General features: G+C 39.5%; 10 protein-coding genes, 2 long non-coding RNA genes and 2 other non-coding genes across 21 annotated transcripts; 6 read left to right on the top strand and 8 right to left on the bottom strand.

The window, feature by feature from the left end:
* Positions 1–4,758: 4,758 nt before the first annotated feature.
* Positions 4,759–41,704, bottom strand: limk1a (LIM domain kinase 1a). 3 transcript variants are annotated; one of them, XM_058080860.1, is made up of 17 exons: positions 41,674–41,704; positions 40,857–41,147; positions 36,891–36,990; positions 23,642–23,780; positions 14,504–14,613; positions 13,105–13,317; positions 12,913–13,018; positions 12,151–12,365; positions 11,872–12,058; positions 11,649–11,735; positions 10,101–10,232; positions 9,836–9,895; positions 9,550–9,615; positions 9,155–9,323; positions 9,000–9,055; positions 7,588–7,745; positions 4,759–7,294 (listed from the first exon to the last, which is right to left on the bottom strand). In XM_058080860.1, exons 2-17 carry the CDS (start codon positions 40,912–40,914, stop codon positions 7,126–7,128), a joined length of 2,025 nt encoding a protein of 674 aa, XP_057936843.1. In that variant the 5' UTR covers positions 40,915–41,147; positions 41,674–41,704; the 3' UTR covers positions 4,759–7,125. The 3 variants fall into 3 exon arrangements, with proteins under 3 accessions (XP_057936843.1, XP_057936844.1, XP_057936845.1); XM_058080861.1 differs by lacking the exons at positions 36,891–36,990; positions 40,857–41,147; positions 41,674–41,704 and adding an exon at positions 32,563–32,766; XM_058080862.1 differs by lacking the exons at positions 23,642–23,780; positions 36,891–36,990; positions 40,857–41,147; positions 41,674–41,704 and adding an exon at positions 18,455–18,700 and having other exon boundaries at positions 4,760–7,294.
* Positions 41,705–41,912: 208 nt separating this feature from the next.
* LOC131135052 (fibroin heavy chain-like) lies at positions 41,913–116,596 on the bottom strand. 2 transcript variants are annotated; one of them, XM_058080859.1, is made up of 63 exons: positions 116,318–116,596; positions 116,143–116,186; positions 115,568–115,720; positions 100,684–100,752; positions 92,413–92,524; positions 91,677–92,144; positions 81,462–81,521; positions 80,314–80,361; positions 78,525–78,620; positions 77,612–77,638; positions 64,053–64,118; positions 63,872–63,943; positions 63,075–63,104; positions 61,709–61,750; positions 61,567–61,641; positions 60,989–61,036; positions 60,859–60,921; positions 60,455–60,487; positions 60,297–60,362; positions 60,143–60,184; positions 59,976–60,062; positions 59,843–59,893; positions 59,676–59,765; positions 59,357–59,557; positions 58,937–59,110; positions 58,710–58,835; positions 58,418–58,507; positions 58,201–58,326; positions 57,878–58,051; positions 57,635–57,760; positions 57,327–57,476; positions 56,898–57,032; positions 56,566–56,721; positions 55,967–56,110; positions 55,614–55,745; positions 55,372–55,500; positions 55,137–55,259; positions 54,920–55,045; positions 54,720–54,827; positions 54,500–54,631; positions 54,286–54,411; positions 54,070–54,195; positions 53,832–53,960; positions 53,584–53,727; positions 53,344–53,466; positions 53,113–53,256; positions 52,877–52,993; positions 52,660–52,785; positions 52,459–52,572; positions 52,246–52,371; positions 51,833–52,165; positions 51,714–51,749; positions 50,016–50,066; positions 48,118–48,144; positions 47,594–47,644; positions 47,202–47,243; positions 47,038–47,118; positions 46,853–46,912; positions 46,412–46,480; positions 45,383–45,427; positions 44,988–45,023; positions 43,337–43,408; positions 41,913–43,120 (listed from the first exon to the last, which is right to left on the bottom strand). In XM_058080859.1, the coding sequence occupies exons 6-63, from the start codon at positions 91,750–91,752 to the stop codon at positions 43,074–43,076; spliced, it is 5,649 nt and encodes a 1,882-aa protein (XP_057936842.1). In that variant the 5' UTR covers positions 91,753–92,144; positions 92,413–92,524; positions 100,684–100,752; positions 115,568–115,720; positions 116,143–116,186; positions 116,318–116,596; the 3' UTR covers positions 41,913–43,073. The 2 variants fall into 2 exon arrangements, with proteins under 2 accessions (XP_057936842.1, XP_057936841.1); XM_058080858.1 differs by having other exon boundaries at positions 53,344–53,472; positions 91,677–91,807.
* A 67-nt stretch (positions 116,597–116,663) lies between these two features.
* nipsnap2 (nipsnap homolog 2) lies at positions 116,664–122,869 on the top strand. The gene is made up of 10 exons (XM_058080117.1): positions 116,664–116,814; positions 117,308–117,444; positions 117,521–117,566; positions 117,924–118,018; positions 118,981–119,051; positions 119,140–119,280; positions 120,096–120,127; positions 121,224–121,318; positions 121,403–121,486; positions 121,649–122,869. Exons 1-10 carry the CDS (start codon positions 116,723–116,725, stop codon positions 121,711–121,713), a joined length of 858 nt encoding a protein of 285 aa, XP_057936100.1. The 5' UTR covers positions 116,664–116,722; the 3' UTR covers positions 121,714–122,869.
* Positions 122,852–127,675, bottom strand: psph (phosphoserine phosphatase). 3 transcript variants are annotated; one of them, XM_058080121.1, is made up of 6 exons: positions 127,576–127,675; positions 125,524–125,667; positions 125,310–125,444; positions 125,011–125,156; positions 123,449–123,597; positions 122,852–123,359 (listed from the first exon to the last, which is right to left on the bottom strand). In XM_058080121.1, exons 2-6 carry the CDS (start codon positions 125,661–125,663, stop codon positions 123,249–123,251), a joined length of 681 nt encoding a protein of 226 aa, XP_057936104.1. In that variant the 5' UTR covers positions 125,664–125,667; positions 127,576–127,675; the 3' UTR covers positions 122,852–123,248. The 3 variants fall into 3 exon arrangements, with proteins under 3 accessions (XP_057936104.1, XP_057936103.1, XP_057936102.1); XM_058080120.1 differs by lacking the exon at positions 127,576–127,675 and adding an exon at positions 126,674–126,821; XM_058080119.1 differs by lacking the exon at positions 127,576–127,675 and adding an exon at positions 126,565–126,692.
* On the top strand, positions 127,154–128,778 carry LOC131134632 (uncharacterized). The gene is made up of 3 exons (XR_009131432.1): positions 127,154–127,513; positions 127,906–128,133; positions 128,645–128,778. It is a non-coding gene; the product is annotated as an uncharacterized LOC131134632 (long non-coding RNA).
* On the top strand, positions 127,700–127,832 carry LOC131135144 (small nucleolar RNA SNORA15). Its single transcript, XR_009131534.1, has one exon. It is a non-coding gene; the product is annotated as a small nucleolar RNA SNORA15 (small nucleolar RNA).
* LOC131135145 (small nucleolar RNA SNORA15) lies at positions 128,384–128,518 on the top strand. Its single transcript, XR_009131535.1, has one exon. It is a non-coding gene; the product is annotated as a small nucleolar RNA SNORA15 (small nucleolar RNA).
* A 40-nt stretch (positions 128,779–128,818) lies between the features above and the next one.
* Positions 128,819–134,116, bottom strand: LOC131134627 (phosphorylase b kinase gamma catalytic chain, skeletal muscle/heart isoform-like). Its single transcript, XM_058080115.1, has 10 exons — positions 133,950–134,116; positions 133,047–133,161; positions 132,646–132,824; positions 132,443–132,497; positions 132,287–132,352; positions 132,053–132,216; positions 131,249–131,339; positions 130,861–131,014; positions 130,639–130,764; positions 128,819–129,708 (listed from the first exon to the last, which is right to left on the bottom strand). Exons 2-10 carry the CDS (start codon positions 133,127–133,129, stop codon positions 129,442–129,444), a joined length of 1,185 nt encoding a protein of 394 aa, XP_057936098.1. The 5' UTR covers positions 133,130–133,161; positions 133,950–134,116; the 3' UTR covers positions 128,819–129,441.
* Positions 134,117–134,878: 762 nt separating this feature from the next.
* chchd2 (coiled-coil-helix-coiled-coil-helix domain containing 2) lies at positions 134,879–136,979 on the bottom strand. The gene is made up of 4 exons (XM_058080122.1): positions 136,793–136,979; positions 135,905–136,145; positions 135,611–135,767; positions 134,879–135,179 (listed from the first exon to the last, which is right to left on the bottom strand). Exons 1-4 carry the CDS (start codon positions 136,831–136,833, stop codon positions 135,169–135,171), a joined length of 450 nt encoding a protein of 149 aa, XP_057936105.1. The 5' UTR covers positions 136,834–136,979; the 3' UTR covers positions 134,879–135,168.
* A 74-nt stretch (positions 136,980–137,053) lies between these two features.
* On the bottom strand, positions 137,054–140,515 carry im:7138535 (uncharacterized protein LOC797998 homolog). Its single transcript, XM_058080116.1, has 8 exons — positions 140,349–140,515; positions 140,054–140,160; positions 138,845–138,970; positions 138,452–138,702; positions 138,297–138,377; positions 138,106–138,222; positions 137,594–137,740; positions 137,054–137,522 (listed from the first exon to the last, which is right to left on the bottom strand). The coding sequence occupies exons 1-8, from the start codon at positions 140,390–140,392 to the stop codon at positions 137,370–137,372; spliced, it is 1,026 nt and encodes a 341-aa protein (XP_057936099.1). The 5' UTR covers positions 140,393–140,515; the 3' UTR covers positions 137,054–137,369.
* Positions 140,516–144,129: 3,614 nt separating this feature from the next.
* si:ch211-235m3.5 (BICD family-like cargo adapter 1) lies at positions 144,130–156,113 on the top strand. The gene is made up of 9 exons (XM_058080348.1): positions 144,130–144,469; positions 145,315–145,530; positions 150,285–150,404; positions 150,700–150,846; positions 151,388–151,558; positions 152,553–152,717; positions 153,223–153,335; positions 153,463–153,583; positions 155,074–156,113. Exons 1-9 carry the CDS (start codon positions 144,221–144,223, stop codon positions 155,281–155,283), a joined length of 1,512 nt encoding a protein of 503 aa, XP_057936331.1. The 5' UTR covers positions 144,130–144,220; the 3' UTR covers positions 155,284–156,113.
* Positions 156,114–156,391: 278 nt separating this feature from the next.
* scn4ba (sodium channel, voltage-gated, type IV, beta a) lies at positions 156,392–170,096 on the bottom strand. Of its 2 annotated transcripts, XM_058080349.1 has the most exons (6): positions 165,072–165,553; positions 164,606–164,662; positions 164,348–164,511; positions 164,050–164,269; positions 163,839–163,968; positions 156,392–163,187 (listed from the first exon to the last, which is right to left on the bottom strand). In XM_058080349.1, exons 1-6 carry the CDS (start codon positions 165,178–165,180, stop codon positions 163,094–163,096), a joined length of 774 nt encoding a protein of 257 aa, XP_057936332.1. In that variant the 5' UTR covers positions 165,181–165,553; the 3' UTR covers positions 156,392–163,093. The 2 variants fall into 2 exon arrangements, with proteins under 2 accessions (XP_057936332.1, XP_057936333.1); XM_058080350.1 differs by lacking the exons at positions 164,606–164,662; positions 165,072–165,553 and adding an exon at positions 169,567–170,096 and having other exon boundaries at positions 156,393–163,187.
* An 8,301-nt stretch (positions 170,097–178,397) lies between these two features.
* On the bottom strand, positions 178,398–193,114 carry scn2b (sodium channel, voltage-gated, type II, beta). 2 transcript variants are annotated; one of them, XM_058080179.1, is made up of 5 exons: positions 192,859–193,113; positions 186,221–186,381; positions 185,934–186,141; positions 182,892–183,084; positions 178,398–181,965 (listed from the first exon to the last, which is right to left on the bottom strand). In XM_058080179.1, exons 1-5 carry the CDS (start codon positions 192,929–192,931, stop codon positions 181,962–181,964), a joined length of 639 nt encoding a protein of 212 aa, XP_057936162.1. In that variant the 5' UTR covers positions 192,932–193,113; the 3' UTR covers positions 178,398–181,961. The 2 variants fall into 2 exon arrangements, with proteins under 2 accessions (XP_057936162.1, XP_057936163.1); XM_058080180.1 differs by lacking the exon at positions 178,398–181,965 and having other exon boundaries at positions 182,888–183,084; positions 192,859–193,114.
* LOC131134672 (uncharacterized) lies at positions 186,337–211,664 on the top strand. The gene is made up of 9 exons (XR_009131453.1): positions 186,337–186,783; positions 187,171–187,307; positions 193,840–194,245; positions 194,317–195,211; positions 195,689–195,806; positions 209,560–209,695; positions 209,835–209,911; positions 210,023–210,109; positions 211,058–211,664. It is a non-coding gene; the product is annotated as an uncharacterized LOC131134672 (long non-coding RNA).
* The last annotated feature ends 32,129 nt before the right edge of the window (positions 211,665–243,793 follow it).

Raw genomic sequence — 243,793 nt, 5'->3', positions numbered from 1 at the left:
ATGAAAGTTCATGCCTTGCAGAAATATCACCAGACCTACGGCATTTTATGATAGCTGACATGCAGCGCTTTAGTTACACAGACTGTAGTTACATAAATAATATATGAGCTGCATAATTGCTGCCTTTCTTTAAAAACATCCCACAATGCAAACATACTTTCCAATTTCAAAAACAAGATCAAATCTTCTAACAGAGCTGCAACACACGTGGTCCGCCTGACATTCCTGAGCTGTTCTCCGATGGCAATTTGCTTGACTTGTTCCTTTCTCTAGCGGTCCCTCCCTTGACCTACATGCCAAGATCCTCAACCAGTGATGCTGTCAGGCAGCCACAGACGGCATGCAAGGATGGTTCCGTCTCAGAATGCCGCTGCTCGCTTGTGCCACCCATCTACACCGCTCTCCTTCCTTTAAGCAGCCGCACTTCATTTTAAAAAAAGATTCTAGGCGGATGCTAAGAAATGTGATGCTTTATTCATTTGGGTTAGAATGTTCGACTGCGCTACTACTGTCTTGATTGCAAGTATTTCTTGGCTGGGAGACATAGCTCGCCGGCTGATTTGTTTCTTAACGAAATGTCACGTTTAATCATCCTAAAAAGCTTGTTTTCTGGGATAGTTCCAGTATTCACACTCAAAAGCCTGGCTTGCAAAAACATATGAACATTTTAAATATTGAAACGGTTGACATATACTTGCAAATGTCGATTTGTTTGATACAGGAGATGACTCATGCAATGTAAAAGATGACTAAACTGATAAATAGCTCCGGAAAGAGCACATCTATACCCACTCATCTCCCACATTTACCTCCATGCAACCACCATCTCCCTCGGCTGTGGAGGATTCAGTGTTTCAGTGCGCCTCTGGCCGCCTCTGCATCATGAGACTTCCCTTCCCCAAACAACTTTACTCACCCAGATGGAGAGCCCATGACACCAGGCAGAGAGCTAACACAGTTTTCCAATTTAAGATGGAGTTGATTGTCCTTTTGTACAGTCTAAATTCTTTGATGACAACTTTGCCTTCAATTTAAATGGGAAGCAACATGGAATAAATATTCTTAGTAAAAGCCACCACCTGGATAAACTAATAAAATAGCTGAAATGTTTATACTAATTAATAAGAAACAATGTCCTATGCAGGGAAGCCCAGACTTCCCACTTAAAGGGAACAAACCCTCTGAATATTCGATGGTCTGATACCGATATTCCTGGAGAACTCCGCACAGAATTCCTCAAGAAACATGGTTGAATGAATGCCTTCTCCAAATCCACAAGTCACATGTAGACTGGTTGGGGCTAACTCCCATGCACTCTCAAAGACCCTGCTAAGAGAGCAGAGCTGGTCCACAGTTCCACGACCAGGATGAAAACCACACAATGCTCCTCCTGATTCTGAGATTTTACTATCTGGAGGATCCTCCTCTTCAGAACTCGTGAACAGACTGTACCACAAAGACGGAGAAGTGTGATCCCACACAAAATATTAAAAAGTTAACATATTAAAGTAGTCCTCCACATCCTTGGCACTTTCAGTATGCAGCTCTTTGTGGAAAATGTTTGGACACCCTGCCATAAATGCTCCATAACCCCTCTATTCAATTAACCACTGAGTCTCCCCTCGTCCCCAAGGTGCTGGTCTACAAAAGCAAATAACTGGCAGGATCTCAAGGTCAAAAATCCTTTTGATGTTTATTAGTACCGTTTGAAGTACCTTGAGTGGTCAGTATGAAAAATCGGAGTTGGAGTTAAGCTGTTGCTAGTTATTTATTTGACAATTACCAATCCTAACGGATATTTTTCTTTCAAAATGAATGCAGTTGCCTGTTACTTGATCTACTGCATGCAAACTGCAAACTCATGTTTTTTTTACACTTGCAGTACCTCTGTTTACTGTGAAGACATGAGACACGGTATTAATGCTGGCTGAGCAGTTTGCACCTTACTTTTATTACAACATTTGTTCTGGTGCTGCTGTGTCATGCAATACACAATAGTTGGTAATAAATGACTATGTGGTCCAACGTTTTTTCCCCCAAGTTCTCATACACTCCAAAACTTTATTCAAGTTTTTTTTTTTAATTACCACCTGCTTCCAATTAACGCCCCGTGCTCTTTGTAGTACAGGCAAATAAACTCAGAGTGTTTACGGTACACACATAATGCATGCATCAGTCAAAAAAGTAAACTAGATACTGTGGGTGAAGACGTCATAGATGTCATAGGGACTCTTACAACTACCCCAAGTTCCACTACAACTAATGTAATTTGTGCTTCTGAAATTTACTCACTTCTGTGTTTTTATTGCTATTTTATTGTCTAAAAAGTATGTTTTGAGGGGGATTTTAATTCTTGTAATAAACTACCTGTTTGTTAATTCACTAGTCAATGTTAGAGTAATTTATCGACCATTTCTGTATGATAAGGTCCTAGGAGGAACCACCAGATGAAACATTTCAAGGAAGCCTGGTCTACTCTAGACCACAAAGCCATTGAGAATATTTAGGATGTGCTAGAAGAGACTTTCTACAGCAGTCAGCTCGTCTGCAAAACCTTGCAGACATTTATTGATGGAAATAAATGTGCCTTAAAGCAATGATGACTGATTGTCGACTATGCCATAAAGGCTAAACAGCTGGATAGTGAATTAGTGTTTGACAGATGTAGACATAGTACTGTCGACCATCTGACCATCATCAACAATACATTCCAGTGAAGTCATGAAGACCAACAGTGGGACAGCAAAGTCAACATATTTGAGCGAAGACAACTCAAGTCATTCAGTGCCTGCTTGTAAAAAAAATAATAAAAGGGGGTCAAATAAGTGAAAATCCCTTATTGTACAAAGCTGAAAGCTTCTTAAGTGCACATACACATCTGCTTGTGTTCAGATTACTGCAGACTAAACAAGCATGCACAGTATTCCAATGCAGTGCCCCCCCCACACACACAGTATTCTAGCTGTAGAAACAGTTTAGTGTAGTACCACTATTGCATAACTGCAGGAGGATTAAAGGGGAAAATTATTTCATTTTTTTAAAGGATTTATACTGAGGAGACAGGTGAGAGGCTGCTAACACCTCAATGTAGTGTTGACACTTCATTTACTCTAGTGACGTCTTTTACTCCGCCACCATGATGACACAACTGAAAGGGAACATGAACCTATGAGAGGGGACTTGATACGAGTTCCAACTTACCGTGGTTGAACATCGCCGATCGAAGGCGGCTGCGGCTGGACGAATATTCCATCTCGACAACTTTCACTTCACGTCAGCGGTCGGAACCTTCTTCTTCTTCTTCTACTCCCTCTTCTTCGTCTCCTTCTGGGTCTTATTCTTCGTCGTCGTTGTTGTTTCCCTCTCAGTGTCAACACAAGGCGTAATGGAGGTTGACAGCTGTCGTGTCCGACCAGACAAACCCGTCCTTTTCTTGTGTCACCGTGTCGTGTGTTTTAATTGTGTAGGTGCTAGTGTGTGTGTGTGTGTGTGGATGGTGACGTCACAAGGCAGGCTCTTGCCGCAGCTGCGTCGGAATGAAAACATTCGCACGTGCATAAGACGCTAGAGGAGTCACGTGAACAAGCAAACCAATATTTACCGGCGGAAATTAGCAATACCGTTGTTATTTGTCCAATGATAACAATAAGAATTTAGTGTTGTTAGTAGTTAATATTTTTAACTACACATTTTCTAAAATTATAAACGTGAATACTGACACATACCATGGCTAATGTGAAATGCTTAAAATTGTTACGAATTTAGGCGGATCTCCAACAGGTAGATCAGAGCTAGCCGGAATAAGGTCAATAATACATGTATAAACTATTTTTATAACTGTGAAAATCGGATATTATGCCGGCTCTTTTTTAAAGACCAGTCACAACAGAATAAGACCAAAAAAAAAATCACTGTGTTTTTGTTGCGAGCAGCGTCATAAATATAGTGAAATGTTGCAGTACAATACAAATGTAACACAACTAGCTTACCCATCTTTTCATTTTGTCAAAATAGCTTGTGAAAAATTAATAGATCACAATTTACACATTTTATACAGTGTCCTTGGTGGACAATGACAGAGGAAATATCATCTTAACTCGTTTGTAGCTCTACTAGTACATGGAATAGAATGATTTACAGAAAGGGCATTGCATAATTGTTTTTTGACGTCCATGATATGATTGCTTGATCTGCAAATACGGTGATCATTTTGTTTCCAATCCACAGAAATATCAAAGTATAATATATTGGTTTTAGATGACACATTTGGGTCCTGTCCATCACAAGTCACCCGCTTGCAGCAAGCTGTATGGTCACAGAGATCGTCTAAGGTTTGAAATAGTGACATCTTGTGGTAGAAGTACTTCATGACAACTTGCAAAATCTAATGATGATCCAATACCGGAGCTGTATCAAAGTTAATGTATTATTGTTGTAATTTTATTTTGTACAAGTGTAATGCCTTACACCAGGGCTTTCCAAAATAAAAACCCTACAAGGATGGGGAAAAAGATAAAAAAAGATAATAGGCGTTGTCACCTATAACATAGAGTTTTGCCCATAAAAATTACATATGAATATATTATATTATACATATATCATATTGTCTACTAACTCTTTCTTAAGCCTTTTTGCAAGAGTTGGCTGATGTTGATGTCTGGATGGACATTACAACACGATCAACAAATGAGAGTCTTGTGTTTTCAGAGCTAAGTTAAATTTTTTTCTCAGTATTTGCTTGTCGTGTTTATTACAAATAAACATGAACACTGGTTTCTTTCAGGAGCAACAATTTTATTTTTAGCCGTGACAAAAAAGTAAAAACAAAATAAAACATCTCCTCAAGAGTCAGAATGTTCACGTTCAGGATTAAAGTGCAGAATTGCTTTCACAGCTTGTGTACAAATTAAATAAAGAGAACAAAAGAAAAACTATAATATTAATAAAATATCAAAACAGTGAAGCTCAGGAAAATATAAATATGATACAGGAATAGAAGAAAAAACTCATAAACAGTATCAGCGATGATATTCAGTCCACTGAAATCCACTTATGATACATAAAAATAAAAACAAAACATCAGGAAATCAGGTCACGATTCAAGTCGTTGGCAAGGCTAGCTTACAACAAAGGCACAGCATTGATCAGAGGTATTGATCCTTTGCAAAGAAGTGCTGCGGCAACATTCTAATTGATCATCACAACGTCCTCACGGAGACATCCAACATGCTCACATGGCTCGAAGAGGAATTAAGAGAACACAAAGAACACCTCACCCAGGAGTGGTTGTCTTTACAGAAGCCTACTTTTGTATATCAAGCAATAATAGTGATCACATGCGTTGTACATATTACTGTTACTAGTGGATTCTGAACTGGGGGTGTGGGGGGGTGAAGGAACACCAAGAAATGATGGCCCTGAGCCAAAAGAGTGATAAAGAGGCGAAGATAGTCCAGGTTGATGGTTGCAGCCAAGCCACCAGACACCTACACACTACATGGTTGACAAAGGACCATTGAGCAAGGCAGCAAGCAGAGCTAGGACATCACATCTTCAAGAGAAGCAAAGACCAGAAAAAGTTGATCCTCGGGAGCATTGAAACTGGACGTGCTTGCATAAAATACAGTAATTGTCATCACAGTTGTATGATGTTGCTGAGAAACAGAAATTGTCACCAATTAAGTCCAGTTTGATGCAAAAGAGGAGACATTTTCCAGAACAGGCTTGACCAGTGTCTTGCATCATTATATCAACCTGAACCCACATTATTTCCTTAATCACAAGTAGCCCAAGAGAGGAAATAAAATTATGGCTTCAACCAGCCATTTGGTTAATAATAGTGCAAACGAAAATCTATACAAAAGAGTTCAGTGGTTCTATATGCCATATATATATATATATAAAACAGATGCAGTCTTTTTCTTTTGAAATCTTCACAACATTTCCCTTGTCTTGTTAAAAAAAGGTCTTATTTAACAACATCACAATACTCAGGCTTTTTAGAAGGCAAACATACCGTACTGTAGCTATTGTACCATGCAACTTGTGAGAACGTAAGCCAAAAATAAAATATGTTTTCTATACAGCCAACTGATTTTGAAAGGTGCAATATATACTGGAGAGACATTTGTGGAAAATGGAAGCAATTATTTTGCAAAGCCGTCCGTGTCATTGCACATATTATCGCACTGCACATAAGAAAGTGGTATTTACAGATAGAATGTATACATGTAAACAAACAAAAAGTGACATTACAGTAGGTGGGCAGTCACTATATTTGGTACCATTAAGGAGAACGATAAAAAGATACACCGTGTGTATGTATACTGTATATATATATATATATATATATATATATATCGCTTATATTAGAATTTGAAGGAGATGTCTATCTTATTCCAAACGCTACAATTATGAAAACTGTAAAAGGACCACCAATCAGACGACAGAATGAGATAAAATGCAGATGTTAAGATTTGTCTATCAAATGCTGACCCCTTCACAAACTGCAGTCAAAACTTTTCAATCTCCGTTATTCTCAATAGGTCAGCCATAGAAAAATATGGCAATGCTGCAATATGTATAGAAAATATGTCTTTACATTTTACAATATTTCACACATTTACAATGTTGCCCAGCTTTGTACAAATTTAGTGCACATTGCACATCACGATGAAGCAGGAAATTTCAGCCAAAAGTTGTGTCATGATGGACTCACTTGCTACACAATCACAAAGGAGGCACTCCAGTCGGATCGATTCTGAAACGTCACAAAGCAGGATTTGGACCTGAAGTATAGTACTGTACAAAGCATGCACTCTCTAGTAAGCTGTATAGATGGCTATTTCTATTTGCATTATGTGACATTTGTTTCAGCCCGAGCTTGAAAACTGAATTTATGCTAGACAACTGCTAATGTAAATCTACATTATTTTGAAAGATGGATCTGATTGCATACGCCATGCTCTAGTTTAAGCATCAGGTACAGCAGAGTCAAACTAGAGTCTACTAGACCTGGACTAAGCCAAGCCGCATCCACCGCATCAGCTTGGGGCATGGAGGTGCGTTACCAATAATAACACCACACAAGGATTCCTTCAGAATTCCTTCCTCTGTAATCCGGTCTTATTCCGGTTGCTCGGGGTGGGCATGCAGGCCGTTCTCAGACCGTGTGACGCTGTTGTTCTCCCAGAAGGTCTTGTGGAGCTGATCCACTTCAGACACAAGTGGCAGGCCGATGTCCAAGTGCATCTTCAGGTTCTCCAACCACTCCTCCAGTTTGGAGAATGGAGGGCTGAGGATAGAAAAGTAACAAGTTTTCAAACATAAATCGGTTGTTTTGTTATCATTTTTGTAATCTCATCAGTAATAATATCTAAGTATGTGATAGTACAGCATAAAATGTATCACAGCATATATGTACGACATCACCGCAGGATTGTGCTTTTGAGTGTGAGCCGATTTAGTGCATAGTGGTTATTAGTGTCATTTTTCTAAGCATTACCGGTGGGTGGTCTTAGATCATAACCCCCCCACGTGAACAGTGGGAATTCAATCCCAAGTTGTTACATTCATGGGATATCTGACCGTTTGTCAGCGTCAAGGTCGCAGCACACAGCAGCGATGGGGAAGAAAGCGCGAGGACAATCTGGGGGACAATAATGCTCCAGGAAGCCCGACACGTTCAGCCCGAAGTCCACCGCCCTGGGGAGGTAGTCTGGATCAGCGTTGACCCTGCCAATGATCTAAAAGGAACCACAAACAGAAGCGTGAGCAAAAAAAAAGAAGAAATCATGGCCTTTACTTAGTGGCTTTAAACCAATAAAAGTTCTAGACCCAAGTTGATTGTTTCCAGCAGACCACAGCTGCCTTTTCCCTGCCTGGCAGAAACCACATGAAAACTTTCAGACTCCACCATTCTAGTTATAATGGTCCATCTGGAAAAGTCCTTCAGCGACTGAACTGAGCCCAGATTTAGGTTAATGGAGTGTGGCCTGAGCAGAAGCCACCAGTCGGAAGGTTTCTTTGAAACCTTGAAATAATATAGTCATTCATTTTTTCACAAGGGTCGCAGGGGTGCTGGAGTCTATCCCAGCTGTCTTCTTCAGGCGAGAGGCGGGGTACACGCTGGACTGGTCGCCAGCCAATCACAGGGCACATATAGACAAACAACCATTCACACTCACATTCATACCTATGGACAATTTGGAGTCGCCAATTAACCTAGCATGTTTTTGGAATGTGGGAGGAAACCAGAGTCCCAGGAGAAAACCCACGCATGCACGGGGAGAACATGCAAACTCCACACAGAGATGCCCAAGGGTGGAATTGAACTCGGGTCTCCTTGAAATAATATATATATATTTTTTAATTTCTCAAATTAAATCTCTGTTCGGTCTCAATCATATACCAAAAAAACACTCAATCTGGTGGGGCAAATATAGTTGAACAGTTGTTCTGTTTGTACTAGAAGTCTCCGCTGTACAAATATAATAATTATTATTATGATATAATAATTATATTAGATATAATTATATTATAATATAATATAATAATATTATTATATTATAATATATTTGATATATGATAATAATAATTATTATATAATAATTATATTATATATAAGAATAATTATCAATATGTAAAATAATAATATAACAAAAATAAAATAATAATAATTATTATATATAATATAATTATACAATAATAATAATAATTGTATAATAATATTATTATATTATTATTATTATTTAATTATTTTTTAAATTAATAATAATTATATTGTATAATATTTATATTATATTTTATTTATATTATATTATTATAATATTTTTATATTTTATATTTTATTAAAAATATTATATTATATACTATTAATTATTATTATTTAATTGTTATTTAATTTGTATTAATACTAATAATCATTATTATAAAATATATATATTTCATTTATTTTACTTTTTATATCCAACTAGCTGCAAACACAGTATGTGACCTACCTCACACAGCATTATGCCGAATGAGAAGATGTCCACTCTCTCATCATAACTCTTTCCTGCGCAGGACAAAAAAAAAACCAAAATAGGATTGTCTGACTATTTTTCACAAAGATTTGTCATGTACAAAAATATTCCAGATCTCTCTGCATTCATACCATGGATCATTTCAGGAGCCATCCAGTAGGGGTTCCCCACCACGGTGTACCTCTTCCTGCGATCGGGCCTCTTCAAACCTGACAGTTTACCCTGTGAAAACTTCTCCTCGTGTTTGTCGTCCACCATGAGGCGAGCCAGGCCAAAATCTGCCACCACCACTGTGTTGTTCTTCAGAAACACACAAATTGCATTCATGCAGCAAATGTACGCATAGGTCGAGTATTAGCTTTTGTGCATTCACAGTATTAGTTTCCTTTGTCTATTGTTTTGTATTTTAAGAGCTCTTAACTATCTTTTAGAGAGTCAGACTAAAGGAATGCATTATTGACAAAGCCCGCTCCTCAGCTGCCAGGGTTGAATGTGCAAAAGAAAACATGCCTTTCAAAGTTCTTACCTCCCGGACAAGACAGTTGTGAGAGTTGAGATCCCGGTGGATGATGTTCATGGAATGAAGATATGACTACATGACAGATAAGAAAACAAGCTTTTACGATTAAGAGTGAACAGAAGTGCCTTATTTCACTACAACAAGCCGGCATTGTGTCATGCATGGCATTGATCACTGTGCTAACCTAAACGGAAAAACCACTCCACAAATGATGAACTCATCCTGAAGGAATTCATGCACTGGTTTCAAAGGAGATAAGTAGCTGTAGTCATCTTTGTGTCTTTGAACTCACCATCCCAGCAGCTATGTCCTTGGCGAAACTGACCCGCCGGTTCCAAGGGTAGCTGCTATCCTGTGAGAGGAAATTAAACTATTATATAGTGTATTTATTTATTATTTTTTATATTATTATATTTTATATTATTATATTATATTATTATTATTAATTTATTTTTTAATTTTTTTTTACAAGGACTCTATCCATTGGTATCGACTTGAAATCTCACTTCCAATTACTGATGGATTTTGATGCCTGCAGACGCACTCAATCATCTCACCATTTTTTTGATGATGTCCCTCAAGGTGCCTCCCTTTATGTACTCTGCTATGAAGTTGAGGCGCTTGTCTTTGTAGAGCACCCCGATGAACTTGAGCACGTTGGGATGATCCAAACATCGCATGACCTTCACCTATGACATCACATGACGGTTTTAGAAATGTCAAAAGACTCAGCCCTCATCACATTTTACACACTTTTAACATTGTAATTATAGTAATGTGTTACTTGTCACTATAAAGCAGCAAGGTAAGAAATCACTATACAATTTTGCCAAAAGAGGCAATGGTCTTTCATTGGACAACCTGTTATCTATCATGGACAACCCCACCCACCCACTCTATCGGACAATAGAGGGGCAGTGGAGCTCATGCTCTAGCAGACTCCTGCAGTTCCGTTCCCACAGTGAATGCTACAGGACTTCATTCATTCCACATGGCATCCGACACAGCACTATTGGGCTGTACTGCCTGTCCTCCCTTGTATAAATTGACTTGTATTTACTACACACTATTTATAAATATGCAAATATTGTTCTATAATTTAGTGGTATTGCATTTTATTTAAGAGTGTTTCTTCTGCACATAAGCTACTGTACCCAAGCAAGTTAAAGGTTTAGTAAAAAATAATATTGAAGGGGGAGGAATGAGAGCTGATTTAAGCAACTGACGCCGGAAAGTAGGCCTACTAAGATGATGGAGATGATGACCACATGACACAGTCACTTCCTGCCAGCTTACCAATGAATGAAACATGGCAGAGGCAGTTTTAAGTAGGAAAGATGTTTCACTTTCACAAATAACCACAATGTTATTAGGAACATTCATTCATTCATTACCGCTTTTTCCTCACGAGGGTCGCGGGGGCGCTGGTGCCTATCCCAGCTGTCTTTGGGCGAGAGGCGGGGTACACCCTGGACTGGTCGCCAGCCAATCACAGGGCACATACAGACAAACAACCATTCACACTCACATTCATACCTATGGACAATTTGGAGTCGCCAATTAACCTAGCATGCTTTTGGAATGTGGGAGGAAACCGGAGATGGAGAAAACGGAGAAAACCCACGCATGCACGGGAGAACATGCAAACTCCACACAGAGATAGCCGAGGGTGGAATTGAACCCTGGTCTCCTAGCTGTGAGGTCTGCGCGCTAACCACTAGACCGCCGTGCCACCCCGTAATTAGGAACATTATTAATCAATTCATCAAGGTCAACAGCAAGGTCTGTATGTTTTTTTTGTTTCCTCAAGGTGGTTCCTTTTTATTGCAAATATCCAGGAAATTATTCTGGGAGGTTCCATCCTGTGTTCTGACTTCAACCCGCCATCGTTAACATTTCAATCCCAGAAGACCCCCGCCTACTGTCATCAGTAGGCAGGCCCTGATATTTATTACCGAGGCATTTCTAGTCATTCTTCAAAATAAAATCCCTGCAACTTTGTGCAATGACGACAGCATGGATTCTTTTACGAGCGGAGGTCAGAACACAGCATCACACCTACGGCAGTTAAGAGGAGGAAACGGAGGGTGTTCACATCTACTCACCTCTTTTAGGAATGTTCTTTGTGTCTCGTCATCAAAGCGGATTAGCTCTTTCATCACCATCACCTCCCCCGTCTCCCTGTGGGTCACCTGGAAGTGGGCGCAATTGGAAATTAGTCCTCAGAATTAAATCCTCCCACTTTGACACGTTTAAATGTCTCCCCCTTGTGGAGATTGTGAGTATGACGACAGGAAATGAATCCAAATAGCTTCATTTGTGCTGTACCTTGATGGCCTGTCCGAAGCATCCCTTCCCGAGCACTTCTCCGTGGATTAGGTCAGATGGGCGAAAGATGCGGTGCGTCCGGTTGGAGACGACTCGAAGAGACTCGGAGCGATTGATGTCCTTCCTCGGTGAGATTGGGGACCCTGCTTTGCTGGACCCTGGCGACTTGTCTATGCTGTAGCTCCGCCTGGACAAATAGCATATAATAAGAGATGTAAGTATTTGGTAAAGTACATTCACATATTAACTGAATAAGATCAGCAGTTAAATATGTCTTACGTGACTATGCGGGATTTCAGGTTGCTGATGTCAGGGAGGGGTGGTTGGGTGATGGGTAGGTTGGGGCTGGAGACCCCAGATAGCGGAGTGGACAGGGAGCCATCCACTTGCTCCCCAGTCTCGGAAGAGGAGCCTCCCTCCTGGCTCCGACTGTGAGGGTCGTGTTCAATGGTGAGCTGGAGGCGGCGACTCGTCTCCTGGATCAGCAGGTCAATCTGGAGAGGATTAGAATAAAAGTTAGCGCTAAATAGTGCTAGCTAGTTAGTGCTAGTTAGGCATGCCTCGCCCATTCCGAGTACAGATACGGATACAGATAATTTAGTCAAGGTAAGTAGATCGGTCCCTCACTCTATTTTCAAACATTAATGAATAATGATCGCTGTTTTGTGGTTTTCTATGGCCTTTTATTAACAAAAAATATACACATAGAAGAAAACGATGTATTTTTTCAGCCAAATTAAGCATTATCAAGCAAAAAAATGGCTACATGAACTAAAAAATAAATATTTCATAAGCCATGATGACACCAATAAACAGGTTTTCTATGCCATAAGTATAAAAACATTCCATTTAGAAATAAGAAAAATCCTATTTTGTGAGAATTCACTTATTGCGGTCCAGTCTGGAACTAATCGGAATTACTGTTTATTGAATTCATGACTAACTTTGTTAATTGTGGCACATGAATAACCATAATTCAAACTCCAGTGGCATAAAATGTATATATTTAATTTTCAAGTTTGCGTGCTGTGTAGTGGATACCTCATCCAGAGGAACGTTGTGAATTGGCGTCCCATTTATTTCGAGTATCCTGTCGCCGACATGGATGGAATTTTTCACATCTGGACTGATGCAGTCCGCATCCACCCTTAAAAAAAGGGAACAAAAAGCATTTGTACCGGTGACAATTCAATTCACGTAATGGTGCATTTCGTAGCTCAAGCATCAACTCACTGAGAGACCCGGACCGTGCGGCCATGTTCTGGACTGCACTTGTCGGTCGGGCTGAGTGGCTGATCGATAGCCACGGAGAAGCCCCTTCCCCGGTGCCCGGTACCCTCTTCGGAGGCAGGGATGGACACCAGCGTGACGGTGTGAGGGATGTGCGAGCATGGTGAGTCAGGCAATGACACGGGGGTGACCACGGTCTGGTAGTAACAGTGACCACTGGTGGAAAAGAAGAGAAACACTGATGTAGAGTCCCTCTAAATATGTACCATGATGAGTGACTAATGAGCATGACTGAAAATATTAATTATACAGAACTAAAACACACAAAAAATCCCCCCACATTTGTCACCTACATCCTCTCAGAAAGAAGACCTTGACAGTCGCTGTGGCTTGTTTGTTGTAATTTCACATTGAACCAGCATTTTCCTTAAAACAACCTGAGGCTAATGACATTCAACACAAACACAAACCCATACACGCCAGCCTGTAGGGTGACTTTGCTCAGATTGCAAGCCCAAATCAATTATTGTCACATTGAAATTACATCCTGATGACTGATACGGATTGTTTTTTATGTTTCCAAAAACATCATAATCATTAAAAATATGTGTTTGGTGTCTAATGGATTTGGGAGACAAAGTCAGAAAATGTTCTGTTCTCAAGTATGAGTTCATGTATTATGCAAGCTTACAGCTCATGAAAAATTTATTTTTGTTTTCGGTCTCTCATTTGTGGTTTTGGATGCACTTCAAAGGGCTCAGAAATATTTTAAAGTTTTATCATTTGAGTTTCATACAGCAGCCCAGCACTACTTGATAAAATCCGATACAAGTACAGTCATCCATCGCTACTTTGTGATTTGACCATTGCCCCCATACTCTATCATGGTTTTCAAAAATTAATACATAGTCGCTGTTTCGTAGTTGACTATGACTTATTATTAGTCAATAATGTTTAAAGACAAGTCATGTTATATTTATTACGTTACACCTTACAGAGTCAGCCATGACATGTCCGAAAACAAGTTATCCTCCCATTCCGTGTGGAAGTGGTTTTTGGCTTCTCACTTTGCCCTTCACCCACTCTGTCTGAAACCCTGTTTTAAGTTTAGAATAAATATATTTCTAGTACGGCATGCTCTCTTATCTCCCTGCAGCAATACCATAACCAAGTCATAAGTGTCGCTTGTGGTGTAAACAAAGAACAGGAGTGTAAATGTGACGACAAGGATGTTATATCGTAGCTACAGGGCTCTAATAATGTTTAGATAATTGACTTAAATTGGTGACAGTATGTTTTATATGGTGGGGGAGCTCTTCTGCATCATACTGGCTGAGCTAAGGTAAGCAAAACTAAGCATTATTATCATCTTTGAAATCAAATCGTGCAAAAACAAACTCACCAGTAGAGTTTGGATCTCTCCACCAGAGCGTATGTGTCTCCATCACCGATGAACGTCCTGCAGTTCAGACAGGTGAAGCATTCTGGATGATACTTTTGTTCCCCTGCAACCTGACAGAAACAACAACAACAACAACAACATTCAGTGTAGGCTTTTTGCCTTTCTATCACATGTAAACAACACTAATGAACATGAAACTAATCACATCCAATGAAAATGTGAGAATGGATACAAGCCACAGCAGTGTTGTGCACAAAAAGGATGCAACAAAAGGCATGTTACTGGCTTGAGAAGTAGGGCGAGGTCTGGTAGATTAGGTTTGATGCTGCCAGATTTCCTCTAGAGCTTAGGGCCATTGGAAGAATTGAGTTATGGCCAAAAACAGAGCAGGCAATGAGCAAATTAATCAATCTGTCCAGCAAATCTGGCAGTAGCATTTCACTACTGTGTGCATCAGACTGATGGAATAACCGGATAAAGAAAAAAGATGCAAACACCGACACCTTATGTTGTTTTTTTTCCTAGTTGCTCCATCCTTTTATTCATTTGTGAGAGAGATTTATTGGGCATCACCACATCAATATAGCCCCTTTTTAATTACTGCAGGTAATTATCTGCTCTTTATGCAAATGGTTCCAATACACTGCACCTGCTTAGATTAAACCTAAGTTTTCCCAAGAGGTTTCAGTTCCTTTGATTGTCTCAGACACTCTCGCTATCTTGTTTGTAAGATGAAAATGAAACTTCTGCTGCACAAATTGAAATCACAAAGTCAAGTACAAAAAAAACAGACTTCATATGAGTGGTAAATTATTTTGGTTTTTTTTATTTATTTCAAGAAATATTTTTTACCATTGTTCTAACAATACAAAAGAATAAACAGCGCCTCTGCTGGTTGTAGACGAGTAGAGCACTCTACACCACTGGAAACTGCAACCATAATTACAGAAATATGCTTAAGCATCATAAAGTAGGTGTTCATTTGTGTAAAAGGTGTATTTTTGTCTTGAAAATAATGACTGGTGAGTCTCATCGAACTGACCCTAAATGAAAATGGGAACCCGAGACAAAGTGGAAGAAACATGTGCAGCATCATTACAAGAGCAATCAATTAAATCAATGTCCACAGCCTCCTGCTCCACCCTACTGGGGGAGAGCAGCACGGAAAACATGAGCCAGCTCACACACGCACAAGTACATGCACGCACACACATTGCAAAGTAGTAAGATACTGCACATTCATATTTATTTATGGCTTTGGAAGTCAAATTTGCATGTGAAAATTGTCGAGGACTGAAAAGCTCTGATCGTTTAATAATCAACCAGGAGCCAAAAACTGTTATTATCTTCCACTGAACATTTGAGTGAATGTCAACACCATATCAGTACAAAGGAGTCATATCATGGATAGCAAATTAATAATTTTATAGGCTGTTGAGTAGATATAATCTATTATGGGATATTAGGATAACAAACCAGATCCAGGGTTCAGGAAATGAATGTACACAGTGTCTGTGTTGTGAAGGAAACATGACACGTGTGTGTGTATGTGTGTGTGTATCCCCAAATGGGATACAGGAAGAAGAGAGGACAGCTGGACAAGGATGAAAAGGGTGTGTGACTTTGTATAATCTGACACAGTGGCTGCCATTTGCTTACACACACACACACACATACACACTAGGACCACATATGACAGACGGCAGCTGTCGTCGTTATGTTTGGGAAACGCATCCACCCCAAGGTGGCAATTACAGGGGAGAAAAACATTAACGGTTGAAAGCTGCTGTAAAATTTCAAAATAAAAGCATTATTCCATTATGCGGTGTCAAGCATGTGACTGTTGACAAACATCACATGTATTTAATACACCACAGGCTTAATATATTTCATCCGCTGTGTATGATGAGCTCATCAGTGTGTGACCGACTGAATGCCGGACAACCATGAAGCCTTGTGGCTCCTTCTATTAGCAGCAAAAAAAGTGAGACCAAATGTACCCTCCCTCCAGGGGAAGGCTGGATGGGTTCAGGAGAAAGCTTGTTATTTTGCAACAGAGCGTTCTGTTTCAACGGCTGCAGGCCTTAAGGTCACATGGACAGGATATCATCAAAATACTGCACAATGTGTTAAAAATCCATAAAACTACTACTTTTCTTTGGAGAATGTTTATTTACTAAATTGGATGTCAGTATTAAAACATAAAGACTTTAATATATTTATTACAATGGCGTTTCCAGTCAAATAGGAAATATGTGATGATAACCATAGAACCAAACATTTGTAGGAAAACAGTATAGCAGTCTACGTCTCTAGGTTTCTACATAGCTCACAATTGCACTCTCATTTCAGGAAGAAATGAGTGTCATTGTGACACTTAGAAACCACAGATGAGGTCAACTTCACGTGGAGAAGGAGACCTGAAACTTTATTTGTTTTGAAATGATTAACATGTATGACCTATTCTTGGCCGGGGAATGTGAACAGACCTGACTTTTAAGACAATCATGAGTGAGAGAAATGAGCTTCCCCATTGAGGAGAAAGATTGTGAAAAATCAAGTAAAATTTGTAAAATGAAACAAAATTTAAAAAAAAAATGTTGAGAAGTTGAGAAATAATGAAAAAGTCAAAATAAAATAAAAATTAAAAATCATAAAAACAGCACAAAAAACACTACCTTACATAAACTGGGAAAGGGTAAATTAAAAAAATGTGTATAATAAGAAATGTATAGTATGTCATACCAATGAATTTGTATCTAAATATAATGAATATAATATTTGTAGTACAAATAACAAATAATTTGAAGGAAAAACAATTATGTAAAGCCCATTAGACCCATTTTTGCAACTATGGTTGTTAGAAAAAAAGATAATAATGACTATAACAACAAGTAATTTGTGGTGAAATTTTGTTTTCAGCTTACATGTATTAATTTGAATTTTGGAATATCAATTAATCCTATATAAGAGGTTAATGTTGCAAAATATTGATGAATAAAAAGGAGATTTAAAAGCATTTAAGATGTACATGTTTTTGAGTATACAGGATAATGTTATCACAAGCCTAAATAAGATTCCATTTACTGAATATAAACAAACACGATCTCATCGATCTCTTTATGGCCTCCAAAAATTCTTAAACGTGATCTTGCTGTAATCGACTTTACAAACAAAAGTCCACATGCACAACCGATGCATTTGTGCGTCCATGTCTTCAGTAACATCCTGCCGCTGTTTTGACACTAAAGCCAAAACAACACACGCAAAGTGGTAACAGATACTGCCTCCTAGGGAAAGCTAAAGCTACACCTCAGTCGTGTTTGACAAATGTCAAAACTAGACTGCTAGAAAAAGTAGAATTTGACCAAGAATTTGAGACGACGACACCACCAAGTGATGTTGTTACAGATTACATTATTTAGGCAAATGTAAGCGAGCCAGGAAGAAGACAGTAGGCGACATTGATGCTCAGCATGGAAAGCCCCTTCTGCCTCTAACAGTAGAGCAGCACAGTACATACAGGCCTGGCTTTAAAGACCTTGCTAATGTATTCATACCAGTCTTTCGTACTGGAGGGCTTGCGTCCAATGTGAGAATATAAGGAATTATATTATATATAAGGAATTATGGCCAGACGAGGCAGAGAAACAGGTTAAAGATGATGATTAATGAATACTGATACAAACATCCATTCTTTCTAAAGTGCTTATCTGCCATGTCTCATCAGTTTTACATGAAGAGAGCGCCTCACTGAAAAGAGGAGAGCTACGGAATTACACAGCAAAAAAGTGACCCACATTTCAATGACACATATACTGCACAAGCTTGAAAAGATGGAGGACTATGTACGCAGCAGCCGGTGAAACAACGTCAGCCACTTCTTCTTCTTCTCGCCGGCTCATGCATCCATACCATGCAACCACATCAGCACCAGTGCTCCCAACTCACCTTCTTATCCCTTTTCCACAGCCTGAGACAGCAGAAGCTCCAGAAAAATAAGTCTCCCACCATGACAGCCACCGAGAGCCGGAGTCTGTGCGCTGTTCTATTTCATTCTAAAAAGAACAGTCGGTCACAACACACAACGTGCACAGGCGGGCAGCGGTCACAGTGTGGTAGAAAGCTGCACAGGGAGGGCGGGAGGCGAGCAAACCCACGCCTCTGCAGCTGAGCTCATCCCCTCCTGTCTGCCCTCCTACACACACACACACACACACACACACACACACGCACACACCCCTCCTCTCCTACTTTAGCAATGACCTCATCGCTTCCTGTTTGGCCCCGCCCCCTCTCCAAACACACACACACTCCTTCATATTATCAGCAAATTCCTTTCTTGTATTCCTCTTTTAACCTTCTGGAATCCACATTCTCACCACTTAACACTCAAAATGCGGAAGTGTAAACCAAGGGTCTTAAGCAATTTTGTTAAATTTGTTATTATGCTGTCATACAGTCAAGCATATGTTTGGAAAATGACACTCATCACTACACTGTTAATATCTAAATATATGTTTGTTATTCTACTGTATTGTGATGCAATATGTGATAATGCTTGTACAAATATCTGGTCATTAATGCCTGTGTAGTAAGGATGGGTTTTTCAGATGTCACTTCTGAATATTTTTAGGAAAAAATAATTCTGATGGTCATGGTGACCAGGGTGTACCCCGTCTCTCGGCCAAAGACAGCTGGGATAGACTCCAGCATACCTGTGACCTCGTGAGGATAAACAGCATAGGAAATGAATGGATGGATATTCATTCATTCATTTTCTACCGCTTTTCCTCACGAGGGTCGCGGGGGTGCTGGAGCCTATCCCAGCTGTCTTTGGGCGAGAGGCGGGGTACACCCTGGACTGGTGGCCAGCCAATCACAGGGCACATATAGACAAACAACCATTCACACTCACATTCATACCTATGGACAATTTGGAGTCGCCAATCGGTTTTCTCCGGAGTACCCGGAGAAAACCCACGCATGCACGGGGAGAACATGAAAACTCCACACAGAGGGTGGAATTGAACCCTGATCTCCTAGCTGTGGGGTCTGTGCGCTAACCACTCGACCGCCGTGCCGCCATGGATATTCTTATGGCAAAATAAAAAAATAATAACAAAAATATATCCACATAAAGTAACAACTGGTCAATTTCAATATAAATGTAATAATATTTCTTAGCCGCTCAACATTTCCAGTAATTAGCAATCATAACATTTCCTAACTTGCTTATGTGGGTCTCTCAATTGTCGTGTATGCATCCAGAAGTAAGATGACTGTCGGAAAATATTCTAGAGAAAAAATACCTTATAGTATAGTATAGTATAGTATAGAATATAGTATAGAATATAGTCTTGTATTCAGGTCAATACTGTAATTGTTGATTAATGGTGTCACGAAGGATGCAAAATGGAGCGTACTACTTGGCTGCTCCAAGAGGAGGTACTGGCGATTCCATCTCAACAAGATTTGGTGAGATACAACCACGTCATACGGTACCAACACTGGCATTGAAACAGTACCAAGGTCATTTATCGGGAGTTAAATACTAATAGAACGTCCTTTTACCCTGTTGAACCTTTTACTATTTACTAGTTACTCGTTATTTTTATCCTTGTACCACACTGACGCACACGACCTGTGTGTTGTATGACTGCATTGAGTGTTTTTAGAAGAGCAGAAATTAAAATAAATAGGAAGTAAAAGGAAGGAAGTCTCCCCTAACCACAAAAACACAACATGAGCCAGAAGGAATTCACCGTATTAGCAAAGAGAGCCGAAACAGATAGTGTTGATGGAGTTTATCAATGATGTCAACAGACATGTGATATACAACGTGTGCACTCTTGGTAATCTCGTTAACAGCGCTTCCGCTTTTTTTTCCCTCTCACCGCATGCAGCTACGGTTCACTCAATCCCTTCGCTGCTGTGTCACTCCTACGCCAGCTCAGTGTTTCTCGCTTGTCCTTGTCGTCACACATTGTGCTGACCCCGCTCCGTGTTACGTGCATGGGATCAAGGCTATGACTGGTGAGATATTCATAGGCAGCCATAAACACTGTAGGTTGCTTCGGCAGACAGCAAGGGACGCAGAGAATTCTTTCCCATACATTTATTTATTTGTAGCAGCTCGGTACTAATACATTTGACTTGGTACGTGTTAAAAGTGTTTTTTGCATCATGCATTTACTCTGTAATCAAATACAAGTACACAACCCATCAGGGGAGTAACGACTATGTAGTAATAATACTAAGACGACAGAATCCTGACACACTCGTCTGTTGTTTGGTAACACTTCGCATTCCTGGTGAAATTTGTAAAGCAGGGGTGTCCAAAGTGGGGCTCACAACCTTTTGTGGACCGTTACAATTTTGATGAGCCCGTTCATTCATTCATTTTCTATCGCTTTTCCTCACAAGGGTCGCGGGAGGTGCTGGAGCCTATCCCAGCTGTCTTCGGGCGAGAGGCGGGGTACACCCTGGACTGGTCGCCAGCCAATCACAGGGCACATATAGACAAACAACCATTCACATTCACATTCATACCTATGGACAATTTGGAGTCGCTAATTAACTATTAACTATGTGAAACACCGTAAAAATAAACAAAAAATCCAGCAGGGTCACATGGGACAGCCGCTGCTCCAAACATATAGCAAGTGAGTGTATAGTGATTCTTTAAAAATGTGCAATTATGCAAATTAAAACAATGACCAGTGGACCCCGTCCCACACACAAACACACCACGTCACCACAAATAGATTGCAGTCCTGTAGAAAACACTGCACTAGGAACGGCTTTAGACGTTTTAATACAGTAACATATGAATTACTGTATTGGAAAAGCCATATTATAGCAGAGAGTTCAAAATAGAAACACAGTAAATGCTTCAAATGTTTCACTTCTATATTGTAAAGTAGAAAAATACTAAACAATTCAGAAGTGAAACCTAGCAGCCTGCTGCCAAAACGGGGGATTTCCTATATGCTAATAGGTCAATGATTCCTCAGAAAAGAGGAAATGCAATGAAATATGTAGTACGGGTCACTACGGGTGACTCGATTAAATCGAGGACCCAATTCACTTTAATGAGGGACTCATAAAAAAGAAAAACATTTTCCCATCAAGAGTAAGAACAATCGTGTTCTCTTTCCTATGGTACTACTGTTCTGATATACAAAAAAAACAATGCTTTCAGCCATTGCTTCATTCCTGCCGTGTTGCATTCACTGTCTGATGAGCTCACCACGTTAACATGATAGCCAACCACATTTCAGCACAATTAAAAACAGATGTGTCTTCAGTTTATCAGGCATCACTAACAGGTTTTGCAAAAACACAAAAAAGCCTCCCTGCCGACCAGCAGTTAACGTAGTTCAGTATCACATGTGGAACTTTCCATTGTTTCACTGTTCTAAAAATGTTTCCCACTTTAACCACACATTTGCGTCTGTGTCCGTGTCCCTCCCACTAAAACAAAGTTTAATGTTTCCCACTGTAAGATAATAATGGTAGTCTGCTTTCTTAGTATCCTTTCCTAATAATACTGTTTAAATGGCCCACATACCTCTGATGTTATTTTTATTATTTAATCATTGACTGATTGTTGTCAACTACTTTTGTTATGTTTTATGTTTTTTCTGCATCTTTAATTTGTAAAATGGTACATTTCCTATGTAATGTATTCTTCTTCTTGCAGGCATTTTTTAATCCTATTGTCACCCAAAGCTGATTATTTTTCTTTAGCATTTTGGACATGATGTATTTTATCAGAAAATGTTCAAAATCACATATTTACACTTAAGAACATGTTTAAAATGATTGGAATGATACAGAAAATGCATTTACAATACAGTTCAATGAACAAATATATATTTTATGTTATGACTGTACGTCACTGATAAATAAAATAGTGATTTATTTCTTTGTATTGACATTTTCCTTGGATGATCAATTACTTGTTGTGACACACACAAGGCACTGTGGTGAAACGGGGTAATTTTAGATACATATTTCATAGTGAAACAGAAAACAAGCTCCAAACCCATGATGCAATGTTTACCTCAGATGGTTTGGATATTGTTTTATTCCATTGTGGTTTCCCCCTCCACTGGTTGGGGCTTTCTTACGATGACATAAACCAAGTAAGAAAAAGTCCCATTTTTTAAATGTGATTGTTTCCCAGCTAACAAATAACAGTGACCAGTGGAGGTCGGCACCTTAAAATCATTTCATTATGGTACAAGAGGAGTGAGGTAATTCGCCATCATGAATCAATAACAATGTCTATAAGTGGTGTTGGAGTTACAAAAACCATAGCACAGCAGTATTTTAGAATCCCATCCTCCTGCAGCTTTTTTCATTGAGTTTGCAGATGTGTCCGTTAAAAGATTGGACAGAAGAGAGTGAAGATGGGGTAGGGTATACTTCAATTACAGGAGTGGAAGCCTCAGCTTAGCCCATAAATCCCCAGTAAAGGTTATAAATTACCTAATGTCTGCCAAGTAAGTTTGTACCAGCGTTTGACAACACAAAATATATTTCACATACATCTTTTTGCAGGGACACGCGATAGAGATAGGACCCATTATTGATAACTTTGTGACAACACAGTGGTTAAAAATGTTGTGTATGAACTTATATAAAAATACATCTCCAAAATATTACAAAAGGCATACATTCCTGTCCTTGATGAAGGACATAATGATCTACTGTATCCTCTATGTGTTCAGCATGCAACATTACATTGGTGTGGTATGGTAGAAAGGGCAAAGAACGTCATCAGTCTTTACGTTGTCAGAAGAGCAATAAACTCGAGAAGGACACAGAAGTAAATGTGCCCCTCCCAGCGTTTCATTACTGAGATTGCACTGCAAAGAACACGCACATACAAAACCACAGTCTCTTTGCTGCAGTAAACCCCTTGATGTCACGGTTGGACTTTTTTTTGGGGGGTATTGTTTAAGCACCGGGACCGTTTTAAACATAACCATTTGTCACCATCGGATGATATGTAAAAAATACCAAAGAAGAAGTTAATTTTTTGGCATATGACAAGGCAGAGCTGCAAATTGTGCAAAGCAAGGCCACAGAGGTAAGGGAAGATGAGCGTTAGCGGTTTAATCCTCTTACCATAATGAGGCCAGTGGTGATAAGGTCGTTGCAGCCGTGGCACAGCTCCCCAAACTTGGCCCAGTAGTCCTTTTTGCAGAAGAGCTGTCCGTCTTTTTCATAGTACCAGTGGGCCAGCGAGCTGCTGCACTCACAGCACCTATAAAAGACAATAATAGAAATATTCTTATTTTTTCTTATGGATGTGTGACATGTTTTCAATTGCCAGTGTTAGATAGCATGCTTGTTTGTAGTTGAATTACGTTAAAGTGACTCACTGCAGCATCTGACAGCATCAAACACAAGCAGGTTATACAGTAATCCACATGAAACTACACTTTAAATGTCCGTGACCTTCTTTAGATATTGACAAACTACAGAAGTTTCGATGCTGTGAGAACAATGTTCCGAATGATAGTCCCCATGGTGATAATGAGCGCCTTTGTAAGGCTGCCCCTAATGAGGTGGACAGACAGACAAATGAGATCACATAAAAACACACAGCTCTGACTGGGCCTTTGTGCCCCTGTTTGCCTGCACTGACTGTTTTTCAAAGACAAAGCCATGCTGTCATCTGCAACATCATCACAACTAGAGTGCAGCATCGTCCATTCGATGTGACATTAACTGGGTTACATTCATACATGGAAAAGTTGTTTGATGAAGCTGTACGCTGACTATTACCAAATGTCATTTAGTACTGACCCTTGACCCCATACAGTGCAATAAAAAACTTGCAAGGAGTATACGGTCATTGCGGTTTGAACACATTCACCGGCCTTTTATTCATTTTCTACCGCTTATCCTCACGAGGGCCGCGGGGGGTGCTGGAGCCTATCCCAGCTGTCTTCGGGCGAGAGGCGGGGTACACTCTGGACTGGTGGCCAGCCAATCACAGGGCACATATAGACAAACAACCATTCACACTAACATTCATACCTATGGACAATTTGGAGTCGGCAATTAAACTAGCATGTTTTTGGAATGTGGGAGGAAACCGGAGTACCCGGAGAAAACCCACGAATGCACGAGGAGAGCAGCTGTCTTCGGGCTAGAGGCGGGGTACACCCTGGATTGGTGGCCAGCCAATCACAGGGCACATATAGACAAACAACCATTCACACTCACATTCATACCTATGGACAATTTGGAGTCGCTAATTAACGTAGCATGTTTTTGGAATGTGGGAGGAAACCGGAGTACCCGGAGAAAACCCACGCATGCACGGTGAGAACATGCAAACTCCACACAGAGATGGCCGAGGGTGGAATTGAACCCTGGTCTGCGCGTTAACCACTCAACCGCCATGCAGCCTCATTTTCAGCCATGACACAGAAAATATTTACATAAACGTTGAAACAATATAAAGAAACTGTAGACCCTCTTCTTTCATCAGAAAAAAAGAGTTTGTTTCTAGCCTTTTTAGGTCTTTATAAATCAGCCGCAGAACATAGGGTGGATACAGCGTAAACACCGGATTTGGATGCAAATTCAAGCAGAACGATGATTGACGTCCATATTTTTTTTTGTGACACCTCAAACACTTGAACAGTTGCTGATTTCGATGAAACACCAAAACAACACAAGAAAAAAAGATTCCAGTGTGCTTGTGAATAGACCCTACTGCCTACTGCAGTGCATCCATCAACTCTATTTTTGCTATCCCAAAACCAGCCAATAGAGAAAGACGCCCATCCCACAGAGTCTTCTCTTGTCATTTATGAGTGTCTCATGTGTAAAATGCCTTTGTTGTGATTTGGCATTATGTTATATTATTGTGAGTTGTGAGTTGGACTGTTGTAAATGTGTGCTAATCCCCGTTATTTATGATACACTATTGCATGTGCATATGCAACCATAGCCAGTGTTTTATTATTTGTAATCTGTCTAAATCTGTATGTCTACCAGCTGTGACTAAGTGAGGGTCTCCCCCACTTCCCAGCCGAGGCTCCCTCTTATCAGCTGGCCGTCTGGATCAATCCCAGACCTACTTTCCAAATATGTCTCATTTCATGGCATTCCTCAGCTTGGTGTTTGTGGCTCTAATGTAACTATTTTTAAATATTATGCAACATTATTTTCCAGGTTTATTTGTAATGTTGTAATCTCACATTATGTTAAAAAAGATTATTTATTCTGTGAATATATGACACCAGTGTTGTTGCTAGTTTACATTGTATACTGGTAAACCAGTAAAGGATTTCATACACTTTCCAAGTGCAGCACTTTTGAATGACTTTGACCAAGGTCGTCTCTCTCGGCAAGCTTGCTGGCACAGTCACCTTGCAGTGCCTTGATTCACTATTTATTCATCAGGCACTGGCACAGACACACCCTTTCTCCTGAGCATCTGCATGCAGTGCTTTAAGGCAGACTGTAGCAGAGCTGTTTCAGTATGCAGCATGTTTGGGTGGGGGATGAGATTTGGAAGTGGGTCAAGGCTTTCAGGAGATGTCAGCAGCATCCAGACAGGAGATATTTTGCTGTCCTTGCTCTGCGTCATTTAATAACTACAATGGAGACACACAAACACACACACACACTCAACCTTGAAAACTGTGCAAAGTCACACCTAGTGGGGATTCACACGTGCACGCTATATGCAGCTGGGGGGATGGGAAACATATTTAATATACAGTATGATTAAATGTGTTATTGACACCCAGATCAAGATGTACACAATAAATAATTTGTACTAAGATTTACATGTTCAATTAAAAATAGTAGAATGGTGGTTAAAGCGTTAATGCACTTCTAGAAGCTCATTTTGGGGGATTTTTTTTTTTGCGTGACGGAATTTGCAGTTGCATGGACTATAAGAGGATTATCAGCATGAAATACTCTTTCTTTGCCTGCTTATGATTGCAAGTGCACACACTCACACATGCATAAGAAGTATGTGCAAATATCAACAAGAACTTAGGGTTTGGGGGGTAGAAACATGTTATGTGAACGACGGAAAGTAGCACACTGGGATGGAAAAAAGTGAAAGGAGAAAGACACCCAGCTGGAATCCACCAACAAGGTCTGAAATCAGCCAATAGCAGAGGAGATAAAAATGGAGGAGTCGAGTTGGTAAATCTAAAACTGTCGCCTCCCTCCTGTTGAAATCCTCAGTGGAATGAACGGAAAGTGTCTGACAGAGTAATAAATTCCTTGGCTCCCACCATTTTCTGTTTAAGACCACAAAACAAACTGGAGGCCCCCCCCAATATATGAGTTTTGTCATATACAGTAACTAAAGTAGTCTACTGAAGGCGTTGGCAACCTTTTTGCCATGAAGTGCCATTTTAAAACTTCCCTGTAAGTTATTTTTTTTACGAAACAATAAGCATATGACGTCATGTTCTCTGATTGCTTTATCGTTTTATTATTACATAATGTTTGCTGATTGCTTAAACGCTGCCAGTGTACATATTACGTCCCTCTGTCAGTGAGAAATGGCCAATCAATCAATCAAGCAGAGCGCTAACTGAAGTGGCACAACCACATTTTTACAGATTTTACAGAGGGGCGCACAAAGGGCGCACCATATTATAAGGCGCCTCGTCAATTTTTTAGAAAATTAAAGGCTTTTAAGTGCACCTTATAGTGCGGAAAATACTGTATATTTTGAGCATCATTGCCATGGTGACCTTTTATCGCTTCCATTCAAAACACTGGCGGACATAACCCCATCTAATGATATACTGTAGCTACTCCTGACAGACAACGCTAAACCACAATCAAGATTAGACGTAGATGTGTGTTGCTTTGGTAAACCCATATGGGTCCCTTTATCGGTTCTCCCATTCATATTTATTACAGCCCCTGAGGTAATGTTTTAAGACAGTTCCGTGACGTAATATATTGAACATCTGTCCATCCTGTTAATCATTAGGATAGCCAGACTCAAGTCAATAGCAAACATGATTCATTTGTCCCAAGTGCTATGGTTGAGCGATGGTTAGATGAAAAAAAAACAACGAAATAAAATGTCGATTCATTGAATTTAACTCCCAAGACAATGTTAAATAAAAATATAGAATTTTAAAAATCCCCTTTCGACAAAGTTTAGAATAGAGTTAAGAGACCAGAAGAGGCTTTTGCAAGAGTTTGTGAGTACAGATGTTGGCCTGCAATGACGTGCACAGTGCCACTGCCACAGGAAGGGGAAGGAACCAAATGGAACTGGTATGGAAATGTGTGGAAAGGATCGCTGTATCAACTGACAGATGCAAACCTGAAACATTTATGAGGAGACACACTTGTTACACAAAATGTGTGTTATCGCCAACACACCCCCGTAAGACAAACTAGGAGTTGACCTGGCCCGAGACAGAAAATCAAAAGGCGATTGATGGATATAATTATTGATTAAATGACACCGAAAGAAATATTAGCTTAGAATTACTATTCCTGAAACAATTGAGTCTGGGAGGGAGGGAAATTGAGTTACATCCACAAAGACCTCTGCTATGGCGCAACTCATTATTTTACTCGATATAACACTGGCTTGGAAACAGGAGTTCAGAACGTTTAAAGAGATTGTCCAAACCTGATTGACAAAAATTCTGGGACGTTATTCGCCTTAAAAGATGTTTCTCTTCAACAAAATCACCAGAACATAACACATAACAAGACATACACACACACACACACACACACACACACAAATGCAGCTGCTTATTAATTATTAAAGCCTCCGTCATCTTCTATAAAGCTCACAGGGACATCCATGTCTTCTCAAACTGCAAGGCATGTCGGAATGCTGCTAAGGACGTGATCAATATACCAATATAACCCAACAATATGACATATGATGTGTACATATAAAGGATGTAAACTATACATTATTTAAATGATGTTAAGATTTAATTTATTTCAAATATGCATACTGTTTACATTGAAATGTTACATTTCACAGTTCCACATGTCTGAAAAGAAGTAGGAAGAAGCAGCGCTTATTTAATTCTTACTTCCTCTCCATTTCACATCCATTGCTAATACGTTTGTTGACTTCCTTGATTCAGCATGTACATATTCACTATTTACACAAGCTTCTATAATATGGAAGACTATTTTTTAAAAAGAAAAATAAAACAATTGTTACTGGGATCAATACCATTCCCCAGTGCAAGCATCTGTTGTCTGGATAGCTAAAGGTTTGCACTTGGGTTCCTAATTCCAGTACTTCTTGTTGAGCAGGCCCTTGCAACATGGTATTGATATCAAATATACTGGAATTGAATGCAATGGTTGTATCCTCCATCTTACTTGTTGCCATTGTAATATTATTTTTCATATTTATCCAGATTGTTGATATTTATGACAACAAGCACTTCTGTGTGTACTGGTTCTCCATTTAGATTGATTTTGCCCTTGGTGCGACAAGTGTTTTTTTTTTTTATCTGTCCCTGCTTCCTCAAGTCTCGTACTTTGTGTTTTGTCCGATGCTCATTCATGTAGACGTTTGTTCCTTTCAGTTTCTTTCCCTGTTTCAGCAGTGCGGTTTTGAATACCCTGTTGGTGAACTTAATGATGATAACAAGTGAGGTGTTTCTGGAATACAGTGAGATGCACGTATCGATATCTACATCCAATTCCTTTGATTAAAGGAAATTTCCAATTTGTTGGAATTTTGAAGAAACATCATCTGGTTCTCCCCCTTTTAGGATCACATCATCATTTTTGCATTCTGATTCATTTCATGACTTATATTCTTCATTTGCAGGTGATAGTTACCTTTGCTTCTTCTTCAAGAGTGGCGCACAAGGAAGCAGTAGTGCCTCAATATCATCCTGTAGAACCATAATATAATTGCGTAGTGCTCTATTTTCTTCCATGGGGTTTTTAACATCCTTAAGAACAGCTTGCAAGGCGGCATTATCATGTTGTAGTACCTTGGTATCATCTTGTAGTGCCTTGGTATTATCTCTTAGTACCTTGGTATCATCTCTTAGTACCTTGGTATCATCTCTTAGTACCTTGATATCATCTCGTAGTGCCTTGATATCATCTCGTAGTGCCTTGGTATCATCTCTTAGTACCTTGGTATCATCTCTTAGTACCTTGGTATCATCTCTTAGTACCTTGATATCATCTCGTAGTGCCTTGGTATCATCTCTTAGTACCTTGGTATCATCTCGTAGTACCTTGGTATCATCTCATAGTACCTTGGTATCATCTCATAGTACCTTGGTATCATCTCTTAGTGCCTTGGTATCATCTCGTAGTGCCTTGGTATCATCTCTTAGTACCTTGGTATCATCTCGTAGTGCCTTGGTATCATCTCGTAGTGCCTTGGTATCATCTCGTAGTGCCTTGGTATCATCTCGTAGTACCTTGGTATCATCTCGTAGTGCCTTGGTATCATCTCGTAGTGCCTTGGTATCCTTGCTCAGTGCTGTTTATGTCATTCAGCGATTGCACATATCCAATCTGTAGTAGTTGGCCTCTTACATCTTGCTTTGTTTTGTTCTGCAGTTAGCTGTTGTTGTCGGCCACTTCAAGGCGTGAATAACATCAAATTATTGCTCTCGAGAATATCTTCGATTTCAACTGGTTTTACATTCGAGGCCAGACCGGTCCTGGTTTTGAACCCCGATTTCCAGGGACGCTATAATGTCGCTTTGTGTTTGGTATTGTTACTAGGCAACATTTGTTGACAAAAACAAATGTGTCTGCTCTTAAGAATGTAGCATTGCGTGAATGGTGTTTCTTTTAAGCAAAGATAAAAACCTCACCCACACATGCACACACAAAAACACACTCTAGCCGGATGACCTTTCTTCCCCCTTTTAGAATCATCTAAATTACGGAGGATTAAGGCATCAATTCCAAAATATCCACATTAGCATAAATACAGGGAGGATTCCGAAACACAGACAACAATATTCCCAACGGGACACCATTTAGCTAAAAGAATTCAGGTTTAATGTCACTCGGCTCTCACACCATCCCAAAGATTCACCCCCAAAACACTGCGCCCCTTTCTGCACCCCATCTTTTATCCCCCTTTTTTCTCCTCTCTCTCCCCATGGCAACCAGAAATGCCACAGCAATGATGTCACCCCCCTCACTGAGAAAAGGCATTAGCTAATCATGCTTTTTTTTCCGACTGCATAGCTTCAAACCAGTATATCCCTCAGCCAATGAGTTGAGGACTCCTGTGACCTTGGCACATCACAAGTGCAAATCTACATTCATGGTTGAAAATGTGCATTATTTCAAGCATTGAGACCAAGCGAGAGGGAAATAGCTGGTGCATTTGAATCAGTAATGCCTTTGCCCTGGGGAAAACAGGAACAAACGCTTCAGGGTGACAATGTCTGTAATTGTGGCGCTGTGATGCTGGTTAACAGAAGCATGGGTAAACTGGGAGTAAAGGCTGTGCACAGCAGCAGTTTTCTTTGTGCGAGTTAAGCTGTCGGTCAGTCTGGGTCCTTCTCGTTTGTTCCACTGGCAGGGGGGGGACAATAAAACAAGCTCTGGAAATTGTGATTGTGGTTCAGCAGGATTCAGGAACGACAACGGAAGTCAAAAATGTCAGTATTTAAAAAGGTAACACGACGGGGCTGACTCATTTTTACTCTGTACAAATGTTATCAGACATTACGGACCTTGGGACGTAACAATGAGGAAGAGTAGAATTTGAGAAATTGCATATTTACATATAAGCCACTGTGGTAAACGGAAAAATGAATAGTGGTCAGATTGCAACACACTAGCAACAGTTATCTTGGTTATGTCACCATGTTTTGGAGTAAACACTGTACATCATTTTAGTATGTCTACTCCATTATGCAAAACTGAAACAATGTGTTAATTTTAACTTTTAAAGAGGCTGTAACACGTGCACTAGTTGAGCTTTTTGTCTGAGAATGATAGTAATTTGGCAAAGTTTGGTTGCTAATGTTAACCATCATTGAAAGTACGTATATCATGTCAATGAGACATTTCCGTGTATACCACACAGCTATAAAAGGCGAATGAAAATGTACAACAATTTTTACTCAATTTAATTGGCAACTGAGAAAAAAATAAACAATTTAGCAAAATCTGTTTTTTTAAACCACTATTGGTAACATATGCTAGCTGGTGGTGCTGTAAAAAAAATGAATCCAATTTGGAGCATGTTGCATATAATCTCTTTAACTAACAAAACTGGATTATAATGTGAACGCACTTTAACATTGTGTTCCGTTAGGAGACAACTGTGTACACAACATTTAATTACAGCCACTGTACAAGTTTTACCAACAATGAAAAAATCACACACAATAACACACTACAAAAGATATAAGGGGGGTAAAACATTCACTACATCCCTCTGAAATAGAGAGTGAGAGACAGTCAGCTGCATCACCTGAACGCAGTCACAATTTTTATATTAGGATACTTTATATTCTATATATTCATTTGTAACATTTGAACAATCCACAAGTGGACAAAATATATGAAATATGGTCACAGACAAAAATATGGCCATATATAAATTAATATAAATTAAGTATAAATTAAGCTGATTTTGCCCCCCCCCCCAAAAAAAAACCATGGACATCTTTGGCATGACTGTAGTATCTCTGTTGCCTGTGAGGAACATTTATGAAATATAGTTTTTGAATAATGAGAAACCATCATAGTTTAAGTTAATTTTTGATTCAGTGAATACTCATTCAAGGAATTAATTAATAAATTAATAATGCATGTTTTTACGGTATGTTTTTAAGATATACGGAAGATGGGATAATATGAAGTGAGTCATGTTTGTTCTAATACCTTTAAATGTGTTCCACATTTAAACACACTTGTACAACCATTAAAATTATACTATTAAAATGACATTGGCAAAAAACAAATAGCTAAATATCATAATCATATTCCTGGTATATTACAATCTTCAACTCTAAAAACTTTCCCAAAGTATCAAAAAGTTTACTCCAGGATTCCATTCCACTTACTTGGTGCGCTGAAGCCGCTTCTTGCTGTGCTCAGTCTTTGCTGACATTTCACCCACAAGACCAAGGGTGTTATTTTGGCACTTAAAAGCCACGCTCATGTCCGCCATGCTGATGCTGAACTCACAAAGCGTGACGAGTCTCACAGCCTCGCTGTCATCAATAATACTCTTTGCTCTCTGCTCTATCTCTCCCTGCTTTTGTTTCCTCCCACAGAGCAGCTGCCTTTTTGTCCTCAACTACTTCCTGTCACGGCCTGGTCCAGTGGGAGCACTTGACTCTGTGACATCACAGGCTCGGCCAATGGAACATACATTTTGGAACATCTTATTTCCTTCTTTCTTCAGTCCTTAAGTGAGGGAAAATATCCTCTCAAGCCCAAGACGTTTAAATAAAGAGTGATTTAATAAGAAATATTAAAGAATAAAGAGAATTTCCAAGAAATGTGTTGAAATCTATTCATCATCTGAAAATGGAACCAGCAACCATCCACAACCTGTGCCATGTCACCATGTGGAATAAGTCAAATGCTATGCTAATGTAAAATGTTTTTTCTCCAGTAGAGGGCACCATTTCAATTGAAGGGAGCCATAAAACCGCATAAATTTTATATGAAATTATTTTACGATAATAAACTCACAATATTCATTCATTCATTTTCTACTGCTTTTCCTCACGAGGGTCGCGGGGGTGCTGGAGCCTATCCCAGCTGTCGAGAGGCGAGAGGCTGGGTACACCCTGGACTGGTGGCCAGCCAATCACAGGGCACATATAGACAAACAACCATTCACACTCACATTCATACCTATGGACAATTTGGAGTCGCTAATTAACCCAGCATGTTTTTGGAATGTGGGAGGAAACCGGAGTACCCACGCATGCACGGGGAGACTCACAATATTATTAGGAAAAAACATAATTTTAACATTTTCATTATTTTCTAAAATGTAATTTTTACAAATGTTTAATATTATAAAAAAACAAACCAGACTATGCGATGTATGAAATGTTGAAATTATTATTGGAGGTTCATTTTATCATCACATCTTCTTCAGTGAGTTGTTGATGTGCTGCAGCTCGTGTTGCCAGGCAGACTTGGTGCGCAGCAAACGGCTGAGTCACTGCTGCCTCGACTTGGGCAAACCTCACATCAGCCAGGTTCCGATGAACATCACCATCTTCAAACATGCCGTGTTATTTTGACATCGAGTCACATGGAGACTGAAATAAATATCCATAAGATAACACTTTTTTGTGTGTCATCTTTTTCCCTATGAATCAGCAGTACTTGAAATGCAATGAAGACAAAAGTGCAAACACGGCACAGTCCTATTGGATGAAGGTCAAAATGCTGACTGGGGAGATTGGTTACTTTTATGGAAGCAGAATGCTGCAAAATGGATATTTCCATACACCCCTAAATAGGTCGCACTGCAGGACTGCAAACTATCATGAACAGTATCAATACAAATTAAGACCATGCAGGTCCAACTCTTACTGTTCCATGTCTCATTTCGTAACAGTTTTTCCCATAGAAAAACATTCAGAACAAAATGTCTCTGTTCCAGGGTCAAACTACAGCCAAATGTTGGGGCCTAATTTTGTGCAAGGGGGTACATTCTCAGCAAATGCCCTAAGGATGTGCATCTCTGTCGTGAGGCATAGAGCAACATATTAGCCCAAGGCAGGGAAGGAAAATAAAAGAGACACATAATCTTCTGGAACACAGCACAAAATAAAATGGCAAAAATGGCCTCCAAATAAAATACTGCTTATTTCATGGGTTGCATCATATTATGTATGTCAGAGGAGAACATTAAAAGGAACTCTTGTACTGGATTATCTCACAGGGTGTGCCATAATTCAAAGATTTCACTCCAACCCTGCAAGAGGAGGTTGGGATTTAGGTACGTTTTTATGAAAGCTCCTGAGCCTTGCTAAAACAAATGTGTGTTTATTTATTATTTAACATTTATTTTTAAAATGCATGCATACATGCCATAAATAATCCAATAGATCAACTGACAGCTACAGAAAATGACAGTCAATTGACAAAATACTTGCTAGTACCAACTCATCTTTGCTGACTCGCACATGAAAACATATCCATCATCCGACAGTGCCCTCTAGTGGGCAAACTATGCAATGACATCACTGAAAAAAAATGAAAACATCCATCTTGGCAGTTGCAAAAAGCATAAAAATGTTTAATTTTGTGGCATAGTGTACAGTAATAACAACTTATTATTATAGCACAAATTGTGTACTGTCATTCTTTATTGTCAATTATTTTAAATAAAATTTCTCCCCTCACTTCCTACTGTACTAATTTCCCTTTCATTACTATGAACTATTTAAAATGCTGCACAATAAAAAAAAGTACAATACAGATTTTTCAATCATTTAAAGAATTAGACATCCTCTGAAATGTCAAGATACTGTAGCTTTCCCCATACTAATCCATGCAATCCCTTCCATCATATTACAATAGAATGAACCCACTCTCCAGCCTGACACCTGACACCTCAAACGAGTGTAAAGGAGCCGATGCAACACTCACACCAGGCAACACCAGCCTGTTGATAAAAAGGCGGTGATGGAGAATAATGGCTACCAATAGTGAAGCCACACGCCTGCTGAGGCTCACACACAAAAGCAATTCCGCCACGCGTCCATGCAGACACCCTCCTCGGATTACCTTCCATGTTGATGGAAGTCACTTATGATGTAATGAGAGGTGGTTGTCCACAAAGCGAGTCGTTTAGATGAGCGGCTCAGATGAACAAGGTGAAAGGAGAAGGGAAAGTAGTATGGGGAGGAAGAGGAAACTGAACCGGAGCTGGGAAAGCAATACTGTAGATAAAACATGGGATTATATACAAACTCCAGGTTCTCCACGCTTTGATGTTGCACCAGACGTTGCTGTGAGTGTCTGTGTGTGTGACTTCTAGACTAGAATACGATCGGACTAACACAAATATACAGTAGATCTCCAAATGGTGTCCAAATGGCTGCCTGTGGACTATTTGTGGCCGCGGCATCTACTAAAAATTAAATTAAACACAGCCATTGCAAGAAGTTTTAGAAGACATTGTGAAAAGACAAAAAAAAGGGAACGATAAAAAAAAAGTTGGCCATCATTATCAGCATTGCTCATTACAAAGTGTGTCATAATGACTCCCGCATCCTTTAATTTTCCTGGGTGGAAAAAGTCTGGACACCCCTGCTCTACTGAATGTGGTTTTCATTCATTCATTTTCTACCGCTTTTCCTCACAAGGGTCGCGGGGGTTGCTGGAGCCTATCCCAGCTGTCACCCAGGACTGGTGGCCAGCCAATCACAGGGCACATATAGACAAACAACCATTCACACTCACATTCATACCTATGGACAATTTGGAGTCGCCAATTAACCTAGCATGTAATGTGGGAGGAAACCGGAGTACCGGAGAAAACCCACGCATGCACGGGGAGAACATGCAAACTCCACACAGAGATGGCCGAGGGTGGAATTGAACCCTGGTTTCCTAGCTGTGAGGTCTGTGCGCTAACCACTAGACCACCGTGCCGCCCTTGAATGTTGCTTTATTTAGCAAAAATGTTATTTCTATATTTTCAACGCCTTCAAAAGTGAGCAGGACTTGATATCAACAATAAAAGATGACCATTTGTAATCAAACAGCACATGAATGGACATAGTTCAGTGTGCTATTCATCCATTTTGTTACCCGTAGTGCGCGTCCCCATTATGGTGGTCACAGGTCTGCTGGAGCCTATCACAGCATGTACTGTACTCACATTCACACCAATGAACAACTGAGTCGTCAAGTAATGGAATGTTGGAGGAAGACAAATTACCAGAGAAAAAGGTTCTCCGCTCGGAGAACACGCAAACACATGCTGTTCCAATGAAGATTCAAACCCTGACTGGGAGGTTAGATGTACGAACCACTCGCCCATCAGCACGATTGATCTAATACAGTCTTCTGCGTTGTGTTTCTGTGTTCCATACAGATTAAAAAGCATGAATACATGTCTTTCACACAAAGCCACACATGCACTCACACCGCCCACACGTGCACATGCACTCATATATCAGGATCCACATCATCAACAGACACTCTTCAAGTGTCGAAATGGTTCCAAGTGTGTGTGTGTGGGTCCCTTGCTGTGCTGACCATTAGTGTAGAGCTAAAGTGCTTTGGACAAATGCATTGCATAAATGCAGCCAAAACACAATAAAAAAAAAAACACAGAAGCTTGCAATTTTCTTCAACAGCCCGAGACATTTGTCACAGTACCAATCGTAGTACCAAGTGTATAATCATGTACCTGAAGCAGAAGGTGTGCCAATCAGTGTTGAGAGCTTGAAGGTACTGCTCATCATAGATCCTCTGTTTGCAAGCTGTACACACGGGCAAACTTCCTCCAGCTGGAACAAGAGGAAGACATTAAAAGCACAATCATGAACATACTGCTAATGCATACCTCTCTGACAGCGTCCTCGTGATTCCCTTCATTGACAAAAGGAAAGCAGTTAAGTTGGTAAAGAATACAATTAGCCGTGTTGGGAAAGTTTGTTTCAGAGTTGCATTAAAGAAATGCTGATGTAAATCTGGATGGGAAAGAGCCAAGAGACAGCAAAGCAGTATTTACTAAAGCACATTTTAAAGTTAATTGAGCTAAAAGCACATCACACACCCTTTTACATCTGAGGCCTTGAGGAGGCATAAATGCTTTTAAAGGCAGGTAAGAGATGTTAGTGTACTGCATCATTCAATACGTAGTTTTGTTGTAAATAGTGTAGTCCATATAGTCTAGAAGAGTTTTAGTACTGAATACATATGGTATGTTCCAACATGCTGAGCACCAACATAATAGTATGCTATTGGCCTGAATATAAGACCACTCTGACTAGAAATAAATACTCAACATGCATTTAAAAGGGTTTAAATCATGCTTTCGATATCAGTGAAATCACAACTGGTAGATGGCAATCTTTGTCATGGCTGCACCTTGTCAAGATCATTGGTGTGTGAATGACAGGAAGAAAGGCTCTGATTCACTTGAGGAAAAGTCATGTGGCACCACCCGTTGGTTTGTGTTTATAAAGCTCTAGACGTCAAATAAACCTTGAGACAATCAATCATCAAAATCAAGATCATTGGTGCGTGACTGACAGGAAGAAAAGCTCTGATTCACTCGAGAAGTCATGTGGCACCACCTCTTGATTAAGCTCGAGACGGCAAATATAACGTGAGACAATCAGTCATCAAGATCAAGATCATTGGTGCGTGAATGACAGGAAGTAAAGCTCTCATTCACTCGAGAAGTCATGTGGCACCACCTGTTGGTTAAGCTCGAGACGGCAAATAGTGAGACAATCAGTCATCAAGATCAAGATCATTGGTACGTGAATGACAGGAAGAAAAGCTCTGATTCACTCGAAGAGAAGTCATGGGGCACCACCCGATGACTTGTTTTTATAAAGCTCTAGACGGCAAATGTACCATTAGACAATCAGTCATCAAGATCATTGGTGCGTGAATGACAGGAAGAAAAGCTCTGATTCACTCGAGAAGTCATGTGGCACCACCTGTTGGTTAAGCTCGAGACGGCAAATAGTGAGACAATCAGTCATCAAGATCAAGATCATTGGTGCGTGAATGACAGGAAGAAAAGCTCTGATTCACTCGAAGAGAAGTCATGGGGCACCACCCGATGACTTGTTTTTATAAAGCTCTAGACGGCAAATGTACCATTAGACAATCAGTCATCAAGATCATTGGTGCGTGAATGACAGGAAGAAAAGCTCTGATTCACTCGAGAAGTCATGTGGCACCACCCGTTGGTTTGTGTTTATAAAGCTCTAGACGGCAAATATACCTTGAGACAATCAGTCATCAAAATCAAGATCATTGGTGCGTGACTGACAGGAAGAAAAGCTCTGATTCACTCGAACAGAAGTCATGTGGCACCACCTGTTGGCTTGTTTTTATAACGCTCTAGACGGCAAATATACCGTGAAACAATCAGTCTTTTTCTAGATAGCCTTATACTGTATTTGGGTCAGTACAATAACTACGTACTACTTTCTATACAGTAATCGCTCCTTTATCGCAATTAACAGGCCCTACACGCAACCGTGATACGAAAAGTAAGGTTCCTTATTTTTCATAAATGGAATAACATCATGGTTACATCATAGAAAACCTGTTTACAATATGTTTTTCAACATCATCGAGCCCTCTAAACAAACCGTAACACAGCTATAATCACCTTTAAACTCGTATTACCCAATATAGAAGTATAATAAGCCATTTAAGGCATTAATAAAACGTGTGCTTGTGTGTTTAGGCATAAAAAGTAACATTTCCTTAAATAAACATATTTTTTTACAACTAAGAGGCTGTGTTCTACCTCAAAACCTGCATGATTTATTAATTAGTATACATTTGAAAACCGTGATAAAGTGAATCTGTGATATTTTATATTATGGTGGGAATACATTAGTAAAAGACCTTGTGCAACACTTTTGTACACAGAGCTTATGGCTTGCCGTAATAGTTTTATTGATCTTCTCGACAAGGATGGTCATGCTGATGCCCACTAATGTCTCTCCATTGGCATAACTCCATTCATTTATGTTTATCACCTCATCTCTTTATTAGGGAGCACTTCACTTGCTCATTATTGCAGATTCACGTGCCTGCGAAGGCCACTAAAGACACTAATAGCTCAGTAAAATGCAAACAAATACACACCAGTGGCAACATTTCATTCCTCCTGACTCATGAAACATTAGAGTGAGTCATCACATTCAAGTTGGTCCAGCCTGAGTTGTAACCACTGCAGGACAATTACTCACAATGTGGTGTTCTGGACTCACAACATGCAATGGGGTGGGGGTGGGGGGAGACTTATATTTGCAGATATTTGCAGTAAAATATTCTGGTGAGCGGGTCGTGAAGCAGATTGTTACAATGGTCAGGCTGCTGCATGGGAATGTAGGGGATAACTAGCTGGACAATAAACAATAGATACATACTATAGCTAATAAGGGTGTCAGGATTTTGTGCTCTGAAAAAATCAGTGATAATTGATAATTTGATAATTGATCAATTAATTAATCACAACATAAATTAAAATGAATTTAATTTTTTTTTAAACAGTCAGGAAGAGAGTTCACTCTCAGCACCTTGACGCTTCATAGAACAACTTAAGGCGTTGTGAGCCAGAGTGAGACCTCTTGTCGCTTTGTCTCTGTGGGGAGAGGCGGGGCCACTTTGCACAGCACAACGCAGCCGAGATGTGAGGAAGGATGCAAGTAGAAGTTCATTCATTCATTCATTCATTCATTTTCTACCGCGGGGGTGCTGGAGCCTATCCCAGCTGTCTTCGGGCGAGAGGCGGGGTACACCCTGGACTGGTCGCCGGCCAATCACAGGGCACATATAGACAAACAACCATTCACACTCACATTCATACCTATGGACAATTTGGAATGTGGGAGGAAACCGGAGTACCCGGAGATGGCCGAGGGTGGAATTGAACCCTCGTCTCCTAGCTGTGAGGCCTAGCGAGCTAACCACTAACCGCTAACCGCCTGCAAGTAGAAGTTAGTTGTAAAAATTATGATTGCAAAGCCAAATGCCACAATTTGTGGTACATTAAACATTCCAAAACACGCCTGTATTGTTTTATGACTGGTATAAATAAAAACGCTTGTTAATCCTGTCATATTTTTTGGTGCTTTTCTTAAAATTAACGATGTAATCAATCTTGTGCATCTTCTCATTGAATAAGTTGGGAGTACCTACTGCAAGTAGTCAAGATGTTTGGAAGACAAGCATCCTGTAGTTGCAGTTAAGGCTACAGCAACATACAATTAAAATCAAACATCCATCTGTCATATACTTCATTAAAAAATATAAATATACATAATTTTGTTACTCTTCTGGATCTCAATGGCTTGTGCATGCATACCTAATGAGTGTAAATAACCGTTCAGTCATGACGACCAAGGAAAATAAGTGTATGCTTGACAATCTGCTTGAGAACGATGAGTGTGTATGACCTGGAGGTAAACACTTGCACGCAAGCATGGCGAAGGAGACAACATGTCCTCATTTAGACAACCATATGGAGACTCTTTGTAAATAAATGTACAGAAATATGTACAGAAGAAGCTAGCCTTTTTGTTTTTCTAAAAGTACAATCTCAATTTTGTGTGCAAGTTCCGCCCTAGCGGCACATGCAGGCGACACATCCAAACATCCTCCTTTTTTTTTTTTTTACCTTCCTCCTCTCCCATTCGTTCGTCCTTCCAGGTGCAGCAGAGCAGCATCAACCGCATTCACTCTCCGCTAGAGAGCCAGCTGCCTCTGGTAGAAGGATAACCGGTGGTTGCCTAACCACCTCCGGCTGGCGGTGTCTTGGCGGCGGGTCGCTCGCTTCTCACTTTGGCGAGCCTTTCCTTCTGCTGCCTGGTTCGTGTATGCGGAGTTTCATTCAAGAGGGCCGCCGGCCAATGAGGATGCTCGGTCTGCCTCTGGACAACACTGATTGGTCAAACGGGAGGCCTTCTTCCTGGTTTGATGGGGTGGGGGCAGTTTGGCTGTTAACACAACTGGGACTTAAATAGTTACACTTTTTGTGTATTTACTGAACAATTGACACACTGTCAATGGCTCTATTTTAAGATAAGTCAAGGAAATCAGAAGTAGCTATTAAGGTGATACCAATTAACACGATATCAATATTATTATTGAGTATTGTGTAATCGTATATTAGTATACACTAGCCTTTAGCAATTTTTGGAAGGAAGGAAATGGAAGGAAATGATCATAGTTGTGCCATAGTCTATTTCAGCGTTTACAATACGTTTACAATGCATTTTAAAACAGGTTAAGGATAGACTACTACATGTGTTTGTATGGGGCATTATGTACATGACGTTATAAAAACATAACTTCAATTTCAACCATTTTAGCACCTCCTCTCTCAAATGAGGACAATTAGAGATTTTTCTCACATTCGGTACTCATAAACAGAGACGAGGGACTAATATTACTGCGACAACGTCGTTGAAATGTCAAAAAGTACAACTACCTACCTTGAAGCCTTTGAAAACCAACTGACTAAACATCTCCAATGTAATACTGTATATCATAAAGCTTTTACTGCCCCCTTGTGGCGTGTTATCGCCATATACTATGCATGCTGGAAAGGGCATTATACATGTAAATCATCCTAGTCACGCCCTCTTGTGGCCTGGCTTAACAAATGTTTGAAATGTGGCATATTATACAAGTAGACCTTAAATAAAGAAGTAAAAAGATATCTTAGTTTTTGAAATGAAACAGGAAGACATGTTTGAACACATTTTATTTAGTTAAAGCAAATACAAAGGCAGGATATATCAAGTTGTGTGTGTGTGTGTGTGTCATGAAAACAAATTAAAAAGTGCAAAACCACACTGTTTCCTCCTTACAGAAATAGTTTTAAATAAGATGAAGCGTATCCCATGGCACATGCTTGACCCAGTGAGGCTCAAAGACAGTTCTCACACAGCTCAAAGTGGATGAACCGATGATATGCCAGCAACCTTCATATTAGTACAAAATACAGTACACAATTACAGAAAGAAAAAGGGTCACTTGGCAACAGCACCCATGATGAACCTTTGGTCAGTTAAGCTTTTTCTTCTTTTTGTAATTCCCTAAAGCAGCTCAAGTAAATGAACAAATGAGGCGTCGGTGCCCTCATTAAAAAAATGATTCTATGACAGTGAATAAATGAAAGGATACTTCATAAGATATGAGTCAAAGCATGGTGAATAAACCTGTAATGACATCACATACATGTAAATAAGTCCTGAAGTGGGAAAGTGACACATGACTGAGGCTGCAAATCAAACAATCTAAGGGACAAAAATATTAATGGCAACACGATTTATCTCATTAAAAAGCATGGAAGTGCTGAGGATGGCTTCAGCAAACAGAATCAGCAAAAAGTCAATGAGAACAGATGGGCTGGCCGGAGTCCCATTTCCCACTGCTTTATACCCAATGGGGCTAAAAATAGCAGCGTGGAAGAAGGAAAGCTAGAGACGATACTCAAATTGGCCGCAAAAACAAAACAAAAAAAAGGCATTTTCACGGGTCAAAGAGGGGGTGTGCTTTCAGTTGGCTTGTTTTAAAATGCAACAGAGGGGTTCGATGCACAACAGCATCACTATGTGTGCACGCCGCATGAACACACAGGAAAGACAACACAAAAAGGAAAAAAAGGAAATAAGCCAATTACTTTTACACACCTATGAGTAAAGGCACAGTCGGTAATAAATGTAAAAAAAAAAAAAAAACTTAATTCTTGGTCGGTGGGTTTGCATAAGAGCAGAAGTCAAGTAAGTAAAAAAAAAAAAAAAAAAAACACTGAATGTTTGTGTATAAAATGTACATTCTAGTTCATGCAGTAGCACCATGGTTTGTTCAGGTCACACCAGGATGTCATCTACTTCCTCCTGCCGCAGTATTTCCCCTGGCATGCTCCCGCGCCCCCTGGAGCAAACAATCGACATGGACACAGCATGTTAGCACTTTATTTTTTTGCCCACTATAAGTTGTGCTCAAAATTCATTGAGGGTCAATGCATCTAACCGGTGCCCCTGCAAATACATTTGACTTGTTTTTCAACTAATCAATTTGCACTTTACTTTACTTTTTCTAGTCAGCAACCACTTTGTGGAATGTACATGGTAGCACAGTATCTATTACCTCTGTAGGCTCCTCCTCCTGCCCCACCAAGGAAGCCTTGCAATGGATTTCCGTTGTATTTGGCTGCTTTGGCTGCAAAAGCAACAAACCATAAGAACAATTGATCCCAATTAGTACATACAGCTCAGTATTATTTATTTGACTGCTTGTGGCAGTATAGTACACATATAATACGTACCCGGTCATTAGCATAATGCAAATGTACAATATTTCCATCACTGCCTCTGTTACTACCTCAAAAACATATTTATTTATTTAACAACCCAGTACACTCAATACAATACACTCATATGTGACTTTTACTCATCTGTATACACCAGTCATTATTTGCACTATGACCCATTTATCATTGCACTAAAATTAATAAATCTGCTCCTGCATATGCTCCTGTGCAATACTATGTGTATATTTTGGATATCTTGTATATATCTTGTTAAATTGTCTTTTTTACTCTACTTTTATATACTTTTTTTTTTTTAACTTGACTACTGCACTGAAAGGAGAAGCTTTCCAATCTCGTTGTACATCTTGTATAATGACAATAAAGGCCATTCCATTCCATTCCATTCCATTCCAGTACACAGTGTGATTTTAATAACAACAGCTTTTAAGACTACAAATCAAGCTGCACAGTTTGGTAAGTTTGTGGCAACCTTGTAAAAATATCAATTGAGAAAAGCAAGAAAGCAGACGTGCTCTACTCGAAATAATCCCACTAGTTAATCTCCAATGTTCAGGAAAATAGAGATTATCATGCATTCACACTGACTGATTGTGTCGTGCCATCTGCACTGTCTTTGGCATTATGGTGGGTTATTTTGCAGCTGTACTCAATAAAAAAAAAAGCACAGACTGTCTGAAAGCTGATTTGCCTAAGACTCGGTTACACAGTGCACTCAAACGCTTCATCGCATGAACAGCCATATTGACAGCACAGGGAGGATAGTGCCCAATTGATGCCAAGAAGGCAGACACAGAGATACACACATAATAAAGATGATAGACCAGGGGTGGGCAAACTTTTTGACTCGCGGGCCACATTGGTTTAACAAAATTGACGGCGGGCCAGACTATATATTTTACACGTAACTGTCCACCTGGAATTATTGTATAATTATTGTATGTATATTATTGTATAATTAAATTAAATTAAATTAAATTAAATTAAATTAAATTAAATTAAATTAAATTAAATTAAATTAAATTAAATTAAATTAAATTAAATTAAATTAAATTAAATTAAATTAAATTAAAATATGTGCTTGTGTCCCTTTTTTCAGGAGCACTTTGTAAACAACAGACCGCATCAAATAACAATATTGATATAACAGCTACTTAAACTATGAAAAGGTTGGCTCAAGCCATGATGCCAGGTTGTATGTTAAGTTTAAATGACATACTATAGAAAAAAAAGGCGGGCCGAACGTGGCCCCCGGGCCGTAGTTTTCCCACCCCATGATAGACGGATTTCCTGGCCAGATATCAGTCTGTTTAGTGTCTAAAAGAACCACCGTTCATTATTCACAGAGACTGAGTAACCAATGTTGACCAGTCAGAGGAAAAACACAGAAAATGCAACATTAATCTGACATTATTTCTAACTGAAATTGTACAATAAACAAACATTAAACAAATGTACAAAATGATGTACCTTGTTGAGGAGTCAGTGGGGCTGGGACATATCCACCTGGGTGCCAGCAGGGAGACAAAAAGGACATTGTCATTAGTCCATGACTTAAATGTTACCTGTCGGAGTTTTGCATCTTAATTTATTCCATCAAAGAAGTTCTGATCACAGTGGCGTTTGTTTTACTTTGAAGTGTCACATACAATTCATAAAATATATTCACTTCCAGTCCTGTAGTTGTCAGTAATGCATTTCCTCTTGTATTGGCTCTCAGTATTAATTGTTTGAATAAGTTAACAATCTACAATAATACATAGTGTAATAGGGCATGTGCACAAATGGCAGACAGCTTATTGATCAGTGTCAGCTGATGGGACAACATGGAGGTCATTGCACAAAACCTGTGTAGTGGTCCTCACCTGGCTGAGGCTGATATCCTCCACCACCTCCAAGATTCCCATAGCCTGCAAAACAAAAGGCTTCAAATCTATATCATGGCATCTCATGCATAAAAGTGGAAAAAATAACTAAAATACAATATAAGAAGACATATTCAATATGCAGTATTCTATACTTTTCTTTAGTGCTTTTTAAAAACAATTTTACAAGGGGCCTGTAAGAAGAATTGCATTGTGGGAAGTTGAGTGTTGTAGTCTCCTGCATCCTGATTGGCTGTCTTCCTGTTGTGGTCATGGCTAGCTAGCAAACAGCTAACTACTGTTTGCTGTATTGGTGGCCAGCCGTTGCTCTCCGCCAATACAGTAAACAATAGCCAACTGTGCGACTACGAACGTTGCATGGCCGCAAGCCCTTCCATAACGCCGACGAAACACTCTGCACCCAAACGGCATAAGAAGCCAGCTGGACCCCCGGACAGAGTACGACGGAGAATGACACAGGGGGATTTTTACACGACGGTAGATGCAACACGCTTCAATAAGGACACAAAAAAACCACAGCCGAACGGCGAGGAGCCACAATCAGTAAATCAGTAATTTCTTGCGTCCATCCAAGTATGTTGTTCATTAAAACTTTGAGAGTGTTTAAACTCTAAACTATCTAAATTCACTTATTGCAGGCTATTTGGGGGAATCTATCCCCTGCAATAAATGAGGCAACAATAATGTGTAATTATTATGTTTGTTGTGTTGTTATCTCAACTGAATTGACTTAACATGAGTCAAGATTTGGCTAATGTAGGGCAGGGCTTGGACTTATCTTCAAACAGTCACACTTTGATGCTGTGCACAATCTAACAGATATCAGCGTCCGCTGGGAAAAGTGTTGATGTCATTTTTAGTTTTGTCCAAACTAACACACACTGTAATGGTTCAGGAATCTTTGGAAGAGGCGGATATTTGAAAAAATATTAGACTACATCAATGCAAAACTATTTAGCTAGTGCATTTAGTGGTATATAATATCAGTATCAGTAAGAGCTGCAGTACCTGGTTTTGGTGCTTTAGCTCCTCCCCCAGCACCACCCAGTCCAACCGCAGAGGGGTATGGCAAACCACCTGTCAAAAAACAAAACAAAACATCATTACTATCCTTTTTAGGATATGGAAATATGTAAAAGGTTCATCTAAAAACCTGACATGCTGGTCTGTTCCATGCATAGGAAATACCAAAGTGATGGCTTCTTCCTGACCAACTGTCATTTTACTTAGTGGGCAGAACATTTTTTTCCTCTCCTCTTTCATACACCCCCTGTCCATACCCTCGTTGATAAGGATGAATCATAATATTTGTGACTCCCTTACTTACTAAAGAGATGATACTTTTCTCATTAGAAGGTCAATGTGTTTTGTGTACAAACAAGAATACGCTTTAGGCATTAAATAAAAAAACCCCAAATCATGCTATAGTACATAAATGTGACATCTAACCTTGATAACCTTGACCCCCTGACAGTGGGATTCCTGCACCGCCCCCTGCTCCACCAACAGCTTTGAAACACCAAATAAAACAAATTAGTCGAAAATCTCCAGTTCATGCAGCAACATTTTGTTTTCTCCATAAAAAAAACAAATGAGCAATAGCTTTTTCATGTTTATCTCGCATGCGTACACACCAGGAGGTTTCAAGGGTTTCGCACCAGGGAGCACCGCTGCTCCTGTTCCAGTTCCAATACCAGTTCCAGCTCCATAAGGAACTAACAGGAACAGGAACATACGCATGTTAATTGTTAATCAAAGGGTACATTTTAAAGTGAAAATACAACAAAAGGTAACTTGCCTCCATAAGGATAACCATCCGGGCCAATACCTGTCCCAGCACCTGTGGAGCAGAAGAATACAAGTGTAAAAAAGCGTGTATATCATAAAATAAAATTAAACCAATTAAAAAAAACAGCAAAAATAAAGGTAAAATGTGACGAAAAGAAGCTGAAAAAAAATAATAAAAATAAAAAAATAAAATAAAATAAAATAAATAAATAATAAAATAATAATAATACATTTTATTTGTATCGCGCTTTTCAAAATACTCAAAGACACTTTACAGAAAATACCGCTGCACGGTAAAAATAAACATCACTCTGATGAGTTAAACGCATGCACCCATATTTTGTGTATGTATGATACTGTACTGAAACATGAGATTATTTTCTAAATATTGTTCTTCTGTACCTTGTGGAATTGGTTTTGGTCCTTTCCCTGAAGCACCAACACCAACGCCTGCTGGAAGCCATCAAGTAAACATTAGACAGCAGACAGAACAGTTTTTATTTTTTTAAATATGTTGCCATCATGAGGCCATAAGCATGTATTGCAGAGCGCTGACTGTTCAGTTAGTTTATCAACATCAATCAACATCAATATTGTTAAATGCCAAATGCCATTTCAGTGCAAACATTTATCCATCCCAAATAATACTGATCATGCGTCTAATCTCTAATGGAGAATATTTGCGTAGTATCTGGCAATTGTTGTGCTATAAAGTACTGCAAAGTGTAAACCAGTTGCTTTCAATTTTTGAGGTAATTGTAATCTCTCACATGAAAGAAATGTGTTTTATATATTCAAAAAGTGTGATGGAATGAAAGGTGTACATGTACAATGTACATATATACATGACTACATACTACACAGTACTGTTATTGAGTATTGTAACGACTCCTTCAACACAGTACAGCGAGTTGGTTCACACTTACCAGGCAGACCTTGACCTTTTGTACCAGCTAAACACACAGATAAAATCACAGTTAAAAATCAAGCAGTATTAAATATGGCCCTTGGTAGAGATGATGCATGACGTTACATGTACATTTAATAGGGGTGTCATGAGATTGGCTCCACGACAACGAAGCAAGATTACATTCATTTTAATTTAGTAAGTAAGTGAATGAAAAAAATGACGATAGAAACCAACTTTTTTGACACAAACTTTTTTCAGACATACCATAAACAAAGGCAAAAAACGCATTTCAACAGGCATTTCAACACAAAACAATGTTTTGAAATGTTTAGTGTTCCACAAATTGACGCCAAATGACCTAACATTTAAGGACTACATTTATAAAAAGAACAATTAAGAACATTAAAATTAAGAATTAAAAGAACATTAAGAACAGTGCTTTCATAATAACAATGTTTCAACTTCATTCATTCATTTTCTACCGCTTATCTACCGCGGGGGTGCTGGAGCCTATCCCAGCTATCTTTGGGCGAGAGGCGGGGTACACCCTGGACTGGTCGCCAGCCAATCACAGGGCACATATAGACAAACAACCATTCACACTCACATTCATACAATATAGATAATTTGGAGTCGCCAATTAACCTAGCATGTTTTTGGAATGTGGGAGGAAACCTGAGTACCCGAAGAAAACCCACGCATGCACGGTGAGAACATGCAAACTCCACACAAAGATGGCCGAGGGTGGAATTGAACTCGGGTCTCCAAACCACTCGACCATGTTTCAATTTGTTGAATAAAAAAAGTAAATGAGTCAAATTATGCACAGTAAGGTATAAGTATATGGTATATGGTACATAGGTATACATATACCTATGTAAGGTATATGTTAACAACCCGCTTTAACTTAGTTTGCTTCAAGTACAATGATTGTTTTTTTCACTCAAGCTGTAAAACTTCAGCTGTAACAAAAAGAAGCAACTATTAACTACCACTATTACACAAATATAATGAAGAGAGCAGAATTATGAACCTACCGCCTTATTTTTGTCACATCCATCACAAGGGTGCAAAACAGCAAAACAATAAGAAAACAGAAATTAGTCAATTTATTATTATATTTTTTTAAAATGGGCCAAACAAACAAACAAACACAGGCTGTATAAGTACTGTACTGTATAAGTAGCTTTTCAAATAACATAAAGCAAATAGTGCAGTATCCTTCATATCATATTTACAGCAGCCATCCAAAAATATTTGTTTTAATAGATGCTTACTGGTGCACGAAACTGAAAGTCATGAATAGCCCTGCTGTAGAATTGTAAAGATAGCAGCTTTTGAGAACATCTGTTTTGTATTTGTAAGTGCAAGCATCCTCATTGTCAAACCAAACTTCAAACAATCAAGTACTTACTTAAATTTTTAACGCTAATAGGTTTTTTTTTTTAAATATTTGTGATATACTGTCATGTCTAGGGCTGTCAAATGGTTGCATTTTAAAATCAGATGAATCATAGTTTGCTAATTAATTGATAATGATGAATCACCATTTGCAACTATGTCTGACATGTGCCCATTTTTACAGTATTTTATGAACATAAAGGTAAATGACAGGACATGATTATAAATTATTATAAATTCTTTATTAATCATACTTGTCGTTTTGAGCTCCCAGCTGTTGTTTTTTATTCAAAACTCATATTGGTACCTGTCTTGTATATTTCTTAGCTACCATTTCAGTGTTAAGTTGCTGTGTGATGATTTTAGCCTCCGTGCTGTTGTATTTTTGTTTTTTGAACTAAAAATTATTTGATTGGTGGTCTATGCTAATTGAACTCCATATTTTGCACAATGCACAAGCTACATACAGTTGCAGGTAGAAAATATACATTGCATGTAAATAGATGGTCTTACTGGGCTGTGGGAGGTCTGGTGCCTTGCCATTTGTGGCAATAGCTGTGGGCCCTGCCAAAAGAAATGGAGCACAGTTTGGTTTGACTACAAAGGTAGAAAGCGGTCGCTGCCACAGCTGCAAGGCTGTAAACTAAAAGGTAGTCAACAGGTGGGAAAAGAAGCAATACAAATGTGAGTTCCAGCCAGTGTGGTAGTAGGCCAGGTGGGTGTGATACGACATGTGTGTTTCCCAATGTGTGGAAATAGAATACAGTAATCCCTCGTTTATCACAGTTTATTGGTACGCTCGACATAAAACACCTTTACGCTTATATTACCTAATATAGAAAACATAATAAACCATTTATAGACAATTTAAGACATTGTGTTGATGTAAATTTGAGTGGTATTTGAGTGGTGGGTGGACAGGAAGTAACTTGGTGGTTCAGAATTCTTTCACCTTAGCGTGGGTAACAACCACAACAGTAGCCTGTGTTTTTATTGGGATTTAAAAAAAAATCGGGATTACTGTGCCTGTTGTGAGATGTTTCAAGGCTGCAATAAAAGCCTGTTGTTCCAATGATCCAGTCTGCTGAATATTACAGTAACATTACAACTAGTGACCAATGTAGAATACTACATATCATTCACACTGTCCCTGAATGCATCATCTACATGCCTTATATTTGTATGTTAGTTCATTTACAAATTTTAATGGTTTAAAATGCTGGGTTTAGACAAGGGGTCTCAAACACGTGGCCCACGGGCCAAATGTGGCCCGCAGGACACGAGTTTGAGGCCCCCGCCTTGATATGAAAGTTTAATGTTAGTGCGGCCCGCGCAAGTTTGATATGGATGCTGTATGGTATCATGTACCCAGAAAAAATTATTACGTTTGATTAATGTTCATGTTAAAGGTTAAATAACTGTTAATAGTTATCCTCTCTATCCATGTGGAAGTGGTAAGTTTTTGGCTATTTAAGTTTAAAGGAAATAACTTGAAGGCTACCATTTACGTCGCCGGCTCTCTAGTTTGCGAGTTAGCATGTGTCTCAAGACCCAGCAGTTGCGCAATATGTTGTAAATAAAAAGAGTATAAATGTGACTATAGTCGTGTTTTGTCATGTCTACAGGGCTCTAATAATGCTTTGTTCATTTAAATCTGAAAAAAAGAATTTGTCTACCCACCAACTATATGTGGTTTCTTAAGTTTTTATTATTTGCCGTTTTATTATTATTATAATTATATTTATTTATTACTGATTGATTTTCTTTATTCTTGATTTGTTTATTTATTTTTCATCTTATTTTGTGCAGAAAAATAAAAAGTAAGATATTTGAGAACAGTGGAATGTTTTATCAGAGCTTTTCTTGTAGAAAATTGGAACCAAAGCAAAGTTTTTTTTATTTTTTTGTTTTTAATAAATGCTTTTTGCTTTTTTTTTGATGCGGCCCAGTCTCACCCAGATCTGAGCTCCAGTGGCCCCCAAGTAAATTGAGTTTGAGACCCCTGGTTTAGACCATGAAGATGTAACATTTGCTTAAATAGGCACTTTGTTGACCAATAATAAGCCGTATTCAACCATGATCGAGTAAAGCTACTAAATTTAAATGTGATGTGGCGAGGGATTACTGTTTATTCATTATTAATTTAAATGGATGCTGGTTTCAAATGTCTGTTAATAATGTGCAAAAGAAAGAAATGCAGGTTAACAGTACCTGGACCGCTGGTTCCAGAAGGACCAACAACCTTCGCTGTAGAAACAACAGCAACATTATTGATAATATGTCTAAAAAGACCCATATGAGAAAACAAGTGACTCTCCAGGATGCCTTACGTGGCTTTCCAGCAACAGGAACACCCGTGCTACCTGGCAGCACACCAGCAGAACCATCGGGAACACCAGAACCACCTGGATACGGCGTTGCTCCTGGCAGATATTTGGCAGCTTTTGCAGCAGCAGAGTACTGACCACCTCCCACTCCTCCTGGTCCTACTCCTCCTGGTCCGACTCCTCCTGGTCCTACTCCTCCTGGTCCTACTCCTCCTGGTCCTACTCCTCCTGGTCCGACTCCTCCTGGTCCTACACCTCCTGGACCTACGCCTCCTGGACCTACGCCTCCAGGACCTACACCTCCTGCTCCTGCTACTCCAGCCCCAGCTCCAGCTCCTGTTGAAACCCCCAATTCAGGAACTGTTAAAATAAACTGTGATTCATCTTGAAAGGTTAGTGTGTTTTATGGATTGTACCATATTTAGCAGCTTTTGCACCAGCAGGGTATTGTCCAACTCCGACTCCTCCTGGTACTGCACCAGCTCCACCTCCTACTCCCGTTCCTCCCAGCCCTCCTGCTCCTAACCCTGCTCCTGCTCCTCCTGTAACCCAATCAGGCATGCATGTTGTTACCAATTGTACATACATGATAATCTATAAACAGTGTATTATATCTTTATTTATAGTACCATATTTGGCAGCTTTTGCACCAGCAGGGTATTGTCCACCTCCGACTCCTCCTGGAACTACTGCTACTCCTGTTCCCCCAAGGCCTCCTGTTCCTAATCCTGCTCCTGCTCCTCCTGTGACCCAATTATGCATGCATATTGTTACCAATTGTACACACATGACAATCTATGAACAGTGTATTATTTCTTTATTTATAGTACCATATTTGGCAGCTTTTGCACCAGCAGGGTATTGTCCACCTCCAACTCCTCCAGGACCTAAACCAGCTCCTCCTCCGACTCCTGTTCCTCCCAGCCCTCCCGTTCCTAACCCTGCTCCTGCTCCTCCTGTAACAGACAATCAAATGATGATATAAACATTTCATTTAAACTTATAAAAATCACGTATCTATGGACATTATTGATGTATTTATTGTACCATATTTGGCAGCTTTTGCAACAGCAGAATATTGTCCTCCTGGCACCAAGCCAGGTCCTCCTACTCCTGTTCCTGTTCCTCCGAGTCCTCCGCCTCCTAGCCCTGCGCCTCCTCCCCCTGTAACTCACATTTAAGGGGGAATAAACATGACCATTTATAATTGAATTTAATAATAACATTAACAATAATGCATGTGTATATTTTACTAAATTTACAATACATTGTTCATACTTTACCATATTTAGCAGCTTTTGCAGAGGCAGCAGCACCAGCAGGATATTGTCCACCTCCTACTCCTCCTGCAACCAAACCAGGCCCTCCCCCTACTCCTGTTCCTGTCCCTCCTAGTCCTCCTCCTCCTAAGCCTGCTCCTGCTCCTCCTTTAAAGACAAAATGAATCACACATTGTTTAAAATCTTAAAAGTAGACCAACTGAACATACGTGTTGTTTATATGATTTGCTGTACCATATTTGGCAGCTTTTGCAGCAGCAGAGTATTGTCCACCTCCTGGTACTAAACCTGGTACTCCCCCTACTCCTGTTCCTATTCCTCCAAGTCCTTGTTGACCAAACCCTGTTCCTGCTGCTCCTGGACCTCAAAAAATGAAGGGAATTGACAAATGTTGCATTAGCTTTAAATGACAGTAATAATTAATCATTCTGAATGTATTGATATCCATGGATGTGTACTTAATCTCATTGGTACCATATTTGGCAGCTTTTGCGGCAGCAGAGTATTGTCCACCTCCAACTCCTCCTGGTAATAAACCAGCTCCTCCTCCTACTCCTGCTCCTCCAAGTCCTCCTGTTACCCCAAAGACTCCTGGTCCAAACCCTGCTCCTGCTCCTCCTGTAATTCACAATAAAGATACATCAAGGATGTTGTTTAAGTTTGTAATGAGAAAAACTGTAAACACGACTATAACGGTGGATTTTGTGTTTTATGTATTGTACCGTATTTAGCAGCTTTGGCTGCAGCAGCAGGGTATTGTCCACCTCCAACTCCTCCTGGTACTAAACCAGCTCCTCCTCCTACTCCCATTCCTCCCAACCCTCCTGTTCCAAACCCTGCTCCTGCTCCTCCTGTAATTCCCAATAGAGAAATAAGCATGTGTTTAAATATAAAATTAGATAAATATCTCTACCACTAAATATAAGTGGAACAGTGTATTATTTCATTATGTATTGGTACCATATTTAGCAGCTTTTGCACCAGCAGGGTATTGTCCACCTCCGACTCCTCCTGGTACAAAGCCAGCTCCACCTCCTACTCCTGCTCCTCCCAGCCCTCCTACTCCTAACCCTGCTCCTGCTCCTCCTGTAACCCAATCACGCATGCATGTTGTCACCAATTGTACATACATGATAATCTAGTATGAACAGTGTATTATTTCTTTATTTATAGTACCATATTTGGCAGCTTTTGCACCAGCAGGATATTGTCCACCTCCAACTCCTCCTGGTATGAAACCGGCTCCACCTCCTACTCCTGCTCCTCCCAGCCCTGCTGCTCCTAACCCTGCTCCTGCTCCTCCTGCAACCCAATCAGGCATGGTATATTGTTACCAATTGTACACACATGATAATCTATGAACAATGTATTATTTTTTTATTTATAGTACCATATTTGGCAGCTTTTGCCCCAGCAGGGTATTGTCCACCTCCGATTCCTCCTGGTACTGCACCAGCTCCACCTCCACCTCCTACTCCTGCTCCTCCCAGCCCTCCTGCTCCTAACCCTGCTCCTGCTCCTCCTGTAACCCAAACAGGCATGTTATGTTGTTACCAATTATACACACATGATAATCTATGAACAGTGTATTATTTCTTTATTTATAGTACCATATTTGGCAGCTTTTGCACCAGCAGGGTATTGTCCAACACCTCCCGGTACGAGACCAGCTCCACCTCCAACTCCTGTTCCTCCTAGCCCTCCCGCTCCTGCTCCTCCTGTAACCCAATCAGGCATGCATGTTGTTACCAATTGTACATACTATACATGATAATCTATAAACAGCGTATTATTTTCTTATGGATTGTACCATATTTAGCTGCTTTTGCACCAGCAGGGTATTGTCCACCTCCAACTCCTGCTGGTACAAAGCCAGCTCCACCTCCTACTCCCGTTCCTCCCAGCCCTCCTGCTCCTAACCCTGCTCCTGCTCCTCCTGTAACCCAATCAGGCATGCATGTTGTCACCAATTGTACATACATGATAATCTACGTATGAACAGCATATTATTTATTTATTTATAGTACCATATTTGGCAGCTTTTGCACCAGCAGGGTATTGTCCGACTCCGACTCCTCCTGGTACTGCACCAGCTCCACCTCCTATCCCTGTTCCCAGCCCTCCTGTTCCAAAGCCTGCTCCTGCTCCTCCTGTAGTAATTCCAATAAAGACAAATCAAGCATGTTTAAAGATGAAATTAGACAAATAGCTCTACCACTAAATACGGCTGTAAGAGTTTATCATGTGTTTTATGTATTTTACCGTATTTAGCAGCTTTTGCAGCAGCAGCAGGATACTGTCCACCAACAGCCCCTCCTGGCAGTAAACCAGCTCCACCTCCTACTCCTGTTCCTCCCAGCCCTCCTGTTCCAAACCCTGCTCCTGCTCCTCCTGTAGTAAGTCCCAATAAAGACAAATCAAGCATGTTTAAAGATGAAATTAGACACATAGCTCTACCACTAAATACAGCTCTAAGAGTTAATTATGTGTTTTATGTATTGTACCGTATTTAGCAGCTTTTGCAGCAGCGGCAGCAGGGTACTGTCCACCGACAGCCCCTCCGGGTACTAAACCAGCTCCACCTCCTATCCCTGATCCTCCCAGCCCTCCTGTTCCGAGCCCTGCTCCTGCTCCTCCTGTAACACAGAATTAAGAGCATGATTTAAAACTTAAACCAATAATAATAATATTATTCATCATCATCAACTGTATACACAAATGACAACGCGAGTGTTTTGTCTACCGTACCTGAAAATACACATGTCCACCCATCAGTGGAAGTCAGCCGAGTGTATGACTACATTACCATTTACGAGCACAACCACTAACACATATGTTACATATATGTTCCATGTACCATATTTAGCAGCTTTCGCAGCAGCAGAGTATTGTCCACCTCCAACTCCTCCTGGCACCAAACCAGGTACTCCGCCTAATCCAGCTCCTCCCAATACGCCTGTTCCCCCTAGGCCTCCTGTTCCAAATCCTGCTCCTGCTCCTCCTGTAAGCCGCAATTATTATAAATCAAAACATGAACCTAGAATAGCTGACTCTAGGATGGTACAGTATATGTATTAGTAGTAGATTTGTGAGGGTTACAATTCAAGAGCATCCATGAATAGCTGTTGGTCCAAGCCTACTGCTACTTCCTTGTTGTAATTCAAGGTCCGACTTACAATCATATATTAACTGGTGTTGACATTGCTGCACGTTGGAACAAATTGACTGTCGAAATTAGTGCTGCTGAAGACATACACTTGCAATGACGTCATGTTGGATATGTATGCTTTACTATAATGTATTTATACATGATTACTGATTTCTTAAAAAAACGTCCTATTTTTGCAGGAAAAAAAAAAAAAGTACAATGCTGAATATATGAATGCATAGTTACTCCACTAATTGTTATCAAAATAAATAGTGTAGTGAAGTATAGCTGGTAAACAATGCCCATACCATATTTTGCTGCTTTGGCTGCTGGAGAATATGTACCAGTCCCTGGTCTTGGATATCCTCCTGGTACTGCAAATGGTGCTCCGCCTGGAACACCACCTGGAACACCACCTGGTACTCCACCGGGCACTCCTCCTGGTACACCACCTGGTATGCCTCCTGTCAAGCAGAGCCACGAAAGATGGTATTTGGTAATAAGAAAAACATTACGATTAAATATACCAATTTTGACTGGGGGGTGGGCATAAAAGAAAATAATTTGTGAACCACTGCAATACGGCAAATTAAAAAACAACTGCTCAAACACTGACAGCTGTGTCTGCTGGAGCCCATACCATATTTAGCTGCTTTGGCTGATGGTAGATATCCACCACCTGGTACACCCCCAGGTACACCACCTGGTACGCCACCAGGTACGCCGCCAGGTACGCCGCCAGGTACACCGCCAGGTACGCCACCAGGTACACCTCCTGTCAAAAATGTTGATTATTCATGCATGATTGTTATGCATTATGCATAGAGCTGTCTGCCTTGGCTACAGCGAAGGTCCCTGCCAGGCCCACCAATTGTCCCCCACCTGCACGCTGCAGCTACTTTCTACACTTCAACTGAGGTAACACAGAAGGTTGTAAAAATGCTGATTCCCCCACATAATAAACAATTTCCTACATGACTACAATTTACAGTAGTTCACCTGTGTCACCTACACAACCAAAAATGGCAGCAAAGCTGTAAATTGCAACTGTTAGAGCAGTGGCTCATACCATATTTAGCTGCTTTGCTTGCTGGCGAATAACCGCCAAATCCTGGCACACCACCGGGAACACCACCGGGAACACCACCGGGAACACCACCGGGAACACCACCGGGAACACCACCAGGAACACCACCGGGAACACCACCGGGAACACCACCTTTATGGATATGTAAGGTATCAATGCTGACATGATTTCTACACATAGTACATTATAATACAGTATATGACCAGGATATACTGTGTAACTCTTTCATCAACAATACCAGCAATGAAAGCAAAACTGTAAATTGCAAATATTAGAAAAGTGTCTCATACCATATTTAGCTGCTTTGGCTGCTGGTGAAAAACCACCAAAGCCTGGGACACCACCGGGCACACCACCGGGAACTCCACCGGGCACACCACCCGGCACACCACCCGGTACACCACCTGGAACCCCACCTGCATTGATACACAAGGCTAAACGAATGCTGATACAATTTTCAACACAATATATGACACCAACAGCAGAAATGACAAACAAATGCAAATTGTAACAGATGGAGCAGTGGCTCATACCATATTTAGCTGCCTTTGCTGCTGGTGAATAACCACCAAACCCTGGTACACCACCGGGCACACCACCGGGCACACCACCGGGCACACCACCGGGCACACCACCGGGCACACCACCGGGCACACCACCGGGCACACCACCTGGTAGACCACCTGGCACACCACCTGGAATTCCACCTGCAGGAGACACAGAGGGCTGTATGAATGCTGACATAATTGCTACCCATAATTCATCATTGAATAGATCAAATAGATCAAATATGTAAGTCTACAACCCTAATGCCAGCAAAATTGTACATTCTGAATGGCAGGGTAGTGGCACATACCGTATTTAGCTGCTTTGGCTGCTGGTGAATAACCACCAAGCCCTGACACACCACCAGGCAAACCCCCTGGTACACCACCAGGAACGCCACCGGGCACACTCCCTGGTACACCACCTGGTACCCCACCTGAGAAGAAGATACAAAGATGTGTTAATACTGACATGATAGAACCATACAACAACACCACTAAATAAAATATTAAATGATTAAATATTACCATATTTAGCTGCTTTGGCAGATGGTAGATATCCACCCGCTCCTGCTACACCCCCTGGAACACCACCCGGAACACCACCAGGCACACCACCTGTGAAAAAGATGGTGCTGATTGTATAAATGATTGCATAAATCTTTACATTACACATGAAATATTAAGTCATCTGCTTTAGATACAGTAGACCCACATCACCAAAGCTATCCCAAATAACTGCTACCAGGAGGGACAATTGAAAATGTTACAGCATTCCCCATACCATATTTAGCTTCTTTGACTGATGGCTGATACCTACCAAACCCGGGTACGCCACCGGGTACGCCACCGGGTACGCCACCGGGTACGCCACCGGGTACGCCACCGGGTACGCCACCGGGTACGCCACCGGGTACGCCACCGGGTACGCCACCGGGTACGCCACCTGCCAAACGGAAACAAGACAGATGGTGTATAAGTGTACACATGATACGTACTGTACATCTTTCTGAGATGCAGTAACAACTAGCAGTACAGTGCCCATACCATATTTAGCTGCTTTGGCTGATGGTAGATATCCACCGGCTCCTGGCACGCCCCCTGGTACACCACCAGGCACGGCACCTGGAAAACCACCTGGTACACCACCTGGTACACCACCTGGTACACCACCTGGTACACCACCTGGTACACCACCTGGTACACCACCAGGCACCCCACCTGTGAAAAAGATTATGTTGACTGTATAAATGCACAATCTTTACATTATTTTTAAACATGGATCATTAGGAAATCTGCCCTTGATGCAGTTCACTCGCATCACCACAACTATCAGCAATTCCATCCACCCTTCCATCTATTTTCTATGCCGCTTATCCTTACTAGCTATACCAATTCCCATACCCATATGTGTACCCATACATGATCAACATTGGTAAATCACAGATAGCATTGCTGTACCCATACCATATTTAGCTGCTTTGGCTGATGGCTGATATCCACCAAACCCTGGTACGCCACCTGGTACGCCACCTGGTACGCCACCTGGTACGCCACCTGGTACGCCACCTGGTACGCCACCTGGTACGCCACCTGGTACGCCACCTGGTACACCTCCTGGTACACCTCCTGGTACACCACCTGGTACACCCCCTGGTCTGTAACCAGCTGATGAAACAAAGATACCTTTCAGTGTATGAATTCAGAAACATAAGCCTTGGTTTTATATCTCTTGAGCCAAGTAGGGATTTTAAATATTGTTGTAATTCCGTATGGGACATGGTACCTGGAATCTGACCTGGATATAGTCCACCAGTGCCACCATAAGCACCAGCACCACCAGCAACAGCTCCAACACCACCAGCACCACCCAAACCTACAACACAGTAAACACAGATTTAACACATACTCATAGATGGCCCGCAGCATTTGGGAGTGAAGATTAAAGGTTACCATATTTGGCAGATTTAGCCTGACCAAGTGAGATGCCCCCAGTGCCCACTCCTGGAAAAATAAAACACAATATAACTTTCTTTTACGGTCTTTTTTGCACAAACATAAACAAATGAGACATCAGACTACACACCAGTTCCAACAGGATACCCGGGCTTTGACCCGGAGGCACCTTTACCTCCTGGGAGTCCAGCCCCTTGATTACCAAAGCCCCCGTAGCCTGAGAAACAGGTGACATCATCATGAACACCCAGTGTGAATAATGCATATTATGAATAAATGAAACAGAAGCGTTTGTACCAAAGGGAAGTTTGCCACCTCCAGGTTTTGCCCCGTAGCCACCTGAGGACAAAGAAAAGAAAGCACAAACCAAATACAAGAAATCGTTTAGGCCATAATTTGAAATTGCATTCGTCCATAAAGCTCAATGCATTCCCATAAATCAGAATCACACCTTGTGTTTTTGGTGATTTGAGTGGATATCCATGGAACACTCCAGGCTGCATCTGTGCACCATAGCCTGATCAGGGAAAAATATAGTGTATATTTAAATACATTCAAAATATACATATGTGGCACTGTATATGAATTTGAAATGCTGCAAGAACTGACCTGCTCCTGGACCACCCTGCCCCCCTCCTCCAACTGCAGAAGGAAAAACATGCCATTCAAATGGCCTTGTTAAATTAACAAACACTCTTGGAAAAAAAAATGCTGTAATAATTATGACCATATTAGACTTTTTTTTAGCTGTAAAAAGGCATCTGGTGCCCCATTGGATCCAGCAAAATGAATGTGCATCCATAAGAATATGCAATAAACATCTTTAATGGGGGTGAAACAACCTCCCCAGCTCAAACTTTATGCCATGTCGGCTAGTCAGAAGTTCGGCCTAAACGGTTTTCATGTGGCAAAAAAAGATTGGAAATGCCACCTTCATACCATTTGTAAAGATGCCAAAGTCCTTGCGTTTTTTTTATGCCAGCTCTGGAAATGAATAGTTGTTAAATTCTTACGTGATTTTTGACTGAGGCCGCTGCCAGTAGCAACTCCTGGTAGAACTCCACGACTACCAAAGCCTGAAAGAGCATGTTGCATTACAAGGGAGAAGACCGCATTTAACATCTCCCAAAGAAAGTCACATACCATTTCCAGGTACGAGTCCACCTTGGTAAAGCCCAGGTACGCCCACACCTGCCACATAGCCACACAACTCCACATTTATTATCATTTCTCATAAAAATGCAGAAACAGAAGTTGACAGATTTGGTATACAATAGGATCCAGTACATAATATAATATATTCATTCATTTTCTACCGCTTTTCCTCACGAGGGTCGCGGGGGTGCTGGAGCCTATCCCAGCTGTCTTTGGGCGAGAGGCGGGGTACACCCTGGACTGGTGGCCAGCCAATCACAGGGCACATATAGACAAACAACCATTCACACTCACATTCATACCTATGGACAATTTGGAGTCGCCAATTAACCTAGCATGTTTTTGGAATGTGGGAGGAAACCGGAGTAGCCGGAGAAAACCCACGCATGCACAGGGAGAACATGCAAACTCCACACAGAGATGGCCGAGGGTGAGATTGAACTCGGGTCACCTAGCTGTGAGTTCTGCACACTAACCACTCAACCGCTGTGCATCCAGTATATAATATATCGTATAATACAATAACATCCTGTTTGCCAAGAAGATTTGAAGTAACTTTACAGAACCTGGTACTTTGGAAGTTTTCTTCCCAAATCCTGCACCAGCGCCTCCCGGAAGACCTGTCTGGGGAATAACAGGGCCTGAAAACAAGCACAGAATGTTAAAACACTCATGTCATTTCAAATGAAACAATATACAAAGTATTACCTCCACCAGGCAGAGTTCCAGCTCCGGTTCCAGCTCCTGCCCCTGTGGTATAACACGATGCAATGCAGTATAGTCAATAAAGTCATAAATCCTGCAGTCTCTACCCAGTACTGTGAAATTGGTAAAGTCAAATCGCCTGAAGATAGTCATGGTTTTATACATTCATTCATTCATTCATTCATTTTCTACCGCTTTTTCCTCACGAGGGTCGCGGGGGTGCTGGAGCCTATCCCAGCTGTCTTCAGGCGAGAGGAGACAAACAACCATTCACACTCACATTCATACCTATGGACAATTTGGAGTCGCTAATTAACCCAGCATGTTTTTGGAATGTGGGAGGAAACCGGAGTACTCGGAGAAAACCCACGCATGCACGGGGAGAACATGCATACAGAGATGGCCGAGGGTGGAATTGAACCCTGGTCTCCTAGCTGTGAGGTCTGCGCGCTAACCGCCGTGCCACCCGGTTTTATACATGTATGACTGTTTTAAATGTAAACTATGTCTCAACCGTAAACATTTGACTTCTGCAAGTTTGACTTTGAGACAAATTATTATTATTTCCTTTATTTTCACCAGGAAATTATGCTTTGTAAATGAAACAAATGCAAGCTGCCTCACCCATAAAAGACCTGCATATGCCATCATTTTGTGTGTGTGTTTGGCCACTAGAGGCCCCTGGAGTGCAGGTATGGAAAACAAATTTAATCACATGACTATAGCCTTCAGAGCCTGTCATCACCTTTAAGTAACATGGCTGACTTTTAATCTGACTATGAGAAGCAACCACTATAAATATCATTAGCTTTGCATCATCAAATGCCTCATTTCATTTGGCGAGCCTCTCATGCAGGAAATGAACCATCAGCCTCACATAGTAGGGAGTTTGGCCACAGCGCACGACACAATCATTTATTTGTATTTGAGACTTTATTCTTACATTCCTCATACTCTACTCAGATAGACATTGCGCACTACCTGTAAGTATGTGAGCTCTGGAGATTTGTTGAGGGAAGTTTTGGCAAAGGAAGTCTGTTTTATCTACGCTGTTGGGGGGGGGCTGTTATTCTGAGTATCGTGATGAAAAAAGGCCAGACTTATTTGAGGGAAGTTTTCTTCCTGCCAACCAATTTAAGCGTAAGTTGTTCGCCAAAGCCCTCATCATGAGTGGACCCAGGAGTCCATGCCTCATCAAGCTGCCTAATTTAAAGTAAATCATATGGACATAAACAGCACAGACAGTGAGGTCACAATAATCTCTGTGGGAGTATGTTTGTGTCCGATGCATTATTTTTCCATGCTGATTGTGATACATTCATTTTGGCTTTTGGTTATTGACAAAGAAGTGTGCATTAGTCCGTCTCACCTCCAAATGGTAGCAGTGGGCCTCCAGCACCTTTGAGGGAGACATCAACAAATTTCATTGGAAGATGTTAATCGACATTTGGCAAAAATATCAAACAGTTAACCCTATGCTAGTGCCCTAAATACACCAGGAAATGTTATTTTACAAATCGGCAATATAAATCAAAAATATATATATTGTTACTTAAAACCTACATTGTTGTATAGTTACTAAAACAATACAGTGACAGATCATTTTTTGTAATTAATTTACGAAACTGCACTTCCTAAATACACCAGGAAATGTTATTTTACAAATAGGCAATATCAATCAAAAATATATATATTGTTACTTAAAACCTACATTGTTGTATAGTTACTAAAACAATACAGTGACAGATCATTTTTTGTAATTAATTTACGAAACTGCACTTCCTAAAGTGCATTTGTATAACTTCAACATGATCATTTATTAGTAGTATATTGTACAATATGTATACTACTATATCAAACATTTTTTTGTATGAAAACTACAACTATAAAACTATAAAAACATGTTTTATATAAATATCTTTTACTTTCTGGAACAGGTTAATTGGATTTACATGATTTCTTATGGGAATAATTTATTCGGTTAACATCTGTTTTGGTTAGAGTCAGCCCTTCTGGAATGAATTACCACATTAATGCTAACCAGGGTCCCCCTGCATTGCTAAATCCCCTCTCCCCATACCAGACAGTGTCACTCCAACAATGTTTTATACAATCTCAATTTCAATAGGTGCACCAAATGACGACTGAACAATTGCCACAAGTTACCTCTTTTACCCGCCTTCTGTCCAGCTCCTGGGAAGATTCCACCTGGGCCTGCACCGTATCCTCCATAACCACCTATTTGGAAAAATGGCACCAATGTTTCTTAGCTTCATGCAATAAGTTTCAATCGAAATGAAGCTAATACTAACAACAACAAAACAGAACATCCCAACAAAGTACTCACCACCACCTAAGACTCCAGTTCCGTAACCACCACCTCCAAGACCACCAGTGCCTAGATTACCATAACCTGGTAAAGAAAGTATCAGAAAGATTTGAGTTTGAATAAAAGAGCAAAATAGTTAGAATGAGAATTCAGTTTATGCATTGCCAGAGCAACCTCAAGGTGCACACTTTGGTGTTGAATAATTAGTGTACCCAGGCATGAACGCATACAATATGTCAGTTCTAAAGATATAAAAACAGCTAAAATTGATCCAGCATGCACGTAAATGCACAGAAATTGTTGCTTAAACAAACTTCCATCTTGGCTTGATCTGATTTTATTTTGAAAAAAAATATGTGCGGACATGGAAACATACTGTAGATCTAGTATCCTTCATTGGCAAATGCTACTTTGGGAGAACACCGTTTTAGGAAATATGCACATTGTATCTTCAAAATAGCTGAGCAGGAGCAAGCATGCCGCAACAGTTTTTGGAACTAGTTTTTGGAACAAGGACAAGAACAAGAACTCCAAGTGAGCATGGGAAGCAAGTCAAACAAGGGAGCGAGACAGACAGGATGAGACCTTGGAGTTCATTCAGTAATGTTCAGAGTGCAGGTAATGATACTGATGATGACCAAGAGGAATGTATTCAGAGAGCAAAAGTGCACAGTGGTCCTTGCCAAGGTCTTGACAAACACACAAAGCATGCAACGCAAGCCTCGGCGCTGAGCTAAGAGTTCCTCAGTAATCTGCTTCTCCCAGGCTTGAAACATGGATGTGTAGTGTATCTACCCACGCTCCCCAAAGTGCCTGTCATACGAGGTTCAGTGGTAATGCTGCATTCATATGAGAAGACAGTAGTGTCCCAACATATGGTGCAGTTTTTCATTCATTTTCACCTGTACGCTGGGGCCTAGCCCAGCTGACACCCTAGACTGGTACCCAACAATGACAATCACAGAGCACATATAGAAAAAGAACCAGACCCAATTGTGACAAATACATTTGATTCCTTACTTATGAATAGAATATTTATGGAAAATCTGTTCATGACGTTGCCCTTTTGACATGAAATAAAACCCCCATAGTCAATGATACATTGCAAATTTCCCCACTGAGGGACGAATACAGGCATATCTTATCTTATCTTATCTTATTTTATCCACGCCTATTACACAATACAGTAATAAGGCATTTAAGACATTCATTCATTCATTCATTTTCTACCGCTTTTCTTCACGAGGTTTGTGGGGGTTGCTGGAGCCTATCCCAGCTGTCTTCGGGTGAGAGGTGAGGCACACCCTGGACTGGTCACCAGCCAATCACAGGGCACATATAGACAAACAACCATTCACACTCACATTCATACCTATGGACAATTTGGAGTCGCCAATTAACCTAGCATGTTTTTGGAATGTGGGAGGAAACCGCAGTACGGTTAGAACATGCAAACTCCACACAGAGATGGCTGAGGGTGGAATTGAGCATTTAAGACATAAATAAGACTAATGCTTGTCTGTATCTGTTTCCTTTTTCTTTCCTTTTCCATCCCTCCCTGCTCCGATACGGCCGCTCCAAATATACAAAACAACAAAACATCAAATAAAGTCTATATTTATACACTTTTCCATGGTAGAGCTGATGCCACTTGATTAGGGCTGTGACAGCACATGTATTTGTAACCAGGGACAGAATCTTCAGTTCGGTACAGAGGCGTACTGATGTCCCACATGGTACACATTAAAGAAGGAACAGGAAGTGTTTCTCGCGTCAGGCGTCCAGTCAGTAAACAAATACATTACAGTGAAGCCTTTGGTAAATGGGTAGTGCTAAACAAAATCATGAGGATGGAGACCCTCTTCCATCATGAGAGTCTCCTGTTTCCTCCACTTGGCCTACATAAAATACATAAACGAACAAGTGGATACGATGGAAGTATTGTGAAGATACAATTATTCCTTATAGTAGTAATTAAGGACGACATTTGAGCATTATGACTATACATACACATATACAGTAAGTGCTGTGATCATGACTGTGATATCACACAGTTACACAATTACTTTCACTGTTGAGCCGTTTGAAAAATTGCATTTGCAGACATGCGATGGCTTGGATGATCTGAGAGATGAAGAAGGCTTCGGGTTTTGAACAAAAGTTCTCTTTTTGACCATATTTACAACACCTTCTCAGCCTAAACTGCTATGTTTTTGTTGGACATGTATTACAGCAGGACCTCAACTTACACATACATAGTATATGCAGATTAGATTGGAAGTCTACACGAGTTTTGTTTGTTGTCAAAGAACCACACATGGAAAATCTGTACTATGACCCTGATATTAAATTATCACCTCAATTTGGTTCTTTCCTCTGGTATTTATTTAATTGCTGACAAGTTGAAGGATATCTGTGATATCTGCGTTGTAGATACATTTCTCTGTAACCCCACAATCTTTGGACCGTGGACAGAACAACTCAACAAAAGGTCAATGATCCAGTATGAGATGTAACGGATGGAAACGTGATACTACACCAGAGAGTGGGGGGGGGGGCAGAGAAATGAGAAGGTGAGTGATAAAGTACTGCGATGCACAAAAAAGAACATCAGGTTGCAAAGGCCTTCAAGGTAACAGGTTGTACCTTTTCCGAAGTACTGTAAAAGTCATGTAAAAAGATGGATCGTACCACCCCAGTGACGAGCCACTCCAGCTCTAAAAGTACAATAGTCTTTTTTTTTTCATTGTTGTATCATAAAAGAATGATGCTGTCCAGACAAATGTAGCTAACACTCTCAGTCATTGGTCGTGTCCTCAGCCTAAGTGATGGATATGAGCCAGTGTGAACAGTAATATCTGGTTTCAATCTCACTCCTCAAACGCCTTGCTCATTCTCCATTGGGGCGAGGTCAGACAATCCTGTTTGAGAACCGTAGGGATACAAAAGCCATTAATCAAAACACTGTCTTCGCGTTTCACTCTCTCGCCTCAGCAGGTTTTTCTCGATTATTCTTCTCCACTCTAAGGTATTGGTCGAGAGCAGACGGGAGGTGTTAACTGCAGCAGGTGAGCGTCCCTTCTCCATCTGGGGCAGACCTCTGTAATGTCTCCGAAATGTTCTACACGCATTTCTGTTTTATATTCTCTGTTGTTCCTGTTAGCTTACAGGGAAGCAGCGGGAGAGCGTTTGAACCCGTGCCCCTTTCCAGCTGTCATCTCGTGTGAAAGTGCAAAAGGGAAAAGTACGACACATATGTTGACTTGCGCCAAAAGGTGCACAGAATGCAGAGACGTGCTTTGGCAAAACACGGTGCGGCAATTTTTTTTTGCAATAACTTCATCTTCTAAGACTTGGCGAATTCCCTAAAGAGTCAGCATTTTTCTTTGATTGACAGGTTGCTTCGATTATTTTAGCTGTCGTTCCCTAAAACATTTTTTACTTTGAAAAATCCGCTCATCATTATATCCTTCGTCGTCATGACACCAGATTTTTATCAGTATCAAATTATTGCACCGTTTTTTCTTCCAAGTCAGTGGATGCATTGCATTTTTGTGAGGTGATGCAGGGAAAGATGGATGAAAGTAGAGTGATGTGTAGTAATTCCACGTTGCGTGAGACAAGTGGACGCACTGAAGCTTTTCCCTTGCTTTCTCTCTCCTCCCTTGACCCCGTGACCTCCAATTGTCCTTGTCACTTCTCGGTTCCCCCGTGCTGGGCATCGAACACTGAGGTGCAAAGTCATGCACATGTTGGACTAATTATGTGTTCACACTCTACTGCACACATCTCTCCTTTACTTAATGGTACGAGCCAGTCAACTTTGGCAGAAAGCCTCCTATTGTTTTTGTTTTCATTTTTCCATGGAGTCATGACTCTAACAATGGACTTCCAAGATCCTTCAGTCTCCCTGTTTGTCAGGTGATCCCTAGTGAGTTCTTCCTGAAAAAAATGTTTTTGGGGTTGCCTAATTTTCTTTCAAGATCTCTAGTAGGGGGCTGCACGGCGGTCGAGTGGTTAGCACGCAGACCTCACAGCTAGGAGATCAGGGTTCAATTCCACCCTCGGCCATCTCTGTGTGGAGTTTGCATGTTCTCCGGGTACTCCGGTTTCCTCCCACATTCCAAAAACATGCTAGGTTAATTGGCGACTCCAAATTGTCCATAGGTATGAATGTGAGTGTGAATGGTTGTTTGTCTATATGTGCCCTGTGATTGGCTGGCGACCAGTCCAGGGTGTACCCCGCCTCTCGCCTGAAGACAGGTGGGATAGGCTCCAGCAACCCCGTGACCCTCATGAGGATAAACGGTAGAAAATGAATGAATCAGTTTACACTGCTATTTGGGTTAGATCAGGGGTTTTCAAAGCATAGCACGGTGAGCCTCCCCTCAGACAATATATTATGACTAGGGGCCAGTGCTTGGGACTACAATGGAAGGGTAGCAAAAATTTTAATTGAATTGTATTTTTGTATCCTTTCATTCATGCATTCATTTTCTACCGCTGAGAGGCGGGGTACTCCTTGGACTGGTCGCCAGCCAATCACAGGGCACATATAGACAAACAACCATTCACACTCACTCATTCACACATTCATACCTATGGACAATTTGGAGTCGCTAATTAACCTAGCATGTTTTTGGAATGTGGGAGGAAACCGGAGTCCCAGGAGAAAACCCACGCATGCAAACTCCACACAGAGATGGCCGAGGGTGGAATCGAACTCGGGTCAATACATGAATTACCAAACGGGTTGATATGGGGTTCAGGGTTTAGCCCTGACCTCAACCCCATCAAACAAGTTTGGAATGAACTATAAGTTCGATGCGAGCCAGCTGGCACTCTTGAACGGAACACAAATTACTCTGGATGAATGGACAAAAATTCCCACATATTTACTTCAAAATGACTGATTTCGCAGCAGATTTTTCAAAATGAAGAAATGGTTATTTCAATAACATTGCATCAGCTTTTGGTATTAATAATTTCTTATCAGTGTTCTTTGTAACCTTGATGTCAACTCATCTAAAAAAAACATGATTTATTTGCATATAAAAGTTAAGCTCATCGCACATTTTTGAACTTTTACTTTTTGAACAATTTACCTGATCTTGCAGGCCTGTTTTGAGATACTTGATTTCACAGGAGTATTTCCATATTACTATATAAATGACACTTTCTATACCAGTTGTACACTGACTCCTTATTGGTTATTGTTGAAAATCATCATCATTGCCTAAAACTGTTACTTCCAGTTGGTGCAATGGTTCGGTCTCCCAGTATAGTGTACATGGTAAGAATCCGAACTTATCCCCTGAGGAATCAACTGAAATCTGGTAATGAGCAATACTTAAAAATGACCTTGACAGCATACGGTCGTTTAAAGCCTTGCTACTGTGAATTACCTTTAATTACCTCCGGTTTATTTTGTACCCTTGTTTGTTAGGCTGACTGGCTGCAGCACTTCGACAGGTAAGTGTTCTGCGTGCTGCTTTCCATGCCAAAACTAAAAAAAAAAAAAAAACGAATACACTTGAGGTCATTGCAAAGTGCTGCTACTTCTCACCCACATTAGGAAAAACTCACTTCCAGCAACAAACATCCGCAGAAAAACAGAAACACTCGAATTGATAAAAAATGCTGCCAAAATTAATGTTTAAACATAATATTTGCTCAAATATTTCCTGAAAGGCACAGTAAAATATATTGCTAAACTCCACTAATATTTTCTTCACATGTAGGATGGACAACAAGAAGTCTGTTTTCCACCCAACAGTGTCGTTCCATCTGTGGTGACAGTTGTTCTTCCTGTTTAGATTTGAAAATACTAATTTGTAAACCGAGCATTACACCATTATCCAGTCTATGATGTCAGTGTTTACTTTTCAAAGCAGACCAAACGCTTTCAACCGCACCACACCGCAGCGTTTTCCTGCTTTTTGTTAGAACCTCCAAGAGCCTCTGCTACTCTTTATCCACTTTGAAGGAATGTCCCAGCTGCTCTGCCAACTCTGAGCCCCTGAAAATATCTGAGCAGTATCTCCAACACGGTGCTCATCAACCATTTGAGCTTGGCACACAAAACATGCAGCATGTTCACCAAAGGCATTCAGACAAGGCAGAAACACATTGCAAGCATTAGATTATGGAATACAGAAAACATGTGGAGAAACATCACATATCTGAGCAAGATTAATTGTACAAACTATGAATCGGGTTAGAACTCATGTCAAAACGCTAAGCCTGGAGGCATGGGATGTACAGTTGGGCCAAGTGTGTTTCCTCTCCCAGATGGTCCACATGTGCATCTGACTGCCATTGTGCTGAATACTTTTCTGACAAGTCAGGGTTGAGACAAGAGAGCAGTGTTGGATAGGTCGCTTCCTAACGTGCACATTGAAGCATTGGCGTTCCATGCACTGGCTCCAAAGCATTTTCCAAGTTCCTCGCTCATTAGAGAGGTTGTGAACACAGCGTAGCCATCTGTTGCATGTCACTGCTGCAATCACTGGGAGTACAATACGAAGGGAAACAATTTCAGATAAATAATGTCACTGATGGAGAAGTTCTTATACAAGCAAACTGAACTGGCTCAACCGCCAGGGACACCTTAAAAACCTGCACTGCGGAAAGTTCAAACTTCCTCAACCTTTCAACCTTTTCAGTGCAAATAAATTCCTGACCAGAGGCAAAGAGGACACTGGGAGCATTGGGAGTTTTCCCAGCTGGCTGTGTTGCTCTTTGGGTTGTCAAATTGAGCAGCTCATTTGGGAATAAAACAGTCATCCCGCATTGCATCTGTATCTGCGGACTGTATAATCATTCATACATACATTTTTATCCACTTATTCTGTTCAGGGTCACGGCAGGGGCTGGAGTTGATCCCGTTTGACTTAGCACAGAAGGAAAACTACGCTATAGAAAGGATTGCAAGCTAATTTTGATCAGGGTATTATCAAAGTGAGTCACTATTGCACCAATGGCCCCAGCACACATTCCCAGAACGTCCCTCTTCCCTTTGCAAAAGGAGTGTGGCAATGGAAATTTGACAACACAAAGCATAAATTGCATGTACAGTCGTCCCTAACCACTTGCACTCTATCGTGTTTTTTCAAAAGTAAATTAATGAATAAATAATGACTGTTTTGTGGTTAAAAAAACATGCTAGGTTAATTGGCGACTCCAAATTGTCCATAAGTATGAATGTGAGTGTGAATGGTTGTTTGTCTATATGTGCCCTGTGATTGGCCGGCGACCAGTCCAGGGTGTACCCAGCCTCTCGCCCGAAGACAGCTGGGATAGGCTCCAGCACCCCCGCGACCCTCGTGAGGAAAAGCGGTAGAAAATGAATGAATGAATGAATGTTTTGTGGTTGACAACAACCTATTATTATTATTACTACTACTATATATATGCATATTTAAGCAAAATTTATGCATTCTTGGCCAAAGTTTACTTTTTTCGAGCCGTCCCTCTGGGTGCCGGACAATTTTGACGATTTTGACCGATTTTTCAAAGCATACAGATTACTGTGTTCTTGGGCTATATAGACATGGTAGGTACCAAAGAAGGCTTTTTGAGAAAATATATATTTCAAGCATAATTTTCACTTTAACAATAATTTAGCCATATATTTCTAGCCAAAATGCCACACAAAATTTTTTATTTTACATGAAAATACTATTCCAGATAGGCTCCAGCACCCCCGCAACCCTTGTGAGGAAAAAGCGGTAGAAAATGAATGAATGAATGAATGAAAATACTATTCGGGATAGGCTCCAGCACCCCCGCGAACCTCGTGAGGATAAGCGGTAGAAAATGAATGAATGAATACTATTTTTTTTTTTACAACAACACCATGAACTATTTACGATTTTCAAACTTGCAACTGAAATGTGCATATGTATAAATGTGTTAAAATTTCCCTTCAATGCGTAATCTGCTTCACACAACACAGGACCAAGCCTTTTCACTTCCTGGTTGCTTAACAGTGCTCTTTTAAAATGCACTTCTGCCACCTTGTGGTCGTTTTTTCAGCCTGCACCATACATGCTCTCCTCTATTGTAGAGTTGCATCATTACCTCTTTGAATGATTTTAACAACAGGCACAATAATAACATAACAATAACACTAATCATACCATAATATGATCATAATCAGAACACAGGCTACTGTTGTGGCCATAATCTGGCTAAAACTCAAACCCACGCACGCATGCACCAGAAGAACATGCAAGAATGGAGATTCAAACAATCGATCTCCAGAGTAGCCGACATGCTAACTACTAGGCCACCAAGTAGCCTCATATTAAACTGACACAAATACTGTATATGAGTCTCTCTTTCATTCATATTTAATTACCTTTCATATAAATATAAAATATAAAAAGTACCTTGGTCACCAGAGCCAGCACTAAATAACATTGTGCAACAATACTGAGTGCAATTAAACCGGGTTTGTGTTTTGTCTAAATCCTGTTGGCTGTAAATATTTTTTTCATCTTCCTTTTTTTTTTGAGATGATGTTGCCAAATGCACAAGGACAGAGTTTCATACTCCAGACTTACTGGAAAACAAAAGCTGGGATAATTTGTTTGACTTTGCCAAGGGATGGCTCATCAACTCACACAGAGAACATTAAAAAAAACAAATAACAACTGTGGCAAGATGCTCGGTTCCACATGGGGATAATATTAGTTTGAGACATGTAGCATGTGTAAATGATTAGACACCAACAAAAACTAATAAAAGCTGTGTCTTTTCTATCATTGCTTTTCAATTACCGCACCTTTTGAGAATATTAGGTAGGATTATGATGATGCTAAGGAACTCTGATTACATCATTTAAGAAAACCTTTTAGGAAATGTTTCCAATGAGAAGAAACAGGCTGCAATGTGTATATTATTTATTGCTCATTACGGTATGACTAAAGTGAAAATCTGTCATGTATATATCCTCCATCGTCAATACCTAACATGATTTATTGAACTCTATTTTGTGATATAAACCTACCACCTACCTCGTTTTTTTTTTTTTTTTTTTTTACTAACTACATGGAACTATATGCTTCACATTCTGAATAAAGGCTGAACACCTAAAGTTCAGATCCCAGAGCTCTGCATTATGTCTTCAACTTATTCATGATTGATGTTTCTGTGTGTGCAGATGTGCTGACAAATTATGAGGCCTGTGAGGATCATGTAGATATTTAGGGAATGTTTGCTGTCAGTCAGCCGCATTTACATGCAGAGGATTTCTGGTCTGCACAGGTCTGAGCTCCACTAATGAAAACCACATGAGCTCCAGGGGTCTCACATCCTGGGCAAGCTCATCTTCTTTTGGCTAAACCAGAGGTCTGCAACCTTTAGCATCAAAAGAGCTATTTTGCCTCCTTTTCCATAAAAGAAAAATGGGCTGAAGCCGCAAAACATGACTCAACTTCAATAAATGTCTTGTGTTTATGTCAAATTCAAAGAAAAAGTAGACGACTTTAACATAAAAAAGCCCATTAGAGTCCACATATGCGTATATTTATATGCGTATATACCAGTCTGCAGTCTGCTATTCAATATGCTTGCACTGAATCAATGTCATCAATATGCCTACTGGTGATGTTTTTTTTTTAATTTGGAAATGCTGTGATATTTTATGAGTGATTAAATGAACAATTCTTTCATTCATGCATGGGTTTTCTCCGGGTATCCAGTTTCCTCCCACATTCAAAAAACATCCATGTTAAGTTCATTGGCGACTCCAAATTGTCCATAGGTATGAATGTGGGTGTGAATGGTTGTTTGTCTATATGTGCCCTCTCGCCCAAAGACACCTGGGATAGGCTCCAGCACCCCTTGTGAGGATAAGCGGCATAGAAAATGATTTCTGTCTTTCTACAAGGGTTTTGTTGCATATGTTAACTTCTCGCACTATAAGAAGATCAATGTGACCAACAGAAGTGTAGTTTTTGTACCTGATGGGGATGCTAAAGAAGGGCAACATTATTTTATTCATTCTAAAAATGTGTTTCAGCTTAAGTATTTGATCATTAGTGTACGTAGGTGTTTTTTTAGGTTTTGACCCGTGGCTATACTATACATCATAAGTGCAGGATTTGACATTCATAATCTCCTTGTCTCTTCTCATTGTCATAACCTTCACGCTACCTTTCATTTCCTCCATTTGGCCTGTTGCTAAACAGACAAAGAAATAACCCTGACATTAACTAGCAGGCTTAAGTAATCAAAGCAGGTGCTCTGGGCTTCAAATCAGAGAACGCCGCTCACAAAGTTTAACACGATCCAAATTTTGCAAAAGAAAGAGTTTGATGATAGGGTTGTGATTCCAGCTGACACATGGATCTTCGGAACAGATTAAAGTGTGGAAACTGGCTGTCCAAAGTCCAAAGCGATGCTCCAGCATTTGGTTCCAGTGCAGACTGGGCTGCCCCCAACTAGAAGGTGAAGGATTACTCCTCTCTGTTATAAACTTCTGACATTGATATTGCAATTCTCACATTAACATCATTATTATAAATATTTTAACCTTTAACCAAAAATTAAGTATGTTTTGGTTAGAGTCTGACCTTCTCAAATGGATTAATGACGCTAACCAAGGTTCCACAAGGGGTAAGGCAGTCATTCAGTTTGTAAATCAGTGTGGAGGTAAATGTTAACTTGGAAGTTTCCTATTAACTTCACACAGCTTAAAAGAAACAGAAAGCTATAAACGCCAAGTTTCGGCGCTCTCATCATCGGGGGTTGAATCTACCTTTGAAGGAACACAGAAAAGATGACGGCGTGCAACCCCTGGTCATAAAAGGAAAGTTTTCCAGGGTTCAGAGCGGTGTCAAAACTAGATATTCAAAATAAGTGTGACGTTTACAAGGTTTTGCACAAGCTCGACTGAAATTCACTGTAGTCACGCTACTTACTTCACCAGCTGTTGCCCCGCATTACAGTCCGGGTCAAGCAAGGTGCTTGCTATTGTGGAATGAAGCATCACTTTTTGGCAGCTCTTTCTATGTGAACATGTATAGTATAGTATATCTAAGAACAAAGCAAAATATGTTCTCAATCAGAAATCACTCCACACTCTTTATTGCTCTCTGGTTCTACCATATCTTACTTATTGTGTGGAAATATGGATAACTATAAAAGCAATCTTCACTCACTAAAGGTACTGCAAAAAAGGTCAGTAAGGATAATTCATAATGCCGCCTAAGGTGAACATACTAACTCCTTATTTCTAAAATCACAAATACTTCAACTTGCTGATATAGTTAATTTTCAAACAGCTAAAATAATGAATAAGGCTAAAAATAACCAATTACCTAAAAATGTCATCCAATACTTCTCTACAAGAGAGGAGAAATATGATCTCAGGGAAGAACTACATTTGAAACACTTATATGCTAGGATTACGTTAAAAAGCATTAGCATTTCAGTAAGTGGAATCAAACTATGGAATGGATTGAGTAAGGAACTCAAACAATGCACAACGATGAGCCAATTCAAGAAACAATACAAGCAGTTGATGTTTGCTAAATACAAGGATGAAGAGTCTTGAACCAGTCATGATGTGCTATATATATCACTATATTGACACTTACTATGGTACCCGTTATGTCATTGGATGGTCATTTCACCTGTAATCAATTGTAATCAATTGTAATCTGATGCATGTTCAAATGAAATAAAACCATTAGCATTACAAGTGTTTCATCACTGTTTCAATAAAGCCAAGGAATCATGAAGTCATGAATCATGAACCAGATATAGCAAATAGCCCATAAATTGCACGCAACAGATGGCAAAAGCTGAGCCCAAATGTCTGAGGCAGCCTACTAGTTGAGTGCATTAATTTGTGACAGTCGCTTAGCTGAAACGTAGCTACAAACTAAATCCGTATTGTTAACAGATTTGCACAAATTCCATGTCCATGTGTTTTTTTTTTTTAAACACTGACTTTAGCGATGCATAGCATCCAGCAGCATATCCTACACTGTCTTCATTACAGTTTCTTTAATCACTCAAAAAACACAACATTTCTCATCCATCCATTTTCTATGCCACTTGTCCTGACAAGTTCAAGGGGGTATGCTGGAGGCTATCCCAGCTGACTTTGGCGGGGATAGAGAGGCGGGGTATTCCCAGGACTGGTCGCCAGCCAATCACAGGGCACATATAGACAAACAACCATTCACATCACATTCATACCTATGGATAATTTAAAGTCAACAATTAACCTAACCCATTCATTCATTCATTTTACATGCTTTTTTCCTCACAAGGTTTGCTGGAGCAAATCCCAGGTGTCTTTGGACGAGAGGCGGGGTACACCCTGGACTGGTGGCCAGCCAATCACAGGGCACATATAGACAAACAACCATTCACACTCACATTCATACCTATGGACAATTTGGAGTCACCAATTAACCTAGCATGTTTTTGGAATGTGGGAGGAAACCGGAGTACCCGGACAAAACCCACACATGCAAACTCCACACAGAGATGGCCGAGGGTGGAATTGAACCCTGGTCTCCTAGCTGTGAGCTCTGCGCGCTAACCACTTGTCCACCGTGCCGCCTAACCTAACCCAATGCTTCTCAATTTTTTTCTGTCATGTCCCCACAAGGGACATAAATTTGCATCTGCATCATTACTGTTCCGTCCATGATGCTAACTCATAGCAGCAATAAGCATTGTGAAACAGTGGCAGGAGCTACAGTACATATATGAAAAATCTCGGTCATTGCTTTCCAAATAATCCCTGCCAAAATCAACTTCCACTTCCATCCAGCACTGGAAATGCGGTCATTTTCACAGAGTGGCTGCCCTGCCAATCTCAGATGAGGGCAGGGGTGTGGCACTCCACAGGGACCCTTGTGTTATCAGGCCTGTACGACATTTGCTTGCTTCCTTATCTTTCCAAACACATAGAGGTATGCTGAGATCGTATCAATACGTGCTTGCTGAAATTAAACTACAGCCAAAAACCTGCAACCGGTGAAGTGTAGACACAAATACAGCAATGGAAAATATTTATTGTACAGTACTGGAGAGAAGGGGCTGTGGCGAAATTTCAACTTGGAGGTTTCCAGATATTGTAAGGGTCCGACATTACAAAAACACCAATCAGTCCTCAGGCACCATTGTTACACAGGCGTTGATGTTCATTTATACTCAATCATCACTCTCTACTGCAACATAGTTGTAGCTGGAGTACAATCTCTGTATGGACACACCCGATCAGAATGTCTAAAATATTAACCACACTAATGCAAACTTATATCACAGCGTGATAAGAGCATAAAAGTGTCCACCTTTGTTTGTCCAATGTCTGGGCAATGACTTAAGATGTCAGAACAGAATGCAGTGTAAACTGTAAAGTACTTCACCCTTCCATTACCCTCCCAATATGTTAGTTTAGCCTCAGCGCAAGCAACACTGAAGAACACACTGAAGGAACACATGCAGGTTAGTGATGATTTACAAAAAAATCCCAATGCAGATGTTAGTTCTCTCATACCTGACAAAAAATTAGGTACCCCACGAATATATGTGTATCAAAAATATCTTACCTGGTTTTGGGCCTTTCCCACCTTGTCCTATTAAATAAGTGAAAATAAATAAGGTTATATTTTGCTCAGATTCGGATTAGTGATTGGCACTACTACATTTTGTTTTCAATATGATACCATTTTTTTGGCCTTTTAAATATATTAATATCGATAACAACTTTTATGTGTACTTTTCATAACATATTAGTAGTAACAAACAATATTTTTACAAAGTGTGACATACTTTGCATACGATATATCGCAGGTCCTTTCTTCCTGCAGCTGTCAAACTGTACCCAATAGACTTCAACACCACTATGTACATCTGTGCAATACTTTGTTTTTCAGACTCCATTTTCTGTGCAATATCTGATCAACCTCCACGTGCAATATTAAGGCTCAAAATGCAATATATTAAGTTCTATATGTAGTATTTCTATAATGCCTCATATTAACTCATTAGCAAGACTGGTTATATATCTCATCTCGTTTCATATTATCTGCATACTGTATTTGTATATAACTCTGGGTAAAACTGTTGATTTAGTTAATACTTGGGTTGTTTATATTGTTTATTTTTCTATATTGTGTATTTTGTACTGCTTAACTGATTCTGTACTCTTGCTGCCGTGCAATGCAAATTTCCCCACTGAGGGACGAATAAAGGCATATCTTATCTTATCTTATACTGGCAGGTTGCTGCAACACAGCCCGTATTCAGTATGTTACTTTAAAAGATGTAGAATGCTTTCTTTTCATCTATGAATGAGTATGGATACTTAATGAGAGTCATTGATACTCATGTGAGAGCAAAACCACTGATACGCCCATCACTAATTTGGATTGACTGTACAGCTGCACATAGTTCATGGCCACTGACAGCACATTGTTGCCAATTGACACTTCGATTTTGTTGTTGTTGTTATCGTCATACCTGTTCCGAGTCCTCCAAGACCATAGCCAGTCTGGCCGACACCTCCAGGGACCAGACCTCCAGGGACGCCTCCTTGCCCTCCACCTCCGTAACCTCCTTATGTAACGAATAAAATGACAAATTAGTCAACATTTTATTATCATGCTTACAGTGTAAAGCAGTGAGAAATGTGCAGACGTCAATGGCTTGATGATTAATTTTGCTTGACAGAAGCGGTTGCTCCATTGTCTATTTCTTTCAGAGTATTCTTTCAACATAATTGTTCTCTGCTTGTAGTGACATGACACTGTTTTACTCGCTGTTTCTCCAGTGTTGACCTAATTAAAGCTGGCAGGAAACTGAAGTCTGTTTTCTGCTTGTCGTTAAGACTAATATTAAAATTACAATTGTCGTTTGTATGTCAAGATACATGTTAGTTTCATCACATCTGTATTATTTGGAGTCATAGTTTCATCTCAAACGATTGTGTGAACTACAAAGTTCATCAACTAACTGATGAAAACTGGATGAAAGAAAGGGTGCACCGCTCAATTTGAATAATACATACATGGTATGGAACGGCATGAGTGCTGCCAGCACTGGGGAGCTGTGGTTCATTGACGCTGTATTTGATTGTATCATCATACATAGTCAAACCTCGGTTTTCTGTATGAGTTTGTGCCAAAATTTTGGTTCGGTTCTAGTACCTGCTCTCAGTTATGATACAATAATACTCATAACAACGTGTTGTATTTTATCCGATGCAGGCAGACTACTCCGATCGAGAACCGCTTGTTTATTCAGAAATCTTGGACGACTGTGTCCTGTAAGGCACATTCATTTGGCAAACTCGAATGAGAATGTTACACAAACTAGTCCCTTTTGCGCATCAACAGTAAGTTCCATGCTAGTGAAGACAAAAAGAATCTAAGCTAATCTAAGCTAATGTAGAGAAAAGGTAAAGGTATTAACAAAAAATTGCATAAATAAACAGCCCATGAATAAAATACAATAACTAGGCATTCAAATGATACATACAAAGTATTGTACAGTGGTCACTAAATGTCAGTCATGTGACTGTAATGTTTGGTGCGACACATAAGCACCTGAGTTGACCGCCGTAACAAGATGTTTTTATTGGAGGTTTGAATTATCACACAAGCGGCAAAATAATCCCTGATAAAAACACATGCTACCGTTGGGTTTGTAACCCACAGCAAACTGAAACTCAAATCTGAACCCCCAATGTCACTTCCTGTCCGTCCCCCACCGGAACATTTGAGTCTTTTTTTATATCTTAAATGGCTTATTTACTGTCATTACATCTATATTGGGTATGGCGTGCGCAAAACTGACTATAGGGTTGTTATTTCACATGTAGAGAGCTATAATAACATTTAGAAGGTTTTAAACAGGCTACTGTAAATACAAAAATATATATCTATAAATAAGGAATCCTTATTATCAAGGTTGATTAACCGACCAATTAACTGCTATAAAAAAAAGAAAAATGGTTTTACATTAGCTAAGAGGGAGAAAATTGCTTCAGTTTTTGTAAGTTTCAGTTTTTATCTGACCTTTTGTCATGAATTAATAACAAAAAAATCCTGCACGAACAAAACCAACAACCCGAAAGCATCTTTTTCATAAAATGTGTATTATGTTCCTTCAAATCTGATTTCTTTATACGCCATTGTATTACATAATACAATGAAAATGAAATCAAACCCACAGGAGAGTCCATCTTATCTTAGATAAAATTATTTCAGGGAAAAGAAAAAAATCTCCGCAAATTCGTTCTTCGACTCACCTGCTGATTTTGCTGGTTTATAGCCGGCAGGCACTCCTCCACTTGACCCTTTTCAATAAAACATCACACAATGCATGTCACAATAAGATACACTGGTTTCATATTCCATCAGTGTGTAATAATCTGGTACCATAATACAATACACAGATTTAGATGGATTACAAACGTATGTATATTCGATATATATATTCTATTATTTTTAGAAATATGCTTTTTACCATAAGGGCAGCCCAGGGTCTATTTACAGTCCAAAGCTTGTTTTAATTGGGGCTAATGAAACTCAAATTGCAATTCATTCATTCACGTTTATTGCCTTATTATTATCAGAGCGCATACTGCTGATTGCTGAAACTGACACAAATACAACAATGCATGATTTTCACCCCTTAACTTTGTTAACAGTAAAATCATGGCAGATGTCTGCCCCCTTCTGCCGACTGTTATGAATATTTTGTTATAGGTTAGAACAGGGGTGGGCAAACTACGGCCCGGGGGCCACATCCGGCCCGCCAAGTGTTTAAATATGGCCCGCACGTTCTTTCCAAACTTAACATACAACCTGACATCATGGCTTTAGCCAACCTTTTGATGGTTTAGGTAGTTTTTTTAAATCAATTTGTTTATTTGATGTGGTCTGCTGTTTACAAAGTGCTCCTGAAAAAAGGACACAAGCACATATACATAGCAGGTTGCATGACACTTACAGATACAATCATTCCAGGTGGACTGTTAGAATTATATGCGTAAAATATATAGTCTGGCCCCCTGTCAATTTTGTTAAATCAATGCGGCCCGCGAGTAAAAAAGTTTGCCCACCCCTGGGTTAGAAGAAGGTCTACAATGCAATGGTGCATCCATGTGTCTTTTAGTACTGGGTAGGGACAAGCGTGTATAAAGTACAAACAGATGCCACACTGTGTGGTCAGTGCAGTTATCAATCTTAGAAAATGTACTGGCATTTTTTCACATTGGTCGATTGGGAACTATGTATTATAAGAGGGAATAGTTTTACATTTAACATTGCCAAATCCTTTGCCTTCACTACATTTCTACATTAGTTTCATTTGTACTACTTTTACTGCAGTCAATTGCGGTTGCTCCAGGTTATTATTCCAAACTCTTCCAGCAGACTTTGGAGTATTTGTTACCTGGATAGAATCCAGTTCCTGGTCCGGTGCCTATCCCAGCACCAGGTGGTACATACACCCCTGCAACACAAACCAGAAAATCAAAAGGTCATTCTTGGTCAGCAGCACTTGCAAGCTAACCAAAAATAGATCCAAAAAGATAGTAATGAAATATGGTTTTACTGCAAACAGAATTTATGAAGCCTATTGCATGACCCCATTTATTATCCACACATTTTTCTCACATTTGACCCAGACAGCAAAATAAAACAGTATCTCAGGTCATGACTGTGATGGGTTTATAGTGAAACATGATCTGTTGCAGTGAGGATCCCGTTATAAAAGTTTATACAAAAATATAAGTCAAAGTTCAGGAACTCCTCAACAGTCATCTACACCCTCCCATCATGTGAGCTACAACAACGGTGGGGAAGAAAGGGAAGGATGAAAAAAAAAAAATGACGCCAGCACAGGACAACTGAGGACAAAATCCTAAGAAAGTGGTGAGCTAAGGCTTAAATGACAGCTTTCTATGTTGTGAGGGAGAAACCTGGTTTGCATCACCACAAACACAACACAATGGAGAGAATTGTACTAAGGGGACCACAGTGGTTTTGTTTAATGGTCCTTACATGTGCAAGCAGGCCAATTAATTTAAAGCACATGTCAAAGGCGTCTGCGTGTTTATTAGCACATTCTGTGTGAACGCTGCACTTTGTACTCCTTCTGCGTGGACACTTACAAGGCGATATACTGTCTGAACAGGCAGAATGAAAATGTATGACATAAGCCACCCCAAATGTAAACATATCATCTATGGAACTGCAGAAGGCTTGCACTAACAAGTACTGAAATATTTAATGACTTTCTACCATAATAACATCAATACAGTTGAGGTTAGGACTAAATGTCAACACTTGAGAAGGAAACTATTGAAGTGCCTACTTGTTAAGAAATAAAAGTGAGAAGGTGGGGTTGTGAAGAAGTTGTAATATACCGTGCACTGGATGTTATTATTGTTATTATTATAAGAAGAAAAGCATATTCATACTACACTAATGAGCATATATTTCCATTGCTTTAATATGCTGTAGACAGGAAGCAGAACTGCAGGTAGCAGAGATGAGGATGCTGAGGTTCTAAGTGGGAGTGACCAGGATGGATAGGATCAGGAAGGAGTATATCAGAGGGACATTACATGTTAGAGGCCTTGGAGATAAAGTCAGAGAGGCCAGACTGAGATGGTTCGGACATGTCCAGAGAAGAGATAGTGAATATATTGGTAGAAGGATGCTGCCGGGTAGGAGGCGTAGAGGAAGACCAAAGAGGAGGTTTATGGATGTAGTGAAGGAGGACATGAGAGTAGTTGGTGTGAGAGAAACAGATGCAGAAGACAGGGTTTGATGGAGGATATTGATTTGCTGTGGTGACCCCTGAAGGGAAAGAAGATGTCTTTTCACCAACATGTATGCTAATTATGTTAGCACCAATTACATACAATGTCATTAAAGTTTGGACGGATTGGCTCATGCTAGGGAAAGAGGGAGGATAGTTCAGAGTTTAGACTGTTTTTGAAATTTCTTGTATTTTGCAATTCAGTTTGTATTATAAATTATTGATATCATTGCATATTCTTACTGGCCATAATGTTCCTCTCAGTATAAAGTAGTGCAGTTACTATATACCACAAAGTAGTAAACTTCATCTATCAAACCAAGCATAATTATCTTGAAAGGCACACATTTTGATACACTCTTGTACTGCATCCCCTTTGATCAGGGGTCTCAAACAAGCGGCCCGCGGGCCAAATGTGGTCCGCAGGACACTAGTTTGAGGCCCCCTCCTTGATATGAAAGTTTAATGTTAGTGCGGCCCGCGCAAGTTTGATATGGATGCTGTATGGTATCATGTACCCAGAAAAAATTATTACGTTTGATTAATGTTCATGTTAAAGGTTAAAAAACTGTTAATAGTTATCCTCCCTATCCATGTGGAAGTGGTAAGTTTTTGGCTATTTAAGTTTAAAGGAAATAACTTGAAGGCTACCGTTTAGGTCGCTAGCTCTCTAGTTTGCGAGTTAGCATGTGTCTCAAGGCCCTGCAGTTGCGCAATATGTTGTAAATAAAAAGAGTATAAATGTGACTATAGTCGTGTTTTGTCATGTCTACAGGGCTCTAATAATGCTTTGTTAATTTTAATCTGAATTTTTTTTTTTTTTTTTAATAAATGCGTTTTTTTTTTTTTAGAAAACCTGATGCGGCCCAGTCTCACCCAGACCCTAGCTCCAGTGGCCCCCAAGTAAATTGAGTTTGAGACCCCTGCCTTAGATGGTGTAGGCGTACCTACTGTTTTAGTAAGATTTGTGCATGTGTGTTCAGTGTGTCAGTGCCACTGCCACCATGACAGATGTGTCAGGTGCTGGCAACACCCAACCGGGGTGGAGAGTTTGTTCCTTTGTCGCACAATTAGAAGGATTTCCTGTCTGGGCTTTGCTATAGCGAGGCAAACTGGAATGTGTCTGCCCCACTTTTCCTCTGTTTCGGGGTCACGTCATGCTACTGTGCCACTTTTATAGAGGGCATCAAGTTCACTGTCAGAGGTAGGCACACACACTGATCTCTGACATGTGACCTATTCTGTATTTCAGTATTTCTTCATGAGTGGGGCAGCGGCTGCTGGTGTTTAGACCAACTGCTGCAAATAGTAGGTACTAGTACTGTTTATCCACTCTGTTTATCTCCAAAGTCTAAAAAATATGCACGTTAGGTTAATTGGGGACTCAAAATCAGGGGTATTCAAAGTGCGGCCCGGGGGCCATTTACGGCCCGCCTCTGTTTTATTTTGGTTCTCACCACATTCCCAAAATACGATTACACAACAGTAAAAATGGGAAGTCATTTTAAAATGATAAAGACAACATTTTTAGGAGAATAAAGTCATAATATTAAGAAAAAAATGTAAAACTCAAATTAATTAACTTTTAAAATATTACAATAATAACAGCAAAATATTATGAAAATAAAGACACAATATTACAAAAAATACTGCATACTTGTGATTGACTAGGAATGAAGTAACACATTACAAATATGGATTATATTGTTGACAAACCAATTTACCATATTTTTTGTGAAAAAAGCATAAAGTCATAATATTAAGAAAAAATTTAGAACTCGAATTAATTAACTTTTAAAATATTACAATAATAACAACAAAATATTATGAAAATAAAGACACAATATTACAAAAAAATACTGTATACTTACGATTGACTAGGAATGAAGTAACACATTACAAATATGGATTACATTGTTGACGAACAAATTTACCATATTTTTTGTTAAAAATATTCCAATATTTTGCCTCGGTTTTATGACTCTGTAGGTTTTATGACATAATTGATTGTAACTGCTACTCTCAAACGTTTTCTCATGTCATCTCCTGTGGATCAGCTGTTCGAATAAATGTTAATTATTTTCTGACTGAGCATAAATTCAGACAATAAAACAATCAACAACTAACTGAGAACAGAACAATTAATTCAACTGTGTCCGTGTATTACATGAATGAGTAGCAGAGGAGTTAGGAAATAGTAAGTCACAACTTGTTTTTTTTTTTATGAATCAAGTCATAGAAATGATGTTTTTTTTTCCGTAGTTCCTCCCAATGCTAAGAACAGTTTTCACAATTGCGCTTTGTGACCTGTAGGAGTGCGGCTTTGCTTCATTTGAAACAACAAGCGAATGCATAATGTGCCATTTCCACCAGCCTGTGCTGTGGTTGCTCACATAACTGCTCGTATATTAATGCTCGCAATCCCCTTCATTACTGGTAAATGCCAGGTCAACATCATCATAAAATGGAACACCGCACTTAATTTGTGCAACTGTTTATACAAAATAAAAAAACGTTTGAGCTGTAAATGTACCTACTTTGAGCAAAACTCACACAAATCCAAAACTGTAGTCCCATAAAGGGGGCAGGTTTATGGAAATCTGTCAAAGCAACAGCATGGCTCCTGGCCCTACAGTATAAAGTACAGTATAAAGCATGTGACAGTCCCTACTATCACTGTCACTCCTTCCACTGCATGTTGGATGAGGAGAGGATGAAGAGCATCTAATAATGAAAAAAATGCCCTCACTTATCTTTATCGTGACACTCTAATATGACTCTCCATTCTTACTTGGTCTCAGAGTCACTTGAGGCTAAGTGTCAGCATGAGGAATGCACTGGAAAAGTAGACCTTGTGGAGATGGTGCTTGGTCAAGAAGCAGATCTTGGTGGTGTTGCTCAAACCACGAGATGAGCTGATACAAAATATTGGGTTCACAAGAACAAGACAAGACCATATTTGAATTTTGCTTTTAAGAAAACTAAATGTAGGACTGACAAACAGACTTTCTTAGTCAATTGAGTCACAACAAAATGCAGGAGTCAGCCCTTTTGTTGTCTCCATGGGGGGAGACGGGGCCGGTAGCATACACACAGAGTGCAGAACAGTGCAACGTAGCAGAAATTAAATTAGTTTCACCATATTGTCACGTTTTTAAAATGTGTTTTCATTGCACTTTTCAAAAAAAATAAATAACAAATACATAATAAAATCGTTTTCGTAAAACCCTATCTCGTGACATCCCTCATGCGTTTGGCATGAACGGAGTCAGCCCTTTTGTCAGTCTCTTTGTCTATGTGGGGAGAGACGGGGCCGGTAGCATACACACAGAGTGCAGAAGAGTGCAACGTCGCAGAAATTAAATTAGTTTCAACATATTGTCACGTTTTTAAAATATGTTTTCATTGCACTTTTCAAAAAAATAAATAACAAATACATAATAAAATTGTTTTCGTAAAACCCTATCTCGTGACATCCCTCAATGAATTGCAGCTCCTCAGTGCTGTCAGCACTCATGCAGCCCCCGACCATGATACACTTGCGTTGCCAGATAGTTACACAACAATGGCTGTGTGGATAGTAAATCTATACTATTACACGAGTTGTACTTGGACAAATCCAAAGTATATCCAGGTTTCATTTCCATAGTAATGTCCCTTGAGAAGATATACTGTAGTAAAAATGCAAGAAATGTAAATAAAATGTGAGATACTGTATCTGGGTCGAGCTCAACAGTACTTTCAAGTGGACGCTCTGATCTTTCTCATCCAATGAAAAATGAAAGAACCGGCGTGATGCACACACCCACTATGTTGCAAAACAAAAGAATGCTAGTGGACTTCTATGCAATTGATTCATGCAGCCAAATGCTGCAATGGCGGCCAATACTCAGAAACAATCTTTTGCGATTTATTTTATACAGCTATAGCTACAACTAAACTACATTTACAAAAACATCATTATTTATATGTGCAGCTAGGTAATATGATCATTAATATTGTATGAAAATACTCATAATTGCTGGGAACACTTTGTGAATAGCCACTAACATATAGAAATTCTATTATGTGCATTTTTTTTAATATATACAGCTTACAGATTAGAGTTGAATAAATCGGTAATAGACATGTTTTTTTTTATCCCAGACAGTGAAACTATAAAGTTATATTAAAACAACTCAATCCAAACCACTGGTCTAAGCCCTCCAACGCTTTTCACAGTAGTCTTGGTGGCAAGAAATTCAGTTTGCCAAAAAGTTAAGTGCTTCTGGCATCTGCTTTACAGAGACTTCAGCCAGCCCACATATGCTTTAATATAAAACTGCAAGCGGTGGATAAACCTGTCAAATGTACAAGGACTTACCCAGTACACAGCCGGTGCCAGAGAGACATAAATGCTCATAACTGTTTCTTTCTCAACAGCCAATCCAAGTCATTCAAGGCTTTTAAGCAGGCTCCCGGCCACACGGGTGAAGTCACCTAGCCACTAAACGTCATCAAATTGAAATGTATTCATGAACGCGGCACTGGAAAGCTACAGAGAAACCTGTATCGTGATCAGATGATTCCTCTGATTGCAAAGTGGAGTTGATGAGCACTGGGATCCCAGTCCGTCACTTGAATCCAACAAATCGCGGTTGCGCCACTCACGTGAGCCAAAAAAGGGATTGAGACCTGGATTCACAAGTCTCTGTCTATAAAATCTGAAGCACTGACCTTGGAAATTGAGACAATCACTTTGGGTATCAACCAGCAGTCATGAGCTAATGTTGGAATCCCTGACTGTTTCGGACAGCAAGGTCATGCCATGCAATCTACATTGATTGAGTTAAATGAGCCAATTGACTTGCAGCAGTGCAAAGAGAACCCACGGCCACTTTAATTTCATTAGGAGAGTGAAGTCAGTCAAGTGGTATTTTCATTTTTTTTTTGGTCCGCTGACTGGTGCCATGCACAAAATGTATCCATCATCAATCCTTTACTGGCCAAGTGCATAGTTTTTAATCAAGACTGATTGGTTATTAGTTAGCAAGGATGGGACCATTTCCTGTTCTAGTCTACAACATGCAAGACTTTAAATTCATCCAACAGCTAATTACTGAGACTGTCAGGATTGTACATCCATTGTGAGCTACCGGTAGAACGCCAAGGTAGTTTGGGTCGATCGTGTTAACGTCACTTTGTATATGTCATATGACATCAGTCAGCTGACAAGTTCCGTTACTGATTCACTTCCCTGCTGTATTTCAGGGATAAACAAACTCAGCAGTAAAGTGCCTATATCTATGGAACTTTTTTTCTATTCATTCAGCCATTTTCTATACCGCTTGTCACTCACTTGGGTCATGAGTATGCTGGAGCCTATCCCAGCTCACACATAGACAAACAACCATTCACACTCACATTCACACCTATGGACAATTTAGAGTCTACAGTTAAGCATCATGCATAGTTGTCGAATTTGGGAGTTAGCCAATGAGTACTTGAAGAAAATGTATATGTACGTGGAGAACATGCAAACAAAGTCAAAATTATTTTAACAAAATGTGTCTGTAAAGGTTTCGTCCTCTGCCTTTGCTAATGTTTGTTTTCTACTTGCTAGCTTAGCACACAGATTAAAGGTTGTCAATAAAGACTCCACTTTAAAAGTCTTTCAATTATGACATACATAAGAAACAAAATAATCACTCAGTGGGATTCAACATAAAAGATGCATTTAAACAAATAATTAACAACTTCAGCGTTAATTAACACTGAAAACCCAATTTACGCGGTATTAGCATTAGCATTTAGCTATTTTACATGGTGAATTCAAACATCTCCAATTAAATAGACAACTGAGATGCACATTCCAATTTTAATTGAAACATTCATTAATTACCGCTTTTCCTCATGAGGGTCGCGGGGGTGCTGGAGCCTATCCCAGCTGTTTTTGGGCGAGAGGCGGGGTACACCCTGGACTGGTCGCCAGCCAATCACAGGGCACATATAGACAAACAACCATTCACACTCACATTCATACCTATGGACAATTTGGAGTCGCCAATTAACCTAGCATGTTTTTGGAATGTGGGAGGAAACCACAGTACCCGGAGAAAAAACCCATGCATACACGGGGAGAACATGTGGGCCAAGGGTAGAATTGAACCCTGGTCTCCTAGCTGTGAGGTCTGCAAGCTAATCACTCGACCACCATGCCGCCCTAATTGAAACATATAAGCATAAAATAGAGGTAAACACTTTCTAAGGCTCAACAAGAGACAGGTCTGCCACATTCAACATCATAATGGCAGAAGATTACTGAGAAACCGAGAAACATTAACACTGCAACCCACCATTTGGGAACCCCTGGTATAAACAATACAGTTTTGTTGTTTAATTGTCCTGGCAAGGCAAATCTACCTGTTTTTTTAAGGAGTGCTGCAAACAAATCTTCAGTCCAACCATATGGTTTTGTAACTCAACAGGGGACGTATTTATCAACAACCTCCTTTCTAGTTGTTTCCTTGAGGACCATAACTCATTTAGACTTGTCAAAGGAAACATTCATATGCATGATATGAGTGAATGTAGTGCTGATCATTTTCACGTTGTTCACAGATACTTGACCCTTGGACTATGTTGAGTTCATTTTTTTCTTCAGGTTGTAGCGCACACACAGATGGAGCTGGTTTGAGAACCATATGATGTTATGGGTGGATCTAGTAAGGACTTTGAATAAATTCAACCTAAGCCAACACTGATAATTATTGTCCCCTGACCTGTTACATAGTTTGATGGGAAAACAGCAATGGACTCAACGCCGTCGTCAGCTTAGAAAAATGATACTTTATATGGAGAATAATGTCATCTCCCTGCATCTGAAATGCCACTTGCATGAGGAAGGAAGAATACTAAAACAAGCCCTCAGAGAATGCAAATCTCCGCCAAGGAAGCCCTGTTTCCACATAATCCCTCTAATCCTACTGGGGAAAAGGAAGGACCACCATATTCGGTGTAAAAAAATGATTGATTAGCTGCAAATGTAATGGTTCCTTTCTTGGCTGAGCTTACGTACCTCCACTGACTTTGGTGAAAAGCATCCAACTGGTTTTTATGATTCCCACAAAGACACTCACAAATAAATGCTTCTTTGAAGAGATGTTATATTAATGGCGTAGATGACTGACATTTTTTTTGTAAGCTGACAAGCACATCTTGCCCGACCAGAGATTGAAAAAAAAAAATCAAAGTAGTGTAAAAAGGGCTAAAACGTAAACACAGACTGAGTGAGAGTGGGAGGAAAGGCATGCACACACAATGTCTCTCTGTGTCTGTAACAGATAAGCTGTAAAGTCAAATGGCTCTTGAAATGAACCTATCAAATAAACATGTCTCCGCCTTATGGTGGTTTTACGTTCAAATGAAAGACCGGGTACCTTCATGCTGTCAGTCGAGACACTCAAAGTCTCATTCACTCCTTCATGTTATACCAACACACGTGGTCAACATACACCGTCCGCATATGTGTGAAGACATTTTTTCTGAGGTGAATACCACACATGTATCCTTGTTAAATGTAAAGTTTATAACAGGACCACTGGCAATGCTATATGTGTAATACCAGCATGGGAAGCAGCTGCTGCTTCTGTTTTACATTAAAGTGGTGATAAAACAGTAAGTGAGACAGATGGTAGTTACAAGAGATAAGGGCCAGAAAACAAGGCATTACAGACTCAATCTATTGTGAAGTTCGAGTCAACACAAGCCACAAAATTAGGGAGACGTGCACAATTCAATGAGATATCTAATACAGGAGTTGTATTGATTGACACCACTCAATTTGATGGAGTGCACTTTGTGGGGAGGTTTCTATTTTTAATCTCATAAGATTGTGCAGGCGTACCTAATGTTGTGTCCATGTACAGTTAGAGTCGGTAGTAGTTTTTTTTTTTTTTGTCTGTTTCTCTGTTAAAGTCACACGTGATTAGTATAAATGTGTATGTGCCCACACTCAGTGGGGGAGGGAGTGGTTGCATACACACGCTAGCTGGGAAGGTGAGGATGGATGAGCAGCAGGAAACAAAATCTGAGGCGCTTTGACAAGTATCAGCGGAAGAAGATGGATGGATGTTTTTAATTTTGTAGATTTTTATTTATATTTTATCGTGTAATGTTTTGTTGATGTGTTATTTCACTGTAAAAAGTTATATTATATATAAATATATATATATAAAGTATATTTACAAATGAATTAGAGGGAATTGTGCACAGGTTGTGAGAGCATGCAAAAGAAGATGTAGTCATGCTAGAATTGCACATCTGAATGAAGACCTGCAGTAATTCATCCAGCATATCAATAATCAAGTCAATAGTGTGACAAATATTTCCCAAGCATGCATACATACTGTATATTTTATCCGTGATGAGCATATTAATTTGCTATTATGCTTCAGATTGAGAACAGTACCCCTAAATTAAAGCAGGGAAGGCCAGCAGGGTAGTACTGAGCTTCATCTTCAACTTATTAGAACTGTGTATATGAATCCAGTGCCAAGAATGTCGTCCAATGTATTAACAGGAATGTCCTCAACAGAGGTTTGATTTCACAACTATTCAGGGTGATTTATTAAGTGTGCAGAAGAAAAGCCTGGTAAAAGAACTTTTACAAAAGCTGCATTATTGTATCAATATATTGAAATAAATCCTACTTGACATGCAAAAAACAATTAAAAAACCATATTCTCATTTTGAAGAAATGATGTCCAAAAAAAAGGGTCAAACATGCAGAAAAAGCCTTGCACCTGCTCTTCGTATGACAGATGCAGCTAAGTGTTCAGTTGAGCTGTGACACACACTTACCTCCTTGCAGAGAGGGCTGAATCACTGCTACGAGGAAGAGTCCATGAAGGAGCAGCCGAACCTTCCCGTTAGCCATCTCGCTCCCAAATGCACCACCTCTCTCCAGATGAGCTGGTTTTATTCTCAGCTACCTAATTAACAAAAGCGTGTCGTCTTGAAGATAGATGAGGGAAAAAAACTTTTTTTTTTTTTTTTTAAAGGAGAGACAGATATATGATTAAAACACGGCAAGAGCTCCGTTTCAATGGATTGCTTTGCTTTTCCTCTCTTCCCTGTCTGTTGTTGCTGTTTTTATTCTGGTCACTGTTGCCAACAGTATTAGAGCTGCTGCCAGCAAGGACAGGGGGGGGAGAGAGAGAGGCAAAGAGACACGTTTAGTGGGAGAGAGAAAGTCCCCCATCAAGAAGGAATTGAACTACTTGCCAAACACTTGCATGGATACAAAGCATACTTATCTGAGAGCGTCAGCTACAAGACAGAGAAAAAAACAAGCCACACAGCCAGACAATTAACTCTACATTTTCAGCTGCTTGAATTTGCAGTGTTAACACTTGTTACTAAGGAAAAGTGACAACAGGTCACATGAAGTCATCGTCGGCACAAAGACGCTCCAAACAGAGGGACATAGTGAGTGGCACGTGCAGGGGGGAAGCAGTCTTGGAAGTGGTGGTAAAAGAAATGAGGACACCATTGGCATCGCACAGAGATAAGCCAGCCAATTGCATGAAACACCAACCTGTTGGTCTTAACCTGCATCTCAGAGGTAATGGCAACTGTCAGTGTGGTCAGAAGAATTCAATGTTGAGGCTGTTGGTCTGTTGTCATATTTACAGGACTCTTGAGATTGTCTGAAAAGAGAGCAGAGCATAAACACATTGTTCTTATGACTCATTTCTCAAGTGCAGAATGTTCCGTGGAGCCAAAAAGTGATGGCCCGTGTCCCTAACCTGTACATCAGTAGACACGAGTATCACCAAAACAAGCAATGGGATCGAGGAGAGAACCGGGCATCTGGCTAAAAAAGACAAATAGTCTTTGCATGAGTATATTGTTTTATGTATCCATGGCGGATCTTTTTGTGCGTGGATCAGGTCATGAATCCCAACCTTCCAGTCCCCAAGCCAGGTCTTTGCAAAAGAAGAAAAAGTGACAGCTCCACATGGATCTTAAAGTGCACAAGTTTTGTTGGAAAGACAATGTCTTGGTGCTTGTAGAACTCAGTCACACCGGCCACATACGCTGTATGTTTGAGTCGGGCTGTTTTATTTGTGTCTTGAGGATGGCGTTAATGCAAGTTTCAGACTGTTGCCAACTGTCAAAAAATCCCCTACAAGTCATAATGTCATAATGCTAATTTAACAGTGGTCTTGCAGAGTTCTTGAACTCTTTCCCCGACTAAGTGCGCCTACATGGATGACCAGCATTTACACATCATGCTGTGCATGTGTATTAAGTTTTTGGTACATTTGACATGTTTGACAATGGGTAAAAGGTTCAAATGCACATTCAACCAACGAAAGCAAGGGTTTTTCATAATGTGGCACAATGAGCAGACTATAATACTTTGGGGTCTCCCCTAGTTTCTGAAAAACTGTATTTTTTTGCTCATTGTAGGAACTAAAAATCTCTTAATTTTGCCGTTGATGCTGCACGGTGGAGAGTGGTTATCGCTCAGGCCACTCAGGTAGGAGACCTGGGTTCGATTCCCCGCACAAGGTGTCTCTGTGTGGGGTTTGCAAGTTCTCCCCGTGCATACGTGGATTTTCTCCAGGTACTCCGGTTTCCTCCCACAACATGCTAGGTTAATTGGTGACTCCAAATTGTCCATAGGGGGGCTGCACAAGTGGTTAGCACGCGGACCTCATAGCTGCGAGACCAGGGTTCAATTCCACTCTCTGCCATCTCTGTGTGGAGTTTGCATGTTCTCCCCGTACATGCGTGGGTTTTCTCCAGGTACTCACATTCCCACAATCCAAAAACATGCTAGGTTAATTGGCGACTCAAAATTGTCCATAGGTATGAATGTGAGTGTGTCTATATGTTGTCTATATGTGTCCTGTGATTGGCTGGTGACCAGTCCAGGGTGTACCCCGCCTCTCACCCGAAGACAGCTGGGATAGGTTCCAGCATGCTCGCCATCCTAGTGAGGATAAGTGGTATCGAAAAGGATGGATACATAACTGGCATTAGCTTAGCAGGTTTTAAACGATTTATTTTTCTTTATTTTTCTCAAGCCTCCCCTGAAGTATTCTGTCACCTCTAAGTGGAACAGCACCGATTCGAATGCAAACGGGGCACATTTGCTTTTCACTTTCTAAGCACGTCTAAAATCATCCACATCTACATGCCTAGCTTAAGATGCCATTCAGACTCACAAGGGCTACCAAAACATTGACACCATGTCTACAGACTCGTCTTGGCTCAAAAACCTCTACGCATTACTCTGGAAATATCTCAGCGCTGACAAGAATGTCGTCCTCCATATTTTTGTTATCGTTTCGGGACTTAAAATAGAAGAGACTAGGAGCTGCAGGGAAAGACATTACTCTAACTGACACCAACCTGACAGACCTGCATGTTACACCAAGGCTAATGGGATGTGCTTTCCAAAACATACAACATTCGTCATAGTAGTGACATTCACTGTTAGTGTTCATACTTCCACATGCTGATTTGTGTAATGCCGGGGCAAAACTCAGCTGGTCAGACTAAATACAAAGCAAGTTTTACTTGGACCCAGTAAAATCAATTCCATCACAATTGCTATGTCTGCTGTGACAGCGAATCCCATCCTTCTAATCTAAATATAATATCTGGTGTATATAGTGCACTTGGGAATGTTTATGTTTCATACAGAGTAGCGAATCAATATGTTACAGAGTTTATACATAAACTTGCCTCATATTGAGATTGATATTAGCTGAGCCTTAAGAATGAAAATATGGCAAAAGGCGCTATGACTAGACTTCAGTTATTAGGTTTTGCAATGAATCACAAATTCATTGTGTGATTTCTTCTATATACCGTCATCTCTCATTTATTACAGTTAATTGACTTAATTGATATTTATGACTGTCTAAATATGTGTTCTAACATTATTAGAGCCTTATAGACATGGCATAGCACCCCTATAGTCACAGTTATACTCCTATTTTTCTTTGTTTACACCACACACGTAGGCTAATCGGTCACTGCCTGCAGGGACACGAGACAGCCATGACTTTTAAGCATAGGATGCTAGTTAGCCTACAATTAACTTAAGAAAAGAGAACTTTTTTTCTACCCAATCATGTCGGACACAGCAATCATTTATTGGCTAATTCATGTTTGAAAAACCACAAAAGAGTATGGGGTGACTGTAGTGCAAAAACAGTGACACTGTTTCCGTGCAACATAACAGTAAACAGATTTTTTGGGGGGTGTGTCAACAGTGACACTATTTTAAACTCATTCAGAAAACACATCTTATGTCTCTCAAGTAGATCAAATCAAGTAGAAGCATACAGAAATAAACTATAAATAAAGAGAGACTATTCTCCCCATTAGCCAATTGCCAAAATGACTCTAAAAATGTTTATTTGAGGTTAAAAAAAAACAAACAAAACATTATTTATTGTTGCCTTAAGAGTGACTATTCAGTAACTGCTTCTAGTATGAATAAACAGATCCGCATTTATTAAGTTTTGTTTGTTTTATACAGATTTTCCGGTAATTTGTCACTGCAAGTTTTTCTTAAAGTGAGACATACATACATACTGAAGGTGACACCTCACTTAAACATACCGAACATGACATAATTGCATGAAAGGAAAACAAGGTGGCAGCGCAAGTACATAAAAAGTGTTCGCAGACCCGCTTGTTAACTTTCCCTAAGTGTTATATACCTTTGCAGAATTTATGACGTTTAATCGAACAATTCAATTCATTTTACAGGCTAGGTCCCGCTGCGGCAGGTTACCACATCCAAAGCCAATCACAACTTACGTGCGCAGTACGATATTCCGAACACAAACATTACATTCAATAACAAACCACCTCGAAGCTCATATGATTGCAGTAATTTATGAATTAGAAAACAAAACACAGTGAGGGCACTGAGCTAATGTAGTCTGCATGTGACCATTCTTTCCATGTTTGACTAGTGACAAACTGGACCAGATGACTGGAGGCACAAGTGTATTCTGGACCTGAAAAGTGTTTGTCTTCTTTCATTTGGTCCCTATTTGAGCTCCGTCTGGTCCCCTTCCTTTGGACAAAGTTGAATGTTGTTTTTGTCAAAAAGGCAGTGATTGAATGCTGAAGGATTGGGAGGGCGGACTTTATTGCACTCCAAATTGGGACTTCTTTATGGTCATGCTGCTGTAATGGAATATTGGTATTTACATTGACTATATCCTGGAGAAAGGTGGATTATTTTGTTTATGTTGAAAGTATGAAACTCCATTCTTCATTCAAAACGGCATCTCATTTTGACCCAAGAATAATGCATGAACATGAGGTCACATAGGAAGACGCCAACATCTGCTTCCTGAACAGAAACACATTATCTTTATTGGTAGCATCTACACTACAGTCATCTGACTTCCCCGCCTGTGTTGGTTACTTGTACTTGTTGTCCAAATGTCAAGTACGTGTGTGCAGATGGTGTCGTTTTCGTCTTGGTTTTGCTCTGTCGTGTACTTCTTGTACACATTAGTGGCAAATTGGTGTGTAACAATCAACACATGGATGACATTGGTACAATGAATCCTTGTGTTTGCATCTTCCCATGGGGTGCTAGACTGGATATAGTCATTTGTAGACTTGTATTGCCCACTATATTGACAGTTACTATGGTACCCATTATGTCATTGTATGGTCATATCACCTCGTACTTTGGTACACGACAAAAACATTTTAAAAAATTAAATAAAAAAAACCTTAAACTATATTAGGAAAGCAGGAAGTGAACAAATGTAACTGTTACTGATTGTAAAAGTACCAGATGGAGGGGTAGAATTTAATAAGCTTTGTTTTTTCCTACTCCTTTTGGACTGATTAGGTGATCACTCAATTGTAATCTGATGCATGTTCAAATGAAATAAAACCATTACCATTACCATTATAGTTGACATAACAATGGAAAATAAGGCATCTTAGACATAAATAATACATTAGATAAAGTCACACTTTAGCATTGACAGCATACTTTGTGGCTATTGTCTCTTCATTGTAACATCCAGTGAACATTCGCGCAGGAGCTGCTGTCAGCCACAACTCATGCCAGTCACTGGCTCTCTCCACAATGCACACTGCTTTTAATTTTCATCAAAGTCCTTTGACAGTTCATTACTGGAAAGATGTGATGAGTCATGTGTCAGCAAATCAAAATACTAGCAAATATGTCAATCTGCTTGGTGAATAACTTATATCTTATGTATTTCCACATGGGCAAATTGATCTACAAGTGAAATACATTCCCATAAGTTACCTTAAGCAAGTATTCACCAAGCTGCTCCTGACAGCCGCAGTGTTTAGCGAGTGGATACCGCATGCTGGCAGGTGACAAGTCCCATGCTGCTGTCTTTACAGTCTTCTTTTAATGCCCACAGACAAGCAGACTGGCCCACTTCCAAAAGTGTGATACATTCCCCCGGACTACGTTCCAGATGTGGTAGTGAACATCAGGCACCCGGGGGGTGGGGGACTGATGAGCTCTTGTAAAGGCCAGACCAGTCTCACAGAGTGACTCATGTTTGGCATCCATGTTTTTAAAAAGCAACCTGCTGGAGAGCAGTCCGTGCATGCGCTCGAGCAGAACATCCAAGTGTCAATGTGCCCAATCGGATTTCATGAATTTGATTACGTTTTTAATGCAGCCAAGAGAAAAATAACTGACCTGGAACGTATGCACTGTCATAATGGATATTATTAATTATTTCTTTTAGTCCTAACATGGTTTCATTGTTCCGATTTGAGATCTTTTGGGTCCTTGCCCTCGGGTCTGTCATGTATCAAGTACATTTTTGGAAGTAAAGTCACACTGTAAGTAGGCACATCATTTGTCCTCATAATGAGATGGTCCGTGCCAAATTTTGGTTTTCATTTACATGCTATGGCTCATTTGAATCTTAAGTCATAGGATTTCCTAATCTTCATGTGTGTGATTTCATAAGCATTACAAACCATAGTTGGAATTTTACACAGTAGAAACTCCAGTCAATCAGCCCTGGGGTTGTACAATTCATTTAAAGTCACATACACACAAACTTGTTCTGGTTACTCAGTATAATACTAAGTGGAAAATATGTGGACAACAATAGCAAAAGAGTTATCTCAGATTTCGAAAAAGCAATGCAGTTATACAGTAGAGTTTGATTATTTAATACTTGTAGGATGTTAGATTTCAAGCTTATCATGGTTCTCAGGCTTTTTCAGCAATCAGCCAGTAATCTTTGATACATCCCTGAGATTGTCTGAGAGAAAGCCAGAGCAGGAAGCTGAATTCTTAGGCCACATAAGACACTGATGACACGACTTTTCACCATGTCACTTGATGTCCAGTGAAAGACAGACTTAGGGGACCATAATCATTAAGTGAGATGGTGACAAGCCATTGTGGGCGGAACTTAAGACATGGGAAAACATTCTCTTATCATCGGAGGATAACAGTGAAATTTCCTGCTGTAGCATAATTTGGGTGCTTATATTGTGTGCAAACTATACTGTAATATTGGGCTAGCACTTCTCAGTGATACTTAAGTACTGTGACGCTCATCTCCCACATGCACACAAACACACTTCCTTAACATTGTTAAAACTTCCTTACGCCACCCCTGACCGGGATTCTTCGAGCAGATAAAAGGGGATTTACCATATACAGTAAATAATGTGTCAGTGTGGGATATTAAGCAATGGATTTTTTATAAATACAACAAAATGTGTAAGCTGGAACAAAATCCATTCCTGGACACTGTGTAGGAAAGAAATAAAAGTTAATTAATCTGTACTCCACCTCTCTCAAGTCTGCTGGGATAGGCAAAATGGATGGGTGGATGGAATGGATGGAACATTTACACTAGGGGTGTTAAATAAAGCATTAAATGTTCTGAATTAATTACAGTCATGTAGCGTTAACCTCATTTTTAACTTCCAACTTTACAGTTTCTGTATGCAAGTTGCAGTTTTATCAGTCAGTGGTCAGTCACGCTGATGTGGATATTGATTGGCTGTCATTGTTTAACATAAGCTGGTAGGCTACCAATGTATTTGAGAGGGTGAGATGAGAAACAATAAGTGGCGGAGATGAGACGTGAAAATAAAGGAACTGAAGGAAATAAAGGAAATGAATATCAGAGTCGTTGGTCCAGTGAATGGAAAATTTTACATTTCAAAAACATTCCGGTGGTACCGTTGAAAAGGTGGGGTGATTACAAAACATGTCAATATTTAGAAATCTACTAATTTAATTTCTACCATGTTACACTCTACTGCACATTGTGTGTATGCTAACGGCCCCGCCTCTACCCTCTGACACGAAAAGACTGTATGACTGACAAAAGGGCTCCTGTGTTCAGTGCCAAGGTGTTGAACCAATGCACAGAAGGAACTATCTTCCTGCCTGTTTGGAGACAGGAGACAAGAAAACCAGACACACACACACACATTGTCAAGTGCATTTTCAGTTATGCACTATTCAACTGTAGGGGCCTTTTCCGGGCCCTCCATTGACTACATTGTTTTCACACATTCAAATAACTTTGGGTTGGCATGTCCATTTCTGTGGTTGTGTGGTTTTTGGCATGAAGATATGGATACTTAATGACACACAACCACTGCGTCATGTCTGTGAACAGTACTCTCAAAGTGTTTCAGGAAGGGTTTGGCATTATTGTTCTGCACTACATCTAATTACCTGCATGCTACTACAGTGAGATTGTTGTGACTGGAAAAACAAAAACATACCAGCTTTTTATGCATCTCGTTTCAGGTCTCATTAAACCATTGTATTGCAAAAGCCATTGTTACGTTTTTTTTTTCCCCCACTGTGTCATGTTTCATCAGGGTCACTATCAGATTTCCAGTAGCTTGAACTGATTTCAATCACTCATTTATCTTCTACCACTTAACCTGTTCAGAGACGGGGTACAACCCAGACTGGTTAAGGTCAAGAAACCAGAGTGCACAAAATTTGGATATTACTTCACTAAAGGGGGATTCAATATTTGCATAGAAAATAATTGCAAGAAAAACAGAAGAATGGGCTTTCATCAAACAGTTTTCTTAGCTTCAGGAGGTCTTATTCAGAAAACAGATTTTGACTTTATAGCAGTAAGGGGACATTTTCTGTTTGCAAATCCAAATAAACTTGCAATAAAATTTGGGTAATGTTTCATTTTCTTTTTTTTTTATTTTAAGATGTTGTCAACATGAGATAAAAAAGGAATGCTACCCTCGAGAGCTGTAATTCAAGATGTGGCCTGCTCAGAAGATTTTTAATACTTGATGTTAAGCACACAAGTCTGAGTGGAGGACAAAACGCAAAGAAGCCTTTAGGAAAAGTTAGATAATGCAGGGAGGATAAGGTTGATCTTTTAAGTACAGTTTTAAAGACTTTGCTAAAAACGCGTCACTTTATTTAGGTTGGCAAGTAAATGTCTGGGAATATAACATGGCTGGGGTCAACCCTCTACTCTCACAAATGATTTTTGGAGAATATTTCTGGGGAAAATCACTTCATTTTGCCTTTAAACATACTGCAACTGTAATTAGCTTAGCAGGATTGAAAATTGCAAATAAATCACAACATTCTCAAACACACACAATTACTTAAGATGCTGTATTTATACAATATTTACCATAAAAGTTACACTGACTGACTACACCTGTGTGACAACCTCAACACGTAATGCCATTTTTGATTCACTAATTTAACAGTATGTTCATTATTGTGGTTTGCAGCGGTGCAGAACTGCAGTACTACAAGTGTTACTACTGATGGGAAAAGTATACTGTAATTAGGTTTTACCGTTAACAAGCTTCGGCTCTCATGGTTCCATCATGACAGCAGCTATTGTCCAAGGCCAAGCATAAATCTCTAGGAAAGAAAAGAAAGAGGATATTACCACGGTTCAACAATGCACTAGTGTTTATTGCAACAAAGACTGACAGATCCTAAAACATGAAAAGCACCAAATGTGTCAAGGATGTTGTTTTTGGACGTCATCTCTCTGACCCCACAGTTCTCCGATACCACACCCTCGACAAGACGGGATCTTTTTACTGTTTTGTCATGATCACTATGATCCCCACTGATTTCATCGGTTTATGAAGTGAGCATTTTTTCCCCACCAACATTGTGTCTGAAGTCAGAAGAATACGTTAAGCAACATTTAGAGACCACGTGTGTGGTTCAGAACCGACTGTTGCTAGTCACAAGTACAGTGAATGGAAAGGTCTTCCACTTGAATTTCTATCAGCAGCCCAAGCACCAGCCCCCGGGTCATGGAAAAACCCCTGCTGTCTTCTTTTGTTTTGAAGGCCGAGCTTTATTGGCTACATGATGTCTTATGCCGATGTGGACTGGAAGCTGTGCTCCTCTGGCAAAACTGGAGAGGATTTTACTTTCCCCGATAGGTTACAAAAGTTACAATATGGGACACCGATATTATCGGCCAATATTGTCATTAAATTGCAATACCCGGTCATATTGGTAAAACTTTTTCTATATTATATAATATATAACGATACTGGCTGCATGGCGGCAAGTGGTTAGCGTGCAGACCTCACAGCGAGGAGACCTTAGTTCAATCCCTCACTCGGCCATCTCTGTGTGGAGTTTGCATGTTCTGCCCGTGCATGTGCGGGTTTTGTCCGGGTACTCCGGTTTCCCCCATTATTCCAAAAACATGCTAGGTTAATTGGCAACTCCAAATTGTCCATAGGTATGAATGTGAGTGTGAATGGTTGTTTGTCTATATGTGCCCTGTGATTGGCTGGCCACCAGTTCAGGGTGTATCGGTATCCAGTATCGGAATCGGCAGCATGAAACCCTGATCAGAGCATCTTTACTTGTATAGCATATTATATTGCATATCATCCCTCATTTATTGTGGTTAATTGGTTCCAGACCCAGCCGTGATAAGTGAATTTCCGCAAAGTAGGATTTCCTATTTATAAATGAAATGTTTCGTACTTTGAGCAACTACTAACTCTTCATTTCTTTCACTCTCACAGTGGCTCAGCAGACCCTAATGAAGAGGAAGAACATTAAACCTAGAGTTCCCTCACACATGTTACTGGGGTACTGCTTTGGAGCCAGGTCTGGAGGTGTGGCCCGATGGCGAGCGTCTGGTGGCCGGACGTGCACCCATGGGGCCCCAGCCGGGGACGGCCTGAAAAAGGCAACAAGGGTCCCCCCTCTGGTGAGCTCACCACTCATAGGAGGGGCTAAACGGGGTCGGTTTCAGAGTCAGCTGGGTGGCAGCCGAAAGTGGGACAGTTAGACACGTGGATTGGTGCGGCATCTGTCCGTTTTGGTGAAGGATCTAAGCAGAAAGCATAAGCTCTTAATTTACTGGTCTATCTACGTTCCTACCCACAACTATGGTCATGAGCTTTGGGTAGTGAAGCATAATATGTTCAGTTTTCGGTTTATAATCAGCCTTTCCTTGACCAGCTCTTTTAGCCAACCGTATGTTTGGGACGCAGTTGCATTTGGGTGTGCAGGTCCACAGAGGTCATTCCTGTCATAACAAGCCCAGTCAACAAAACGAAAATGGAAATAGACAACATCATTTTAGCCTTTTAAGTGAAAGACATACTGGGTACTAATATTAGGCATACAAAAGGCAGTACTGTCTTACATTTATTTGCTGCATTTACAGCCGTCTCTTGCAAAGTTCAGAGGTGCTACCATTTTCTGCCAGCTGCAATGACAGAAAATGTGCGCTTTGTTTACTTTTGGCAATCCAATGCCTGACTAAGGAGGTCCCTGGCTACAGCACAAGCAAAAACTGTCAGAGCTTTGTCACCTCACCGAACAAGGTGCAAAACAACAGTGGAAAGCTTGTGGCCTAATTTAAGGCCCCTGTTTCCTGTCTTTACATCATCACTTGGAAACCTCGGTGTCCGCTCATACCTCAGCTCTTAAATCATTACACACCAGGTCCGCTCCAGGCGAGGCAAGTGGCATAAAACACATTAAGTGCTGTTATTTTATTTAATGTCTGGGAGGATACCAATGAATAATAATCTCGAACAGTGGTTCCCAAACTTTTTACAGTCGCATACACCTTCAGACATTTGACCTGAAGTCACGTACCCCCTATTCCTGCACACTTACATACACCTGTCTATCTTAATCCGGGTCAAAAATGTGTGTTTTGCATGACCACGACCACTGCTAAATAAATAAGTAATCATCCTACATATATTTTAGCAGGGTGTCTATTTTCGCACTTAAATTCAGCAGCGTACTCGTTAGAGAAATACCAGAAAACAGCTTCTGGTGTCAAATACACTTTTTAACAAAATAAAAGCATTATGTTACCAGCGCTCATTGCAACAAGGCCAACATAAGAAAAGAACAACAAACGATGAAGACTAATTTTGGAGGGAATCCTCACCCACAGGGACAGGTTTTCACTGCTGTGCCATATGGGCATTGGAAGACCATTCATTCATTCATTCATTCATTCATTTTCTACCGATTATCCTCATGAGGGTCGTGGTGGGGCTGGAGCCTATCCCAGTTTTCTTCGGGCTGTCTACACCCTGGACTAGTTGCCAGCCAATCACAGGGCACATATAGACAAACAACCATTCACACTCACATTCATACCAATGGACAATTTGGAGTGGCCAATTAACCTAGCATGTTTTTTGGAATGTGGGAGGAAACCGGAGAACCCGGAAAAAACCCATGCATGCACGGGGAGAACATGCAAACTCCACACAGAGATGGCTGAGGGTGGAATCGAACTCGGGTCTGCTGGCTGTGTGGCCTGCATGCTAACCACTCAACACAGTGCAGCCCCTCCCTATTACAATTGAGTAAAAATACAAAAACGTGTAAAGGTTTTTTGAAATATTACTTCACCATTCTTGAGAGCATCTTTTTTCAGACTTCAGCTGTCTATGAAACACAGGTACTATACAAATCCTGACTTATCAGTTTTACAATAAAGATTTTAGTTGACTGAGTTTAATGTAAAAATATGTATCGGCAATCAATTTACATAACATCATGTCATTCAATAGCTAATTTTACCAGCACATATGTGGAAGGAATAAATATACACGCAACACAATGTTTATATTCAATGAATGATCTGGGGAAAAGAAGCCAGTAAGATTCCAGGAAAAAAACAAGATGTAATGAAAATAAACATTGATGTTAATACGTCATCTAACTTGATGACAAATGTTTATCAGATAAACACGGTTATGTAAAAATATGAATAAAAACATACACTGAAATGATTACCATCTGGGTAACATTACAATAAAGACTCGGTATTTTATTTCAAGGTTGTGTTGAACAGGGAAGACTTGGTGTGTTGAAATGTTTGGCCTTTTAGATGTGGAGACAAATGCCCACTGCACAACCAATAAACATCTCGAAACTGTATCCCTAAAGAATGTTGTGTGTTTTGAGAAACTTTATTACAATAGCTTACAAGTTCAGTTGAAAAAAATGGTAAAAGGAGTGTGCACAGAAATCCCTCATGCCCATTAGCTGCTCTAATGTGTGCAGGAATATAAACATCATACATTCCCTGGCTTATACTCTAAGTCAGGGGTCTCAAACACACGGCCCGTGGGCCAAATGTGGCCCGCAGGACACTAGTTTGAGGCCCGATAAGGATAAGGATAAGGATGCTGTATGGTATCATGTACCAAGAAAAAATTATTACGTTTGATTAATGTTCATGTTAAAGGTTAAATAACTGTTAATAGTTATCCTCCCTATCCGTGTGGAAGTGGTAAGTTTTTGGCTTTTTAAGTTCAAAGGAAATAACTTGGAGGCTACCGTTTAGGTTGCTAGCTCTCTAGTTTGCGAGTTAGCATGTGTCTCAAGACCCTGCAGTTGCGCAATATGTTGCAAATAAAACAAGTATAAATGTGACTATAGTCGTGTTCTGTCATGTCTACAGGGCTCTAATAATGCTTTGTTAATTTTAATCTGAAAAAAAAAATTGTCTACCCACCAACTATATGTGGTTTCTTAAGTTTTTATTATTTGCGGTTTTATTATTATTATATTTATTTATTTATTACTGATTAATTGATTTTCTTTATTCTTGATTTGTTTATTAATTTTTCATCTTATTTTGTGTAGAAAAATAAAAATTAAAATATTTGAGAACAGTGGAATGTTTTATCAGAGCTTTTCTTGTAGAAAATCGGAACCAAAGCAAAGTTTATTCATTTTTCTGTTTTTAATAAATGTGTTTTTTGTTTTTTTTGGAAAACCTGTTGTGGCCCAGTCTCACCCAGACCCTAGCTCCAGTGGCCCCCAGGTAAATTGAGTTTGAGACCCCTGCTCTAAGTCTTTTTTCAATGGCACCTCTTTTCTGCAATAATACACTGGAACCTCTAAAGTCAAACATGCTTAAAGTTGTACAATTTGGAACTCGACCAAAATTTGGGGTCCAAAATATAGTGGCCTACAAAACACCATCATGCATGACCGCATGATCGCACAACATGAGAAAATAGTACCACTTTCACACCGTATCAAGTTATAGAAGTTTTGTTCTGCTTCTGGATAAACTAAAATGTCTACTTTAGTAGCAAGAAGCAGCTATTTGATTCCCATTGAATACATTTTAATAATTTCAGTAAGTAATGTTATTCCATGAAGTTTGTAATAGCTGACTAACATGATTTGACATTATATTTATCTATGATCACCAGGGAAAGAATATAATAAAGGGGGTCTTTTCCTTAAAAGCTGCTGCTAACTTAAAGCAGGAAATCAGGAAATCACTCTCATATGGAGGTATTTTTTGCCATAGTCTGTCAGATTATTTTCCATGATATTGACACAATCATCTCTTATGTACCAGTCTTTCATAATCTTATTGGAACACCCTCTTGGTCCAACGATGCATGCATAAGCATAATAAACATGATGCGCTATGAGACATTTATGGAAGGAGAGCACAAGTTATATAAAAATAAATCCGACAGGATTTCCTCTTCAAGTAAAACCATGTGTTGTTATCTACAACACAGAATGGATAACTTACATCACATCTTTGTTTATTATGCATTAGTAATACCTTACAACTTAGGTGCAAAATATTACAAACACATTTCTAGTGTTAAATTAATGCCTCTTGTATTGTATAAATCGCAACAAAGCATTGCTATATTTGTATATGTAGATTTTTTAAATATATAACTCTTATTTAATCTCATTCAATTGTACAGATGTACCTAATGAAGTGTCATGGGCTGAAACTTGATTTGTGTTCTGCAGGTTTTTGGGTACTAAATTACCAACTAACTTAAAACTACCAATTACCAAGTGTCTTTGACTGACATAATCAAGAAATGACTCATTACATTGGCTTTCCATCTATAGTCAGGCCCTTGCTGCTATTCTGCCAAGTTCCACAAGAGAAGGTAATTACATTATACCTAATCAATCACTGTGGGGATCAACACTATCTTTTTTTTTTAAATCTGGCTCCAAAGTCAGGGCAGCTATACAGATCTAGTAGTTTTTGCCAAGATTTGGAGACTGTAAAGAAAGATACAATATAAGTTGACTGGAAAAAAAAAACATGACGCACAAATTGACAATGCATGAGCATCAACCTCATTAGGGCCCCTATTGGATCGATCCTCTTTTCTACCAAAAACTCTGGTGTTTAATGTCATGACACCAGACGCATCAGTCAATTTGCTGGAGCCGGCACATTCAAAGGTCTGGAACTCAGCAACACTCCCTATACATCTTAATTTCATTCATGGAACCTGTTTTGAGGTAATAAGATTCAGATGTGTCTTACTCTATGTTTTGGAAAAGCCTACTGACCTACAGTACTCCTAAAAACACCAGGCTCGGTGGAAGGTAACATCGATAAAGTGCTGACAGGCCAGGACATACATTAGTTTGTTACTTTACAATAAATCAATGATAGAACGATGAGAGAAATGAATGATAGAATAAATAGATTGATAGATAAATAAATGGTTCTAGCATGGGACACTATAAATCCTAACTAAAAACCTCTTCCTTTCAACAAAAAAATACAACTTGTGGTGCATGGATGCACAGAAGGGAAAATTGACAGATATCCCGGGTGGTCTACAAGTGACAGTTCTCCGAAATTGTGACAGCCATGAGCAAGGTATAGTTTAGCATCTGTATGAGATTTAGGGGACTGTCAAACAATGTGATAAAAGTCTTAATCTACAAAGCCTTAGAGATTGCAGACCTCCACAGTGGCCAAATGTCCACTCTTCTATCAAATGCAAAGCTACAACCGAAACCACATGATGTATGACACATAAAAGATATTCTATCGGTGCAAACGACCAATGTGACTGCATATGTCCATCCAAGATCCACCTTCATATAGGCACCACTAGTTGCACAATGCATATCAATATTCGCTTTAGGGTCGAATTCCAGTACAGATTCCTCGTTTTTATTCTGTTTCATAAAGTGGCCAGCTCATGGCAGCTAATGCAGTGCTAATTCCTATCTCATTGGGTCATTGTCTCGTTGGAAGTCTCCAGCCCGGACTCAACTTCAACTTTGTCACTGATTCTTGAACACTGTTGGCAAGAATCTGCTGATACTGACTGGAATCCACGCAACCTTCAACTTGAACATCATCGCCAGTACCCACACTGGCCACACAGCCCCACACTGTAAAGGAACCACCACCAAATGTTACTGTGGGTAGCAAGTCGTTGTCTCGGAATGCTGTGTTCTTCATCCGCCATGCATACCGCCCCATTTTATGTCCAAATAACAAAATTTTTGTTTTGTTAGTCTACATCACTTTATTCCAAAATGAAGCTGGCTTGTCTAAATGTGCATTAGCATATCTCAAGCGACTCTGTTTTTGTCATGTGCTCAGAAAATCTCTGACCTAGCTTTTGTATCCTGCCCCTAAACCATGATTGATGAGATAATATAAAGTAATACAAATGGTTGTTGAAATGTAACACTGTACATATAGATTGACAAATAGCCACAACTGAGCAGCCATAATAACTGTTCCATACTTTCACAATAAAGTACACAAAAAGTTCTAATCACACTCACACATGTTTTGTAAATGATTTGCTGGTTATTCAGGAAATAATATGTTTCAGACAAATCTGAGGGATCTGGGAACTATTCTCGCAGAATGTCCAAGACTGAGTTGACATTTGCCAAGGTTTTGTCTTTCAGTGTTTGGCTTGGTCTTCCAAAAATGTGTTGTGTTGAATCTGGCCGGGATTAAAGTGTTTATTATATACTCTATCTTTTGCTCAAGTTAAACCACAAAGGATGTCAAGCTAAATAAAGGATTTTTACAAAATGATTAGGGCTGTCAAATTATTACAATTTGGAATGAAATTATCCCAATCATGGTTGTATCTAGAAAGTCATGAACAGGTTTTCTATGCTCAAACCACAAAAATGCAAAAACAAAATTTATTAATGTTGAATTCTACTTTGCGGAAATTCACATCATGGTCGGGTCTAGAATTAATTGTAATAAAGGATGGAGGATTGTAGTGACCACGGTTAATGCTCTATTTTTGACAACCCTAAAATTGACATGAAATTAGTTGAATGGCAAGCATCAAGACATCATAGAAATGTATTTATTATTATTTACTTTGCCTACATTGGTGAGTACCTTTACCCAAGTCTTGGGATTGTACTTTTCACTGACGTGAAAAAAATCAGGTCATATGTCAGCAAAAAATGTGACTTGACCTGCAGTGTGAACATAGCCTAGATGAATAATTTCTTCAAATGCAGGAACAGGTGTTCAACTCATGCTTGCACAACCATAAATTCCCTCAGATTCCATGAATTCTTTCATTACAGTGCCACAGATGGTGAACTATACAAATCTTCTGAAGCATTAATGGAATTACTGACGAACATTGCTGGACAAGCTTAGCCTTCTCTCAAAAAAAAAAAAATTTGTGGTTGCTGCCTTTTGGACCAAATGATGACAGCAGTCACCTGTTGCCAACATCTGTTTCAGGTCTAATGATTTGACAACATTACTGTCTTTATGCTGCAGAATCCTATTTTGAATATATGTTGACGTTCTAATGTTACAGTATTTAATCAAGTATGAAACAAGACTGGACAGACTGAACATTAATGAATTATTAATGGAACAATCCTGGATTTGTACCTTTTTGGACCGGGAATAAAAATGTTATTGTATGTTGTCCCATCAAAATTTCATACGCATCATAAGAATCTAGTACTCTTAGCAAAATCCTTCTCAAAATAAAAAAGGAATGGACACATAACCTCACAGTTTCCAAGACAACTTTCCCATGACACTTGTAAGAAAGCTTGGGATAAAAACAGTGAGAAAATATTGAATTCCCTTTATGGAATTAATCTGTCATATCTTGAAAACATATTCCCTAAAAATGTCCACTTTTTAGTCGTGTGACGACAGCCTTTGCACTTCCATTGCCATTTGGTTGGAAATTTAAGGCTGACCTCAGTAGTGCCTGGAAGGAAAAACAGCAGCAGTGCGTAGATATCTTTGTGTGCCTTTAGATGTGAGGTAAAGTTTGAACTGCTTCCAGACAAAAATTAAGGTAGAGGTTGACTGCTTCCAGCCAAGTCGATGAAAAAATACCTAGCTCAAGAGGGCTGTTCTCAGTTCAGATTTTTAGTCTAATACATTGATTGATTCACACCTACATTTACCACCATGTACATGATGCATTTACTGTATGAAGGACAAGTGTAACACTGAAACAGAAAGGATTAACTATTTCTAAAACATGATATACCTTCAAAATATACAAAATATCTAAATCCAATATTTTAGTGTTTCCGGTATATAGTATCAGTATTTCTCACTGTACCCCAACATCATGTATATGCTCACTAGCGTTCAATGAAATACTTGCTAGCAAGTTGGGCTTTTTAGTGTGATAAAAATCTCATCATCCATCTGCATCTTCTATCAACACAACAAATCTAAACACCCAATGAAACGATTTGATTACGTCATGTTTGGCTGCGCTACTTTTCAGGCGGATAAAGAGCTCTCAACACTGTTAAGAACAGGGTTGACTGTTATTACGGTATTTTAACAAACCAAGTGCAAAGAAACCTTGCGTTTACTTGCATGTAAAATGCCTTAAAATTTCTCATCAATGCGTAAACTTGCGTGTTGGGTGGCGGTCAAGGGCGGGTGCCTGGGCGACCTGGTCTTCGGCGACCAAATCTGGTTCTTGTGACATGCCCCGGACGCCTCCCTGGTGAGGTGTTCCGGGCATGCCCAGACGGGAAAAGGCACCGGGGCAGACCTAGGACACGCTGGAGGGATTATGTCTCACAGCTGGCCTGGGAACGCCTTGGTGTCCCCCCGTGGAGCTGGAGGAGGTGGCCGGGGACCGGGAAGTCTGGGATTCCCGACTGAGACTGCTGCCCCCGTGACCCGGACCCGGATAAGCGGAAGAAAATGGATGGATGGATGGCGTAAACTTGTGCACGCTGCACACCTCGATTCTTTTAATTAGCGGTAATTTTATATGAAAGATGCATGCTGAGCTCTGATAAAATGCACTTCTGCCACCTTGCGGCCATCTTTAAACTAAACATGATCTGTTATGCAGTTGCACCGTCACCTCTTTTTGCCTCTTTGGCAAAAAAACGTAAAAGACATATTTTGGATTGGGCATTCGGGTTGAAAAATACTTCTTTAGTAGCGAATGAGTTAACCATTATAAACGATGGGTGAACGTATTGTTTGACAGTTTTGATCTTTTCTCCCCCTCCAAAAAAACGTTAAGAGACGCACACAATCGTCATCTGACGACATTGATTAGTCTCTAAAAATCAGTGATGATGTCATTTCATGACCTCACTATCAACACTTTCTAAGGATTTACTTCAATGGGTTTGATGTAATCCTCTATGCTTCTTACACCATAAGATTGCTATGTTTCAAACAGCAACATGGACAATTGTAGTTGATGGCATTGTTTTGTTTTGAGCCAACTCAAAGAGGACCTGAGGAAGATGAAGACAAAATTTATGGATTGATATATAAGCCTTTAAAAATGGTTTCTTTCTTTTTATAGGAGGGACTGGAGACGGCAAAACATGGACTCTAGCCCGGACTGGTCAGCAATCAATCAAACATGTGAATTGCACCAAGAGTTAGAATTGCATAAAAGTCGGCTATAAGAACCATTACACTAGCAATCGAGCCATGGTTCTCTGATTCCTTACGAATTAGCCCCTGTATTTGGCTCAGTGTTATATTACACTGAGCAATGAAGACTCACACGGTCTTATCAATCGATGCATTTTTGTAAAACATGTCAGATCGGGCATGTTCTTGTAATTCTTGGCATATTCATATCTATATTACATTATCCAAGGAAAAACATTAAATGTTTTCAGCATATTAATCTGCTCTATCAGATATAATAAATGTCTCAGTGCCACTGTGGTACTTACTGAGGTACCCAGACAAAATAGGGAATGGAGACACTACACAAAGTATTTTCTCACAAGTCACCAGTGTTTCTTGGAGAGCTTTCTATCCCATGCATGGTCACTGTAATGCCAAAGATAATAAGAGAAGGCAGAGGGTGACTGCAAGATTAAACTCCCAAAGATCAGAATTTCCCCATCCTTCAAGACTAGCCTACTTTACTAAACAAGCCAATAGATTTTGCATTATTTGCATTTTAAGAGTCTACCATTCTCATTGTGAGTGATCTTTCTTCTAGGCATAAACTGTGAATTCAGCTCATTTCAAGCCAGATTCACAGTTGGCCAGTTCAATTAGATCAGGGCTGATTTTAAAGCGGGTTGGGCGTCTTAGGTCATGCAGTGCATTGGGAGGAAACAAGGAATGATTGACTGCTCCTGACCAGTCGTAATGTACAATCATTCAATTAATTTATTGCATGTCAGACAGTGACCTTGTAAAACTGAAGGATAGTTATGATTGCAATTCTTAATCCGAGACTGTGCAAAGTCCAATTTTTCAGACTTATGTTTAAAATGTTGTACTCTTGTTCTACAGTACATGATGTGGATGTACCTACTCTATTATCCAGTTCTCAGGTTCCACCGTCGCAGGGGTGGTACTGCTCCTCTACGTGGATTCGTGGTATGGCTATGTGTTTATCTATCTGCGCCGCACCGTGTCGGACTGCACCGTTCAGGGCAGGTACATCGCAGGTATGAAAATAGAGTTCTACGTGTGTATGCACTTTCATTCATATTCTGTTACTTGTCCTTGCTAGGGTTGCGGCGGTATGCTGGAGCCTATCCCAGCTGATCTTTAGGTGAGAGGCAAGGTAGATACTGGACTGGTGGCCAGCCAATCACAGGGCACATCTAGACAAACGATCATCCACACTGCCATTCATAACTATGGACAATTTAGAGTCACTAAGAGTCATTCACTTAACATGCATGTTTTTGGAATGTGTTTTTGAGTACCTGGAAAAAACCCACACACGCATGGGAAAAACATGCAAACTCCACACCTAGAGGTCCAACGGAGATTCAAAACCAGATCTCCTGACTGTATGGACAACATGCTAACCACTAGGCTACTTTACTTGTAGAAGAACACAGCCTGTCATTTTCATTGTCAGAGACAAAGGTGCATACAGTTAAGAGAAGCCAGCTGCTTTTGTTATTAGCATTGGCATTTTATATTATACAATATGACCATGTTGAGTTTCTATCATAGGCGATATCCTCATAGTGTGAGTAGAAATGTAAAGACTTGTAAAATCGTACAGTCTATGCCCATTTTAATATCTATTATCTTGTCGAATAAGCCCAACTGTTGAATTTTCATGTGAACAGAATTTGCAGATGTCTGCAGAATTGTAATAATATGGCTTGAGATATAACATTTGATCCGCAATGAGAGGCTTGGGTGAAGGATTTATCCACAAAAGGTTCTTAACTGATGAATGGTATTCATGGTGTTCTGCTGCATTACTGAAGGATTCATGTCTGCTGTTTTCACAGCTGCTCTTCTTTAAGCCTTGCTTTACACAAAATTATTGTGTCCAAAAATGAAACCTGAGAATATATTAAGGGACTGCAGAGTAACAGGAAAGCAAATTACCAGTTTGAACATGACATTTTATGAAGAAATCCCACAAACGAGTAGAGGATGTTCATTATCCAATAGTAAAATGTTCTCCATGACATAATTTCTACCGAGAAATGGGATACCTGTGATAAAATAAACGTAATCACAGAAATCCAAGGTTTGTGTTCCAAGGTCAAGAAGCCTGTGAGTTTTACTTTGACCTTGTTCTTAGTATAATTTGGAACAATTTGCAAACAATCCCAAGACACCTCTACGCTCCGTATATTCCGCTTCCATTAACTGCTACTTCCAATAACAACTCTCTTGTATCCATAAAAGGCTCCATCTTAATGATGTGTTTTAATGACTTTATAGAGGTCAAAATAAATGTTACATGCTAAGATTGTTTGCTAATTCTGTTAAAAGCATGATAATATGCCATTATATGCCTTATGTACAGTATGCCTTTATCAATAGCTTTAGCAGACTTGGCTTGAAATGGAAGCGTAAATGCGTACGGTTGAGCTTGCAAATATTTGCTTGCCAAAATACACGCCAACATGTTTAATGTCCCATTAAACTATCTCAACAAATGAGCAAATTTTAGACTGAAGAAAGACTGAAGTCTTTGGGAAATGCTGAAGTTTGCTCCTTAGTGTGTGTAGTTGTGCCAGTAATGTTACACAGTATATGCACTGTGCATTAAGACTGCTTTGTTTTGGGCTGACCTCACTTTTCCCATTACTAATATGAGCCCCCCTTGTGAAATGTTTCCACACCCAAGTGCATACTGATCAGGCCATTCAGATTAATAGCGATGTTGTGAGCACTCTGCTCTGTTTGTGTAGTTTTGTGAGGTGCAATTAATGACATAATAACACTGGAAATAAGTACAACAAGGCACCCTTTTAGATGCTGTTTCAACTCCTGAAATGCAGGCGTAAAGTGGATGTTCCTGCCGAACACAAATCACTCCAAAAAAAAAAGCAATGTAGAATTCTTACAATTCCCAGACACACTGACAAATTACTTTTTCAAAAATGTTTCACTGCTCTGTGATTCATGTTTTGGAACTTCAGACAAAGACATCTACTAACGTCCATATGGCATTTCTCCTGAAGCCAATAAGGCTTTGGAAATATGAACCCTGTTAGTTTCACCGTCATACTATCAAATAATAAATCAATCTTAATTGTGCTGAGTTTTATGCAGCCAATACCATTATCCATGAGTGAAATAGGTTGATACCAACACCGATCACATAGGTGAAGTTTAAATGTTGAAATTAATTACTGGTTATATTAGGAAGCTACTTTTGTGAGAGCTACTTTTACTAAATAAAAATGGCCAAGTGTTACTCATATTTGGAACATTTATTTTCATAGCTTATTTCAAGCCAAACAAAACCAATATACTTGTTTTACCAGAATATTAACAAAATGCTTGTATCCACAACTCACATATTGTATTTCACAATGCATTTATTTCAAGTATATCAACTTATAACCTGACCTCGACTTAACTATGATTCAGTTGTCGCTGGTTTTGAGCCCGCCATATGTATGGCTGGACTGCAGGAATGACCGCTGTTACACATGTCGGTCTAATTTTAAATAAAATTGCTATTATTATTATTATTATTATTATTACTATTATCTAATGAAGCATATACAGTAGGTCAGCCAGCATCGTTGGCAGAGGAGACAAATGAATCTGTCCGTGTAGAATCTGGATCTGTTCCTTCCTTCCCTCCTCCAATCACAAGTCAGAAGACAGAGAGGTCAGCTATAGCATCCCGGAATGGTTTGTGTTCAACTTTGGTGTTTCAACACTACAATATTGTACTTTGTTTTAATCCGTGAGGGTTTACTGCCTTGCTCAAGGGCAAGCAGAATAGTATTTTCTTCAACAACAATTTACCTGTTTTTTTTGTTTATAGTGGAATTCTAACATTAAACCTTATGGTTGGGCCACACGATGGATGAGTGGTTAGCATCTAACCCATACAGTCAGGAGATCGGGAAGACCTGGGTTTGAATCTCCACTTGCCAGTGTGGGTACTCCGGTTTCCTCCCACATTCCAAAAACATGCTAGGTTAATGGGTGACTCCAAATTATCCATAGGTATGAATGTGCGTGTGCATGATTGTTTGTTAGCCCTTCGGCTGTTGACCGGTCCGGGGTGTACCCTGCATCTCGCCCGAAGTCAGCTGGGGTGGGTTCCAGCATACTCCCACCACCCTAGTGATGAACGGCTTTGAAAATAGATGGATGGAACCTTCTGTCTGTATATCCACAATTCATGGCTCTAGTTTCATTGTCATCTATGAATCTATGTTCCATGTAAATAATCTACAAATCTATAAATCTGTACCACATAGTCATTGGTTATTGTATGTGCTGTGAGTTAAACATCCATTTCTCATTTAATATTAATAGACAGATACTAAGTGATGAGTGTTTACACATTGTGTAGTGGCGCCCTCAGCTGTCCGTTTGTTGTTTGTGGAGTGATTGTTGACCTGAAGTCTTTACTGTGCAGTACTCCGTACTGTGGTCAATATTGGGCCTGAAGTGAGTGAAATCCAGACTGTATTTTAGAATGAGTGAAAACCATACCTTTTCCATATAGATAACTGTGAAAGAGCAGCACAGTGATGACGGTGAAGGCCTCCTCGGGCCTCCTCCTCCTTCCCAAAAACATGCATGTTAGATTAACTGGAGAATCCGACCATGCAGTCAGCTGGGATAGGCTTCAGTTCATCTGTGAACCTAATGAAGAGTTAAAAAAGAGGAAAGATGGATAATTATCTGAAGTATAATGTTGTTTTAAATGTGAACACTTTTAGTATGCAGTATTTCTCTCAACGCAAATAAGCACAAGTGTAATGGATAACCTGAATAAAACACAACTTTGAGTTTATCGTCACGCTTCGTGACTCACTTGCATAGATCACAATCATGATTATTTCTATCAATTCTACCGATGTAAATGAGAGGCCCTGTGCATGAAGTGGAACAAGGTCAGCGTGTTTTTCTTGAACAACTTCCAGTGGTAAATGAGACATTTCCACATGTACAATGAAATGATGTTGTACGCTGTTCAAAAGAGTGCTGCATAGTGAGCCACAATAAATCAAATGAATGCACATGTTTTCATTGCAGATTGTCTGTAAGTACTGTCATATACTTACTTGTATATTATAGATTCCATATACTGTGTAGATACTGTTGTCCACTGCAAAGGGCATTGCATAAAAATAATAAATATATATTATGGCATAGTTTTCACCCATGACAATTATTTAAGAAAGAGACAGATAAACAAGACTAAGCAATTTGGCAACATTATGGAAGAAGAAAAATGACCTTTATCTGGAAGGGACATCAGAGAAGGGTGGCCATCTGCCTCAACTGGATACGGCTACTGCTAGCATAAGCACTACTACTGTATTAGTGATGCTAAACCCAGGGTATCCTATAACTTTAAGCTATGACAAAAAGCTAATTTTATATCTGTTCTTAAAAACAGAGAAAATTGAACTATAGCACTAGAGTCGCTATTCCTACATGGAAGGTGTGTGTTTTTTTAATGCAGTAATAATAATAATAATTAGTTGGTTTTTTTTAGGCCAAACGGTGACATTTGTCATACGTCACAGAATTGTGGTCCACGGCACACGCTCTCCTTCTACGTCAAATAATGAGCGCTACGGTGCTTCACTGCCATCTGGTGGTCAGTGTGCAGAACAGCATCTGCATCCTGTGTGAAAGATGGCGTCAGGAGTCCTTCAGAGAGTGAGCGGCGGCTTGGGCCGGGCTAAAAGCGGAGCCCACACAGCCGGACAGCTTCTCCTTTGGAACAGGTCGGCTGGTCATCACCGTTTAATAAATACTTTATTGTTTTATGAAGTTTGGTATGGATTTAGTAACATCGACGGCGTATAGGAGACGTGTGAGGGGGGGGGATTGCAAGCTAGCTGCCGGACGTGCTAAACAATGTTGAATAGCGGTCCATCTCAACTAAACTACATGAAAAACACTTAAATTTGAATGACATATTGCCAAATTAGAAGATTAACTAGATGTAGTTGCTGGCTCTGTACAAACAGTAACAGTTTCAGTTCTGCTGTTATTTGTCAGATGCTCAAGGTCAATTTGGTACATGAAAAATGACTATGGATGCTACAAAGCAAACACTAGTGATTCTAGTGAAATAGTCAGTGGGCTGCTGTGTTTAATATTTCATATTTAACATGTTTTGGGGGGTTTTCTTGGTCAACATTTGTGCATGTAATGGTGTCATAAAATGTGTCTGCCTTCCAGCATTTGACTATGACGACTCATGTTTGTTTGCAGAGTGTTTTCCACATCCGGCATCAACAGAGAAGACAGTTGGTTCAAATCGTTATTTGTCAGGAAAGTTGATCCTAGAAAGGATGCACATTCAACTCTACTGACCAAAAACGAGGAAAGTAACCTCTACAAAATCCAGTGTAAGTCTAAGTTTCCTAACAAACCCTATATCCAAGTACCCTTGGGATAATAATCATAGCTGTCCTTTGTTTTCAGTCCATAATGTAAAGCCAGAGTGCCTTGATGCATACAACAAGCTCTGGTAAGTGTTCATCTATGATAGTTGAATCTCAAACGCGTGTACCTTAATTATGTTGCTGAGTGTTACTTAGAAGTGCCAGGAAGAGCGGGCCAAGCGCTGCAGTCAGTAAAAATAAACCGGTGCAGTCTATTCTTGTGAAGTGTTTAAGGAGCTGCTATGTCACAAGCCATCTGCACATACCGTAGATGTCTGTAGAGCAAGAAATTATAGTTGGCTTCTATTTAGGCGCTGAAATCTTAGACGTGACTGGACATGTAACAGGAAGACATGTTATTGTGAGTTTAAAAATATAGATGTAAGGCTATTCTAACCTAATGCAGGATGATATATTTGTGAATTGTGTATTGTTTGTCACAGTGAGGATGTTTTGCCCTCCATCCATGCTGATAAGTACTACCCCTGTGAGCTGGTGGGCACCTGGAATACTTGGTATGGAGAACAGGACCAGGCTGGTAGGATTATTTACATCAGCACCACCAATTATACTGTGTAATATACTGTAGGTATTTTACACACTTAGCATGCAACAGTTTCTTTTAATGAACAGTCCACACAGCTACATGCATGATTGACAATTAGAATTGTAGATAATAAGAGGACTAACTTTCACATTCAGGTAGAACCAAATTCAGACCAATACGATGATGTTTGTGTTTATAAAAACATTTTTTTTGTTTCTCAAAATGGCTACATTATTAGGGAATTTGACCATATAACATTATTTTCGACGAAGCTATATTGTTGTGCATTGTATAGACCAGGGGTTGTCAAATCTGAACTTAAGTCAATTGTAAAGTCAAACCAAGCAGATGTATTTTTTTATTTGTTTTAAACATAATTATAATGGTGATTTTTTTTCCCCCATAATGTTGAGGCCATGGCGCCCTTACCGTATCGACCATTAGGCAATATACCGTATTGGACTAAAATATTACTTAATATTACTACAAATGTACATTATTTCCAATATATTTGTAATGCTGATGTAACTTGTGAGTAACTGTTGGTTGAGAATCCCTTGTATAGGCTCTATCATGAGATGTCATGGATTTCACTATTTGGTAGCAACCAGCAGAGGGAGCTATTAACTATTCAGGCCTTATTACTTTGCTTTTAAAGAAGTGAAGTTGCATTAGTATAATCTGACATCTAAAAGTAATATGAACATATAACAATCAAAACACATGCATGTTAGATCAACTTCTAAACTGTCCATAGGACTGAATGGTTGTTGTCTAGACTGCATTGTATCCTATGACTGACTGACTGGTGAGCAGTTCAGGGTGTACCCCACCCCTCACACGTTTAGTATTTCTTCACATTCCCAGCCTTAGGGTGCAGTCAATTTCCTGACTAAGACACAATCACTTTCAGTTAACAGGTTTCACTCATTCTATTTTGTTCTCTTGCTCAGTTCATTTGTGGCGTTACCGAGGTGGTTACCCAGCTTTGACTGAGGTGATGAATAAGCTACGTCAGAACAAGGTCAGAGGTCATGCTCATGGTGTTTTCCCATCGGGTCAGTATCACCCAGATGTTGGATTGCACTGATGAATATTTGTCACTGATGCAGGAGTTCACAGAGTACAGGAAGGAGCGTGGTAAAATGCTACTGTCTCGCCGGAACCAGCTTCTGCTGGAATTCAGTTTCTGGAATGAACCGGTACCCAGAGAGGGACCCAATATCTATGAGCTCAGGTCATACCAACTCAGGGTGAGTGTTAAAAGAATAAAGATGAAGTCCTGCTGGTCCAATCCGTGTTTGTGACGCAACACATCCAAATACCTAAACTCAAAGGTCATTAATACAACTGTTAAAATGTCATTCAATGTTTTGTGACTCAGGTAAATAAGTCTGTTATGTTGTGGTTTTCTTAAAAGTAATGTTAAAATATCACGTGTTGTTCTGCTGTCTGTAATACAACACTGCGCCTTTAAATAATTGTCCACCAACTACTTTTCATTGAACACTACTAATTACTAGGGATGTTCCATTCAGTATTTTATGCTGCTGATTTCAATACAGATAATCCATGAGTGAAATCGGACGATACCGATCCCATGGATTAACTGTAAATTTTTCAATACTTGATACGTGATAGTGCTTTGTCTGGTAGAGCTCTGACAGGACTTCCAGTAGCACGTAGCTGTCCTCCAGTCACATGCACATACTACCTAACACACTTCCCTATAGTAGACTGAGATCCTTGCGTGCTGGCAAAGTCCAACTGCTCAAGAAGACTTGTGCACGATGTTTGCCAATCAAAACTTGAATGATGTGGTTACCAAAATTGAGCTCTATAGATATGACTGCAACAACACCATCTCTACTGTCCAACATGAAGATAGAAACATCTGATCAATATCTCCTCTAAAATGTGTGCAACCCTGGTGACTAACCACAAAAAAACTTGCCAATAAGGGTTCCTAAGCCACTTTTTTCACCGGGATGAAATACTTATTCCCCTCAACCAAATCGCAGCAAACCCATGTATGAGTTCTAATCCCAATGTATTTTCTTTCCTCCAGCCAGGAACCATGATTGAGTGGGGCAATTACTGGTAAGACAGCATGAATTCATTGCACGTGTAACATTACCAAGAACGTGTTTAATTACCAAACAAATGAAGGTCCAACATTCTGGCCAGAAGGTCACCATTTATGTAACTGTGTAATGCAATCAGTTATCGAGTAAGGAGGGGAGCAGCTTTTGCTTTCTGAAACATTAAACATTATCAGTTGTCAGCCAATAATGTTGTCAATAATTATGATGGGATTAGCATTGTCTATGGACATTGCAATGGAAGTGTTCAGTATTTTTGAATGCATTTAGGCCATTTTCTGCACACACGAGGTGTGGGAGGATGACATGAGGCATAAACACACATTACAAACACAGTTGGACTCAGGGTATTAATAACGACATAAGACTGAGTCACCAACGCAAGGCATTCTTTGTTTGGGCATCTGAGTCAACAGAATGATACATAGTACAGGGCTACACAGACTAGTTTGTCAGGTGCCGTATGAGAATAACCGTTAAATTAGGGATACACCTATTTTTTTTTTCAAGTCGATACATCCTGCTTCTCAAGACTGATACAGATAACCAGTTTAACTTTTTATTGATAGTTGTAAAATTCAAACTGTAGTTTGTGCATACCTGGGGGGGTCAGAACGACTCAAAGTTGGATTTGCCAAACAATATGACATAACTATCGAAACATAAGTCGTGGTGACTCGAAAACAAAGGTGTACCAAAATAGAGGTACCGCTGTAGTACTACTATAATGACTTGACACTAACTAAAACCCTACTCTCTAATAAGCGGCTTACCTTGATGAAATACTGAGTACTCTTTGCAGTTGAGTAAGCAAATGCTCTTGTTCACTGAGAAAAAACAGTAAGTATAAAGTTAGCAGGTTTGAAAAATGTTTTTCTCCATTTTTGTCAAGCTGCTGTGCCTCACAGGTGAGACCCACCAAAGCAGTGCTAAGTTTAATTTCTGCTTAAGTGGCACCCTAAAAGATTATCCTGTAGTGACTCATCAATGAAAGAGCATTTTTACGTCCTTTTCAGCAAATCCAGTACCATCTAGTACAAAGTTTGAGTTTTTGTTTGGATAAAACTGTACTCCGGTTTTGTTGGTCTTTGCAGGGCAAGAGCTATTGGGTTACGCCAGCACAACAGGGAAGCTGTAGGAGGATTTTTCTCACAGATCGGCAACCTTTACATGGTTCATCACCTCTGGGGTAAAATCGAGACACATGCTCCTTATTATAGACATAATTATCTCATTATCACAGCAATGTTGTAATTGGTTTTGTTGCTTGTAGCCTACAAAGACCTTCAATCCAGAGAAGACACAAGGAACGGTGCATGGCAGGAGGAAGGTTGGCACGAGGTGGTCTATTATACAGGTGGGTAACAAAAAAAAAAAACTGCATCCTCGATATTTAAGTACTTTTACTTCCAGGCAACTTCACATTTTAGTGCACGGAAAATCAATGTCTGAAGACTTTGAGCCTAACTGACAAGAACAAAATTGCTGATACTTGTTGCTTACGCTTTTCCCCCCACAGTCCCTCTTATCCAGCATATGGATTCCAGGATTATGATCCCCACCAAGGCGTCGCCACTGAAGTGACGAGTCACGTTGTGGCCCCACATGAACGAGATCATCGCTTTATGACTTAAACAACCCCTTTTTTTCTTTATATCATTGTCATTTGAGGATTGGTCAACCCAGTGAACGATACCGCTTATAAGCAGTAAGCGCTACATTTTCATTGATTGGCACAGTGGCGTAGCATAGCATGGGGTGGAAGGGCTTTAAAAATCAACAGACATGAGTAACTAAATACTGTTTAGTGTCATATTTCTATGACGCCTTAGAGATAGAGTTGTCAAAAGGTCATTAAATCAGCTACGCACTGAAGAGCACCGAGTTTCAAATCTACCAGTGTGTATTTGAAATGTAAACAAAAAAACTGTCTGATGCTCTCAACTGCTGGTCCTCACTGGACAACACCGTGGATTTTTATTTATTGTCACCTTCATCGCTAAGACCTCAATGATTATGACTTTCTGTTGCGAAGTATCAACATTTGTAACATATCAGGAAAAAGTTTATATTTGACTGAAATGTGTTTCTTTTGCTACCCCCCCCTTCACCCCCAGTTTCGTTTTTGAGATGTTATAAGAAGTTCTTGTGACATTTCCTTGTGTATGTAAATCTCGTGTGAATTAAGCATGCCTTGTTTAACAGTTGTAATTATCGTAATTACGTAATTAAGCCGAGGTCGCAACTGGATGTAGGATTTTTGTCTGAGTTTTTTTTTTGTTTGTTTTATTTTCAAATTTTTTTCATGACTATGAAGGAGTAAGTTACATCTGAAATACCTGAACGTGCACTAATTACGTATATGAGGTGCACGGCACACATAAAGAGTCTGCAGGTGTGACGTACAAAAATATCGACGTTTTGCTGTACAGACGACGTGCAAAGGCATATGAAAAGAACAAAAGCGCCTGTACATTGTGACATCACAAAGAACCTTTGCAGCCAGTCTACAACTCACACACACTCTGTGCTTTTTCTACCGGTAGGACCAGTTGTGACCAAGGCTTAAGATATCATCGGGGGGGTGTTGATAAACCACATCATGGGCAATCATGCCACTACATATTGTAATATCCAATTTTTGCCAAAAAAAGAATGCGCATGTGTTTTGTTTGCTCAAATGGGCAAAGAACCACACCTCAGATTAAAAAGAAGTCCAAGCAACAGTTTTACTGTTTAATGCTTATGGTCTTAATTCGCTGGAGACTTTCCTTCATTGGCTGACTACAATTCAGTTCATATTTTAAAATCTCATTGCACTTGCCGTCATGTCGGAGTTGTAAGTCTCTGATGGAAAAGAAAAAGTGCATGTACTACTAAAATAATTTTCTAAATCTTCAAACCGACAGTCAATATTTTTAGTATGTTTTTATATAGACAAATGAAGACCGTGAAAAGCACAGTAGAAAGAAAAAACGGTCTCGCTAAAGTACACGTGGTCCGTAATTAAACATCTTTTGACATAAACGATGTATGCACAATGGATAAAACCATCAGAGACACTCGTAGGTGCAAATAACATTAGTAAATTAGTTAAAAAAAACTAAACAACACTATCCTTAAATCTTTTCCAGTTCTTTCAACAGCTCTCCAAAACTTGTGACGTACCACATACTCATCTCTTTAACCTGTGGCCTCACCACATTGCCGCCAAATCCAATGAAAGCGCTCTAAAGAAGAACAAACATCGGAAGTATCTGTCATGATCTCGTCCAACATCAATTTATGAAACGCAAGAGACATAAAATAGGAAACTTACAGCTGGGGGGCAGGCTTCTAGATCAGTGGCTCCGTCTCCTATCATCACTACCGTTTTGAAGCCATACTTTTCTTTCAACATGCTGATGACTTTTCCTTTGCCACCACTCTCGGCTGTGGGTTGGCTCTCGTCAAATCCGGCGTACTCGCCTAAAAACACACAAAAATGGATTTAATATGCTCTGCTTACTAAAATGATGGCGGATGAGATGGGAATATATATTTCAAAATATACTGTAAATGTGACAGTTTTTGCGGATCTAGTGACCTATGGTGGTGGGGTTATGACATGGTGCTTATAGGTTATCACATGGTTTGTCTGGTATCAGGCCAGGTATCATGCCCGAGACTGGCTGATACTGGCACGCGGGGGCATGATACTGGGCCTGATACCAGACAAACCATGTGAAGATCTTATTATCACATACTATTTAATCATGAGCTTATTATCACGTACTATTTAATCAAAAGACCATTTTGTTTCCAGAAAATTTTCAGTTTATCACATGTATTATATCTAAACAGTGTAAACACAATAATTGCAAAAATATTTCAACAATAATATTTTATCAACAGTCTTATCTTATCAATGTCTGACAATTAAAGTTCTATTAATCAAGTTTGGGCAGCAAAACAAACACTGTGTTCATGCTTGTACGCTGTTCTCTGATTGGTTGTTTCACGGGCACGATACCAGAGCAGCGCGCTCTGAGTGGACATCTACGGGGGCTGATACTGGACATGGTTAAACTCTATATTTTGTCAGTATCACTGCCCTGGGTTTTGACACAGTATCATTTCGGCCTTTTCCCGTATCATTCATGGGCGGTTGCTAGGGTACAGGGCCAATTAATACTGTAGTATGTGATAATATGTAGTATAATTGTCACTGTTGCGTGGTTGAACACGGCCTATTAGTAAAAAAATTTTTTTAACTACATTTCTCATATTCTTGTCCTAAATTAAGCATTCATAAGCATAAAAATTGCTAAAAGAACTAAAATACAAAGCATTGTAGTAGAGGATGTAGAATTCTACATTGGCCACAAGGTGTCAGTAATTGAAGACAAAAGACGTTTTATGTTGATAAATGAATAAATAAGTGATCGTTATGATGGATTATGAATATCAATATTTGATAGAAATGAGACATTTTCTGTATGCGTGTAAGTTGTATCTAAATCTAAAAAATATATCTAAAAAAAAGAGGGCAGAATAAGTGTGTGTGGGGGTGTGTGTAAAAGTGTACAAAATTGCAATGTGTAACATAAAAAGCCAAAAAACCAGCCATCCATGGTGCTTATCCTCACTCGGGTCGCGGGTATGCTGGAGCCTATCCAAGCTATCTTTCGGCAAGAGGCGGGGCACACCCTGGACTAGTCACCAGCCAATCACAGGGCACATATATACAAACAACCATTCACACTCACATTCATACCTATGCACAATTTGGAGTCACCAATTAACCTAACATGCTTGTTTTCCAGGGTCATTGTTGAGCTGGAGTCTATCCCAGCTGACCGAGCGAGCGGTTGGACTGGTACCGACCAAAAGGACACTTACCATTGAAGTAGAACTTGAGTCGATTGGCGTAGACATGATCTAGAGGAATGTTAAGTTGAGCGGCCACGTGTTCAACAATGCAACGGAAGCCGCCTGAGATGAGGAACACCTTGATGTTACGCTGATGTAGCCGGTCCACAAGCTCCCTGGATAAGGACATTCATCATGCTGACCTTCATTTCACTTATTGTGGTAATCCCATGGATGATAGAATACGAGTCAATTTTCTGCTTCAAATTTTGCAGGAAAGGCCGTGCACAAAGCAAAGTCCACAATGTAAAATTGATGTGAACTCTTACCTGATACCTGGGGTCAGCTGTGGTGGGTGGTCTGTGATCAATTTGTTGACTTGTTCTCGAGAACATTTGATAATAGCCAGGCGCTCAGTCAAGGCTGTTTTGAAAGTCATCGAACCCCCCATGGCTTTACGAGTCCTAAAATGTAAAAAAAAAACATAACATCATACAGGGGGGCCAAGGCGTACTTCTACACCTAGTAAATACTTTGACATACATTTCAGTGACGGCATCCCCCACGCCGCAGAACTTGGCGAGCTCGTCTATGCCTTCTTCTTTGATGACGGTGCTGTCGACATCGAAACAGACAGCGTCTGCTCTCCTAAATAGTTCCATTGTCTGTGACATCGTGGACATGATGCTGTGAAAAGAACAAGAGTTCATACTGGTGAGTTAAAGACCACACAATTATCATATTTACACTAGGGTTTTTTTCCACATCCTAAAAATATACGTTGTTTTGATGCTTTACATTTTATATTGTGACTGGTTGTCTATGTCTGTCCTGTTATTGGTTGGCCTCTTGGCTAAAAAGTCAGCTAATGGTAACGGTAATGCTAATGGTTTAATTTCATTTGAACATGCATCAGATTACAATTGAATGCATCACATAATCGGTTCACAGTTCCACATGTCCAAAAGGAGTAGGAAGAAGCAAAGCTTATTAAATCCTACCCCTCCATCTGGTACTTTTACAATCAGTAACTGTTACATTTGTTCACTTCCTGCTTTCCATAATATAGTTTAAGTTTTTTTTTAATAATGTATGACCATACAATGACAAAATGGGTACCATACATTATGTCAATGGTGACAAACAAAGTATATTTTTTGTTAAACAATTGGTGGATTTTTATATCCATATAAAAAAAAAGAGTTAATGCAATCAAATACTATTAACTGAGCACTACCAAATGTAAAAAATATATGTTCCATCTTCCTTTGAGTAGCAATTACTGCAATTGATGCCTGGTATCCGTTAAAGTGGCAAAATGTTTAAACAAAAAAGACACACAATCCATAACATGCTGTGCGGACTGCCTATGCAAAACATATGAAGGGGGCCCGCGGTGGACATCAACTGCCAGTATTGCGTCACCCCCCATTCACTCTAGTTTGCACCTATTTAGGTGGCAAATCTATACAAAAGGAGGAAAAAAGCACATTTGCACCACAAGATGTTGCTCTTACAACCAGCCTTGACTAATGTCAATCAGTAAACCGCCATCCACTGCTGCAAAACAGCTGACAAAGTTACCAATAAGCCTTGAAGCTTGCTTTTAACTCCATAACCGCCAGCCGTTGAGACGAAGATGGCACAGTGAGTAAATACACAAGACGTGAACACGCCGTGTTGTAGTACTTACGGAAATGAGCAGCGATTGTTTGGAAAAATACACAATCAGCAGGAAGTGTGTTTAGTCGCACAGAAACCGACATCAGATAGCTGATGGAGCAATGCAGAAGAAGAACTGTTACATGATGCTGCACCAATCACAGCAAAGCCGGTGAGGGACGGCCCCCTCTGTCGAGGGGTTGTTTTGTGGCGTCATAACAATTGGCCAATCACGTATCATCTTGTTGGCAACGTGCACCTCCTCCCAGTTTAAACAGGAAACTAAAAGATTCAATGCTGCTAATATTTTACAATTAAACTCTGGACATTTTTATACAATATATATTTTATGAATACAAAATAAAATATTAAATATATATAATATATATATAATATATACATATATAAAATATTTTATATTCTTATGAATAGATTAAAGGGTTCGATTTAGATTCTGTTCCTTACTCCTGTTCAGAAGGTGGCGGTAATGGACACCAAAAAGCTGCTTGCCAACCGCCAATAAACAACAGAAGAAGAAAAAGATAGTAGGGGAACCATGGCGTTTCCACGTGAGACAGGCACGTTGGTAAATGATCGATTGAACGTAGAAAATAACGACTTCCTGCTAAATTTGAGCTCCGAGCAACAACACGGGATTTGTCCACTACATATTAGTGAAGAGGAAACCGAGTAAAATGGCCAGTGAGGGCGGTGGTAGGCCACGATGAATCTCGGGTCCGGGGTCTGCTGCCGACTCTTCCGCATTTGTGGGCCGCAAGTGATGGACGACGACTGCCATCAAACCGACGAAGAAGGAATCAAATATTAGACAGCAAAGCGACGAGGAAACGAACACTAGCCTTGGTTTCAGGTTTGTGTTAATACTCTACAGAGACTTTAAGCAAAATGAGGTTTGAGAGGGGGGAAACTAACTTAAATGTCCACCGACGACGAGTCCCGTTAGCTTTAGCATGTGCTGCCTACTTGCCACATTGACATTATTAAATACAGTTTAAGTAGTTTAACTGCTGACTTCAGTTTGACAACACGTTTGAACGCATGGCCGAATTCTGATTTACTTGAAGTAGTAAAATCAGTCAGACACCATGCTAAATTAACTCTTCACATGCTGACTCAGCAATGAAAAGGGCCATTGCGTGGCTCATTCTGTCGTCAGCGTGAATACATTCTTACTCGATCAAACAGCAACTGCTGTGTCATCCATTATAGTTTGAACATCATTTGCTTTTTGTTTTGCCACAGATATGCTGCAAGGTTGATTTGTGATCAAGGCATGGACCAAGGACAACGCTTCAGCTTGTGACACAAGATTAGGTACACATCCACAATCCAGATCATTTGCTTTTTGTTTTGCCACAGATATGCTGCAAGGTTGATTTGTGATCAAGGCATGGACCAAGGACAACGCTTCAGCTTGTGACACAAGATTAGCTACACATCCACAATCCAGTTGGATCAAATAGAAATTAGGTAATCGAAATGCCCATATGTATATTTTTAAAACTTGTCTCCAAACATGATCCAGGTTTAAGCCCTTGTTTACTTTGTAGACAAACAAGGGACAATTTATAACTGTACCTGTATAGTTCTAAACACAACTCACTTACTCACTACAAGCCCAGACAGCAGTATCTCATCAGTCAACAACACTAAACTTAAAAAAAGATGAATCAAAGATATACGGGGGCCCACTGTAGTACCGGGAGACTGCAATTAGGCTGCATGGATGAATTCTGTTCCAACTCTGTGGTGGACTCAGCCAGACACCATGCAAGACTAGTACCTCATATCTATGAACACGTATGTGCATGTTCTGCCCTCAGCTTCATCCACCTACATGGGTATGAGTACAATTCTCCAGTCTTGATCATTGTCATGTCTCCATGCTTGATTTTAATGTATTGTCTGTATGATATCAGATATTCCCTTTTACACATTGTGTTCTAGCAATCTTGTAATGTTTTTTTGTGTTTTATACAAGGCTTCATGTGGATGAGCTGTCAGTCCAAGCCACCCCTGGTGTGACGTGCCATTATATCAAGGGAATTAAAGACTTCCAGGCATTTTTTTCAACTTGTACAATAAAATTTTGAGAACTAATCTCATTGAGTTCATTTATTTGAAAAGGTTGCGCTAAGGTAAAACAGATGGCTTTATTTTTATGGTTGTATGTCATCTCTGTGCAGTTGGAGCATTGAGACACTCCTGTTATCAATTGGAGCAGTGTTGCCATGGTAGTGCCTGAAGCTTTGCTCACGCAGAGATGTCACAACATCCTTTAAGTTGATTTAAGTGACATTACGGCAGCAGAGTCCATGTGTTTGCATAGAATTGCATAATATAATGCCTTTTGATATTCATTTTAAAATGCGCTTTGATGGCTGAATCAAACCATGGAAATGTAAAGCAATGAAAAGACATGGTAACACTTATATTTACTTTAAAAAGACATTTCATATCAATCAATGAAAGCCATAAATACACAATGCAGTGGTTGGCTCGATAATACTGTAATGGCTTAAGTCGACATACATTTTGACTCATAAGTTTTAATGTAGGTTTCCCCAACAAACTCATGGCATTTTTCATACTATTACAAAAACATTTGCATTGGCTCAATCCTTATTGTAAAGTTTTTGAGTATTGTATGTCCATATTTGTTTTTTAAATGAATGACTTGACATTTGTATTGTTTAGGCCAATTTAAGTGGTTGGTAACTCGCCATTTTTTCCCCATACAATTCTCTCAACAGCACAGCTCAGATGACCAGCTTGTCATTACCAGATGTGATGGACAGGCTCGTCTGCCTCGGCAGCTATCGACAGCAGGATGGCTTTGGGAGTGTTCTCGAAAAGTGCCGCTCTGTTCTGCGTCTGGCCCTTCTTGACCCAGTGGCCATAGATCTTGAAGGCGCACGCGTCAATGAGCTTGCGAATAGGCTTGAGTGCGTATGGATCGCTCTTGATCACCTCCTTGGTGATGGGCTTTGCTCTGCGGTAGTTACAGTAGATGCGCATGGTGGCCAGTACAGTCATACAGATGACCTGATGAGAAGAAAAAAATAAAGGCATTGGCGTCATTTGGGGGGGGGGGGGTCATGGGGGTGTAGCATTGTGTTTGCTTTGGAAGTACAGTTTCAGCTTCACTCTTATCAAAATTAAGACATATATTACGTAATGTTTAGTGGTTGAATACAGACATTTTCAAGAATAAAAACTGGTAATGAACTGAAATGCAAATATTAGGAAGAGACTATTTATAAGCACCTTTCAAAGAAACCAAGGACACTGTGCATACAAAGTTAAAAGCATTCAATCATTCATTTTCTACCGCATTTCCTCACAAGGGTCGCGGGGGGTGCTGGAGCCTATCCCAGCTGTCTTCGGGCGAGAGGCGGGGTACACCCTGGACTGGTCGCCAGCCAATCACAGCGCACATATAGACAAACAACCATTCACACTCACATTCATACCACGCATGCACGGGGAGAACATGCAAACTCCACACAGAGATGGCCGAGGGTGGAATTGAACCCTGGTCTCCTAGCTGTGAGGTCTGCGCGCTAACCACTAGACCGCCGTGCAGCCCCAGTTAAAAGCAATGCACACATAATGTTAAAACCCGTAATTAGAATTTGGTATTTTAAATTCATAAATACGGCGGTTGAGTGGTTAGCGCACAGACCTCACAGCTAGGAGACCAGGGTTCAATTCCACCCTCGGCCATCTCTGTGTGGAGTTTGCATGTTCTCCCCGTGCATGCGTGGGTTTTCTCCGGGTACTATTTGTCTATATGTGCCCTGTGATTGGCTGGCGACCAGTCCAGGGTGTACCCCGCCTCTCGCCCGAAGACAGCTGGGATAGGCTCCAGCACCCCCGCGACCCTCGTGAGGAAAAGCGCTAGAAAATGAATGAATGAAATTCATAAATAAGGAATACTACTTTGCTTCACTTACCACAGAGTTCCAACCTTACCTTGAATTTCCTGTATGGACTGAACTGCCTGACCTCGTCCACAACGTACTGGGAGAAGAACGAATGGTTCAGGGCGTCGATGGCTGTGTAACGCTGCCTGGGGTCGACCACAAGCATCCGAGATATCTGACAAAACACCAAAGTGTCTACCCTTCTGTCGTTTCGGTATATGGAATAGAAAAAGCAAACATAATGATGAAGGGAATCAAATGTATGCCTAACCAAATCTTTGACAGTGTCTGAGCGGTCGTCCCATTCGGGCGATGAGAAGTCGTAATTCCCTTCTAAGATCATACGCAGCATCAGCATCTGTTTCCTGTGCCAGAAAGGTGGAGAGCCGGCGAGGAGCGTGTACATGATCACCCCTGCACTCCATCTGCGTGCATCAGACAGAAATTGCCGTGTCAGAATGTATTTATGATAGCAGCAGCTCACATGAGTAAATAAAACTTGCCAGGAATGCAGACTAGTTGAGCACAGGCTGGCTTTTAAGCTCATGAGACTTATGGCGGCATCTACAAATCTAATTACACTCGTCATAGGTAACATTCATTGCTCGTCATGTAAAGGTAATATACAGTCTTTCAATCGTGAGGGAAGTCATTCTCACATGTCCACAGCAGTTCCGTATCCCTCATGGCCAGGGTCCATGGAGCACTGAATAATCTCAGGAGCGAGATAAACAGGAGTCCCGCACACCTCTGCATGAAAGATAATTAAAGCCTTTAATATCAAACAACAAAAAAAAGACACTTTAATACGACTATTTGTTGTAAAGCAGGGGTACGAATCCTGTACAAATGCATGGTCGTAGATGACCGCAATGTACCCCACTCGGTATCCTCCAATTAATAATGGGTCAAAGGAGTTTTGTGACAGCCGTCTTTGAATTGATATACATTATGGCTGCATGGTGGGCGAGTGGTTCGAGTGCAGGCCACACAGCTAGGCGATCCGGGTTCACCCCGCTCAGGCATCTCTATGTGGAGTTTGGGTTTTCTCCGGGTACTCCGGTTTCCTCCCACATTCCAAAAACATGCTAGGCTAATTGGCGACTCCAAATTGTCCATAGGCATGAATGTGAGTGTGAATGGTTGTTTGTCTATATGTGCCCTGTGATTGGCTGGCGACCAGTCCAGGGTGTACCCCGCCTCTTGCCTGAAGACAGCTGGGATAGGCTCCAGCACCCCCTTGTGAGAATAAGCGGTAGAAAATGGATGCATGGATATCCTTTACATCAAATGTCAATGGAGGGCCAAAGCAGTGCAGGTTTTCTCTCCAATCAGCTTCTCCATCAGCTGATTTAATTGATGCGCTCTTTCCCTCCAATTGACCGGCTGGAAAGAAAACCTGCAGTGTCTTAGCCCTCCATGGTGCGAGTTTGACACCCATGCTTGACATATTAAGCTCCAACCTTTGAGTTTCTGTCCTGATTGGATTTGCACAGCAAAGCCAAAGTCGGTGAGTTTGATGTTGGTCTGGTCATCCAGAAGAATGTTCTCAGGCTTCAGATCTCGATGGACAATGTTCTGGTTGTGGAGAAAGTGGACCACTTCTAGCAGAGCACGCATGATCTTCCTATAGCAGACACAGGAAAAAAAAATGTAATGCTTGTGAGGACTAATGTATGAAGATTTGACTCAATGACCTTGTTTCCTTCTCACTCAGAGTAACTCTCTCTGTGAGGTAGTCAAAGAGTTCCCCCTTCTTCATCCTGGATTATAGAACATAAGTATTCAAATAAAGTGACAACATTCAGAACAGCACATACGTGTGAAGAACACTCTTGCTGGAGCTTACGTACAGGTCAAAAACCAAGAAGAAGAAGGCTTTGGATTCATAGCAGTCTTTTAGTTGTACTGCAAAGAAACAGTTCACAAAGTTCTATGCAATTGTTGTATATCATTAGATTAGCAACCAAGGACTACTTGGAATAGATCAATGGGACAACAACCACCAGTAAACAAATTTAATTGAAGGAAATTGGTGTCTTCCAAGTGGGCTTACTGATGTTCTCCTGCCCAAAGACTTTCTTGAGTATATCAATCTCCTTCAATGTGGAATCCCTGAGCTCCTCGATCTCCTGCGGAGTCATCTTATCTGAAGGGGTTATGTCGATGATCTTCACGGCGTACTCCTGCGACGTCCGTTTGTCGACACAACGACGCACAACACTGCTTACTCCCCTGAAAAGGAGAAGACGTCTTAGATGTTTGTGTTGGTATTGCAGTAGACCTGTAGATGTGCAAATCAATAGACAGTTGACGTGACATCATAGCAGGTCTCAAAACTCAACCAAAACAAACCTCAACAAGAGCATTGCTGGTGTAACAGTGCTACAGAGTCTAATGTGATTGATTTTGGATTTTAAAAGCAATGTTTTGATTAAAAAAAAATCACACACACACCTTCCCAAAATCTCCTTGGGCTCATACGTGTCATAGAACTCCTGGGCCCCCACCCAGTCAGGGATCTCGTCTTCTTTTGTCATGATGGAGTGATCGACAGCTCTTTGCTTGCACTCTGCAGAGAAGAGATGTTGGTTTGTGATCATATTCTATACTGCTTGGAACACATGGAGTTAGTTTTTGGTGAAGCTATGGTAGCTTTTAGGCTAGCTTTGAGACCATGGACCGGCCCTTTCTTTCAAACCTTTGTCGCCCAAGACCTCATAGTAGTCCGATACTGTGATGTGTTGATGTATTATAGGTAAAACAAAGAAAGCTAAAGTTTTTTGACCAGGACAAGACTGGTTGTTGGGGGCCTTACCTTCAGATACCACAAAGTATACTTTTAACTATGCATTTTTTCAGTATTTCATCTATTTTTATTCTCTCACCTTGAATAAATGTTCGCCTAAATAGTTATGAAACACCGATTGTGAACTGTCATTGACTTAAGTCCGGTTTAACGGCACCAAAAGTGACAAGTCTGAACGCAGTCGCAAGCTCCCTCCACTAGAGGGGGGTATTGTCACAACATGCCGGAATAGTGCTGAGTAACGCAATGAATGTAATCAAGCACTTGTTGCTCACAGGTGTTAATGCTAGCGGCGGAAACACCATCTCGTTGCTGAGAATAGATTGGCACATACATTAAATGCGGTTTTAACATTATGTCCGTGTAATGTTTACTGGTAGAAATTACCACTTAAACAGTAACTGCAGATGCAAAGCTCGTTGAAGGGAGAAAGACATGTCCAGCTTTTACTCTCGTGTTTCTCTTCAATACAAATAGTTAAATCATTGACAAAGTAGTTAAAATTACATGACAGGAAGCCCCGTCACAGCCCAAATGGACGGTCCACTCACCGTGTTCCGTCCTGGCTCAGTCCCTCCTATAAAGGTTATCCATCATTGAGACGAAGAGGACGAATAACAGCCAACATCATGGTGGGGTCGCTGCCATGACAGAGGAGCTCTAATGTCAAGGCACCAAAAATAAACGTTGCGTTCACGGCACCCTCTCTTTATGAGTTGGAGTGTCCACTGTCTAGCTCCCTGAAACTACCTAGACGTCAATACTTTATTGTAATAAACCGTCCTACGTCTTAAATAAGTAACTTAATTTGTAGAATACAACTTTATTTGAATAATTGTGTATGTCGTGAATGTTAGACATTACATGACCTCCATGTAAGACTGTACTGCAGTTCAATACTGTATAGCAAGTCATTTGTATCAAGTCAATGTTTAATATCAGATTGTCTTCAATGTAAGACTATAGCTTTCTATACTTTCCTACATTAAGTCAGTAGAACACCGTCCTATGGCTATATTTATTTGTGACTTACATATTTCAATGAGTCTGCAATTAGTCTTTGTATATACTTATATGTCATCCATTGTAGCCTTCTCAATGTTTCTTTTTTCAACCCAAATGGGTTTTAGAGTTTTTCCTTGCCAGGATGGTGGTTCAGATCAGGGGATGTCGTCGATTGTCGCCATCTTTGAGGCTCCTTTGTGATTAAGGCCTATATAAATAAACTTGACTTGAATCTCTTACAATACAATTCCAGAAGTCATCTAAGATTCCATGTAAGATCGTCCTTGATCGCTCAATACCTTCTGCAGTCATTAAATTTGTTTTACATTTAACTTCATAAATTTACCGTCTATATATATATATATATATACACACACACACACACACACTGAAGTAAATTTTCTATACAAACACACACACAAAACTTCATACAACAGTGTCATCAACTATATTTAATAGACCACAAAACTGAGCGTCATGATCCAAGCGTTTTAATGTTTTCAAACACTAACAGGTCAAGTAATTATAATCCAACAATGCCGTTGTCCCACAGAGATCTTTCCCCATGAAGATTCAATTCAAAACACTAAACTAGTGGTTAATATAAACATGTATGATTACAAGCTCTGCTGCACTCTCCTAAATGCATGGATTTAACAAATTCCAGCTGATGAAAGTCGATTGCTAAAATAAATTACACTTTGATCAGTTGTTAATTAGATCATGTTGACATCCGGCAATCCTTTCAAGGTTCCTGGATCCGATTCAAGACAGACCTGCAGAGAGAAGATTCAGTATTAATATAAAAATACCAAAACCAAATATTAAAAATGTACACAAAAGGTCTATTGCTCTCAAATATTTCTTACAAATCTGTAAATTTGTTAGTAAGCATTCATCATTCATGAGTCCTAATCTACCCAACTCACAGATGTGGAATATCAAGATGCAGCATGATTATTGCACGTGTGTACCTTAGGTTGACCACAATAAAAGGTCACTCCAAAATGTGTAGTGGTCTGTAGCGGTCTTAAAACCAGCCAGTATCTGGTGTTACCACCATTTGTTTCAAATACCATACACACATGGAGAACGTTTCGGAATTTCTTAGTTCCACTTATGACAAAAAGTGTTTATAGTGAAAACAGACTAATGTCAAAAAGATTACTTTTCTTATGCAAATCTAAACATGTGCTTCCATACTTACCGTTAGCAAACTTGCACTGTTTGAGCACTTCGCTGAAGCCTTCACAGAGTTTCAGATCGCTTTGGGACTGAGCGCACTCAATGAACTGTTTAAGTTCATAGGAACAGGCCTGCTGTTGCTGCTGCTGTTGTTGGTATGGCTGTGCCTGGTAGGGCTCCTGGCAAACAAACAAGGTTGACGATAAAATACATTCATCTACAACCTAATTTTATCTTTCACATATTATTTTTTACTATTATAGTTTGCAGTGGGATTCAACTGCACCATTAAACGACTGGCTATAGTAATGAATACCTGGTACGTGACATCAGGCCGTGCAGGCTCTGAATTCCCACCACCACTGAAGGCCCCAGTCATTGCGTGGCCAATGGTGTGCCCGACCGCAGAGCCGACTGCTACCCCAGCAGCCGTTGTTGCCATCTGGGCAAATAAACCTGGCTGCTTGGGTGCTGCGGCTGGAGCAGCCAAAGCAGATGGAGGCGCCTGAACTGGTACGGGGGCATGAGAGGGAGGAGGTGGGGGCGGTGGTGCACTTCTGTGAAGAGATTGAGAGGAAAGGTGAAAAGATTAGATGGATACATTTGTCAGGAACTGACTGACTGAACATAATAGCATCAAGAGGACATTCACAACATCCATTATGTTAAGTACAAATACGGGGCAAAGGAAATGAAGTAAAGCTGTGGAAAATAACTCGGCTGTGTCACTTAAGGTTGTGTTTTCATTATCTCCAACGTGGTGGTTCTCATTAATGTGGTGAGGTAACTAAAAGTAGCAAAGTCAATTACTTATGAGACAGGATTAGTCAAATAGCATCCAAGTAGGGAAGACACTGAAAATCTGGTAGATTATATACCATTTAAAAATATAAAGCTTGTTTTGGTAATTTTGTACGATTAAAAAAAACAGCAATGGCAAATCCTATGTTTGTTATGAAATTAAACGTGTTGACATGTTTTGAGAACAGTGTGACCTTGATTATACAACTGTTTCAGTTTGCCATATAAGGTCAAATCCCACTCACATAAAAAAACAGTATAGTTTTAAAACACGCATGTCCATAAAATAGGCATCTAAAGCGGGTTAAAGGTAATTTCTATAGGAATGACAGTCGAGCATGCTGCTGTGCTAAAAGAGCAAACGGCCACGTTTATTTCATCAGCCCACAATAGAAAATGTTACCTGGCTGGAGGAGCCATTCGGCTTCTGCGTCCTCTCGGCATGGTGAAAATTAATTTTATTCTTGCAAATGTATTCTGCGAAAACTCAGAATAGACTGCGCCACGGATCTCCGGCTAACGCTTTATGAAGCGACCTTTAGCTATTCCGGAACTTTCTGTGTTGCATCATTCATCTTCCGGGTGACTTCCGGTATGACACCGGCAAAAGGACACTCGTCCTATGTAACTTACGTACAAAGTAGAGACATAAATTACCACACAATAAAGTCTTATTATTTCTTTATTAGATAAATCTTATGTGCACAAATCATGCCAACGTTGATAACACATTAATTATGTTTTATACATTAATTTAGTGTGAAAATAGAATAATAATAAAAAAAATAATTCTCGTTTTCATTTTAATTCCCTCGAAGATTACAAAGCATATACCTGCACACTTCAGATTTGACAAGGTTTGAAAAAATTAATAAGTGCAACATGTAGTTTTACAAACAATAATCATTTGTTGCATTCCACTGGTATTTTTGAAGTATTTTTTTTCCATAAAAAAAACTACAAAAAAATACATTTACATACTACTCCCTCTTCCCCTTTCTCTTTTTATTTGGATTTTTCCGCCATTGATGGCGTCCACCTCCATGTCCTGATCTTCTCTCTGCCCAGGTCGGCATAGGTGCTTCAATTTCCCCGGGTCGACCCCCTCTGTCCGGTACGTGGCCCATCATTTTCTAATCATCAGAGAAGAATTACAGAGTTTAAATTCCCTGCCAGGAGACATTATAGTTATTATATATTATACCTTGTAAACATTTGTAGTTGTTCCAGCTTTAATTGGCTCAATGCAGGACTGATCCTCTCTGGTAGCTAGTAGGAGAGGGATGGACACTCGGGATGAAATAGTGATGGATGCAAGCGGTGGGACTGAGGACAGCGCTTCACTACGCTCCTGTGTTAAAAAAAAAACCCAAAAAACATCATAAATCAGCTTGTCAGAGGAGTTTTGTGTAAAAAAATACAATAAAATCAAGTTGAGAAAAAATGCTAAAAAATGATGAACACAAAAAATGCTTATTTACTATAGAAACAAAACATTTGATACACATCAAATTATGTAAATGTACATTGTAAAATCAATGATAAACAATTAAACTTTACTGTTACAGGAAGTGATGTGCTTTATTTGTGTACTGTCATACACAAACAGTTACATTACTTAATGTAGTGGCGATTTCTAATATTCTGACTTCAATAAGAACCAAATTAGCTGCAGGCTTTACAGATATTAACTGTACTTGGATTAAACTTTCCTACCTTCTGCTTGTCTCCCCATGCAAAAGACTCAAGTGACACCTGAAAACGTTTGATCATCATTTGCTGCCGACAGCCGTAGTCGTCAGACATAACTTTATTTATTTTTTCAAGCTGCATCTGAGGAACAGAGAAGATGAGGTTGAATTCCCAATACAGTAGCAGGTTACTGGAATGAAGCACAGACAACATACCCACTGCTCTGCGCTGAGGCTGGAGTTAAGAAGAGGCTTAGTCATGGCTTCACCAGGTAAACGAGCAATCCTCGACTCCACCTGCATTACAGCAAGAGGAATATAATTATTATAAAGCTTTACAATCTTCAGTAATTCATACGGAGCCTGCTCACCTCATGCAGCACGTCAGGATAAGGAGAGAACACATCCATGTTTAGAGCGTGAAGCAGTAATATCCATTCCGCCTGCATCTCAGCTGTACTTTGGTTGTTGTTTGAATCATTGTCACCATATTCCTGAGAAAGCGCCACGGTATTCACCACCCTTTGCTCTTTTTCAGACTCCTCGCCACTTGGATTATCCTCAGGATGAAGCTCTTTGTACTTGATGATATGAGCTGCTTGCAATTCTGATACAAGGAACTCTGGAGAAGTTTGACACAACATTTTAAAGGTTCTCTGCCATTTGAAGCCATAGAGCTACATATGCAACAAATTTATGAGTTGTGTCAAGGCCCCTATTACCTTAAACACAAAACCTCATGGCTCCCTCTTATTGTTTCTCACCAGTGACTTTGTTGAGGATGGAGGGCCCCAGCATCTCAGAGGTCAGCCCAGTGAGGGGAGAGTGCAAGTCTGAAAGCATGTTTCTCAGCTCTCTCACCAGCAAGATCTTACTTCCCCCACCTGAATCTGCAAGTAGGGAAGACCTTTTTATATGCTAGAGCAGGCAAAACATTCACTGCTTGATTTATGTCAACACTTTTTAAAAAAAATTAACCTTCCACTTGTGTTAGCTTTCTGGTATCATCTCTCTTGGTTTTGACCCATGTATAAAATCAGCTATGAAATACACTAAAAACAATAAGTTACCATCAAATTTGCTTCTCATCTCTTGGTTACCTTTTTAGGCTTCCTCATCCATGAAAATGTTGGTTTTAATACTTTTGGTGTGGGCATGTAGGCCTTTTTTGTTACTATACCCCTAAATTGTTGTCATTTTGATGACATTTGCAGCATTTGCCCTTCCATGTACATCATGAGGTACTGAGCTTCAAAAGATCTTGCCATTTCTGGACTTGAATCTTCTAACAGGAGCAGCTTCACCACCAGCAATCTCTTCATCGAACTCGCATCATCTATGTCTTCTGGATCATACTCCACTGTTCATCTCATTGGCCATGCTGGTCTGTCCTCTCTCTCATGGTCACCAAAAATTTGGTCCAGATCTTGGTTCACTGTACTTCTTGTCATTATTTCCATGATCCAAAGTGTAAATGTGAAATCAGCCAGTCAAATGAGTGAATTCACTTCACATGTCTGGACATTGTTTTTCTGCTGGTATATTGGAAAACTGGTCAAAATGAGAATCCCCTGAGGCTTACATGATGAGAAGAGGAGCTGGTTGTCATTGTGTTGGCTAATTGTACACTTATGATTTCAGTTTTGGCTCAAAATATTGCTTTATAGTCATATTATTATAACCGGGTCGAAACCGACCCTAACAATACAGTGGTCATAATTTCAACCAGACCATTTTAAAATTTTGTAAAAATTATTTTTTTGGTTTTATTTTGTTGATATAGAGTTTCTTGACAAAGTCAAAAAGCCTTGATGCAATAAACACATGTTATGTGATTATTTTTATGCATTAAAATGTCGGTGCCGACCCTAAGGAGGGTTAAAAGCTCAAACAATTCTGATTGCAGCTTTTCAATTTTTCTACAGGTCAGTAATTGGACTAACATGGGTTGCAATTGCTTTAATGTTTCATACCCTGAAGCTCCGGACACAGACCCTTCAGTTGGGATGCAAGCCAGCTCAGCAGCGGGCAGGGGAGTTCATCACATGTGCACCTCGATATGCAGCTACCTCCCGCATACCTGTACAGTAAAAAAAATAATAACTCCGTTTACACAATGTGGTTCGTTTTCGTACAGCGGGAAGAGACCATAGGCATACATTAAATACATTTTAGTCACTGCACTGGTATACAAACATACACCTTAGCGCGATAAAATGACCAATGTGAATGAACTACTTGACAAACAAGCTGTTAAATGTGACTTACTCCAACGCTTTAACTGCAGAAACTATCCCGCAACTCCTCTCCATCGTTATTGATATTTTTGCTGTAAATTGTCGAGATTAAAAGTAGTCTATAACTAGCACGTACTCTCGTGTTTGTGTTTATGTGCTACGTTTCCTTATTTGAAGAAAAAGAATGTCAAGTCTGTAGCACACTGCCACCTACTGTCTGGAGGGAGAAGTGGCGCCTCCAGGGTCGAATTAGGGAGAATGGACAACAAAGCTACATAATTGTAACGTAACACTCGAAAATAATACAAACAAATGAATAAATACAGTGAATGCCATATTTGGAAAATAAGAAAAAAATATATAGTGGATCTAAAGGTTTAGCCTTCCATTGTATTATGTAGAAATGCCTATATTAAAAAACAAGTAGAAAAATTGTGAAAAAAAGTGATTTATTTTGATTCCACAAACTGCCTGTAGAGCTCTTAATAGCTTGTGTCTAAATATGTTATATTTACTAGCGACAAGTAATTGAGGATAATAGATGTCATACCTATGAACACAATTCCATTAGAATTTACTGTTAGAAATTAAGAATATAGACATCAGGCCCAATCTGGACAAAACAGCAGCATAAGGCCCCGTCATGTAGTGTACAGTGTGTTTTATGGCTCCCTGCTGGGGCCATTCTGCCATATGGGCTCACGCTTTGGTCTTATCCACAACAAAACGGAGCCATGCGTCAGGATGCGCTGGTTTTATTCCCCTGACATTGCCCTTCTCAATAAAATTCTCAGGGGGGGGTCAACCTCTGACCCCTGGCAGCAAGCCTAACAATGCAAGCAATACAAGGAGACGCTCTCCCTCCGCTTGGTGGTCTTGATCATGCAAGGAAACGCTGGTGCCCTGCAGGGAAGTGAAATAAATTTATTGTCATTTACTTTAACAAAATCTGGATGTGTTAAATTTAAATGAATAAATAGTGCTGCTCGTGTATAGTATACAATATTGCTTTTATTTATCCTGTATTGTGCTTTAACCACTGCTACTTGCTATTTGCTGCTTTATGTTAGTGTTTTTAATGGAAGACAAGGACTGTATAGTCAAGTCAAGTCAAGTCAAGTTTATTTATATAGCCCTTAATCACAAAAGAGCCTCAAAGGGCTTAACAAGCAGGCAACAGTAGAAGACAGACAATAGACGACAAACGACATCCCCTGATCTGAACCCCCATCACGGCAAGGAAAAACTCAAAACCCATTAGGGAAAAAGAAACCTTGAGAAGGGACCGCAGATGGGGGAATCCCCCTTCTAGGATGACCAGGCTGCAGTGGATGTGGAGAGGTTTACATGTGACAGTTAAATATAAACATAGAGTATAATAGTCCAGGTCCAAGATGTGATGCCATTAGGACAGTTGGGCAGCCACGGGTCTTGAGATGATCACTATCCCTCTGCTGCAGCGCCTCCAAGGTAGGCCACGTCCGATGTCCAGTTTCGTCAAGGCAAACTTCCAAAACAGCCTCTCCTGCCCCCCCCCCCCCCCCCCCCCCCCCCCCCCCAGCCGGGCGGGGCGGTATGGGAGAGAGAAGGAGCGGCAGTCAAAACAGGCAGGGAATATTTTTAACTAAACGCTAAAGTATAGAAATGAGTCTTAAGTCGGGACTTGAACATTTCTACTGAGGTAGCAGCTCTAATATTAACAGGTAGATCATTCCACAACGTTGGGGCCCGAATGGAAAAGGCTCTAGAGCCCGCATACTTCTTTCTGGCTCTCGGGATAGTCAAAAGACCGGCGTGTTGTGAGCGTAGGTTTCTAGACGGAGCATAGGGTACAATTAGGTCCACCAGATAAAAAGGTGCCAACCCGTGTAATATTATAGTATACAGAAATGCTGTACAATAACAACTCATAATAATAATATTTTCATTTTCTCTCATTTTTATATACAATAATTTTGTAAATTGGGCGGCACGGCGGTCTGGTGGTTAGTGCGCAGACCTCACAGCTAGGAGACCAGGGTTCGGTCCCCGCCCTCGGCCATCTCTGTGTGGAGTTTGCATGTTCTCCCCGTGCATGCGTGGGTTTTCTCCGGGTACTCCGGTTTCCTCCCACATTCCAAAAACATGCTAGGTTAATTGGCCACTCCAAATTATCCATAGGTATGAATGCGAGTGTGACTGGTTGTTTGTCTATATGTGCCCTGTGATTGGCTGGCGACCAGTCCAGGGTGTACCCCGCCTCTCGCCCGAAGACAGCTGGGATAGGCTCCAGCACCCCCCGCGACCCTCGTGAGGAAAAAAAAAAAAGCGGTAGAAAATGAATGAATGAATTTTGTAAATTAGTTTTAAAAATGTGAATCAAGTATAGAATATTAAATGTACCTGTGAGGTGGGGAAACAGGTATTCTTGTGTCACATGCGTATTACAGAGCTCACAGAAGTGAGTGTAATAGGTGTGGGAATTGACGAGTCATGCTGGATATAAAGTTGACAGTCCAGGCTTTTAGCTTGACGGCTAGTGCTCTCATCTCTCTTTCTGAAGACTTCGGTTGGAGCCCAGAGCATAACACAGGACTGACAAGGTGAAAGGTGAAAAGGTGGGTTGCATTTCAGCAACAAATTCATTATACTTTATGTTGAGTCTAAACTTTGCCAAATCACAATCAACACTTTGCGTACTTAAAGCAGGAAGCAGGAATATGTTGGAATGTTGGCTCCTTCTCGGTATCTGTTGCATACTGTCCCTTTAACTGCAGGTACTCACAACCAGGGGTGCAGTATTGGGAGGGAAAGTAACCCACTCCCCTATTTTCAGTGGGCAGCAGATCATTGACTAGTCTTTCATATCTATTGTATTGTAATAAAAAGACAATATAATATTTTATACAATATGTATAAAAAGATAATATCCTCTTCAAGGATGAAGAGTCTTGAACCAGTCATAATGTGCTATATATACACTATATTGACACTTACTATGGTACCCATTATGTCATTGTATGGTCATATCACCTCGTGCTTTGGTACGTGACAAAAATAAAAATAAAAATAAAAATAAAAATAAAAATAAAAATAAAAATAAAAATAAAAATAAAAATAAAAATAAAAATAAAAATAAAAATAAAAATAAAAATAAAAATAAAAATAAAAATAAAAATAAAAATAAAAATAAAAATAAAAATAAAAATAAAAATAAAAATAAAAATAAAAATATAGGCTCCAGCACCCCCCGCGACCCTCGTGAGGAAAAGCGGCAGAAAATGAATAAAAAATAAAAAATAAAAAATAAAAAATAAAAAATAAAAAATAAAAAATAAAAAATAAAAAATAAAAAATAAAAAATAAAAAATAAAAAATAAAAAATAAAAAATAAAAAATTAAAAATTAAAAATTAAAAATTAAAAATTAAAAATTAAATAAATAAACTATATTAGGAAAGCAGGAAGTGAACAAATGTAACAGTTACTGATTGTAAAAGTACCAGATGGAGGGGTAGGATTTAATAAGCTTTGCTTCTTCCTACTCCTTTTGGACATGTGGAACTGTGAACTGATTATGTGATGCATTCAATTGTAATCTGATGCATGTTCAAATGAAATAAAACCATTACCATTACCATTACCATAATATTACTATTGCCCCTATTGCATCTGTGTGTGTGTTTTCATGTATGTGATGTGACGCTGGCGGTTGCCAGGTGACCCAAGCCGCCGCCCAGTGTTTGCAAGTCAGCTGCTGGTGACACTGGTTCGGCCTCCCTCCTCCCCTCCCTCCCTCCCTCCCCTCCCCTCCCCTCCCCCCACATACAGTACTGTAACAGAGCAGGCAGGTGTCATGGTACCTACAAATGATGCTTCCAGTGTATCACTTTGACTAGTGTGGACCAAGCAAGCGACAGGAATCATGAATCGGATACACGAGTGGGGCTTCACGCCCAAGCAAATGAGCCTGGAGGAGGGCTTCTTCATCGACTACGGCGAGGAGGAGGAAATAGTCTCTTACCAAGACCCCGGTCAACTTGTGGCGGCTTTGAAACAAAAGGAGGAAGAGGTTATTTTGGCAGCCCAGCTGGGGAACGCGTTGCTCCTGGAAAACCGACAGCTAAAAGAGCAGAGCGACAAACTACATGAGCAGTACGCCGATAAGCTGGAGGTAAGACTTTTACTTTCGAGTTAAGGGCTAAATGTTGACTTTTAGCTTTATAAAGATGGCATAAAATGCTTAAGGAAAATTGTGGAAACTTTGGATGACCCCTCCTCGTGCAGTTATGTTTTATTCCGCTTCGGAGCAGACTTAAAGTAAATAAAGTACATCCATCTGCTTGCTTTCAAATACACTTGCGATTAGTTTGACATTATGAATTAATGTACACCCAATGGCCCCCTACATATTATATAATCAAAATCTCGTGTTACTGCAATATTACTCGGAAGACACTCAACTCAACACAAAACTTTACCAATGTGGAAAGTTTGAGGTCTGAAAACAATTCAATTCACATTACATGTATATAAGTTTAGGGAAAAAGTATGGAAAAGTGTAAGAATCGGGGAAAATGGTGATGATTTGTTATATTCATTTGTACCATCGCTTCATAACACTTTGTGCATGTCCTTGCAGGAAAAGTGCTCTACAAATAAAGTTGATTTGATTTGATTTGCATTACTGCAAGTTTCTGCATTATATCTATCTGTATACTATGACCAAACAACAACAAAACAATGCTACATTCTAATACCATGTCTCAGTCCAAGTTGAAAATCACTTTCTCACAAAGGAATCTAGTTCTGCACTGAAATGCTTGCTAATGAGCCATGCTCTCACGTTTTAAAGATGTTATTACATTCCATTATTTGTAATGAACGCCGCTTAAATTCCCGTTAAAATGATGTCATTCTTGCAGTGAAGTCATACAAAGCATCAACACTACTTGTCAGACATTTAATTAAGTCTACTTGACATGCTTAGGCTTCATGTGGTATGCCCGTCTCGTGCAGGTGCTGGAGCAGGGCAGGCATGAGCTACGCTTGAAGCTGGAGAACTGCCAGTCCCAGTGGGAGAGTCAGGTGGGCTACCTGGAGAGGGATGTGAGGGATCTGAGCTCTCAGGTGCAGCATCTCGCTCAGGCCCTGTGCCAAGCCGAGAGGGACAAGACCCGAGCTCAGTTGGAGAACAGCGAGAACACACAGAAACTGAGGGATCAGCTAAACACTGTGAGTCCAAGCAAGCACACACAGGGAAGCCTGCGAGTGTGTGTGTGTGTGTGAGAATAATTCACTTCTGTCCATATGAGAGGCCCTCAAGGTGATCAAGTTACGACACAGGCTACAAAGAAGATAAGGCAGGCACTGACTCTATCCACCCCACATAGTGAAACTGTTCTTTATAAGCCCCTGGGGTATTACTCGAAAACACACTAAGCCTGTTTGTGTGTCTCACACAAAAACAAGTCATCTGAAAGACAATTTAAACAGTTACTCAGTTGATGCAAAACACAATCTGATTTCACAGCTAATTACTTTATTTTTGTTGAAACCTTTCCGCTTCAGATTTTTTTTCTCAACTGAACAGCGATATCGTATTAACTCAAATGATGACACTGAATTTTTCAAGATCCGGTCCCAAAGGACACTAGATGTGGGAATTGATAGTCACCGATACCACCCTGACTTTTACTCATCGGTGGTGTGGCACGTCACTAACATACACCACTTTTTTTTTCAATAGTGTTTTAGACTTCCTTATCAAATGTTTTTTACTTTGGCTCCATTGTGGGTTATGTTGCAGCAGTGATCCATCTGAAAAGCCCATCTGATAGTTTGCAAAGAACTACAGTCAACCTCTGTCCATAGACAGGCGACGATGCTGGGGGACAGCTTTAAATATGCTAACAAGCTAATAACAATATATTGTGGTACAAAGTTGGACTCAAGCAATCAATACACTAATAACACGACACAACGCCATATTGTTTTATTTATTTATTTTTGAACCAAGGCAAAAATTTTGTGTACATTTGACATAAACCAAAAAATACGGTGCGTACCTTAATTGACGTTCCACTGTAATTGCATTTTTTTTCCTTTGCCTATGCTCCACCCTCAATTTTTGTGGAATTTGGTTCAACAGGTTTTCTCAGTCATATCAACAAATAAACACTGATCAAATCATAACCGTCTCTGCTCAGATAATGGCTGAGAAAAAAAGAGAACCATTTCTTGTAAAGCTGGAAGTTTTTTTCAATTGTAGCTTTTATATTGTATCGAATACCTTTAATCACTACTCATAAATCACAATCATACTGACAAGTGATTAGTTACTTTGAGTATTGGTTTCCAGATTAGAGTAATTGAGGTTAAGCACAAAACTCTTTGGTCACACAGGTGATCTTGTCTTCTTGTCTGTTATGATAATAGTTTTCAATGATAGACTATTCAGATAATAGATTATTTAAAAACAAAAAATAATAATCAACACTATAAAAGTCTACATTGTATTTGTGGTTTGAGTTATTTTACAGTGTCATTTTATCCAGCTTGTTTGGTAACACCAAGTTAATGTTTAGTCGTCTTTGCTGCTGAGTCAGTGATATGACATCATGGAAAAATATCAGCGACTGCACATCTGATAGAGCATCATCAGTTCTCAGTCACATATAAAGTATATTCACTGTGAAGACAATCAAATAGTGACGTAATTTAGGACTTCTTATCACCTCATTCGGAGCAGTTGATAAGACTTTGTGAGCCTGAAAAGGAAGGGTTGTAATTTTCCTTAACTACATTCAGACGTGATATTGCTTTTTAAGATACCTTGTGTAGTATAAACAAGCAACCGTTTAGTTCCTGCAAAGTTAAAATGAATCCCAAACAGGATTGCATTCCCTCCCATGTGTCAAGGTCCACAGAATAATGGACTGTGACTGTCTTTCCACCTGAGGGCTGACTGTGGAAAGACCCCCTTGAAGAGCAGGAAAAAGGCAATTTAGATAAAACATGGTTCTAACTCGACTTAGGCTGTTCAAGGCAAAGCAAGAACTGTTTCCTTTGGTGTTAGACTTGTTTTAAAACTTAGTGTCGAGAGAGAGCCGCATGTCGAATGACGTCTTTTTAGCTGACCTGATGTCTTCGGTGAGTATACTGTAGTTTTGTGTGTACAGATGGGGTTGCAATTCCAACTACAAGAGAGAGTTTTTGATCTGTGTGGCCCTAACAAGTGTTTTTTTTCTATACCGGTGGTGGTGAATGCAATAATATGCCACACGCTGGGACAGTGACTGTTTAGATAGTCACTGAAGCGCTTCAAAGTATGCAGCAGGACATGAGGGTAAGTTACTGACGTCACTGTGCTGTGAGGCGATAATTGTTATCGCTGCGGCAACATGAGAACACTACATAAATACGCTGATGTACCTCTCTTGTACAGGATTCTGTGTGTGGATTTAGATTAAAAAGAGATATGGACTGTACACTTAATCACCTTTACACTTCTGAAGTGGAATATATACTGTAAAGAAATAAGGCTGAGGAGAACAATATGATTAAAGAGGAGTGTAGTGATCGGACAATGCTGCTGGAAAAAGTAACTGCTTATTTGATGAAGGCCAAACTACAATGTGTAGTCAGTACGTAATGAAAATAAGTGTGTTGTATTATAAAGACACAGTAATGGTAATGGTTTGATTTCATTTGAACATGCATCAGATTACAATTGAATGCATCACATAATCAGATCACAGTTCCACATGTCCAAAAGGAGTAGGAAGAAGCAAAACTTATTAAATCCTACCCCTCCATCTGGTACTTTTACAATCAGTAACTGTTACATTTGTTCACTTCCTGCTTTCCATAATACAGTTTTTTATTTTTTTAATAATGTACCTCGTACCGAAGTACGAGGTGATATGACCATCCAATGACATAATGTGTACCATAGTAAGTGTCAATATAGTGATATATATAGCACATCATGACTGGTTCAAGACTCTTCATCCTTGTATTTAGCAAACATCAACTGCTTGTATTGTTTCTTGAATTGGCTCATCGTTGTGCATTGTTTGAGTTCCTTACTCAATCCATTCCATAGTTTGATTCCACATACTGAAATGCTATGGCTTTTTAACGTAGTCCTAGCATATAAGTGTTTCTAATTTAGTTCTTCCCTGAGATCATATTTCTCCTCTCTTGTATATCAGCAAGTTTAAGTATTTGTGATTTTAGAAATAAGGAGTTAGTATGTTCTCTCTCTTATCCTTACTGACCTTTTTTGTAGTACATTTAGCGAGTGACGATGGCTTTTATAGTTAATACCCCATATTTCCACACATAGACTGGTGAGGAAGCCGTTAGAATTATAGTTGTCAACAATGTTCCATTTGAAATTTGTACTGTCTGTGCTTGTAAACTGTACACGTTTGGCCTTTTTTTGGTTAAATCATTAACTTAATCAAGTGTTAACTCGAATACACTTGATTGTTAGGTTGTATAAATAACACTTATAAATAGGTCAATAGGGAGTTTCTATGAAAAGGAAAAGCAGGACATCTGATTACAGCCAAGGAGATCTTTGTTATGACACGACTCCTACAGGCAACATTATGGCAACATTATCCTCTATTTTTTGACTCTGTTATCCTCTATTTTTTTTTACTGTGGATTTCTCTTGTTGTGTCAAAAGAGAAAGGCAAAGTCCGGTAATCTGTTTGCTACCCAGCATCACAGAGAGAGACAGAGGAAGAGACAATATATATTGCTGAGAGATATCCATCTTTCATTTGCTCTTTTTGATGTTGGATGCCCCTTCCCAAACATCCCATCTTCCCCAGGGAAAGCCATCTTTTCTGTGTAAACCCCCGAGGGCCTTAGCTGTAGCTTGGCTTGTCAGCTGCCAGATACCTCAGCTTGTGGACTCGGGATGGCCCGGGGGCTCGGGGGGCCATATGAAGGGATATCATCTCTGGCTTTGTGTCTCGAACAAACGGAGCGTTCTGCTTCCACTCGTGTCTCTGCTGATTCTCAGCGGGTCGCTGCCTCCATTGTGAGACTGGTCTGTGTTGATGAGACCAGCCGGTAATTATGGCATCTTCACGATACAAGCTTCTCTTCTTCGTAGTGCGTCGGCAAGCTCGGTTTTGCTTTTGTTCTTTATGCTCTTTCTTTCTATACACACACACACACACACACACAGACACAGCCCGTGTCTCACTTCCTCAGTACACTCATTCAGACACGTACACACAAGCTGTCCCTTTTCATCCTCCTGATGTTTTACATTTAGACTGTTGAGGAACATGTCAATTATATGGGCGAGAAGTCCTCCGCTCCATTTGCTGCATGGCACACTTTTCATCATTTATTCTTCGGCTGTGATGGGACTTGACAGGGACCCCTCTGAACTGTTGAATAACGCCAATGAAGCGCTCCAGACTTAAAGAGGGGCGTTGATGTGACTACTTTTTGTGTTTATATGGACTCAGACCTTCAGGTTCAGGTCTTCAACTTGGGGTTTCTGTTGATTTACGGAATGTAACGCTAACAACCAAGTGCTAGGATCAGGGAGGAGAAAAGGCATGTACACTAATCCCGTGTTTATCATGGTTAATTATTCCCTAGGAAGACAGAATGAGTGGTAGACAGAATAGAGTGCACTGGGTTACAGCGGCATTAGGCATTTTTATTTGGGATTATAGTGCTCCCTGCACGATAATTCAAACCTGCAATAAAAGCCTATTGTTGCAACGATCAAATCCGGAACTTGCGTGTGTCACAGAACCTTACAGAAACATCAGTGACACTTTTGAAAGCCTTTTTGTACTTGAAAATGCTTAATTTCTTGGAAAAATATGTAACATTCACTTCCTTCTGCTGTCTTCTCCTTTACGCACACCCATCTTAAAAAAAGCAATAATAATCGTATGTTATCTACGGTACGAATTATTAATTCCAACTAATGTACTGACTGTTTATAGGCGATGGAGGTGGAGAGGGTCATGTCCAGTGAATTACAGATGCTAAAACAGGACCGGCAAGAAAAAGCAATCCATAGTCGGCCTCAGGATGAGGAGTTGATCAGCGCCATGAAGGAGCAGGTAAATATGCCAATTATCCATATATTTACTTTTTGGCCTCCTAAAAAAATATTTTGTGTTTTTTTTCTTTTTTTTATTGGAGAAATTAAATACAATTAATTTTAATAACATGTATTATTGTATAATTTGGAAAAAAAATGCAATTATAACAATTATTATTAATATTCTTACTGTACTAAATTTCGCAGGGAGATTTACCATAACATTTGAAGAAAACAACATTGAAGTTAAAGGGAATATACCATGTGTTAATTTAAAGAAAATAAATTTCAGTGATGTGTGTGTGTTTGTCCAGGTTTTGCGTCTCACTCAAAGGGAACAGGAATTGGAGGAACGTTTGGAGAACCTCTGTCAGGAGAACACTGAGCTAAGAACCAACCTGGCCTCTTTAAACACACGTCTAGCTTTGCACGACCAACTCAACCAGCAGCACAGCCAGCAGGTACGCACACATACACGTACATTGTATACATAGGTACACCCACACGTATACACGTGCACATGTTTTCCAGCAGATGACTGACTGAACACATGTATGTGCTGTAAATAAAGTCAATTAAAAAGAATGGCATGCAGGTTGAAAGTGTTTCTTCAAAGCTGTTTCATCCAAATGCTTAATTTTCAATCAAGATGAACAGCCAGCAATGTGGTGATTTAATGAACGGAAGACTTTCAATAACAAAAGGAATTTAAACCCTTTCACTGGGATTTCAGGATGTGTGACTCAATAGGACGTACTGTACCTACCAGTACTCACTTTAGTCGCGCCGACTTTTACCTGCAGCTCTGAATTCCTCACATGTTCGATTAGTTTCATTGTTCACTGACAGCTGGAATCTGGCATGTCAGGATGCTTGTCTCACGCGACGCGGATGGATGCTAAACAAGTTTATAAAAGGTCCTGATGGCCTCGGGTCAGGCAATTTGACGGTTAAAATTGAAGGCAACATTTGTTATTGTTCTCCGCATTTGTGTGTTTCCAGTTAGCCGAAGCGCGACAGGAGGTGGAGCTGGCACGGGGCTGCTCACAGCGGCTTCAAGCACAGGTGGATGATCTTATGGAGCAGGTGGCCCTCCAGGAATCCAAGAGCCTCGGAGATGCTTCTCTTCTGTCAGAGTTAGATATGGCTGACTTATGCGTCAGTAAAGAAGAGGTACCAAATTGTCTATAGGTGTGAATGTTTGTTTACATGTGCCCCGTATGATTGACTGGTGACCGGTTTATTTCTCAGTCATCAGGGATAGGCTCCAGGTCAACTGGAACCCTGAAGAGGGGTAGATCATTTTGAGAATGGGATTGAGAAATGAGAAAACAGACATCTTTCAATCAGTTTTTGATAGCACTCTTGTAATTGATCTATAATGGATAAATCATGCATCACTTTGATGAATTTACAATGGAAAGAAAAACAAGTGTAAGAGTTTCAACACGAGACTCACGTGTATTTTGGATATGTTCTGCTTGTGAAACACTGTCTGCTGGCTGGAACGTGATGAGAACTCATTGCATGCATGCATGTTGTCAGCCACGATGTGACTCGAGTATGACACTGCTCAGGTGAGGGTGTGAAGACAGTGAATCTTCAAAATTGAAAATTCCAAATGAACTCATTATAACATGACAATAAACAGCTGGTTAATGAAGTTTGGATGTTAACAGAAGAATTCCAAAACAGTCTTAATCACTTGTGCACGCAGCGCTTACTGCAGGGAAAATGTCATTTAACTACACTTGTGAGGGATTCAATACATTTCCTGTTTATCAGCCTCATTGTTGCAGCGTTTCCTCGTTTTAGACCCTCCAGCACACAAACAAGCACGTTTTGCAACTTACTGTATTACGTTGGGCATTTTCTTTTCTGCCATATACAAATGGAAGCCATTATATTGTCCTACCTAGGTGTGATTGGGATGTGCCTGCTAGTCTACATATTTTGTGTTACCATGCAGGATAGCGACACAAAAAATAAATGTATAGTGGAACTCATCTCCACCCATCTTCTTACGGATGTGGGTAGCTACTGTGCGGCCCCGCGGACTGAATCCGGGTTGTAGTTGAATCCCCCCTGGGGGCAAAACTGAGATGTACCCATGCAGACGGGAATTGGTAAACAATGTGTGTAATGTACCTTCTCTCCTGTTTCATAGCTCACAGAAGAACTGGGTTGTATCCTGCAAATACTACTGCCACTGACGCAGGAAGAGAGCAGTGTAAGCTGTTCTAATGATACAGATCAAGAGGAGAGTTTGAATCTTGTTCTACAACAGTTGAAGGCTGTGGCTCAATCTCTGGTACAAGCGTCTGGGTCTGAGGTGAGAAAAATAGAAAATAAATGACAGTATTGCAGTATTACAGCTAAGAGTTTGGATGCTTTGGATGTTTATCCTGGCCCTGAAGAACCATGTAAATAGGCCAATACGTCAAAAACCCCTTTTAGGAGGGCAAATTGTGAACAAATGCATGGACGCTACCTGATCCCTCTTTTTTTCCTGTATGCTGGAGGAGCTGCATTACTCTTTTGTTGTCAGGACGAGTGATCAGTGTGGGAATTTGAGCACAGCGTATGCCTTGAGAGATCAGGTGACCTGGCGCTCCTGGGGAGGGATGTGACCCAAGGGGTAGAGGACTTGTGGGTGCTCTGAATGCATTTGTTTCGATGCATTCTGAATTCTGAATGCATTTCGTTGTGTCAAAGTCTGCTGTATTTTATGCTCCATAACATAACATAACAACATTCTTTCAAAGAATGGAACTTGAAGAAGATGATTTAATACAACAATAAACATTACTCAAGCAGTTGTTGATGCTCCTCTTCAGACTTCCCAACTGCGGCAGGAGAATACTGAATTGAGAAATAGTCTGCAGAGCGTCCACGAACAGACTGAAGTCATCCGACAAGCCATCAGAGACAGAGATGAAGCCATTGCCAAGTCAGTAATCCTTAATGCTTAATATTCTCATAACAAATACCGATACTGTATGAACTTATTGAATGGACATTTACAGCTGTAGAATTGTGTTTTTCTGTGCATGTGACTGTGAATTATTTGTTTTCAGGAAAAATCTGATGGAAGCTGAGTTGGTCCGAAGTAAAAATGACATGATGTCTCTTAATAATCAATTATTAGATGCTATCCAGCGTAAACTGGAGCTTTCACAGGAGTTGGAAGCCTGGCAGGTAAGGACTCAGTACTGTAAATTGAAAAATGTACAGTAATAGAAAAAAGAATATAGTCAAAAGAGTAAGAGAAAAAATAGCATCATTTTTAAATAAGTCATAATTATGAGTTTTTTAATTATGAAATTTGTTTGAGGAAAAAAAAAACATAATTTTATGGGAATAAAGTTAAAATATTATGGGGATAATATAATAATTGCAAGAAGAAATGAAAATTAAAAATGTGGGGAAAAAAGAGCAAAGCCCAAAGTCCATGCAAATAAACATTGTATAAAAATCCTTCCATTGTAAATTGTCCACCACTAGTCAGTTACAAATACCAGATTTGTATGTCAAAGGCTCCTTTCACAAATCTGTTTTCCACCATTGCTGGTTCTGATTCATTGTGTCCATTAATATTATTTTTTATAGATTCTAAAATAAAGACGTATGGATTGTCTGTAAAATGAAATGACGTTCCGTAAACAGGAGTTTATTTACAGTGTGCACATTTCCCTTTTGAAAGTAGTATCGAGTAGTTTTTGTGTGGGAAGTGTCATGTGCTCTTTTTGCTGATTCAGCATTTATAAACAAGACTGGACATCACATGATATAACGTCAGACACTTATTTTTGGAGTTTTTACTTCACAATCTTCTTATATTCAAAAGTTACTGTTATGAAATTTATGTTAAAAAGTACAAGTTTTAACCGAGTGGCTACTAAAAAGACTAAATTAATATTATTGTAATATGTTGAGCCTTTCAAATTGTGATAATTTTGTTGGTTTGTTGCATTTTTAGATACTTTGGAAATAGAATTTACAATATGGGTTGACTGCAGCTGTACTTTTTTTAGTTGTTTTTTTCCTGTTCCCTGTAAATGGAATCATACTGTAATAATAAACAAACATCCTGCTGAGAAAATTGTGATCTGACAACACACCTCTAAAGGATATCATATATCATCACGTACTGGTTATGACAAAAACACAGCTTTTGCTTCAATTATCAGTCATATAAATTAATTAAAATACAAATCAAGACACATTAAAAGATGTTGAGGATATGTAGTATTCTACACTGGTCACTAGGTGTCAGTAATGTTGTAGTGAGACACACAATACTCAGACCTGACCGCTGCAACAACAGGGTTTTATTGCAGATTTGAATGATCTCACAATAGGAACAAAAATGAGTCTCACTTATGGCTTGTTTACTGTTATTTTATCTACTATATTGGGTATTAATGTCTAGAGGGCTCTAATAATGTTAAAGAAGGTTGTAAACAGGTTCTCTATACACTAACTGTGAAAATTAAGAAAACCTACACCTCACGGAAATTCACTTAGCACGGTCGGGTCTGGAACCAATTAAAAACGATAAACGAACATTTTTTTTCCATTAAGACTCACTGAGAAATGGCATAAAATTGGCATTTTGGCATAAAACATCCCAATACTCCCAATTAGTGTCCTGCTCATTGCTGATTTCTCTCCACACGTTTCCTCAGGACGACATCCAGATCGTCATCAACCAGCAGCTGAGGTCCCAGCAGCAGTCAGAGCAACCTCAGAAGAAGATGACCCCACACGGCATGTCCTTCTTTCGTAAGCCCAGCAAGACCGTTTTCCCTTGGAGTGTAGATGCCAATCAGGACAAGGTCCAGTCTCCTTGGAGGGACTGGTTAAGACGAGGTAAAGGAGTATCATATAGCAAATAAAACTGTACCTAATGGCCGCTCAGGACAAGCGTCAGAAAGTCATGGAGGGAATCGTGTTTGGTGAAATGTAGCCATAAAGACACTGAACAACAGAGCACACTTACATAAAGCTAGCCTTCTTATACTGTGACAAACCTGCAATCTTTTTTTTTCTTATTGGGTTTGCTTTAAGATTGTAAATATTTTGTAAATGTTTGAAATATGATGTGTGACAGAGGCAGCTGTAAGGTTTTGCTGACCTTTATTACAAAACAGATGGGGAAGGAACAAAAAAAAATATTATTTTTACTGGATTGTGCTTTTTTTTTTCTTTTTACACACAAGTTAAATGTGCACGTTACATTGTCGAATTTTCTTAGTTTGTCAAGAAGTAAGTTGAGAGATTCTGGAAAAATTGTGCATTGAAAAAGCACCATTTTTTGTATCATTTTGTTGATGTGGGGTTATGTAAAAGAAATACAACATGAAAAGTCGTCTGCAGTTTATGTAATGGCATCGCTAAAATGGATGAAATATTGATTCAACTTTTTAAATGTGGTCATCATTAGATGAGAATACACTTCCTGTTTATCTTGTGGCAACTGATCTGCAAATAATGACAGTATCATCACGATAATATACAGGTATGTAATCGCTGCATTTATTTGATACAATTGTAAAATACATTCGAGGACTGTGGTGTTTTGACCTCTATTTTGATATTAATCATACTGACACGATAAGATAACCCTAAGTATGAGACGACCCCAAAAACTATTCATTTTAAAACCACGTTTTCATTATCAGTAAAATAACTGATAGGTCACAATAAACTGATGATGGATCATGAATTTGTTATTGTGTTATTTTGACAGTGTCAGGAAAATATCAGTTCTACGGGTAGAAATATTTAATATCAGGGCTCTGATACAGATATTTTTTTGCTTTTGTGACAGTTCAATATGTAAAAATGCATTTCTGCCACCTAGTGGCCGTTTTTATGGCTTAAAATGTTTCTGAAGGTAAAGCATCATCTCCTTTTTAGCCTCTCTTGCAAAACAAACGTAAAATATGTGCAAACACGTTGTTGGGATTAGGCATTCGGGATTATAAAATTGTGTAAATCCATCAACTGTGCTCAAGATTTCTCAGTTGTCTTTAGAAGTTTGTAATTTTGTAAATGGTACAGAAGTGATTGGAGTAGAAGATACTGGCACACAAGCCTAGAGCGCCCTCTTGTGGCTGTCACAGTGAAAAGACAAAGATATGTAAAGTGCTCCGGAGTATAAGTCACAGGACCAGGCGAACTATGACAAAAGTGTGACTTATAGTCTGAAAAAAAAAAACGTCATTATATTCAGTCTTATGTTTATTCAGTGCAATACTTCATTCACATAATTTAAAGGAGTTGCAATTCCTAGTTTGACTTTACGAGATTTACCAGATTAACAAAAGAGGCAGTGACACTTCAAAGATGTCTGGCAATTATAATCCTTTTATTTACATACTTCTATTTCATAACAAATGAAGTCATAGGTGCATAGTCATGAGGTGAGCATGGGAAGCAGTGTGATTACAGAGAGACAACCAGCTTGACATTCAGAGAAACATTTGGCAGTGGTGATAATGTGTACAGACAGTATATATTTGTATACGGATAGTACAGACAATTGCTGCAAAACTTACAAGTTGGACATTGTGTGTATTACGTGACTATCATTTAGATAATATGTTAAAAAACTACTGTCGTCTTCTTTTATTTATGGGTTGAGCTTCCTGTTGAACTGCATTGATCAGCGATTTGATCTTTGGATTTGAGTGGAATGTGGGAGATGTCACATTCTTGACTCGGCAGTGTGGCCATTAATGATGTATTTCAAGAGCAGGGGTGCCCAAATGTTTTCCACCGAGGACTGCATACTGATTTTTTTTTTAATATTTGGTAACCCAACCAATGCTCATAAGTGAAATATATTTAAAGCAAATGCAGCCTCCAGTTGAAGATTTGTCTAATACAGTGGTGTGAAAAAGTGTTTGCCCCCTTCCTGATTTGTCACACTTGGATGTTTAAAATCAAACAAATTGAAATAGTAGTCATTGACAACACAAAATGTTGTTTTTGAATGAAATGTTTTGTTAATAAGGGAGAAAAAATATAGTATCAGCATACATATACATACGTACATATTTAGTTAGTTCGTTGGATGTTGATGTGGGGTCTTTAGTGACTTCTGGGATAAGTTGTCCCTGTACTTTTGGGCTGATTTTGGTAATTTTGGTTGGCCGACCACTTCTGGGAAGGTTCTCCACTGTTCAATGTTTTCGCCATTGGTGGATAATGGCTCTCTCTGTGGTTTGCTGGAGTCCAAATGATTTATAAATGGCATTAAAATCTTCTCCAGACTCATAGATCTCAATTAATCCTAGTTAAGTAATGTTGAGTTATGTTTTAAGTTGTGTTTTAACGGTTTGACTACATGAAACTTTCCCTTAAAAACTACATTTTGTGTTCAGTTGTGTTTGCTAATTTTTAAATTTGTTTGATCTGAAACGTTTTGAGTCTAAAAAAAATTAGAAAACAGGAAGGGGGCAAACACTTTTTTACATCTCTGTAGGTGACAGTGTATTATTTATATGATCTTTTTTCTGCTTACAATAAACTTTTTTTCATTTTTTTCATACTGTGTATTATTATAACTTAATTCACCTAATATTTTGGCCTTTTTTGCCTATAAAATGACTTCCATATTTTGCTGTTTAATTTTATTTTTAACATTATGGACACCCCCGTTCTACAATTGTTACAATTTTACTAAAGAAATGTTGTCAATACAATACATGTTTAATTTTTTTTTATTGTAAATATTGGTTTAAAATGTGTATTCGGCAGACGTGAGACTCCTGGACTGGCAGTATGAGTTCCAGCTGCTGTGGCAGTTTAAACTTACTCTAAAAAACATAGTGGTCAATCCCCATTTATGATAGTTTTGACTTACTTTAATACCATTATGGTATGGCTGTCAATTTGAAGACATTTGATCCGTAAGTTTGCGTGGTCCCTCCTCCAATATCTTTACAAATTAGTATAAATGTTGCTAAAACACCCATATAGCACAGATGAGATTTTTTTTTTTTTACTATTGATTTGAGACAAAATGCATCTCAGGTGCATTTGACTACATGAATAATAATTTTCACCACTTGGTGGCAGTAGCAGTGTATAAGTCTAAAGTGTCTGTATGGCGCAGTACTGCAGCAATGAATGTAAACAGATGACCATGAGGGTTGACAGACAGGTCAGAATGAGTCAAGAAAATATACTTCAAAGTTCATCAACTAGTTCTTGGTGTTGTTTTCCACATTCACTTTTGTGTCAGCATCTCATCCAGAGGCTCGTCAACTTTGCTTTCACACATGACATCAGTGTTATATTGATTGGCAGATGTAAACATTGGCCTTCATCATAATGCAGTACTAATAATCTACGTACTGTATATGATAGTATATTGTGTTTCGGGTTATTTTGATGATAATTACTGTGTGCAAATCGATACTGCTACACAAACTGTACACTGACAAGCATAGCCAAGTTTTCTTTTCTGTGGCATTGTACCATGAGCACATATACTGCAACAAAAATAATGATTTTCTATTTAGTATCGGACATTTTTGGACAAGCCATTACGCCCACTCATTCATCACCTAACACACCAGGAAATATCTGTCATGATGAAAAAAATGCCATTTAAAGAAGAGTTTCCAATACACTATAATTCCAAAAATAGGATCGTCAAACCAATATTGCACATAACAAGCTACTATGTTTGCCCTGTAATGTCATGTTGTACCTAAACAAAGCACGCCATGCGTTCCTAACTGCATCTTTTTATCAAGTGCGATTTCTAGATAACCCTACATGGGGTCAAAGAAAGTTACGAGTGCGAGAAACTTGCTAGAACCAAGATTGAACCAAGATGTATGGGGAGTAGTTCCATCTAGAATTATTTTGCATTGTTTTCTGCATGTAAAACTAGAATAATTCTCTATAAAATGTATTTTAAAAATATTTCTGGGTGTTGAGAATGGATGAATTTGGATTTATATGATTTCCGACAGGAAAAATTACCTGTTTTTGTATGTTTGGATTTTTGGTGGACCCAATTTTGAGTAATTAAGGCAAATGATTGGGCATGCTTGGAGAAGACATGGCGCACTATTACAATATGTACCATAAATACAAAAGTATTGGGACGCCTTGCCATTATGGAAGTCTTCAGTCCACATATGGAAGCATAGAATTAAGACATAACCAAATGACGGATTTTGTTATAATACTTAAGTGTCCTTAAAGTGTTTCTATGAATAATAATTGCAAGTCTAGACTTGCAAGTTTCACTGATCGATAGTTACAATGTTATATTGAAACTGCCAATTTTGTATGTTCGATCCTGTGGTTGTACACGGGAAAGTGAGAGGTCAGCATGTATGATGTATGATGTATGATTTATGACGTACAGTAGCGGGGAGCTCAGAAAATCAGTATGGAATTCAGTACAGATACATTATGTCTCATATAAATGTATGAACCCAATTCAATGTATTAGCCCACACAGTGCGGATGCACACATCGGTACAATGGATCTATAAAGTGCCTTTTAACAGGTTATTGCATAATAATGTCTAATATTGCTTCTATTGAAAGCAAGAGGAAATATACAGTACATAACAAAATCGAAAGCAGCAGGCCGACCAGAGTGAAGCATCTGAATACTAAAATAAATGAAACATATAATTGATTTGTGCAGCCACTCTGATAAGTGGTAAAGTGCTGTATTGTTTGTTCGCACCACTCTCTGCTGTGAGTACTCGGATGTGTACATGTGTGTGTACGTGTGTGTGTCCGTGTGTAGCACTCAGCTGTCCCAGCTATCCCAGTTATGTGTGAGGGTGTGTGGCGGGTCATGTGTGCCAGCTTCTCAAGTAACCTCTGGTAGAGTTGCATAGAGGGGACAAGGTGGAGCCGTTAATGGCAGGATGGCGATATCTACAGTATCCCTTTCTGCTTATTTTGGGACACAGCTACAAGGTAAGGATTTAAACTGGATGTTTTGTCTAGAATAAAAGGTTGAAAATAAGAGCTGTTGAAATTTTACATCTCAAATCTGTATCTTTTTGGACATACGACATGAATTTACTACAAATGAGTATTAGGGCCATACTGAAAATAACATTAGGAAAAGGTAGTAATGTTACGAGAAAATATCCATCTTCAACTTTTATCCATTAATCCATTTTCTATACTGTTTGTCCTCATTAGAGTTATGGGAACTTTAACTTTTATGTTTCCATATTTTTTTTTCTTCATAATATTATGACTGTTCTCTTAATGTAACCACATTTTTCTTGCAATATGACATTTTCCAAGTTACAGTACAACTTTATATACATTAAACCTTTTTCTCATAAAATTATGATTTTTTTGTAATATTCTGAACTGTATAGTACAAAGTAATTACTTTTTGGTGTATAATTCAGACTTTAATTGATTAATATGAAATTAAAAATCCTGCAAAATTCAAACTTTTTAAATACTCTGTAATATTCTACATTTTTTCTTGGAATAGTATAGTGGTGTATTACTTACTGCATATACTACGTAGTCAGTGATGTCCAACATGACAGTGAAAACAGGTTTTCCCCCCATTCCATGTGGAAGTGGTAAGTTTTGGGGCTCTTACTTTGGTCTTCTTCCCCACTCTGTTTGAAACCCTTTCTTAAGTTTAGAATAAACAAACTGGAGGCTAACTAGTTAGCTCTGTAGCATTGTTGTTTCCATGCAGTGATCTTGTAGCCAGTGCTTTGTGATGTAAACAAAGAATAGTAAGAGTGCAAAGGTGACTGTAGGGGTGTTATTTTATGTCTATGGGGCTATAATAATGGTAACAAAAATTAATTTATCGCCGTCGTGTATCGAACGAAGTAACCGAGATAAATGAGGGAATTGTTGAAATATTACAATGTTATTTTGTTAAAATTATGATTTTCTCTAATATATATATTTATATATTTATGATGTTATTACTATAAAATGAAATGTTTTTTTATATTGTGACTCTTTTGCCATTATTTTTGCCATTATCATTTTGCCATTATTACTAATTTTCATTTTTGTATATTGTGATAAAATAATTGAAATGATAAAAATATTGTTCAAATTGTTATTTCAGTCTTTTCAGTGTGGCCCTGATACTCATTCATACTTACAGACAGTACATACAGTACATTCATACATACTACAGTGCATCCTTATGATATGCGTAGAAACAAAACGACATTTTCAGCTGTCATCCTTAACATTCCTAAAGGTGCTGAGGTTAATGTGGATATTTGCAAGAAAATAACACAGCAGTTCCTACACTGTGCTGTTGACGCCATGTAAATGTATGAGTTTTATAAAATACGCACATGCTAAAAGTAATAAAAGTAATAGACTACAAGTCAGAAGCAGCATGATTAACTTCATTCCTCTCAGTGGGGAGCTGGGGAGTCTCGGGATTGTCTTGGGATGAGGGTTCGGGTTCTTTGTTTTGCTTTTTTTAAAAATTATTTTCTGTGATTTTATCCTCCCGCTAACAGAGGGAGCAGAAGCAAAAGCAGGCACCTGTGTTTTTTTTTTCTTAAAGCTTAAAAAAACAACAAAAAAACTACAGAAGATCATTCATTTGCTTTAGGAAGCCCCGTTGCCAGCCATATGATCAAATCTGCTTTTGGGTTTCATGAACATTCTGCTTTTGGCTTCAGGAACCATTTGGCAGATATTTCACATTCATGTTCACAAAAACTGAAACCATTTAAAATGCCGTTTATAGATGAAAATATTTTTCTCTTGCTGGGAATCACCAACTCCAACCGCTTCTGCCTGAGCTTGCCTCGTAGAAAGATTTCCTGGGAGCCATAGCTAACAACTGGAAACAGAGTGAAACAGAGCTGCGGGGAGGGCACTCCTTGAGCGTATCTGGTCTACAGAGCATTCCCGTATAAGGAAGCCCAGCTGCCTGTGATGTCACAAATTGCCAGTGTTTGAAAACCTCTCTGAAACCGAGGGTTCAGAGCCATCCCAAACTTCTTTCCGGGCTCACTTCTAAATGCGCAAACCTCATTATCTGAAACTTTGGCATTGTTTAACACGAGAATACAACATTAAACTACATTTATAGGTGAGAAGAGTATAACAAAACAGTATTTTCGCAGTTTCCCATTCATCTTGAAGGTTCCAATTAACCAACATTAATCTTGCTTGTTGTTAACTTAATACAACACTACAAGGTGCAATAAATAGCAAGTGTTAAGTCCTTTAAAGGTCATTTTTGAAGAACACAATAATTATTTTCATTCACGTGAATGAAGGTTGGGTAGCGACATTTTAGTTACCGTTTGCACTTCACTGAATGCGATCCATTATTTATGCCATCAAAATGAACATCTTTCCTCTCGTTTATCCAGGTGTCTTACCACCTAACTTAATAGGGAAAATCTATTAGTACCGGATCAATATATATGTATAAATACTGTGGGGAAGTTGCTGTGATGGAGTAAAATGTGAAGCAGAATTCGACCATACAGGCTGTGAAGATTGCAACTAATGGGGCTGCCAGGTAGGCAAGAGTGACTCAGCCTTCTGCGCGCTTCTTCGATTTCAAGCAATGATTTCAACTATGCATTTGCACGGTGTACTATTTAGCGACAAGATAAGACAGTCCATTCATTGAAAGTGTACATTTGTTGGAACATATATACAAACATACATACAGACGTAACGCTGAATTTTTGCTCATGCCTTTGGTGTTCCTTTGTTGTCTGCTTTGGCTCCTGTAAGTCCATTTTCTGTATTGTCGTTCCCTGAGGCGTTAACCAGGCACTCCTTACTGCAGGGGGGGGGGGGGCAAAGATTAGCATATGCAGCAAATCAGAGCTAATTAATACTGAGATATATGCAACTTGGATCAATTTACATTCCAGATTCCTTTTGACTGATAGATTTACTCCAGATGCTAGCAATATTATCCAGCACTTCATTTCTTTTTCTTTTCTTTTCTTTTTTTTTTTCATTTTTTTCTCATTTTTTCCACTTCATTTCCGATACTAGAAGCAGCTCAGATCAGGTCACATCTCATGTAATAAATGATTGAAATTATCTGTTTACAAGGAACACAGTGCAAAAAAAGTGGCATTTTTATTTTAAACATTTTGTCTCACTAAAAAGTAATAAAAAAAAATCATGACCTTTAATCAACTAACATTTTCACCCTTTGGAAATCGATTGGGGTCATTACTCAATATAAAGGTCTGAGTCATGGTGTCATCTTACAAATAAAACTTAATTCATCATACAGCAACTTAACACTCTAAAGGTAGCTAAGAACTATTCAATAAAAGTATGAATAGAGTTAATAAAAACAACAAGAACAACAGTTATTTTAATATCTTCCCATAATGCATTTCATCCCAGGATGGAAATGCATTATGGGAAAAAAAATACAAGGGATATACCTCTAACAGCACATTAGAGCACTTACTTCTTCTCATCATCCTTCAGCAGGAAGTGAACCACCAAGGCCTTTATCACCATTACAATGATAACCAAGCCAATCACTCCACCCAACACGGAGACAATGATCACTGTTAAAGTGTTGTCATCCTCTTTCACTGAAAGTGTGGAAAGACAGAAATACATTTGATGAGATCAAGGAAAAATGGCGACATTCGATGTCAGCCGGTGTCACTCACTTTGGCTCACCACATTGAGGGTGAAGATAGCACTGTGGTTGCGGCCCTTCTCTTTTGGGTTTCTGGCAAAGCAAGTGTACTCCCCATTATCTTCAAACGTGATGTTCCACAGCAGGATAGAGATATTGTTGCCCTTTGAGGAGCCCACAAATTCGACTCTCTCGTGGTTCACTTTCACCCTGGGCTCCACACCTTCAATAGGAACCACCCCTTCGCATAACTAAACACACACACACAAATGCATGGCTCACACAACAGTCGAAGATCTACTAAAGTGGCGATGCTTGGAGGTGTGTACCTTGATCATGGTTCCGTTGTCATTGAAATGCCAGTTGAAGTGCAGGTTTCTGATACCAATGCAGGAAGAGTAAGTGCACGGTATGAGCACCGTGGAGCCGTTCATTGCTTCGATTGATGACACCTTTCCTGTTGACACCTCCAAGCCATGAACAGGCAGTACACCTGAATGACAGGGACACAAAAGTATTGGGACGCTTGCCACAAATGTAGAAACAAGAACAGAAAGAACATTGCTGAGGTGAAAGAACTTTCTCACCATCTCTGTAGTTCTTCCCAAAGGTGTTTAAGGGCTTTGAGGTTGTTTTTTTTAATTCTGTTATAACAGTAAAATATGTGTCCATTAATCCTGTTTATGAGAATTAGAATCTAGATCTATCATTGCCCTCATTTGTTTACTCCACTTTTGAGTGAGGAGACCAATTTCATGACATCATGATGATAAAAACCCTTATCAAGCAAACAAAAAGGCTTCGCTACACATCTTAAAACAAAGTTTGGCATTCTGCAAACTACCCGTCAGTCACATACAGACATAGGCAATACAAGTTTAATCATTTTGTTTTCTAGATCTTCCAGATTTTCAGCTGTATTTCCAAAATGAATGCTGTTCCACACACGCTGTGATTGGTCACACTCTCCGCCTCAATGGGCGCACAGCAGCAGAGTGGCCTAACACGTGTTGAGAGTGCGGATATTTCAAATTCATGTTCACAAAAACTGACCCATGTGAGGTGAAAATATTTTTCTTTTGCTGGGAATCACCAACTCCAACCACTTCTGCCTTAGCTTGCCTCTTAGAATGATTTCCTGGGAGCTATAGCTAACATCCATAAACGGAGGGAAGCAGAGCTGCAGGGAGGGCACTCTTAGAGCGCATCTGGCCTACAGAGCATGCCCATATAAGGAAGCCCAGCTGCCTGTGACATCACAAATTGCCAGTGTTAGACAAAGCTCTTTGAAACCGAAGGTTCAGAGCCATAACAAAAAACTTCTTTCAGGGCTCACTTCCGAAAGGTGCAAACCTCATTATCTGAAACATTAATACAACATTCTAACAACATTTATAGCTCAGAACATTGCCTCCCTTTAAAACAAAACAGTATTTTCCCAATGAGGGTTTTAAACTGTCTAAATTCCAGTATTAATGCTAGATTTTGGACAATACACTAATATGGGACCAGTGGGACTTATTTCAAATTGGTGACACATTGTCTTACTACCGCACAGTGGCAAAAAGCACCCTTCCTTTGCCTGCCCCCGCCTTTTATACACTCAAGATTGTGTAAGAGGCTGGAGTTCTGGACCAATCAGCTTCCGCCACTGCCCTTGCTTGAACCGTTTCTTTCATGGTGTTTCTGCTTTAGTTTGTTCGCAGGGGCATCAAGGCATCTTTTCCTTTATTTGCAGGGGCATCAAGGTGTTTCCTTTGTTGCAAAGCAAGCTGTCATATGCATACTCGATGTTTCCACGATAACTGTCAGTTGTCAGGTTAGTCCTTTTTAAACTATGTGTTAGTTTTAGCTTTTATCTTTAGCTAGTAAAATTGAGCAAATACCTTCAACAGTCTCTTAATCTAACCCTTTCATCTAGACTTCTACCATTTGGATATTTTTATCAACTTGACACGTCTTCAATAGGAATGTGAGCCGGGTTCTCTTGTTCTTTTCTCTGTGAGGATCTTCTTTCTCTTAATGGACTTTTACTTTTTTACCTCTGGTCACTTTTCCAGTCTGGTCTTTTTTTTGTTGTTGTACTGAGAACCCATTCTGCCAGGATGTCAAAGCAAAATAGGAGATGAAGGCACACAGGGGTGGTCTGCTGGTGTATTTTTAGTTCCATCCAGTTGTGTAATCAATGGCTATTAATGTTTCCCATAGTGAGGAGTGCTTTGAATGCCTGTGCTGCCATTCAAAGTCTGTAGCAATGAACCACGGCACTGTTGAGTGTGACCATCATTTTTGGGGAAAACACATGCATGACATCATGCAAGAATTGGCCATATGGAGTAAGATGTTACTCAAAGCCAGACCCCCCACCCCCCGAACAAACTGTTCAATAATTTTTTTGTGCAAAATGACAAATTAACAGAATAAAAAATAAAAATTGTCAACTAATGGTTAACTTAGAGCAGAGAGAACTTGTTTATGACTTTCTAAATATGGTTTTTAACATGATTAGAGCCCTGTAGACATGAAATAACACCCCTACAGTGAGTGTGTTTCCTTCATATTTCTTTTTACAAAAGGTTAGATGGCTTGCAGCACCACATGAATGACATGAATGACATTTTAAGATTTTTTTAAATGGTTAACTTATATTTACCCTTCAATATGAATTAAATAAGGCATTAGCATAATCACGTCATCATTTGTAATGGTAACTTATTTTTTCATTTGTATCCCTGTTTAGAGCTGCATGGTGATGAGTGGTTAGCGCGCAGGCCACACAGTTAGTAGACCCGAGTTCGATTCCACTCCCCTGAGGATAAGTGGTAGAAAATGAATGAATGAATGAATCCCTGTTTAGAATGTCAAAATGTCAAATATATTTAACATGCAGCCAATATTTTTTATATTTATTATATTTTGGCAGTACATTTTTCTTTTGTCTCTCCAGTAATAAAGTGTATTTATTATAGTTATAATTGTCTACAGCATGAGAGGCATTGCTTCGTAATATGTTGTCTATATGCATTTCGATTTTCGACCATGTGTGCATGCTTTCAATGAGTGTACACGCATGTACTGTATTTGTATGATATTTTAGCTCCATGATCAAATAGCTTCCTCCCAGCAGGAGAACATCAATATCTGAAACAGCGGACCTAAAGTAATGGGAGGAAATGCAGCTGACTATGTGTGAGTGTCCTTGGATGACAGCCAAGGTGATGTGTTTTGTTTAAGTAGGCCACACATTGAAGGTTTAATGTATTTCGGAGTGAACCCACAGAGAACAGACCGAGGACAGCATTACCTAGAGAGGGAACGAGGGAGGAGTGATGGCAAGAACGGAAAAGGAATGGTCATGAAGGTGGAGAATAAAGAGGAGAGATAAATGGGAAAGGGGAGACACAAGCGATGGTGGATGTTCCCGGCATACAGGAAGGAGAAGAAAGGAAGGATAGAAAGTGATGAGGTGACTGGACCGAGAATTCCAAGAGCAGTTAAGCAGTGGCGGACACGGTGGGGGTCATGTATGCATCCCACAGCTTGCACAATTTGACACCCATAAACAAGTGCATCAGTTTACTAGAACTTCCTGCAAGTTGTACTACAAGTACTAAAGTATTGCATAACACTCAGTGAAAGGGGATATGTGGTATCCCTTCATAAGGCCAGCGACAACATTTCAACAACATTACATTGCATTCATTCATTTTCCTCCACTTATTCTCACAAGGGTCATGGGGGGTGCTGGAGACTAAACCAGCTGTCTTCAGGCAAGAGGCGGGGTACACCCTGGACTGGTGGCCAGCCAATCACAGGGCACATATAGACAAACAACCATTCACACTCACATTCATACCTATGGACAATTTGGAGTCACCAATTAACCTAGCATGTTTTTGGAATGTGAGAGGAAACCGGAGTACCGGGCGAAAACTCACGCATGCACAGGGAGAACATGCGAACTCTGGAATTGAACTTGGGTCTCCTAGCTGTGAGGCCTGCGTGCTAACCACTCAACCACCATGCAGTCTTGGTTTGTTTAAATTATTCGAAATATACATTTTTCTCCGGAAAGCCCAGAGAAAACCCACGCATTCACGGGGAGAACTCTACGCAGAGAGGGTGGAATCGAACTTGGGCCTCCTAGCTGTGTGGCCTGAGTGCTAACCACTCTACCGCTTATCCTCATGAAAGTCGCGGGGGTGCTGGAGCCTATCCCAGCTGTCTTCGGGCAACCCTGGACTGGTCGCCAGCCAATCATATTAAAAGTTTAAAAAAATTAAAAACTACTCCATTTCATGTATTGCAATAATTAACTGAAGTATCTCAATGAGTGTCCTGTAAAAGGGATACAATTTTAAATTACACTTAACACTAACTAACAATAACTTGCTGGATATGTCGACCATATTGTTAAATTGTCAGCATGGATTTCTTCGACGTAGATGTATGAGGTGTGTTATGAAGTCGATGATCGCCGGTGCTCGGGTTGATAGGGTTAGGGTAACTCTATCCTAACCCTAACCCTAACCCTAAGTAAAGTAACATTAGCAAATGTAGAATTCCTGCAGTTTCTGATGAGACGTGACGTAGAGCAAGCAGCTATTCAACTCCGTTGGAAAAAAAAAATGCAGACACGTCACTGGCTGACGCTGAAAACCTAGCTAGGTTGGACTGCAAGGTGTGCCTTCCAATAATGCCTTGCACACGGGCACTTCCATATGATGTTTCTCATAATTTATAACAGCAGCGTCTCGCAATATAGTGTCTTGTGACTGCCCTTGTGGTTTCTGTTTGATTAATGAAGATTTGTTGTTTTCATGATAGGGAACGTCTGACTCACGACTATTTCTGTTCCTGCATCCTTTTTTTTTTTTTAGTTCCTATTACTAATGATGTGCAGTTGGAGGCATCACTAAATGTTCACTACGTATTTCGCTTGGTAGAAATGTGTCAAATATAAACCGACATTGTTGTCATTATTTGTTGTTTTTCCTAAAGGGAGAAAAGGAGGCGTCACGGTGTGTAGGCCACTAAAGATGGACGGATGATAAAACAAGTCTTTCAGTTTTGTGCAGCACTCAAACTAGAAGAATAATCCAGAGAGAAGTAAAACTATGCAATAATAAAGTGCACCCATTTAACCAAAGCCATCTGGATGACGGAGTGAGCTGAGTACTTTTGAGCAGCATTGTGAGTCACTTGAGCACACACAGATATGCATGGTATCGAACCGGCGGTCATAATTTCAAGTAGCGTCATAACGGATGCTACGGACAGTGATGCTGTCAGTACATCATCATCATCATGTGACATCATCACACCTCTGGATGTGAAAGTGTGGGAAGTGAGCATCGGGATTGATTTAGTTGGATGACACAGACTGAGTAAGACTTAATGCTTGGGCATGGAGGTATGGATTTTTTTGGGACAGCAACGAAGCCCCCATTAAAGACTTACACATTTAAAGGTGTAAACACACTTAAATCCATTAGCAGTTTAAAGTGTAAAGCTGTGTTGTCATGTAAATATGCAAAGTCTCGCTCACCCAGCAGCAATGCAACCATCAGACCTGGCACACTCCAGCCGGTGTTGTCCAATGACGCCATGGCACCACCTGTCTTGTCCAAGCCCTTGTACGTCTCCCAATCCTGAGCGTTGTCCTCGACTAAACCTGTCACAGGCAAAACCAAAATGTGTCTGTCTTAAAGGTCTCGGGCTAGCAAGGCGGTCCTGCTTTCAGTCCCTCCCTCTTCTCTCTCCTGTCCCAGGAAGGAAGCGCAAAGAGTTGTGCCCAGGCTGTGTCCTCCTCTCTCTTTCTGTCCTCAGTGGTGATCAAAAAAAAAGGCAGTGAGGTAGAGCAGAAGCAGTGTGGCGACGTGGTGCTGGTGTCAGACAGCCTCACCACTCTTGCAGCAACGTTATCAGCCAGGGAAGAAAGCTGGCCAACAAACCCCGCAGGGGGGGGAGAGAGACGTAGGCTGGAGGAGGGTTGATTGGCGCATGGGAGATAGAGGCACAAGAAAGGGATGCTGGTGCAGCAGCCGGGCGGAGAAGCAGCAAGCCAACGTCTCCACGAACGTCCAATGGAGAAATGAGTGCGGGAGGGACTGCAGAGGAAGAGAGAGAGAGAGAGAGAGAGAGAGAGAGAGAGAGAGGGAGAAGAGAGGGGGACTTGGAGGGGATGAAGGTGATTACCAGTGCGTCATATGCACGCATGGCAATCCGGGACAATTTGGCTGAGTCAGCCTCACTTTACGAGAGTTGGAGACAGGATGAGTACTTTGCTTCAGTCATATCCCTCACTGTCTCTTTTGCTGCATCCTATATTTATATTTATATTTATATTACTTCATGTTCACTCCCTCTACCTAACGCTGCCACCATCTGACCTTCGTCAATGGCGATGAACGTCTAGTGTGAGTCATACGTATACCTTTAACAAACTACATTGGAACCTCCAAGGTCAAACACACATCACACTCATTTCCCACAGGTAATAATGGAGATAGAATTCATCTGTTCCAGGGTCAAACTATCTCCATCATGAAATCTTTTTTTAACTATCAAGCTGTCACATTCTTATCTGTGAAGCCCGAAGTTAACTACTAATAATATTAAAACAGGGCGGCGCGGCGGTCGAGTCACAGCTAGGAGAACAGGGTTCAATTCCACCCTTGGCCTCGGCCAGTTTGCATGTTCTCCCCGTGCATGCGTGGGTTTTCTCCGGGTACTCCGGTTTCCTCCCACATTCCAAAAACATGCTAGGTTAATTGGCGACTCCAAATTGTCCATAGGTATGAATGTGAGTGTGAATGGTTGTTTGTCTATATGTGCCCTGTGATTGGCTGGCGACCAGTCCAGGGTGTACCCCGCCTCTCGCGCGGTAGATAATGAATGAATATTAAAACATTAATATAACTTTCACGCCAAACTTCAGCATTTCTGACGTACCACATGATGCTGTATAATGCTACATGCATTAAGCTCATTGCTTCACACACACACACACAAACACACACACACACATGCTGAGAGTGCATTAGCATCAAACACAAGGGAAATGAAAAAGGTCTTAACATTTATCGATGGATGACCATGAGTCTGTTTCATAGTATTAGCTATAGCTCACGTTACACCACCAGAAATATTATTATTAGAAATTGTATTTTTTTTACTCACAGCTGAAGTGCACTGTGTTTACTATTGGATACTGGTATATGTTGTTTTCTGCATGTTTTGATCTGACAAATGTTAAGTAAGTTTGATCAAGTGTAGAATTACTACAACTTTTGCTTGGACCAAGGTAAATATTGAAGTATGAAAAAAAAAACTCTCATGTCTAACCGGAGCTAGCGAGTGATGCTGGGAACACCGAGTGCGGCTGTGATTGCAAGGTTTATATTGTGTCTTTCAGGGTAAATATCCCATGCGACAAAGTGGATAGCTGTAGCTTATAGACAAATGTGGTGTATATATATATATATATATATATATATATATATATATATATATATATATATATATATATATATATATATATATATATATGTGTGTGTGTGTGAGTGCGGCTGTGATTGCAAGGTTTATATTGGTATATATATATATATATATATATATACCAATGTCATACCAATGTCATTTTTGCACTGTGATTGTCGTTAGTGTTCTGTTTAAATGCTATGCTAACTGAAATATACCAATATGAACCTTGCAATCACAGCTGCACTCGGTGTTCTCAGCATTAGTCGCTAGCTCCGGTTAGACATGAGAGTTTTTTTTTTTAATATATACTTCAATAGTTACCTCGGTCCAAGCAGAAGCTGTAGTAATTCTCCACTTGATCAAACTTACTTAACATTTGTCAGATCAAAACATGCAAAAAATACATAGAAATGACAAATAAAATGGATAAATACACATTTTATGTCAATTTTGGTGTCATAGAAGACTCTTGTTAGGAAAGGAGTGGTGAGGTAGGAGGGGAAAGGGACCACACAGACACCAAGTTTGTACTTTACTCGATGGTGGCTTTATTTTGCAGCCATACCCGATTAAAAAAAAGATGGACTAATGCAGTGTAAAGCATTTCCAGGGAAAACAAGGCCGTTGGAAAAGCGAGCTTTGACTTGAACTTGACTTGTACTTGAAAGCATAAGCACATTTGCCCTTCACAAAGATTACACCATACCATCAATGCTTCCATAAATCTCATCTCAGAAACCTCCAGTGGCAGTGAGGGATGGCGGCTCACACCCTCAATGTGCAGACTGACCTCCTCGGCTAGATTCATCACTTCCAGGCGAAACGACCTCCAGTATGTGTCATCGTCAAAATTTGAGCCGAAGAGCCAAAGTGCAGTCCTTCCAAGCAAGGAGATGGTACTTAACAACTTATATGTGAGGCTAGCATTTTGTAAAGTAGTAAACACTGTTGACAGTGTCAACATCCGCCATTAAAGTAGGCGTCTCACACGTTTGCTGGAATCTGTAGTCTTGGTGATCAAAAGCACAACCGATCTCCTCAATCTTCATTAATAACAGTTCAGAACATAAGTAGTTTTTTTATCTTATTTGGGCAAATATATGAAACATTACAGTGCATTTCTTACATCAATCAAAATATAACTTTCCATTATTTACATTTGTATTCAACTATCTGATCACAAGCCCAAAAGGAGTAGACTGAAGCAAAAGCTTATAAATGCCTACCCCTTTTTGCAAGTTATAATCATGTTTATGCCATAGTCTTGTTTCCCCTGTTATTATTATCATTGTAATATTATTATTGTTATTATAATTATCATTATTGTTATAATCTTTATCATTATTACCATTATTATTGTTATTATTATCACCATTATTATAATCAGCATTAATATTACCATTTTCATCATTATAGTTGTAACAATTTTTGGATTTTTTTTCAATAATTATTTAATTTTACAGACTTTATTGCTTCTTGTAGAGTGCTGTATCATTCCATCTGTTGTTTTCTGAAATCCGCAGTATTTGTGTTTTTATTGTCAATTTATTAGCCCACTTTTCCCCCCTAAATGTAACATTTACATATCATTTTCTGGATTGCATGTGTCTAATCTTTAAAAAATTAAAAAACAAAAAACAAGAACTTGAGACTGTATCTGAACAGGTGACTCAAACTCAAACATCAGTTTTTCTTCAAAACATAGGCTTCTCTTATACTGCTTCTGGCTTCCTGGCATGCCTTGCGGCTCTTGTTTTGTAAAAAGTTGCGACAGTTGTTGTTTATTATTCCCATGGTACTAGTAGTTACTCTTTTACATTTGTGTCATTTTTGCACTGTGATTGTCGTTAGTGTTCTGTTTAAATGCTACTGCTAATAAATGAAATAAATGAAATGAATCAGAATGACACCACATTTATAGAATCATGTAGATATTTTTATATGAATTGCATATGGGATACATGATTATTAGGAGGTTACATTAGCTGGATTTGACTGGGGGAGATTCTAACCCCCCACCATAAATTATACCCTTGGTTCCGTGCCAGCAATATGAGCCACTGCACTACCAATGAACATTTTTATTTGTATTTATTACAGAAGAATTTATTCATCTTAACAGCAAACATTACATCATTTACAGTAGATGGGAGGTGTAGAAATAAATTTTGTGCACAGTGCTAAGTGTTATTTTAATTACAATGATTGTCAAAACATAACGATGTCTCACTCTCGTTCGTTTATTCACCTCATGTAATAGGCTTCATATTTCAAAATAGTAATGACAAATCCACATTGCCGGTCGGTCGCCATCCATCATTGCACATACGAAAGACGTGATGCTTGACCTTCACACACACACACATGTTATAAACACATGTGTCGATCCCAGTCAATGACATACTGTACATGTTTGACAGATTAATTAGAGACGTTTTTAGTATAAAGGGAATAATCTGCAAATATACTGCCTTTTTGTCACATGACTCTGCACATGCATAACAGCATATGTGCACCCGCACCTGCTCCTGGACAGGGTGACCTTGGAACGATTGGAAGGAGGAGCAATCGGGAACGTTTCACTGATGAGAGGAGAACGTTAGTGAATAACGCTGAGAAGGAATTCTTGGAAAAAAAAGGAAGAAAAGGGACGACATGAGGCAAAAGGGAGTAACATGAGAAAGGGGGGTGTGGAGCATTCTGGGACGACCAAGGCGATGAAATGCTGCAGTGAAGCCACATTGCTGAAACACACACACACACACATAGCTAGTAACCCTTTGTTTCCCACACGTACATCATCTTCCTGGATGGGCCACTTTTACTACGCTGATTAACCTTCATATAACCTAAGCGCTCGGGCCTGCTTGATCCTCTCCTTCCTCTCCTTTCTTTTTCCTCCCTCTCTCTCTCTTTCTCTCTCTCTTTGCAGTAGCCGATGAGTGAGCAGATTTCAGAGAGAGCATCCTGACTGGAGGACCAAGTGAGGTTGGCCTGTCTTTGCCTCATCTTTAAATCTGTCCCAGCCCGAGCATGTTCTCCATTGCTAGGCTCACCTTTTTTTTTGTTATGATTTCAAATTTTTTCTGTGGTTTGAGCTCCATCTTCTGCTCAGGCTGTCCCGCCAGAGTGTTTGCACGGAATAGGACACAAAAAAAGGTGAGTCCAGATTTAGAAGTACATATTGGGAGTCACACTTATTGAAGTTTTTTTTATGAAGTGTCGGTTGTATGTTTCAGACTTCAGTGCTGAAAAATACATGAAATGAGATTTTATGTTGTCAGCATGCATGGAACATTGTGTGTGACTTGAAATTAAGGATGCTCTTTTCAAAATGCATTTATTTGGTTCGGGCAGAGGGGTTGCATTTCGGAACATGAAAATGAACTCTTGTTTATGTAGTTTATAAATAATAATAATAATAATAATATCAATAGAGGGCAAAAGCCAGCAGTTTTTGTGGACAGCAGCACTAGCAAAGACATTTTTTTAATGCTCTTCTGAATGAATCGTGATCATAGGTTTTCCTGAATGTACTTCATACATAAAAGGTATACTTTACTCAATACTGTTTCCCATACAGTAACCAAAATTCCACTGTATATCATAATATATTGTAATTACAATATTACATATCATTCATTCATTTTCTACTGCTTATCCTCTCGAGGGTCGCAGGGGTGCTGGAGCCTATCCCAGCTGTCTTCGGGCGATAGGCTGGGTACACCCAGGACTGTTCGCCAGCCAATCACAGGGCACATATAGACAAACAACCATTCACACTCACATTCATACCTATGGACAATTTGGAGTGGCTAATTAACCTAGCATGTTTTTGGAATGTGGGAGGAAACCGGAGTACCCGGAGAAATCCCACGCATGCACGGGGAGAACATGCAAACTCCACACAGAGATGGCCGAGCGTGGAATTGAAATTGGGTGTCCAAGCTGTGAGGCCTTTGCGGTAACCACTCCACCACCGTGCAGCCTATTACATATCATAACAATGAAAAATATGTCATCTGTTGTAAAGTTCTGAAATTGCCATTTATGTCAGGTGTTTCCTCACTGTTTGCAGCATTTCACAAAATGGTGGCTTTTAAACAGTTTTAAAGGGCAGCATTTCTCGGGCAATGTAGCAAATTACAATTTCTGTGCGCGCACAACATTTTGCACTGTTCCATCGACCAAATGCCTGAGTGAGTGTCGACTGTCGTGATGAAGGATATGCATCTTGAGATGAAGTTGCTGTTTGTGACAGGAAAATCACACTGTCTATCATACATTTGGTGCATTTCTTGAAATGCTGCTTTCATCTGTATTAAAGAGCAGCGTTTTTTTTTTTTTTTTTGCGATATATTAAATTAACTTTGCGAATGCACACTAGTGTGCGCTGACCAAACATCTCTGTGAGTGTTGACTGTCGGTGTGTAGTTTTCTTTTCACAGATGAGAAAAGTGGGTCGGGTGGCTATATTTGAGGTATAGTTGAAGATTGTTATGTTGCTTACACTTTCCAACGAATTTGGCATTTTCATTCAAGTTGATGGGCTCCTTGCTCATTCCCGTGCAGTTGCTGTGGCATTTGGCTCTGCCGCCATCCTTTTTCGTCGACATTACCTTGCGTTGCTCCTTACGATGGTTCACCTTTTGCTGTGTGAATGCTAGCGGATATCCATAATTAATTAATATAGCGACTATTGTCCCAGGCGGAGGCAGTGTGTGAAAAAACAATATTAACTAAACAATATACTGAGGATATACAAAAAAAAAAAACATTACCGTATAGGTTTACTATCCATTGAAAATAACTCGTGGCAACACGAGTACAGCTTGTAGTGAACATGACCAAAGTGTGTCCTACATGTCAATATTTAGTGTACCATTGTAATCCAGCCCGGCTTTACTCTCTTGGGCATAGAATTGACCAGAGCCGTACGGGTTGTTACTGGAATCCTCTTCCACTCCCTCCTGATGACATCACAAAGCTGGTGGATGTTATACTCTACCTTTATTCCACTTGAGGTTGCCAATCAGATATGCAGATGTGTCCATAGATATACTGGGTCACTGCATCTTCAGCATCTTCAGCACTTGTTATTGCAGAGGTGTGTTTGGACTCATTGTGTTGGAAAACGGCCACATGGACCAGTTTCCCAGAGGATGGGGCTCATACTCTGCTTTACATTGTCACGGTAAATGTTGGAATTCAGGCGCTACCATCATCATGTGTTACTATTGGCTAGACACATTCTTTTGGTACCCACTTCTGTTGCTAGATAAGACATTACTGGCTGTGGGTTGACTTATTTTCAGTGCATATTTAAGTGTATAGTTAAGGCTTGCAGAGAGGACATACTGTGGTTGCTGAAATATCACCGGTGTGCAGTAATCCCTCGTTTATTAATGGTAAAACCAAATGTGACACTTGAATTCCAGTCGCAAATAGTCGTAAATAGTCGTAAAACTGTTTTCGACCTTCTGAGTAATTTTTTCAACATTATTACAGGCCTCAAATTACCCAATATTTTTGACCTAATAAGAGCAAATAATCCATTTAAGACATCATTACGAATTGTGCTCCTGTGTGTTACTATAAATGTGATCCTTTTGGGGTACCTGTGTGAGAGGCAGACAGGAAGTGACATCAGGGTTTCAGAGTTGAGTTTCAGCAATGTGAGATCACTCAAACCTGAAAATAAAAGTTCAACTACATGCTACATACATTTACTACATACGTATCATTAATGTCATTGAATATGAATGCCCTATGTTTGTATTTATTCTTCTGCTGGAAAATGTAATTTTGGTAGAAAATTTGCTTAAATACGCCTATTTTGTATTAAACCACAAAAGAGTATGATTTATTAATTAATATATTTTAGAACAAGTGAATAGAGCGAAACTGCAAAATTTCAAATGTAACGTGACGAGGGATGATTGATTTTACTCACTTTTTGTAACTTTTTTTTGTTATTTTGGACAAAATAGGGCATATTTGGCCGTGAAAAATTGCTGTAAATAGAAATAAACAGTAATTCTGTCCATTCCGAGTGCAGCTTAGCTCAGACTATTGTCACATTCGGGCTTGAGAGCTTTGCGATGCGACCCCAGGATGCAGAAAACTGGCCCAAATGCAGGTAAAACGTTGAATTTAATGAAATAATGGCAGCAGCAGGATACAACAACAACTACTACCAAACAAGCCAAACAAAAGACAATGAAGCCACAAAAGAAAGAGCACACACCTGAACTAAATAGGGAGTAATTGAAATTAGAGGCAGGTGCGTGAAATGAGCAGGGATAGAGGAAACGGAAGAGAACAAGAAAGGAAGTAGTTATAAAATAAGGGCATGGACACCGGAACAGAGGCAAATAAGGAAACTAAAAGAGCTGTTATGAGGGGGGTAACGCCCACATCGTGACAACGACACTGCTAACATGCAATGTGGCATTGAAGTTACACACTTGTTTGTGGGCATAATATCTAATGATGTCATCGTTTTTCCAGAAATGAACTTTTTATGTATCCGTATGACAGTAGTCGATACTGGATGAGCCTGATGTAAATAATAACCAGAAGCAGACAACATTAAGCTATTAGATGACTGTAAATGGGGCACTTTGGAAGGACGAAAGGACGCACTGATAGTATAATAGTGCATTGTGATCTCAGAGCCAGATAAATACTGAAATCTAATAATAACTAAGCTTTACGGCATTAACTGTAAATGTTATGCCAGTTTACACTTATTACTTTTTTGAATATTGTAATCCACATATATTCATATTAAATTATGATGAGAATTTTAACCTTTTATTTGTGATGATTTGAAATCCGCATTAGTAAATCAAGAGTGGTCATTCATAGATTAACACATGTAATAAAAACAAACAAAATGATGATATACTTTATTAAGATAATATTTAACATTCACAATGTTCAAATGACAAACATAAAAAAAATAATTATACAATCACCATGCCATGTTTTATTGTAAAAAGCCACACATTCCAGTATATCATATCGATCCTTTACAACTTTTATGGCATGCTCTCAAATATGATGTGTCAATGTACAAAATCTTTAAAACACACACAAAAGAATGTTTTTTTTTGATGGATATCATTTATGCTTGCAATATAAGACTTTGAAAGACACATGGAATATCGATGTGCAATAAAAGTATACATACTGTAGGTGCCGTATAGACGAGAAAGTGCCAGCAGTGTGAAAGATTTTGCAATCTTTGATATGCTCATGTTGGTTTTCTGTTTTGATTTTGTAGCTGACTTGAATGGTGACACCGGTGGTGTGATTTTTTTTTTTTTTACATGCAGGGAAATATACTACACTGTTCATGCCTTTGATCTAATAATAAATGTCACTTGTGGAAAAAAACACAGGCAGGCACCTACTGAGAAACGATGCATTACACGGTCATCTAGTACAAACGTTTTTAAGCTCTCCTTATGTTTGTTAAATGTATGTATTTCTGAAATGTTATGTAAGTATAAAGGGATATGATGCTATAAGCAATTGTGGCTTTCATTGGTTAGTATAAACTGGGCAGGTAAAATGTTTAAATAATTTACAGTAGCGTACAGGAGACATGATGCAGCTGAGAGACATTTAAGGCAATGCAGAACACTCGATTCGACATGTTCATGAGGATAACAAAGTTCTGAGAAGTGCAAGAAAAGCATATTAATCTTTTCTATGCACTGATAATCCTCTTAGCTTCTAACTTTACATCCAACATTACAGGGGATTGTAATTGTAATTGAATTAGGCTTAATGAGTTTGAGACAATAAATAGCTTTTGGGTCACATTTTGCACACTCTGTATTCAAACGCATAATAAAGATTTGGGACACACTCCTCAACGATGAACTAATCAAGCGATACATTGCAAAAACTGAAATCAATGCAAGCCGATATCATTTTTGTTGTTGATATCAGGCCGATATTAAAGACGGTAACACTGACGGATCGCTCATCCTTTGAAAACGACAGTAATAATCAGTAGGCACGTATACATGGACCCAAATATTCCAATTCCATTCGAGTTATTTGCTCAAACGGAAAGAATCTAACCTTTGTATACACCTCACCGAAAGAAAAGTGCCAATCCGAATGAATATAAAATCGGATTCACTGGGGTGGAATATTCCTTTCCCCAATCCGATTGAGGTATCTTGTACCCGCACAATTGGAAAGTTGTCAGGGTGCGTTCTTTCAGCGCATGCTCAGCTGTGATGTAACACGCAGATGTCAAAACTCGGGTTTTGAAAATGGCGGCGAGCAGTCATCACTGGACTACAGCGGAAAGTTCGTTTTTGATAAAAACTTTAAAAGAACTGAACGTTCAAGTTGCTGCTTTAAAAAAAAGCATAGCAACTGTCCCAACAACCGTGATAATCACACTCCTGTCCGCCATCTTTGATGAATCATGTGATGTTGTTTACGTTTTACTGCGCATGTCCCATTGACTATTCTGTTTGATTATAGTGGTGCATGTAGACAGGAGATTGGAATATTCCTTTTCATGTAGTATACACTGTTTTCTGGTACGTCATTTGGAAAGATTCCATTCGGAAAGAGGAAAATCTCATGTAAACGTGGCTAGTGTAGTGGTCTTATTATTGATATGGGAAGGTAGCGTGTTGGCTTTTATTGTTTTTAAATGACAATTAATTTCATTTCATTCTTGCATTTAGTTATGACTGTATTACTGTATTTTATGTCCTTCAGATGTTCTGGGTACTAAATATACTCCAGAGAACTATTTGACTAAAAGGCGATTGTACTTGTTTCAAGCATTTTATGCTTGGTATAAGTCAAATTTCATGATTGGTAAAGTGGTTAAAAAGGTTCATTCATTCATTCATTGTGGGGGGTGCTGGAGCCTATCCCAGCTGTCTTCGGGCAAGAGGCGGGGGTACACCCTGGACTGGTGGCCAGCCAATCACAGGGCACATATAGACAAACAACCATTCACACTCACATTCATACCTATGGACAATTTGGAGTCGCCAATTAACCTAGCATGTTTTTGGAATGTGGGAGGAAACCCGGAGAAAATCGGACCGGAGAACATGCAAACTCCACACAAAGATAGCCGAGGGTGGAATTGAACTCGGGTCTCCTAGCTGTGAGGTCTGCGCGCTAACCACTCGACCGCCGTACAGCCCCTTCACCTTGAATTTTGATCTTAAATTTCCGTTTTTGCAGTGTAAAGCCTTTAGCGCAACATTCAGACAACAATTTGGGATCTTCCGATGTTTTTTCATCGTTACTTTCTCTCGGTCTTTAAACCTTGTGTCCCAATACTTTTGTGTACGTAATGTGTCTGAATATTTCCATAAGCAGCGGTGGAAAGGCGAAACAAACTGTTCAGTTGTCCTTTTGGCATTTAACCAGAGGAAGAAAGACTGTTGACAACAGGAACCTGACACAAGTGGGCCTTACATCCCGACGTATGTGTTACCGCACACGTGGGCTATACAATTTTGGAGTGGGTGTTGCCAGGCAAGGTGCATTAATGTCAGGAGCATGTACAAGTCGGGATCTAAGGCCCGCTTAACCAAAGGGCTTTGGAGGAAGTACAGTTAGTTATACAAAGTCTATCAGAAAGGGAAATCTAGTGCAAGGTTAGCCTAAAGAACACGGCCATAAGAAGTGGTTTTGAGGACAGAATGAGAGATTTGTTCAACAGACAAAACATCTCCAGCCTTTAGCTATGAATCAACACATTATTCCTCATAATAAGCCGAGGTTATATGAATGTGAAAATCGGTGTACACTGAAATTTTTATTCATACCACCCAGCCCTTGATATTAGAACTTGCAACTGAATATAGCAAATAATGGCACAACACTTGATGGGGACTTTTATTCCTGTGCATTCCCCTCGCTCTCTCTCTCTCTCTCACACACACACACACACACACACACTGTACATACAAAACACACACACACAGACATGCAGGAATAACACTTTATAATTCAAGCAGTGTTTCCTATGGACAAGGAAAAGATGCACATATCTTTTGAAATGAAGTCAAATGATCAATTGTTTGTGTATGTTAGGAAAAACAATATTGGGAATTTATTTATTTTTATGCCGCTTATCTTGTTCTGGGCTGGCCACCAGTCCATAAATATAGTGTAAATATAGATGACCTTCCATTCACATTCACACCAGTGGACAATGTCGAGTCTCCAATTAACATGGACGTTTTTGCGTTAGTCAGTCTTGAAATGATGTATCTTATCTACAGTATCATCTATCACATAATTTTCCATCCCATATTTTTATTGCAGGTCCACATTATAACATCACTCCCTTTATGTTTATGATGACAAGGCAAATGCTGTGGAAGATGAGTTTACCAGGAGAGGTGCTGGGTGATCAGCTCTGCAGGCTACTGGTTTAGACTGATGGACCATATGTGGTTATCTGTGAAGGCCACAAATCAAAATGGGGCAGTCAGTGTGAAGCTTGGTTAAGAAAAATCATTGTAGTATATCATCATTATCTTCAACAAGCATGAGTCATCTTTTTCAACAGTTTGTTGGTTAGTTAACAGAAAAATATAACTAATTTCCTTAATTCTCTAAGCAGGTGGAGCATAGTCCAATGAATAGTCCAGTGAATTTTCATGGAAATACAGAAAAGGCAGACTGTGGACCCTGAAGGGTGACACAGGTTGGGAACTATGATTTCCGGTTCCCTACCAGGGGTGTTAGCAGCCTGTGTCACAGTTGGACTCATACAGTATTAATAACACAAGACACGCATCATATTGCACACTAAGAGGCAACAATTTTGAGAATATTTTCAAGTTAACCAAAAAATACACTAACCGGGGGCGTATGCTAACCAAGGTTCTACTGTATTTTGCAAGTAATCTGGCATTTGGATTATGTTTTTCCACAATAACAAGTATTGTGGAAAAAAGGACAAACAAGGGCAATTTCAGTGAGTTTCCCGCAGAATCCGAGAGCGTTTGCATCTGTACTAGTGGGTTGGTTTGTCGTCACAAAATGTAAACCAAGACCTCTGACTTGGTGTGCTATCTGGGAATGATATGCTATGGGTGGAATACAATAAGCACCCTGTTTTTAACCTGTGTGTCCATTTGAGGTGTTTACCGTAAGTCGCCAGGTAGGACACAACATTAACTGAGGTGTTTGAGCAGGAAAATAGTACCTCTCTTTGTTCAGTGCTGAGTACGCTGACATAAGGAAGTTTACTCATTAACGTTACGATTTTGTTGAATTTTGTTCAAAACAACCCCGTTACTGACGGAAATACCAATTCTAGAGATCCAACAAATTGATGTATAATATGGAAGATCGTGATTCCATTTTCTGAATTCTTACTTTGCTCCCTCTTCTGTGGCACCTTCAGCCTCTAATTTCCCCTCCTCCTCCATCTTCTCCTCTGAGATCAGTTCCTGTTTGAGATGATGACGAAGAAATTTCACGACCACCATGGAAAGTATTAGAAGGGCAAGCACTCCGCCCACTGATGCCCCAATCACAACCGCAATGGTGGAATCCCTTGGTGGGGGAACTGTGGGGAAAGGAAATGATAGAGTTAAATACATTGTATAGACAAGAGAAAGAGAGACAAGTGCACTGCTGGCTAAAAGCTTGACTGGGCTGATTAAACAGAGTGGAAGGAAAGTGCTGCTGAGTTAGCCTGGCGATGGTGTGAGTGGGAGAAAGATGCTGAGGGACTAAGTTCAACCTCTTGTTGGCCATTAATAAATAAAAAGCTGACTCATGAGCGGAAGGCCCACAGCATCTAGGAAACAAACCATGTTATGTATGATTATTACTTGGCACCAGGGGTGCTGCCAGGAATTCTGGGCCCCATATGTGATACAAATATGATGTACTAACTCCTTATTTCTAAAATCACAAATACTTCAACTTGTTGATATACAGTGAAGAAAATAAGTATTTGAACACCCTGCTATTTTGCTATTTCTCCCACTTAGAAATCATGGAGGGGTCTGAAATTTTCATCGTAGGTGCATGTCCACTGTGAGAGAGATAAACTAAAAAGAAAAATCCAGAAATCACAATGCATGATTTTTTAACAATTTATTTGTGTGATACAGCTGCAAATAAGTATTTGAACACCTGAGAAAATGAATGTTAATATTTGGTACAGTAGCCTTTGTTTGCTATTACAGAGGTCAAACGTTTCCTGTAGTTTTTCACCAGGTTTGCACACACTGCAGGAGGGATCTTGGCCCACTCCTCCACACAGATCTTCTCTAGATCAGTCAGGTTTCTGGGCTGTCGCTGAGAAACACGGAGTTTGAGCTCCCTCCAAAGATTTTCGATTGGGTTCAGGTCTGGAGACTGGCTGGGCCATGCTAGAACCTTGATATGCTTCTTACGGAGCCACTCCTTGGTTTTCCTGGCTGTGTGCTTCGGGTCGTTGTCGTGTTGGAAGACCCAGCCACGACCCATCTTCAATGCTCTGACAGAGGGAAGGAGGTTGTTCCCCAAAATCTCACAATACACGGCCCCAGTCATCCTCTCTTTAATGCAGTGCACTCGTCCTGTCCCATGTGCAGAAAAACACCCCCAAAGCATGATGCTACCACCCCCATGCTTCACAGTAGGGATGGTGTTCTTCGGATTGTACTCTTCATTCTTCTTCCTCCAAACACGCTTATTGGAATTATGACCAAAAAGTTCTATTTTGGTCTCATCTGACCATAAAACTTTCTCCCATGACTCCTCTGTATCATCCAAATGGTCATATGCAAACTTAAGACGGGCCTTGACATGTGCTGGTTTAAGCAGGGGAACCTTTCGTGCCATGCATGATTTCACATCATGACGTCTTAGTGTATTACCTACAGTAACCTTGGAAACGGTGGTCCCAGCTCTTTTCAGGTCATTGACCAAGTCCTGTCGTGTAGTTCTGGGCTGATTCCTCACCTTTCTTAGAATCATTGAGACCCCACGAGGTGATATCTTGCATGGGGCTCCACTCCGATTGAGATTGACCGTCATGTTTAGCTTCTTCCATTTTCTAATGATAGCTCCAACAGTGGACCTTTTTTCACCAAGCTGCTTGGTAATTGCTCCGTAGCCCTTTCCAGCCTTGTGGAGGTGTACAATTTTGTCTCTGGTGTCTTTGGACAGCTCTTTGGTCTTCGCCATGTTACAAGTTAAAGTCTTACTGATTGTATGGGGTGGACAGGTGTCTTTATGCAGCTAACGACCTCAAACAGGTGCATCTGATTCAGGATGATACATGGAGTGCAGGTGGACTTCTAATGGGCAGACTAACAGGTCTTTCAGGGTCAGAATTCTAGATGATACACAGGTGTTCAAATACTTATTTGCAGCTGTATCACACAAATAAATTGTTAAAAAATCATGCATTGTGATTTCTGGATTTTTCTTTTTAGTTTATCTCTCTCACAGTGGACATGCACCTACGATGAAAATTTCAGACCCCTCCATGATTTCTAAGTGGGAGAAATAGCAAAATAGCAGGGTGTTCAAATACTTATTTTCTTCACTGTAGTTAATCTTCAAACAGCTAAAATAATGCATAAGGCTAAAAACAACCAATTACCTAAAAATGTCATCCAATACTTCTCTACAAGAGAGGAGAAATATGATCTCAGGGAAGAACTACATTTGAAACACTTATATGCTAGGACTATGTTAAAAAGCCATAGCATTTCAGTATGTGGAATCAAACTATGGAATGGATTGAGTAAGGAACTCAAACAATGCACAACGATGAGCCAATTCAAGAAACAATACAAGCAGTTGATGTTTGCTAAATACAAGGATGAAGAGTCTTGAACCAGTCATGATGTGCTATATATATCACTATATTGACACTTACTATGGTACCCATTATGTCATTGTATGGTCATATCACCTTGTACTTCGGTACGAGGTACATTATTAAAAAAAACAAAAAACAAAAAAAACTGTATTAAAAACTGTATTATGGAAAGCAGGAAGTGAACAAATGTAACAGTTACTGATTGTAAAAGTACCAGATGGAGGGGTAGGATTTAATAAAGCTTTACTTCTTCCTACTCCTTTTGGACATGTGGAACTGTGAACTGATTATGGGATGCACTCAATTGTAATCTGATGCATGTTAAATAAAATAAAACCATAAATATCAAAGCCTTTAGTATCGGTCAATATCCCTGGTATTTGTTAGTTATCGCATGTTGTTATTGTGATCAGGCTAGATTCAAGCGGTGCAGGATAGAAGTGCTGGGGTGAAGTTTGGAATGGACTACTTGAATTTGAGTGCTTATATCAAAGACTAAAATTAACATGGAAATGTATTTACTAATGTCTAAAAAGATGCAGTTAAAGATTTACATGTTTGTTTTTGTTCATAAGGGAAGTTTAGTAGCTTACGTTTCGTAAACACATTGAGCTTTATGACCCCATGTCCATGTATGCGGTCCGGGGGATTTATCACGTAACAGTGGTAATACCCCTCATCATCCTCCTGAACATCTAATAAAGTGATTGACAGGTCATTCTTTTCCAGGTTCCCCGCGAACATGACCCTGTCTGCAAACCGCAAAGCCACCATTCCTCTCTTCTTGTAGTACGCCATAAACTACAGAAAGAGAAAGAGAGATTATATGCAGTAGTTGTACTATAAGTTCCTCTTTCAAATTTGGCTGTGACATTCTTACCATCTGTTCTGTATCGTTGACTGTTTCTTGGTAGGTCCAGTTCATGACAAACTTGGGTGCAAATATCTTATAGCAGGAAGTAAATGTGCAAGGGATTTTGATATCTGTTCCATTCTTTACATTGATTTTACTGGGCACAATAACGTCCATGCATGAACAACCTGCAAGGAAGAACATTTCATTAGTGGTGGCATTGCAAATTGTAGGAATTAAAGCAACTAAGGTGAGCAGTTTTGACAGTAAAAGACTTTGACAAGCACCAATGTTATACCAATACAATCATCATTTCTTTCCACTGTTGAAAAAAAATGTTTTAAAAAAGCTTCAGTCGGGTTCTTTTCTATCCAGAAAATACTGTTGTGGCAGAATCCATGCTAATGTCTCTGAGGGCTACCGTCGGTTAAAAGCTTACAGCAGTTATTTTTGCTTTCGAGACGTCTAAACCACGCCCTTATCTATTCCAAAGGACAGATTGGTCCTGTCATTTCTGACAAGCCACCATCGATCGAGCCTGAAATCGCTAGAAGCGAAATGTGTTCCACTGGCTTCAGTTGAATTGGCTGGTAAACATGTTTGTAACATGGGCTAAAAAAACAAACAAAAAATCACTTCCGTTTGTTGTTAGTCATTTTGAGAGGCACTTTAGTGCACACTTCAATGTGCTGAAGAAGAGTTGACTGTTTGCAGACATGGATAAAAATACATTCTCACTCTTGAGTCATAAATGCCAGGAAGACCTGTGTAGTTTTTTATTGTTGCTATGCTAATTGAGCTGTTAACTATATTACACAATAGTAATTTAGAAAAGCATGCATTTGAAAAAAAAATGTACAAAGCATGATGATGAGTTTTCAGTCATATGGCAGCTAATGCAACCAAAACGCTGTTCGTGCGTGACAGTCAGTAAGCTAAACAAATAACCTGAAATATCATTTCATTCATCCGACTAGATGCAAATGGAAGTCATCGGGTTGCTCCGACTGCCCAGATACATGCTACCCGGAAGTCCTGCCAAGGGACCATCAGACAATGTACTCTCACATCGAAAGTCTCCTTGAAGTTTCACGACATATGTTCGCTTGAAAAAGTAAGTAAAACATGTTTTTATCTAAATTAATGTGAGTTAATGATTGCTTTTTTCAGATAATATCGCCAACAGCAGGGGTGCAGCCAAGCATTCAAAATTACTTTTTTGAATTATTTAATAATTACCTTTATTTTTGGAACAGTCAGGGGCACTTGGAATTATCCTTGCTTTCTACCCATAAGGCACTCATGGCCAATATCCCTCATTATAAATCAATTTTGAAAAATACATTTAACCCAGGCTGCAGGCTTCACAGCTAGGAGACCCGAGTTCAATTCCACCCTCGGCCATCTCTGTGTGTAGTTTGCATGTTCTCCTCGTGCATGCGACCATTCACACTCAAATTCATACCTATGGACAATTTGGAGTCGCCAATTAACCTAGCATGTTTTTGGAATGTGGGAGGAAACCGGAGTACCCGGAGAAAACCCACGCATGCATGGGGAGAACATGCAAACTCCACACAGAGATGGTGGAGGGCTAACCACTTGTCCGCCGTGCAGCCCACTGTTGAAGCTCAAATATTGAGCTTCAACACAGCAAACCTTATCAGCCACCTGAAACATCAGCATCACTACGCAACCCGGGGCTTGTTCCTTTCGTTTGAAAATTGCCAAAAAGGTTTTGCACAGACAACCTGAGGGCAAACTTTATTAATTATTAATTATTACAAATTAATCATGGAAATGGAACCTTTAAATGTTTTTTCCCTCATCAGATGGTTAACAGTTTTTATATATAATTGATGGGATTTTCTGGAATTTGCTTTAGGATTCCGTCTCTCACTGTTACAATAAAACTTGCAAAATCAGCAATGGGTGAAATACTTATGTCCCTCACTGTAAATACTTAATTACAATAAAATAAATGACTATGGTAAAAACTTCATGTATTTCCATAATATAAATTTGCTGAAAAATGATATAAGGCTTTCTATAAATTGCACAAAATATTTGTTTCAGGTCCACTTTCAACTTAATTGACTTCGAGCCAATTTAAATCATTTGTCATGCAGTGTATACAAAGGGGGCTGCACGGTGGAGGGGTGGTTAGCAGGCAGCCACCACAGCTAAGAGACCCGAGTTCAATTCCATTCATGTATGCCTGTCTCAAACAAACAGAAATGTTGTTGATTTTAAGTAAAAGTCTTCCGGGAGAACATCATGTGGATGAGAGATATTTATCAAATACTTGTCAAGATCAATCAGACTATTGAGAAACACAAGAGTTATGTATTATTTATGAATCAAAATGATCATATAGACTAAGCAAATCCTCCTCCTTCCAAACTATTTGTCCCAGCTTGAGTTTGCACCCTGCCAGACTCTGCCACCGTGTGCGTGCGTGCGTGCGTGATGTGACTCTGCACCATTCTCTCCTCTGCAGTCGGGTGTTACTGGCTCACTTCCCACTGCTGCTGCACCACTCCAGAGGCCTGCCTCTCTGCACCACACACACCTATGCACTCTCTAAAATGTCCACCCACTGTCCTATATGTATTATTTACTCATAAACTCACAAATTGCTATGCGCAACATTCCCCCACTGTCATGCGTCTTTTGGTGCAGCACAAACTCTTCGTCTTGTACCCCAAGACTTCACACACACATGCATCCACACCTTGAAAGTATGTGCGTTGTCAGCAGTGAGCAGAGCGTGCAAACTGTGCTTTGTCAATGTCATCCCCACACGCTTGACCTACAGTATCTGCTTACACAGCCAAGATCCGACACAGTCGAGCATGTTCTGCAGTTAGCACACACTTTTACACTGTAAACACACACTCTTTGCTGCCCTATCTGCCACATACTTATATATATATATATATATATATATATATATATATATATATGTTTAGAGAATCGTCCCTTGCTGACTCAGCAGTCCTGCCATGAGAGCAGCAGATGCAATATGAAACACACACACACACTTGCAAAGAGATGAAATACTGCAGTGAAGCAGCCTCATGCATACCTCCAGTCCCTGTACCCCCCCCCCCCTCCCATTTGTCCATCTGACTTGCCTCCTCTCGCACCTCCTTGCAACTTCACCCAGACTTACAAGGTCATTGCAGGAAAACTGAAGGTGAATGTATATTGTGCTCTTGCTTGTCCAGTAGTACTCGGTGTTATATGATGTGTACTTGTAGTGATCATTGTTACACCAACATGACATTCCTTACTGCTCTGAGCAATTCTAATTCCTGGTTCAGACTCACTGCTGGAGAGACTGCAAGATGTATCGCTTTATAGTGCGAGGGAACACACTCTGTACAGCACATGCATCATTTTAAGGCGGTACAACCATATTATTGTCCACAGACAATCAGCATTCATTCATTCATTTTCTACCGTTTTTTCCTCACAAGGGTCGCGGGGGTGCTGGAGCCTATCCCAGCTGTCTTCCGGCGAGAGGCGGGGTACACATAGGGCACATATAGACAAACAACCATTCACACTCACATTCATACCTATGGACAATTTGGAGTCGCCAATTAACCTAGCATGTTTTTGGAATGTGGGAGGAAACCGGAGAACATGCACACTCCACAAAGAGATGGCCGAGGGTGGAAGTGAACCCTGGTCTCCTAGCTGTGAGGTCTGCGTGCTAACCACTCGACCACCGTGCCGCCACTGGAAAGATTGTGATAATGAAAAAGTTTCAATATTATAGAAAACAAATAAAACACATGAGTAATATACAGTAGGAGAATACTATGTATTTGGGCCATTGCTGATTTAGCAGGTTTCCCCGCTTGCCAAGAGTGCAATGGTGCATCATTTTAGTGATAGCTTCATTTTGATAGTGAGAGAGACAGAACATCACCAAAAAGCGGACTAAGACATTGTATGCATTTTAGGACTTTTAGTTTAGGTCAGAAATATGTTTTTGACACCCTGGACAAACAGCATGTTAATATTTTGTAGAAATGCCATTATTGCCCAGCAGAGATGTTTTTTTTTTTTTTTTATAGTTGATGACAAGGTTTGTGCACATTGGGATGTTGGCCCACTCCACTCGTCTGGTGGGCTGAGTTTTAAGCCCCCACTCCCCAAGGATTTTCAATTAAATTCAAGTCTGGAGACTGGCTAGGTCACTCCGGGACCTTGATGTGTTTCTTTTTCAGCCACTGTTTTGTGGCTGTGGTGATGTGTTTAGGGTCGTTGTCGTGCTGAAACACCCATCCTCGGCTCTCTCAGTAATGGACGGAGGAGTTAGTCTATAATTTCATCCTCCCCTCAATGTATTGGAGTTGTCCAATCCCCTTGATATGATATCGCCACCATCTCAATGGTGGGGATGGTGTTCTTTGACCTTCAAACACGGTGAGTTGAACCCATAAAGTTCTACCCCATCACCAGGTGGTTAATGGCAACCTTCTGGTGGACCCTGTACATATGCCTTCTTCAGCAGCATGACTCTGCGTGAGCATCAGCTAATCATGATGGAGTAGTGTGTCACCAACAGTCCCAACTGAGGATTTCTCACTGTTGGCATGATCAGGGCCACCCCATGAGGAGAGATCTTGTATGGAGGCCAAGGCCAGGAGAGGCTGGCGGTGGTGTGATGCTTCTTCCATTTCCAATATAAATTTGCTGAAAAATGAAAAATGATATAAAGCTTTCCATAAATTGCACAAAATATTTGTTTCAGGTCCACTTTCAACTTAATTCACTTTTAAATTGGAGCCAATTTAAATCAATTGTCATGCAGTGTATATAAATGGGGCTGCACAGCGGACGAGTGGTTAGCAGGCAGCCGTCACAGCTCAGAGACCTGAGTTCAATTCCACCCTCGGCCATCTCTATGTGGAGTTTGCATGTTCTCCCCGTGCATGCGTGGGTTTTCTCTGGTTACTCCGGTTTCCCCCCACATTCCAAAAACATGCTAGGTTAATTGGTGACTCCAAATTGTCCATAGGTATGAATGTGAGTGTGAATGGTTGTTTGTCTATATGTGCCCTGTGATTGGCTGGCCACCAGTCCAGGGTGTACCCCGCCTCTCGCTTGAAGACAGCTGGGATAGGCTCCAGCAACCCCCGCAACCCTCGTGAGGATAAGCGGTAGAGAATGGATGAATGAATGTTTGTTTCGAGATATCTGATTGGATAGCAAACTATTCCCGAATGACTTAAACGATTTGATGTTGAATTGGTTGAAACATGGCGGAAATTGAAAAATGGCGGACACTAATAAAAGATGAAAGCGACGAAAACACATTCGAAGTATAGATGAAAGACATGAAAGCACACAATGAAAGCCCATGCAGAAATAAAAGCATTCACAGAATCAATGATGAGGTTGATGCAATGTAAAGTACTCCCATTTGCCAGGCCATCCATTATGAAGGTTTGATGTCCAATATTTGCATGACATTTAACACTTATTTTTTTTTACGTTGCACAACAAAATGTGATGACCGTGTAGTTATGATACAATTTTAGAAAATTAACTTAAATTTAACTTAAAGAGACAGTAAATCTAATGCTTACCACTCCCATAAATTAAAATAACTGTGAAGAAAACAGTATTTCTATGATAAAACATGTCTTATAGGTCCATTATTGAGGATTTTGTGTCTGAAGCAGTCAACTCAATCTCCAACGTTGACAAAGCCCATGAAAAATAACGACTTTTTTACATTCTGCTGCACTCTAGTGGTTGTTTTATGTAACTGTACATGTGCATTTGTTGTTTAATGGTTGGATGACAAAAACACAATCTGTGATGGTCTACCACAAGAGATACATATTACTTTATTTAAAAACACAACTGTACAAAACAGGGCTGCACAGTATTCCAACATAATATAGCTCCTTCTTTGGGCTGCTCACTTGTTGTCATGGAGCCAGAAAAGGGTGTGGCACAAAACAGGGCTGCACAGTATTCCAACATAATATAGCTCCTTCTTTGGGCTGCTCACTTGTTGTCATGGAGCCAGAAAAGGGTGTGGCACTCTATTTGTTGAAAACAAATAGAATGGCTAGTTAAACAATATAGATTAGACAATTAAGCAATACCACCTGCAAGGCCTTAGTCTTTGGAGGATGATAAACAACCCATAGATGACTTGTTCGTGTTTACATATACATGTGAAAGCTGGATTTAATTTATGGGAGTGGGAGACGTCTAGGTACAGTGGTCTTGGAACTGGATAAGGTCCGATGTGGTCTACATGCGAGAAAAAAACGTATACATGTGCATATACTGTATTTCACATATAGAATGAAGGTGTTACAAACACAATAATGGATGCAGGTAACGGTAATGTCTTATGTACATAAAATGTTGTGTCACAAAAACAACCATGAGTTTAATACCACCTTAAATCGAATATGAGGCTAACTTCAGCGTCGTGGAGGTTAGGCCTTAAAATAAAAAAATCAAATATCAAAAATGGCGAAGGCTAGCCGCGCGAATGTTTATTATAAAAGATGTCACGGTCGGGTTGACGTCATTTATTTACATTTGATAAAAAAGCTGTGCTAACAGGTTTGTGAAGTGGAGCCAGCTGTTATCAATGTGAAGGCTGCGGCCGGTGAGTTTCTTACCGGAGACCCATAGCAGGAGCAGCATCAGCAGCCGAGCACCACAGCTTTTCTCTCCCTGCGTGAGGAGACACATGGCCACTGCTTCAAAGCACACAAAACGATTTTTTCGCCGTTAGAAAATGCAGATAGGTACAAAAACAAGCAAAAAATATGATTTGTGGATAGTAAAAACGCAAAAAAGAAAAGAGTATATGTTTAGAGGCAGGACATAGCTGGCAGTGTCTGTAGCCTTATGTTGGTTGGTTTTATGGTTCTATGTTTACGACAGAGGCGAGCGGGCGACACAGAACAAACACAGGGCATGGATCACCTCACTCAATGAATTTGAAATCAATGTATCCATAAATATATGTATTGAATTCCATAATATAAGACAATAATAATTTATTCCAGTGGATAAGATGACAGAACCGTTGTTTATTACCGTATTTTTAAGGCAAAAATTTTAAGGCAGATATTCATTGTAACTGTAGATTATGCATGAATGGAAATGAAGTTAATGTTTAACATGGTATAGTCTACAGTATAGTCTAATAAATGATGCTGCCGTGCAAACCAAACAATAAATTAACTCGAAGACCTCCACGATAGGGATGCTGCGGGAATCTTGGGGAATTTAAGAGGCATACAGTAACTGCCAGTCACAGTTATTAGATGTAATTAACTGGAATTAATAGTGTCTAAATATCCATTCTGAGACCTGAGTTTGATACTCCGCTTTGGCATTTTTGAGCTGGAGCCTACCCCAGCTGACACTGACTGCAAGTGGGGTAGACTGCAAGTGGGGCGTGCTGTTTTGTCACAGAATTGTCACTGCATCAAGCTGAACATGTGGAAAAATGTAATGGCTTTGCTGGTCTTTCACAGTGTTTGACACCGAACCACTGATCCTGTTTCACAAAATATATCAACACCTCCATGAACTGCACTGCATTGTTAAACAGTTGTATGTGCACATGTTTTTTTTTGTTTGTTTTGCAGTTCCCTTTTATGGAGGTTCCTGGGGTGAAACCACCTGCTGACAATTGCTCATCAGGGCCTGATCAGTCTATTGGTTGACACACTCAGGCATCGGACTCTTGGCGTGGAGAACCGTAGCAGCTTCTTACTAAGTTATGAACTTCATATTTGACACGGCCACCACAATGGCATGTCAAAACCCCTGCCGCAGATAGTATTGCCGCAAACTACCAGCCAACAGCTCAATGTCTGGGCTATATTGCTATTCTTTAATAGTGATGTGCCAAGAAAGGTAAGAAAGTAAGTAACATTGTGTTTGAGTGTATGTTTGTTTACAAAAATAGGTGCCGGCGATCTACAGAAAATTAACTCCAGCAATGCACCATCGGTCGTGGGGGGCAGAGCAGAATTCAACCTCACGCCTCAAGTAAATGCTAATGCTGACCCCATGACGCCACATTCAGTATAGACTAAGTGCTTGTTTGACTCTGTTCACAGGCCAAGAGGAGCCATCCAGTGCTGCCGATCTGCAGTTTGTGCCCCCAAAGCAGTCATGTCAGCTCCCACTGCACACTGAGGTGCAATGCCACCCGGGTGGATCTCATCCTGTTTTACAGAGCGGGATCTAAAATGTAAAGATGTCTTAATTGTCATTAAATTGCAGTCAAGCCTCTTTGGGATTTATACCTGTTAGTGTGTCAGAATGTGTGATGGCAGAGCAATGTGTGATAAGTTAAACAAAACCTTCAAGGATGATTATATGTCGGACAAACAAGCAGTTTGAGGCCAATCGACGACAGATTGACAGCCACACAAGCTGGCCACAGTTATCATCGGTCACCCTTGTGATGGCCGAGGGTGGAATTGAACTCCGGTCTCCGAGCTGTGAGGCCTGCGTGCTAACTAGTTGGCCGCCATGCAGCCTCTCCAAAATATGTCAGCATCAATTCATTAAAATAAGTAATCACATTCATAATAGTCTTGTAACTGCAGCTGTAATGCGGAGTATATTTTGAAATCCATGCTTTTAATTTGAAACGTACCAAAAAGGAAGTTGTTCTGTTAAGCCTTAAACTTAACACAGAGACTGCTGGCACGTGTCGTTTATTCGTACTTAAGAGAACACTAAGTAAAAATGAACGCATGTGGCATTTACTGTTAAATAAGTGTACAACGGATTTAGAGTTTTGCAGTTATAGATAAGTCATCACATTCATAATAATCTTGTAACTGCAGCTGTAATGCGGAGTATATTTTGAAATGCATGCTTTTAATTTGAAACGTACCAAAAAAGAAGTTGTTCTGTTAAGCCTTAAACTTAACATAGAGACTGCTGTGTCGTTTCGGTGTCATTTATTCGTACTTAAGAAGAGAACAATAAGTAAAAATCAAGGTATGTGGCATTTACTATTAAATAAGTGTATAACGGATTTAGAGTTTTGCAGTTATAGTCCTTGAAAGGGTAGATTTTTTGTGGATCCAGAGGATGGCGCTGTACCTCCATGACTCAAACAACTATCCTCAACAGAACAGCTGTCAAAATATCAAATTCCCCACCCCTCCATTTGGATTACATGTCAGCATTCAGATAAAATGCTGTGTAAATAGGCAGGGGGTCTGGTTGTGTTAAATTTGTGATATTTTTTCTATGCAAATGCACTTGTGATGAACCTGGTACAAGAAGAAAACATTTTCTATTGTGTAAACTGTTGAAAATATCTGACATTTATGAACAGAATCTTCATAAACAACTCTTCATCATGTCAGAGGGTGTCATTTGTTGATTAATGATTCAAGTGGTTTTCAGGGGAAATGCCAGTCAGATTGACACCTCTGCTACTGCTGATTAGTTTTCTGTATTGTTTGTCAGAGAGACAGACTGCACACAAGGACAAGGACGGAGCATAAAAGACAGATCATAAGGAAGGTTTGTTCGAAGACTGGTGGTCATCCAGTTGGGCTCTTAAATCCACTGGGATAATACTGGGGTGTGTTTTCCATTTCATTTAAATGTTTGATAATACTTCTTGTCCTGCCTTATCTTTCTGCCACACACATTCATTTCATCTCTGAACAACTACATGGAGAACAATTAAGGGGGAATGAGATGACAAGAAATGTATCTGACACTTTTTTTTCTCAGTCTTCCTTCTCCTATTGACCTCTATTTGTGGCATGATGATATGCTGCAGCACACCAGCATTTAGTAACTAATGCAAAGAAATACAGTGGGGCATTTGTCTCAGAAATTATGTCCCAAAAATCATCATCTTGCATGAGCTCACATGAGATTTCATGTGACAAGTCATCATCTAAATGGATTGTTAACTCCATGTGAGTTTTGGTTATTCTTTGTCTTTTGTGTTGCCCATGAGCAACACAAAACATATAATATACACATATACAACATATAATATAGGCAGATGCTCAGGGTGCAGTGACCTCCAGGGGGTGCCAAAACATCAAAAAAATTAAGCATTTTCAAGCATAAAAGTGGCTAAAATACAAGTATAATTCAAATACACTGAAAGATATGTAGTACCTGCATGCAAGGGGAAAAAATGAAAACATGAAAACTCCATACAGAGACACGTTCGCGATAAATAAATTTTTATCATATAGAATTCACCAGAATGTTTTCATAGTTAAGAGCATAGAAACCCTGTTTGACTTTCTAAATACAGTTTTTAACATCATTAGAGCCCCGTAGACCTTAAAAAAACATGTCTATACACTCCTATCTTCTTATGCTGGAGGGACTGCTAGGTAGTGACTTACCACTTCCACACGGAATGTGAGGAAAACCCTTTCACGTCGGAAAGGGCATGGTGAACTTCATGCAGTGTTAAGGTAATATAATATAAGGTTCTGTTGCAATGTTTTCTGTCATTATTGCCGCTTAGTGACCAGGACACTTTGTATTAATTTTGTTGTTTTCTTTGACTTTTCAAGGCTTTTTAGGAACACTAATTAAGAAATCCAATCACATGGCAGCCTGGGGTTACGTCACATGTAGCAGAGTGTCCTAATGCTGCTCAATTTAATAGCCCAGTGAAAACAAGATAATAACCCAGGACGTCTAGGGCAGCATGTGAAAACAGGACTGTTCCCTTATTGACTTACTAGAGGCACAGTATTTAAACGATTAGTTTACTGTACAAAAAAAAAAGTATGGGATATATTGTGAGATTAGAACACAGTTATACTAAATTAGCCGAATAGCTGTGTCAGTACGCAGGGTTAAGTTTAAAAAAATGTGGGTAATTACGTTACATGTATAGTAAATACAATAATTCTACCACGCTTGACAATAATAATAATTGATTTAATCGTGATTTGATGTCACATGAGGTGAAAAACTTTGGAAATCTAATTTAACAGGCTGGCATTTTCACATTGTTATTGATACTGTCAGTCGAATTAAATAAATTTGTATACTACTACTACTATATTGACATACTGTACTGTACTGTATGCCTTTGTGCACCACTCTTTCCAAAAAAGAGCGATGTAATTATTTATTTTTCATTCACCAAGGATAAAACCCAAGACTACGCAGCTTTGTCAGTTTTAGAACTGTACAACATCACACTTTTTTTACACTTTAACTGTAAAAAGGATAGCTTAATCTTATTAGTGGTTGGATTCCAGTAAGCCTAATTTGCTGCATTGTAAAACATGAAGGGAATCTAGCTGTTATTTAAAGGATTACACAACAAGGATACCAGGATTCCGATAAGTACTGCAGAAAATAATCAAATGAATGAAAGAACATAATGTTTTCTCTTCGAAAGATACACGCATAACATACAAAGAAATGAACTCTGTGTACAGTGCAGATGCAGTACCAAAATCAAAACAAACATCTTCTCTACAGGGCCACATGCATACATAATAGACATGTAAAGTGCCTGCAGCCTGTCAGTGGAGATTTGCGATTCAACGGAACTCCTTTTTTGAAAAAAAACTGTGCCTCTATCAAAGAGGTCTCTGCAGGAATTGGCCAGCGCTTGTCTCTTCAGTTCTTTCGTCCTTCTTCCTTTATTCTTCTCCAGGGATTTTTTTCCTCCACAAAATTCAAAGGAAAAGGATTTCACAAGCTAACATTCAAAGCTTTGTTTGGTGATTAGTCAAGGAGAAGAAACACCGAAGCGTGTGTTTGTGGGTGTGTCATTGCAAGTAGTGTGTACACTGGGGTTCTTTGCTGACAGCTATGGCAGAGTTAATGTCATAATGACACCTTGAGATGAGCCGTCGGGATCATGGGGTCAAAAGGTTGGCAATAGAATGCACATTAAACATTTCATGGTAATTATAATCATTCCAGCACTCGATATCAACACTCAAAAAACACATTGATGCCTATTTCTTCCGGTATTGTATTAAATAAGTTGTTGCATGCTACATCGCAGTTGTAACATCGTTCCCTTGCATGCATAAGTAGTGTTACATTGAAAAGACATTGCGGAACATTACATTAACGTCACTTATAGCCACATATGCAGCATTTCTGAAAAAAGGTTCCCCCATTCGGTGTGGAAGTGGTACATTTTTGACTTCTTTGTCCTTTTTCCCCACTCAAACTCATACGTAAAGGGGAACAGTACTTTTTTGGATTTTTTCACATATTTCTTTCCCCTTTCTGAGCATTATAACACAAGAAAATGATATGTTAAAGTGCAGTTCCCCTTTACGTTAAGAATCAATTAATTGGAGGCCAAATAGTTAGCAAAAAGTGTCAAAACATAAATGTTTTGAGAGAGCAAGTCATAGCATGAAATAGGACATCCCAAAAACCGGCGACTCTTTTTCTCTGTTTCTGTCTCTCACATTGCTGGTTTTTAGAGGACTTTAAGTGCTCTCTAATGGAATCTAATGCTAAGAATCCACTGGGTTGGCGCCAGTTGGTGCCAGTTTGCGCCAATGCAATTTGCTGTGGCGCCTAGTGTCGCCAATAAGGTGCCTTGTGCCGTGCTGTGGCTCAAACTGCCTCCCAACTGGCTCATAATGGTGGCAAAAAATGAGTTTGGGGGCAAGAAAATGTCAAAATGTTTAAAATCTTTGTTGCATCGATTGCTTGATGCACGTGGCCACCAAGTGGAACCAAATGTCGCAAACAATGCGCCTATCAAAATCAAGTCAAGTTGCACCAAATATGCTAGGAGTCCACTGGGCGGGCGCCAGTTGGTGCCATTAACGGCAACATGGCAACATACTGAGCGAATATTAATTCGGCGCCACAGCAATCCACTATGCGCCAATCACTTAATGTTTGGCGCACTAACTGGTGCCAGCCCAGTGGACTCCTAGCATAATATAAAGTATTTTGAATGAAGCATATCACAGACATGTTATATAAACACCTGTGGACTGTTTTAAGCTGGGGAAAAAAAAACATACGTCTCCTTTAACTGCCACATCGGATCAGAAAAACAAATTGTGTATGCTCACATTGTTGTTGTCCCACAGCTACAATTTTTCCACCCTGTGAATATGAGGAACAAGCGCAGCTGTCTATCATTAACATCCATTATACTCCCATATTCCATATAAACAACCTCCCACCAGCGCTCATCATAACACATTCTTTATCCATTCCCAGGTTTTCCATTCCAAAGAAGACCACGGGAGCTTTTTATGATAATTTCACTTTTATGCAACATTACAAAAATAGATCTAAAATAAACATCTTAGCCTCTGCCAGTCAGAGAGTAATTGTTTGCTTTGAAACAAAGCAAATGTCCCCTCGTCTTTTCTATGCTGGCAGCATTTCTGTAACGTGTGGTTTTATACAGTGTGCATATATAGTCTATGATGATATCAGTACAGTATGTCGCCCCTATTCATGGGGTTTACATTCAAATACACAAAAATTAAGATAAATGTCGATTTATGGCTTATGCTGCTGCATCGAGTCATCGCTGTATCGATACAACAGATGGTCACGGTCTAGCCTTTAGCCTGGTCGCTACAGGTGCACTTCCATCTCCTGTGGTGCTGCCTTCATCTTCCTGTAAAGCATCTAGCGATGGTATGCGTATCCACTCCTCTGCAGGCCGCCGGGTCGTCCCGGCTAGCTGCCGGAGAAGGCATTTCTCCTAAAGCCACCTCTACATAATCCACACAGCTTGCCTGCTGGAATTCCAGTAATTTACCATCATATTTTAGAGGTCTATTATTATCAGACTGTGAGCTATGGCATTGCTATTGTGTATTACTAATGGTAATACATGTAATATTGAAGTGTCACTGCACAAGGCAGAATTGGAACCCCGCGTTGCGTGCTTTGTGCACACTGAGTCAAGCAATCCAAGCTGGCCTTGGTTTTTCTCTGAGTCAACCATTTCGTTTCACTTGTTCTTCATTGGAGTTCAACAGCTACTGCTGCAGGAACTGTAGTAAAGCGACACTTGATCAAACATACTTATGATTTGTCAGAACAAAACACAATCATTGCATAAGACCTCTATGAAAATGTGATACTAGTGTCTATGTTGAAAGTTCATGACTTCACTACTGGTTCCATACCCTAGACATCATGGGAACAGTAGCTCTATTAGCATAAATATACAACTAATCTACTGCAATCTATTTCATATGTGTCTTTACATAAGTAATCAACATAATCATAATCATAACAGTAGCAGCTACAATTGCCCGTCCTTATTTTAACTTTTGTAGTTTATTTTTGTTTCAATTTGCGGAAAACATTTCAAAATGCACCTGCATTGTTTTGTGACCTGGTTAAATTGAAATGTCTTTGTCAAGTTGTACTTTTCTTAAAAGTAATTATAAAATATAATAATAATAATATTTGTCATAACATATCTACAATATCATGACACATCATTACACAGATATATTGGGATGGTTTTTGAGCCACCACCAGTCTAGGGTATAAACCTAGTCAGGACAAACGGATGTGTGGAAAACATCAACATGTCATTTTTGGGTGATTTTGATGCATGTCTGGGTCGCAGATACTGTATCTGAAACTTTTGGGCAAAGATTAACATGTATTTGGGACTGTTCATAAACTCCTAAAGGAGGACTAACTGAAAAAAACAACAACTCCAAATAATTCCAGTTATTTATTATTTTCTCCTCCAGTTATGTAGGTCCCATTCCACAGCAAACACAATGAGAGATGATGAAAGAGTGCATGTACAGTCCAGCATCATCATAGTAACTCTCCCTCCTGCATCAACCACCAGTTATTAGCATGTACTGTATATATTTATGAATGTTTATTTTGTTGTCTCCTCCTCGGCTTGACTGTATGGTAAACCTTGTTGAATATTCTGTCTGATCAAACAGTATGAATAAATATATGTGTGGGAAAACAAAAGCAAACTAGACTGTCAAAATGCATTAGATAGAAGTCTGATCAGGTTAAATACATCACAGTTAGAAAAGCCCCGTTTGGAGAGACTCAACGACTGAATGATAAAACAAAAATAAACCTCTGGAACTAATTATTTCCATTATTTCAGAATTCTAAATTTCAACAAACTGGAGGTCAACCAGAATCAGGGCTGTGCTCGACATCAAGAGGTTCCAGTGAAATGAAATATTTAATATTATACTCATACCATGCCTTTTTGGACGACAAAATTAGCACAATGTCTACATGAACATGAAAGTGGTCACAATAAAAATCACTCACGATTCTGCATGAACTTCATATCAGAAGATACAAGAAATGATGGAACAGGTCAACAGTAAATGCTGGCTAAAATAAAGTATATGATGGATAAACAAAGGAAGCAAAAAGACTCCTTTGACAGTCAACACCACAAGAAGGAACTGGAAAATGTAGGAAAAAGCTCAGAAACCTTTTCCCGCTGAGAAGTACTTTGTCATCTGTGCTCAGAATGAGATAATCAATGCTACCTGTAGTGAGGACAGTTGCCACATCGAAGGTACCAGACATCAGAAAACACAACAAATTGTGACACCACGTCACACATCCTTACAACAAACATGGAGGTGAACGAAATACACCAATTGAGGTACGGTAATCCCTCGTTTATCACAGTTAATTGGTGTTATTGGTGACCTTTTTAATGATTTATTCTGCACGTTCTCCTGGAAAAAATATCAGTGGTATTATCAGCAATTAATACCAACTTTAAGTCTTTCCTAACTTTGCAGATGTCAATGTACAGGTTGAACAGTTTTGGTCCCAGTATTGACCCCTGAGGTGCTCCGCAAGTAATATTTAAATTTGTTCTCCGAGCTTTACATATTGCTTCCGGTCAGCTCGGTAGCTTTTGACCCAGTTCAAAACTAATCCTCTGATTCTGTACCTTCATAGGTGATAGGAAAAAAAAAGATAGAAAACTTCTCTTTCAAACAAATCCCATACCTACCTGTCCACAAACATCTTGACAAGACCTCCTAACTGGATCATGGTCTGTGCTGCACAGTATACTGATCTATAACATATGCTGCTGGCGGAAAAGGAGTGCAGAATTGGATTTCTCAACAAGAGCGATGGTGATAGAATTGGCAACCCCAGACTCCTTAAGGGAGAAACAAGAAGCTGATCCTGGGATGCCCAGAGTCACCCTTCCACACGTGTTTATGTATTGTAAAGACTCACTAAGCTGCTGTCAATTTCAGATTCACCGTCTTAGAGTTATTTCACAATGTTATTGATTGAGGCAAATATATACAATACCAAGCGGCCTCATGGAGAAGAGAGAGAGAAGAGAGTTCTGGGTTGTGAGCATACACACCGTACTTAGGAGATGGCATTTCTCACACAGGCAAACAGGCAACCCAGTTTACGACTACACAAAATATGAACATAGACATGGTTGTGCAACACTTCTATCATATATTTATGTCTACATCTTCACCAACATAACACCTGTTCCATCATTCTATGCAACATGCATCAGCGTGCAGCCAGCACCGGTCCAGTTTCTGTCAGTGAAGGTTTGAATGGTAGCCTGTCTCTCTATGTGCCTGAGGGTTGACTTGTTATTAGCTCAGGGTGTACTTCAAAGTCAGCTGGGATAGACTCTAGCTCACCTGTGACCATGAACAAGTTCTGTTCAGAAAATGGATTGATGCCAATATCACTTCCATACATCTAAATACGACACGCCGGCTCGATACGTGTAAATCAACATGTTGTACAACACTGCCACGGCCTCAGAAGTTCAACAATCAGTCCTTCCTACACAGATGCCAATAGCAGGCGCGAATACCTCAGAGTCAGCTGACTTCCCTTCAGTTAGGCTGCCCTGAAATAATGTGGAATCATAAACACCGTTACACAATTATTATATTACATATTGCATTGTTTAAAATTGTTATAAAAAGTTTTCAATTTCCATTGCCTGTGATGGGAGAACTTTCAGAAGCACTTGCCGAGATAAAATATTAGTTATTTCATATTTGATAAAATTATGGACAATTTCAAATTTAAAAAACAACAATAATTTTTTTTTAGTTCTAAAAGTAATTAAGGTATGTTTACTCACTTTTTTTTTCTTACAGCATTATATGCAAATTCGATGATGACATCATGTAGCAACTTCCAGAACAGTCAATAGCTATTTTTCTTACTGAAAAGTTAGCATGTTGGCCACAAAGTCAGGAGATCTGGAACACCTGGGTTCGATTCCCCGCTCTATGTGTGGGGTTTGAATGTTTCTCCGGGTACTCTGGTTTCCTACATTCCAAAAACCTGCTAGGTTAATTGGCGACTCCAAATTGCCAATAGGTATGAATTTGAGTGTGAATGGTTGTTTGAGTACCCTGCCTCTCACCCAAGGATAGGCTCCAGCATCCCCCAGCGACTCTTGTGAGGACAATGAATGAATTAAATATTGTTTATCACGGCAAAAATAACAAGATTAACGTGTGCTTTAATGTCATGAGCACTTTCAGATAACTAATATTCAAAGGCAGGAAGAGATATATTATCCTGCAAAAAGCAAATAACAATTTGCATATCCATTTCCTTCTTGTGGCTTTGAATCTACCACTGACTGATAACAACTTTTTCCCCCCTATTCTGTTTTTCTCTCTGCACCACTATAAATGTACATGTGATCATTACTCGGCCGGTTCAAATTATTCGACATTTGGCATACAAATGTGTCCGCTTCATTCGACATTAATAGATTATTGATTAATCTCGGAAGCAAGCAATTGAACTCTTCAAAATGTCTTCACCCACATACCTTGATTAATTTCTTCTCTCTGCAAGGTTAAACCTTTGATATTTCATAGTGCAATGGTACTCTGACTCTACACCCTCCCGTGCATTCATATTGATATGTCGTATACAGTAAATGCATCAGTGTTTTGATTGGTGTGATCGCTTTTCTGTTAGATATGTATGCCTGCCAGTGTTTTCTAGAGCTTCCTGCAAACAAACACACAAACAGTGAGCAAGACGCAGTCTGACAGACAGAAAGAGACAGTGACTGAGTGGGATGTCTTGAAGTGTTTAGCTGGCTGCCAATGGTGGTATTGGTCTAACATGTAACCTGTAGAGGTCCCTGTTGCACTATGCTTGTGCTGCACCCGTGTTTGGTGGCTGACATGGCTGCTGTAATGTGCATCTGACTTTCCTTGCATCACTAGCTAAAGGTCAAATGTCTTTCATCTTAAAATGTTAGGAGGTAATTGCTTATATTTGAGCAAAAAAAGACAGTCAGAGAAAGACCATGGGTGATAATTTACAATTACAGACCTGTCACACGAACCTGACCTTGAAGTCAACCTTAAGCTGGCCACAATAAAAGGTCTTTCCGAAATGTGTAGTTTTACATCTATAGCATTGTGTTTTTATTGTGTGTAATACATTGTCTATACCTTATCTTGAAATGCCACATCTATGAGGTGGATGGATTATTTCAGGTCACTAACACAGACTTACAGATTTGTTAACAATATTTGAGAGAAATAGGCCTTTTGTCTACATAGGAAAAGTTTTAGACCTTTGAGCTCAGCTCGGGATCCAAAGCAAAATTGTTGCGTTTATTGCTTTTTTGATGAGTATGTAAAAAAATACTTTATTTTCAAATCCTATTTTAAAAAGGTATGCAAGTATGTAATACGGATATCCTCCAGACAAACCAGAAGTTTTATAATCACTAGACAAACGGTCCCTGACTTATGGGTAATGAGTGACTAATCCCTTCTGATGCCCCTGCAAAGACTGCTTTACGGTGGCCATGTTTTTCAACCGAACTAGCTTTTGCGGCAAAATTTGGGGGTGATAACGGCGCCACCATGTGGTGTATTTGACAGAAAGATACTAGCAAGACACCAGGGATATATGTTTTGCCAAAATTTCACCTTGTTGTGCACAATAGTTCAGAAGTAGCAGTTAAATTACAGTGTACATGTTGTTGTTTAAACACCAAGTCTACCATTGTGTTATTCATTATTCATTGTGGGGGTGCTGGAGCCTATCCCAGCTGTCTTTGGGTGAGAGGTGAGGCACTCACAGCCAATCACAGGGCACATATAGACAAACAACCATTCGCTCTCATTCATACCTATGGACAATTTGACATAGCATGTTTTTGGAATATGGGAGGAAATTACATGCAAATATGGGGGAGAACATGCAAACTCCACACAGAGATGGACGAGGGTGGAATTGAACTCAGGTCTCCTAGCTGTGAAGCCTGCGTGCTAACCACTGTACCACCGTGCAGGCGTCAGCAATATAGCTTGTAAATAACATATCAATGAGTTGACTGTACTTGAACAGCCTCTGCAATCTACAGACCAAAATGCACTAGAATATCTTTTACATACAACTTATAATTCTGTCTCTGCAGTTTACACAGAGCAGAAAGGTCCAAAAAGCTTTGCTTTTGCAAAATTAATACATAAGTGCAGCTATAAATTGTTGAACACAACCCTGAGCTGTTTGTTTATATGATTAGAATTCCATTCTTTTTCTTTCATTGGCATGTATTTGTGCAGTTTTGAACCAAGACGACGGTAGTCAATAAGAACTCTTCGAACACTCTAGGGCACGTACACAAGCTTGTGAGGATTTGGACAGTTTTGATGAAAATAAATGGGCTGCCATCTTTGAACTTGTGTCTATGCAGTGTTGCTTAATGCATTCAGATGGGGCATACACGCGTCAACATGTTTCCATAATATTGACAAAGTATGAGAAGGGTAAGAAAATACTTCCTTGTGCTTGCCTGTGTGTGAAGATGCTCCATGAAGTGTGACAGAGTGTGACCCTGTAAATGCACTTCTTTCGACAGAGTGCCAGAGGTTTTACGGAGATAAATAAAGTAGAACAGCAGCCCTTCCTCCTCCTCGTCTCATGAGTTCTGCTGCTTTGCCTCCATTTACTAGCCAGTACAAACTATGTTTAGACCAGAGAGAAATCAACCAATCCATCACATTTAACCCCCTTTATTAGCTTTAGAACAATACCACCTTAAAGTGTACTTTGTAATTGGAAATGACAAGCATGGACACCCAAATCAAATGACTTTATTGCCTAATAGGCAAGCAATACCAAAGTATGGAATCTCGAAACGGAGATTGCCTTGTAGCATAGAAGCCGTAATGCTGTTTCTCCTGCAAGCATAAACCAATTTTACCGATTTTTATCGATTTTCTTCAACACCATCCGTGGGCTATAAAAATACTCTCGAAATGTATCGAATAACTGTGATGGACATGGTGACAGACATATGAAAATGGTAGCTTTAGAATAAATGGGAGGCATCAAGCAAGGCTATGTGCCTAATGGCTGACATGTACATTTGATCGTAAAGGGGCGGGCCGGACGTTGAGTGGAGATGACACAGTAAGTTGTGCGGTAGCCAAATAAGCCATTATCAGTCCCTATCATGCACCCTGCCTCTTTTTAGCCTCCCTCATAGTTTGTCAGTCTTCTGCTTTCCGACATCAGTCACTCTCTTCCTCTTTTTTTTCACGGCATGTCATCCCCACTTGGACAGAGAAGCCATTAGCCAACGCCCATGTGCTTTTATACAGATTATACTCCAGGCAGTCAGCAAGAAACCAAATGTGACTGAACTCTCCCTGAGTGTTTACTAACTCTATTTGACTACAGCCTTATCCGTTTTGAAGTTTGCATATGCAAGTATGAAGTCCCGCATGGCCCGAGGATTTAATTAAGCTTTATTCTGTCAGATGTATGAGTGTCAAAGTCAAACTACACAGTGATTTATTGTCCGGTTTTTTGTTGTTCTTCAAGAGCTCACATATCTTCTCCGGCCATTCAATCACTGAATATGATAGAAATGTAAGATAGACTCATTTCTAAAGCATTATGCAGCACTGCAGTTTTTCCTGTCCAAATGCTACAGCTAAGCAATTTACCAGTGATTGTGCTGAGGGAGCTCTATGCACTCTACTGGTATATTCTGAATTATAATAGCTCTAATAAAGATGCATTGTCATGATTTTGCTTGTATAATGAGTGTTGTAGTTTTAAAGCTAATTGGTGCCCAATGCTGGTCGTATGGTAATAAAAAATGGATTATGTGGTGACAAGTGTCCAACACCCTGCTAAAAAATAACAGTGAAAAATGCCAAAGGACTTTGAGTATTACATACTGAAAATATTTCCACAGAATTGTCTTAGAGGTTTTTTATTTCCCACAAAGTTAAATTCTGAAAACTGAAACCTACGGCCACAACTATATGGTTAAATAGTATGAAGAAGAACCTGATGAATTTTGATGAGGATCTAGTTAAAAGTGTGAATACAGTAATTCAATGGTGTGCCGTCAGGCCTGCAAACCCTTGTCTGCTGGCCTAATCACTACTAGAAGCACTGACCTACATTTACAACTTCAATTCTAATATTGGTTCAATTAAATTATATTAATTTATTCTTTGCTGCACGGCGGTTGAGTGGTTAGCCCGCAGGCCTCACAGCTTCCACCCTTGGGTGTCTCTGTGTGGAGTTTGCATGCGTGGGTTTTCTCCCACATTCCAAAAACATGCTAGGTTAATTGGCGACTCCAAATTGTCCATAGGTATGAATGTGAATGTGAATGGTTGTTTGTCTATATGTGCCCTGTGATTGGCTGGCCACCAGTCCAGGGTGTACCCCGCCTCTTGCCCGAGGACAGCTGGGATAGGCTCCAGCACCCCCTTGTGAGAATAAGCGGTAAAGAATTAATAATTTATTCTTTGGCCCACTGCTTCCAGTAGTCTGTGTATGTTGACTTCTGATTTGTCTCTCAGGGCCTGCTAGCAGGCCTCCACTTCTGAAATTCAAATAGCAGCAATCACATATAATTTTTTTCAAAAAATTTCTTCAAAAATTCTTTTCAAGTCTTTCTAAGGCCCTGGTGCCAAATGCACCACCCAACACTACAATAAATAATTTTCACTTTTCACCATTACAGTCCACTTGCATCGGGGTCAAACGGTGCACTTAAAAACCATGTCCAGCAGATAGAGCTGCACCCACTGATATAGTAAAAATGTATAGCCTTGCATGGTGTAATTTTTCAGCAAACAATGATGACATTTCGAGTTTTTTAGCCTTTATACTAAGAGCTATTCATGTAAACAACCAATTATTTTTATGTCAGCTGGCCATGTCTAGCTAATTTAAATAAGACCGCCCTCAACCCAAGGCTGAGAATGTCTGTAATGGCTTAACTTTCTCTCTCTCTCTCTGGTGTAGACATGGGCTGTAGTTGTCTGGGTGAAACTTTCGATATGCAACATGCGCTCACTTAGAAGGCTCGCACATCACATGGGACAGCTACTTCACTAAAATCATTTTAAATGCATATAAATGACAAATCAAAGGGATAAATTTACATTTAAGGTTACTTTTACATTCATTAAAGACGTGACTGATGTGACACGGACACCATTTCAATCGTGTGTCTCACCTTCTTTATCAAAATGCTAGAACTTGCAACGTTCTTTGGCTCCATTTAGGGTAATTGAGGTGAGAAAGACTAAAATAACTAACGACACAACAGGAAGGTGGTGTCCATATGCCGTCTCGCTGCCACATCATGTCTTTGGGAACACTCGCATTTAGAATCACTTCAGTGAAGATAACATTAAATGTTAATTCATCCCTTTCATTCATCATTGATATGCATTTCTGCATGTAAAAGTGAAATTGTAAAACATTTTTGGGCTTTCAGGAACAGATTTATTGGATTTAAATTATTTCTCATGGTAAAATGTATCTGGTTTGTGTCCGTTTCGGTTTGATATGGACTGTCAGGAACAAGTTAATGATGCTAACTCAAGTTGTACTGTATAATATTTTATCATTACACCTGTGTTTTGGGTTGTCATTTTGGTTTTAGTAGCACTAATATATTCTAGACACATTCATTGTTATAGACTGCTCTCTGAATGCAAACATTTTTTTTTAATCTATTATTGGTTTTCTTACGGGAAAATTGTTAGATGGCATTTTGATGATGCATATTGAAACAACTCAGTCTGACAAAAGTCATAAAGAATGATTTATAAACAGCACTCCACGGAACAACACACATCATTATTATATATGTTTGTGTCTGAGTGGGAGAAAGGTGCTCTTGTAGCTCAAAAGCGACAAAGTTGAAATGACTGGTGTTTTTGTAAGATAGAGGAAAAGTGAAATATCGTATAGCACTGGAAGACAAGATGTGCAAAACAAACACTACAGTGAAATTAATTCAGTGTATAAACCACAGACTGCTGTCTTTAATTTTTCTCACTTTGACCTTGTGCCTTTCATCACAGGCGAAGTCGCAAATGTCAGCGAGGTGTTAATTGATGCTGCCTGCCCTCGATATTGTGAAAAAGCACTCACTATGTGTGTATGTGCTTGCCCGTGGCTGTGTGGAAAAAGCACTAATGTAGCTGTGTCTTCAGTGGAGTAAGTAAAGCAACATAATGTAATTCAATGGCATAATTGCACTTAATAAGCCGTGATCCTTTTATGAAAATTAATGGAAAACATATTATATCACTCTCCTCTTGCACCCACTTTTACTCTGCTTATTTTTATATTGAAGCCAGTGCTTTGGGTCTGTCTGGTCTACTGAGACAATCTTTCCAGTGACCCGGTGTGTCATCAGAATAACAGCGTTAGGTGATTACTCCACGAGGAAGGGGGGGATGTATTGGCGTGGAAAACATCACGCAGCACTGCCTGATTAACAATCTGTCTGAGACATGCTCTGCACTGGCTGCACTCCTCCAGGGACTTTGGCTGCTGGCTCGGAGCTCGGCAAAGAGGGACAATGACTGAGGTCCAAGTGCATTCATGGAATCAGGTGCAGTCAGGCATGTGAGTATGTGTGTGTGTGTGTGTGTGTGTGTGGAAAGAAGGTGGAAAATTTAATTCCAGTCAACAAACAAGACTTTGGTAATATTTTCTTCCTTCCCACAATGCTGTGTCACTCTTCCTTTTTATTTGCATGTGCATACAAGATATGAGTGGTGCTGTGCTGTGTCTGATGTGTTGGAGTCACATTTCCGCTCTCGAAAAAGCAAAACAATAAACCTGAGCCAAAACCAATAATATTGTATGTTTGACATTCCCTCTCACAGACCCAACCCAACAGCTTCAAGAAGTTCATCGCTTTATTGGAGAAAAGTTTGTTTAGAAATCTTTAGCTCGGTCTTTGGATTCAGGACTGACAGGCAGATAGAAATGAAATAAATAGAAGGGAATGAAAAAAACGAGAAGGCTGAGGATAAACTTTGCCTCTATAGCCAGTTATGAGGTCTCTGAGGGTTTGCTTTATGCGTGTATGGGAGTAGAACTATCACTTTTTATGACATACATACAACTGTTTATGTATGTATGAAACAACAAGCTTACATTGTATGTTCCAGCGAATGGATTTACAGGTGCTTACGTTATGTATGTGAATAAACAGGCAGAATTTGAATGGTCAATTCAGTTTCATGTGACTACACATACACTGTATGTATAGGTTATAATACACTCCTGATTACATTTTGAAACCCAGTTGAAAAATTGCAAGAAGTTATATTTGACACTGTTGGATTTAAAGGAGGTTCTAAGTAGAAAAAAAAGAAAAGAAAGGGGAGTGAGACAAAACATGTTTTGAGTAAGGAATTTATTGCAAACAACCAAGTGAAATAAGCTGTTCATAGCCTTTAAAAGCTAAAATCTAAGCAAAAAGATGGATTCAATGTCATTTTTTATTTAACATAATAATATAAATAACTATGATAATTCATATATGTACAATTTCTTTCTCTTCAGGCTTTCCCCTGGCATCTCTGACTTGAAACTTGTACTCATTCCTGATCCTATCCATCCTGGTCACTCCCAATGAGAAACTCAGCATCCTCTTATTTGGTATCTCCAGTTCTGCTTCCTGTCTTTTCCTCAGTGTGCACCACCTAAGCATAATGCTTTAACTGTTGAGCCCCCCCCCCCCAAAAAATACAAGTTTAAATAATGATTCTAGTTGTAACTGCTATTATAATCAGTTATGTTGATGTGTACTTATGTGTTAAAAACATGTAAAATAGACTATAGATTGGAGTACAGTCAATTATTTTTACGTTTATGCTAAAGAACTAATGAGAGAGGCGGGATACACCCTGTACTGGTCGCCAGCCAATCACAGGGCACATCTAGACAAACAACCATTCACACTCACATTCATACCTATGGACAATTTGGAGTCGCCAATTAACCTAGCATGTTTTTGGAATTTGGGAGGAAACCGGAGTTCCCCGACGGGAAGAAAACATGCAAACTCCACACAGAGATTGCTGAGGGTGCAAATAAAACATATGAATCATTAAAAACAGAAAGGAAATGTCATATCTGAAAGTCTTAAGGAATAAACACTACATGATTACCTATGCTTTGGTTAAACATTTGTCCTGGTGCAACAAGTGAGAAAAACAACAAAGAGAGGTGCACAAAAAATCCTACAAAGAGCTCATTTTTCTTTGCACTCAATTAAGTGATACACTTTATCAGTGGCTACCTCTCACAGACTAAACCCTTAAGCTGTTAGCCTGCCGCAGTGTTTTTACACGATTACTGCCTGAAAAGGATGAAACCAAGCCTGTTTATTGTCACCATACTATTTTCTTGTCAACACTAAGAACTAGGAACTTGTTTGTCTATGGGTGCTTGTATGAGAAGCTTCCACTATGGAGACTGCACAAATTATAACTACAACATCGCTAATACATGTAATAACAAGTAATAATAACATAATAACATAAAACATAATTTAAATTATTTATTTTTTTTAATTTTATAATTTTGAAAATAAAAAATAATAATTATTTTTTTGTTAAACAATTGTTTTTAATTTTTTTTTACATTTTTGTTACATAAAATAAGTAATAACATGATTGCTGTTTTACCACAAACAAGAAAACTCTCCACAAATTGCATAAGTACTGAACGTCTGCATGTAATGTTATCGCAGTAGCATATCAACATTTTGTACTTGTGTTTGTTTGACACATACACAGTAAATGTTATTAAGACTGTAAATGTATGAATGGTTTTACAGTTATAGCTTAAATATTTGTTACCTATAAGCGTAACCCAGTGGCGAAAGGGTGGTTACAATGCAGTCCCAGGTGGTACAACTAGGTGTCAGTATGCTGTTTGTGGTATTTTTGGAAAGTGGTGTGAGTGCAAATAGTCAGGGTTGTACCAGAGCCAAGAAAATGTGAGTGAGCGAGCTTAAAAGGTCAGGAGGTAAATATCCATAATAAATAGGCATTATGCGGCATATTAAATGTTCTGCAGTGAAATAGCATTCATGTATGGGGTTTCTACAGAATGTGTGGATTTTTGCACTCATGCTGAAACAATGCTGGTGCCAGCAACTGAAACAGTGGTTTCTACAAATAAATATTACAGATTCTTAACAGCCGTCTCTTGCCACACTGCGGGTCGAATTTAACGGCTTCACTCACATTTTTTCATTCATTCATTCATTCATTTTCTACCGCTTTTCCTCACGAGGGTCGCGGTCGTGCTGGAGCCTATCCCAGGGTACACCCTGGGCTAGTCGCCAGCCAATCACAGGGCACATATAGACAAACAACCATTCACACTCACATTCATACCTATGGACAATTTGGAGTGGCCAATTAACCTAGCATGTTTTTGGAATGTGGGAGGAAACCGGAGTACCCGGAGAAAACCCACGCATGCACGGGGAGAACATGCAAACTCCACACAGAGATGGCCGAGGGTGGGGATTGAACCCTGGTCTCCTAGCTGTGCGCTAACCATGAGACCGCCGTGCCGCCCCACATTTTTTCAAAAATATATTAATTAATGAGTCATGCTGCTTTATGGTTGAATACAACTTCCAAAAATATACATCTTTCATCAATTTTTGTCTAAATTAGGAAGGCAACCTTAAACTGTATTATGGAAAGCAGGAAGTGAACAAATGAAACAGTTACTGATTGTAAACATAAACTGTATTATGGAATGCAGGAATTGAACAAAAGTAACAGTTACTGATTGTAAAAGTACCAGATGGTAGTACTTAATAAGCTTTGCTTCTTCCTACTCCTTTTGGACATGTGGAACTGTGAACTGATTATGTGATGCACTCAATTGTAATCTGATGCATGTTCAAATGAAATAAAACCATAACCATAACCATAAATTAAACAGTTTCAAGCATAAACATGGCTGAAGGATGTAAAACACAAATATATAGTATTCAGAAGATGCATTCAAAGACCTGATGCTATGTAATATTTTACACAGGTCACTAGGTCTCCTTTTCAATCACCGACTGGCAGTATCAATTTCTTCAATTCTGGCATGTCACTATGTTGTGATTGATTTGCACATCTAATACCACCTCCACTGCCACCATTAAAGCTGCATCCACCCATCTGCTCATGTATATTTAACTGTGTTTAGGTGAGTTTGCTTCCTGTTTGGATCATTAAGGAGTACATGTGTACATCTCATTTGTGTGAGACACCATATACTGTATGTAGAGAACAAGGCAGGTCAAGTGTTACTGTCACTACTGACCCGAAGGGTGATGCGGGTCTAAAGGGGAAGTTCTATTGAGTTGACAGATTGATTACGCTCGTCTTGATGTGAAAGGTTAATCTCCACATTTGTTTGCGTCAAATGTGTGGATGTGTGTGTTTTCAGGGTTACAGCACCCATTAGAGAATCCAAGGAAGTCACTTGGGATGGCACAATAACCTGGTCTTCCAAAGCACCTTGCAAGGTTACATAGAGCATCTCTGTATCAACAATGTGTTACCTCATTATATTCTGACAATGACGTTTACAAAATGCATTTACAATGCAATCTGATACATTCCCCGGGTGGAATCTGTCTATAGTGTCCCAATTTTTTTTTTTTTTTTTGTGTCCCAATTCTAAACCGCTATACACCCCTAGTCACGCAACAAGTTTGTTCGGTGCACTGTTTGGCCTTACGATAACTGGAGTGGTTGCCAGCCATACACAGGGCACATATAGAGAAACAACCATTCACACTAACATTCATACGTATAAAATGCGTAAAAAAACTTGTTTTAAAAGAAACGACAATTACCCAGAAGTCAAACCCACAGCTCGCTCGCTCACCTGCGACTACGTTTGTGTGCATAATAAAAATGTGCTATTTAATTAACACAATTGCCCCTCTCGCAAGTAATTAATGACATCTTTCACCATTCATGGTAGAAATAATCTGAATGATTCACAATAAGACAGGAAATTATCCACATTCCGGGAAATTGCAGCAATGCAGCACAATGGAAGTGATGGGACAACAAGTGAATGTGCTCGTAATTAAAGTTAAGATAACAATTCAATTACTTATTGTGTGAAGTATGCATTATGTGAATACTGCATACAATATTCTGTTAATTAAAATGAATGGAAAAGTGAGTTCAGATGGAATGGAATTTGGAATGAAAAGTAGCATGTTTATTTATTTTTTTCATTTTATTTTTTTATACTGTAGGTGGCGACAATGCTGCTGTCTTAGAAAGAGACCAATGAGTCTATTGGCATGAATGTGCCAGTCCTGTCTCTTGTTCAACCTTAGAAATTATTTGGCTGTAATCAGTGGCGGTTCTAGCTATGGGCGACATAGACAATCGCCCATGGCGGCATTCTGTCAGGGGCGCCGCAGGGGTGAGAAAGAAATAAAAAAAGAAATCCTATTTACTGATGCTCACCACTCATCATATCCTAATCAAGTCAGCGCATATGTATGGCAGATGGACGTCCTCTACAGGCGTGATACCCGCGCCCCCATGCTGCTCCTGATCAAAAGTCCACCACGTGATGCGGATCAAAGCTTCAGCTTCAGTCCGCTCAGGGCGTCATTCAAGCCAATTATTTTAATTCACCATGTAAAATCGCGAATGCTAATTGCTTGCACATATATAAGATTTTCAAGATTTTCATTCATTTTAAATGCATTTTGTTTGTCGAATGTTACAGTAAAATGATTTTGTATAGAACGTTAGCTATAATTTACATGCTTTATTTATGAATGATGAGTTTTACAGCGCTTCAAAGTAAAGAATGTGAATTGGAACTCAACTGGAGTCTTCATTGAGAGCGTACAGTATCTGTCGACTGAGCTGGCAAATAGAGACCTGAGTGGAAGAGTGTCGAAACGTTCTCCACTGGGGGCTGCATACAGAAAATATCAAAGCATGCAGGATGGGGGAGGGCTCTGATACTTTTATGTAGGGTTTATAATTTTGTAAAAGGGCTTTAAATTTTATTTTTTTTTTGGTAGAATTTTATTTCTACACTGTGCTGCAAATAAACAGATAGTGTCCATACTTTGGACACACCTAGAGCAGAATAGAAACACTTTTTGTTCAAATAAACCAGTCAAACCAGTTGAGAACCATTAAAAGTTATAAACTAATCAACGACTTCATCAGACTTAATTTCATGGTTGGGAGTCTGTATTCACTGAGGGAGAATTAGAAACAAGTGAGCAGCGAGTTGTTGAATCCTTTTGAGCATATTTGGACATGTAATTTAATGTAACTTGACCACAGTACTATAAGTATCTTTAAGAAAGACAGAAGTAGTTACAATTAATTTGATAAACAAACTGTGTATCTATATATTTTGTTACTCTTATCCCGAAGATGCCTCCAATGAGGATAAGCGGTATAGAAAATGGATGGATCCTGATGACGCTGTGTGATTCATTGAAGAACAAAAGAATAAATACATTTCTTATTATGCAGCTCCTTTCTGTTAGAGCTTGCTCAATCTGCATGTATTAAGCAAATACTATCTCAGCATATAGATCACGAATCCAAACATAGACGACTATTGTTGCGTTCACACTTCACAACACAATCTCATTTATCTGCCCTAGTGGCCATAATATAATTGGGAATTAATGCAAACACTTCTAAAGCACTATTAGCATTAAAAGCATGGCTACTAATTATACAGTAGGTTTGTGCAGTCTCTTATCCACCATATTGAATGGAAAGAAAACACAGAATGAGCCAGCTTAACTGATTCTATGACTGAGTGTACCTGCAGAAGAGGAAACACAAATCATAATGCACTGCAATGTCGTTCTTTGCACATCCGGAATGAACCACTTGTGTCTGCTGTTTCTGTGGGGAAAAACAATTGTAAACGAAAAAGTGTAAAAACGTCATGCTGGATGCAGGTTGCTAAGGTATCACCGTGCTCTTGTGTACCAAAGGATGGCACTCAAAACACACTTATTCACGCTCCCATTGCTATGTTAACCCTCTTTAAGAGAACGCAGAAATAGAAGGACAAATGAAGTAAAAACGACAGAGATGTATATAAAAGGGATACAAAGAAGAGAAAGACGGCAAGGTTAAGTAGTTGGCTACAAAACCTGCATGTTGTGGCATAACAGCCTGATTTAGCAGGTAGTATAATTGATTTAGAACAGCAGAGTGAGCAGAAGCTGTGCCCATTGCTCCAGCAGGAACTAATCTACTGCCAGTGGGATCATTTTACAACGTTGCTACCCTGTGGACTTCTTCATACAAATGTGAAGTGACTCCTCATCTACAATATAGCCAACGCAGTGGAGTGAAGAAGGACAATCCTACTGGGCTTCTGCTGTCAAACTTTGTATTTTTGACAACACTAAGTGATTCGGGGGATGGCTTGCAGGCTAAGTTGCTTCTTCTTTTCTAATCTAACGAAACAAAGTATTTGGGTGTGTACTGTATCTGGTATCCTAGTATGTATATATATAGCTAAAATAAAAAACAGCTAAAATAATGCATAAGGCTAAAAACAACCATTCATTCATTCATTTTCTACCGCTTTTCCTCACAACCAATTACCTAAAAATTTCATCCAATACTTCTCTACAAGAGAGGAGAAATATGATCTCAGGGAAGAACTACATTTGAAACACTTATATGCTAGGACTACGTTAAAAAGCCATAGCATTTCAGTATGTGGAATCAAACTATGGAATGGATTGAGTAAGGAACTCAAACAATGCACAACGATGAGCCAATTCAAGAAACAATACAAGCAGTTGATGTTTGCTAAATACAAGGATGAAGAGTCTTGAACCAGTCATGATGTGCTATACGTATATATCACTATATTGACACTTACTATGGTACCCATTATGTCATTGGATGGTCATATCACCTCGTATTTCGGTACGAGGTACATTATTTAAAAAAAAAACAAAAAAAAAATTAAACTGTATTATGGAAAGCAGGAAGTGAACAAATGTAACAGTTACTGATTGTAAAAGTACCAGATGCAGGGGTAGGATTTAATAAGCTTTGCTTCTTCCTACTCCTTTTGGACATGTGGAACTGTGAACTGATTATGTGATGCATTCAATTGTAATCTGATGCATGTTCAAATGAAATAAAACCATTACCATTACCATTACCATAGTATTTTCCAGACTATAAGTCACACTTTATGTCATGGTTTGGCTGGTCCTAAGACTTTTTTTTTACAGTAACCTTGTCTGCCAGTACCCGCTACTTCTATCACTGCTGTACTACTGAAAATTTACAACTCCAAATACATGTGTACAAAATAGCAAAATAACAATAGAAAGTGAGACATTGGTAAGCACCAGACATCGGTGAGCTTGTCTCCGCGTGCTTTAAAAAAAATGGACACTTACAAATTCTTACTTACAGCTTGCACTTCAACACGACTGTAAGATTTTAGTTGTAAAAATGGCCTCTTACTAGCCCGGGATAGCCATAGCCTCTGAATCGCACACCAGATCATCGGCTTGAGAACTCTTCAAGCTTATTTCACCAGACAGTCCAGCAGTATTTCCCCCAAGCGTCCTCCCCAACAATTCACCCAGCCCCCTACAAGCGAACGGACAACCATAATTTCCCAATGAGAAGGTGAGGCAATTTATCTAAAAAGTACCATATTTACCATATTTACACTTTCAACACCCTTCCTTTAGGTTATAAAAGCCTTTCAATATTACCACACTTAAGTTCCAATTTCTGTATTACATTTAACTAACTTTACCCAGAAACTACCCAGTTAACCCCCCTCTCCTCCAGGTGACACTTGGGAGAGTCCAATCAAGGTGATAATATGCCTCTGACCTGCACTCACATGGGCAAGCCTCCATGCTTGTGCCGCGACCAATCACCTCAAAGAAAGGAGAAACTGATGAGAAATTAGGAACAAAACCAATGACTTCTAAATGAAAAACTAACTAACTAAAGTGGCAATTAAACAACTTAAATGGCAAACAAATATAATTAAAGTACTAACCAGAATGTCTGTGTAAATAACACACAAATAGAAAACATGAGTGTGTAGGTGAGGCATACATCTGATCAGTGAGGGAGGATTGGCAGCTCCCTCACAACAACCAAGTAAAAAGCCATCGGACTTCAGCAACAGTTTTCCGGATAGTCCAGCTACGTCCGTGTGCAACAAACAGAACAAAAACAGTCCCATATTTTTTTCTCGCAACTCCAACCACTTCTGCCTGACACCAGACGCTTTGGCCTTACTTGTATCACTGATTAGGAACGTAACTCATATGTAACTCAAGACTAGACTACCACCAACTTAAATTTGAATATGCAACTTGTGATTGAGGGCGGCACGGTGGTCTAGTGGTTAGCGCACAGACCTCACTGCTAGGACCAGGGTTCAATTCCACCCACGGCCATCTCTGTGTGGAGTTTGCATGTTCTCCCCGTGCATGCGTGACTTTTCTCCGGGTACTCCGGTTTCCTCCCACATTCCAAAAACATGCTAGGTTAATTGGCAACTCCAAATTGTCCATAGGTATGAATGTGAGTGTGAATGGTTGTTTGTCTATATGTGCCCTGTGATTGGCTGGCGACCAGTCCAGAGTGTACCCCGCCTCTCGCCCGAAGACAGCTGGGATAGGCTCCAGCACCCCCCGCGACTCTCGTGAGGATAAGCGGTAGAAAATGAATGAATGAATGAACTTGTGATTGAGTCAGAAACAAACATGCCGTTCTCAAAAACTCCATTTTGTATGTAATATTTTAGACAAAAACCAAACTTTCTTGTAGCAGTTTTTGTTTGTTCGGAGGCAGGAGCAGAGGCCATTTAGTTGAGTCTTTTACAAAAACAAGTGTCGCATGGTAAGAAAGAACTGGCATTTGTTAGCTGAGGATTATAATGACACTTTAATGGCTGTGATAATGATGATCTAATTTGAGGAAGCAATCATTTGTGACTGTAGAGACAAGGTCTCTTTCTTCCTCATCTCATCTTCTCCTGGAGATGATCCTTATCACGATTGCATCCCTGCTGTTTGCTTATCTTCTGAAATCCCCGTCTTAATTTTTTTCCTTATCAAGGTTTCTCCTTGACATTTACAGACAATCATTTCCCCTTATATTATATCTGCTACTTATGAACTGTTTTGATTGCTTTCTTCAATTCAATCAACATTTGTCTCCATAACTTTATTTGTCATAAGCAAATAAAGTCCAATTTCATTGTACCGTTGTGTGGTTTAAAGGCGAGAAACACTCGGCAGGTAGAAGTCAAAGACATTCTCTTTAAAACCCAGTTCTAAACAAATGTGGCCTCTGATGAACGCTGTTGTTATGTAACTGTTCCATCATAAGAAGGCGGATACGAAAGTTGTTTTTTCTTACTTTCAGTGTGTGCTCGTGTGGGTGTCTAGGCGTGTACTCAAGAGGCTGTTTGTAGCTGTCAAAATAATGAGTCTGCTGTTCTGTTTTTCGCTGTTCTTATAATGAACTGAGTCAATAACTATGACAAATTCAAAGTCCATTTGAGTCTCACACAACAATGTGGACATGTCATACTTCAGGCTTCAAGCCAATTGATTGTGCTGCTACTAGAACTCATGTTAAGGGTTTTAGGTCATTTCTTTCACCATTGACAAACGAGGGAGCTGTCATGTTTTTTTTTTCTCCCCCTCCTCCTTAGGCAAGACTGTGCACTGGACCTTTTGTGCACTGGATTTTAAAGACACGTTAATGACTTTCAAGAGTCAAAACAAGAAGCATTTATTCTTGAGGATCCAGCAACCCTGAAAGGCTGGTTCAGTAATCCCTCATTTATCACTGTTAATTGGTTCCAGACCCCGTTTTCCTAATTTATAAATATAAGATTTTCATAATAAATGTTTTTTTTTAACATTATTACACCCCTATAGTCACCTATTAGAGATCAACATGACCTAATATTTACTCACATGTTAGCATTGACAGAGTTCCTTGTTATTTTTATTATAGTAACCTTATATATCGCAATAAACCATATTTGGTCTAATATAATCTAATAAATTGAATGAAATATATACTGTATATCATTCATTCATTCATTCATTTTCTACCGCTTTTTCCTCACAAGGGTCGCGAGGGGTGCTGGAGCCTATCCCAGCTGTCTTCGGGCGTAAGGCGGGGTACACCCTGGACTGGTCGCCAGCCAATCACAGGGCACACATAGACAAACAACCATTCACACTCACATTCATACCTATGGACAATTTGGAGTAGCCAATTAACCTAGCATGTTTTTGGAATGTGGGAGGAAACCGGAGTACCCGGAGAAAACCCACGCATGCACGGGGAGAACATGCAAACTCCACACAGAGATGCCCGAGGGTGGAATTGAACCCTGGTCTCCTAGCTGTGAGGTCTGTGCGCTAGCCCCTAGACCACCGTGCCGCCCTTACTGTATATCAGTGTTTCTCAATTATTTTCCGTCACCCCCCCTTCCCCCCCATGGTACAGATATATATATATCTTCATGTATGAATTTGTGTTCAGTTTGTCCTTTAGGACTTGCCGTAGTCGGGACGTGCATGATCTTTCAGATCTGTTTGTCGCTGAGCTGTAGAAAATGTTTTATGCTTATTATTTATAATTTTTTAAAGTGGGATCTGCATTCAAATTTGTAATTAGTTGTCATATTTGGAGGTATAAATGGATAATGCCAGATTGTTACTGCGTATATGAGATTTACAATATAAATTAGGGCTGCACGGTGGTCGAGTGGTTAGCGCGCAGACCTCACAACTAGGAGACCAGGGTTCAATTCCACCCTCGGCCATCTCTGTGTGGAGTTTGCATGTTCTCCCCGTGCATGCGTGGGTTTTCTCCGGGTACTCCGGTTTCCTCCCACATTCCAAAAACATGCTAGGTTAATTGGCGACTCCAAATTGTCCATAGGTATGAATGTGAGTGTGAATGGTTGTGTGTCTATATGTGCCCTGTGATTGGCTGGCCACCAGTCCAGGGTGTACCCCGCCTCTCGCGTGAAAACAGCTGGGATAGGCTCCAGCACCCCTGATGACCCTCGTGAGGAAAAGCGGTAGAAAATGAATGAATGAATGAACAATGTAAATTAGCATTGAGCTAGTGCATTTGTTTCAATGTAAAATCAAAGAAAGAAGAAGCTGGCCTATTCGAGTTAGCATTGACGGAGTTCTTAGTTTTTTTTTTTTGTTTTTTTTTTCTGGACAGCGTAGAGTAAATCAACTGCCTGCTTTTCTCCTTTTGGTTTCATTTGAGGTAAGAGGGCATACTTTACGCCTTTACAATGGAACAAGTTAGTCCTATATTTCAGAATAAATGATTCATAATATATCTGACACCACAGGGCGGTGTCAGGATCATCTGTAAGAGCCAACAGGTAACTGGCCTTTTGCTGGCTGCTGGAGAATCGTGCTCATATTCAGCTAGATTATCTTTATGTATATTGCCTGAGCCACACAAATTAGTTTTTTTCTCTGATAATCACATAACGCAAGAACAATAGCTATCCTGCAACTTTTCAGCTTTTTCGAATAGATCAGTGGTGATGCTGAAGTGCTCTGGTCTCAGTGTTGTTGCAGATCGTGTGGTCAAAAGACACAAACCGAGCAACATATCCAAGAGACTCAATCCTTTATTTTCTGCCAAATGAGTGTGGAGGACTGTGATCCAAACAGACCGCATGTGTGTGCGTTTACTTGAACACAACTGAATCGGCGCTGCTTGTTGGATTTTTCTTGCACCATTAAAAGTGATGTCGGTGTTTCTGGGGGACTGACATGAAAGGGGTGTGTGTGTGTGTGGATGTGAGAAGAGCACAGAATTTGTTGATTCAGCTAAATTTTTGATCTGAGGGGCTCTCTTGCCAAACTCAATCATTAATGAGACAAATGCAAGTGCACACCCCCCCACCTCTTATCTACACCCCTTCTAGTCCATGCAAAATCAACAAAATTAAACTTAATTCTTGAATTATTCCTTAATAGATCTAATTATGTTATGATCGGTGATGTGCATTTCGGTTTGTGGTTAGTGAGGCGCCGACTCCTTTGAGTTATTTCTTAAATGTGATAGTGTTTCTCATCTTCTTTATAAAAGGGCAGCTTTTGAAGGCTCCATGGTAATGGTAATGGTTTTATTTCATTTGATATGCATCGGATTACAATTGAATGCATCACATAATCAGTTCACAGTTCCACATGTCCAAAAGGAGTAGGAAGAAGCAAAGCTTATTAAATCCTACCCCTCAATCTGGTACTTTTACAATCAGTAACTGTAACATTTGATCACTTCCTGCTTTCCCAATATAGTTTTTATTTATTTATTTATTTTTTGTCACATACCGAAGTACGAGGTGATATGACTATACAATGACATAATGGGTACCATAATAACTGTCAATATAGTGATATATATAGCACATCATGACCATTGTGGGTTATTTTGCTGCTGCGGCCAATAAGAAAAGCAGACACCTGTGGCGTAACTGTGTTAGTGAGCAAAGAATTACAGAGTCAACTGCTGATGACATTGACAGCTCTGGTTTCCAGTTTAAACGTTACATTTGTACTTTCTCAGCCTGGAATTTCAGCCTTCTATCTCTCCTCACTTCATCATTCACTCACTTCTATTCCTTGCAATCTGACCAGCGTCTCTCCTTTTCTCATTTTCCTTCTACCGCCCTCTCCGCTTCTCTCTCTCATAACCACTCATACTGGGCGGTGCTCCAGGCAGATCGTATGTGGTTGAGGAGTTTAATTCACCCTGACAGGGCATTCATCATTAGTCACACGGAGCTAAGAGTGTTGTACCACACTCGGGGATTTTGTTTCTCCTCAAGAAGCTTGATTATTATCAGTGTAGGCATGCAGTAACGAGGGGAAAGACCCAAAGGAAGCCAAGTTTGATGATGGTAAATAAACTATGGCTCATGCAAAGCGTGGGAATTAACAAAAAAATCCTTAAACTTGACAAAGGCAAATAGTTTGGTGAGTCATGTTATGACCTATGAGTTCAGTTGCAAAATGTCAGTGCACGAGTCAGGGCATCATGCTGAATGAGTGGTTTGCACTGTTGCCTCACAGCAAAAAGGTTATGGGTTGATTTACAGTGTATTTACAGTAGGTGTGCATGAGATCATTTTTCTACCTGTATTTGTTAAACGGGAACTGCAGTTTTTGGGCAGTTTTGCCCATCATTCACAATCCTTCTGAAACATGAACACATATTTCATTCCCTTTTCTGTGCATAACACAAGAAAATGTGTTAATTTGAGCTAACTTACAATGCTTGTGTGAGAGGTGAAATAATGCACAACGATGAGCCAATTCAAGAAACAATACAAGCAGTTGATGTTTGCTAAATACAAGGATGAAGAGTCTTGAACCAGTCATGATGTGCTATATATATCACTATATTGACACTTACTATGGTACCCATTATGTCATTGGATGCTCATATCACCTCGTACTTTGGTACAAGGTACATTATTAAAAAAAAACAAAAAAAAAAACCTTAAACTGTATTATGGAAAGCAGGAAGTGAACAAATGTAACAGTTACTGATTGTAAAAGTACAAGATGGAGGGGTAGGATTTAATAAACTTTGCTTCTTCCTACTCCTTTTGGACACGTGGAACTGTGAACTGATTATGTGATGCATTCAATTGTAATCCGATGCATGTTCAAATAAAATAAAACCATTACCATTACCAAAAGTCTTTTGAGACAACCAATTGAATAAGAATACAATTGTTATGTAGTGCAGGTAAAAAGTACTAATTTTAATGACTGCAAATAAGCAGAAAACACGCCAACTCGCCAAACAAGGCAAACAAATGACAAAGAAGCAACAAACCGAGGGAGCAAACACCTGAACTAAATAGGAGGGAGTGAAATTAGAAACAGGTGTGAAAGATGGGAAACTGAAACCAGGCAAGACAGGAAGTGCAAAAATAAGAGCTTTCATTGAGAAACGAAAGTACAAAGGGAACAACATAAATGTCCACTTGGCACAAGAAGGCCAGTAAAAGTAAAACCACAGCACCAAAAAAGGAACCAAAAAGAAGGCTACAACATAGTAAAAGGCTTGCAACGTACTAAACCTACAAGAGTCCAACAAAGTGGATGAAAAAAGCGTCGAGGCTCAATGTTGAACAGCAATCTGGCAACTGCAGGGAGAAGTCACTGAGCCTAAGGCTATGTCCACACAAACACGGATATTTCCCCCAGTTCTCTATCCGATGAGTGGAGTTTTTAAAAAAAAAACATGAAAGCTCTCATGTGCATTTTTGGACATTCGGAAGCCTGCCTCAGTTCATCAGTACACTTAAATAAGAGATGTACAAAAACAACACTCATTTACAGAGGCCAGGGAAGATTGTGAATGTTTTTTTAATTGCCTGTGTGTGTTGTAAGACGCAACACATCAGTCAATAAATTCAGTTTTTAAATATGGTTTAAAACAATGAGATAACGTTTCACATTTCTTACCATTCAAATAAAACTCCATCCACACAAATTTAGATTTTTTTTCCGAAAACATACATTTGCATGTGGTTGAGTGGACAAATATGTATTTTTAAACCCTCCGTATTCATGTGTACATTACCAAATATCTCTGACAATTAGCAAATGACGTCTTGTGGCTCCACCTATAACCGGAAATGGGAAAGTCTGCGACAAGACAGGGGAACAGTTGACGGCAGCAAACAACAAAATAAAAGACATGATGCAGCGTGGAGAGATGAAAACTAGGTCCCACAAAGCTCCACCTCCGCTTACTGCTCGTTATTGTTGGCTCTGCTGTCAGGCCGCTTTGTCTTCTTCATTTTCCCTGTCTACGGATTATACACTATGGCATGCAAGCATCTCCATGCCTAATTAATTTGAAAGGCATATTCTCCTGCCAACTTCATATTTGTGTTGGTTTCCATTGAAAAATGCACAAAAAAACATAAATAATCAACTATAAAGACAGCAGAACTATATGGAGTAATGGTAATGGTAATGGTTTTATTTCATTTGAACATGCATCAGATTACAATTGAATGCATCACATAATCAGTTCACAGTTCCACATGTCCAAAAGGAGTAGGAAGAAGCAAAGCTTATTAAATCCTACCCCTCCATCTGGTACTTTTACAATCAGTAACTGTTACATTTGTTCACTTCCTGCTTTCCTTTAATTTAAAATGATGTTTTATTTTTTTAAATTAAATTATTAAATTATTAAAATTATTAAATTTAATTATATTTTATTATATTATCTATTTATGAATTTTATTAATTAATTAATTTATTCATTTTTAATTTATGTTTTTATTTTTTGTCTCGTACCAAAGTACGAGGTCATATGACCATCCAGTGACATAATGGGTACCATAGTAAGTGTCAATATAGTGATATATATAGCACATCATGACTGGTTCAAGACTCTCCATCCTTGTATTTAGCAAACATCAACTGCTTGTATTGTTTCTTGAATTGGCTCATCGTTGTGCATTGTTTGAGTTCCTTACTCAATCCATTCCATAGTTTGATTCCACATACTGAAATGCTATGGCTTTTTAACGTAGTCCTAGCATATAAGTGTTTCAAATGCATTGCATGCATGGAGTGCATTTGAAATGTGTCATCCCATTCCTTCTTTCTTCCTTACATCCTTTTCTCTTTCAATGTCTGACAAAATAGAGGAAGGCTGGACATAGACAACAGAATAAAACAAGGGCCGTGGAAAAAATGAAATAAACTGGTTGAGAGATGGCCCGTTATCCAATAATGAGGTTGTGCTAATTTAGCAGTTCACATGTCTGTCTCTCAGGCACTGTTCATAATTTGACATAATGATTGGCTATGATAAATGGCCTCCATGCTCTGATCCCACCACAGGTAATGAGATTAACTTGAGATACATAGAGATGTGGCACAGCTACAGTACATACAAAACACCTAGAGTAGAAATTTGTTTTTTTAATCATTATGTTAATCATATGGAACGTTATCTCATATCAAATGTCCTCAAGTCATCCCAAGTAGGCATGGACATGCATGCCATTCTTCATGTCATTAATTAAACGATAAGCGGCCATGCTAAAATACTTAACTGGGTGAGACTGATTGCCCTGAGACTGCAAAGTATCTGATTATTGCTGGAAAAGCTTTCCCCCCCAACTATGTCTAGACAGTTTTTTGAAAATTTAAATATGACTAGTGAAAGTGACACCTTAATGAGGGACTCTGCAACAGCACAGAACACAATGGCAAAAGGAATGTAGTTAGCTATTATTTAACACAGTCATTTTATAACTGTATTTTGAATATTTTATTCAAACATGACAAAAATATATTTGAAACAGTTTTATGCAGTATAATCAGTGACAGTCAAACTGTGTCAATTGCTTTGTAATGACAAAAATAAGAAAAGGAATCATGATAACATGAAGAAAAATCCTAGAATTTTCCCACTGAACTGTACGGTATCATGAATATAGTTTGAATATATATTTTCTTCAGTAAAAATTGCTGACTTTACACACTTCCTGATATTACAGGGCACAAACTGAGCATCTCTTCTCTTCTAAACTCAGTGAGTGCACTGATTTGGATTATTTTCCGACCAGTTTGTAAGCACAATATGTTGCAGAAACATTTATTATTATAACATATGACTTTCTACTGCCTGTGTAATGTCTTTAATGTAAGCATGACATACTTATCTAATCGGACAATAAAATACACTAGTGTCTTGTTAAACGCGGTTAATTGGTTCCAGACCCGACCACCATAAGTGAATTTCCACGAAAGAGAATTTGTTAATACATTTTTCATGTTTTATTTATTTATTTTTATTATTACATATTACATTATTATTATATTTTTATTATTTATTTATTATGTTTTATTTATTTTATTTGTATTTTTTATTTAAATAAATGTTTTATTAGTCAGAAAATAAAAAAACTGTTTATGACTTTCGAAACTCTATTTTTACCATCATTAAAGCCTAAAAAATATAAAACCTATAAAATAACACACTTTCGACCACCTTTGGACTCCGAATAACACATCGCTGAACCGCAACTCAGTTGATCACTGCAGTGACATAAGAGACGGCTCTCTTTGTTTTTGTTTTGTTTTTTCATTTAATTCTTGTACAATATTAAATCTTTTGCAACTGGATTTGATGTCCTTCATTTTATATTCTGTGTACATTATGATTTATTTAGGTTCAATTTACTTACTGATACTTACTAAAGTTAAGACCACGTGCGTTGAAAAACACCCAGTCTACCTGTATGCTAATTTGATGTAATTCCAATAGACTTGGCAGTTGATGGTACATAACCCAAAGAAAAGTAGCATAGACAAGATAGAAACAAAACAGAGAAGAAACAAAGTGTGTAAATGAACTAAGCGGACAGGCAGGTTGGAATGTAATCAAACCAAAAACACTTTACTGATTGCCTTTTTCCAAAAAAACAAGAGTATGAGAATTGTTTCCAGCCTGAAGGGAAGACTGCAGTAACAATAAAAATGGTTTCGAATGTTTCCGGGGTGAAATAAAAGAAGCTAAAACAGAAATGACTGATGATTTGTTCACAAGCCTCGGTAGGGATACTACAAGTGGTTGATCCCATGGCATCAATCCCGTTCCCTACTTCTGTTTCTCCCCCCCCCCCCCCCCCAAAAAAAAAATCTGTTCATCCTTCAAAAATCTTATTCCCATCAACATTTTTTCTGTCAAGTACTGTAAGGAGAAAGCCTCTACACGATATATCTGCTTCCAAGTTGGGTTGGCAACAACACCTGGGAAGAGATTACTCTTTTCAGTTGCCCTGCAGAACTTTCTAAATAATCACAAATCTGGACAAAGTTTCAGGATAAAAAAAAAAAAAAGTAGGACAACGTATCATAAATCAAGTGTTCAAAATTCAGACATGTTATGAATGAGCGTACTGGGAGTTGGAGAGTCAACACTGATGCAAGGAGGAGGAGATTGATGGCCTCTTCAGTACACGGTTCTCTGCCAAGCACAACCACCAACTGCATCAGAAATGACAATGAACGCCAGCAACAAGGACATCATCTTCTACATAACGTACGCCACCAGATAATTAAAACAAAAGTAAACCATAGCTAATTGACTTGTAATTGTAGTCAATGACTTGAATTGTCCATGCACTCCGTCTAATTGGCTTCAATGGCTGAAATAATGACAAACGATTACTTTTGGTTGCTGTTTATAATGTATTCCTAATGTATTCCTATTATTGGATTGTATGGGAGATATACCTCTTATGATTTTACTTAAGACTTAGTCATAATTTCAAACCCACAGTATGCAGGATGCATTTCTTTATGTCCAATTTTTTAAAACTGGAAAGGCTACGGCGGACATTGATTGATTTCAGGTGTCTGCCTTTTACCAAAAAAAAAAAAAACACTTTTAGTGGGATGCTATTTTTTTTACATTTTGACAAGGTTTTGCCACTAGTGCTATCATCCTTACTTAATGTGGTTTAAAAACGTTTTTGGATTTATTATATTTTGCACACTTAAATGTTTCAGATATGCGGCACGGTGATTGAGTGGTTAGCGCGCAGACCTCACAGCCAGGAGACCCGGGTTCAATTCCACCCATCTCGGTGTGGAGTTTGCATGTTCTCCCCGTGCATGCGTGGCTTTTCTCCGGGTACTCCGGTTTCCTCCCACATTCCAAAAACATGCTAGGTTAATTGGCGACTCCAAATTGTTCATAAGTATGAATGTGAGTGTGAATGGTTGTTTGTCTATATGTGCCCTGTGATTGGCTGGCCACCAGTACAGGGTGTACCCCGCCTCTCGCCCGAAGACGGCTGGGATAGGCTCCAGCACCCAGGAAAAGCAGTAAAAAATGAATGAATGAATGTTTCAGATCATTCAAATATTAGTTATGACAATACAAATTAACAAGGAATGCGGTTTTTAAATGAAACCTTCAATTATTAAGGGATAAAAGTGATTGAAACCTGTCATTCTGGAACAAATTATGAAGCCATTTTTAAACTCCAGTGAACTCCAGAGAGCCATCATCCACAAATGGCAAAAACAGTGATGAACATTGCCAAGAGTAGCCGGCCAACCCATTTTTAGTGGGATGCTATTTTTTTTTACATTTTGACAAGGTTTTGCCACTAGTGGTATAACCCTTACTTAATGTGCTTTAAAAATGTTTCCCCCCTTCCAGGTTTATTATATTTTGCACACTTAAATGTTTCAGATCATTCAAATATTAGTTATGACAATACAACTTCACAAGGAATGCGGTTTTTAAATGAAACCTTCTATTATTAAGGGATAAAAGTGATTGAGAAAAATTATAAAGCCATTTCTAAACTCCAGTGAACTCCAGAGAGCCATCATCCACAAATGGCAAAAACAGTGGTGAACATTGCCAAGAGTAGCCGGCCAATCAAAAGTACCCCAAAAGTGCAGTGACGACTCATCCAAGAGGTCACAAAAGACCCCACAATAACATTCAAAGAACTGGGACATGGCAGAGATCCAAGACGAAACATTAAGGCTCATCTCAACTTTGGCAGACACATATTGATGATCCCTGAGATCTTTGGGAAAAGACCTGACTCAATAGTGTGAGTTTGTTTATGTTTATGTTTATGTGTCTTTGACTTGTCATGCCAGACTGGAATTTAAGTGAGATTATGTCCTCAAGATACAAAACTGGTAGATGCGACCTGCATCTATTGGCATTGGTACTATCACATAAACACTGATAGCTCTGACAGACAGGCAGGATTTAGGAGTAGTATATAAGATGAATTGGAAAAAGTGCTACATAAAAGACACAAACATTTTGATAAGGGCAAAAAATCGCACACAACTGGCAAAAATAGGAAAACATTTTTTCATTTGATGTAATTAAAATATGTCTGGAAGTGTTTTAAACAGAAAACAGATCTACAACACTAAATTATGTATTATTTGGCTTAATAGTTTCACGAGATGAGTCCAGCCGTGAGAGTCATATTTTAGCTTTCAGGGTTACATCAAAGCAGAGAATTATTTAGTAAATATGCACAGAAATGAGTCGACTTCAGGATTCTTTGGGGTTCTCTTTTGTAGTTAGCTGACATAACCAAAATATTACATAGCTCTATGATGCAATGCTGCTTTTCACCACAACAAACAAAACCTACCAGAATACAAGTGGTCCGTAAGGATACCAACAAGTTCCATTCCTAGTCTGTGTGATGTAAGTTGGATCTTATTCTTTCTTGAGGAATATTAAATACACAAACATAATAAACCACAAATGTAATACAATTCTGCAGCTTTGAAAGTAATAATCCCGCAAATGTAATAAATTTCCCACAAACGTAATAAAATTTGCCTACTGCAAACGTAATACTGAATTAGTTATACTGAATAGTTATTATATTTGCAGGAAATTATTACATAATTATTACATATATGTGGGAAAGTGAAAATCTGTAAATGTAATAACGTCCCACAAATGTAATATGAGACAAAATAATGATCTTTGTGGTTGTTGTTGTTGTTTGTTTTAATGAGGGAGAAGGTGTAGATGTCATTTTGAGGATTTTAACAAGATAATTCTTTTTTTTCTTTTTTTTTGTGGAAAAAATATTATTCAAAGAGTATCATTTGAATACATTAAACGAATATTTAATTATTAATATAATTTATTTTAAATTAAAAATATAACATAATTATGATGATTGCAATTGTTTTAATACAATTATTATTACTATTATATTTTATTATTTTTTGATTTATTTATTTCTATTTTTATCTATTTCTTTCCCAATTTCCACACAAAATCACACATACAATAATATACTGTAACTAAAACGCACATGTACACCCACAAACAAAATGTAATAATTTCCTGCAAATGTAATAATTATTAGATTTGTAGGAAATTCAGTATTACGTTTGCAGTGGGCAAATTTTATTACGTTTGTGGGAAAATTATTACATTTGCGGGATTATTACATTTAAGTTGCAGATTTGTATTAAGTTTGTGGTTTATTACGTTTGTGGGCAGTTATTACGTTTGCGGGTGTAACATACACTAATAGAACACGAAATGCAATAATTATATTTACATTTTGCCTTTTTTCTCTAAGTTTCCCATCTTTGCTGTTTTTTGTTGGGTTATTTCTGCAATGTGCAGCGGGCCACACGTTGGGTACCTCGCTTTAAAATCACGACAGCTCTTAACTTGAACTTTTTTAACATGTAGGACCAGGATATCCGTCATTAACGTGAACAGAATTGAAGGTGATACCATATCCCAGGCAAGGATCTTTTTGCTGATAATGCTGAATATCTGGCTCCTGCGAGCCTTGAGGAGAAATATGTGACATCAAGGCATACATCTCTGCACACCTTTGATAAAAGCTACCTGAACTATGATTCTCTAATCGATGCAGATGTGCAAAGATAAAAAGAAAAAAAAAAGGATTTGTACGACCTTCAAAAGACAGATTATCAAGATTAAAGAAGCAATCGTGATACTCATAAATATGCAACGCTAATACAAAGTTTTTAAAGTTTACAGAAACCTTGATAAACACTTTAATTTGGGTGCAAGCCATTAATAACCTGAGATAATCTTTTATCTATGAACATAAAGCTGATTAGCTCACTCTGCTGCACTTGCCTGCACTTTTCTTAGTCTTGTCTTTTGCTGCAAGCATCATGAAACAAACAGACTTTGACAGAAATAGCTAGTAAATATTGGCGACGGAAACAACAAGGGAGTGCAACAAATGGGATGGGAGGGCTGGAGGGCTAAAAATGAAACACACTTGATAAAAAACCACTGCATCACAAGCTTTCTGTGCAGTACTTTTCGTGAAATCAATGGCCCACCCTTCCGTGCTACCCCCCACTCCGCCGCCTGTCTCTTGTCTTCTTGTAATTGGATTTCAATTGAGAGCTAAGGCTCCGCACTTTCAGAACTTTGTGGAAGGTCAGAGGTGACAGGGCAACACAATGTCACAGTTAATCTGTCCCTCAGCTCTAGGTCAGTTGAGGGAAGGGATGCTGCAAGTATGCCGGTGTGTGACGGAGAGGAGAACTATCAAGAGATGTGTCAATGTGTAGCGGCCGGGAAGGGTTGACCTTCTGGTTAAGGCAGATAATAGAGGGAAACGGAGAGAGATATTTTGTCTTTTTCATTTATTCGAGGAAGTGAGCCTTGAAGAAGCATTCCCTCTCCAGACTGCTGAGAAGTGCTGAGGAGGAACGTTGCCCACATGATCAACTCTGGTGTCATATTTTAAAAGTAATAGCTAGATAGATAGTAGTGGGGCAACGATACAAAAAAAACACTTTGGTTCTGTTTGATATTTTTTGTAATTAATTGAAATGACCAACATTTGTTTCAACCCAAAAGTTCAGATCTTAAATTAAAATGAAATTAAATGTATCTGGGGCTGCATGGCGGTCGAGTGGTTAGCACGTAGACGTCACAGCTAGGAGACCCGAATTCAATCCCACCCTCGGCCATGTCTGTGTGGCGTTTGCATGTTCTCCCCGTGCATACGTGGGTTTTCTCCGGGTACTCCGGTTTCCTCCCACATTCCAAAAAATGCTAGGTTAATTAGCGACTCCAAATTGTCCATAGGTATTAATGTGAGTGTGAATGGTTGTTTGTCTATATGTGCCCTGTGATTGGCTGTCGGCCAGTCCAGGGTGTACCCCGCCTCTTGCCCCAAGACAGCTGGGATAGGCTCCAGCACCACAGAGAACCACTGGCCCCCTGAAGCGGGGGAAACAGTGAAAACAATGCAGCAGAGAAGGGGTAGGGCAAGCATACAGCTTGTGTCCGGGAATGCCCATTTAAGGAAGTCCGGCTCACTGTGATGTCACAGGGAGTCGGTGTTGGAACTAACTCTCTGAAACCGAGTGTTCAGAGCCATCCCAAACATATTTCAGGCCTCACTTCCAGATGTGCAAACCTCATTATCTGAAACTTTGGCATTGTTTAACACAAGAAAACAACATTCTAACAACATTAATAGGTCAGAAAAGTGGAAAAAGGACAATAGTTCCGCTTTAAGACATCCCACAATGAGACCATGTTGCTCAATTCAACATTTCATAAATGAGAAAAGCAACTCAGTGAGAAATACAAAGTAAAATATTTGTATTATTTTCATAGCTTTGTCACTATCACAGTTAGTCTATTTTTTTTTTTTTAATCATCATATGAAACGTCATGGCCCCGACCTGGCATTCCCTGGCTGACGTGAAACTTAGTTTGATGATGACTCCATGGCCTTAAGATTTGTTTTGGTCTGCGTGTTTGTCTCATTAGAAAGTGAGCGCAATCTTCAGGAGGACCAGAGTGATTTATCATACTAATGAACACTGTCCGCAGGGGGAGCATACTAGATTTTGGACTAGGAAGGAAGACAGTGAGAACACTCATAGACTGGAGGGAAAAGTGAGAGAATATTAAAGGGAATAAATATGCGATGATGGAAGGCATATTGTATCGTTGTTATTTGAAGTCACACCAAGGTGAACCTCAACAGTCAGAAACATTTTATTGTTCTTATGAATTCAAACTTTTTCTTACATCACACTTTAAAATATGTTTCACTTAACTTTGTTTTTAGCAGCATTTATTTATCATTTGTCCTGAATGTTGGTTGACATTAGTCGCAGTTAATTGATTACATATTCAGAAGTGATAAGTTCCACAATTATAATAATTTCCATAAATTAGGATTTCTTATTTATAAATTGAATATTTTCATAGTTAGAGCGTAGGAGGCCTTTTTACGACTTCCATCGGTGTAACGTCACGGAGTAGAAAGAAAGAAGCCTTTATTGCTCTTTAAGCAAGGGGTAGTGGCAACAACAAAAGGCACCATGAAAAAGTTAGCGACGCCACACAAAACTATGGTACGGCTACTAAGTTACAGGTAGGGAGCAGCTACCTGGCTGGCAGGAAGGCGTCAAGCTGAGAGAGCAGAATACGACAGCTGAAAAAGTTGGTAAAAGGTTTGGTCAAGCTGGCGTGTGACGCGCATCCATGAGGAGCAATACAACGACGCCCTCCTGCTGCTACAGGTGTGCCTAAATGGGAGAGGTGGTGATGGAGAACACCTGTGGCTGGCCGGGTAGCTCCTCCCATCAGGGCGGACAAAGGTCTGAGGAGAGAGAGAGAGCATGAAAGCAAGTGTAAACCGGGGAGAAACCAGTGAGCTACTCACCAGGAGCAGGAAAGTGGTGTCACGGTGGGGCGTGACACATCGTTTTTTTTTTTTTTTTTTACATTATTAGACCCCTCTAGACATAATAACACTCCTATAGTCACTGTTACACTCGTGTCACCCAATAAACATGAAAAACATAAGAGACTCACACGTTAGCATTGACAGCGTACTTCCTGTAGCGGTGATTGTCTCATTAATGTAACATTACTGACCACTAGTGATCGGTCACTATAATGCCGATGTTTGTGGATAAGGAAAAACGATTCACGTCAATCGCTTCATTAACAAGCAGAGAACACACATGTATTGAACAATCACACAGGGGTTACTGTTGGCCACAACTCACTCGCACTTTTTTTTCCATTTTTTGGCTGGTGTGGAAAAGTCTGTACTTATGTATTTATTTACTTATTATTATAGTAGTATTATTCTGGGCATGAGTATAATTTGTCAATGTGAAAGAGCGACGACATATGTCCCCCCCCTATAATATGTTACACACAAACAACCATGTATGTAATCATAGTAGGAAGCCAGAGAAATAGTCTGGAATATTTAAATGAGAGCTATAATCGCAGAGAGAGGAAAGCTAGCTGAGTTATGAGACAATCAATCGCTAACCCTGCTCTCACCTCCAATTTCCTCCGCGCTGGGGCTGGAATCTGGCAATGAGTCATTATGTGTGAAGCAGCATAGCAGGTTTATGCTTCGACATGGCCGAGAGGTTTGCTGCTTGCAGACAACTCTACATTAAGTGTAAGTGATGGTACCGCAGTAACACAAACTATCTCTGGAATTAAATACATACACACACACACAGAATTTGGACCATTAAATCAATGGACAGGGTACTAAGAATGTACAGTAAGTCATATTAAAGTAATGTTTGGCTCATGCTCACATGCATATTATGTATACATGTTGTATGTTGTTTGGGTTATCATAGAAGTACAGTGGTACTTCCCATGGGAAATAATGTTAATATATGTGTGTGACAGTCGGAAGGCTAAGCAAATAGCCAGCCTTTCTCATTGGTGCCACCAATGTAGTCTCACGTCCAAAGTCTCCTTAAAGATGGCGTCTCATCCACTAATTAAACGTTCTCTTGAAAAAGTAAGTAATATCTGTTTTTGTTTAAATTCATGGTAATGGTAATGCTTTTATTTCATTTGAACATGCATCAGATTACAATTGAATGCATCACATAATCAGTTCACAGTGGGAAGAAGCAAAGCTTATTAAATCCTACCCCCTCCATCTGGTACTTTTACAATCAGTAACTGTTACATTTGTACACTTCCTGCTTTCCTAATATGGTTGAAGTTTTTTTTTTTTCATTTTATTTTTGTCACATACCAAAGTACAGGTGATATGACCATACAATGACATAATGGGTACCATAGTAACTGTAAAGTGAAAAAAAGTGATATATATATAGCACATCATGACTGGTTCAAGACTCTTCATCCTTGTATTTAGCAAACATCAACTGCTTGTATTGTTTCTTGAATTTGCTGATTAAATTCAGGTGATTATATTGTTCTTTTTTTCATATCAGGGAGCCAGCAGCAGGGGTGAGGCCTGGAATTCTGGCTCCCAAAATACTCTGTTGTCTTTGATTATGTCTACAATAATGGGTAATACAAGCATAAAAGTGACAATATGGGTGTTATTTCTTGTCACAAGGGCTCTAATAATGTGGTAAGATTGTAAACAGATTGCCGTATTAAGTACAGTGGTGAAATTGAACTGTATCAAAATACAATATTACTTTACTTGCCTTGATTTTTAACTTGATTGGCTGAGATCACCCGTCACATAGCAAACATAGGATGATAGTGTATGATATCACTGTTCCATCTGTTCATCTTAACAACCCTGCAGGCATCAACCCCCTCTTCATAAACCTTCCTCCTTTACTCATTTTTATAGTACATATTTTTCATCATTACCTTATTTTTCCTCTATTATCTATATTTTACCCAATTTATCAAAATCCTACACCCAATTATCCACCTTATTAATTCAATTTGTCCCATTGTTCCCATCATTATTCACATCTATCATTACTCACACTCTATGCTGCTGTCAAGGGGGACTACTATTTTTCCTTTGTTGTTAGAATAAAGAGATTGCACATGAAATACCTGAACTGGTTATCACATATTCTGCCAGTTTTTTTGGGGTAATGACCAGATTCCTGTCAGATTTAATATGATAAAATAAGGAGTACTTTAAAACTTGTCAAAAGACCGAGATAAATGAGTAGCAGACTCCAAAACATTGTATTTTAAACAGTGTTGTCAAATCTAATTATTATATGTATATGACTAATTTATTAAATTACATAAAATTTGTTTGTGCAATGTGCATGTGCACCAGAGCACGTTTGATGGCAGACGGAAGCACGGTGCAGCGTCCCCGCACAGTTATACAGTCTGACGCTCTTTTGTAACCTTGAACACATCAGCAGCAGTACAATTCCAACACCATGTAATGTATGTATCTCCAACTCACATTTATCTGTAGTCCGTTCATCCTCGGTACAACACTTCCTAATTACAAGAACGCAAGAAGCTTTCAGGGACACTCCAAACATCAGAAAATGTGTAAACATACAGGAAGATAGAGAACTCTTAATTCAGATGCTAAAAATACACTGAAAACAACTACATTTACCTTAAATTAGGTGATGTCTTTGATTGCAACCCCTCATTGCTCATAATATCACAGCTTAAGGTGTGTTTCAATGTTTTGCTACTACTAAAGAAACTAGAATTAGAAATAAATTTTAGACTTGTGTGGTATATTTTAGCTTGATTGACATATTTAGTTCATTTGGAGCTCTTTATACATAAAAACATCATCTTGTCTTGACATTTATCTTGCAATCATATACAGTAAAAAATGGCATATTTCAGACATGGTTGCTAACAGTGTTTAATTATGATTAATTAATTTAAAAAGTGATTAATCTGAATTTAAAAAAATATCATTTACAGGCCTAATTTAAAAAAATATTCTGTGTTTCAGTGCATTGAAAAAAAGGAATTAACTTCTTCCATGAGCACAGATGGAAACGACTAAGTTGGAAAGAAGTGTGAATATTGTATCAGGCATGGAAGGCAAGTTGTTTGTCTTGGTTCTATTCTGAAGGAACCCCGCCTTCTCCTTGGGGATCCTGCAAATTAACTGGCCAAAATCTCTTCTCTGAGAAAAAAACTAACATGCATTTGTGGTGGTCTTTTTTAAACAGCTTTGTTACGACCCACAGGAACATAACACATTTAAGGAGGAAACAGGAGGCGGGAAAAGCAAGTCACCAAAGTTTATTGATGTATAAAGTAAGAAAAAAGGAAGAAAAAGTCTTGATCCGCCAACCCAAACAAACATAAGAACAGTGAGTTGAACAGGTCAACCCTATGCAGGGATGTCGTCCTGTCACCTCACCGCTACTCCTAAACAAGAAAAAAGACACAACTAAATCCCTAAATGAAAACCAAAACAGGAAAGACGGTCACACCAGGACAAACAAAAACTAATAGAAAAACACAAAATAGCAGCAAGCAGTTGAGTGGCCCTGGAGCATGCCAAGGTGGAACCAGCGCGCGGAGTGAAAGGGTAGGGTCAATCAGCTGCTTCCTGCACAAACAAAACACAAATATCAAGCACAACAAAACAGTGCTCAAAAAAGCCACTCAGTGCTCAAAAAAACACTGCCTCAATACATCCTTGAATATGGTTAAAGATTAATCTTTATAATATATAATTACAGTATTTATTATGGGCTGCACGGCGGTCGAGTGGTTAGTGCGCAGACCTCACGGCTAGGAGACCCGAGTTCAATCCCACTCTCGGCCATCTCTGTGTGGAGTTTGCATGTTCTCCCCATGCATGCATGGGTTTTCATGCTAGGTTAATTGGTGATTCCAAATTGTCCATAGGTATGAATGTGAGTGTGAATGGTTGTTTGACTCTATGTGCCCTGTGATTGGCCTCTCGCCCGAAGACAGCTGGGATAGGCTCCAGCACCCCCCCCAACCCTTGTGAGGATAAGCGGTAGAAAATGAATGAGTATTTATTATTACTTACTGCATGGACTGCACATGGACTTTGACCTGCATGACCTCCTATCGGTGCAAGACCATTGGCAGAACAGTGTCACATTACATCAGGAACAAGCACAGCGAATCAATAGATAATAAATAATTGCCAAAATGCTTGTTGTAAACCTTGAGAAGCATTTCATCATGTACCCACACAGAAGTCACCCTTTATGGTTTGCTTCTGACATCCATCATAGCACATCCTGTCGCACCAAGGAGTCGGCACATCTCTTGCTACATCATCAAACACAAGCTACTGGGAAAATATATTATATTTTTCAGACATAAGATAACTTTCATGTCAAGCCCCTAACTTAGTAGGTAACCGTAACAGTAGGTCTCCGGCCTACTTTTGCGAGATCTTGCAAAAGTTATTGCGTATATAAAAAAAAAGACACACTTTTGCAAGAGCTTGTTTTGTGAGCTCTCGTAATAATTAAAAATTTGCAAGCTTGGGTTATTTAAAGGACACTCTGTCAACCGATTGCTGTCACATGTCTCCACCATTGATTAGTCTAAGGTTTTATGGCTGATTTTTATCAATACAGGAGGAGTTCGCTTGTCAAAACGTCCATCCATCCTTTTTCCATACTGCTTCTTTTCACTAGGGTCATGGGAGCCTTAGCTGTTTTCGGGCAAGAGGCGGGTACATCCTGGACTGGTTGCCAGCCAATCACAGGGCACATATAGACAAACAACCATTCACACTCACATTCATACCTATGGACAATTTGGAGTCGCCAATTAACCTAGCATTTTTTGGAATGTGGGAGGAAACCGGAGTACCCGGAGAAAACCCACATATGCATGGGGAGAACATGCAAACTCCACACAGACATGGCCGAGGGTGGGATTGAACTTGGGTCTCCTAGCTGCGAGGTCTACGTGGTAACCACTCGACCACCGTGCAGCCCCAGATACATTTAATTTAATTTAATTTAAGATCTGAACTTTTGGGTTGAAACAAATGTTGGTCATTTCAATTAATACAAAAATGTCAATCATTCACATCACACTCACATTCATACCTAAGGACAATTTGGGGAAAGTCGTAAAATCGTATTACAGCTTGTATCCACCATCTTGGTGTTTCGGTCAAGACTCAGAGCTCATGACCGTAAGTGATCAAGCAACCGCATTACTACAAATGTCGCCCAGATCCGCCTAGCCAGAGTTCGACTAACGCAGGGGTCAGCAACCCCTGGCTCCAGAGCCGCATGTGGCTCTTCAGCCACTTTGTTGTGGCTCCCTTCACAACGCTCAAGTATTTTTTAAAAATACCCTAATGGGAAAAAATATGCATTTTTTAATGAGTTTTTTTTTTAATCTGACTTTCTGTGAGACCCTGAATGAATTGAAGTGAATGAGTTCTGACTCGTGATTGGATGAGCTCAAAGAGCTCACATGTGACGAGAAGCAACAATTTGGTGTAAAAATTTGGCGTTAAAACTGATTCAAACTTTCAAAAGTTTATAAGATATTGTTTTTAAATGATGTTTTGCGGCTCCTATCTGTTTTCCTTTAGTAAGCGTGTGGGTAAAATGGCTCTTTTGATAATAAAGGTTGCCGACCCCTGGACTAACGGTTGTACCCATCTTTACAATACTTAGATCTGTTACAATTCATTCATTCATTCATTCATTTTCTACTGCTTTTTCCTCACGAGGGTCGCAGGGGGTGCTGGAGCCTATCCCAGCTGTCTTCGGGCCAGAGGCGGGGTACACCCTGGACTGGTGGCCAGCCAATCACAGGGCACATTCACACTCACATTCATACCTATGGACAATTTGGAGTGGCCAATTAACCTAGCATGTTTTTGGAATGTGGGAGGAAACCGGAGTACCCGGAGAAAACCCACGCATGCACGGGGAGAACATGCAAACTTCACACAGAGATGGCCGAGGGTGGAATTGAACCTTGGTCTCCTAGCTGTGAGGTCTGCGCGCTAACCACTAGACTGCCGTGTCGCCCTCTGTTACAATTATTTTTTGAAAATGTTATTTTTTTTCAAATTTTTCAGATTAATCAACAAAGTGGTTGAGTTAATTCAGGTCAAGATTAGCATCTACGATCCCAAAACATGTTGTCAAGCTCTTGTAGCTGTTTATACCAGCAATTCCTTAGTGTTTCAAACAAAAGTGCATGCAACTTCTAGCAACATCGTTTTCATTTTTCTTTTTGACTTCTGTGTGCACCTTTGTCTCTCTCTCTCTGAGATAGATGAGAAGTGACTGCGCCGTCTCCAGGTATCACAGATGGAAAAAGAGGTGATGACTCTCCTAAATGGACAGCCTGCAGCATCCTTCACCCTGATGCTCATTTGCATTCACGCTCATAACTTGTTTGTCTACTTGCGTGCTTGATGACATTAGTGTTTTTGGTCAGTCATGCAAGAACGTAAAGTCAACTGTAACATATACAGTATACTGATGCATAATCCGGTATCAGATGTCAAAGTTAATATGCGATGGCTGTGTAAATATTAATATTTGGGTACATATAATATAGGTACGCACACACACACACACAGGTGTCACATGGTGTCAGCTTGTAAATTGGTTTGTCTCCTTTGGGCTGGCAGAGCTGACAAGCTATTTATGACACGCACACCCTTCCTGACTTGTTCTCTTTTGTTTCAACATGAAGCTAAAAATATCTCTTTAAAACTAATGAACATAATATTATTCACTTCCACTGAGTGCCTGTGAGACTCACTTGATTGGGTTCTTTTAGCCTAAATTCATTCATTCATTCATTTTCTACCGCTTATCCTCACGAGGGTCGCAGGGGGTGCTGGAGCCTATCCCAGCTGTCTTCAGGCGAGAGGCGAGGTATACCCTGAACTGGTCACCAGCCAATCACAAGGCACATATAGACAAACAACCATTCACACTCACATTCATACCTATGGACAATTTGGAGTTGCCAATTAACCTAGCATGTTTTTGGAATGTGGGAGGAAACCGGAGTACCCGGAGAAAACCCACGCATGCACGGGGAGAACATGCAACTCCACACAGAGATTGCCGAGGGTGGAATTGAACCCTAGTCTCCTAGCTGTGACGTCTGCGTGCTAACCACTCGATCGCCGTACAGAACCTTCAGTCCAATCAATGGACTGTGATATCAACCATGTATCAACCATCAGAATCAATATCAGGGTGACTTACTTGATGGACAATTTCCTGTCTGGTCCAGCTGGCATCTTTTCTAGTTGATTTCGGTGCAAAAAGTGGAAAAAAGATGTCTACCACTGGAGGGTTTGTTAATGCTAACAATTCTTCCTTGGTTGTGATGCAATGTCTTGGACCAATGTCCTCCTCGCCATATAGACAAAGCCTTTCTCGATGCTAACAGTGTACGCCACTCAGTGCAGCAGAACACTCCATTTCTGTCAGCATGACTTGGCAAGCTCCCAATTTACACCACCAAGTCATGCTGTTACTGATTCTCTCGGCCCGCATCCGCCCCCGATATTTTACCATTTCTTCTTGTTCACTCAGCTTCTAAAATCTGTACTTTAAGTTCTGAATCGGTGTTTGTCCAAAAGCTAGTCGCGGCGGCGGTTCTCACAGAGTCTGCCATGATTAGTAGTGGCGCTTTCTATGCTGCTGTTGTTGACGGAAGTAATTAGTTGTTATGGGCTCTGTGAAACCAGAATTTCCAGTGATGTTTAACCCTTAGATGCATAAGTGGGTCAAAAATGACCCGGTCAGGTTGTTTTCTTGAAATATCTTCATAATGAAAAATTTTATCATTTCATATTCCAGGTATTCCTCAAAAAAGTGTTTTTGATATCATGCCGTTCACTTTTTTAACTTATCTTTTATATATTTTAAGAAATTTTTGTTTTTTTGTTACTACCGCAACCTTCCTTAAGTGGGTCAAAAATGACCCGGTCAGGTTGTTTTCTTGAAATATCTTTGTAATGAAAAATTTTATCATTTCATATTCCAGGTATTCCTCCAAAAACATGTTTTTGATATCATGCCATTCACATTTTTAACTTATCTTTTATACATTTTAAGAAATTTTTGTTTTTGTGTTACTACCCCAACCTTCCATAAGTGGGTCAAAAATGACCTGGTCAGGTTGTTTTTTTGAAATATCTTTGTAATGAAAAATTGTTAGCATTTTATATTCCAGGTATTCCTCAAAAAACATATTTTTGATATCATGCCATTCACATTTTTAACTTACCTTTATGCAACACACAATGGATCCTCACATTTTCTATTGTTGTACGGGGTCATTTTCTTTTTCAATGATGGAAAAAAGTGAAAAATTAAGATTTGGAATGCTATTGGAAGGCCGTAAGAATACTTAGAATGGTAATGGTAATTGTTTTATTTCATTTGAACATGCATCAGATTACAATTGAATGCATCACATAATCAGTTCACAGTTCCACATGTCCAAAAGGAGTAGGAAGAAGCAAAGCTTATTAAATCCTACCCCTCCATCTGGACCTTTTACAATCAGTAACTGTTACATTTGTTCACTTCCTGCTTTCCGAATATGGTTTAAGGTTTTTTTTTGTAATTTATTTTTGTAATTTTTAAATAAAAAATTTTTAGTCCCGTACTGAAGTACAAGGTGATATGACCATACAATGACATAATGGGTACCATAGTAACTTTTACAATCAGTAACTGTTACATTTGTTCACTTCCTGCTTTCCATAATACAGTTTTTTTTTTTAAATAATGTACCTCGTACCGAAGTACGAGGTGATATGACCATACACTGACATAATGGGTACCATAGTAAGTGTCAATATAGTGATATATATAGCACATCATGACTGGTTCAAGACTCTTCATCCTTGTATTTAGCAAACATCAACTGCTTGTAT

This window comes from Doryrhamphus excisus, chromosome 8 (assembly GCF_030265055.1).
Source record: "Doryrhamphus excisus isolate RoL2022-K1 chromosome 8, RoL_Dexc_1.0, whole genome shotgun sequence".
NCBI classification, from domain to species: Eukaryota; Metazoa; Chordata; class Actinopteri; order Syngnathiformes; family Syngnathidae; genus Doryrhamphus; species Doryrhamphus excisus.
The sequence above is the reverse complement of the archived record's forward strand: the minus strand, read 5'-3'. Positions and strand labels throughout refer to the sequence as shown.

Excerpts from the sequence above, each read along its gene's own strand:
- chchd2 (XM_058080122.1), bottom strand. The coding sequence starts at position 136,833 with ATGCCGAGAGGACGCAGAAGCCGAATGGCTCCTCCAGCCAG. Across the intron at positions 136,146-136,792 it reads CGAATGGCTCCTCCAGCCAG|AAGTGCACCACCGCCCCCAC; the intron begins GTAACATTTTCT and ends ATCTCTTCACAG. Across the intron at positions 135,768-135,904 it reads GGCCTGATGTCACGTACCAG|GAGCCCTACCAGGCACAGCC; the intron begins GTATTCATTACT and ends TTTGTTTGCCAG.
- si:ch211-235m3.5 (XM_058080348.1), top strand. The coding sequence starts at position 144,221 with ATGAATCGGATACACGAGTGGGGCTTCACGCCCAAGCAAATGAGCCTG. Across the intron at positions 150,847-151,387 it reads ACCAGCAGCACAGCCAGCAG|TTAGCCGAAGCGCGACAGGA; the intron begins GTACGCACACAT and ends GTGTGTTTCCAG. Across the intron at positions 153,584-155,073 it reads AGGAGTTGGAAGCCTGGCAG|GACGACATCCAGATCGTCAT; the intron begins GTAAGGACTCAG and ends ACGTTTCCTCAG.
- LOC131134627 (XM_058080115.1), bottom strand. The coding sequence starts at position 133,129 with ATGACAAAAGAAGACGAGATCCCTGACTGGGTGGGGGCCCAGGAGTTC. Across the intron at positions 132,825-133,046 it reads CCCAAGGAGATTTTGGGAAG|GGGAGTAAGCAGTGTTGTGC; the intron begins GTGTGTGTGTGA and ends TCTCCTTTTCAG. Across the intron at positions 132,498-132,645 it reads CTTTGGGCAGGAGAACATCA|TACAACTAAAAGACTGCTAT; the intron begins GTAAGCCCACTT and ends GTTTCTTTGCAG.
- LOC131135052 (XM_058080858.1), bottom strand. The coding sequence starts at position 91,752 with ATGGCTAACGGGAAGGTTCGGCTGCTCCTTCATGGACTCTTCCTCGTA. Across the intron at positions 78,621-80,313 it reads TAAACCAGCAAAATCAGCAG|GAGGTTACGGAGGTGGAGGG; the intron begins GTGAGTCGAAGA and ends TCGTTACATAAG. Across the intron at positions 56,111-56,565 it reads AGCCAAAGCAGCAAAATATG|GAGGAGCAGGAGCAGGATTT; the intron begins GTATGGGCATTG and ends TGCGGCTTACAG.
- limk1a (XM_058080860.1), bottom strand. The coding sequence starts at position 40,914 with ATGCGGTTGATGCTGCTCTGCTGCACCTGGAAGGACGAACGAATGGGA. Across the intron at positions 9,896-10,100 it reads GGGACATCATCAAAAAAATG|GATAGCAGCTACCCTTGGAA; the intron begins GTGAGATGATTG and ends TTCCTCTCACAG. Across the intron at positions 7,295-7,587 it reads GACCTTGACGCTGACAAACG|CCCTCCATTCTCCAAACTGG; the intron begins GTCAGATATCCC and ends TTCTATCCTCAG.
- nipsnap2 (XM_058080117.1), top strand. The coding sequence starts at position 116,723 with ATGGCGTCAGGAGTCCTTCAGAGAGTGAGCGGCGGCTTGGGCCGGGCT. Across the intron at positions 116,815-117,307 it reads CAGCTTCTCCTTTGGAACAG|AGTGTTTTCCACATCCGGCA; the intron begins GTCGGCTGGTCA and ends GTTTGTTTGCAG. Across the intron at positions 119,281-120,095 it reads TCAGGTCATACCAACTCAGG|CCAGGAACCATGATTGAGTG; the intron begins GTGAGTGTTAAA and ends TCTTTCCTCCAG.
- scn2b (XM_058080180.1), bottom strand. The coding sequence starts at position 192,931 with ATGTGTCTCCTCACGCAGGGAGAGAAAAGCTGTGGTGCTCGGCTGCTG. Across the intron at positions 186,382-192,858 it reads GCTCCTGCTATGGGTCTCCG|GTTGTTCATGCATGGACGTT; the intron begins GTAAGAAACTCA and ends TCTTCCTTGCAG. Across the intron at positions 183,085-185,933 it reads GCTCAATGTGTTTACGAAAC|TTCCCCCACCAAGGGATTCC; the intron begins GTAAGCTACTAA and ends CTTTCCCCACAG.
- im:7138535 (XM_058080116.1), bottom strand. The coding sequence starts at position 140,392 with ATGGAGAGGAGTTGCGGGATAGTTTCTGCAGTTAAAGCGTTGGA. Across the intron at positions 138,971-140,053 it reads TCTGTGTCCGGAGCTTCAGG|ATTCAGGTGGGGGAAGTAAG; the intron begins GTATGAAACATT and ends CCCTACTTGCAG. Across the intron at positions 137,523-137,593 it reads CAACTACAAATGTTTACAAG|AAAATGATGGGCCACGTACC; the intron begins GTATAATATATA and ends TCTGATGATTAG.
- scn4ba (XM_058080349.1), bottom strand. The coding sequence starts at position 165,180 with ATGGATGTTAGCTATAGCTCCCAGGAAATCATTCTAAGAGGCAAGCTA. Across the intron at positions 164,512-164,605 it reads TGGGAAGAACTACAGAGATG|GTGTACTGCCTGTTCATGGC; the intron begins GTGAGAAAGTTC and ends CCTGTCATTCAG. Across the intron at positions 163,188-163,838 it reads CTGAAGGATGATGAGAAGAA|TAAGGAGTGCCTGGTTAACG; the intron begins GTAAGTGCTCTA and ends CCCCCCCTGCAG.
- psph (XM_058080119.1), bottom strand. The coding sequence starts at position 126,596 with ATGGAGTTAAAAGCAAGCTTCAAGGCTTATTG. Across the intron at positions 125,668-126,564 it reads GCAAGCTTCAAGGCTTATTG|CATCATGTCCACGATGTCAC; the intron begins GTAACTTTGTCA and ends TTCTTTTCACAG. Across the intron at positions 123,360-123,448 it reads TAGAAGCCTGCCCCCCAGCT|AGCGCTTTCATTGGATTTGG; the intron begins GTAAGTTTCCTA and ends GTTCTTCTTTAG.